This window comes from Oreochromis niloticus, linkage group LG6 (genome assembly GCF_001858045.2).
Source record: "Oreochromis niloticus isolate F11D_XX linkage group LG6, O_niloticus_UMD_NMBU, whole genome shotgun sequence".
In the NCBI taxonomy this organism is placed as follows: Eukaryota; Metazoa; Chordata; class Actinopteri; order Cichliformes; family Cichlidae; genus Oreochromis; species Oreochromis niloticus.
Genome location: NC_031971.2, coordinates 21,858,217 through 22,081,079, shown reverse-complemented (window position 1 = coordinate 22,081,079; position 222,863 = coordinate 21,858,217). Strand labels below are relative to the sequence as shown.

Below are 222,863 nucleotides of genomic sequence, written 5' to 3'. Positions count from 1 at the left end.
CTTAATAAAGAGCCTTCTTATCACTAGAGTGCACCATTGATGGCTGGATCGAATATTTTCTAAGAAAAAGACAAAAACGGGCACCCTCCTCCCCCGTCTTCCTCATGATGTACAATATTGCACGATTACAAGCATAGAAAAGGGCCTGTTGCATCTCAGTTTCTCCATTTGGATTGAGACTTATTTTTTTCCCTTGTTCTCGGAAGCAAGCATCCGCAGTATAAAAAAAGCATGGTTATTTATTGTGACAGTGTCATGTTTCTTTGAATAAAAAAAAAAAAGTGGAAAATCACCCGTGTTTTTGAAATCTGCACTTCCAAAACACAGGCATAGAGACAAACGCACTGCACCATAACATCTAAAAGCATTTATTTTTTTTTCTTTTTGGAAAAAATTAAATATGATCATGAGTATAGGCATACTTAGTCCCCGTCATCAACACAACCCACATGGTATCCACTCACTCAATGCTTAAAAATCAGGAATAACCCAACAGAAAACTGACAAAAGTACAAAAAATATTCAATCATAAAAGATGAACAAAATCCTGAACACATACTTGGATAGTTATATATCATTTATGCAATCCAAAGTGAAGTACTTCAGATGTAAAAAAGAAAAAAAAAACAAAAGTCATTAAAACCCAGCTCATTTTCAGAGCCTCTGACATGTCCAGGGCACGAGGCAGCGAGCAGAGCTGGGAGCACAGTATCCAGAAATGCTTGACCGCTTAATTTTGTCCATTTACACGCACTGGAAATAAATCAAAAGGCCTTTAAAAGCATTACTGGTGTCACTTGAGAAGCCACCGCAAGTTTCTAACTGGCCTTGTGATGCTATAAACAAGCTAAAGCACCTAAACATACCAAAGTTAGAAACCTAAACTTACCAAAGTGTATAAAATTTTGGTGCCGGTACATCTGTTAAATGCATCAGGTGTTCCCATATTTAAGCCAACTGCTGCAAAGATTTTTAACTGTTTTCACTTAGATATTCAAAAGGTTTTCAGTGGAAAGTTACACAGGCATATTTACAAAATATAACTGTGTAAAAAACCCGATGAGAAAGAAATATAATAAAAAAAAAAAAAAAAACACTGTGCAACACAGACACACAGAGGAAGAGGTCAAGAGACGTACAGTAGGATTTTCCCAGGGGATTTAATAAGCAACAATCATAACCAGATTAAAACGGCTGTAAAATGTCCATCCTGTTTTTTCTTAAAAATGGCTCCACAAAAGAAGCAAAGAGCAACAAACACAAAGGAAAAAAATAACATGATTCTGAGTAAGACCTACATACAATGAGCTTCAAATCATGACTACAAGGTAAAACCTTCTAGAGTGTGTGTGTGTGTGCGTGCTTGTGTGTGTGTGTGTGTGCGCCTGTTTGTGTGTTTTAAGAAAGGTCCATAATGTATCCAGGAAAGCTTTAAGAGTCAGAGGAGCTTGTACACAGGGTTGGGAAGATATAAGGAAGAGTCTGGCCCAGTCTCTACAGTCTTGGTTTCACCTTCAGTGGTTTCCTCTTTACCTGAAAGACAAAGAAGTTTTGAGTCAGTGTCAGCGCAATCATCATCAACATCTCAGTAGTGATCACTTTGTAATGCAGGTTGCCCCTAAAATCTGTAGGAACAGTAATCACTTTCATACCAGAGGAATATTTTCATTACCCCAGAGGAGGGAGGGACAATCAAAGCCTTTTTTAAAGCTCCTACATCAGAGTAGGTACTCTCTGCTCCAAGCGATCTGAAACTGACAGACTGCACGGTGGCGTCACATTAGTGACTCCTTCGCGAAAATCAAAACCGCCATTTTGAAAGCCAGTGACGAGGGATATATTGAGCGAGCAAAAGTTCTCTGGGAGAAAATACTTTGTTGATGCCAGAGGTCAGAGAGGAATAACCAGAAGGCTGTGAGCTGACAGGAAGGCTGAATTTCTGCTGACAAACTGGTAAAGTCGGGGTCAGAATTTGGTGTAAATAACATGAAAGCACCCATCCTAGCTTGTATTATGTTTCAGGCTGCTGGTGGATGTGTAATCATGTGGGGAGTATTTTCTTGTAGCACTCTGGGCTCCTTAGTACACACAAAGCATTGTTTAAGCACCCTCTGATGGCTGCTTCCAGCAGGGCCAAGGGCCGTGTCACAAAGCTTAATGAAAATGAGTTCACTGTACTCAAATGGCCTCCACGATCACCAGATCTGAATCCAGCAAACCACCTTCCTCTCATCCTCAGACCTCACCTCTGCAGGTCAATCTGTCTCTTTGTCCCTTCGTCATTCTGCTGCTGCTGTTTTGACATCTTGATGTTGATTGACTCTGCAGACGGGTTCGAGTTGGGGTCAGCTGCCCTTTTCCTGCCTCTGCTGGTTCCACCCCCCACTGGTGCCGCTCCTCCCTCTTTGTCAGCTGCTACTGGAGCAGCAGCAGCTGATTTAGGCGGGCGACCACGTCGTTTGACAGGCGACGCTTCTGTCCCGGCATCGGGAGCTGCTTTCTGACTGGGCTCGACCTGGGAAACGGCAGTAAGAGTTCAGTTGGGTAAAAACAGTGCTTAAACGCAGGAAATGTGTAGTTCCCACGTGAGATTACCTTCTTCACCTCTTCAGCCTTGATGACTGGGTTCTCATTGTTTTCCTGTGCTCTGCTCTCTGACGACTCGTTGGTAGAGCTGCTGTTACTGTGAGACGCAGAGAGCGTCAGTGATACCAGAAACTTTATGTTTAAGAGCGAGCGCCTGTAGCATCTGTGTCTGCGTGCTTACCTGTTCTTGTTGATTGTTGAGCTCAGAGGAGAGGAGTTGGTGCTGGTGTTACTGGTTGTGTCTGAAGCTGTGGTGGTCTTGGTGAAGATCCTCCTCCCTGGTACCGTCAGAGGCTTGTTCACTGCTCCTAACACAGGAGCTGGTTTGGGCTACATAGTGAAAGAGAATTCAGCTTTCTGTGCTCAGAATAACATGGAAAAATTTTTTTAAACCTCTTAGCTCCACATCATGACTCAAATTTAGAGTTTACTGAGAAACTGTGGGTAACTAACCTAATGTAACGTAACAAGCCTCGGTGTTGTGCATTTACCTTTCCAGTGAGCAGCATTTGTCTCATTTCTGCCGTCAAATACTCTTTATCATTTTTGAAGTCCTGTTGAAAGAAATTAAAAACAAGACAACTCATCACCGTAAACCCAAACCACAAATAAGGTCATGATTTAGATTCCTAACCGCACATAAGCACAATTTCCCAGCTCTATACCGGCATGAATCACTTTCCATCCCCAGAAAGAGGTCAAACAGCTCGATTTGTGCCTGAGATGACTAAATGTGTCCAACCCTAACCGTTTTCCTGTCTCTCACAACACTGTGTGTGTGTGTGTGTGAGTGAGAGAGAGAGAGAGAGACAGACATATCTTTGTGAGGACCAAAAATTGGAAGTTTACTATGCTTATGGGGACAAACAGCCCTTATGGTGAGAAAAAAGGGGTTGTTCCCCTGAGTTTGAAGGCGTTTTTCAGACTCAAAATGTGGTTTTAGTGTTAGGGTTACAATTAGGTTTCCGTTAAGAAAACGCTAGGGAAAAGCATTATGTCACTTAGATGTCCCCACAAAGATATGAAAACACTGTGTGTGTGTGTGTGTGTGTGTGTGTGTGTGTGGGGATGGGTATTAACATCTTCGTGGGGACCAAAAATTGGTAGTTTACTATACTTGTGTGGACAAACAGCCCTCGTGTGAACCAAAATCTCGGTCCCCACGAGTTTGAAGGCATTTTTGAGACTCAAAATGTGGTTTTATTGTTAGGGTTACAATTAGGTTATGGTTAGGTTTAGGGTAAGGGTCAGGGTTAGGCATTCATTTTTGATGGTTAGGGTTAGGAGATAGCATTATTCCAATGAGATATCCCCACAAAGATATAAATACACACGTGTGTGTGTGTGTCTGTTACCTTGTCCTGTATGAGGAAGAACTTGGAGGGTAAGACAGGCTCTTTCGGACAATCCAGGTGACACGCAGTGCTCTTGTTGGCGATCACGAAGAGAGCGACGTCACAGACAATGTACAGTTTCTGTAATCACAACATGAAAGAAAGCCATTCAGTTGCCCGATTGCTAAACACACTGTCTGCCCAATAATGCAAAATCCAAAGATTTTACTTTGTAATTTTAAAGAACAGGAATGACTCAAATTTACAGTTTACTGGCAAACTGTAAATGTAATTCAAAGTATTAACTCTTATATAAACTACACTGGAGGTCCAGTCAAATGTCTTTAAATGTTAAAATGCAAAACTGTAGTAACACTATCATATACCTCGTTGGCCTTTGCATCATCAGGACACTGAGCATCCTTGGTTTGTTTGATATTTTCTACCATCTTCCTAAGAAAGGCATGACTGTTGTTCTCATTCTTGGTCATCAGCACTTCAAGCATGAACCACAGGCATCTATATATGAACACACACACACACGCAAAATAAATATTCTTCATGCCACAGCTGTATGATCATCACTTATCTGTATTCATTGGGCTTTATAATAGAACAAAAGAGCAATTTAGAAATAAGAGCATTTTTGGAAAGGCAGTCTCAGCTGGAGACTAAATCAAAACACACTCACTCTTTGATGTCTTTGAGCTGCTCATATTCATGCGGTTTTGTGAAGTCTGGGTCATGAGCCAGCAGGTGGATCATGTAAGGAACCACATACTCAGGAAGAAGAGAGACAAGTTTTTCTGAGGAGAAAGAGACAATAGCTAATTTTAATGTGTGTAAGTAAGTTTCTATGCCCCCTTTTTCAATGTGGGAAAAAGAAAACGCCAGCTGAAATGTTACTTGCTGAATAAGTATCTCAATAAATCTCAGCAAACAATGCTGGCACTTTTTCCTGTGATGCTGTGTTTGAATTAGAAAAGCTAAACATAAAACTCTAAAATGACCTTTGGCAGGAAAAAAACAAAGCTGTCCTGGATGCTGTAATAAAAACAAACCAACAAATAACAACCATTATCATCATGTTTCTCTCTTCTGTTTGATGCTTTTTTAATTATACAGTGACTTAACAACATCTGACTAAAGTATTTATTCCAACTTACTCAAAAGCCTATTATTAACGTGACATTAGTAACAATTTCTACTACATTTGAATTAAACATTACCCTGATCCTCTTTCATCATCTAAACTGCCATCTAAGAAAGAGCATGTTAAAAACTGCACATCAAAGGTCTTTGAAATGAAAGCAGCAGCATAATAACTGCAAAAACTGATGTTTTGGCGTAAAAACGTCCAGAGGGTGAGAACTGACCCTGAGCGAGGGGGTTTTGTTTGATGTACTCTCTGCGGACGGAGATGTTTTTGAGGAGGCACTGTCTGGCATGTGCGCGGCGCTCCTTCACCGGGTCCTTGGCGCACAGAGCGAACACAGCCAGGTATTCGAGGGGCAGCAGCAATTTCACAAGAGCCAGGTGCAACTTCTGTGCAAAGATCTGACGAACCTGGTAGCACTCGTCCTGCACGGAGAAACAAACAGAGTCAGTGGATATGAAAAGTTTTTTTTTCTTTAACTTTTTCATCGATGACAGAGGCACTAAAGTCTGATATGAAGGTGAGACTTGCATTGATAACGAGGCCACACAGCTGAAACTGCTCAGGTGTGATGATTTCATGGTAACATGGCTCTTGTGCCAACTTCATAATGGCTCCACCTGCAGCCAGCCTCAGACGGGACATGTCCGATTTACTGTCAGGAGTAGGAAAAAACAACCAGTCACCTCAAAACACGAGCCAAGAAAAATTAAGGTCTCCATCAAAAGCACTCCCACACTCAGCAAAGGGACCTCCAGCCCCAGGTACCTGATCTTCTTCTGCTCTGTGAGGTCTCCTTCGCTGACCAACATGGCTGACAGCAGGCGCAGGGTGGAGTTTGCTGACTTGGATTGGTTGTTCTTCATTCCTAGTAACCAACGCACGAGCAGTTTGATGGCCTGAACCTTTGGGAACAGAAATTTAAAAAGAGAAAGATCCGTGTTATAAAGATTCTGCTTTTAAAATATAATGACACAAAAAGATTTTTGATGAAGAACCTCAAACAGACTGTATTACAACTGATATCACCTCTTACCTTAGCAAGAACTTCAGGTGAGACTTCGTCATCAGTGGTCCACAGTTTTCCATTCTTGTTTCCCACCGACTGAAGAAACAAAGGCAGAAGCCAATCAGATTTTCACTTTTTCTTTTTGTGCGCGTGTGTGTACACACACACACACACACACACACACACACACACACACACACACTTCTTGCCTACATGTAGGGGTCTCCACTTACCCGGTCATTCATGAGCAAGTCCTTCACAATGAAGTTGGCAACAATGGATTTCATTGGGGAAGCAAACTGATCTGGAGCCAGCATGGAAATATGGCCCAAGGACACGAGAGGTGTGATGAGCTGCTCTGGGACGTCTGCGTTCAGACTACGTGACAGAGGCTGGAGGTGAAGGAACAAACGGTGTGAATACATCAATACAAAGAAAGGAAAGATGACAAAATGTTTGAATGAAGGAGCCACATATTTGATATGCAATCGAGGTGATGTAAAAATCATACGATTGCTCAAGTGGAATAGTTGAATACCTCAAAAATCTGTGCCAGCTGCACTTCCTTGTTGTTGAAGATGGCATGAATACAGTGAACAGCCTGCTTGGCCTGGTGAGGGGTGCCCCGCTTGGCCTTCTGATGCAAGATAGGAATCAGAGTCCTGATGGACAAACAAGAACAAGCGATTTAAGACCAACACAGCTAATTTTGTAATTTTTTTTAACCCCTAACTTAGCATCTTCAAATGTATAGTGCTGTTATTTAATGACTTACCATTGGTGAAGCACCGATAAGTAAGTATATTGAAAGTAAAGGCACATCTCTTGAAACTTAAAGACTCCTGGTGCATTTACGTCTCTGTAAATTTATGTCACTTACGATCTTATCTGCTGTAACTCCGTCTCGATCTTCTGCCCGGTGTTTCTGAAAATCTGGATGGCTGCCTCTGCAACTTTGTCATCCTCCATCTTCAAACACTGGAGCAGAGACTCGTAGGTCTCTGCTGAGTGAAATGCGGTGGGGTGGGTGAAAGACAGAACCTGGAAAAAGTGAAGGAAATGTTTTCTAACCAGTATCATACAGGTATTTTGTTCTTCTTCTTCCTCTTATTGTGTGCTGGTAATTTGATTTCAGTACACTTTGGTGACAGCATGTACCTTGAGTAGCTCCAGTCCTGAGCGGATGGCTGTATCAGGGGTAACACCTTCCTCATCATCATCAGCTGTGCCCTCAATAGACTTGTTCAGCAGCTTTACCAGAGCACTAAAGTAAAAAATGCAACATTGATTATTACTACTCCTATATTAAGCAAATGCATGTCCAAATTTGTTTGGTTATAGCTTCAGGAAGTAAAAAGGGTTAAGTAGAAACTGTTAGACTGCAAAGCATAAGAAGTAAAAGTCATTCAGTACATGTGTTTACTCAGAATGGTTTTTTTCCACAATGCAGAAAGGGTTAAACTTATGCCCTGCCAGAGGCCTGCAGTTACACCTTATCACCACTAGGTGTCTCAGTGAATGAAGAAAGCCTGTCTATGGTAAAGTGTTACACAATAACAGAGACAAAGCTAGGGCATGAAGCAGTCTGAGTGAGGGGAAGAGAGACACTGCTAGTCATATGACTACCTGTTTTGGAGACTATACAAAAACACAATGGTTTACTTTGACCCAGTTTACTGGAATCAGAGTTTAAACTTAAACACATGTTAACATTTTAGCTCTGTTTTGAGTCCATTCCATCAGTTTTCACATGCAAATGTTTCTGACCTGATGGCTTCAGAGTCGATGTGAACAGGAGCAATACGCTCCAACAGGAACTTCACCATCTCCAGGAACGGGTTAGTAGGCTGTTTGGGAAACGTCAACTTCCGAGTGATCTCCCTCTGCAGAGAGTATAAACAGCATCATAACATCTTAATACTTGTCCCTCTGTGCATGTTATTATGCATGCACATTCACAGCAAGCCACGTATTACTAAAACTCTGGTTAAGAGGGGAAAAAATGTAAACCTAGCAGTTTGTTTTGCTCTCTATCACAGTTCGAGACTGAAATCTGTCACACTAACCATCTGCATTTTTTTGACTGACTGGACCTTTAATTTAAAAATAAAGTTGTTTTGGTTATTTCATGCTTTTGGTCTGATACATTCAAACTAACAGCACTGAAATTAGGGACCGAAACATTAAAGATGAGAGAGAAGAGAGGAGGCATCAAACATGTCATCTTACCACACAAATCTCAGCTTGTTTGCAGGAGCACGTCGGACTGATGAGCATCTCCAGCTGAACTCTGAGCTTCTCATCCTCACCGAGTACCTGATTGAACTTCTTCATGAAGTCCTGAGCTTTCCCAGCATCTGGGAGGTTCTCTGAAAAGACAAGGCAGAGTTATAATAGGCAGTAAGTTATGAACCTAAAGGATTCAAGCTGACCCACTTGATTTTCCATCATATATCCACAGGCTGCAAAAATGACACCTTGACATAAGGACTGGTGTAACCGAGAGACAAATATTGACCTCATGATTTGTGAACAACACACATGGACTTGTTAGGCGGCCATGATGCCACCATTTGCATGTACCTGAGAACTTAAAGCGCTTTATACAACATGCCTCATTCACCCATTCACACCCTAATGAAAGCATCATAGAGGAACTTGGGGTTCAGTATCTTGCCTAAGGATACAGGCTGAAGCCACCAGTGATCAAACTACCAATCTTCCCATTAGAAGATGTCCTGCTAAGCTACAGCCAGGAGGCAGGTTTTTAGGTGTGAGGACAAATGCCCCACCTGCTGCTCAAACCTTGCTTATGAGGGGCAACAAATCAAAGAGAGAAGATTTAAAGAGAAGGTGGCCTTAAAGGACAAGGACCTCTCTAGTGTTTGTGTGTTTGCAACTTACTGGCAATACTCATCAACTTCCCAAACATTGCTGTGTTGTTGGCCTCAGACTAAGAGAAAGGGAGAGAGAGAACCAGGTTAGTTTTAAAGAAGAGGATGAAAGAGGTGATCAGTGCGTGTGTTTGCATACATGTACCACTGGCAGCTTGTGGAGGTCAAGCAGCTCCTTGACGAGGCTTCTGAGCATATTCTGACACTTCCACATCTCATTCAGGGCCCTAAAAGCAAAAATTAATTACACTGAGAGAAAAATGTGGCATGAAGCATCGCGAGAACACAAGGAAGATCAATATACTGTCCTTGTAAAGCCTGGATTATACTCTAATGCAGACACGGACAGCTGGAGACTCGAAAACCGAGTATACACTCTTGTTATGCTTCTTTGAAGTCCACTTGTCTGCCGCCTGGGGCACATGTGTAAGTTGTGCATTGTAAAACAAATTCTCTGCGGACAAGTCCATGGTGCCACAAAAGACAAAAACCAGGCAGGCACACAGACATCCGCACAGACCCTTACGGTTACCACAAGATGATGAAATTTACATCACTCAGATTCTAGTGAACTTGTACATGTGTAAAGTATAATCCAGGCAGTTTTCTGGTGTGTGTAATATACAAATATACTGGTCAATTTTCATTTGTACATATCTATGATGATTTAATGGTGTCATTAGTGTGAGTTTACTGACTTGACAGCATTTGTGTCCAGGCAGGCATACAGGTAGTAGAGGCATTTCATCTTCTCCTCTGTATCAAGATTGTGAGGGACCATGTACTGGGCAAAGATCTTCTCGACTAATAACCTGCAGGAAAGGAAGGAAGAACTGTTTGAAAAAACAGAAAAATCTATAAATCAGCTAGAGTGAAAGTTTAAAGGCCTTCTCTGCTATGTTGTGGTTACATGTCATCTACCCAGTAGTGGACAACTAGCCTTATTCTGCAACATTAATCCAGGAGAAAAACTCATTATCAAAAACACTGTAGGAAAACAGTTCCTTTAAAAACACATCAGACTCTAAGTTGTCCTCTTAGCCTGGAGCAAAGACCTGGTGCTGTAAAGTGGTGCACTGAATTGGTCTGTCAGCCTCATTTCTGATTACTGGAGCTGCTGCTAAGGCTGGTCTGCAGGTCACAAGGTACAAATGTTCAAATATTTCACCTCAGTCCTAAAATAGCTTCAGTACTTTTACTTTTTTTGCCCTCGCAGATTCGTTTTTGCCTTTTAAAATGCAAATGAAATACAAACAAAACAAACAATATAAAATTAAAAGTAAACCTCTTGGGTTTTGTGAATTAGATTCTTAGCAGCAGTAACTCATTAAGTCAATTTGTAAAGCCTGCATGTTCTCACTTGTCGTCGATGCTGTTCTGATAGTAGATGTGCAGCAGTTTGTCTTTGATCCAGCTGATCTTTTGGGCAGACTCTTTTCCAGCCTCGTGGTGCAGACAATATTTCTTGTAAAGCTGAGCCAGGCCCATCATGGCCTCCTTACGCACACGCCACTGCAGTGAGAGGGAGGGAAAGGGAAGAAAAAAAGATTAAAGATGAAAAAATGTAATTAAGATTTTGGAAGTAAATTATATTATTTCTTGTTTGATAAGGAAATTATGTTGCATTCAGGGAAATTTCATCTCTTTTAGGAACACTGTTATATGTTATACATGATTCACTTCATAAGGTCAAAAACTACTGATGACGGCACTAAAATAACACTCTTGTTGCCATGACAATGTTAAGTGACAAGCCAATAAACCCACACGTCACTAGTTCTAATGTAACACATGCCCGTTACAATATCTGCACTACAAATATTTATCTTACCCTCTTGTCCAAGGTCCTTTCCCGTACAAAGCCTAACAGCTGGTCATTGACCAAGTTGAGGTCTTTTTTCCCAGCATTAATGATGGTGACGATGACATCATGACGAATGGCTTCCTCTGGGTCGTGGGAACGCACCTTCAAATACTCTGAGGGAATGAAGAATAAAGATAAGCAAGAATATTTCTGTTAAATCAAGATGAAAAACAGTGGATTGAAAGTGGAAAAACTCCCAAACACAACACAAAGCAAACCTGTCAGGTCTTTTGCCAAGTCTGGGTGGTTCATGAGGCAGTGGCTGGCAAACTTTACACACTCTAGCCTGACTGGTACGTGGATGTCATTGAACCTGGAAACCAAAATAAAGTTACACATAATTAATTTAATTAGGGATTAAACTTTGAAGGTAAAAAAAGGTGCCTCAGTAAAACTAAATAAGACTAATGAGGCCTACACTGTTTCCCCACACAGACTTTACATAGGCAGGTCTCACAGGCACCAAAGAATAATTGCCAATTTATTTTAAGCGTTTCTTTTCTTCTTTAAGTTTTTATACAGAAAACGCCCTCTCTGCAATACAAGTACTAGAGGAAAATCCCCTCGCTATTATTTTTAAAGGTTAGTTACTGCTTATTAGTGAGCCTGTGCCCTTCCTGCCTTGTGTTTTCTCTGCTGTCTGACTCACTGGCCAAGTTGCTCTTGTGGTGGTCCTCACTATCGTTCAGTTAGATCACCAAAGATGAATACGTCCTGCTTGATGTGCTTCAACCCCACAGTCTTGGACTTGCTGCAAGCTCAAACTAGAACGTTGGGTTACTTAATGTAATCCCTGGTTCTTTGATAAGAGAGTGGGAATCACCTTGGTGTGACCAACTACGGAAGTCACGATTCCCATAGTGAAACACCGAGCGAAGTTAGAAAAATAAAACCATTATTCAGCTGCCTCTAAATAGAGGGCTGAGTCCACCTCCTTACAGGACTCCTTAAATGAAGGGATCTTTGTTCTGCTCTGGACAGCTGCTGTAACCAGAACCAGGTAGAGAATTTTTGCATTCACCGCAACACCATCCAGACCCAAGATTGGAGAGCAGAACAAGGACTTTCCATTACTGGGTGAAGTCCACTGAGTGTGGGAAACATGTGCTGTCATTTGACCTTAATAATTATACTTCAAAATTAATAACCAAAACATGTGCATTGCATACACACATGCACAGATAACCCCATCAGCCCAACCCTCACCCGTCAACACCATGAATAGGATCCAAATCTGTGGGAAACCTAACTAGCGGGACAAATCTGTACACATTTTACCGATATGTGAGCTGAGGTCACACTGTACACTGTTCACTAATTCTCCATTAATCTCACCTCTTTTTGGAGCCAGGAAACTTTCCCTTTCGCCCCCATTGTGCTAAATGGATAGACCAGTTCCCATCTAAAACACACTACAAATCCGATTTATAGATAAATCATAAGAGGATGGAAGTAAATTCACTTCTCACTAGATAACTTCTCCTTAACTAATATAATTGTAATAAAAATTACACTTTTGCATCAATGCCATCTCTTTACACGTTTCTTTGTCTCTTGTGACTGAATCGAGGCAGCTTAAAACATTACTTCATGTCTGTGTTCACGTCACCCACCGTCCTAGGAAGCACTGCCACAGAGGTCTGTTCTGCGAGGCCAGCTCAGAGTCTTTGGCCCCGAACAACTTTGCCAGCAACCGTACAACAGCAAGACGCTCCTCACCATCATTGCTCTGCAAACACAAAACAAAAACACACACACACTTATTTTTAATACCGGCTGCAGCTTTTATCTCATCTTGAAGCTGTTATTAATACTGTTCATATCTTGTGCTCAGACCCATTTCACATACTGCTGCACATACAGAGCAGCGCGTGTGTTTCAGCCACTCCCTTGAAGACAGTTTTATTTTAAAGTATGCATTTTTTTTTTTCCTCTTGCTGGTCACTCATTCTTAGAGTATCTACAGAAACGGCTCAGTTATGACGGCCAACTCAATACAGAGGTGGCTTACTGTGATGGTGGAAAGGTACTGGGCACTCAAAGACTCATGTCATAACAAAAAGACTTCATACAAGAAAAGCTGGTCTTCAAAAACATCTGCATGACAAACAAAACAACTGCGCATCTAACTAAGAAAAAGAAACGTGAACGAAAGATAACAGACGAGTCATTACTCAGTGGTGATGTGAGATGAAACCTCAGTGATGGACTGATATCTCAGCCAAGAGTGGGTTTTGGCAGATATCGCCCTGCTGACTGATACCAAACAAGACGAGGTTTACTGATGTCTGTGGCTGATGTTTATCGGCTCTACCACATCACTCTTGCTCTCGCTAAATTTTCAGAGCTAACTGGATGACGAACTGAAATATATTAAAGCAGGTCTTTTTTTCTGATGAAGATTTTTGCTCTAAAGAACAAGATCGCGGATGCAAGCGACGGAAATGAGCTTTCTCTGAAGGGTGGCTGGCCTCTCCCTTAGGGTGATGAATTCGGTTATTCGAGACATCCACATCGAAAGGAGCCAGTTAAGGTGTTTTGGGAATCTAACAAGGATGCCTCCTGGGTGAGGTGTTCTGGGTATGTCCCACCGAGAGGTGGCCCAGGACATGCTGGAGAGATATCTCTCAACATGTCTGGGAACATCTTTGTGTTCCCCCAGATAAACTAGAGGTGGTGGCTGGGAAGAGGGCGGTCTGGGCTTCTCTGTTTAGGCTAATGCGCCTGCAATTTGCCCCAGATAAGCAGAAGAAAATAGATGGATGGATGATTTTTGTTTTTCAAGTAAAAAGAAATAGCAAAGAGAAAATAAACAGGATAAAATACTCCCAGAGAGTGTCACAAATGGGTGCACTGATATGTAAAATTGCTGAACTCACAATGGTCAGTAAGAGAGAAAAAGGTTTATGCAGAGACATACTTTAATATTATTTATTTCATGCCTCCTTATGTGTTCTGAAAACCAGGTTTAATGAAATTATCAATATTTTCATATGAAGATTCTGCCACGTTATATTAGAGGAAGCAAAAAAAAGCCTTGGTCACTAGCCTCAAGTGAAACTGAGTGGCCAGCAGAGGTCTGTAAGCTCACTTCCTTCTAAATCTAATTCAAACCATTAGCCTGCACTCCTCAAGGGACGTGAAGGTAATGAATCACATTCTGCACAGGCCCCTTCTGGAGCCAGAAAAAGATTTAGGTTACTTAAAAAACAAAAACAAAAACTCATTAAGATGAATCTAAATTTGTCAAATACAGTCCTCCACTTTTCTTTTAACCTTCAATAGGTTGACAACCCATTAAACACCAACACTACAAAGGTTAAATAATATTAAAAATGCATACTGTTCATCAACAACAGGGTTAAAGTCTGTTTTGTGATCGTTGTCTTCACCTTAAGCTTGAACTCCAGCTGTGGCATGACAGAGGTAAGCAGCATAGGATCAATGGCAAACAGTTCCTGGATGAGGTCAAAGACGTGCTCTGATAAATCGCTGACTGATGACTTGCCCATCACTAAAACCTGATTGAAGAACTAAAGATGAAAAATAAAACACTGCATTAGATTAAAACAACATTAGAGACACACTGAAATTTAAACAGACCAAATACAAGGTAGAAGGTGCAAGTAAAACATAAAATATGCAACTGAATGCAGGATGCTACGCACATTTGCAATACATGTCTCAATGGTCTGGACGGTCCTCTTCAGCAGAGTCTTAGCAAGATCATATGCTTGCTTGTTCAGATTCTGTTCAAAGGAAGGTGAAAAATGAAAATTAAATCAATTGAAGTGTATTATCCTTTTGATTTTATACTGTACATGTTCTCCAAAAATTGATAACTTTTTAAACAAATAACTGTACATGTTTTTGCCGTCTACCTTGTGTGCAGGGATGAGATTAATGAGGATGGTGTCCAGCAGCTCCTGTGTGACACCATCTCCCTCCATGATGATAGAACTCATCAGATCCAACATGTGCATCTGTACCTTGTGGTTATGGCTGTTACTATGAAGGAAGAAAGACAGAAATCCTTTCAGTGTTAATAACGAGAGGAATAATTAAACAAACAAAAATAAAAACAATAATAATGATAATCAAAAACTAACTATAAACAATTCATACAGTGTTTATTATAATTCTATTTAGTAGTAAAATCTAAACACATACATGTCTTTATTCTAAAATAAATCACATTTATCGGTTTTCCTTCTTCTAAGCAAGTGACATATTTTAAACTCTGGTGTAAAAAGAGTCTGACAGACTCGAGCAATAACAAAAGTCTTTACTTGATAACAGAGAAGAGTGTTTTGAAAAGCTGGATGAAGATCTCATTGCAGTCCTCCAGCTCAAAGCAAATGTTGTACGACTTCACCCAAGCCAGGTTCTATAGAAAACAACAAAGCCATCAATGTTATTGTTCTTTTTTAGCAGTTAATACTATTACTGTGTACTTTACCTTGAACTAAAATCCATAAACACACTGACTGTGTATGGTTAAAAGCTTAAGATGCTATCAAATATTTACTATTAAATTACTATGACCACACAAAGTAACATATCCTGCTATTTCAGTAGCTGGAAACGGAGAATGGAAATTTTCCTTGAAAACGGATTAAATTATTAATTACTTGTGATATATGACGTATTTTTGTTAGTCACCCAAACTGTTTTAGCTCCAAACATGAACAGTGATCTCTCCTTTAGCACCTTACCTCCAGCAGGTAGAAGTATCGGTTAAACTGAGGACTCTTGGTGTCTTCTAGCCCCTTTAACTGTCTAGTGATGAAGAGGAAGATGTCCTAGGGAATTTTGGGAAATTGAGTTAGTGCTGTTGAGTACACACAAGTTTCACAGTAGTAGTGACAAAGATGATCAATGGAGGGCTTGCAACCAATATTCACTTGAGGTGTGCTTCATGGTAAAATAACTTCGCTGTGGTTTTGAATGAAAGAACTGGACGTCAACACTGTAATCTTGCTGCAAATTCAACCATGCCAGTTAATTCACAACTCAATTTTGTTTACTTTTGATGTCAAATGATATTAATGGACTCAATAAGATCTAAGCACATTTTTAAAGGGGTATGCACAATTACTACACTTAGAGATTAAGCTTTGGTCCCTCACTAGTAAGGGCACTGTGTAACCGCATGTGGTGCAGGTGTTAACCCATCACGAAAGAAAGCCGCTGACGCTAACAGTTTTAACATTAGCCACACCCCGGAAAACCAATATAACCCTGCGTGTGTGCATGAGATCACAGTAGACGCACATTTCAGGGTCATTTTGGTTCACCATAAACTAGCAATCAAACACACTCAACTATTAGCCAGGAAACAGGCCAATAAGTGAACAAAAGTCAATATTTTTATTTAGTCCATGATTTTGCTGACAACTTGTCTAATTATCAAAAATCTGGACTACTACAAGACTCCCTTGAAGACACTGTTCAGTCCAAGGTTGGTATCTAACCTTGAGTTTATCATGGGAGGTATAGGGAGCCTCAGGGGCATAGATCCTGAAGATATCAGCCAGGCAGCAGGCCACTAGTAGCCGAACATCTTTATTGGGGTTCCTAAGGAAGAACTCTGATGCAAGGTGGAGTGCCAGGCCGAGGTATTGCTGCTTTTCCTCTTCTGAGTCTTGATCCATGTCCATGTATGTCTTCACCACCATCTGTTAAACAGAGTGACAAGGGTGGAGGTTGAAATGGTGGATCCATGCATTTAAAAAAAAATAAAGCAAGTGGAATATTTCACAGCTCTGTTTCAATACAAAATAAAAAATATAGTTGCTTGTGTTCCCAGTGTTTTCGTCATAGAAAAAAAAAGGTATGTAAAAAGTGTGAGGTGAGCTACATCTTGCCCAAACCTACTACAGACCTTCTGGCTAACAGCAACACCTCTATGCCAATGGAGAACGCACCCTAAGAGGTTCTACAAAAATTGCTGAATGGCCTTTACATACAATGCAATTGTAATGTAATTAATCCCCTTAGGTTAATAGAAAAGCAGTCTCACCAAAACATCCACCAGAGAGAGCAGACAGGCGACTTTTCATCAGTATGACATAAGACCGTACTGTCACGAGAGGCACGTTTTCCTTACCAAATCCATTTATGAGTTTCTCCTCTACAAACATAACATTTGCAATGTATTTTATGATATATGGCTGACCACTAGACCAGCTACACCAAATGAACAACAACTCCACTGTCTTGGATTGCAGCTGATAACGGTAGTCGTTGTTTTGCTCTGGAGCCTGGCAAAGCAGAGCTCCAAGACGGTGGCCCTGGACTACATCTAACCCAGAGATGATGTCTTCTTTAGCAAAGCAGCTGGATAATAGTATGGACCACCACATCAGCAACCTGCTCAGCAGGCTAGCAATTACAGGAATTGGGACGGGCTTTAAAACAAGAAAGACCAAATTATTGACGCACGGCATCATCTTCGAACATTTAAGGAAACAGAGGCGCCAATGACGAGAGGTACCAATGCTGTGGGTTATAAAGAGTTAAATGACTAAGATAAAATGACGACTTGAGTAGAAAGTGGCAGCTTTCCAGCACTCATTGGTGTTGATGTTATCGTTGCCCTTTGGATTATCACACAACACAAACATAAACTTCAGTTGAGGACCCTTTTATTTCTCAGTAAAATGAAACACTGGCTTCTCAAGCTTGTCTTCACACCAGTCTTATCAATCCAATGACTTTTTACAGCTACGATATCTATCTTTAAGCTGCTGCTTCCTCTGTGCGTGAGTGTTTATGTGTATGAGAGCGAGCTGAAGCATAGCAGCAGAGCTCAATAACCAGCCAGCAGGGGTGGGGGATGGGCCAAGAGCTCCAGCAGACTGCAGAGCACCACAATTACTCTTACAGACAGACACACACATACACACCTTTCACTCCTACACACACTCGCACATGCACCCCAAGCTTCTCTGTCGAAACACTCGCTACCCAGAGCTGAGGCCCTCCACACCGAATGTGTGGGACTGTTTACCTGCATTTCTGCAACCTAAATCTAACAGAATCTTTAGTTCAGTGTGACACATTTTCAAATAGGTGCTAAACCAAGTTCATGACTCTTGAATCTACAACTGCTAAACGTCAGGCTAAAATTAGGCTGAAGTCCTTTCAGTTCAAAACAGTTCTGTGTATATACAAAGGTAGGTATTAATAAACCTGTATCCAATTAAATTTTAACAGTCACAGATCTATAACCAGGTGCATCATCAATCAAATCTGATAAAGAGGTTTGCTTTCTTTACTACAAATTAAACGTCTACCATCTGTGCTGTTCCAGTTTTTCCTCATTATATTCAATTAAGACTTCTCTGAGTAGCGCGTGATCTTGTTATGATTAAGCCACAACTTTATCCTCTAACATGTTTATTTCAACTCCTTCCTCTTAAGAGTCTGTTTGGAGAACAAATGCATAGTGAGGGCCTTGTAGTGCAGTGTTACTGCAGACTATTCATCATGATTACAACAAAACAAAAGGCGCATGGACATTTACAGAGCTTCACCTTGACCACCTAAAGCGTACAGACCCAAGTGGGCTATGGATGCCTTAAGTATAACACTGATGTAACAACGACAAAGAGGACAGTAAAAACAGTGAAGCCAGGTCAAGTAAAGTACAACATTTTACTCATCCAAGAGCACAAGCTCTACTCTTGTGCAAATCTAATGTGTAAAACACCAGCCAGAGTTCATTATCAAACTACCTCATCAAAAAGTCTAAGAGACACGTTTATAGCTACTCCCATTTACTGCACATATGCTTGATACATGTTGGTTATGAATTTCTAAAGACAAAAAACAGAAGCTTTCTCTAAATAGACTAATAGCTACTTTTGAAGCAGCCTGAGACAGTAGCCACCTCCACATATAGAGATGACTGACAAGAGCTGAGAGTAGTTTTCACACATGAACTCCTTACGATGAGAACCAGGTCTGTCCTTTCTCACATGTAGTACACAACAGGAAGTAGTCCACTTCAGACGCATTTTGACTACTGGAAATATTCTGTGTGGTTTGACGGGGCCGAGTGCAGCAGGAAGATATATCACCCACTTTGAATAGATCTAACTGTTACTTGCACTGTGCTCAAATGGGCTCATTTGTGGGAAGATCGCAGGTTAAAGACCGTTTAATGTCCAAACCAACTGCGTCAAACACTTTTGTTCTCGCATGTCCCTCTGTTGGGTAATAATTAGAAACACACAGAGCAGCGCATGTGTAAACACATTTAGTGTCTAACGAGACAACTTTTTTAATTTTACTTTGTATTTTATTCACATTTTACACTTGTATGTAGTGAGACTGTTGAGTTTAACAAGTGACAACTGCTGAAAATCTTCGTGTTGGTGCTTATGAAGTAAAATTTTATTATATTTTTATTTTTATAGTTACATTTTAAGGCCAATGGAATATTTTAAATTAAGAAAACACTTTTTAGAAATGAAAAACAACCAATAAGACACATTAAGGTGTGCTGAATTTTTTATTTGCCTAGTAATTCCACCCCAAGTGTACCAAACACCACAGCTGCAACCTCAGAATCCAAGTCCTCCAAAACACTCTGTTTATGTGCTCACCAGTTGACAAGTTGTCTTGTCAGATGCAGCTTGACAAGACTGGTTGCATGAAATTGCAGCAAGCAGCTGGTCACCTAGAGGTTGAGCTTTCAACAACCTCAACCTCTAGTCTCTAAGTAATCAACTCGGACTGACTGCAATTACTCTCAGACAGACGAAGGCAAAGGTTTGCAAATGTTTCTCATCCAATTTAAGAATATTGTCAACACTGGCTCCCGACCAGCTGTATTCTGGTTATGTCTCTATATAAAAGCAAGAGAAAGATGTTCTTGTGACACTAACGAGCAACGCCACTGACCAGCCAATCACTGGCATGCTGTCTGTTGACATCACATTTTTGGATCACCTTGGAGCACTTTGAACCCTGGCAGAGTAGGTACTAAAAAAGGACTTGGTACCAGGCACTATGACCTAATGAAAAACCCAGAAAACCGAAGTGAGGCGTAGCAAGCCGACCGAATTAGGTAGTAATGGAAAAGAGGTTTAAGTTGCAAATGTGAAATTCTGTGCAATGCGGATGGCAATAGATCTGCAATTTTTGTCGATTTATCACAAACAGATTACACATAACTGCCAACTTGACTCAGTCTTATTGTATTACTGTCGTAACACACCTAAGGGCCTTTTAATGCTCGCCACGTCACGATTTTGACATGACATCCTGTGTTGTGAGACACAATCTTTGTTGTGCATCAGTCAGTTATGCACTTTTTGATTTTTGTAACTCTAACCTTTGTTTACGAGGGCGTATAACGCAATACTGTCTGAGTGGCAACACCGATTGTTTAGGAGAATACTGCTGTGGCTTCTTGTGCCTTTAAAGCAGGCATAAATGGCTGCATCTGTATGATGATGTCACAGCACTGAGAGAAGCAACCACTGTGGAGGGTATACTGGCACCTAAAGTTGCTTTAAAGGCATCAACACACTGCAAGTGATCTCAGACCTGGTCCTCATCTTTGAAGCAACCGTGGTCTCCAACAACAGTTTTTCCTAGTGTGACTGTAGCATAAAGAAATTTGTTGCAATTAGGTCATATGCACAGCATTGCACTTGCATGTCTTTCAGGCAACCACAGAGAAGACTGATGTCATAACATATAAATAGCTGAAGTATTAAAAACAATGAAAACTGTCCTCTGAAGCTACTTTGTGCTTTTCATGCACGTGTCTCCTTCTCTGTGAACTCCAATGTTGCCCTGTTTCCTGTCCAGGCCCATTTGTTGACCAGTCACCATTCGACCTACATGTAGCCCCATGGAGATGATGCTATGTGCTGTGGTATTCGTGAAGGACTGCACACAAGCACGTCTGCATAGGTTGCACACCCAAAATCTTTCTCTCCAATTTGCCAAATACCCAAGAAAAAAAACAAAACAAAAAAACAAAACACAAAGGCACTACCTTGAATCACACTTCTTTAACTAGCAGCACTAATTGCCCACATTGAATTTACAGTATATCCATTACTCTTATCCATATAAGAATAAATTAGTCTTCAGGTTTGACTTAGCAATAACGTGTTCAACTATTCAGGTTTTTAAATAGGGTTTAAAACAGTGAATTACAGCTGACACACAGACAAGCAGATGCTGTACACAATGGTTTGTTAAACTTAATAACTGCATGACTAGTCTGTGGTGGTGAAAATAATGGTCAAAGCGTCAGCGCATGGTGGCAGATTTTGACTCAAGCAGACTGTTCCTGCAGAGCCCATAAGGATGCATTTGATTTGAAGGTCACTGAAAGTCCCCAAACCAAAGCCATTCCCACCAAACGTTTAAAAGCAAAGCAAACAGTACACAGAATAATAATACTAAAGCATTAAAAGGTAGTCCAAGTTGTTATGTGTCTAATACTTAATACTTCAATGAAAAAAAAAGATGTGTTATATCAAGCTTGTTTAAAATAAATAAATATAAATATAAATAAAAGTATTAAATATTATCCCAGTGACTTGAATAGGGCTTTATTACAGGATGAGACAGCCATTTTTCCATTTGATTCATCTTTAAAGCCTGGCTAATACAGACTCAGCTTGTAAGCTACTCCCACACATGAAGCATTTTGCAGCTCACAAAGTGAATGTAGCCATGTCTAAATAGGAGAAAAGTGAGTAGGGACAGATATTGGCACTGATTTTCCATCTTCTTTAAATTCTGAATCAACAAATTCTTTCAGTGCGTGCTTTAGAAGCATCTGATGAATACCAATGTTGCATAAAGCGTAACATTTTATCCTTGAAACCTGAAGTTCTTCAAGAAATGGGCTCCACTGCTGTTATTTTTTCATGGCTTAAGTGATATTTTTAGGACTACGTGTACAAAATAAATTATCAGGAGTAATAGACTACATTGTGGATATTTTTAAAATTACAGCTACATAAGCATTGCAAGTACCTGAATACACCTAAACCACTTTGAATTGCCTGGTTTCCAATTCTAATTCTGCACTACTGGATTTGCCAGGACCTCAGCCTGAAATCTGCTGAACGTGTTACACAGGATCGACACAAGCTTAACTCATAGCCAGAGATAATGTCTTGTCAACAAACAGATCAACGCAATGAGTGGTTTGGTGGGCTATCCTTGATAGCAATACCTATGAAGTGCCATTTAATGGACTGAAAGCAGCCAATATGTCAATTCAATACAATTTTATTTATATAGTGCCAAATCATCACAACAGTCATCTCAAGACGCTTTATATTGTCAGCTACAATAATACAGAGAAACCCCAACAATCAAACAACCTCCTATGAGCAAGCACTTAAAAACTCCCTTTTAACAAGAAGAACCTGCAACCACAACTGGTCACAAAACTAATGTGCTGTTTTTAAATGTGGAACAATCATGGTCTCACATCAATCAAGAGTTTGATATAGTACTTACTTACAATATAACACAAACTTACAATATATCACAAACAATGTGCAACCTACAACTAGAAAATACACAACGACTATATAATTTTACCACACAACTCAAAGTCTAGAAAACATAAAGAGAGGAAATGACATCAAAACCCTTCTAAAATAAAATACACTAACTTCTTTGCTGGCAGCACAGTACAATGCAACCTCTACTCCAGATCTAATGACAAACTCTCCAGCACAGGTTAAACAGTTGTACACATCTGTCTTGTACAGTCTGCACCCTGCCATTCAGTACATTTGCCCTACATGACAAGGCCAGGGGTTGTGTTTTTTTATGGTCACTCTAATCAGTTCTCTGATGTCCGGAAACCATTTTTAATGTGGTAAACACTCTAATATGATTAAAAGGAATCACAGGACCCCTGAATAAACAAAGAAGAAATGCAGACTTTAAAACTGCAAAGCATTTAAAGGGTGGATATAAAGGTTAAATGCACACCTCTAATGTGTATTTTTTTTTTATAATAAATAACTATACAGCAGTGTTAAGTGTTAATTACTGATAGTGATACACCTATAGAAAACTCTCCACAATCTTTAGCCACCACTGGCTTTACAGTACTCTCGAGTGAGCTCTAGGGTTATTGCTTAGCACTCCAACCCAAAACTTTACTGTCTTGATTCATAAATCAGCCTTGGATTCAGTTACGTCTTGCAGCAGCTTCCAATAAATAAGTTCTAAAATCCAACTGTCCACACGGATTGAATTCCAGACACAGTTAGCAAATAGCAGATAAACACAACAGAGGAACTCCCATTTCCCTCAGGTGAGGGTTAGACCACAAACAGGGCTAAAAAAAGATAATCTGGAAATTACCAGGCAGCCACAATCACAACTGATATATAATGTCTCTGCATAGCTACTGGGTAGGAATATAATGAATTTAATAATGGCCTGTCAGTTTTCTTTGTTCTATCTCAAAACCCTCAGGTGAATTTACAGTTGATGACACAGTTGACTGAAATCTGGTGACTGGAGGCCATTTGACTACAGTGAGCTCATTGTCATGTTCAACAAACCACGGTGAGATAATTCGACATGGTGTGTTGTCCTGCTGGAAGCAACCATTATACGATTGATACACTGTGCTCATACATGGATGGAGATGAACAGCAACAATAATCAAGAAGGCTGTTGAGTTTAAACAGTCTTAGTTGATACTAAGAGGCCCACTGTGTGCTAAAAAAATATCTCATACACCATTACACCACAAGCAGCCTGAAACTGTGTATACAAGACAGGATGGATCCATGCTTTCATGTTGTTTACACATAATTCTGACACTTATCATCTGAATGACACATGAGAAATCAAGGATAATCAAAGCAGGCAATGTGTTTCCAATATTATGGTGCACTATTTTTGTGGAACTCAGTTTCAATTCCAATATATTCCATTCCATTCATTCTCTTCCGCTTATCATTATCAGAATCGTGGGGGGAGCTGGAGCCTATCCCAGCAGTCATTCAGTGAGAGGCAGGGTCGCCAGTCTGCCGCAGGGGTAACACATAGAGACAGACAACCACGTTCAAACTCACATTTACACCTATGGGCAATTTAGAATCAACATTTAACCTAACCTCACCAGAGTACCCGGAGAGAACCCACGCAAACACATGGGGAGAACACGCAAACTCCACGCCGCCCCAATTTCATTTCAATTCAGTTTTATTTATATAACACCTAATCACAACAACAATCACCTTAAGGTGCTTGATATTGTATAGGAAATCATACAAAAATACAGAGAAACCACAACAATCAGATGACCTGTTCTTAGCTGATAGGAGTGGCAGGCAAATTGATCTTATGTAGCCCATCTGTTTCATCAAAGTTCAATGTCTCAATGGTTCAGAGATTCTCTTCTGTATACCTTTGTTATAATCAATGGTTATTTGAGTTACTGTTGCCTTCCTATAAGGTCAAAGCAGTCCTACCATCTGCTTTGAAAATCACAGCATCAACGATCATACCAGTCCATCTGACACCTAACATTTTCAAAGTCACTTAAATCATCTTTCTTCACTTAAGTCATGTTCTGACAGTTTTCTTGACCATGTAAGCATGTAGTTTTTGCCATGGGATTGATCAAAAATTTGCATTAACAAGAAATTAAACGGGTGACTAACAAACTGGCCATTGAGTGTATATATTTTAGTCCTACAAATTTAAGAAAAATTGGCTTACAGTTGCCCCAAATTAATAAAAACAGATAAAAGATACTTCTAGTATGGCCTAACACTGTTGTGCTTTTTAGGCTAGTTCTAGCTGTCACATCTTTTAAAGATGTGGTAACTCCTTAAGTTTTATTTACATCCAAAAAGGTCAGAAGACTCTTGTTTATAATCAGTTTTATTACTGCGGGTCCCTTCTTAAATCTTACTTAAACATGACTCACTGTTCCTGTTTTGTTCACCAGCAGTAAAAATAGCTTCAGTGTGTAACGTTTGCTTTTCTTGCATTCAGATTTTGGGACCATCCCATTTTTCCAGCCTGGGGAGATAGGATGAAAGCCTAGAAAAAGTTTAGGCCTATGAACAATACCGCCGCCTGTTTTGTATGGTGTCACACTCAAATTTAAAAACACTCTGGTAGGAACAACATGACAAGGAGTATTGTTTACAAGCAAAATAAGAGCCAAGACAACAAGGGCCAATAATGACTTAATATAGAGCAGTTTACAAAGTTAGAAGGGTTTTTGGCATTGCGCCATGGGCTGGACACTCTTAAATGACGTTAGGGCAGCACAAATTGTGTTTTATTACAGCAAGAAACCCCACTAAACATACCTTCAATCGTTTGACCATCTCATCGTTACTGATTTTGTCCGTAATCTCTTTAACTCCAGGAGGATAGATGATTCCTTCCCCCGCCGGTTTCTGCTGTTGCGGGAACTCCATGCTTGTTGATATATGGTCCACACGGTCTTTTACTGGCCTCTATGGGTCAGAAAACAAAAGTTCAACACAACCATGCTACCGCACTTACCAAAACCTCGTTTTAAGCATCTTCCTTATTTGCCAATCATTAATTTTGTTTGCTGAAACTGATAAAACCGTACCTGTATATTTAACTATATTCTAATCCGGTTAACTTTTCAGACGGAAAGCAAGCAGTAAACAAGCATCGTGCATAATATTAGCTTGCATGCTAAACGTGCAAGCTAATAAACATCAGCTCTACATTTTCCGTAGATTTCTCCTAAATCATCGCCTGGATGCAGAAACGATTTCAGCTGCTGTTTCGGTAATATCACAGCTATTACTACAGCTAAACAGTTGTAAAATCACTTTAAATAACAACACGAGAGGCGCTGGTCTATATCTACTGTCATACTGGTTATTACATTAGCACGCTAGCTGCAATGCAAACATTACTAGCTAGCGGTTAGCATTTTGCGGGAAGGAAGTCATGTTAGCAGTTAGCATTGAGCGGCTAGTACACGTTAGCTAACTGGTTAGCCTAGGCCGCAAACTATTCAGGTACCCATCACATCTCCAGCTACAATCACAGAGGAAGTTAAGTATCCTCTCCTCTTTGCCTAAAATAGCCATGCTCGTGGCCAGTTCCTGTGCTTTACAACTAATGCAACTACTTTGTGAAGTTTAAAAATGAAGCTAATTTACTTGTTACTGTCTTTTCTCAACTTCCGAGCATCGCTCCGTGTTGCCGCTAGTTCACAGGCGAAAGAAGGGCTGCTGCTACCGTCGCCCTGAGCCCTCCTCTCTCAACACCAACTTGCCCCACGGATGATTTTGAACACCCTAACAAATGCAAAATGACTCTATTTTCAAATATACGACTGCGACTCAAACCCCGGGTTGTTTGCCAAGCGCTTCCTCGGTAGTATTTACCTCTTAAACAGGCCGTTTTAATTCATTAGTCTGACACAGGTTGGGCTTAGTTTTCGGCACAAAGCTCTCTGTCCGTTCAGTCAGTGCTGTTTGTGTGAAGGCTGGGTGCAGAACGCCCCCTTCAGTATCAGACGGGTACTGATGCACCACATACATGGCGGGAGTCTGTAACCGATAGCTGGCACACTTTCTGTTCCTCAACCCACTGTGGGTTTATCCTTAAAGTGAGCTCATATTAAAGAACATTTTGAACTCATTAAATGCAATCTTTATACTATTTTATCTAAACTGGCATATAATAACATACACACATTATTCATAGTCAAAACACTGGAAATATAATTGTATTTAAATGTTATTTGCAACAGGGTTAACTCTTACGTATGCTGAGACATATGCTCAAACTACCATCAATTTCCTTTTTTTAAGCCTGAAATTTGTTGACTTTTCCTAAAGTGACCCAAAATATTTTAGACAGTTGTGCAGGTACTATACTTTTTTATACAGGGAGGTTGTGCTGGGTAAAATGTGACCCATGTTTATTCAGATGGATTTTAGATCCACCAGTGTGGGTTAAATCGATTAAAAATTATGTTTTTTGGACATCTTGAAACTGTACATGCCACATCTGTGTGTATGTTTGTTTTTCCTTTGTTTTGTTTTTTGTTGGGGGGGGGGGGGGATTTCTCAGTGAGTGTGGGAAATGTGCAAATCAATTGATACACACAAGCATTTTCTTACAGCTGCTTTTAATGCACAGAATGCATTTGTGTTCTCAGGGTTAATTAATATTGAATTAATACTGATGAATAAATAATTATGAGGATATTTTTGATTATCTATAAGTGAGGAGAGTGTTTAATGGTTATAATGCGTATATGCTATTATAATAAATCCCAACAGTTACTGAATCCATCCTTGCCATTTTAACTTTCAGTATAACATAATCAGCTCATTATGGCTATTATGTTTTCATGTCTTTGGTAAAACAGGTTCTGTCAACAATTATATCTGCTACCTTTAAAAAGTAAACATAATTAAGTAAAAATGATTTATGCACCCTTCAAGATAAATATCCAAAAGTGCTCCAAAATTAAAAAATCAAAATGCCAAAACATTGAAACAAACAGTGACTCAAAAGCAAGTTGAAAAAGATGAGTTTTTAGCTGGTTTCTGAAAGAGATCAAAAAGCCCACAGATCTCAGGCTCAAAGGGAAGGTTCCAGAGTCTGGGCTTGGGTGGGGGGCGCTGATTAATAATAACTATAAACACATAGTGACTGAAAAGAGGTTACTTTGGGAATGCCCGATCTAACAGTTTAAGGAGGCAATAGTAATTTTCAGTCTTTGCTACTTTTGCTCAGTCTGAGCAGTTTCGTATGGACGCTTGTCTAAAACAGATAAAAACGGGGAAAATTTAGTTTTTATTTGATTTACTTGTTTATTTGATTTTTATTTTGGGGGCATATTCTCAAAGTTTGACTTGATAATTTGAAATCGCAAGGTATTTTCTCAGATGTTTAAGTTAATAAATATAAATTACGTAATTATATCTAATTTACAATTAACTCGAATTTTCGTATGATTACCCGAAACTCTGACGTATGGATATATATTTTTTTTCAATGGCGGAAACAAGCTTCCACAGCAGGGTGTGACATTTTTCTGAAAGGCCATGGAAATCTGTGGGCGTTTCAAGTAGGCGTACTGAGAAACAGCCTATTATTTTGAAGTTACCCTTTTGACTTCCGGTGGTTTGCTTCCGGTGCACTTGTGTTGTCGTTCGTACTGCTATAGATAGCATTACAGAGTTTTTGCACTTTGGAGCTACAACATGTTTTCAGCTTTGACCCGTCCTCCTGTAGGTCATAGGCTACTTGGCTAGCTCTGTTAGCTGCCAATGAGAGCAGCTGGTGACCAACGGAATGCCTCGGAGAAAGAAAAACGGCCAGAGTCCGGGCAGGCTCCCCGACGGCGGTCCAAATGAGCGGGGAAACCTCGGTCAGAGCACGGGTTACCCACTACAGCAGGGACACGGCGGTGGTATGTCCAGCAACTTTCCACCCAATACCGTCAACGATGAGATCGTCAGAAGCATGCAGGAGATGTTCTCACATCTGGACCCCGAAGTTATTTACATCGTGCTCTCCGAGTGTGACTTCAAAGGTAACGTGACAGACGCGCCGTGTTACTTTTGGGAAAGGTATTTGTTGTAACTTGACTAACCAGTTAGCTGTGTACAGTGTAGCCTCTTAGTCATGCATTTCTGACAGTACTGAGGCGTTTTACTACGCTTTGTAGGCAGATCAGGACCGACATATAACAATACAAAGGCACAAAGACTACCATCAGTCATTTTGTAATTTCCATTTTGTTTTTTTTTGGATAAAGGCGCACCTTAAATAGTCCAGGAGCAGAGGTGCTATGGTGGATTGCTCTCCAGTAAAACCTGAAGTCCCACAACAAGATGATGCACGAAAATATCAGACCACATATGCTGTCTGTGTTATTTTGTTAGCATATTTATAGTCTCAGAAACACTTAAAATTCTGTTCGCGTGTAATGACGATTTATGTACTCACATTAACTTGCAGCGCATATTTATTCCTCATACATGCACAGATATAACAGGAGCTATACAATAAAATATAATAAAATAATAAAAAGCGTCTGCTGGGATAGGCATGAATCCACCTTAAAGATGGCAGCTGTGCAGCAAGTAATTTATCCAACATCCGTGACTCTGTGTGTAACGGCTTCACCTGTCTAAGGTCTAAAATCCAAAACAAATCCAGATTTGTTTCTGACGAGTCTCCTTATAAACCTCTGACATCCTGGTCTGCTTATGCTCTTCTGACAACCTGAGGATGTAAAGTCACTGAAGAGCAAACATATGGAGCTTATTCATAGCTACCAAGTAACAAATCATCAGTTTTTCATGCTGTGGCTGATCCATAGATTTTACTCTACAGTGAGTAAATAAATCAGTGGTTTTATTTTGCTCTGTATAAGCTGTTTAATGTGTTAAAATGGCACTCAGATATTGAGTGCCGTTTTAACACATTTAAGATGTGCATGAAAACGTTCTGCTTATCTTATCTGTCTTTTTGTGTCATAGTTGAACATGCAATGGACTCCCTCTTGGAACTTTCTGTGGCTGCTGAAGACACAGTCGCTGCCCCACCCTCTGTTTCTGGCTTTGAGCGCACTGCTGCAGCCTTGCTTGCCCCACAGCACTTTTCTGAACCCTCACAGAAGCCTTCCTCTCCTCCCTCCTCAAACCCGCTGACAGAAGAGCTTGACCTGCTGGTTGATCAAGAGTTAGAGACACTAGCTGTGCAACAGGATGTTGGTAAGGAGCACCACAGCAGCAAATATTTATCTTCTGGTGCATCGCTTTCTTCTTCTTTCCCTCCACCACCACTTCCTCAGCAAGCTCTCCCTGAGTTGCTTCAGTCCAGCCTGGACCATGGATCTCGAGAGCCCTCTGCTGAGCGGCTTGGCCCTGAAGGACGTTTCATAGAGCATAAATCTGGAGCTTCTTCTCCGCTCGACCAGCTCAGCACATGGGAACAAAAGAGCACAGAAGGGCAGCAACCTGTAGTGGATTTCACACACCTGACAACAGAAACATCTGCAAACACCCCAAAACCTGCCTTGGACCTGGCAGCTTCAGGGCGTCCCTCTGCTTTCCAGGTGTATAAAAAGCAAGAGCTGACACACACTCTTTCAGAGAACGCTGGGGTCATGCACTCCGACAGAGGAGCGAGATCCAAGATGAACACAGTGAATCCGGAGCAGCTCGACCACTTATCAAAACACTGGAACCTGGAGGCACCAGTGTTTTCTCCTCGTATGCATGGAAACCAGATGCCGGCCTTTATTACTCCCGTGGCTCAAACACCTTCATATTTGTCTGTCCCCTATCTGATTCATGGCCCTCTCTCTCAAGCACCTCTCAAACCTTCTGCTACTATTCCAAAGTCTTGGGCCCAGCCTGCGCCCCCACAGCTTCCTGCCCGCAACAGCAGGCTTCGTTTGGAAGGGAAGGTGCTTGTGCTCCTGCGGGGTGCTCCGGGGTCTGGCAAATCCACCTTGGCAAGGTAGGAATGTTTTGATGGCCTAAAAAGTAATAGGAGGTTTTTCTGCAAACCTATTTTTTAAATCAGCCAATAAGGTGCTCAGTTTAGATTTCTTGGCTAGGTAAGATTTGAGCTTTTAGCAACAAATTTTGGCCTTTCTATTTTTACAACATATATATGCAAAACTTAGATTCTCCTGCCTTGTGTATCTTCCTTTTTCTTTTTATATTTTACTACAAAGTGCTACAAATAATACTTCAACAGTGAAATTTAAATATCTTAAAAAAATACCAGAAAAGATAAAATATTTGTTGTTAAATTACTGACATATTATTTAAATATAGCACTGTACAAAAGTCTTGAGCCACCACTCATTTGTCCATTTTGCTTTGAAAATGGAAATGGGTGCAGGAATTTATTCAAACATGCAAACTGAAATGCAGTTTTTGAGCCAAAAACAGAGTTTGTTCTGTTCTCGGGAACTTGAAATGTAGTATTTTTTATGACCACTTTTATTCTCCAAGACACCCTGGTCTCTTAGGCAAGCTTTCTTGTAATTTTGTTACTTCAGAATTAGTTCTCCAGGCTTCTTGAAGGCTAGGTTCAGGCCGCTGGTAACACAGGGCCTAATGATACAATTTAAAATAGCTTCTTTGCTAAAGCATCTGTTATTTATAAACACAACACCCATTTTAATGGTCGAATGATTCATAGGTCAGAGTTTTTAGTAGCAAAAAACATTCCTCTAAAAGTGGTTCGGTATAAGGATGAGTGAAAAAGCAACTGATTTGAAAGACCTTCAATATGTGTGGAGAACTGTTGCTCAAGCACTGTAGGAAATATTGGAAATCTTCTTTCACAACTTTAGCCTGTTTCCATTAGTTGAATAGTATGTTGCAACCTTGTGTTGGATGTTTTAAAGACAGGGAAGAGACTCTGTTCCAGAGTGACAACCAACACGATAAAATGTTCACATGATCTAAATATAAAAAAAGATTACGGGTCATTGGAGAGATGATTCACCAGTAGTTTACAACAAAGCCGGTATTATGTTGAAACAGCAGAGACACAATCTAAGCAACACTTCAGCAACCCCTGCTCTGGAGGAGTCGATGATTTCTGCTACAGTAATCAGCAGCTGTGTTGCATTTACATTTCGTGTGTGTCTTTGCAGAGCCTTGCTACAGAACAACCCAGGCGGAGTTGTACTAAGCACCGACGACTATTTCAATCACAATGGAGAATATAATTTTGACCCCACTGTCCTGGGGGAAGCCCATGAGTGGAACCATAAACGAGGTAAACAACACACACACACACACACACACACACAGTGATAGCAAGTGAAACACTCTCTGTGACCCTTTTTTAATTTTTTAAATATCTGTTATTGATTGCTTTATGCTTTTTCAGCTTCTGTTGTACTATTGGAAGAATTGCACTGTGGCTTATCTCCCTTATTCTTGTCCCACAGCTAAGGAGGCTTTTGAGAAGGGGAATAATCCCATCATCATTGATAATACCAACATGCAGGGCTGGGAGATGAAACCATATGTTGCACAGGTCAGTCATCTTATCAGTAAACTTAAGAGACAACACTGCAAATGTGCAAAGGCTTTTAAGACCGTATTTCTGCTTACTATATGTGTTTTCAGACATGCAGTCCAGTTTAGTCCAGAGGCAAACTGAACATTTAGGGTGTAGTTATTATAATAAGTGGCTGGATATTGAAGTATGCATAAACTGGTTATGAACTACACAAAAAGATTTTCCCTTAATCTTTCCTAGGCGCTAAAACATGACTATAAGGTACTGTTCAAAGAGCCAGACACCCGGTGGAAACATAAGCCCAAAGAACTGGTGAGGTGAGCGTAACAGAGGAATTACAGCAGCCTATGGTTTCAGTGTAGAAACTGATTTTTTGAAAATGTTGCTTGAAAAAATTTCATCCCTTCAGTTTTGCTTTTTTGGTGGTCTGTGCAGGCGTACTACACATAACGTACACGTGGAAACAATCCGCCGCATGCTTGAAGGATATGAGCGCTTCGTCACAGTCCAGTCCATCATGGGTTCACAGATGCCTGAACGGAAACAACAGGTTCTTCTGCAAAACAGAATCTCACAGTGAGTTTCACTCAAAATTACCGTCCCATATGCCTGAGAAATTATGTTATATTTGAGCTTGTATGTGAGTTTTAGAGAAAATCCTGAATAAATTTAAACTTGTGCACTCAGTTCTTGATTTTAAAAGTCTTTAAAGATGCATGCTGTACAATCATTCCTCTCTGGGAAAAGACTGATTCAAAGAAATAATTAAAAGGCCAAAATTACCAGACTTTCATGCCCATGATAAATGTATGTAAACGTCTGACCGTGCCTGTGTATCTTTTTTGTTTCCTTCAGGCTCGCATCTTGTGAAGCACCTTGTCCTGACCTTGTAGGTCAGCCCAGATTAGCTGAAGGATGTCAGACATCCAGCTCTCAGCTCTTTTCCTCTCTCCCAGATGTGTCGTCTGTTGGTTTTTCTGGAGATGTGGGAATGCCCAGAGAAGGCACCCCCAAATCCACTGAGTCTCTCAACTTACACCTTGGAGAAAAACCTACAGACAGCCCGGAAACTTCTGATGAAAATGATGATATGAATTTGGGGGAATTAGACTCTGAGCTAGATGCTCAGTTAGAGCGAAATCACCCAGTATTAGAGCAGAGAATGCCAGACTGTATAGTAGAATCGGTGATGAATGAAGATCAGTGTGGGGATGAAATTCCTGTGGCTTTCGCTGAGTCTATTGGACAGAGAGTGAGGAGAGAAAGACCAAGCAGGAGGATGGAGCCTGCAGATCTGGTGAAAGACACTAACCAAGTAGACAGCATGACAAAGGTGAAAGAAATGATAAGAGAGGAGAAAGTAAAAAGATTTGAGGTGGTGAGGTACGAAGAAGAGAAGGTCACGCCTAAAACATTGAACTTTGTGGGAGACTGGCCATGTGAAGGGCCTCTTATGCAGCGGGAGGCAAGAAAAAGAGAAAGATATAACGAGGTACATGGAAGGGAAGATGAAGACGCATGTCAAGAAGCCAGTGTTTATGAAAAAGCAATAAGAGCACAGCCAGCACAGCCAGGCCCGGATTTAACTGAGGTTCAGAAGCTTCTTGATCTGATCCAGACTGGTGTAGCCACAGTTTCAACCAGCTCTTCCCACTCTCCCTTCCTTTCTCTGAGTTCTGGAGAAGGTTCCGAGAGAGAGGACGAGGCAGATGGAAGCTCTGAGGAATCCCACAGCAGCAGATCTAACAGTAAAGAGAGAAAACGAAACAAGAACACAATTAATGTCAGCAGAGGTGATTTACCAGACTGCGTGTTAGACTGGAAGGCTGCTGACTCTTGTATTGGCCAGGGATCAAGAATTGATGATTCGGATGGATTTAAAATCGAGACTGAAGGACCTAAGGATGAGGAAAGGAATACTACGGAGCCAGAGACTGCAGACCTAAATTCAGCCAACAAAGAAAATCCAACTTCAGCTCTTGACACGGATTTGTTAGACAGCTCCAAAACTTTAGAGTCAAATGTATGTAACAGTGATACAGGAAGCCACAGTACTGAAGATGAGGCCACTCCTCATGTGGATATGAGTAAATCCACTGAGAATGACCGAGAGACTGCCGCAGAGGCTGATTGTACATATGTGAGTGAAACTTGTCAGAGTCCTGTGTGTGAAGGCTCTGTGGAAACAGAAAGCAACCCCTCCATCGGAGGTGGTCAGGAGGGAAAACTGCGTCAGGGTCGTAGGTCAGGGAAGCAGTGCAAACTCGCACTCACCTTCACTCAAAACTGCCCCCTGTCCATAGATTGTCCCAACACCACAGCTCAAAACTCAGACTGTTGCCATAGTGGCTCAGCTGGTGAAACCAAGTTTAATGCAAACACTAGTCTTGATCTTAAACCAAACTTGGATTTGTCTAAATCTGAGGCATCCCTGCAGCCACCTACCCCTCCTACTCTGGCAGATACTGGCTGCTTCACACAGACAGAACCTCAAGACTTTGCCCTTCTTTGGCGTCTCAATCGTCAAACCAACCCCGATGATTCAGCCGACTCTGTGGCCACCGGTGACATCAGAGTCCTGTACGGCGACTCTTCTCATTTCGTGCCAGAGCTCTCCTCTACCGTGTCTGCAGCAGATGCAGTTCACCCATCTGGCCACAGAGAGGTACCCTACCGTGTGGTGCATGAGAAAGGCACACAGTTGGAGGAAAAAGAGCTCGGGTTGACACAAAATCGTCTCGAGAGCCTGCGTGTTCTCAGTCGTCATTTTAGGCTCGTTAGCTTTGACACTTTAGAAGACCTTTATGACAAGTGCAGTCAGGACATAGAGTGGACCACCAACCTGCTGCTGGACTCTGGAGAAAGGTTCTTTAGAGATGAAGATGGTGAAGAGGAGGATGGTGGAGCTCACATCCACGACACATCTGATCTGTGTGCTGCTTCCTGTCAGGCTGTAGAAAGCAGTTTGTGTCCTAATATGTTGGATGAGGATCATCCTGAAGATTGGCCAAAGGAAAAGCCAGCGGTGCTTGAGGTGGAGACCCAGCAATCAACCAGTGTGACAGTCAGTGAATCAGAAGAGAGCCAAAATAATATAGATGTGTCCGATTCTGCAGGAGCAGCTGTTCCTGTCACAAACCATCCTGATGCAATCCCAGATTCAGAAAAAGCTCCCGAAACAGATCTCAGTGTTCCTGAATCAGTAAAGGAAAGAGAGAGAAGTGACAGCGCTGAACCCAAAGTAATATCAGAGTCTGACCAGGAAAGAGGAGCTTGGGGTGGGAGCTCAGATAATGCAATAATTGAAAAGTCAGGGGCTGAGATTGAGGACGAGATTGCCAACATGGAAGAGATGAACCGACTGCTGTGGGCTGAGCTCGAGGAGCTGGAGAGAGAGGAGAGAGAGGAAAAGCAGAAGAGAGAGGAGACACGAGGCCGACATCACCTGGATATTCAGAGTGTGGAGCTGAAACTACCCACTGAGCTGGCACTGCAGTTAACTGAACTGTTTGGCCCTGTGGGAGTAGACCCAGGTAACTAACACACAGGTTTTCAGCCAAGAAATGTCAAACTTAACGCCTTATTGTGATTGGTCGTGGATGAAGCCAGGGTGAAGAGGGGCGTTATATCATTACTCTTACAGATGCAGTAAAAGCACGCAGTTTAGAGACGGTCTCTTAAATTGCACTGATGCTGTTTCATTCAGCTGTAGACACCAAAAAGGAGTAAAGTAACTGTAAAAGAATCACTCAAAACACTTTTGCAGCTCCAAACTGGTGTTCTGTTAATCTGGGTGTGAAGTCACGTTTCTCTTTTTTACAAAAGTGTTGCCGTCGCTCTCTGGTTCTGCGATTTGATACAATGTTTCGTACTCTGTTAACTGATCCGACTGATGCCTTTGGTTATTGTTAAACTGATGATTTCAGAAGTCTTTTTATTCTTCTCTGCTACTCAGAACTCACATGATTGTATCTGTCCTGCTTGATTTTTATTCAGGTTCATGCTCTGCAGATGACTATGCAGTGCAGATGGACTTGAACCTTGCTAAGCTGCTCCACCAGAAGTGGAAGGAAACCATCCAGGTGAGATTAAACTACGGTTTCACCTGCATTAGGTCTAATACAGAGATGTCAACAGCCCGCTTTGATCTTAAGTGGGCCAGACAAGTGAAACTCCACTTTCTGTCAGTGTAAAGATGTTTAACTACATATTTAATCCTCGAGATATGGTAATATAAGATAAAGAAGTGCAATTTCAAAAGCCTTTTTCAGTTTTTCAATTTCATAAATGTGTAAAATTACAGAAAAAGTTCTGGTAGCTCAGTGATTGATTTTAAATTTTCTTTCCTACTCTGTTGTAATTTATTGTGCGTGAATCTCAGTTGCTGCATTCATGTATAATTTATGTTTTTCAGGAAAGTCAAAGACAAGCTGCTCTTTCGTTTCACCTGCTTCAGGAAAGTAAGTTTAATACACACCAAAATACTCTTAAATGACATTCAGGAATAATCTGTTCAGCATATGAGTAATACTCTGTTGAATACAGTACACATCATGCGATAGTGCATATGCAGTGACATAAAGCACATGCACAGACTTAACAGTTTTTCTGGATTGTTAGGTTCGGTTCACTGGGGTGATTCACAGGCGGGAAAAACTGGGTCGCGAGACCAGACGCAGTCAGCAAACTTCTTGATCAACACGGATGAGCACACGTCAATGGGCAGCCACCCAGAGGCTTGCGGTCCGATGCCAATCATGGATCACTGGAATGCGTCCCGTCCGCTTGTCTCTCTTAGAGAGATTATGGAAGAAGAACAGGCTTTGCAGAACAACTTAGAGAAGGTAACATGCACCCCTACTGCACCTGCAGATTTTTTAGATTTTATTTAATGATCTTGTTCTGCTTTGATATCCTTATCTTAAAGTCCAACGCTCTTTTTTTTTAGACCAGAAAAAGTCGTGCAGACCTTGACCAACGTAACGGAGCCACGCTTTTGAAAGAGAAGCAGCTGTATGCCCTCTTCCCCACCATTGACAGGCATTTTCTGCAGGACATTTTCAGGGACCACAAGTGAGAAAACAACTGTAACACTGAACTTTAACATTGTTTTGAGAAACTTTTTATAGTTCTCTACACATTTGTTCGTGCACTGATTTTAGTGGCTAATGTGTTTTTGTTTGTTTTGTTTAGTTACAGCCTCACGGAGGCAGAATTGTTTCTTCGCTCTCTGCTGAACGAGGAGCCTGTGAAGACTGTAGTTGCTCCAGAAGCTCCTCGCTCTGACCACCACAGACCAGCCAGCAAGGAGAGGGAGAAGGTATTCACAACACAGGCAGAGAATGAAAACAACGGAGAACTGAACACATGTACAGCCATATATATATTACATCTGTTTCACAGGTGGAAAAACATGAACTGTTGAATTACTGTCTCGATCTTTTTAGCTTGTATTTTCCATATTTGGATGTCGGAGAAATCCCTTTCTGTTTCATTGCAACATCTCTACAATGATCATTTTACAATACAAACAAGTTGAATTGTGAGATTCAACTTGTAGAAGTACTGTGCAAAAGTCTTGAGCCAACAGTCATTTCTTTGCCTCGTAGTAGCCAGACTTTTTTTTTCTTTTTTCTTCTAATTTATTAAAAGTGCTCTTGAACAGTAGCTCTCCAGGCTTTCTGAAGGCCTTTCTAGGGGTTTCTTTTAACATTGGCTACCTTTTCTCTCCTACCTATTCTCCTATTCTCAGTCCAGTCCTTGTACATGATCATTTTCAAAGGAATGTTTTTTCAGTTTAAGCCACTGAAGACTGTACTATGAATCATTGAAGCGTAAAGAAGAATTAAAAAAGGATAAACCATAACACATAAGGCAACTTGGCAAAGAATCCATTTTTAATTTTGCACATTATTACTAGCAGAACACGTAATTTGTTCTCATATCTTTAGTAAAATTTACAAAAAATGCCAAAGATAACAGTTCGATTGGCATAAAAGTATTCTTTTTTTACCAGCTGAAAACTTATATTTTGGAATGGTGTGCATTTCATCCCTAAAAAAATAAATAAATAAAAAATAATAATTAAAAAAATGGAAAAAAAACTGCACAAGTAGAGAAAAAAGAACAGGTGTTGGCTTTAAAAACTCCTTAAAAACTCCTTAAAAAATAGGAAAAAAATACCCAGCAAAGACCTGACATAGGTCTGGAGATAAAGGTGGTCATACACATACTGACTTTCTTTTGACTTATAAACTAGATTTCCATCTATGTTTGCATGTGTTCCAATAAATTGCTGCACCCGTTTTCCATTTTCCCAGAAAAATAGAAAGAAGTAATGTATAGAATATGTTTACCTAGAGTACAACATCATATCTGAGCAAATGCAGAGAGCTGACAGTAAGCCCCCTTTAGTTTTCCACACCCTTGAAAGTGTGTCTTTGTCACTCTGCTCTTTTAATTTGTCAGAAGCAGAGGGCCGTAGAATCAGCCATACCCAATTATCAGGATACAGAAGATCCAGATTATGAAGACTTCAGGACCGAGGCCAGACTGCAGAGGAGCCGACAGCTCGAGAGCTTTGCTAAGGCTGCAGAGGCCTACAAGCAGGGGCGCAAAGAAGTGGCCTCATTCTACGCACAGCAGGTGAGTGACTGAGCACAACACGAACCACAACATTTTATTATTACTGTTGCTGAATATTTAGCATCTAATTAAATACATATATTTGTGCCTTTTTAGTTCAATTTGTCTTTCTTTCTGCTTTTTCAGGGGCACCTCCATGGCCAGCGCATGCGTGAGGCAAATCACCGTGCAGCAGTTCAGATTTTTGAGAGGGTCAACTCATCGCTGCTGCCCAGCAATATCCTGGACCTCCATGGGTTACACGTCAATGAGGCCCTGGAACATCTGGCTCAGGTCTTACTGGACAAAACCAAAGGTGCTTAAACTATTATCTGTTCAGTAAACGGTAGCTTGTTACAGATGCCCTTTTCACAAATGCCTTAATGTTAATCTGTGGCAACTGAACGCGTCACTCATGTCAGAATAACACCATGCGGGGACATTTAGGTGAAACCCCCCCCACACACACACTGTCCTCATTATTGGACGGAGTAACATTGCAACAGAGCCCAAGTCTGAATGAAATGTCATCAGAAAAGTGTAAAAGCTGCAGCAGTACAAGGAGAAACACGTTAGCGAGCTCTACAGTCTCTGTAATACGTACATACATTATCACAGCCCCCGTCTCATGTCTGCCTTTCTCTCAGTCACCAGGTGCCAAAGATCACACAAGTGTGGTGGCTGCCATGTGTAAACCCCCCCCCACCTCCAGCAAAGTTACATATTCCATGTCTGAAAATCGCTTTTACTTTAAAAAAGACTTGACACCTGCACTACAGTTTACTTGGTTTGTAACAAAGAAAAGAAGAAGTTGAGATGTTCTGAACTGAATGTGTAAAAGTGATTGGATATTGCTTCGAGTCCAGGCGCTAACCAGGGACAGGGCCGGTGGTGTACATCATTACCCAGCAGGACACTGACCACGCAGCTTGTTAGAAAGCGCAGTTACTCCATGCCCCCTTCAGAGTTTGCGTTCGTTATTGCTGCTGTAAACTGTAATCTTTCTGCTTGTGTTTCTTCTTCTTCTTTGGCCTCTTTCGGTGTAGAGTGTGAGCAGGGTCTGTGCCGACCTCAGCTCTCTGTCATCACAGGAAGAGGGAACCGCAGCCAGGGGGGCGTGGCACGCATCCGTCCCGCTGTTATAGACTACCTCACTAACAAACACTACAGGTATGCACACACGCACGCACACTCAAGACATGTTGCATGCTTTACATGTTCATCTTCACCCACCTTTTCTCGTATCTCTGCATCTCTCAGGTTCACTGAGCCAAAGCCGGGTCTTGTGTTGGTCTCTTTGAAGTGAAAGAATCCGTTTATTGTGTTCAGACTGAAGCTGCTATGGAGGACAACACTCTCTTTATCTCTCACCTTCCACTTCTACGACGCCACAATACAACTGTTACCGTTTATTTAGTATGATTCTCCGCCACCATCGGTCTTACTTGTCTCAGCTTTTTTTTTTTTCTTTTTTTTTCTTTTTTTTGATCTATACTCACTCGCTCTCCCTTTCGAGTTTTCTCCCGTGTTTATGGTGTGAAACGTGCATATTTTATATTTAATTGTTTTATAGTGTGTATTTTTAAGAAATCTTTTTAAAGATTACAAATCTCCATTTCAATTAAGTTGTTAATTGTTTAAACATGTAAGTGTTTTATAACGCTTTATTTCAAAGCTGATGGCATGCTGTCTGCTTGGAGGTTTCTCACCAGGATTTTAAGTAATATGACAAAAATATTTACACAGTTTAAGAATTTGATGCTATTTTTTTCATGAAGCCCAATGCTCAGAAGGAAAGAGAGTGTGTGGTGTCATTGAGTAGTTTGAAGAACGTTCACTGTGATTTCTGCAGAAATCGCCCTTTTTTGCCTCAGCAGCTGCTTCTGCAACCCAATGCTCTTCATTTACTCTTGCGCAAGTCCAAGCAACAATGTTTTGCTGCTAATATATTGACACTCAGGTGATGAACTCTAAGTTTGATGATTGTTTCCAGTGCTTTTCCTTGTAGTTTTTAAAAAAAAACCATTGTGCCATATTTTGCACCAGCTGTATTGTAATGGTTAGAATTCTAGTTTTGTAGTTTTAAAATAGCTTCTCTATAATATTTTTCAGATAATGTGTAACAACAGTGTTGACGGCTTTTACCGAATGTACATATTGTTGAGACCACATAAATTATAAAGCAGATTGTATTTTTGTATTTGGTTGTTTACGTGTTTTTTAAAGAAGATACGGTATTGTGAAATAAAACGTACAGTTTAATATTTCTGTGCTTTTGTGTGGGTGATTTACATTTACTGTTTTTGAATAAGTTACAAATATAAAAGATCTCTAATATGTAAAATATATTTTACAGTTACAGTCATCAGGCTAGTTGAGCACCTGGAGTTTGTTATTACAGAGCGAACCTGCTATAAATAAATGCAGTATGTGGTGTGGTATTATCTTGCTTAAATAAACTTACGCACTATGCTTTTTTCCTTCACAGTACTTCTATATTGTTTAGCAACAGTGCTGTTTTCACACATGTGCAAACTGCTCATGCTATCCTGTATGTGCGCTTTTGATCGGTGCACAGATAACATGCCAGGTGGTCCTGCTCCTCTTCAGTCTGTGTGCATGATTTTCAAAGACGAGTTCAAATTCTGATTTTTTTTTCCCTTTGTTTTTTTTTAGTTGTTTTTATGGTAATTTTTAAAGTTTTGTTTGTAGACAGAAATATCTGAGTCCTTGCAGTAATTTCAACTAAAAAAAAAAAAAATCTGGCTGAAGATTGTGGCCATTTAGCGCTGTGAGTTTTTAACCTAGTGCCTCGTGTACAAAGATTTCCCCAGATGCTCTGAATGTTTTCATCATATCATGTAGTTAAATTGTGAATTCCTCAAATTCTTGATAAATTTACACTACAAAACATTTTCGTTAAATCATTTCTCTACACACTCTTCAGTCATGAACTTCTCAGCATCTTTTTTTTTTGTTCTCCACACATACTTTATAAAATCAAAGACAAGTTAACTCTATACATTGTGAACGACAGTGCTTTTTATACATTCACTACCTCTTTTCATGAGCAAAAACCTCCCCCGCCTATCCTCTGAACCTCCCCTATCCTAACCCAATCCCAACAAATCACAAGCAATGGGGGTGGGGGTAATTAAGTAATCAACATTACTCATTCCTGATTAAATCATTACTGTCACATCTACATTAGGTCAGTATAACGAGTAGGATTACCCCTTCTGTGCTCTATGTAACTCTGAATTGAGGGGACCTTGTTAGGGGAACCAGCAGCCTCTCATCAGTGAAAGGTCATGGTGTAACAGGTCATGTTACCAAGCTAATGCCAATTAACCTAATTAGCTGTGGGGTTTATGTTACCTTCTCTTTTTCTTTAGAATATAACACGTTTTTAGTCTTTGTTGCCACTGTTTCTGTTTCTTTTTATGTAATAATGGCAACTAATTTTGAAATGGCATAAAGAAAACAACAAAGACAAGTTTATAGGTTGTCTTTGAACTATTTTCATGTAAATGTATAAAAATGTGTCAAATAATTGGATTCTGTCCATTTACTCATGTCACAACATCTTTTTTTTGGAAACTGGGGTTGCAAGTAAATTGAGGCTAAGGTATCATGACACAAGTTACTCACTGTGCATTCTTCAGATAGATATGAAAGTAAATCAAAGTTCAAAATACAGTTTCAACGAATTAACCAAAGAATCGCTGACCTTGCTGCCAGAGAGGCCCCTGATGGTGGTTTGTTTTTGTATCGCGCAGCCTCGGAGAGGCGCAGAGGGGTAAAACCATTTTTAAGAAAGTTTTAAAAAATCACTTCGATCGTCTCCCTTTTGCACAGTCTTGTAAGTAAAACACATTCGCACATAACACTTGCTCGCACCCATTTACACGCACTCCTGTCCACACGTTGACGGGTTTGTCTCTGTATATATGCTGCGTAATTTGTCCACATATTGTACATTGTACAAGTATATTGTCAACGCATTGTGTAAAAGTTTAAAGTTACCATTAACTCGCAATGTTAACAAAATGTGGAAACAAAAGTAAAAATTTAATACGTTTTTGCACATAAAAAAATAATTCATCGCCTTTGAGCTGTTATATTACTCAAACTCACTCACTTCAGTTTCAACCAACACTGCCTTTTATTTCATCTTTATAGTTTAAAGCTGTAAATCCCACTTTTTCCCATCAAAAATGGAAAATAAGTCGGACTTTCTGCATATAAGGCGCAATAAGCATATACACCTAACTGCACTTTCTCGTTCATTAGTGACAATTAAAAAAAAAAAAAAAACACAGCTTAGCCCTTTGTTTGCAATAACTGCCCACATCATAGTGCGATCACAGCGGCTAGTTCAGCTGCGTTAACACTGTTATAAAAGCCCTTTATAGCGTGCGCCAGCTGTGCGTAAAGTTGCAAGCAAACAGTACAAATCCACAACAGAAAAAAAGTGATACGCACGGCACAGCTGCTGTGGGGGAGGCGAGCAGTAGACTCAGTCACACCTCCACACTCCAGCAAGCGGATGCAATTGACTTGACTTTTCTCGTACTTTCTCACTTCCTTTCGGTGCATACCAGACAATTATTTAGGAAGGTGCCTCAATATCTCGACTCGTTTTTGTCCTAATTAATAGCGTCCGTGGCAGGGGCGTTTAAACAAAAAAGCGGGCCGGCTTCTTATGATTAATAAGAGGGGCCTTTTGGGAGTTTAACGAGTGATTTTTACCAGCTCTGTGAAGTCTACAAAGGCGGCAGCAGCCAGCATCCGCCCGTTAAAGATTGAGAAGACTGACAAGAAAGGTAGGCCGAACCATCTTCTGTCTCGCCTTTATCTTTCTCTTTCTCTTTGTCTTGATACAACATCGTGTATCTGAAGCCTTTATGACCCAGATTTTCTATTCAGTTCTGAAATTTAACAATCAGTTAATTATGTAAATGATAATCTTTTAGAAATTAAAAAGGTCGTTATTAGTTTTTTTTAAATTATTTTTTTTGTTTTAGTTTTTTGTTTTTAAGCAGTCAAACTTTAAAACTGAACCAACAAGCTCTTTAAAGTGTGTTCCTGAAATCTGAGAAGTGCAAATCGATAAGAACTATGGATGTTTTGTAAAATTTTACATTAAACTATAGCTACACTGTGTGAGGATGAGGATGGTAGGACAGTTCACTAGTTTAACAAATTGGTCGCATTTTTTCTCCTATCTTTAGTAAATGGCTTACATCATTTCCTCTGACCACAGACAGAATCAAATAAAAAATTATTTTAGTGAGATAATTTAGTGAGAAATGAGCTGTGGAAAAACCACTGATTAAAGCGTCCCATCTGCGTTACGCAGGGCTTTCCATTTTGGATGACTGTGTGACATGGCAGGTGGTTTTGAGGTTGTCACTTGGTATGTCTGCTGCTTGCTTTAATAAAACCGTCAGTTTAAAAGTGAATAATGAAGAGCTACCAGTAGATTTTGTTAAACTGGGTCATTAGTTGTCAAGATTCATGTTTGTCACCTTGTTAAACTGAGACATCCTCACCCCTGGTCAGATGTCAGATTGTGGTATAAACTGCAGACTCGAGAAAGGAGACACGCAAGGTGGATCTTTTATGTGAGCTTGAGAGTTCGGAGATTTTATTTGTGAGCACCTGTTAAAGTTTACAGGATAAAGCTGTGAATTCTGTGTCACGCCCAAACACAGCAGTCTTTACTTCCGTGTTTTAATCAGAACTTTGACACAGAATTGAATCTTTATACTTAAAATTATCATAAAAAGCAAAAGTGAGCGTCATCTTCTACATACATGACTCAAGCGGTTGACAGCTTGATTGTTTGAGCTCCTATTTCATATCATCTTCTTTCTGATCCTTTCTCTCGTGCAAACATATTGTTTTAAGAGTATCTTGCACGTTAGACTGCACGCTGTAGGCGAAGACTTCGTCAGACGTACAGAGTGACGTGCAAATGAAGCTTCAGCTGAACAAACTGTTCTAGGGGCTCTCCGATACCTCTTGTTTTTAAAATGCTGTGTCTTCATCTCTCTTCCCCAGCAAATCTTGGTCTTCAGTGCCGAGATTAGACCTGCCTAACAAAAAGGAGGATCTTCAAGATGGTTAGAGAGAAGGACCAGAACCTGACCAGCTCCTGCGCACATAATGCGGAAGTGAGGCGAGCTGAGATGGCCTGAAGATCTAAGAGGTTATGCGAAGCGTATATATAAATCTGTCTGTTGGAGAAGAGCTGCCTGTACACACTTATTGTCAGTGAGAGGAGACACATTGTAAGTCCCTTCAATAAACTGAATGACCACTGCAGTAGAGCATCTATTAATGAAGCTTATTCCAAACAGGGCTACACAAAACTACCGCCTGGATACGGAAGTACAGCACACAGACTGATCAGTGCTTTTGTCTGCCTTGCGGACTTTCCGTCCCTCTAAACCAAAACAAAAAAGTTAGGCCAAGCAACTTAAGGAGGGAAATAATCGGAGGCAATCATGAATGGCTTTCCGGAAATGTCGATTAAGTGCGTCCTAGTCGGGGACAGCGCAGTCGGAAAGACGGCGCTTCTGGTCCGCTTCACCTCAGAGACTTTCCCTGACACCTATAAGCCCACAGTGTTTGACAACACAGGGGTGGAGGTGTACATGGACGGTATCCAGATCAGCCTGGGGCTGTGGGACACGGCTGGCAATGACAGCTTCAAACAGATCCGACCAAGATCATACCAGCAGGCCGATGTCGTCCTAATCTGCTTCTCTGTGGCTAACCCCCACTCTCTCGCCAGTGTCCAGAACAAGTGGATCAATGAGGTTCGACAACACTTGCCAAGGGTACCGGTGCTGGTTGTGGCAACACAGACAGACTTGAGGGAAATGGGTGGGCACCGGGGCACATGCATCACACCAACAGAGGGTAAACATGTGGCTCAAGATGTTAGGGCTAAAGGCTATTTGGAGTGCTCCTCCTTAAGCAACCGCGGTGTGCAGCAGGTGTTTGAGTACGCTGTGCGGACGGTTGTTAACCAGGCCAAGAAACAGGCCAGAAGACGCATGTTCAGCATGAACCAGTGTAAGGTCTTTTGACCCATTCACCTTGATTTTGTGAGCTCCTGAGCCTTTTATCAGATGATCCTTTTAAACATATTATTCAAACTCAGTTGGTGTTGTAGGGGTACAAGAACACAAATTAGGATTTCTTTAATAAACTTCTTTTTCACTAACCTCCCCACAAGACCCTCCTAAACTGGATCAGTATTTAAACTGAGATTACACTGACTGAAAACCTAACAGACTCTGATTCATATGTTTGACTTACCCATACATGTCCTCAAGAATAGGCATTTTTGGTGAAGGACTTTTTTTTAATTAAAGCTTTAATTCAAGGATAACGTCTATAAAAACCCTAGAGACATTTTATTTAAGGGATGAAGTAAATAATGATATGCTTGTGTTGCTGTTTCTCAGCAGTTATTTAACATACCAAGAAAACGATATTGTGTCAGCTCAAAGAGCCAAATGAGAATATTTTACCATGTTGGGCTGAACGTACTCGTATATATAGTTAAATTTGATTAGATATTACCAGAAAACAAGTGTTAATTAGTCAACAAACAGTTGACAGAAATGCATACATGTTGCATAATGTTCTCAAGATTATATTTGCATTTTTACATGTGAGGGTTTTTTTTTAAATAAAAAAAAACAGTTTTTATTTTTATTGAAATCACGCAATGTGTATTTAAAAAAAACAAACAAAAAAAAACCTCTACTCAGAAAATATATATAAAAAAAAGATGTCCCCACTATTGTGTGTGTGCGTGCGTGTATTTGATTTCTGGAACAACTAAGGTTTTAACACACTGACTACAACTTCCATTTATGTGAACATTCAGTGTGTTTGTACAGTTTTACTCATAGCGGAGGGCTGAACAAATGTGCCAGCCACTGGGAAGTGTATGTTACTTTGAGTGTCAGATATTCAGTCATTTTTGGTGTTTTAGGTGTAATTGCATTGGATTTAAGTTTATTTGCCTGCCATTAGAAGAAGGCAAATAAACTTAAATCTTTGCCTCGCATTTTTTGTCATGTAAGGCGAATAATCTTCACTTTGATTACAGCAAATCAACACAAATTTGAATGCAGTGCCACAAAATATGATGGGAACTTTTGTAAACATGTTGTACTTCACTATATACATATAGTGTATATCGTGTGGCCGGTGTTTTATGTTGCTATGTTGTTTTGCATGTTTTGTGTATCCCTAACACGTGTTTTATGAAATATGGAAGCAATTAAACTCAAAGGAAGTTTGGATCAGAGTGTATAAAAAACAGTAAGAAGTTTTATATTTTTTCAGCACATTTTGAAAAGAGCTGTTTCAAACTATAAAATGTTTGGTTATTTCTTCAAACTAATGATAATGATGTTAAAAACACTTTGTTTGAGGAAAGCTTTTTCAACCAATCAAAAAGACTTGTATATACTGGCTTTCAGTAGAGTGCTGGATCACAAAAAAAATAAAAAAAATAAAGCCCACCAAGCGGATTTGAAAAAGATCTGAACACCAATGAGCTTCCATATAAGGGCTTGACTTAATGTGTCATGTTCTGCATACAATGCTCGTCTGCAGTCTTTAGACGTCTAAGGACTCAGACCTTTAATACTCAGCCATCTAATGAATGGGATGAGATGTGTGGTTTATATAACTGTAGTAGCTGTCTGATATATACTATTGCAGAGTGATGTGCAGAAAAATGTTAATGTTACTGTTGTATGATTAAATAAATTATGAATAATATGCATATTATAAAAACTTTATTCAAGTCATTAGATTTATTTATTTAGCCTAAAACTTGCTCCTGTGGGTTTTGGCACTCGTATCAGTGTAAGCTGATATACGCAGAAGCGGTATGATTAGAAATACCTTCTGGTGTTTATGTAAGGCCTTCACACTGTCAAGTGCGAAGGCCAAAAATGTCAGGCTTGTCAAAAAAATTACAAGATTTTGATATTGTATGTATTTTGTGTTGTATGTAAAATCAATTAAAATCAACACACACAGAGAAAACTACTCGTCTAAAGCTCCATTTCAAGTCAAAACATAAGATATAGTCTGTAACGGTAACTCTGCAAAAGCAGGCAAAGAGAATAATTTTCAGTATTTTGATATACGAGTTATTGACACTGTGAACATTTAGATTTTAAATGCCGTCAATACATCATCACTTGTCCTAAACATGAGGGGTGAGACACGTACATCAGAGAACGACATGTATGGCTGAAATAATTAGTTTGTATGAAACGATTTTCTTTCAGTTTAAACCAAACTTTATTATTTTAACTAAATGAAAGTCTACAAAAAAGGACAACCAGGAACAGCAAAGCACCAGGGACGAAGCTCAGAGGAGCTCTTCCTTCCCCCTCACGCTGTCTCCCGCTGTTTCTCTACATATCTCTGTCCTATATGGTGTTTAGAGCTGCTGAGGATGAGAGGTACAAATGAAGACTTTTGAAGGATATGGTGAAAAACACCTAACCACATCCCAGCGTATAGTCTGTATATAATATAGACAAAGTTGTGCAAACACACACAGCGACTCTCAACACATCTGTCCGCTCACTTGAACACACACACACACACACACACACACACGTTTTTTTTGCACACACGCTTGTGCTGACAACCATATAGCTCCCTGTAGATAACACACAAGAGCGTGAGATGAAACTGATGAAGCTGCAAGTCCATCAACGATGGTACAATAAGCCAGTTATCCGGGGTACAAATGAACCACTGAGACTATTTGAGAGTTTGATTCATTTACTTTAACAAAAAAAAGTAAAAAAAAAGTAATTAAGTTTTACAAATCAGTTTGTGTGCTAAAGTTGTGTCATATGACACGGGCATGAGAAACTAGACTTCAGTTCATTCACATAATAAACATTTAACAATATAAATAAAGCCCCATGCCAAAAGTGGTTTATCAGAATTAAATGTATGTTTCTGCTACATTATGTATTTGCCTTTCAAATAAAAATAAATCAAGTGTACAAACTGGTTTAAACTTTCATTTAATTTTGGTATCTTCTAATCGAAGCCAAATAAACTTGTTTGTTCTGTCGGGCAAATGATCTTAACATTGATTGTTTACATTAGTTGACTTACTGGTCCTCAGTAGACTTTATAGGAGTGATACACGCATTGTCATAGAAGCAACGTTTGTAAAGATGTTATACAATGTATAAATATGATATGATGTGGATGTGTTACCATATTGGTTTGCATTATTTGTGTATTCTTGCCAAGTGTTTTGTGAAATGTTTAAGTAATTAAGTGTGAATCAAATGTGCATAAAACAACAGTAAGAAGTTGTGTATTTTTTCAGCACATGAAACTGTGTGTTCATTTTCATAGCTGTACAAAGGTTACACATATAATTCATAGGTTTGCTGTGCTATTAGGACATAAACAGTTTAGAAAATCTTAAGCCAGTCTCTTTAGTTTCCCTCTCTTGTCAAGTTTCCTTCTGATTTTTAGTAGCAAAAGCATCATTTCTACTTTGCTGCTGGTATATTTTTGAAGGGTATTTGTAATCCAAAGATGCCGTCACATGTTCAAATGTATCTGACGATAAATGTAAATTGTAAAAGGACATTTTACATGCCTTCGATGCATGTCGGCAGTTTTATAAGTGACAAATAAGAAATGCTTGACTTTAAGAGTTCAGTGTGTTTGACAGCCTGCTGTGGTCACAGCTTTCATCTCTCAATGTGCTCTCTGCCACAGCTACCACAATACCTTATCCTTGTCTTCTGTGTCGCTGTATGCCTCTGTCTCTCTCTCTGCCTCTCTGACACACACACACACACTGGTGGTGTACACAACTGTATGCAGCCAAGCCACTTCATAGTCAGACAGTGGTGGGTGTGCTTCTTTCTCATATGCCTTGGAGGACATTTCATAAGCACAAGTGTCGCTAATAACATTAATGACAATGAATGCATTTAACTTAGGTTTTATTCCAAAGCTCTTGCACTACTGTTACAGGAAAATCAGCTACTCGTTTCCATTTTTTACAGTATTGCACAAAAGAAAGAAAAAAAGCAGCATATTTAAAAACTGACTTCAACAGACTCGATTTTCACCAGGTTTACTAAAAAAACGAGAAGAAATAAATGTATTTGTCCTTATTTTTGCATTTTTTAAATGACGCAACAATCTGACTTTCAACAATTCTGGTGAGAAATTCAATTAAAGGCCAAAAGTAACAAACCACCTCTCAGTACTTTCCAGCCTTCTTCCTGTGGTATTCAGGCTGTAGTGACCTCAGTCAGTATGACAGTAAGTCATCACACATCCCTAAAACTAAACGCAGCTAAAAGTAAATAACTATCTTAATATTTTAACCTTTGTTTTTCAACGAGCCAAAATCACTTCTGGGAAAAAAGGGGGCCTTTCCAGTGCGATAATGTGGTTAACTGATCTGAGCTCTATACCACAGGGGTGAAAAGTAAAGTCACGCGTTGGCTACACAAACAATTCTCGCTAGACATTATTAGTTAACTGTTAATTGTTTATATATTTGATGGGATCTGGCAATACAAAATCATTTATTATATTATCAGACAGAATATTTCAGATCAAAGTGCTTTTCTTACTGCAAATGAGCTCAGTTACCAAGAATTTGCTCATTATTGTGGGAGGGCGATAATCAGGTTATACATATTTTCCTCAGTTATCACCAAACCACTGCTCTTTGAGTTTTCTGTGCCCATGTCTTTGTCTTTATCTCCCCCTTTTCTCTCTTTTGCTCTCATACAAACACACACACACACACACACACACACACACACACACACACACTCACGGACACACACAAACACACACACGCACACACGCACGTACCGGCAGCACACAGTGAACCAAACACTGAAATGAAGATAAGGAATGGTTTAAAAAGCTGACTTTCTCAAACTCTAAGTCTTCTATTTCACACGTTCCTTCCTCACAGACACACACACACACACACACGCATGCACGTACGCATGCACACACAGGAAACACCTGTCCTATACGAGCTCAGTACCACAGAAACTGAGTGACACATTAACACATCACATCACCATGCACACTTCTCTGCAGAATAAGACAGTAACACTGTGTCAGTAACAATTCTTACTGACATTTCCTTAATCCTTCTTTCCCATCATTCAGAAGTATTTGTTTACTCCAGGACAACAGGATCCGTTTTTAAACAGTATTGGACTTAACCGGACGTAACGGGTGCACTGATGTACATTAAATAAATACTTTCAAATGTGAGCTTCTGTTTTTGTTTTTATATTAATAATGTTTATCTTGTGTGTGCACAAATTAGCACAAAGTTCAAATGAATGATTTATGTTGATTTCCGAAGTTAAGTTTATATGTATTTCAGAATAAACAGATAAGTGCTTCTGCATTCTGTAGCTAGAGAGAGTTGTGAAACCTGTCCTAATTTTCTGCATTACTGAACAAGTGCTGAGGTTTTAGACTTTGTGAATAAAGCTAATTGGCATTTCTTGTTCTCTTTAAGATCTGCCCTGCTTCACATTTACATAAGCTACAGCCGTCTGCCATCTTTAGCATCTTTACGCTGTGCGATAAATGAAAGTTAGCTTCACGTTTCATTTCCTTAGACAATAATCACTTTTTTAAGCATCTTTTTACTGACGCTGAGGTTTTTGTTTTCTGTTTCATAGATGCAGACTGTGAGATTTTACAGTTTTTCTGTTTTGTTTTTACATTTTCTTCCAATAAATATGCTTGTCTAATACCTTTCTTTTCCTTTTTTCTTACTGTATTTATTTTAAGTAGTTGTATTTCTGAATACATGATCATAATTTCACTTTTTGGACTATGTTTTAAATAAACTCGGCTCATATATTGTATTTATATATTGTATAAGTACACAAAACAAGAAGATCTGAGAACAGAATCAATCAGTCAGATTCAAGCAAACATAGAAGCAGTACTTTACTGTAAGTGTTAAAGATGCCACGACTGTTGGCTGGTATTACAGAGCTCTATTAGGTGTAGATTCCCCAACAGCTGAAGATGAAATCTGCTCTCAGTGGCTGATCTGTTGCCATGTTATTAAATTCCTGTTTACAGAGTGAGACCTGGATCTGTGTAAAATTCATTGTCATCTGAAATGTATGACTCGTTTCACATCCTCAGTGTTCCTGTTAAATGACATGAACATGGGTAAGAAAGTGTCACTGAGATACACTGAATGTGTGTGACTGACATTTGTCATTAGCTGTGTAACGCAGTAGTGTTCAGTGTGTGCGTGTGTGTGTGTGTGTGTGTGTGTGCATGAGCGTGTGTGTCATACATCTGGTTGTGGTCATGTACAGGAGTGGATGGGGCTGCAGGCATCGCATTTCACCCAGTGCATGTGTGCTATGTGATACTGCACCTGTACCTGTGTTTGAGTGCTTGTGTGGTTGTGTGTGCATGCATGTGTGATTGTGTGTGCGTGTATGTGTGTGTGTGTGTGCCCCAGGTCCTGTTCCAGTAGCGATTACACACACAGAGAGACAGTGACAGAGACGAACAGCGACTAACAACTAGCGAAGCATTGAGAGCTTCTGACAGGATGTAAGATTTCGAGAATTTTCTGTGGTCTCGGCTGGCTCGGCTTCAGCGAGGGAGAATGGAGATCAGAATCGAGTGACGCTGGATTAGGACACAGGCTGTCCCGGCGACTGCTTTGCTGAATAATTGATCCTTGGGCCTGTGACCGGTTAAGAATGAGGAAGGCATCGCTGATGGTTTGGATCAGCCTTTTGGTGCGAGGTCAGTTCTCCATGATGGCTCATTTTAATGCTGCAGGTGTCACTAACTGTTGCACTGCTGAGGCGTGAGTTTGCTTTAATAAGCCAAGTTAGATTTGTTACTCTTCATCATCTATACAGTTTCCTTCTCTCTGTTTAGTGCAGCCTTCCATTCTCTTTCTGTGTGTTGCTCCTCAGTGTCCCATTGTGCTCAGGGTCATTATGCCCATAAACTTCTAAACGACCTGATGGAGAACTACTCCAATGCTCTGAGACCCGTAGAGGACACAGACAAAGCCCTCAATGTCTCCCTGCAGATCACCCTGTCACAGATCAAAGATATGGTGAGTAGAGAGGAAGCTCAAATATGCTTTATCAGCCTTTAACCGCACACACAATAAACGTTTGTGGACGCCCCCTTATGTTACTTAAACTTTTCAATACGAGTCTGGGACGCCTATGTCCAAATCCAAGCCACCCTTTCTTTAAAAGCCTGCAGGAGAATATATAATGTGGAGAAAAAAATTAAGGTATTTTGTAGTTTTTTAAATTTAATTTCATTTAACAATAGCTAGGTGTATTTGTTCCCTTTTCAAACTGTGGGATGACTGCTATATTAGAAGAAACATTGTGTGGATTTGATCACTGCTTGGCCACACCTGCAACATTTTAACAGTGACATGCACAGTTTTTGCAATAAAATCCAGAGTGGCATTACGCCGAGGTTTCACTTTAACCCTTTAAAGCCTGAACAATGAAACCATTGCAGACAATAAAAAATTAAATATATGAGTCTTAATTTGTGTCATATTTTCTACATCTGGCTTTCCCCCCTCAAATTTATTGCTTAAAGATGTATTATGCAATTTATTTTGGATTTTCAGAGGAGTAAAAAATCCCACTGATGATGCAAAAGTCCTAAAAACCCAGAAAAATCCATATAGTTAATATGCTTCAGTAGGTGTTAAGGGTTAAGATGGTGTGTAATAAAAAACAAATAAGAATATATTAATATATTAAGAAAGAATTATATTAACAATAAAGAATTATTATGCGGTAACATTTTACATTGATCTGATGACAATCTGAGCTGTAAAGATAAGAAATTTAAGAAGCAGCTGACAGTCACATTTTCCTGTAACATGTTTCAGATGATTTATTGTACAGTGGTAATAACTCACATACACTCAGCCTCCACTTTATTAGGCATGCCTATGCAGACTAATGCAATTAAAAATACTCAACTGCTCCATCTTTTTGACACTCAGTCGTGTATGTTTTAGTGCTGAGGTTGCTCTGCGGTTGTCAGAATGAAGATAAGCAATGTTGCAACTGAATAAAGATATAATCGTATTTATGCTAATTTGAAGAATTTGCAATTTCCAAATGCCAAGCACCCACCAAACCCCATGGTTCCCACACTTAGGTCCCTTTATACCACCCTGCAGCCTGCTGTGTTAGACCCTCACTGGCTGTTATGAAACTCCACGCCTCCAGTTTGAAACTCAAGCATTCAGTAACAAATTTACATTTCTAAAAGCACTAGCTGGGAAACCCAGATCATTTAACCTTCATAGGCCTTTTCTCAGATCTGACAAAGAGGCTGTTTTCACAGACCGTTTTTTACTTCCACTGGTCACATCTTCAGAGCTACAGATAAAATGTGGGTTTCAGCATACAGCCTTTCAGCGAGGATGGTGTGAGGACCACACTCAGGATAATGTAGTATAAAGTAGGAGTCTTCAAATGTACTCCGTTTGTGGGAGCCATGAATCTAGGGACTGTCACTGTGTCTATGTTTGTGTGTTTAGGATGAGAGGAATCAGGTGTTAACCACATACCTGTGGATCAGGCAGGTCTGGCATGATGCCTACCTGAAGTGGGACAAGGAGGAATATGATGACCTAGAAATGATCAACATCCCCAGTGACCTGGTTTGGAAGCCCGACATTGTCCTCTATAACAAGTCAGCAACAAACAAAGAGAGAAGAACAGAAAGAAGACGAGGAATCATATTTTTATAGTTAATCAAACGGAAAAGGTGCATCTGATCGAGCTCACCCATTCTTTCTTTTTTTTGTCCACGTAGAGCAGATGAGGAGTCGTCAGGTCCATCCAACACTAACGTGAAGCTGCGTTACAACGGAGAGATCATCTGGGACTCTCCGGCCATCACAAAGAGCACGTGTGTGGTGAACGTCGCCTACTTCCCCTTTGACTGGCAGCAATGCAATCTCACATTTGGCTCCTGGACCTACAATGGAAACCAGGTGTGTCTGCACACAGGGAGCATGCAGAGCAAGAAGGCCACAGGCTGACAAACACATAGCGTCTTAAATATTTATCAGTATGTTCTCACTGCTGAACTCAGTGATAGAAAATATGGAAACACTCATGGACACTACTGAGTGACAAAATGAACACAAGCAAAATGTGCTAAAGTAGATGTTTAAGGAGCTTATTTCTCCATACAGCTGTGGCAGAAGTTTAAATACACTCATTGTGGTAATTTTGGGCTTTTCTTTGAACTGTTGTTTTCCAGGGTGGAATGATTTTGTAATTTGCAACACTGGGTTTAAGTTATTGTGTTGGGTGTTGTTTTTTTGTGATTTAAATGTTCATTTTCTTGGTTTTACCATGATTTCATCATCATAGTTCTACTTGTTTGCACATATTTCTCGGACATCTTTTCATCGTGCTCTTGTATGCTCTCCACACAGGTGGACATCAGTTTGGGCATGGACACCGGGGACCTGTCTGACTTTGTGGAGAACGTGGAGTGGGAGTGTCACGGCATGCCAGCGGTTAGAAACGTCATGATGTATGGCTGCTGTTCCGATCCTTACACTGAAATCACCTACACCCTGCTCCTGAAGAGGCGCTCCTCCTTCTACATCTTCAACTTGCTCCTCCCCTGCTTCCTCATCTCCTTCCTGGCCCCACTGGGTTTCTACCTTCCAGCCGACTCGGGGGAGAAAGTTTCCTTGGGGGTGACGGTTCTGCTGGCGCTCACTGTGTTCCAGTTGTTGGTGGCTGAGAGCATGCCTCCTGCAGAAAGCATGCCCTACATAGGTCTGAATTATTTATGGAAGTATGGAAACTGTAGAAAGTCATACCCACCAGAATCTTCTTGCAAAATAATAAAAATTCATTCAGAAATATGAAGCACAAGGTCAAAATTTTGACTGATTTTACACATAACTATGCATGAGGCCCTTAGTGGTTACTTAGTGTTGTGATTATATATTAAAATTTTACATGGTATCTCATGATGTTGTCTTAAGATACATATTTTTAAAAGTAATTATTTTTTATAACCATGTAACTGGATGGAAAGTATTTCTGGTTATGGAGACAAACTTGGAGCCAACACTGGTTACGCCTCCTATTTATAAATATTAAGCCCAATATAATACTAGATTTTGCAAAATAAGTAATTGGCATCCATTTCCATTTGAATGTTATGTTTTTACATAAACAAAGTAATAAGCTTTGCTTAACTCCGTGGTCTGCCAGAGTCCACTCTCTAAATAAACCAGTGTTACCTACTTTTAAGCTACCTATAAACTTGACCTTATGTATTTATTATTTTTTTTTATAAACTTTTTAATAGATAGATTGTGTCTGACTCCATTTATAAATCTGTAATTTCTTCTATCTTCCTTTTTAGGGAAGTACTACATTGCCACCATGACTATGATCACAGCATCCACTTCTCTCACCATCTTCATCATGAACATTCATTTCTGTGGTGCTGAAGCCAAACCAGTCCCTTACTGGGCTAAGGTGCTCATCATTGACTACATGTCAAAAATCTTCTTTGTCTATGAAGTCGGGGAGAACTGCACCACGCCAGAAAGCGAGAGGACCCCGCTCTACCCAGAGGAACCAATGGGTGATAAGAGCTGCTACCATGACGACCGCTTCCATGATGGGTTCTACTATACTGACAGTGATCCATACAAGTACAGCAATGGCAATGGCGTACATCATCACAAAAACCATCACAAAAGACAAGCAAACGGCAACACCAACAGCAGGCATCACCATTACAACAACCATAACAATCACGCTTCCAGGCTGGAGAGGGGTGACGCAAAGCATGAGCCCACTCAGCGTTACCACCACATCAGGAGGGATGAACTAGATTACCAGGCTCCTCGACATCCACTGCACCTCCAACACCTAAATGGGGGGTTTAAGGAGCAGATCCTCTATTCCTCAGAGAAGATTCAAGTCCCTGCCTGTCCCTGCTGCTGCCCCTGTATCCAACATAAACAGGTGACACTTCATGCTGTTTTATCCTTTACTACTTTTAAATGCAACTAATATTCATTTAGAAGCGGTATGTAGCACTTTTATATGTTTAATATTTTTTATTGCCAGTGTGTGAGTGGTAAAATGACATCTTCTCCATGTGTTTGGGTTGCCCTTTGCAGCCTGTGAACTTGGCGAATGGGGAAGGATTTTCAGAGGAAATCAATATGGAGTTATTTTCATTTTAATGATCCCTCCCTCAGTGTCTCTCTTCTGCCCCTTTGCCATTACGGAACAATACCTGGCAAGGAACAAGGAAATGCACAAACCACAAAACAGTTTGTTTCATCACAGCATAAACTCTAAAAGAAACTCCAGATAAGGACAGAAACCAATGAGTGATCAATTAATGAGTATTTTTCTCTCAAAATGCTAGCGAGGAAACAAACTAAGATTAGTGAGCTAGCTGCTATGTTGGCAAGTCAGAAATTCATTTGTGTTGGTCAGGGGTTAAACTGTGATTTGTCAGATAGGGGAAACCCTAATATCTGGTGTAGTTGTGCAACCTAGGGAAACCACCTAGAAATAGACACATAAAACTTTAGAAGCTAATTTCTGCCACTGGAAAGAAAATGCCAGGAAGATTTAGATAAGTCAATTTTATTTTTTGTTTTAGATATTATCTAAAAATGTGGGGGGTAAACACCTGGAAATTTCAAGCTACTTCTGAATGAACTACAAAGCTTGTATTGTGAGTTCCAGTAGATTGGTTTTTGCATATAGACCATTAATACTGTGTTCCTGCTGATTTGAAACTTACTTTCCTTTGGGATTTAACTGAATTGAACAATATGTAAGCTGATCAGCTTAAATATAAATTGATGTCTTGATGTAACCCTACACTGACCATGAATGCCACAGACTACCCTGCACCAGTCCAACATATTGCATCACTGTAAACTTCACTACAGTACTGCAAACTAACCAGTTTATCCAGTATTAATCTGTACTAAACTTCCCAGTATTTTCATGGATGAAGCATTGATCCAATATCTGATTTTAAAAAAAAATTGTGCGTGATTTAGAAACACAGTGCTGAGAAGGAAAAAAAAATAATATGTCAAGGGTGTAAGTGGGAATTCGGATGATATGATTTTCTTTATATTAAGCAAGCATCTCCATGTTATCAGGAAGAAGCAACACCAGACTACAGCATTAGGGATAGGAATCAAGAACCGCTTCCTGTAGAAATAGTCCAAATTCTTAAAATTGTTAGCATGGCTACCTATCGTCGATCCCGTTGTTGGTTCTTGCACTCGTATTACAATCAACTCATTTCAGTTTGCGTATCAGAGGAGGAAAATAGCGACAGTCTAGAGCGTAGATATGGACATTTATTTTATTATTATTGCACAAAAGGACGAAATAAATGATAAAGTGGAAAACTGCATCCAGAACAGAAACAACCACATTATGCTGCTAGCACAACTTTATTTTATGAAAGCATCTGCCAAGAGGACATGCTAACGCTAAGCTAGTCAGTAATCCAGAGTGAAAGCTGAGTGAATGCTGACCCCAGCAGCAAGACCCTGAACTTCAACTGGTAACAAGCAGATGAGCAGTTAGGCTGCATCCTGGGAAATGCTGGAACATCATAACCGGATAGTTCCAGTCCACTTTAACACTTGGAATTGTTGCTAACATTGGCTAGCAGGCTAATTTTAGCCTGCCTAACTATCTAATGTAGTGCTAATTTATTCAGACTCAGGGCTACCATGGCTGGTAATCTGGATCATTTTAAATGGCTTAATCAGTAAATTAATTTATCAGCAAAGTTATAAATAGCTTGTAAACCTTTTTTATGCATATGCACACCAAAATGCTTCATCAGCCAATGTAAACCATGGTGCAACTTATGTGTTGAGTCCGACTGTGTGTTTATCCAAGAATAAATAAAAGCAAAGGTACAAAGCAAGAAACTGTTTCCCACAGAAAAGGGGGAAAAATGAGGAAGATTATAAGGAGGAGACATTGGACTCACCTGACAGCACTGATAGTAGTAAAACTTCCAGGGAAAAAATCTTTTTAAAAACCTTATTTGGGGGGAAAGCCAGCAATTTTTTAAAAGTGTTTTCATTAGATTTCACTGGTGATGTATTCTCATGCCCTGGTGTCCTTTAAAATTAAATTAAATTTAGACGATGTTTCAAACTAAGTGTCTGAAAGCATTTCAAGATGGCTGAGACTTGCTTGTGTTAAAGCATAAAGGACATACAGCAAATGCAACACTGCAACATGACAGTGCTGAACGGTCTCGTATGTACCTCTTGCTGTCATGTAAATTCTAGAAACTTAATAGACTGCAGTTTGTCTAATGGCCACAAGTGTCATTAACAGCAATGGCTTTCTGGATGTTATATAAATAACCTTTAAGTGTCCATCTGTCCTTTCTTCAGGTGGTTAAGAACATCGAGTACATTGCAAACTGTTTCCGCGAGCAGAGAGCCACGTGCATCAAGGTAGCAGAGTGGAAGAAGGTTGCCAAGGTGATGGATCGGTTTTTCATGTGGATCTTTTTCGTCATGGTCTTCCTCATGAGCATTCTCATCATTGCCAAGGCGTCTTGATAGCTTCTTCTTCTTTTCATCAACACTAAACCTCCAGTCTTGTTACACCTCTGTTCGACCTTAATGCAACGTGAGACAAATGAAGACTATTTTGTCTGCAAGAAAACCGTGTTTCATGTCAGTATTGTGTGTGTCTGTGTGTTTGTGTGCATGTATGTGAGTGTTTGTCTGGGGTTTTTGTCTTGTTTTGACGTAAAGAAGACGAGGTCACTGCATGCAAATCATCCATTTAACCACACGTGTGCACAGAAAGCCTCTCGGTTAGTTTATGTAAGATCTGCTTGCATGTGTCACAGAGCAGTGGAGCAGTAAGACAATCTAGGCCTTGCCTTGAACATGCATGGACTCTATTATTGATGAGCTAACAGCCAAACATCCAGCTATAGGCATTACATTTCTTGCCTTACGTTTTAAGCAACCAGAGGATGCTATTTTCCAGAGTTGGTTACGATGTGGGAGGGAGCACCAAGAGGAAAACCTGAAATACTTTTGAATCAGTGTAAATGTCGACGTCACAGCCTATGATGAATCACATCTGTCCTTATAGACACTATCACTGGTAGATCATGTAAGTTAATGCTGTTAAAGCCACATGAAACTGACATTGGTTTACAAGTTCTCCATACTTGAAGAGAAATGGTAAATGTTTACCTCCTCACAAAGACTTTTAACACACTATCTGACCTTAGTGATACTTTTTCACAATAAAGGGTGATGCACTCTACCTTATTGCTAATTTACACTTTGCTCAATGACACAATTAAAAATAAACCTTTGATATTGTGTTATTAAAAATGATTGTTGCTCAGTTTGTGGTGGTTTAAATCTTATTTGGTGTGTGTGTGTGAATACTGTCCCCTTCTTATTGTCCTTTTTTTATATAAAATGCAGTTTATAAACTTAATATTGTATCTTATCTATATCACAGACAGTCATTTCCCCTCACCTGTTTATGATGATTAGCAGTTTGTTTGGACTGTAGAGGGCAGGCAACTGAATGAACCTGGTTTATTTTATTTAAATGTTTCAATTCAGAAAAGAGGCTCTAGAGGGCAGATTAGGTCAAATTAGAGACGATTCAGTTACTTACTGAATGAATTAATGAATGAACTTGTATAACCAAGTGTCCCATAGATACTTAACAGTGCAAGAGGTAAAAACAAAGGATAGATCATAAATTAATGTATGAGCAGCACATTTTCTATAAGTCAGCAGACATTTAAATCATGTAGACAAACATATAAAACATATGACATAAAGTAAAACCTGTAAAGTAAATTCGAAACAATGAACCTCTAAACATTCATTTATATATGCTCATGTCCTTGTTACTGTGGGTGGCATGAGATGGTATGGATGGTGTGGATTCCCAGATTCCCAGAACTCGGACCAGGAATGGTTTTTGCTCCTTTGTGAAGAAGGAACAGAAGGAGCACTGCCAGAGCCCAACGAAATTACCTCCAGCAGGTTACCCATTTGCATGTTTCTGATCAAACTGTAAGAAACTGAGTCCTGAGCCTGGCGCGAGGGCTCAGTGTCCTTTAGTGGGAACTGTGGTCACAGCCGAGCACCATGCAGATCAACCAGCATTCACCAGAGAACACCAGAACAAGCGGGTCCAACTCTTGTGCCTGCCCCCTTCACAGATGTCAGCAGGTTCACACTGAGCACATGTGACATACTGGAGTCCGGAGACACGGTGGTGAATGTAATACTGCCTGCAGCATGATCCTACACGACTGGTCTCACAGTGGGTGAACGTCCGGGGAGGGAAATCCTTGGAGTCTTATAGACTTTCACATGTTGGCCACATGTTCCTAAATAAAAAAAACAAAACAAACAAACAAACAAAAAAGCACATTTTTCTTTATGATCTTTTTCGAATGGGAAGGAAATATTACTAATAGGAAGTAATAAAAGTTTATTGCAGTCTCAAATTGAAGTTCATTATTATTTCTCTTCCCATTTTCAGACACCAAATAAATTCCTTCATAGCCGACTAAATGATTTTCTTTCTGCAGTATTTTTAAAAAAACAATCAATTGTTGCATAATCTTCTCATTGCTGTCACAAAGACCTCGCTGTCAGGCTCTTATGAGAAGAACTAATCTTTGCTTCCATCTAGTGGAGTTTGGAAAAAGAAATACTGTGTTAGCCTACAGTTAGCAGCGTGCTATGAAAGCAGCACAAAGGACAGCATTTAGCTGATAATTTCCTCTCGCCAAGAGATGTAACACAAAGTTACTGCAAACATTTTTAGACATTCCTCTGCAGATGTGTCTGCTTCAGTCTGTTTCTTTGGATTGTTTGACCTCAACAAAGACAGAAGAACAACCCATTTTTGATCCCTGGTGCCTAAATGACAAATACATAAATAAATATCACATTACTATCCTGTTGAAAACTCTCCTTCCAACTTCTTCACAAACTGCTTGTATCTGCATTATCAGGCTGCTTCTTTCTGGATTGTGTATTCTCAGAGCAGAGACCTGCTGAGCCGAGTGCTTCGGATATACAAACTTACTTCAATCATGTGAAAAAAAGCAATAATGATGGTTAGAGTCCAGAGGGGGTTGATGTGCCATATGGTCTGACATACCTACTGAGATATCTACAGAACTACAGTGTTTTGGGAGAATAATGAGGATAAACAATAATTCATGTCATTCATCAGTTTTGCACTTTGCTTTTTCCTTCCTTGTCCACAAAAAGTGAAGAAGAAAGTGGAAGAAGAAAGGTGTATTAGCTTCCTCTACTTCCTAGATAGGAAAAAAAGTGGAAGTGAGGAAGAACTAATAGACATTTCTTGGTGGTGCACATCCACGAATGGGGTGTGACAGGTGGGAGCTGGAATCTGTCTGAGCTGCTGGCCACAAGAGATGGAAAGTACTGTAGTAGCAAAGAACAGGTGCTGGAAATCCTTTTGCTTGGTGGATATTATGATGCAAGGTAATTAAAAAAAAGCACAAAATCACAGGAAATTGCCAGAAAATGGATGAAGATATAGCTCATCACCTACAGATGGAGAAGTGGCTATTGAATGAGAAGGAGGAGCAGCAGAATGTATCAAATTAGTGCTATGAGAGAAATTTAGAGATGGTTCAGTAAAGATCAGAGGAAGGAGAAACTGGTAAGAGAAAAGGGGAGGATTATAGGGGAAAGCCTGAGGAAAATGACAGAAAGGAGAAGATACAAGAGATGCAGTTGACTGAAGTTCTGAGTAAGACTTGACTGATAAGACACAAAGTTACCAAAATGCTCGAGGAGCAGGTGGAGTAGAAAGAGAAAGGGATAAAATCAATGGAGCAGATGATCTAAAAGGATTAAAGTAAAAAAACAAAAATACTGAAGGGGAAGTTCAGGAAATACAAAAGGGAAGATGTGACAAGAGTTTCTTTGCAGACACTTAAATTCATTCGTCCAGAGTTCAGAGGAGATAAGGGGAAAAAAAGCAAATGGATGATGGACTCACAGATCAGAGGACGAAAATTCACAAAGAAATGGACATGCTGATGGAAAAGCAGAGGAGGGAGAAGCTGAGAACTGAGGCCTTGGAGGATGAAGTAAAACCCATCAAAATAAAGTTTGAGCAACAAAAAGTTAGTAAAGAAAGCCCCAAGAGACAACTGGAGGACAACCTGTGAAGAGAAAAGTGCGACAAGGAAATCCCAAAGATGAAAAAGCAGTTTGACAGTAAGTGTTAGGATCTCTGCAGAGAGACAGCACAGGGACATTTGTGAGTGACAAGAGATGAGACTGAATGCAGCTTTGTGAATGCTGGAACTCACCACTGTGTACAATAACAGCACTAACACTTTGTGTTAAATGTTTTTCATTCATGTGTTTGCTGGCACAATAATTACTTGTCACAGTTGTAGGTCTAATATGCTGTGACCTTTAAACTGTCTTCTTTGATTTGACCATTACCTCCAAAAGGGAATTAATGCCCATGTGTAAACACTTTCATTTCAACAAAGAGACCTAATTCCTTTGTATGTCTTACCCTGCCAAAAGCACAGAAAAGTACAAAATTTCAACAGTGACAGACATAATCTGATGATCACCTCCACGCCCCCTGCTTTGTGCTGCTATCTCTATCATTTAAACCTTTTTTCAAATAAAATCCCATTGCCATTAATAAAGATCAAATATTGCTTGAGTGCTATTTCAGCATCATTACCGATGTTGTGACTTCAACTGTGCCATCTGCTTCTGCTCCCAGCCAAAAACTCTGCTTTTATCCACTGCCCTGTGTGTCTGTGTGTGTCTGTGTTTGAGTGCACTTGTGTTACTGATGTTGTGGGAACAGACCATTATTCTGTTTATGCAGTCTTGACCTAACTCTGTTTTGGAGACAAAATATGAATTCCAGTAATGTAAATTACTTTATTTCAGCTGAACACTTGTTCTCAGACTTCGTTTCAGTGTTCACCTGAAAGTAAAGTGAGTAAAGTAGTAGTCTGAGTTTGGGTTAGATTAAGTCTCCAGAAAAGAAGTATATGTCAAAGTCTTCTGAAGAAATGTGTATGTATGTCATATATATATATGTATACTTCAAGTTTGGGTTCTCTACCAGAGGCCTGGCAGCTTGAGGGTCCTGCGCAGTATCTTTGCTGTTTCTGGGACTGTGCTCTTCTGGACAGAGATCTCAGATCTTGTTCCTGGATCTGCTGGAGTCACTCGCCTAGTTTGGGAGTCACCGCACCTAGTGCTCCGATTACCACAGGGACCACTGTTACCTTCACCTTCCACAGTCCTTGGCACTTCTGCAGCTTCTCGTGTTCCTTCTTCCTGATGTTACTGTCATTCGGTATAGCTACATCTATCACTAAGGCTGTCTTCCTCTGCTTGTCCACCACTAAAATGTCTGGTTGGTTACCCATCAGTTCTGACTACCTTCCCTCTCTTTGTTGCCGTCCGTCTATACTTCTCCAATCTGAATGACATTCCGATGACGTTGCTGTAGATCCTTGTGGTGTAGATCAGTGAATTGATGTCTCATTCACTCCTGACATACAGCTTGATGTCATCCATGTAGATGAGGTGGCTGACGATTGCTTCTTTCTGTAGTCGGTATCCTTAGCCAGTCTTGTCAATGATCCCACTGGGGGGGGGGGGGGGGGGGGGGGTTCAAGCTTATGAAGAAGAGCAATGGGGACAGAGCATCTCCTTGATAGATCCCGCACTTGATTATGACTTGTGCTATGGGCTTGAAGTTGGTTTTTAGTGTTGTTCACCACATCCCCATTGAGTTCATGATGAAGGCTCTTAGGGTCCTGTTGATCTTGTCTAGAGAACACTAAATTGAGGTCTGCCACTGTGATTGTCACTGGACCTTGTTCAGGGAGGTTGCTGTGGTCTGCTCTTAGATCCACTACCCACTGATAACATTGCTGTTATGGGTTATGTCCTTCTCCCATATGCTCTTCCAGTAATGCTCTGTCTCCAGCCTTGGTGTTCCTGTTCTCATATTGTTTCCCTGCCACTGAGGAGGGTTCTCCTGTCTTTTATCTCTCTGGTGTACTTCTTCAAGTCTTTCCTTGGCAGTGTCCACAGCCTCAGGTATGGACAGCTTTCTGTATTTCTTAGGCACCTTCTTCATCGCACCTTTCTGCAGCTCCAATAGTTGGCTAACTTCCCTCCGTGCTACCTTGATCTTGGCCTCTAGTCTCCTTCTCCATGTGGCTGGATATTTGGCATGCAGACTGGAGCAGACGGGGGTCGAACTACCAACTTTGCAATTAGCAAGTGACATGCTCTACCTCCTGAGCCACAGCCACACGAAATACTGACTGACTTTAGTGTTTTGAGAACATGCAAATCTTTAGAGAGATAGCTAGCTATATCCTGCTAAATATCTGTGGAGATTTTGAGGTCGTTTCCTCCTTGGATGCCAACCCCAGCTTCTCCACAGTGACAGCCTGTAATAATGTTAGTGCACATCCCTGGGCGTGTAAGTTGGAATGGCTGTGCATACTTTTAAGATGGACGTTCTGCAGCCAGCTGTGACGCCTACGGTGGGATGAAGGCCTTAGTTGGAACATGTCTGCTCTGAGTCACTGAGAAACAAGGTGATGATGCTGAGGAGAACACGGCTCCCTGAGAGGAGAGAAAAAACAGTACAACACAGTGCATGAATACAGGGTAAAACAAAACATAAGGGAATACAGTTTGAATCTCTGAGAGTTAATATTAAAAAAACACCATATCACCATCATCGTAAGTAACAGCCAGCAGTCTGTTAACTTATTATAAGGACTGAAAATGTGACAAATTGGATTTTGTAGGTGTTAGCCTAGACTGATTTTGTTACCTTTGAATACAGGCCAGCTGTCTCCTGGTCAGTCAAAGCCTCTTTTTGAGCAGAAAGTCAAACTATTGTTGTGAAATCGAATAATTTGATACTGCAATAATTCTCCTGTGTCCTTGACCAAAGCATGGATTTACAGAAATTATGTGAAAATAATGATTAGCTGATAAAACAATATACTGGGATTAAGGACATGATTGTTTGGATACTGGATGATTGGGGGAAAATAAACACTACAAATGATGTGACTGACTTTACTATTTTGAAAACATGCAAATATTTTTGAGAGAAACCAGATGAAGAGATGTTGTCATGGTCCTGGGTCTTTTGATGCAACGTTGTGTGTTATGGACTCCTTTTTAATTAATGGATTGCAGATATTATGGTATGTTTGTTTACATCCTCAGGCTATATTTTTAATTTTTGGCTATAGTTTGCTTATATTCCATTTCAATTTATTCTGCCTGCTGTGTGTTTCCCATACCTTGTGAAGTCTCCGGCTCTGTCTTAGCTGTCCCCTGTTTTAGTTACTTCCAGTTTTGTTTTGGTAACTTTTGTGTCATATTTTAGATTTTAGTTAAGTTTAGTTAAGGGTTTAGTTTAACTTTAGTTCCAGCTGTGCTCCCACCTTTTGTGTATTTATTTTCTGAGCCTCCTCTCTAGTTTTGTGCTCCCGTGTTTTGTGTTTTCCCTTAGTTCCTGAGTGTTCTGCAGTTTTGATTCCAGCACTGTCTTGGCTTTTGTATTTTGGTTTTTGTGAGAATACTAAAATACAAAGCAATAAAACTTTTTGGAGTTAAGGACTGTTTCTATGTCCTGCATTTGGGTCCACACTCTGCCTGCCACATAGACTATCTTGACAAATATATTTAGATAATAAACCAAAAAGCCATGTATTCCTTGTATGTGAGCATTTTGCTAAAAGCCTGGAGTGGTCACATATGTTTAGACTCATAAAGATAGAGTTAAACTACAATGAAAACCAGGAATCTGCACAATGAACAAAGGCGTCTCCACAGCCTGTTGTAATGTTAGTGTTCAGCATCCCAGGCCACATGAGTGTCAATGTCTGTTGATATTTTTTAGGTACCTGTGACCCCTCTACACTGGAATTCAAGGCCTGAGAAACAAAGTGATAATGCTGATGAGAGCTTGACTCCCTGTGAGGAGAAAAGATACTGTCATACATAAATATTCAAGACACTGTTATAAATAAATATTAGAGACACTGAATATGTCTGTGAGGAAAAAAACAAAGAAAACCAAACCTAATATCCTGATTCAAATGCATGAAACACACACACAGAAAAATTAATAATAAAACTCTATGGGGGGATTTTAGTTTCAGCATTTCTGGCTGTAATCTCTATGAACTGAAAAACTGGCCTAAATTAATGGGAACATCTGTAAAGGAAAGTCTTTTGTGTGTTTGTGTTGAATCCTCCTGCTTTCATTTACGTCTCCACTGATGGTAAGAGTCCTGGGATGAGGAAAATAAGAGAGAGAAAGAGAGACAAAAACCGGGAAAGGATTAATCTCAAACAGTAATGCAGAATTAAACTGTTCACAGAGAAAATTAAAAATGGCTCGACATGATTTCTGCTTTTCTCAGGTGGCAAACTTCTCTCAGCTCTGCGCGTCTGAGAGCTGTGCTGTCAGCAGTGAGCACCAGCTGGTGGTGCATCAGGTCCCCAGTCAGTCTGCTGTGCGCTCAGAGCAGAAGCTCAGAGCAGCCCGAGTGGAGCAGGACGCTCAGTCGCCACTGTGGGTGACCATTAAGACTCTTGTTTTGTTAGTGGCGAGGATTCTCGCACTTTCACTTCGACATGTGGCCGAGCGCAGGACGAGGCGATGAATAATACAACCGGCTTGGCGCTGGTAGGAGCCGGGAGCCGGGAAGGGTTACCGGCGCACCGCGTCTTGACGGGCTGTGTTCTGGCGCTGCTCATCATTTGGACACTTTTAGGTAACTTCACGGTGTGCGCGGCCGTTTATCGCTATCGGCACCTGCGCGCAAAAGTAACCAACGTCTTCATCGTGTCGCTGGCTCTGTCGGACCTCCTGGTGGCCGTGCTGGTGATGCCGTGGAAAGCGGTGGCCGAAGTGGCCGGTTTCTGGCCGTTCGGGGGCTTCTGTAAAACCTGGCTGGCCTGCGACATCATGTGTTCAACGGCCTCCATCCTAAACCTGTGCGTCATTAGTGTGGACCGATACTGGGCCATCTCCAACCCGTTTCGCTATGAGAGGAGTATGAATAGGAGGGTGGCATCCGTCATCATCGGTGTGACCTGGACAGTGTCTGTGGTCATATCCTTCGTTCCCGTGCAGCTAAACTGGCACCGGGCGGAGATCGGTGACCCAACCGGGGAGAATCTGGCGCACTACGGTAATAGTATTGACGATGGCAGCTGTGACTCAAGCCTCAGCCGCACATATGCCATCTCCTCCTCCCTCATCAGCTTCTACATTCCGGTCGCTATCATGATTGTGACATACACACGCATCTACCGGATAGCCCAAATGCAGATCCGTATGATATCCTCCTTGGAGCGGGCTGCTGAGCACGCGCAGAGTTGCCGCTCGGACGTTCCTGAACTGATTTCGCACCTGTGCACAGAAATGAGCACCCGCTCGTCTCAGTCTCACATCAGTCTACATCCGGACTGCCAGCCCTCTAATCAGTCACACTGCGAGCTCAAAGTCTCCATCAGAAAAGAGACAAAAGTGCTCAAAACTCTGAGCATCATAATGGGCGTGTTCGTCTGCTGCTGGCTGCCTTTCTTTATCCTCAACTGCGCTCTGCCTTTCTGTCCCGGACCAGCTGCTCCGGCGGCCCAACGCGGCCCTTACTGCGTTAGCGAGAAAACTTTTGATGTCTTTGTGTGGATCGGCTGGAGCAATTCGTCTCTAAACCCGGTCATATATGCGTTCAACGCGGACTTCAGAGACGCTTTCCTGCGCCTGTTGCACTGCCGGGGACGCGGCTTTTTGGCCGCGGTGAGCGCCGCGGTGGAGACGGTAATGGCGAGTAACCAGGCGGGAAACTCCAAGCGAGAAAGCCCAACGAAGGTGAGGCTGGACGTCTCTTGCGCGACGAACACGAGGGGAAGTGAGGACAGCGGGAACACTACGGTGACTGTGTTTTATCACAGAGGGACGAGGTCGGAACAAGTCACGGACACCGAGGACAGGAGCGACAGAGACAAGCTGACGCACATTCCCATCTGAGCGGGATCATTTCAGGTGTCGAGGGGTAAGGCAAACACAAAGAGAACAGACTAAACCCCGGATGTAGAGGGACAGGAAAAGTGAAGCACTGAATTTTTCCCACCAGAGAGATCTCGGATCCACAAAATAACTACTACACTACATCTGGATGTCTTCCAAAGTCTTTTTTTCCCTTCTGGGATTAGGGAGTGTGTTTGGATAACTGTGGGTGGTGCAGCTGTTTCTACGTGTGTGTAGACATAAGCTTTATCTTTGGTGATCAGTACCCAACAAAATCTTTAGGTTAAAATACTCTGAAGCAAAATTTGATGGGGGGCTGTTGAATAGTTTATAAAAACAGCAGGTTCAGTTAAGTGGAAAAAAAAAGGAGAAAATATGACCTTTTATGAAGAAAATATATATAGTTGTACTTTGGAAGTAAAGGGGACACCTGTAGGTGAATACATGCTTGAATCAGGCAGAGGGAGGTGCATCCTTCTCACCCTCACCTCCAGCTTTCAGATCGGAGTAGATGTTTTACATGGATGGGTGGATTAACAGAAAAATTTACTCAGTAGGACAGAGGTTTTGCAGAGTGGCCATTCAAAAGGCAAATAGCTGGCTTTCCTCTCTCTCTTCCCCCAGTGTGGAGAGAGATTTACCAGAGGTCAGGATTTTTGTGACTCTCTAGAAATGGGATTATGTAAGTAACTCACATTAGCACCCGTCAGCTGTGCATCTTGGTGGATGCACGGTGCACTCTGTTACCCCCCCACACCCCCACCTAACCCAGCCACCCCTCCCTCTTTCCCCTGAAAGAAACAATCATGAATTATTTGTAGTGGTTGTTCCTGTGAAAGATGTCCTGACCAGCAAGAACACAGAAGCTTTTATGGTGACAACTCCTGAAAACACAAGATGTGATTCTTTGCAGTAAGGCTGATGCAGAAATGGCCATCACAAGAGCAGAGGCACGCAGTCTCGTCTGCTCTGTGATGAACTTTCTGCATATTTTCATCTGTTCATTTTAATTTCACAGGACCTTGTTGGTGTTAAATATGAACGTGTCTGTTGTGACCTGAAAGAACCACCAAGCCTTAATGGAACCAACAAGAAATATGATTTCCTCCTGCAGTTTGTTTCTAAAACCACACACACATAAGCCTGTAAACCAGAATTTGCTGTTTTCCCACTTTTCTTTGTGTTTTAAGGCCTAAACAAAAAAGTAAAGGTGACTTTCTGTATCTGTATTACTCATTTCCAGTCTATACTCATTGCCTACTTGATAAGGTTGACTTTCGGAAGTGCTTGTTAATACAAATATCCAATCAGCCAATCACACTGGAGCAACTGGTCAGGATCACCTGCTGAAGTTCAAACTGAGCATAAGAATGGGCAAGAAAGTCAATTTAAGTGACTTTAAACATGAAATGGTTGCTAGTGCCTTTTTATGTGCAAGCATGTTTAGGATTTACAGAAAATGGGCTGAATGTCCAGTGAGCAGCAGGTCTCTGGGTGGAAATTGATATTGATATCAGCAGTCAGAGGAGAATGGCTAGACTGCTTCGAACTGATAGGAAGGCAGCAGTACGTCAAATAACTACTTGTTCCAGTTATGGTATGCAGAAGAAAATCTCTGGCACAATATGTCAAATTTTGAAGCCCAAGTAGAAGACCACGTCTGGTACCACTCCTATCAGGTAAGAAGAGGAAACTGAGGCTACGATGCATTCACAAACAACACGAAAGCCTGGATCCATCCTTGTTGATGCATTGTGTATCAGGATAATCGTTTGAAATCAAATTGGTTTCTTGAACATGACGATGAGTTCACTGTACTGAAATGGCCTCCACAGATCCCAATCCAACAGAGCACATTTGGGATGTGTTGGAACAGGAGGTTGACATCATGCATGTGCAACTAACAAATTTGAAGCAACAGTGTGATGCTATCATGCCAACGTGGACACAAATCTCAGAGGAATTTTTCCAGCACTTGTGAAACCTGGGACTTCTTTAGCCCTACTGTTAATCCCAAAAAAGGAACTTCATTTTCTTTTGTTTAGAGTTGTGAAAAGCTCTATTAAACCCACGTTAACTTTTTTTTCCTGACATCAATATATTAGCTGTTTCTCAAACCAAAGAAGCCCTTCCTGAATAGGCTGTACCTCATAGCATAGCACCTCATTTTTCAAATAAATCCATCATAAATGTTCCAAAAGCCATTAACATGACTAACATGGTTGAATGACAAGAATTAGTCTAGTAGACGGCGACTGCAACACCTTCCTCTGTCAGCACAGCTTTCAGTCAAGGTGGTTACAGTCCAAACTTTAAACATTCAAATCCAACAGGTGAGTTATAAAATAGTTGGGTTTTTCCATTCAAATCAGCCAATTTGCTTGACCATTTCTAATTTGTGTAAAAAATTTATGGTCCAAAGTTTGAACATATATTATGAGTGAAGTTAAATTTTAGCTTAATATATCAAATATATTTTTCAACATATAATTGAAAAATAGTCTGTCCACTTTCAGGCAATGTTTGAACATGACTATCGCGAAACATCCATCCATCGGCTTCCGTTTATCCTTTTCAGGGTCGCAGGGGGGCTGGAGCCTATCCCAGCTGTCTTAGGGCGAGAGGGAGGGTACACCCTGGACAGGTCGGCAGTCTGTCGCAGGGCTAACACATAGAGACAGACAACCATTGGCACTCACATTCACACCTATGGGCAATTTAGAGTTTCCAATTAACCTATCCCCACTAAGTGCATGTCTTTGGTGTGTGGGAGGAAGCCGGAGTACCTGGAGAGAACCCACGGGGAGAACATGCAAACTCCATACAAAAAGACGCCGGCCCGATGGAATTGAACTCAGGACTTTCTTGCTGCGAGGCAACAAGGCTAACCACCATGCCGCAAATCAATTAAAGATAAAAGCTTAACATTTTCACGACTCTTTTTTCTTCTTCATCAGAATGAATGTGGATCTATAATTTGGGGCAGGTACATAAAAAAACATCTCTGTCCTGGCTAATTAAAATATGGAAAAAAATCATTCAACTTCAATACTTTAACTTCCCATATTTGAGTACACAGTAATAAAAAACTTTACATTGCAAAAGACAATTATAGAACAAAATTCTGGAGTTTCTAACTGTTTTCATAAAGGTAGAAAATATTTTTTTTTATTAAATATCAGCATATTTTCAAACATATATAATGATTACTGTGAGATTTTACTGCAACGTTTTAGCTTTATATGTCAAACACTTTTCACATATATATTAAAAAATAAATAAACAGAACAAAAACAAAAACGGTTACTTGACTTATTTTCAGGTCAGTTTTTCACATATTGTTATAACAATTCCAGTTAAAATCTTACTAAGTTATCTTCTGAGTTATAATCATACTACCATCTGGAAACGCCGTGTTCTGTTTGTACAGGACAATCTACTGATATCTTTGTTTTTGTGCTACAACTTTTTTGTGATCATACTTGCTCCAGGATAAAAGTTGAATGCAAATATGATTTTAATTTTTGTGACTCAGAATTTCATGGTAAAAAGTGTTCTACATGCTTTTTTTTTTTTGTAGTATTGTGTAATTCAACAATATACCATATGTATATGTATGTATATATATTCCCAATGCAAAGTCTTAGTGATAATAATGGGACTTTCCAACACTGATTGAATTTTTTTTCATATTTTAATTAGCTAATACTCAGAATTCTTTTAATGTATTAATCCCAAATTACAGATTCTGATTCATTTTGATGATAAAAAAGAGCACTGAACACTTCAGACTCTTATCTTTAAAAGGTTATGAGATAATTACGTATATGATATATGAAGCTACAATATCACAGCATTCATATAAACACTCAGATTTTCTATCATAAAACTTTGATGCAAATTGAAGACAGCTGAGCAGAAGGCATAGTCCATCTGAGATGGAATGACCCAGTTATAACATTTTACTTTAGTTATAAAAATTCAACCCTTTCCATACTCTTATTATGGAGAGTAATATTTGCTATACAAGCCAAAACTGCTTTTCTTAAAAACAGGCTGTAAGTTTATCAAAGCAGCTCATTTAATAATTGAATTTATGCAGATTCTCTCTCCTATAGCCAGCATCAGTCTGACACGCTTACCATAATGGATTCACTTTTCAGCTGCAACTGAATTTTTGTCATCCAACTATAAACTGAAACCTGTCCTTCCCAGTATGTTAAATCCTTCCTTTAATTAACTGCAACAAAAATTGTTAGTCAATGCTCCCAGTTGTACTGAAAACATATGGAGAACCATAATATAATCTCAAGGCAACAGTTATACCGTGTTTGTGTCTGTGCATTGTAAGAGTTGCGAAAGACATTATGGTATGCTTCTAATTATAGTATTCGCTCTGCAATGGGCTTGCAACCTTCATGGGACATTCAGCATCACTGTGCACAAGAATATTCCCCACACCAAAGAGGATTAATAAAACAAAGGTCAAATAAATGTTTTAAAATGTGCAGATGTTGCACGGGGAGCGAGAAAAGTCTGACTGGAGTGCCGTTCATGATGAAGTGATTATATCTGTTAATATTAACTGACTAATGACTGTCCTCATTTCATTCTTGTGTCACCCAAAAGAAGCTCATTGCATTAATGTGTCTCCCATGGTAGATCGCCAGGGGAAGGTTTTTATGGGCCACATCTGCCTACCTTGATAGTGTGAGAGTTAAAAGAGCCCCTGAGGCAGAGAGATTCTGAGGGAGGTGTTAATCGATGTGTGCATGTGAGGAGGGAGAACTCCTCTAATAAAGGTAATTCCTACACTGAGCTTTCTAAGGAACACTGTTTCTCATGATAATCCTCCCTCATAATAACAAGTGAAGGGAAGTAAATGTAATATCTGCGGCAAATAGAAAAAGCGAGGCATTTTCCAAATGTTAATTCACTGTTAATTGCTATTTCATGAATTTGAAAACAGGAATTTCTACTAAGTCTGAGAACTTCAATAGATGTTTAGGTCTTAAATTAGTTATTAGAAAGCTTTGACCAAATATTTCACAAGACCAAAAAAGAACAGGACAGAAAAAGCAGAATTTTGTTATTTCCTGTAAACAAACATTTTCCACTTCACTCTGTAATTTAGTGGATTTCTTGTGTGCATAGCAGAACAAATACTAGCCACTTTATTAGGTTCACCTTGCTAGTGCCAGGTTGGACCAGCTTTTGTTCTTCAGAGTGACTTTAATTCTTCATGGCGCAGATTCAACACGGTGCTGGAAAACATTCCTCAGAGATTTTGGTCCACGTTGACATGATGACATCACACAGCTGCTGCAAATTTGTCAGCTGCACAGCCGTGATGCAAATCTCCTGTTCCCCCACATCCCAAAGGTGCTCTATTGGATTTAGATCTGGTGACTATTGAGGTCGTTTGAGCACAGTGAACTCGTTGTCATGTTCAAGAAACCAGTTTGAGATTATTTGAGCTTTTGATTTGTGACATGGCGTGTTATCCGCTTGAAGAAGCCTGACCATTCTGACATCAACAGAGCAACTGGCTATTTTGCCTTCTTCTAAACATTCCCTGTAAACTGTAGAGACGTTTGTGCAAAAAAAAAAAATCTCAGCAAATCAGCAGTTTCTGAAACACTCAGACCAGGCAGCAAGAACCGTGCCATGTTCAGAGTCAGTTACATCACCGTTTTCCCCCTGCTGAGGCTCCATTTGAACATCAGCAGGTCTTCTTGATCCTGTCTACAGGCCTAAATGCATGGAGTTTCTCCAATGTGATTGGAGAAACTCCATGCATTTAGGCTCTAACAGATATCTATCTGTTATAGTTAAACAGATGTACCCAATGAAGTGACTGGTGAGTGTGTATATGTAATCACAAACCATTTTTTTTTGTATATGGTTTGTGACTGGAAGGCTAAATCTACCCTTATCCTACACAATGATGATGAGAGAGTTCCCACTCTAATCTTTGTTTCCTGTGGATGTTCAGTCTCCTCATTCTCCTACCCTGGATCGGATTTAGACCCAGACAAGTTTTGATGGATTTTATTTGCCTTTTCCAATCAAGAAAATTCAGTCGGCTTACAGTTTGTCTTTGGAATCTCCAAACCACACGGAGGGTGAGGCCATGTTCACAAGCTGAAGGCTTCCACAAGGCCTGCCAGTCTGATAAAAATGGGCTTTCAGGGAGGGTTTTAAGGCACTTTAAGGAATCCAGAGATCATATCAGTTGTTTCAACATTAGGCAAAAAATAAAATAAAATAACATACAGAATTTTATTGAAGTACAAACTGTGAAAAGCTACTATAATGAAGTCGCAGAATAAACATATAGAGCTGGAAATTAGATTAAGGTCCATAAGTATTTAGAAGTGCAAAGCGTTTGTACCCCTGCACACTCTGCACAGAGCATTATAAATCACGCAGCAGAGGTATGACTGAACTGTGGAATTTCTGCTTTAATTCAAGGGCTTTAACAGAAGTATTGGATTTACTGTTAAGGAATTACAGCCATGTTTACACACACAACTTTTGACTGACAAGCAGTTTCATGAGCACATGAGGCCTGCTTCCATGTTATTTCACAACATATTGAACTGGTAAAAAAAATCTGGAGCTGATTTCAAGTGTTGAATGAACATTTGATACCTGTTTTCTTATTAAGAGGTTTAAAGTAATGTCAGTGTAAGTGAATGAGTGCATCATACCAAAGGCACATTACTACCAAGGGCTGAATGATAGCCGTTGCTGGTGATGTATCTGGCATGCCCTGAAACATCACCCTAACTGTAGATTAATCTGACTCACTGATGTGAATTGGTGCATAATCAGATTAGTTTATGGGCATTCCTATCTATTTAGAATTGTTGGATATAATATGGAAATCCCTGATTTATTTTAAAAACCACCATAATCTGATTGAACTGTTGCTTCCAGACAAAAAAAAAAACAAACTAAAAAAAAAAATGTTTGGATGAGAATGTGCAGTTATGTGTCAGATATGTGGACTCCCCTGCACACCTCTCTCTCTTCTCCTCTGTGGTTTGTAAAGTCTCTCTATCTGACAGACTTCATAATCCCCCTTTGGTCCTTTGGGGAAATCAGATCATAAAGTTCTCACACTGTTTGCTGCAATAATCCTAAAAGTCTTTGGGGGGAGAGAAGTCCCTGCTTTCAGCATTATTATAGATTTATAGAGAACACATTTACAAAAATTTAGATTTAGTCCTGGCTTATAATTACATCTACACAACTCTTATATACTTATATACAAGAGCATGCATTCAAGTCAAAGAACATGAGAGAAGTAGGCCAGATAAAAAAAGAAAGTTAAAAAAAGTAAAGGTAGAGGTAGTCTAGAGTATTCCACTAAACCGAGTCAAAGCTGTGTGTTTGCCAGAATTTGATCTGCACTGAAAATAGCTACAGAATAAAAAAATGAATGCAGAACCAGAACTAAATCTTATTCTTGTAAAACAACATTTTTAGTTAAAATGAAACATCGCAGGCTTACTAAGGTTTAAAATTACTTTGATTAAACAATCATTCAGAGAAACTAAAAGAAAAATAACCTTTGCCAATGCCAGTGTCCATTCAAAGGCAGTAAATAATTCAGACGTGCGTTTATGTAACAGTTTTGATTTACATTTGTACATGGGACAAGAGCCAAAAATAGCTCCAGGGTTGAAAAAAACACTTGGAGGAGGAGAGAAAACAATTGGGGAAGTGCAAGAAGAGGACACACAATGCTTTATTAATAAGAAGAAACGGTTCCAACAGACGGCCACAAGTGGCCGGTGCAGCTGTGTACATCTTTCCTGCCAGTTTTCATTCGTTCTGTTGTGTGAGGCAGTTAAATTATTAGTGCGAGGTGTCAGAAAACCTTCCAGCCCACTCTCACAGTGTCCCTCTAACCTCTAAGAATAGACTACGATGAGACGGGCTCGGAGGGAAAGCAGCGGAGTTTTTGTCTGTCCTGGTCAGAAAATCAACCTGATACAGGGACGAGAACGACGGCATCTAGTGGCTGAAGTCAGATATTACACCCACTAATTTATATTGGAGAGTTTGGGCCAAGACTTAAATGTGGACTTTAGGAGGATTACAAATCATTTTATTATAATTAAACAAAATGGAAAAGTGAAACAACAGGAATTTTTCCACAGTCAATAACCTTCAACATTTCAGGACAGTCGAGGTCAGTCCAACATCCAGTATCAGTAAAAAGGACATTAATGACTGCAGAGATGATTTATGAACACTGGTAAACAATAACTTGACCCATTTATGAATTTAAACTTTGCTCTTAATGTCACATGACAGATGTCACAGCTCTATATATTCTTCTGTTACGTGAATAAAAGCCTTATTCCAACTGCCTTATTTCAATCCAGGACAGGATCTACACGGTAGGGATACAACAAGCAATTTTATTGGTTTAAAACTTCGGGTGTACTAGTTTTTAAAATCTTGAAAATATTTTTATTTATACACAGTATTGATAAGCAGTTTATAACTGCTTATCCTCTCTTTCAATCTTAAATTGATCCAAATCGGCACAAAAATGTAATAGGTTCTCTTTTTGTCCTTACTCTACCTCTCACACATCTATGATAAAGTTCAGTTCAGCATTTTATTGTGAAATTCTGCTGGCAGACACATCAGTGCTGTGTTTGTCTACAAATAAGATACAAACCTGTTTTGTAGTCATTTGAGTTATTTGTTTTTCTTGATCAAAAACCTGGAATATATAGTAGAATAACAGAGATATGGAAATATTTTACACATCACTTCTTTTCCAGTACCCGAAAACAGCTTCATTATTACCAAGACATCTCCCTGAAGAAGAAACACAGCTAAAGTAAAAACACACACATGCATACTCATATTCTGAAAGGTGTGAGAGAACATTGAGCAGTTTGATTGTTTAAATTGTGTTGTTTTTTTCCCTCTCAGAGATGTTACACAACATACTTTTGCTTTTTGTGGGTCTGCTGTCATTGGAACATGTGTCCTTTGCAGAGGTTCCTTCTTCACAAATAGGTAATTCAAAAATGTGTGAACTATGTCTATTAGCCTTACAGCCTGATACAACACATATATATGCTTATAGCCATGTACTTTGTGTACTTTCCCTTCCTGCTGTCAAAATGTAAATTTTCTTAACTTGCTTTAATTTTTAGTAAATATCACAGAAACAAGAGAGTATGCTGAGAGGATGCAGAACTTTTCCAGGACAAATTTTGAGCGCTTGGAGAAAGTGAGGAACAGATCCATTCGTGTTGCAAGGAGCTGTAAAGAGCTCAGGGGCAGATATGATGAACGAGAAGGTAAAGACAAGGTTCATAAATGTAACACAACAATCAAAGGCATTTATGTCCTCTTAAGACTGAATTATGTTATCTTAATGCTAAAACATTTCCAGATGGAGTATACTACCTGACAACAGGTAATGGCATGCTGTACCAGACTTACTGTGACATGACCACAGCTGGAGGCGGATGGACGCTGGTGGCGAGTGTCCATGAGAATAGCATTTATGGGAGGTGCACTGTGGGTGATCGCTGGTCCAGCCAGCAGGGAAACAATGCTGACCTGCCGGATGGAGACGGGAACTGGTCCAACAGAAACACCTTTGGAACAGTAGAGAGCGCCACTTCTGATGACTTTAAGGTAAAATAACAAGTCACCAGTGGTGAAAAGAGACATTAACACCACTTTATTTGGAGGTTGGTTAAGTAATTCCATTTATTACTTTCTACTTCTTTTTAACTCATATTTTATTCCACTGCATTTAACTGATTGTAATAATATTTCACATCAGCATTACATATAAAAAAGCATAGTAAGATAATAAAATACATCCATTTAGTTCCGTTTCTAATTGGATTTACCAGAAACTAAATGTAAAGAAGATAAAGACTCAATAAAACGTACCTTTGAACTGTGCACCTTTACTGTACTCTACTATCTAAAACTAGCTAGCTACAATCACCTGCAACTAGCTGTACCTGAGGGTAAATAGGTGGAACATAATAAAGAGTTTAGAGCCCTTGTTGAGTCCTTGGATATCTGCTTTGATTTCTTTTTTCTCATTTTCCATGTCTGTTCCTCTCTCTGTCTCATCTTGCTGTTACTGTCTGTTCTACTGAATCTGTTATGAGTCTCTGTAATTAGGAATGGTCTTTTGCTTTTTCAAAACTTACTTTTAAATTAAGTTCTCTTTCATGATTTCAAAGGTTGAGTGAAATGAGATGTGAAATGAAATGTTGCAAAATAAGTATGGCATAAGTGTGGCAAAAGTCTTAATTAAAGTCATAGCAGTAGTGTGTGCACGTTCCCAGAATCCAGGTTACTACGATATAACAGCTGAGGACATGTCTGTGTGGCACATTCCCAACAACTTGCCGCTGGAATTCTGGAACCTGGAAGCTGCAGCCGTCCTCCGCTACCACACTGAAAACCGCTTCCTCAGACTGTATGGAGGAAATCTCTTTCAGCTCTTCAAGGTAATTTAGCTGTGCAGAAACCGAACTTATAACCAGGGTAAAAGATCACAACCCGCTAGGTATAAGTTACCTAACAGCTAGTGTCTGACATTAACACAGTGGTACTACTGGATGGGTGATACTTTGTACAAATAATTGTTGCCATCGATGTCCTTCTTTGGGTGGTCTGTGCATGGGAAAAGGAAAAAAAAATGTTTTTATTTGCATTTCTTTCTCTTCCTGTAACACTTGAAGACTCACACAAAGAAAGAATATTGCACTTATGACACCTTTCTGTCAAAATGTCCTGTACAATTAAATTGATAGTGTTAAATTTAAATAAATAATGAGAAGTTACCTCGCCAAAACAGAGATGCTGCACTCCTTCACTCCCTTTGGACATTATTTTTTCTCCAGGTTTGGTCATTTGTCTCTGTGTTCTTCTCTTTTTGCCTGTAGCTGTTCCACAGAAGCCAGAAAATCATATTCACACAGCTACACATGTGGATTTTTAAAATATATTTTCAAAAGCATTACATTTGTTTGCTTTTCAGTCAGAAACTATTTACAGATATGTAAATAACTCCAGCACTGAGCCATTTCTAACCAGTTAGAGCTGAGACTTTTTAGTATAAAAGAGTTGTTAAAAATATTGTTAACTACACAAACAAACCTGCAGATCTCTTTTCAGCAATATCCAGTGAGATACAATGTTGGGTCATGTGGTGACAGAGGGCCAGCTATTCCTATTGTATACGACCACGGGGATAAGGAGTCCACCAGAATGTTGTATGGACCCAGTTCAAGAAGTAAGAAGATAAAAACTCTATCTATCTATCTATCTATCTATCTATCTATCTATCTATCTATCTATCTATCTATCTATCTATCTATCTATCTATCTATGTGTGTGTGTGAATAGAATACATGTGGATTATCATCTATACTAATAAAAGGTTAAGTAAAATGTTTTTAAGTGTATATTTCATCCCAAAGTTAATGATATTTTTATGTTCCTTGTTTGAAAGGGGAGTTTGAACCAGGCTTCATCACATTCAGAGCAATAAACTATGAACGTGCCGCCATGGCTATCTGCTCTGGTGTCAAGCCAACTGTTGGTTACAACACTGAACATGTGAGTAGTCAATCATCACACATCTGCTGGCAATGAGTCATCGCAACAATGTATAAATGCTTAATAATAATAATGCTTAATAATGTGTATGTGTTAGTCCTCGTAGGGAAATTACTGAATTTCCCGGAGGAACCCACCCGAGGGATTAATAAAGTTTCATCTAATCTCTAATCTTACTCCTCTGCATTTAACCCATTCACCCAGTGAAGCAGTGGGCAGCCACCAATGCAGCGCCCGGGGAGCAGTGTGTAGGGACGGTACCTTGTATATCAAAGCATATCCAGTGTACTGACAATATTTGTGTGTGTGTGTGTTTGCAGTACTGTATAGGAGGAGGAGGATATTTCCATCCTGACCAGTGTGGGGACTTCCCATCATTTGACTACGACAGACTGGGCAGGGAGCAAGGCTGGAGCGCCTCCAGAGAGATGACCGAGGCTGCTGTCTTACTGTTTTACCGCTGAGAGGATTTGTGTACATGTAGCCTCTGACTATAGTCTGTTCAGCAGTCCCAGCTGTAACCAGATCAGGTGAAATCAGGCTCATTTTACAATGTTTATTAACCACATGGTTTCTGTATATCAGAAACCAAATGGAAATTAAGAGATAATTAAAATAGTGATTTTGAAATTTAACCCACCACCAGATGGTACTATGAACTGTCTATTCAAATAAAACATTATTTTAAATCATTTTGGGAACTTATTATTATTCAATCACCACTCGTAAATGATATAGGTAAAGATAAATATGAATTTGAGCATTTAATCTATGGACAAGACACCCGGCTGCTAGACACTTCAAGTTAACTTTGAAGTTGATTGGACACAATGGACATTTGGCTATGAATTTTCATACAAATGTTAGAAATACAACTCAGGTCAAAAAAACCTGGGGAGCTGTGTATAATGTACAAAAAGTGCAATGTTTTGAAAATCTCATGATTTTATATTTTATTCACAATAGAAAACGTATCACCTTTTTAAATTGAGAAAATGTATTTTAGAAAAATATTAGCTCACTTTGAATTTGATGGCAGCAACATGTCTCAGAGAAGTTGGGATAGGGTGGTTTTTATCACTGTTTAACATTCCCTCACAAAAGTCTACAAACATCTGGAAACTGAGGAGACCAGCTACTGCAAAAATGTTGTCTCATACTTGTCTGATATGGGCTTCTGCTGCTTAACAGTCTCGGACCTATTTTCTCATATTTTTTTATTTGACACATCAAATGTTTGATCTGAACTGCAGATAGGTCAGTTCACCACAGCCATGCTGTTGTAAAAGAGCAATGAAAGAGCTCCTGAAATATGAAAGGCCTTCCTATGATAAAAAAGGGATAAGCTACATGGAAGAGTTGAAACAGTTCATTAATTTATTGTTTAAGGTTTTTCTATGGGATTTTTCCAACTGTATCAGATAAATAAAGTAAGAACAAATTTTATTTTTATCTGCATGCTCTGAATTCCTCAGAAACAATAAAGAGAAATTTAAAGGCAATTAAGAAGATCAAATATTTAACAAGTGAGAGAAAAGGGATGAAAAGAGGTAAAGGATTAGATTGATACATGGGGAATGCACTGAACAACTACAGGTATTTATGATACAATAAATACTTGTCATTCATAACTGGGGGCAGAAGGAGCAGACTGAAGTGTGTTTATCCTGGCAGATAGTGTTTTTAACTATATGGTTGAGTGTGTGTGTGTGTGTGTGTGTGTGCATGTGCGTGTGTGTGTGTGTAATGTTAAGTAGCTACGATTACTTCCTAATTTCAATTTAACTTAATGCATACAGGTGCAAAATACTGTTATAAGAGTGTATTGTGGTCTTGAAGGTTTTTTTTGGCAAACTTTTATAATAAAGTTTGACAACTGCACAAGGAATTTTTGTATTAGAGCATGAGAAAACACAACAGATAAAGACAATCAGATGTGTGATTTGCAGGTAGAGCTAACATTGTAAATAAAGTTTGAAATAGAAATCATCAAAAACAAGAAATCAGGATTTAAGTAGCTTGCCTCTTTTAACACAGTGATTGCAGTTATAAATTATAAGGACAGTGCAATGCACGTGGCCAAATATGTATAAAAGAGGGGTCTTAGAAGCATTTGGGATTAAACACTGTGGATTTATAAATTGGAATTACAATTTTTGACTTTTATCTCTCTTCTCATTTTTGCTGGGCAGGATTTCAGTCACACAGGATTTGGTAAAATTTGTACCTTTCCTATTGGATTATATCAACATGGAACGAAGATAAGTGCATCTTCCGGCCTGGATGCACCCATCCTCCTCTCAAGATCAGCATTAAGAATCAGGATTATAATAATAATAATATAATAATAATTTCAGTGATGATTATGTAATTATTAGTATCTGATTCAGCTTTTGGATTGCTCCTGCTAAATTGCTTTATTAAAATATCCACATTCAAAAAGTCTATATTGTGAACATTACCTTTTTAACCCTTTGTGAAACAGTAAAGTTAAAAGCCAGTAAATTATGTGAAGTTGTATTTACCTACTTTAAAGGAACACATTATTTTTACTATGTTCGGATGTGTAAAATCTTGCAAGCACTAGAGGGTGCTTAGAGGTGTAACTCAAATTACAATGAAAGCATTTTTCAAAAAATGATATTGAAATATTTAGATGCTACTTTCACTGTAAAGCATTAATATTGAAAAACACTTATATGAGAAAGAAAACTGTATTGGAATATTATGAGCATACCTTCCAAAACATTCAGTGAAATGAGAGTTTTATAACAAGGCTTATACAACTCATATATTGTTTATTTTGTATTTTTCTGTGAAACTGAATGGGTTTCAGTGTACAATAAGTAACAACTTTGTATAAATCGCACAGGGAAAAAAAGTGTTTAATAACAGGTCATGCTAATCCAACAGAAAAGGCCTTAAACTGCAAGATTTACAGCTTGCTCTGTACTCTTATTTACAATTTACTGTTTTGTTGTTGTTTTTTTTAACAGAATTATTCTGGCAAACGCAGTTGACTTTTTTTTTCTTTTGTGAAATTAACAATATTTTTCTTTTACAGTGTGGAAACCACAAATAAGCCTGCCCTCTAAAAGCGAAGCACTCTGTTGGGGTGAATGGTACTTTGAAGCCTTTAAAATATGATAGGTTCTCATTATTAAAGATTTTGTGGAGAAGGACTTAAATTCAATACTCGATTTAGCAGGCAGCCAGTTAAGATTAATTAATAAGGGAAATATGCTCTCTCTCTCCAGTCCCTGTCAGTACTGCCGTGTGAGCATAGTCCATCCTTGAAGTCACAAATGCATGAATTAGTTTTTAGCTTCACCTTAAGACAGGAAGTTTCTACTTTTAGCGGTATTGCGCAAACGAATAAAGGCAGGCCTCTGACGTGTTGTTTCTTAATGCTGAAGGAGATATCCTGGTCCAAATTGTAAAAAATAAATCTATGCAACCATACCCTTTTAGGACAGCATCCTGTCAAAAACAGTCCAAAGTTCAATACCAGTAAAAGTTAGATTCAGTTATTGAATATAGTGATGATTCATAAAGACAAGGAAACAACCTCTTGGCCTAGTTTTCAAGTCAGACTTTGGTCTTGATGTCGTGTGACCAAAACTCTCTGTTATGTGAACAGAAGTCTCATTCCAACTGCAAACTTGATCTTTTTCGACACACGACTGAATTTACACAGTAGGGATACAAATTGCAGTTTTCCTGTTGTAACACTTTGGGTTTGCTTACCAGTCATAGCACAATAATAATCATTAGCTAAGATTGATCAGAAGTAGTTCTTTACTGTCCATGTTTATTTGGTGCTATCAGACAAACATTAGAGTAAATGAGGATCCAGTTTTTATTCATACTTATTATCCTGGCGTGGATTTACTTTTTGGATCTCCTCATTGAAAGACATTGTTTAATTAACACATTTTAGATTTAAGAAAATTACGAAGGAGATACCAGCCCTTTTTGGGGTTGCGATAGGAAGGGTTTGAAACCCCTTCACCCGCCACATTAAACATGTGGCGCTACCCACTGTGGCGACTTCTTGAGGGGAGCAGTGGAAAGTAGCTTCTTCTACATTTAGCTTAGTTTAATACTTTTCTCAGTATCCATGTCAGCTGTGATCACTTGAAAATTTTCATGATTTGAATTTAAATTGATGAATCCAGCAGAGAAAATGTTTTTTTTATGTCTCTAATGTCCACTGTTTCCTGTTAATTGTTATGGCACTTTGTTTAGTTTTGTTAGTTTAAGAAAAACAAACACTTTGCGGAACAAATGTTTTCTAAAGAATTTTGTTTTTTGAGAAAAAACATAATTGGTACAGAGAGCCAGAGTCTATAGCTACATTCTAACAATGATTGATTTATAGTGACTCAAGACTACATCAAATTAGAAGTAGACCGGAAATAATTAAATTTTAACTGCAATAAACTGCAGTTTAGAACTGACAATTCTGCATTAATTGCAACGTTATAGTGATCCAAATCTGAGCTAAAACATTTGACAGGTTTTCCCTTTGGATTCACTTGACTGAGCCCACATTTATAATAAACTTTGGCTCAGAATTTTTTGAGTAGAGTAGACCAAGGTTTGTTGTCAGACTTTTTATTCATGCATGAATTTTTGATCACTAAAATATTCTTTAATAACCATTGCGTCATTACATCAAAGCTTACCAAAATTGGTATTAGTTTCATTTTTGCAATGAATTGCAACAAAATATAGTTATCCATCAACACTGCGACAGTTTGTGAAAACCAAACAGGAGGGATGGTTGCCAGATGTCACGGGATTGGGTGTCCTCACAGTTATAAATGGAGATTTAATAAAAAAACTTGATTTTTTTTGTTTAATTGTAGTTTAGAAATGAATACCCCTTACATTCAAAATATGAATCTAAACGAGTGAAAATTCCTGGGAATTATTCTATGTTTGAGCAGAGAAATTAAAGCGTTTACATTTCTTTAGTAATGTAGCATTTATTAAAGCTTCAAAAAGAACTGAGATCAGATTTCACATTGTATGCATTTTGAACTCCTGTACCATTGATATCACTAAAACAAGAAATTATTACCGATATCTTTGAGAAGATTTCTTTTTTTGCAAGATTTTCCAACCTGAGCAATATAGTTAGCCAGTCAGTGTAAACATGTGGAACAAAAATTGACTATATCGACATCAAACTGACTCTGAACAGCTCTCCATGTTAAGTCTTGATGCGTGCTTGATCACTCGGGTGTGGAAACTTTCATTTATGTCATTTATGATATTGATGCCAAATGTATACGCTACGCTAGATTACCATGGTTTCAGTCCTAGTGAAACTGACAGACAACACATCAAAGCCCTATTTGCTTAGTTATTATTGGTGTATGACTCAACACAAATCATTCTGCCAACAAGGAAACAATAAAAAAAATCACTAACTTTATATGTGTAACTTCATAAACATTTCTCATACTCAGGGTCATCACACCACTTCTTTCTCAGTACACGAAACCAGTTTCATTTATTAGTTAGACATCTCTTCGAAGAAGGAAAAACAACACAAGTGAAGTAAAAACACACGCATGCATATTCTCAAAGGTTTTGTAAGCTTAACAATAATTACTACAACTTATGAATGGTTGTGTGAAATAACACTGAGTTTGATTGTTTAAATGTTTTTTTCCCCTCATAGAGATGTTACACAACATATTTTTGCTTTTTGTGGGTCTGCTGTCATTGGAACACGTGTCCTTTGCAGAGGTTCCTTCTTCACAAATAGGTAATTCAAAAATGCGTGAACTAGTCTTAGGTGATACAACACAATACATATGCTCTGTGTACTTTCCCTTCCTGCTGTCAAAATTTTAATATTCTTAAATTGCTTTAATTTTTAGTAAATATCACAGAAACAAGAGAGTATGCTGAGAGGACGCAGAACTTCACCAGGACAAATTTTGAGCACTTGGTGAAAGTGAGGAACAGATCCATGTATGTTGTAAGGAGCTGTAAAGAGCTCAGGGACAGATATGATGAACGAGTAGGTAAGGACAATGTGTTCACATTTCATTAACTTAACACAACAATCCAAGGCATTTATGGCATTTATATTTACCATCAACAGTATCGTTTCTCCTCCAACTCAGCATGCTATATTACTTTCTGATGAAGATTGTAATACTTCTCTCCATCACTTTGTAAATAAGGTGAAGGACCTGAGATCCAAAATCTCCTCAAGTGCCTCCCTGAAGTTACCCCTCGGTGTCATGGGTCATTTACTTCCTTTTCTTCAATCACACTTAATGACCAGCATTGGTCCCACATTGCTATCCATCATCAACAGTTCACTGAGGCAAGGCAGTGTCCCATCCTATTTTAAACATGCCGAGGTAACTCCTCTATTAAAAAAACAGAATCTAGATCCTAGCTTAACTAGTAATTACCGGCCAATTTCAAAATTGCCATTTTTAAGCAAATTACTGGAAAAAATTGTAGAAAATCAGTTCAGGTCCTTACTATGCAGATTACAGATTGCTGACCCTTTTGAGTCTGGCTTTCAAAAGCATCACTCTACTGAGACTGCTCTCTTAAGGGTCTATAATGATTTATTAATGGCTTCTGATGCAGGGGATTGTTCTGTGATCATTTTGCTTGACCTCAGTGCAGCCTTTGATACCATTGACCATAAAATCCTACTTAACAGGTTGAAGGTTTTGGCTGGCATATCTGGATCTGCCTTAGACTGGTTTTCTTCCTACTTATCAGATAGGACCTTTTCTGTTAGGACGGACAGGTTTACCTCTAACATTGCCCCCCTAACCTGTGGAGTTCCACAGAGCTCAGTTTTGGGTCCATTATTATTTTCTTTTTATATTCTCCCTTTAGCTGGAATTATTCAATCTTTTAGCGACATTTCTTATCATTTCTATGCCGATGACATTCAGCTGCATATGTCTTTTAAGCCTCACCAGCTGGATAGGCTGTCCACCCTAGTCCAGTGTTTAACTCAAATCTTCGATTGGCTTTCTAACAATTACCTTGTTTTAAACAAAAATAAAACAGAGACCATGATTGTAGCTCCTTCTGAACTACATTCTAAAATCAGTCAGGTTCTTGCCTCTTTCTGTCCTTCTGCCAAGTCAAATATTTGAAATCTTGGAATAATATTCGATTCTTCTCACAGACTCACATGTAAAGTCTTTGTCTCGTTCCTGCTTCATTTCATTTAAGGAACATTTCTAAACTGCGACATATGGTTTCCTCAGCTGAATTAGAAAAAATTATTCATGCATTTGTGTCTTCGTGTTTAGATTATTGTAATGCCCTGTTTACCATCTTGGACAAATCATCTCTTTCTCGCCTCCAACCTATACAAAATGCAGCGGCCAGGCTACTAACACGCTCTAGCAAGCATGCTCACATTACTCCCATTTCATATTGTTTACATTGGCTCCCAGTAGATTTTAGAATTCGTTTTAAAATTCTTGTTTTAACATATAGAGCACTAAATGGCCAGGCCCCAGATTATTTATCCAAGCTTCTTATAAAATACACTGCTGCTCGTCGTCTTTGCTCACAGGCTCAGAGTTTGTTGGTTGTTCCCCGAACATGACTGAAGACGAAAGGGGACAGAGCCTTTCAGTCTGTGGCACCAAGGCTGTGGAACAGTCTACCACCACAACTATGTTTGGTTGACTCTGGAGAATCCTTTAAAAAGCAGTTAAAAACTTTTTTGTTTAAACAGGCCTTCTGTTAATCAACACTTTTGAATTGTTTTGAATTTGCATTGTTTATATTGTCTGTTTTATTACTTAATGTTTTCTTTATTTTAACCTTTGTGTACAGCGCTTTGTGACTGCCTGTCTATGAAAAGCGCTTAATAAATAGACCTTACTTACTTACTTACTTACTTACTTATGTCCTCTTAAGACTCAACTATGTTATCTTAATGCTAAAACATTTCCAGATGGAGTATACTACCTGACTACAGGTAATGGCATGCTGTACCAGACTTACTGTGATATGACTACTGCGGGAGGCGGATGGACGCTGGTGGCAAGCGTCCATGAAAACAGCGTTTATGGGAGGTGCACTGTGGGTGATCGCTGGTCCAGCCAGCAGGGCAACAATGCTGACCTGCCGGATGGAGACGGGAACTGGTCCAACAGAAACACCTTTGGAACAGTAGAGAGCGCCACTTCTGATGACTTTAAGGTAAAATAACAAGTCACCAGTGGTGAAAAGAGACATTAACACCACTTTATTTGGAGGTTGGTTAAGTAATTCCATTTATTACTTTCTACTTCTTTTTAACTCATATTTTATTCCACTGCATTTAACTGATTGTAATAATATTTCACATCAGCATTACATATAAAAAAGCATAGTAAGATAATAAAATACATCCATTTAGTTCTGTTTCTAATTGGATTTACCAGAAACTAAATGTAAAGAAGATAAAGACTCAATAAAACGTACCTTTGAACTGTGCACCTTTACTGTACTCTACTATCTAAAACTAGCTAGCTACAATCACCTGCAACTAGCTGTACCTGAGGGTAAATAGGTGGAACATAATAAAGAGTTTAGAGCCCTTGTTGAGTCCTTGGATATCTGCTTTGATTTCTTTTTTCTCATTTTCCATGTCTGTTCCTCTCTCTGTCTCATCTTGCTGTTACTGTCTGTTCTACTGAATCTGTTATGAGTCTCTGTAATTAGGAATGGTCTTTTGCTTTTTCAAAACTTACTTTTAAATTAAGTTCTCTTTCATGATTTCAAAGGTTGAGTGAAATGAGATGTGAAATGAAATGTTGCAAAATAAGTATGGCATAAGTGTGGCAAAAGTCTTAATTAAAGTCATTGCAGTAGTGTGTGCACATTCCCAGAATCCAGGTTACTATGATGTCATGCTGTACCAGACTTACTGTGATATGACTACTGCGGGAGGCGGATGGACGCTGGTGGCAAGCGTCCATGAAAACAGCATTTATGGGAGGTGCACTGTGGGTGATCGCTGGTCCAGCCAGCAGGGCAGCAATCCTGACCTGCCGGATGGAGACGGGAACTGGTCCAACAGAAACACCTTTGGAACAGTAGAGAGCGCCACTTCTGATGACTTTAAGGTAAAATAACAAGTCACCAGTGGTGAAAAGAGACATTAACACTACTTTATTTTATTTCAAGGTTGGTTAAGTAATTCCGTATTTTGCTTTTTACTTTCTTTTAATTCATATTTTTTATTTCACTGCATTTAACTAATTGTAATTAAATTGCATATTAAAGTTATACATAAAAAATGTATGGTAGGATAATAAAATACATTAATTTGGTGTCTCTAATCAGTTTCTCATCAGATTTTCCAAACCTGTTAGATGTTCTACGATAAGGCATCCATAAAGTGGGTTTTAATATCAACAAAGGCTAAACCTGTTAATTGATGTTTCTCTCTCTCTCTCTCTCTCTCTCTCACACACACACACACACACACACACACACACACACACACACACTCACTCCCTAGGTGCTTAGGGAGAAAAATAACATAGTCCTAGGGTCCTGAGCATTTTGTTTTTTTTTCTATTCTTAATTATAACATTTCAGTTTGTGTTTTATCATTGTTCTAGAGTCCTTGGATCCCTGCTTTGATTACTTTGTTTCTCTAGAAGAGTTTTCCATGTCTGTTCCTCCCTCTGTCTCATCTTTCCTTTAGTGCCTGTTCCACTGTCACCACTATAAGTCTGTGTTTAGGATTTATATTTTATTTCTTGCTTGTTACACTTTAGTGTACACTAAAGTACACTTTCTTTCATGAATTTCGTTAGTTTTATTTCCTTGTCAGATCATTGGTTTATCTGCTCCTGTAGTGTCTGTGTCTTTTGTCTGACCATGTTTTTTGTGATTCCCCATGCAATTTTGAATTGATTGATTGATTTTGAAATGCAGTTTATTAAATTGGAATTCAAAAATGAATTTACAAATGCAAAATTTATTCTACAATTCATTATTTAAGCACAGAAATCTTTATTTCGATGCACATGGCTCTTGTGGTCCTCCATAATTTTGGATTCCTGTTTTATAGACTTTGTTTTGTAATTTCATTTGATATTTTATAAATTTAACCTCCTAGGACCTGGCATCTACATATGTGGACATCACATTTTGGGTTATTTAGACCAAAATACTCAATTTTGCTCTACATGGGCCTGATATCCACTTATGAGGACATTATACTGCTACTGTTCTATCAAAATGTTAAACAAATATCCTCATATGTGGCTCTTATTTTTCTTAAATACAAAAATAAGGTAAAAAAAAAAAATCTGGTAATTCTTTGTTTTTACATTTATTGGGCCCCAATATGCCCAAATATCAAAGACAAATTAAAAATGTATGCCGTGGAAGAGTTCGGGTCTTAGGAGGTTAAGATGACTAAATTCAAAGATAAAAAAAAAAAACTGAGCAAATGGAACTATTTAAATCTATCTGTTGTAAAAGAATTGTGGCAAAAGTTTTAATTAAAATCATTAGTAGTGTCACAGTAGTGTGTGCACGTTCCCAGAATCCAGGTTACTACGATATAACAGCTGAGGACATGTCTGTGTGGCACATTCCCAACAACTTCCCGCTGGAATTCTGGAACCTGGAAGCTGCAGCCGTCCTCCGCTACCACACTGGAAACCGCTTCCTCAGACTGTATGGAGGAAATCTCTTTCAGCTCTTCAAGGTAATTTAGCTGTACAGAAACCGAACTTATAACCAGGGTAAAAGATCACAACCTGCTAGGTATAAGTTACATGGCAGCTAGTGTCTGACATTAACACAGTGGTACTACTGGATGGGTGATACTTTGTACAAATAATTGTTGCCATTGATCTCTTTCTTTGGGTGGTCTGTGCATGGGGAAAGGAAACTGAAAAATAAATGTTTTTATTTGCATTTCTTTCTCTTTCTGTAACACTTGAAGACTCACACATAGAAAGAATATTGCACTTATGACGCCTTTCTGTCAAAATGTCCTGTACAATTAAATTGATAGTGTTAAATTTAAATAAATGGTAAGAAGTTACCTCGCCAAAACAGAGATGCTGCACTCCTTCACTCCCTTCAGACATTATTTTTTCTCCAGGTTTGGTCATTTTTCTCTGTGGTCTTCTCTTTTTGCCTGTAGCTGTTCCACAGAAGCCAGAAAATCATATTCACACAGCTACACATGTGGATTTTTAAAATGTATTTTCAAAAGCATTACATTTGTTTGCTTTTCCGTCAGAAACTATTTACAGATATACAAATAACTCCAGCACTGAGCCACTTCTAACCAGTTAGCGCTGAGACTTTTTTAGTATAAAATAAAACAGTGGTTAAAAATATTGTTAACTACACAAACAAACCTGCAGATCTACACATGATAAGACTGTGTCATCTTTTCAGCAATATCCAGTGAGATACAATGTTGGGTCATGTGGTGACAGAGGGCCAGCTATTCCCATCGTATACGACCACGGGGATAAGGAGTCCACCAGAATGTTGTATGGACCCAATTCAAGAAGTAAGAAGATCATGTATGAAGAAAATAATGATAATAGAGAGGTTTTTTAACCATTAGCCATAATGGCTGATAGAGTATAGTTGTCACCCTGGGCGGTCGGTTGGGGATGACACTTAAGTTTGTGAATGTCGCTTGAGAATGAGGAAATGTAGGAGCTTAACAAGGCGATGCAGGATTTTGAAATTGATACCATTAGGTGTGTCTGCTAGAAGGCTGCACTGCTAGAAGGGGTAGCACTGGTGCCCACCAATATTTTTTGTTTTTACCATCACTGGATAATGTCAAATATAGATCTGGATTAGCATTAAATGTTTGCTTATTTTTTGTGTAAATTGCAACACAGTGTTAAGACTTAAATCATTTTTTTTCAATTTCATAATTTGGTGTTTAAATATATTTGGTTTCATGTTTTCCGTTTGAAAGATGAATTTGAACCAGGCTTCATCACATTCAGGGCTATAAACCGTGAACGTGCCGCCATGGCTATCTGCTCTGGTGTCAAGCCGACTGTTGGTTACAACACTGAACATGTGAGTAGTCAATCATCACACATCTGCTGGCAATGAGTCATCACAACAAATGGTATCAAGTGTGCTGGCAATATTTGTGTGTGTGTGTGTGTGTGTGTGTGTGTACGTGTTTGCAGTACTGTATAGGAGGAGGAGGATATTTCCACCCTGAGCAATGTGGGGACTTCCCATCCTTTGACTATGACAGACTGGGCGGGTATCAAGGCTGGAGCGCCTCCAGAGAGATGACCGAGGCTGCTGTCTTACTGTTTTACCGCTGAGAGGATTTGTGTACATGTAGCCTCGACTATAGTCTGTTCAGCTGTCCCAGCTGTAACCAGATCAGGGAAGACTGTACAGATTTTTTTTAAACATATATTAATCACATAGTTTCTATATATCAAAAAAAAAAAAAGGTAATTGAGAGATATTAAGAGTCATTTGTAATTAAGGCACACACCAGCAGTAATGAACTGTGTATTCAAATAAAATGATTAAAAGATGAGCTCTCTGAAATTATTTTGGGTACTTGTTTTTAATAGTCAGTAGACATGAAATGCTGGAGACAAATATAAATATGAACGGACAATATTGGCAGTTTATTTGTTACCAATAAACCAGTTATTATACCAATGATACCAGTTTGGAGATCACCTATACACTATATTGCCAAAAGTATTTGCTCGTCTGCCTTCACAAGGAGATAAACTTGAGTAACATCCCATTCGCTGCTCTAATTCATCCCAAAGGTGCTCTGTTGTGTTAAGGTCAGGACTCTGTGCAGGCCAGTTTAGTTCTTCACCACACCAGACTCGCTCATCCATTTATTTATGGATATAAATATATGGATGAACATGACTGCACTGGTTTGCAGTCATGTTGGAACAGAAAGGGGTCATCCCCAAACCCACAAAGTTGGGAACAGGAAATTCTCCAAAATGTCTTGGGATGTTGAAGCATCAAGACTTCCTCTCACTGGAACTAAGGTGCTGAGCTCAGCTCCTGAGGAACAACCTTGCACCATAATCCCTCTACACCAAACTTTACACTCGACACAGTATAATCAGAAAAGTACTGTTCTTCTCGCAAACACAAAACCCAGACTTGGTCATCAGATTGCCAGACTGAATGTGATTCGTTACTTCAAGAAACACGCCTTCACTGCACTGCACTCTAGAGCAGTATGTAGTGATGGGCTCTGAAGAAAGTTGTTGATCTCTGTGCACTATGCGCCTCAGTGTCCGCTGACCATTTTGTGGCTGAGCTGCTGTCGTTCCCAATTGTTTCCACTTTGTTTTAATACCACTAACCACTGACTGTAGAATATTTAGTAGTGAACTCCTCAGACTGACCCATTCTTTCACAAATGTAGCAGCAGTCTCCATGCCTGTGTGATTGATTTTTATACAACTGTGGCCACGGAAGTAATTGGAACACATGAATTGAGTGATTTGAATGGCTGAATGAATACTTTTGAAAATATAATGAACCTGAAAGAGACAATGGACGCTTTGACTGTGGGCAGAATACAGCTATGAATTTCAGACAGATATTAGAAATACCAAAAAGTTGCGTTTCTGTGTAAATATTTTATTTACAAAAGAACCCAGAAAACAAATAAACTTTTTAACCTGAAAAAACAGTCCTGGATCTTTTTTTTCCCCTCATTTTTTGTTTGATGCACCAAATATTTTCAGCTTGTGAAAGATCTGGACTGCAGATAGAAATTTCTGCACTTAAATTTCTAACTTAAAGGACCAAATTGTTTTCTATTATATTTTTCACACAATTCCAAATCTCCAAATTGCTTTACATGTGTGCTTTCTCACATTTTCTTGACTTTGTTTTCAGCAAAATGCACAGAAACCACACGTGAGGAAGAAGACTTTGAATAGCTGAAGAAACTGAGGAACAGATTCACTTATATTGCAAGAAGCTGTAAAGAGATCAAGGACCGATATGGCGAATATGAAGGTGAGGACAATACAATCACACAAATCTCAAGTCATAATTATTAAATGGGCAACACTCATTAATTCAGGATATTTCTACCCTCTTAAAATGAAACTGTGTTTTCTTAATACTTTGTTTCCAGATGGAGTGTACTACCTCACCACAGCTAATGGCATGCTGTACCAGACTTACTGTGATATGACTACTGCGGGAGGCGGATGGACGCTGGTGGCGAGCGTCCATGAGAACGGCATTTATGGAAGGTGCACAGCCGGTGATCGCTGGTCCAGCCAGCAGGGCAACAATGCTAACCTGCCGGATGGAGACGGAAACTGGTCCAACAGAAACACCTTTGGAACAGTAGAGAGCCCCACTTCTGATGACTTTAAGGTAAAATCAGCCGTGGTGGTAAAAACAGTGCTGGAAAGTAACATTAACTGAAGCACTTTACTTAATTTACTTAAAACTGATTGTGAGATCATAAAATGCAACACACTGCAGTGGTTAATTTGTTGCCAACTCATCAGTTTCTTGCCAGATGAACTGTTTAGACAGAAATGCTCACAGGATACAACAAGAAGAAGCAACAATTAAATTCCTTGATTTATCGTCTGATTGTGTATCTTAACCATGATGTAAATAACAGTATTAAACACCAATTAATATCATAGATAAAATATTTACCGTAGGAAAAAACACTTTTGATATTAAGGTCTATTTAGCTGGTTATAAGCTACAGTTCCAGCTTATGTCACTGAATTGGTTAGGTGCAGGTGGGCGTGGGATGTCATAAAAATTTTATTTGAAAAGAAAAGCAAAATATCCTCCGCTACCACACTGAAAACCAGTTCCTCACATTGTATGGAGGGAACCTCTTTCAGCTGTTCAAGGTAATTAAAGCTCTGAAGAATTTATTAATTTGTAAATTTCAAAAACATAAATGATCAAGAGGAAAAGCTTCTGAAAATTGATCCAGTAGTTTATATTCTGTAGTAAATCAGCCGTTTCCCAAGGTGGAACGTTGGTGTAACGTTGGAACGTTTTAAAGTTTCAAAAATTCCTGTGAAAAGATTGTTAGTTGTCTGCTACGTCAATGGTATACTTGTCCCGAGAAATAAAGGCTGTTTCATGCAGGAAAATTGTGAGCTGAACATTGATGATATCATAGATATGTGTCTACTACTTCCTGCAAAGAACAATACAAACTGGTTCTAACCAGAAAAGAAAGAGAAGTGAGAGACCCCAGAGCACAACTGAACAAGAGGATGACTCACCGGTCACTTTATTAGAGACATACTTAGTTGATACCAACTTGGATCCCTTTTGCCTTCTGAACTGCCTCAATTCCTTGTGGCCAAAGTGTGCCAAGAAAATATTACACCACCTTTGCATCACAACCAGGCTTAATTGTTGATACAAGACAGGATGGAGCCACGCCTTCATATTGTTTATGCCAAATTCTGATCCTGCCATCCACTTCAAAATGTTCTTGGAAAACGTTTTTTTTAATACAGAATATAAACCACTGGATCAATTTTCAGAGGCTTTACTCTTTACTTTTATACATATATGTGTGTGTTTCTGTGTGTGTGTGTGTGTGTGTCTGTACATACACACTCATGACAAACCCCCCCCCCACACTGTTGCAGCAATATCCAGTGAGATACAAAGTTGGAACGTGCAGTGACAGAGGGCCAGCTATTCCCATCGTGTATGACCACGGAGACGTGGAGTCCACCAAAAAGTTGTATGGACCCAATCCAAGAAGTAAGAAGCTCATTTAATCAGATTGAAAATGATATTTTGGACCATTAGAAGACAATGTTACCATCAATCTTGATCACTGTTTGCATCAATTAATATGTAATGAGAGTCTTTTATATATTTTACACATAAAATAGTTGTTTAAACTTGCAACACAAAATGAATAACTGAGTTTTTAAGTATTTATGAACTTACTCTATTAATTAAACCAGTTGTCATATGAATGTTTATTTAATTATTGAATTTGTTTGTTTGTTTCTTTGTTTGAATGAAAGGGGAGTTTGAACCAGGCTTCATCACTTTCAGAGCAATAAACTGGGAATCTGCAGCCATGGCTATCTGCTCTGGTGTCAAGCCCACTGTCGGTTGCAACACTGAACACGTGAGTAATCAGTCGTCACACATCTGCCTATACTGTGTCAATACAACAAAGTACACATGATGTAAAAAACCCTGTTTTTAGTATTGCATAGGAGGAGGAGGATATTTCAACCCTGAGGAGCAGTGTGGGGACTTCCCATCATTTGACTATGACAGACTGGGCAAGGAGCAAGGCTGGAGCGCCTCCAAAGAGATGACCGAGGCTGCTGTCTTACTGTTTTACCACTGAGTGGGTTTGTGTACATGTAACTTCGACTATAGTCAGTCCCAGCTGTAACCAGATCAGGTGACATCAGGTTTATTTGTACAGTCATCAATCACAAAATTTCTCTTTTATTGGAGAACAAATCAGAAGTTGTCAGTGAAAGAGTCATTTGTAATTAAGCAACACAAACCATAGATGGCACTATTGAACTGTGTAGTTACACGAAACATTCAAAGTTGTGTTTATTGGAATTCATTTGACAGTTTGTTTTAGTCAGCAGAGAAAAAGAAAAATGAACTGCGAATAGTTTTCATGGTCACGGTCTAACCTTCAATTTTTATGAAAAAAAATTTGTATCTAAGTCATCCTCACTATTATTGACAAGACCTAAATTACTCAGGACTAATCAGTGAAACTGAGTTTTTTAATGTTGCGTCCATTGCTTCCACTGACAGCTCATGACATGAAAACCGTCAGGTGTAAGGTTGGTCTAGAGGTCACCTATAGCTGAAAGAAAAACTGGCCACACTGGCTGGATATAGCCATGAACTTCAAACAGATGCTGGAGGTCTAAAGTTTGCACATTTGTTCCCTTGTGTGATGTGTGTCCTCTGATTCTTCTGGAACTAAAGGTCTGATTAGTTAAACAGCAAATTTTCACTGACGGTTTAGTAAGAAATGTGGTAATGATGAAATGCTTTTCCCTGGAAAGCCTGCTTTGATTAGAATGTTATTAACCTGATCTAGAACTATATTAAAAACTAAGACTAGGTGTGGTTTTATTTAACCTAAAAGACAGACAGACAAACAAATGAACAAACAAACAAAACCAACACTTGAAAACTAACTGAAATGATTTTTTGAAATAAAAACAAAATACAAATATTTGCAGTAAATGTCCTTACTTGTAGTTTTTGACAACACAGCGAGTATGATGCATTTGTTTGATGAGACTTGAGATAACTAAATGAGCAAATACCCAGCCTCACAAAGTGTTGTGTTTTTATTGTAATACCTGTTCTGACCTTTCCAAATTTTAGCCGGACAAACACTCTTCATATAATAATAATAAGAAAAACAAGAAAAACAAAAATTCCCCTAAAACTAAGACTGAAACTAGCTTAAACTAAATCCAAACATTTCTAAACAGTAACACCAGAGCTGAAAATACAAAACTGTAACATTTAACAATGAATGCTGAGCTTGCGGTAAATGTAACTGCTTTTTTTTTTACGTCTCTACCATTTTACTTACCTGACTTATTACGACCATGGGTCTGATACAACCTTTAGTTAAGACAGCTAAGGACTGCACTGCAAACAGAAATGATGAATATAAATGTAGGTCTTCATTTTTTTCTTTTTAGGAATAATGCACATCTTATTTATTTAATAAATCAGCTGAGCTAGAAACTTAAAAAAACAAAACAAAACTCTTATGGAAGAATACTCTAGTCGGAAAACATGTATTGGTAAAATATTGCAAGAATAAAATTGTTCTTATTGTTGTGTGTATCCTCTGAATTCCTCAGAAACACTAAAAGAAAATGAAAGACAATTAAGATGATTAAATATTTAACAAGTTAAAGAAAGGGGATGAAAGGGGGTACAGGTGAGGATTTCTGGTGTATTCTCGATTTTCTGCACTATGCAAAAAAAATTCAAAATAACGGGAGTTTATTTTTCACATTATTGGCCTCCAGTCTTTAATAATCGTTCTCCTCGGTGTATCTTAGCGTGACAGAAAAGATAAGCTGAGAAGTGTGAGGTAAATATTGTGTTTAATAAACAAACATCAGTCAGGGAACTGACATTAGTCTGGGGATGGAGACGGGGAAATATAAAGCACAATGCACATGTGTAGTGGTGGAGGGGGGGACATATTTATCTGTTACACAAGGTGCCCCCCGTACAGTAGGAGCAGGAAGTTCTATATAACATACAGATCAGGATCCAAGTCTACGGTACAAAAACTTAGCAGCAACATGTTAACATCGGAGACCAAGGGGCTAACAAAGTAGTTTCATTTAGAAAAAAGTCACAGTATTCTTTAAGCATAAATTTGTTAAAAAGGTAAAAACAGTCCTAAGCATCCTCTAGGGTCAATGCTACTCACAAGATCTGTGTGTGAAATACATAGGTAGGGAAATTATCTATACATTTATACTCTAATATAAAGACCTTCTGGTAATGGCACAGTACAAACTCCCAGGAAACGCGACAAAAATATACAATGTCTTCACGTCACATTTGCAGATTAAAATGTAACTAAAGGTCTCTGGCAAGCACAAGTTTCAGTGATCCAAAAAAAAGAAAAAAACAACTTCTCTTCAACCAAAATAAAGGACACCATTTTGTTAGTTCAGCTATCTTGACAGATTATGTCTTTTTAATACAAAAATAAGGACAAATACTGTATAAATTAATATATATTAAAAGAATCAGATTGATACATGGGGAATCTACTGAATAAGTACAGGTATTTATGATACAATAAATACTTGTCATTCATGACTGGGGGCAGAATAAACGGACTGAAGTGTGTTTATCCTGGCAGGTAATATGTTTACCTCTATAGGTGAGAGTATTTATGTGTGTTTGTGTGTGTGTTGTTCAGTAGCTGTAGAAAATAGCACATGATTGAGCACAGCTGTGTGGAGGATCATGCACACAGTCTCAGAGGGTTCAGGAGGTCTGTTAAAAGGGAGACTGCAGACTGCAGTGGTGGTTTCTTGTGAAGGTTGTCACTGCTCGCCCTCTCCCAGTGCCTTAACGCAGCTCCTCCTAGTGGTGAGTCTGTGGTACTAAGGTTACTCCTAAAACACACAACTGGGGGACAGGAAGCAGGAAGTCTGTGGTCAGGAAGTGGTCAGCTGTCAGTGACACGTCAGTCCTCCAGGGAAGAGACAAGTGTGGCACACCATTGGAGTCATCATGACCAACAAAAAGAAGTAGATACAAGGAAAAAGTTAACTTCTGTGTGTGTGTGTGTGTGGTTTTTTTTTTTGTCTTTTTCTCCACTTCATAATAAAAAATAAGTCTGTTTTCGTACTTTACAATACAATTCGACATCCCCACCGAGGAAGCATCAATCATCAGTCCAGCACTGACAAGAAAAGAAACTTTTTTTGTTTGTTTTTTCAGGGTTTAAAAAAGGTGGTGGGGGGTACTGTGCATGGTTTCCTCACAGGGAATTGGGATCTTGGACAACAGGGGTTGGGGGATCAAGTAAGGCGAGCAGGAACACAGAACATATCTGGAGAACAGAAAAATCTGCCGAGGGTGTTGTCTCTGTTTTTTCTTTCTTTCTTTTTTTTATAAAGAACACTTTGTACAGCCGCACTTGACAACTTTCTCCACTTCCTGGACAAAAGAAGACCCGTCAGTGCACTGGAAGGTGTATTTCCTGCGTTTGCTGCGAAGGGGGTGCAGCAGGTGCCCTGTCCTTCTGCTCCCCCGGGCAGCTGCCTCGACACTCTAAACGGGAGACCTTCTCCTGGGTTTGGCACGCCGCGTAGCCTTGCTGTCTCTGGTAGACATCTCGGACCCGTTCCCCTCGGCAGGCCACCTCTGCAGACACGAGGAACAGAAAGAATATTTGCAAGGTGTCCAAAGTTTTTACTGAGAACTCCACCAATTCCGCACATCATGGGAAAAAATTGTCAGGCCTTGGCAAGAAAGTAAGAAATATACTAGGAATGATGTGACTACTGTTTGGACTTTTTTGAAAAAAGATTGAGAGTGTTGTGGGAATGAAATGTTCAAACAGGAGTGCTCTATTGTGTTCAAATGACAGGCAATCTTAATGGTAAAAACAGCAACACAACAAGTCAGTACACCAATGACACAAAGAGGAAAAAATGTAAGAAGAGGAAAAAATGGCACTAACATGAAGAATAAAGAAAAACCCTTTCTAGAAATAACTGCTCTGCTCTGTGAACTGTTCATAAAACTTTCGGGTTCAATTTGGTTCAATGGCGTTAGTTTAGTAGAAGTCGATGTTGGTTCAACTAAATTCAGATGCAAAAGAAAGTTTTTTTCTAGAAGCCTTTTTAACAACTCGACAGCTGAAAACTTGATTTTTGTCAATCAAACACTGCATTTGTTTCCTATTTAAGAATTTGGTAGTAGCATTGAAGTGATACTACTATACTACTACAAAGACTCGTAGTATGTGGTATGAAAGACTTTCTGTATCTGGTTTTGTGTCAGTGGAGCTGAGTCAGTTTGTCCTTCACCACCATCCAGTAAGCAGCAGGTGGGGCCGAAGCTCGTCAGGATTATCCACGATGGACAGCAGTGACCTCATCTCCACCACAGCTTCAAATGGGTCCAGTCTTCAGCCAATCACAGAGTCAGGTTTCCTAATCATTTTATTCCGTCTGTTGGTGTCACCAGCTCTGATGTTGCTCCGCCAACAGCAAAGTACACTTCAATCGCCTCAAATGGCCCATCAATTTGTTGCACACACTGAATATCTCAGCCTTCTTAGAAAAACCGGCCTGCAATGTGTGTATTTTATTTGACATTACAATGCAATTATTTACAAATATTTAAAAGTAGGAACAGTACAATAACGGGCTAAAAGGAAATGAAGAAATAATGAAGAAATAATTATACCTTAAGTAATGTGTATGTACTTTTACACATGCTATATATGCATAGTTTTGTTTTGTATAGTATAGTCCTGTAAAAATATGACTTGTTAGACTCTTGTTCTAATGTATCTACCGTAATGTTTTTGTAGGTAAACAGAATTACAGTGTAATTCCCCTGTGGAGCTCCTGCGCTGCTCATCACCACAGCAGACATAGCTCTCCTCAGTCTCGCATCTGTCAGGTAGTCAGTAATCCATTAGATGGTGGATGTGTTTACTGACACGTTCTGTAGCTTCTCTACAGCAGCAGCAGTTGGATCGTTTTAAATGCACTTGAGAACTCAAAGAGGATGATCCTCATTGTGCAGCCATTACTATCTAGATGGGAAGAAGCTCTCTGCAGCATGTAAATGATTGTATCATCATCTCCCAGACTGGGTCTGTGTACAAAGTGCAGAGATTCAACACTAGCATCTTAGGCACCTTCAACTCATGTGATGTGAGGGCAACTAGTCAACAGTTGTTAAGCTGAATCTTACACTGTTTATAAATCTGTGAAATGAGTTGACAAAAGTAGGATCCAGCTCAGAAAAGGAAATGCCCCTGATACACAGACAGACTTGGTTCTTTCTGTTTTACCAGTCCTGGGATATAATTACACTAATATAAAGCCCTGTTACCTTTGCAAAAATGTATTCCTTTAATGCTAAAATTAGAATTAAAAAAAAGGGTTTTATTATCCTACAGAGTTTGTGGAGCTCCATTACAGTGGGGGAAAAAAGTGGGGAAAAAAATAAAAAACTGGAACTTTTCATGCTATATGTTGCATGAGGTGACAGCAAGTATACTGATGAGAAGTTTGCTGGGCTGCATGCAGGAGAGAAAATCAGTAAAGAAAAGCTGACGTTAACATGCGATCAGGTGGTCTCACCTGAGTAACCCCTCGTGTGGGATTAAGAGGAGGCTCAGGAGATGCTGAGTTGAAAAAGCGACGGGGTTAGAAGCGTCAGTGCAGAGAGATTAAACACTTTGAGACACACGCTGCTGAGACACTTTAAAGAGAGTTAGCAAGTAACAGAGAAGCTCAGACTTTGTTAAAAGAAGCCCACTGGAGTATTAGATTATTATTTTTAGAAGAATAAAGGTAGTGTACCGAACAGGCATCCGTGTTTCGCTTACCTCTGTCACACGCCTCTCCTGTATATCCGCTGTTACACTCGCAGTACGCCTTGCCCAGGCCTGACACTCTACATTTGCCATGTTTGCAGCGAGACAGGCTGCAGGGGTTAGCTGCATCCTGGTCCTGCTCATCACAGAGGACACCAGCAAAGCCAGGCTGGCAGCGGCAGGAGTAGGAATAGGAGTTGATTGGGATGCAGGTACCATGGATACACCTGTAGGGTGGAAAAGGGAAGGACAGAACGTAAAGAACCAGACAGACAAATCTTGGTCTCTCTTTGAGAGCTGCCATTGCACTAGCTGTGGTTTTAGATGAAGCACAGAAACACTCACTTGTTGCCATCACAGGGGTTGCTAACTTGCTGGTCACACAAAGTTCCCGTCCAGCCTGCGTGGCATGTACAAGTGAAACCGCGGTGTCCAGTTGGGTGGCAGTCACCTTGGACGCAGGCCCCTCTCTGGCACGGCTGACAGCCCGGCTCCACCCCATTGCCCAACCACTTTCTGGTGGTACTCTGGGTGGTTCCAGATCCTGGGAGCCCCGCTTCAAGCCCAGCTCCTAGATCCTGGAGCTTCCCGTTGATGTAGAGGTTACGGAGGCAGCCATGGAAGCTTGTGCCGTTACGGCCACCCGAGCTGTGCTGTAGGGCCGACAGACCGCCAGAAGCCGAGGCTCGCTCTGGCATCCCTGCATGAAGACAGAAGTATCTCAGCACCTCATTTAAGATGATTAAAGATCCTCTTAATTATATTTTTGTGTGTATGGAATTGAAATCAAGCCCAAAGTGAACGTGAAGGCTTTTTATGACTTGATGCTTCATACCTAGCCTCTGGCCACCTGTACATAATGTTTAAATCTAAGTATTTATACTATAATTTGTAAGTATTATGATATCTATCTGTTCTACGGCATTTACACAGACACGGCTATAAGAATATACATAGCGTTGAGTCCTTACCTCCCACATAAAGTGGAGAATCTATATTGAGTGTGGACTGCTTGTTGAGGGAGTTGATGGATTTGGGCGGCCCGCCATCGATGGACAGAGACAGAGTCTGATCTGATGCTACTAACTCCACGGCATGGAAATTACCATCATTCACTGTCTCCACACTGAGAGAGAGAGAGAGAGAGACGAGGGAGGAATTCACTTCACACATCTGTATCATCCATCATGTGAACGTGGAGCCAGGGAATGGGCTTTCTGCCTGCATGTGCGTGTACCTGTATATAGCAGAAGGAGGATAGGATCCAGTGTCGTAGCTGACCCTGAGGCGTCCCCTGTACAGCTCCATGGCAATGTGATCATTATCCCCTTTATACAACAACACACCACTGTCCTCATCGGTAGCAATCTGAAAGCACAGCAGGATCTCCATGTTAGTGGCCTAAAAGTGCACTTAGTTCTTTTTACTGCTGTAAAAATTGTCAACAAAGAACAAGTAAGTCATTTTCAGGTATATGTACTTTAGTTCTGTATTTATTTTTATGAAAACTTTTCACTTTTACTCCCGATATGTGTACACAAATATCTCTGCTTTTACTCCTTACATTTTCAAAACAAACTGTAGGTTTCAGATATTTAAGGGGAGTTATTATTTCAAGTCACTGCACGCCTTCAAAAAATACTTAAAAGACAATTCTACTGTTGTATCCACCACCAGTGCTTATTACACACAAAGAGATGGAAAAAAAGCCTAAAACAGAAAATCTATAGATCATTTATGACTCTGTACTCTGGGGTTAAAGCAGGCCAAGGCATCCAGGGCCGTGTTTTTTTGTGCCGATTTCTGTAAGTTGTGGTCGGAGTACATCAGCATCTAGCGAGCATAAAGGAAGTAATGTTTTTAAGGTGGCAGCTTAGCTAAATGTATGCTAATACATGAGGAACACAAACTGGAGATGAATCTTTACAAACCCCTGAAGGAAATCTGACTCTTTAGCAGCTAAGTGCTCCACTACGTTCACCAGCCAGTCACTAACTGTGTCTGCATGCCAATGAGAGTTTAATAATAAATAAACCGACACGGTGAAATTATCAAATCTGATGGGAGGCACTGATTGTCATGGTCCCTGTGTCTGCCCCGCCAGCCCTGCAAGGCTACATGTGTTTTTGTTTTTGCTCCCTCTCTCTCCTTCACCGCTCTGCCTGGGCGGAGCTCATTGCGGCCCACACACCTGTTTGCTATTATGTTGCCATTACGTGTTGCCATTTAATGCCGGGCTGAGATCTTCTCGTCGCCGGATGATTGTGCAAGACACGTTAGTGATCCTCTCTAGCTTTTGTGAACATAGCTTGTGTAAAATCCGTGACTTCGTGTAATCCGCCTTTCCTGTGTGACAGTTTTCCCCGGACCTGTGACCTTCCCCGCTGTGTGGATGTGTGTGCGTTGGAGTGAAGGAGGAGAGGACGGGTGTGAGAGAGCTTTCCCCCGGACCCTAGGATCCCTGGATTTCCCCCCACTGTACATATTCTGAACTTGGTGTTTGTAAATAAACTCTCTGTTTGGAACTGAAAACCCGCTCTGCGCTACAGCCTGTGACACAGAGTCTTCTTGAGATTTGATGCGAGTCTGTGGAAAATATTTGACACATCTGATGGATCGTTATTATAGAAATAATGAAAATAACTGTTTTAAGTTTGAGAAATAGAATTGCTTACTGGGCAGATTCATTACATTAATGGTGAATATTTGAATGGTGGAGGTTTAAATATTAATATAAAGTTAATAAAACATAACACATGTGTGTGTGTGTGTGTGTGCTGTATAACACATGACCCCCCAAAAAAACAAACAAACAAAATTCCCTAAAGCCATGAGTTTTCTCAATAAATAAATAATTAAGGGATGAAGGAAGAGAGAGGTGCTTTTAGATATTTTCCAGCAATATTATCTGTTTTTTTGGAATAAAGATCTGGTACTATAACTTTATGAATATGGACTCTCAGGAGTGTAGCTCAGTTCAACACAAAATGACAGATGTTCGAAGTCTCTAGTGTAGAAACCAAACTTTCACAGGTAGGGGACTGATTTTTAGTTTACAGCTTTGCATATTCAAGGCATGCAATATTGTTTAAAACAGTGCCAATCAGATGAATGGATTCACAGGTATACAGACACACAGACTCATTCTCCCAGTATGAAACTGTTATTTATTATGTATTTATTTATTTAAGAAAACCAGTCATAAAAGCTGTAAGCAAATCTGTGATGACCAGGTGGGACTTTTCTTTTAAATTTCATGATTTGAGATGAAGCTTGTTTCCATCACTGTGAAAAAGCAGAACTTAATCAAAATCTTGAGCTATTATATTGAAATGTGACTGAATAACTCAAAATTTCAAGTTATTTTCTCAGAAGTTAGAGTTACTACATTAAAACTTTGAGATAAAAAAAAAAGACTTCATTACAAAAGCTGTTTTTTTGTTGTTGTTTTTAAGAAAATAGTAGATCATTTTAAATATAAATTATTTAAGTGTGTTGTTGTGTGCTGTTTTTTTGTCAAAACTTACCAATGACTCTGTTTACTTTAAGGGGTCACAAGCTCAAAAAAGTTCGGAAACATTTTCATTTCAAAAATTTCAAAAATATTTCACCTGAAATGAAGTGAAGCAAAAGTGCAAAGCTGCATTTAATTTAAAGAAAAGTCTGTCACCTGCAGGCTGATGTTGGTCTGTGGTGAGAGGAGACTGGAGGGCAGCTGCAGGTATGACTCGCGGTTGACGAAGTTGACACTGGCGAGAGTCTCACAGCGCTCGCCCTCGTAGCCGTGGAGACACTGGCAGCGGGGGTCTGATCCTACAATGACGCACTGTGCCCCGTTGAGGCATTCGTGGTTGTCACAGGGGCTGGTGCGAGGAAGGACCATCGGAGGAGAGAACTCGCAGAATAACCCACTGAAACGCACAGTGTAACACACATGGAATACCGTAAGAGTCCAGGTCATTCCCTTTATTTGTTCCTCTTATAATTATTATCAATTTGTGGTACGGCTGCTAGAACATGCATGCTTAAAAACATACTTCTTTGGTGCTTTCAGTTACAGTTGGATTTTTCATCATTTCACATGTGAAAGTTAGTCCAAAAAATACCACACTGTACTATTACTCCAGGGACCTTGAGAAAAATAGTATGTTGATCTCAATAACTGACAATAAACACCAGGGGGAGCTCCTCTTATATCAAAAACTGTTGGCATGTGTGACTTCCACTGTGGTGTGCAGCTCACCTGTACCCTTCTGGACAGATGCAGGTGTATCCATTGACGGCATCGATGCACTGACCGCCATTCTGACACTTATTCTCTTCACAGTCATCATAATCCAGCTCACAGTGCTCGCCTATGAAGCCTGGAATGCACTCACACCTAAAATGAACACACACACACACACACACACACACACAGAGAAATGCTTGTTGTTACTGGACTCTTTGCAGGGATACAGCTGTTCTTTGTGGCTGCCTGTGGTTAGATTTGGTCTAATTGCATGTGGAAGATTTCCTTAACAATAAAAAGAAAACATGTCAATTGCTTCTTGACCCAGACAGTCCACAAATCCTAGAGAACACAAACAGACACAATCCTAATTTTTACATGATGTCAAACTGCCTGATGGAGAGCACTTCTAGACGTAATTACACTGACCACAGCGCACACAAGCAAGGAGTAAAAGTACAGATAAAATCTCGCCAGGAAACCTTACTAGGGAGCCAAAATCACATTCCCAACACCTCCCATCCACACATGCAAACACACACACACACACACACACACACACACACACACACACACACACACACACACCCACCATGTCTCTGCTGGAAAAAAAACAGGAACTCTATTATTTCTGTGTGAAAAATTTAAGTCTTCAAATCCTGCGGGAGAAACAAGAAGCACTGCTTGCATACTCTAATAACTGCATAATAGTTTATACAAGTGTGTGTGTGTGTGTGTGTGTGTGTGTGTGTGTGTGTGTGTGTGTTTCCAGACTACTCACTTGTATCCCTGCGGAATCAAAATGCACTTTGAGTCGTGCTGACATGGGTTCAGCTCTGGGGCACAGAAGTCCAGTTTCTCTTCACACAGCTCCCCTAGAAACACACACACATATGTGCGCACACACACACGCACGCACACACACACACACACACACACACACACACACACACACACACACACACACACACACACACAAATATCTCATCACTTTTTCAATTCTTTGCACAGCATTAACAATAAAGTGAAATGAAAACATAAAACACATCAAATTTTTAACTTCTTTACAATTTGTTTTCTCTTTGTGTGCATGCGTGCGTGCGTGTGTGTGTTTGTGTGTGTGTGTGTGTGTGTGTGTGTGTGTGTGTGTGTGTGTGTGTGTGTGTGAGTTGAATGGGTGCTTGGTCTTATGATGGATGACTCTCTTGTGGCCAGAATCAACACAGTGGTTTGATAAATGATTTCAGTGCTGGGAATCTTGTATATGATGATGTTCCAGAGGGTATCCTGATCTTCCTGAAACTCTACACTCCAAATGAATCACTGATGAGGGAATAAACCAATACCCCTGACTCTTGAAGTCCACGCTGGGAATAATTACACAACCCTCTAGGGATTAATAAGTATGAAAGTGAAACAGCAGGAGATGTTTGTCCTTTTAAGCCCTGGACTTAAACGCAGTCAGATTTGCTTAATACATTTTTATTTTTATATAAAATGTTGTTTTTAATAATTCACATTTCAGTATTAATAATTATTCAACCAATACATGTTTTTGATGCAACCACTCTGTTTACCTAGTGTCTGAAATAAGTAATAAGTAAGACAGCTGTCTGCTGATTGGCTGCCCATCACAAACAGCAGGTGGGTGGGGATTCTGTACTCAAAGACAGAGTTGTCTGTCTGAGATGATCATATTAGGATTATCTCTTCCCCTTCATATCATACAGTGACAACCTTTTCCATCCAAGATCCCTGCAAACAGTTCGGTATGACAGAAAAGCATAATGGCTTTAAAAGAAAAGCTGTCATTAAGAAAGCTGTTAAAAGACTGTGAGTACTTGCTTGTTTACTTTGATGGTTTCTTATTTCCATGTGAGTTTTTGTCACAATATGACCAGCTAAATGTGATAAATATTGGTCTATTCCCCCACACGACCTTTTAGGATGTGAAATGAGCTCCAGAGAAGCCTCAAAGGTCCTGTCATATGTGTAGAAATGAGCTTTGCAGAGCCAAACATTACTCAGTGGCTAAATACTCACCACATTTTATTTCAGGCAATTTAAACATTTATAGCTGTATAAACTGTTTGTTTTTTGTTCACATTAAGAAAGCTGCAAAGGAAATAATACAGCAGATGGAGCAGTGGCAGTATAACATAGTTTTATGTGTTAAAATATCTTTTTTCATACACCAGAGGACCAGTTTGTTTAATTTTTAGAAATCATTAGACTGTTGTTGAAATGCATGCAAACCATAAGCCTGAAAGGAAGTTTGTAGTTCCTTAAAAAGGAACTTTGGGTGGTAAATGTACAGTACAATACTGTGCAAAAGTCTTGAGTCACCCATCATTTCTTCACATTTTGCTTCCAGCAGCCAGACTTTCTGAAGTCAGAGTAATTTTTGTTTTTAAAGTGGTTTTAATTCTAAAATCATCCTTTGGATGCTGTCAACTTTTTCACTTGTTTTCATTCAGAAATATTTTTCAGTTTATTAAGCCAATTTATACTGACCTCTGGATTATTCAAGCATAAAAACGCACCTAACTCAAGTTACCTATGTGTGTTGTATCACACATAGGTGACTTAGCAAAGAACCAATTTTAAACTTCATCTTTAGGCATTTGTTGGCCATCTTAGTCAGTAGGTACAGAGGAGATCAGGACAGAGGTACGACAGTCTGTACTCTAAGTTATGTTGGTGCACGTTTCTCTTGTTTTATATAAATATAAAGAAATGAGAGGTAACCCGGGACTTTTACACACCGCTGTAGATATTTGCGTTTCAGAAAGCAGACTGGCTTATTGTCCCAGACTTTCATTCCTAGGTGTGGAACATTAAAATGACCTTTATTAAAAAGATAAGATGTAACTCAGTATGTTTTTGTTATGGTCCAAAAAAAATCCCAAGAAAAGACTCAAACAAACTCGAATGGCTCTTAATATAACTCCTTCAATACCAAAAGCCTCCATTGTTCAACCAAATAGTTTTAAAGCACTAAACACGCACATTTGAGTCTATTTCAGTCTATCGTACAATCAAACAAATACTCACAGGACCCCCAAATGTTCCGCTGAAAATAGTCGGCACCAAATGCACCATTTAAGTAAATCTGGATAATAAGTACAATGTGTGACTGTTTAGAAAATTAGCCTTCTTTTAAAACTGAAAATATATATTTTGATTGTTCTGGAGGAGTGAATGGACGAAATGCAGACGTTAGTAAGTTTGTGTATTTTAATGGGATTTCTGCTTTCAAAAATATAGATTATTGCCAGTTCCTCTAATTTCAGCTCATTCACCTGGAATGGTCATCACATGTATGCGTGAAGCAGCAAGCAGTATAACCACAGAAATCTGAGAGTGGTCTTTTTATACATCAAAGACATGCACTGCTAACACGGAGCGCGACTGCATACAGTATGGTGCATCTGTAGCATTACCGTGGATAAAGCACAGGAAATGAGGGCAGTTAGGAAGGAAGGAGAGAGGGACAGAAAGGACAGAGAGAAGAACAGACTAACCTCTCTCCACCTCATTGGTAGCAGCTGCAACCACAAAAAAGATGACAGATGATAGAAAGCAGAGCAAGATGGGAGAAAAGACACAGGACAGCAAAACACAGAAAGACAGAGAGAGAACACCGCCACATAGGTTAGCACTCAGAGATGATTAGCACAGTGCAAAAGCAGACAAACAAGTAGCAACAGACCAGTGTTAGTCAGATAAAACATTTGTCTTTTGTGACTTCTCTGTAAGGATAGAAGACTTTTTGTGGGAGAGATATTTATGGTGACTATTTCTGGAATGAAGAGTTTGTTTTATATTTCCCAGACAGCCTCTATATGGCTACAGTTTGGATAATGTCAGTGTTAGTAGGGCAATAAAGGAGAGACAAGAAACTTGCAGTTTGGTAAAAAAATCTAAAGTAAAGGTTTTTGATCGAGTCAAGTTGCAGCTATTAAACTCAGCAACCCTTCCAATGAAAATAGGCCAAAAAACTTTTCTGATTTAAATTTGGCTAATTTTTCCATCCAAGTTACCGAGGTCGCCCCATAATGTAGTGGTTGACACATTTGCTGGGTAGGCAAAAGGTTTCTAGTTGCATTTCAGTCAGAGTGTAAAACTCTTCCAAATCAAACACACCCAGAGCCTTGTGAAAATGGAACAGCTGAAAGGTTGACATGGCGGTGTGGTGGTTACCACATTGCCTCACAACTCTGTGCAGAGTTAGCATGTTCTCCATGTCTGCCTGGGTTCTCTCCGAGTACTCTGGCTTCTCCCCACAGTCCAAAGACATGGACTGTGGGAAAACTGGTGATTCTAAATTGCACATAGATGTGATTGGTTGTCTGTCTTTATGTATTAGGGTGTACCCTGCCTCTTGCTCTCTGACAGCTGGGATAGGCTCCAGCCTTCTCGTGATGCTGAATTGGATAAGTGGCAGAAAATGAATGGGACACTCTTCTTGTTTTAACCTGAGGACTTGTGTCCCTGCTGTACAGAGTGGATGTCCTCTAGTATATCTGTAAAAGTTCTCAGTCACCCAGGTCATTGTAGTATAAGGAGCTTGGAAAGAAAAGCGTCTGGACTTCTTTAAGTTTTGCTTGAAAAAGTTTCACCTCTTATCCAAGAAGCTTCTTCAGTTCTAAGAGCAACTGGTGGAGAGTCCCACCCCCAGTGGGGGTGTTCCTAAGAGGGTCATGGACCCCCTATTGATCCTCTGCCTAATCCCTCAAGCCAAGGGGTGAAAATGGGTGTGGGTCACAATCAGCCAAGGTTTCGGGTGAACTCATTGTGAGACCTTGCCCCAACCTGTTATGTGGCTTGCTGAGAACAAATGACCCAAGATGTGAGTGGGCGTTAAGGCGTCTGGTAAGGGATCTCAAAACTGGATTACAGATAGCAGACAACTGGTGTCGTAAGCCGCCCCCTCTGTTCAAAGATGGATGAAAGGTGAAACGTCTTCAAGAAACTTAAAGAAGTCCAGACACTTTTCTTTCCAAGCTCCTCAGACATGTCCTCCAGTACTGGAAGTGTCTGGAGAATACAAAGGCACAGGCAGGCTGGTGTGGCCAAAAACTGTGTTTTCACAGCACCACACTTCGGGTTGTTTATGCTTATGAAGTCTCCCCCAGAGGCCTCAAGATATAACAGCAGAACTTCTCACTGACAGTCATGTTGCACAACCTTCAGATGAAAACTGCTGCTTGGCAGGTGATTGTCCTCAGATTGAAATGTGGGTCAGTCTGACAAAGAAGTTGATGTTGATGTCTGTGCAGGTGGTGGTCCATTGTGAACATATAAAAGGGGTCAGCTTATTAAAGCAGCCACTGATTTGCCTCATTGTGCAACTCTTGAAGGCAAGATTTTCAAAATTTAAGCCAGAAAGGATTTTCACTTTTTACGGGCTGAGTGGCGTAACATTTTGATTGACTCCCAAGGTGCACTCTGGTAAGAGATTTCAAGTCACTGAGCCACAAAATTCTGTTATTCATGCCTCTAAGCATAATATTGTATGGTATTTTGTTTTCAGATGCTCTAATTTGTTCCTCTGACACACCTCTTCTCTGTGGTAATGGTGGCCTGTCCCTATGGGTACTGCAGCATTTTAGTGGCTGAAATCATGCAAAAATAATAAGAACACAACACTGAAGTAACTAAAACTGATGGCTCTGACACAAACCTACAGGATCCCTGCATTATCTGGAAGAGTCCTGCATTTCTGTGTTTAAATAAATAAATAAAATAGGAATACAGAACGGGGAAAGCATGCCAGCCTCCAACATCTGCTCCCAGTCTATAATTCTTCATTCATGAGTGTTACCTGTGTATTCTGGTGAACACATGCATGTGTAGTTGTTAATCCCATCAACGCAGGTGGAGTTATTCTCACAGTCGTTATCTTCACAGTCGTCAATGTTGATCTCACACGCGTCACCTTCGAAGCCCTCCGGACACACACACCTGAGATCAAACACACAAAGATGCAAGCCCTCATAAATAGGTGGATAAACACCTGTAGGGTCACATAAACTACACTAACATTAATGTAACTATTTATTCATCCTTATTAGATTAACAGGAGACAGGATTTACAGAAGGGGAAATCCATCGATTTTATATGGTACTATGAAGTCTTTAGGATAAGATGGGGCCTGAATGTGAGGAGAAGGATTTTAAATTTGATTCTGGATTTAACAGGAAGTCAACGAAGAGACGTTAACATGGGAGAAATATGCTCTCTTTCTAGTCCCTGTCAGTATTCACGCTGCAGCATTTTTGATCAACTATAACCAGAGACACAGATGCAGCATTAGCACACAGCTGGGAGTTTCATCCCATGATTTTATTCAGAGCAGCCCGTCGTGGGTATATAAATACATTTTACACATAATTTAGGTCCCACCGCACACACTATCAAGCTTCATACACAGGCGTGTTTGGCTGTTCTCGCCAATACTCTCAGTATCCTCAAACAGACACCAGGTAGGGATTATCTGCCCAGTGTGGGGATGGTTGTAAGCAGTTGATTACTACTGAATAATTGCCAATATATTCAGCAACTAATTTTGTGTGTGGACAATTTTATTGAGGAATCATTGCAGCTCTAAGAGCAAACATTGCACGAATGTGGGGACCTGTGAATATCAGACATATTCAATGTCCCCCCGTCCCCACCCCATCCCCTCCCTAACACACACACAGACACACACACATAAACAAACACACCTACACACACACTATCCATGCATGCAGCTCATAACAGCAGTGTCAGCTCCATCTACATATCCCCAGAAGAGAGTCATTATTCTGTTAACGTGATCGTGCCTCAACTCTGTAACTACTACTCAGGTTTATTACAACACTCTCTCTATGACACACACATTTACACACACACACACGCACGCACACTGAGAGCGCTATATTATGGGTCTAATAAAGAGCTCTTATGCGGCACACACTCGGGTGGATTAATATCTCATTATATAGTCGGCGACAGCTCTTCACGATGAATATTCCACCCCCTGCGCTGGAGAGGGAAAAGAAATCATACACCGGTGGAAATACGGACATAAATGGACAAGAAATGGCAGCAGAGGATACAGAGAGAGGGTAAAGAAATGGAGGTCGACAAACGGGAGGAGCTGGGGTTCCTTTAATCATCTGCGTACGTTGTTAAGATCTGCTCAGAGCGAGCAAGCAAACAGGCATTAGCTTCCCTACAGTTAACACTAAATAGACTAATGAAGAAAGTTCTCACAGCGGGTCTGTCCACTTTGCTCTGGAGACACAACAGAACCAGTCCCCCGAGCCATTCGCCTCCCGTAAATTCATCACCACCTCTAATTACTGGTGCAGCATCACTGATGGAGGAATCACCTGCACGTGTGCTCTCTTGCTATCTGATAGCTGATGTATGGTGTTCTAGATGATTGGTTTTATGAAAAGATGCTTTGTTATTTATGTTTATTTGTATTTTCGCTCAGCTCCATCATCTTCCAAGAATGAAACAGCTATAAGTTTTCTGTTATACTGAAAAGAAAGTTTTACTTTAGCACCTTGAGCGCATATCTTCTAGCTCTATCTCCCTAATCCTTACCATACACTACGTATAAACTTACTTATAAACTACTTATAAACGTATAAAGTTAAGTACCACCGAGTACACCAAGGAGCCTGTAGGACGTAGAGGACTACAGTTACTGGAGTTAGAATACTATTGTGTGAAACGCTCAAACGAGAGGTCAGAACTGATGCAAGTGAGGCTCTGACATTGCAGTTCCTTCAAAAAAGGTTTGATCCATTAATGCGTTTTCTTGGATTTCCCATAATGCAATGCACCCCATCAGGTAAATGCTCACATCTTTCAAAACGCCACAGATGTAACACGGCAGTTCTTTCTTTTTTGTCCCAGCCAGTTTCATCATCAGAGTCCACACTTTAAAAAGCTCTCTCCAGAGCCTCACAGGTGGAGTAGTACCTCCTGATACACAACAGGTGGATATTTGTGTGTGAATTAAGGAAAATGCCTCTTTAACATAACCTGTGAAGAAATCGACAGCCAAGACTAACCAGGTTGGATAAAATATCTCGAACGTCTCTCACCAAAAGTTGCTGCCTTCTCCTTCCTTCAGATGGCAGGTTCCACCGTTCTGGCACGGGTTACTGATACAGGCGTGAATGGGTTCATCACAGTTTTGGCCCTGCGTGCACAACACAAACACACATATGTTCAGTGCTCTCAAACAACAACAGCTTCTTAAAATTTCCCCCTATTGCATCAGTTGACTTTGAAAGTGTTGTCTCTTATCCCTACACTCCTTCACAGATGTATTCATCTGGCTCACGCAGGAATAAGGTCTTTCTACGTGTCTGCATGTGTAAGTTTGTACTCTGCATGAGTTTTGAAAGATAAGAAGTGTTGTATTCACTTGTTCCTGTCTCATGGGTGTGTGTGTGTGTTTTTTGTACCAGTGAGTGATTATAAAAGATGCTATGAAAGGGCAGGTGAATATGATTCCTTTTGCTTTCTTTGCTGTGTGTACCTTAAATCCATAAGGGCAGGTGCAGCGGTAGTAGTGCACAGGGTCATTGGCACATGTGCCGTCGTTCTTGCAGGGGTTGGACAGGCAGGGATGACACTTAGCCTGGATATTTATATCCACTGGGCCTATATGGTGCACCAATCCACACAAATAAAACATACACAGGAGAGATGATTAACAATGCATAAAATTTGGCACTCTGGAGAGTAGGAACACTCAGAGTGACTAGCTTTGCACACTGTACATTATTAGGCAGCTGCAAAAGCTTCAAATGTCAACTTTTTCTGCAGGAGACAAAGATGGTGGTTTTTACCCTGCATTCTATATAAACTTACTGGTCACTTTATTAGATACACCTGTTTAATTACTTGTCAGGGCAAATATCTAATCAGCCAATCATTTGCAACTCAATCCAGGGGCACAGACACAGTCAAGATGACCTGCTCGAGTTCAAATCAAGCATCAGAATGGAGAGAAAGGTGATTTAAGTGACATTGAATGTGACATAGAAGTTGTGAATACTTCAGTCTTTCCCAAACAGCCATTTCTATGGTTTACAAAGGATAGAACGAAAAAGAGAAAAGATTCAGTGAGCCGACGCTCTCTGGACAAATACGCCTTGTTGATGCCTGAGATCAGAAGAGAATGGCCAGACTGCTTCAAGCTGATAGGAAGGCAGCAGTAACTCAAATAACCTCTCAAATAGCATCTCTGAATGCACAGCATGCCGAACCTTGAAGAAAATGGACTACAGCAGCAGAAGACCACACCAGGAGCCAGGTTTATGGTAGGGTCAGAATTTAGTGTAAATGGCATGAAAAGATGGATCCATCCTTCCTTGTATCAGTAATCCAGGCTGGTGGTGGAGGATATTTTCTTGGCACACTTTGGTGTTTAAAAGTATCTTTTCAGGAAATAGCCTACCTGAGTACTGTTGATGACCATGCCTATTCCTTTATGACCACAGTGTATCCATCTTCTGATGGCTGCTTCCATCAGGATAACGCCTGTCACAAAGCTCAACTAATCTCAAACTGGTTTCTTGGATTTGACAATGAGCTCACTGCACTTAAATGGCCTTCACGGTCTCCAAATCTCAATCCAGCAGAGCACATCTGGGTGAAATGGAAGATTCTCATCACGGATGTGCACCCAACAAATCTGCAGCAACTGTGTGACGCTATCATGTCAATATGGAGCAAAATCTCAGAGGAATGTTTCCAGCACGTTTGTTGAATCTGTGCCACGAAGAAATAAGGCACTTCTGAAGGTAAAAGGGGGTCCAACTGTGCACTAGCAAGGTGTATCTAAGAAAGCGTCTGGTTACTTTTACTATGTTGTTTAGTATAATCATGGGGAGGTTTCACTTGCTCATATATTACAAGTATTGCTTGAGAAAGATGACATTTCTTTGCAGAACCATATCATGTACAGAAAACACAAGAACACAGTGCTGGTCAGAACATGAGGGTTGAAAAGGAGGCGGAGTGGTTCTGACTGAACAGAGAGGAAAACTGGGACAGGACTGTCTCAAACTGGAGAATCTGGGATTGAGTAGAAAATACTGTTATAAGATACTTTACCTGGCACCAGAAAACCACAAGGCCCGGGGACTTCTACAGTGCGTCAGTCAGATTAGGTCAAAAATAGATTTCAGTCTTGTGTTCAAAGTTAAGTGATAGAATAAGGTTTCAAGATTAACAGTAGCATTTTTCAAGCATCAAGAATCTCAAGGAAATGTATAAAGTTAGTATATACATGTTAATATTAACATTAATGTTTTTGCCCAGTGAAAACAATATCACAGTAACTGTAATATATACATAGTGCTGTTTTGATTTTGGCAACTTGTGGTCTCTTTTGGGAGTCCTCCTCAAGTGTATGTATGTTTGTTAGCACAAGACCAGACACTGATTTAACCGTATTGTGTCGTTTCTTTGTCTAGCTCCTGGAAAGCATTGCATTGCTGCACTACAATATGTCCATTTACCTGTACAAGTGAACTTCTTGGAGGGTGTGGTCAGTAGAAGTTTGTCCGTCATGTCGCCGGGCCCGGCACAGCGAGCAATGCCAGGCTCCTTATACCCGCTCTTCACCCAGTCTGACAGCCACTGCATGTGACAGTCACAGTACAGAGGGTTGGCGCCCAGAGCCCTGCCGGCCGATTGGACAAAAAGTGAGACAGCAGAAGAAATAACTGGGAGCATTTGAATCATGGTGGTAACAGTGTCACTGGTGGGATTTCTCAAAGTTTCAACTTATTTCCGTGTTAAAGACCATGAAGCTTTTGGGAGTGGCAGTGTTTGGTTTCTCACTCTGATCCACCCTTTCCTTGTCACGTCTGGTTTCAAAAACCCAAGCTGGTGACAACCACAACCCTCAACTGCAAAACCAAAGGGCGACGTCATGGTGGCTACACCATATTTTATATAAAGCCTTGGGTTATATTGTATTAGAACAGTTTCCTGTAGTCTCCAGTCTGTTACAAGCACTCTCCATGGTGCTGATCCTTGTGAGCGCCTCACGTAGACTCAGACATTCCCACCAGCAGGTAACTCACCAGGCGTCTCCACCCTGTATGACCGCTGTGCTTTTTCTGCAGCCTGTTTAGTTTTTTTGACACTGCACTTAAAAATGGGAGCAAAACTGAGTACTCGCACTCTTCCTCTGTATGTCTTTCTCTTTTGTTCATTTGAGCCATGAGATCGCTGTCGAGGCCACACTCAAAGAAAACAACAGTAAAATAAAGTAAAGCAGAACAAAACTTCATTGAATTACATCAGATTGTTTTTTTTTTCAACAACATATTTCTGCTTCATGGACTTCTCGTTAGAATATATAATCATGACTCTCTGAATTTTTCAGCTTCTGCTCTGGGCGTCCTCGTCACAGTGGGAGTGGGCTTTTTATGTTTTGCATTAAATTATTTTAGCAGATTTCCCTAAAAATTCATTAACTACCAGGGGGGAAAAATCCCTGGTAATTTGCCCCAAATTACAACACGGTGCATTTTATTCTTCTTATAACTACTATTTACTAGAAGTGGTTAGTATAGTGGTTCACATATTTGTCTAACAAGCAATAGATCCACCGTTTGGGAGGTGACACAAATACAAATGATAAAAGGAAACCACACAAAATTAAAGCGAACAATCTTCCCAGTGCTAGAAAGGACCTCCAGTCGACATTCATAGAGGTCACTGGGCAGATGGCCGGGTAACATCCTGTCTGATGACGCGTCACAACTTTAATTATGAGTTTTGTTCTGTTTGTGTTTTTCAGCTCCCTGCAGTTACTGGACAGATATTTCATGATGATTATGTATTTCTTTGATTTGTTATTTTATAGGGAAAAAAAGGGCAGATTTTTCCAACACACAGCGACACATGACCTGTGATGTTTCTGTGTTTGCGTGTTACTCACAGGTGGGAAAGCGACGACAGGTCTTTGAAGGCTCCTTCTGGTATCAGTGATATGTCATTACCGTGAAGAGACCTAAGAAAAAGTGATTGAAACAGGATGATTCGACTGGATGATTACTTCAGCACTAATCTGACTCTCTGGGACATTTCCCCAGGATCAGAAAGTTCAGATACTCACAACAAACGGAGAGATTTAAGTCCGTCGAACGCCCTCTCTGGTATGCATCGCAGCCGGTTGTAGCTCAGAATTCTTTGCAAACAGAATTAACATTTTAGCGCGGACACATGGCAGATTTTTCTTCCCAAGAAATCTTTGCATGCAGCAAGACAATTCAGAGCACAATCCTACATCTGACTGAGATAAGCAGGCAAAGCAGCAAACATGAACAGTATAACACACTCATTCATATGCAGGTCTCACAAGGCAGTGATCTAGCACTCCGAGTGCGAGTTTTCTTCCTTTTTATGTGCATTTTGTTTCTTTTATTTACAGCAACTAAGAGACAAAACATTTATCACATTGGTGCGCAGACTATAAACCAGAGAAACTGCTCTCTGATGTATATATCATGTATTGTTTTCTCCAGTGCCTTCCACTCTTTTCCTGTTTATTTTTTCAAAATGATTCTTCATATATTATTAAAAATGAAGTGAAGCTGCGAGCTAGTTCAAGGCGGCATCTCCAGCTGCACTGGATCTTTGCTCTCCCTGCTGCCCTGAGTTGATGCCAGCTGTTAAGCGCCTCCGCCACTCCAACATCCATCTGTATATTTACTCATCGTTCCCCGGTTTTATATGTAATATATTTGTGGGGCAGGGTGTTGAGCTCTGAGCCAGACTCTAACTATAGTTTGTTGTTGTAATAAAGTAGCACTTTAAAACATACGTTGAAAGTGAATTTCTGGAGTAGTTTAGGTGAAGCCAGTATTTTTTGATATCGATGGTTATTTTGTGGCAATAAAGTCTTTCAGAGATTCCCCTGAGTCTCTTAGGACTGGCTAACAATCACATGCAGTCATGTCACCCTTTCTTGATTTCTGCTATAATTTTTTCTAGGCCTTCTTCTACTTGAGCATTTATGAGCTTCTCGTCCACACATAGACACAAATACGCCTAAATATACACACTCACACACACCGCAAAGGCAGATGTAAAGCCAGACTCACAGGGTAAGCAGCTCGGACATGTTACTGAGGCTGTGGTTGGACAACGTGCTGATCTGGTTGTTACTCAAATCACTGGAAAGGAAACAACAGATACATAAAACCCACACAAGGCAGCACTGTCCACACATGCGTGAACAAACCCACACGCGTGCACAGACTATATGGATTCTGTAATACTCCTCCTGTAGCCTAATGTACCCAGACTGTCACACCACATCAGGGCCAAACAAAGTCACAAAAATGATTCAACACAGAACAGAGTACAGTCTGTTAGTTGTGATTAAAAGCAAAGTGCAGGAAGCACAGACCAAATCACAATCCTTAAGTGTTTTCTTTTTGCTTTTTAAAAAAATGTGTGTTAACCGTACTAAACTCGGCAAAGTGGGAGTTAATTATCTGTGTGAAAGTATACAATATCTCTCCACTGAGGTGCTACGGGTGAGACTTACATGAGCGTTAAGTGTTTGTAATTGGAGAGCTCCACGGGAACTTGAGTGAAGTGATTTCCATCCAAATACCTGAGAGTCAGAAAGACAGCGAGGGAGACAGAGCGAGGGAACACGGGGGTGATATCGAGGAGGATTGGTAAACAAAGGGAGAAAATGAGAAGGGAGAAAATGAAGTGTTAACCATGTGGGAAATTCCTCATATCCAGTGTGAGCAGTCATTACAGCTGCAGCCATAATAAACACTGGAGTTTAATATCCCCACAGGCGTCTCTCGCTCAGACATACACACATTCACGGGTGAGATCCTATCTCTCACTTTGTGACAATGTGCTATTAATCCAGCATATTAATTAAGTCTTTGTTAATACTGGAAGAACCCTGTCCCCCAAAGGAGACACAGTAGAATGAATAAAAATACCACTAAAGCTGCGGTCTGATATTTAATTCAAGATTATAATATACTCTGATCATTAGGGATTTTTGTTGAGCAGGACTTTATGTACCAAGTGTGATCAGAAAGTTTCAGGACTGATTAAAATTAGGCTTCATGGCTGAATACTGGTGCAAGCTGGCAAGTGCCGCGGTTTTAAATGGACGACTCAGGATGTTCCAGTATAAATCTGTTTTAATAGTTATTGGAATGAATTCAACCACACAAACGTCAGAAGAATGAGGAGCATCCACCTGATTGTGCTCCTCACCTGATGCGCTGCTTTGGGGCTTAGAGACTGTGGACTTGTCAGCTAAAAAAAACACTCTTTGTGTCCAAGTCTCAGCTCAAGATCGTCTTAAATGATCTGCATCTATTATATGCAGATATGCATTTTTTGGCTGAAACAGAATTGAATGTTTACTCTGTGGAAGTGTGAGACCCGGTTTAAAATCCCAGGTATACAATCATAAATAGTCAGATCAGAAGCGGAAGTGATCCAGAGTTGTACAAAGACAATCATAATTAAATAAGTGATTGTTATCAGTGCACAGCTATACCAATCAGCATTATTATTACAACACAAATCTCTATAGATGACTTTCTGAGAAATAAAATTCTCTTTAAGTTCACAGTTCCTGTGTCTCTGTCTCTATAAGCATGTGTTTCTGTGCTTTTCCACCTTTCTGAATGAACATTTCAAGCTCCAGTGAGGTAAGGGATTGATTCAGATGCATAGCGTAATAAATCTGAGGTTTTCTGAAGTCAAAGAGGGACAGCTTCAACTTCCTCCATCCACACCAAGTTTGAGCTCTCTGTGGGCACTACTGAAATCCACTCTGACTCTGACCTCTGCTATGGCCTTACTTTTCTCAGGGACAGCCTCTGGGGTGTGAGAGGACAGCATTTCTTTGCCAGACTCACTCATTGTATCCTCCATTACACTGCTATTCTAGCTCTACATCTGCAGAGTCTCACTGCAGAGATAATTTATCAGGTGTCTCATGATATTGCATCAGACGACTGATGCAGACCTTGGACATACAGCCAAAGCTATAAAAAGCAATCTTTAGCCACAAGAAGAACAATGAGTGCTGAAGCAGGTGGTGTGGCCCCAAAGAGCACTGACCTTAACTGATCTTAGCATCACAGATTCAGTCTGGGATTAGCTACAGAGCACCAGTGCAGGACTGCACGCTGGCACGAACCACTGTTTAGATCAGATCCACTAAACGTTCCTGACCCTGGTGGATTAATTGTCTGTGTGAATGCTATTAAAAATGAAGCAAAGGATGCTCTGCTGGTTTGTGGACTCTTCAACTGCCAACCGTTGTTTAGTCTGTGGGTCACAGCTGGATATTCAGCTCTAATTGTAATGAGCGTTGGGTCAGTTTGACTCAGAGTGGAATGTTTGTTCTCTGAACAAGATGTAGAAGTGCAAGCAGTCAACAACTGAAATCAGTGATTGCTTTTGTCATTAGCAGGGAAACTGTTAAGGGACCAAACTAAAAGTAACGATTATCTCAAAGCCGTGGAAGTGGTCTGGACCTGATCTTAAATCATTTATGTTTCTTTATGTTTTCAGGCACATTTCATAGGGAACTTTATGATTGCAGCCTTTAAAACGGGGAGTTTGGTTAAGCTTTATACTAAAGGGTGTGTTTGTTATAAACTTACAGTTCGGTTGTCTCTTTGGGCAGGCCTCTGGGTAGCGTGGTGAGCCCCTTGTTGCTGCAGCGGACCACGGTGTCCAGACAGGAACACTCAGCTGGACACCTCAGCATCGGAGAGCAGCTGTTCTCATCATTACCTGATGGTAAAAGTGATTAAGGATAAAAAATGTAAGCTGTTTTAGAGAGACATGTAATATTATTATTATTTTCTCCATCTCACCATCTTCACAGGCAAAGTCCTGGACAGCTACATCCTGGATGGGGATCTCCTTCAGGAAGTAAGGACTCTGGCAGCGGGGGTTACCGGTGACGATGCGTTTCCTTCTCAACCAATCACCAAGCCAAGCCAGGTGACAGTTGCAGTTAAAAGGATTAGCCAGAAGGTTTCTGGAGAGTAGGAAAGTGAGGAGATGAGGGTGCTCAGCAGTATTATTATTGTTATTTTATTTTATTTTTTTGCATTTATATTTTGTCACATTTGTTGGTTGTATTGTTTACACTCACAGTGTGGACAGGGAGTGCAGCGTGTCGAAGGCTCCGGGGTTCATGGAGGTTATCTGGTTGTCATAGAGTGACAGCAGACGCACCGAACTCAACCCCACGAAGCTGCTGTTGCTCACACAGCTGATGCGGTTGCTCCTCAGCATGCTACCCACACACAGAAAAAAAGTGAATAAATTAACCTGTACTACAGTTAAGTATACAGTACACAGTATATAGTTAAGCGTGTACCCACAACATGTATATACAGCTATGTTTATACCCTAATGAGATAACACCTTATTTTCAGGTCTTTGCAGTAGTTAATAGGAATTAGCTAATAGCTAATAACTAAAAAACCCCCACATAATTCTTTATAAATTATATGTACATAACACTACATAAGTCTTAAAGCTCATAAACAGTAACACTTATTAACACTTTATAACTGTGTAGGAATGTCAATAAAAGCCTTGACCTTCCTCTAATTGTTTATGAGACCAGTGCAATTGCACGTTTTGAGTTTAAATTTATTGTTAGCATTTAGTGTTGCTTTATTAAGACTGATACTATTGACTCTATATTAAATAAATCTAATCTGCATTGGTTTTCTCGGGATCTTAGGGTCTTAATTATTACATATTAATTAACAGTTAACAGTGGTTTATTCCCTGACCCCTGAAAAAAAATGGCATGGGCCCTTGATTGTTGTCTAGGTAGATAAAATGTCAAATTATATGCATTAATAACCATCTTTACAGCCTTATATGGATCGTATTACCTGTTAACTGAAGCTCATTACATAAACCTAAATATGCAGTGTTACCTGGTGAATTATGCATGCTCATATTATTCTGTGTTTGACAGTGTCACAGTATGTGGGAACGTCTTTGGATATTGCTGGCATACTTAATGCATATGCATATGTGTGAGTTTGTGGGTGTGTGTGTACCCACAGTGTGCGGAGGCCACTGAGTCCCTTCAGTATGCGGTGGTGTATGTTCTCCAGTCTGTTGGAGGTCAGAATCAGCTCATTGACCCCTGAAGCTCCTTCAAACGTTCCCTCCTCTATGTCAGTGATACGGTTATTACTCAGGTTACTACACAGAGTGGGAAGCAGGAGGAAGGAAAGTAAGAGAGCAGCAAGAAAAGAGAGATGTAAAGAGGGGGTGGGAGGAGGGGGTGGGGGGTTACGTGTATAGAGAGAAACACACATAGTTCATTTTAATTTCTATATCCACATCTGTCGCAGTATTCCTCTGTGTGACCCGAGTGTGACTTCCTGACGTTACGTCCTTGTTACGTTAAAGACATGTCTGACTCACATCTTCCTCAGCTGAGGCAGCTTTTTGAAGATCCCCGTCGCCTCGAGCACACTGAATTCATTGTTGTTCAGACGCCTGAGAACAGAGCAAAGTAGAGGTGGTTAGAAACAAAGAGAAAGAGGCTGTGAGGTTTCTTCTATCCCACACATAGATGCACTTTGTAGCAGACAAACACAGCGTGACTCACAGCTCGGTGGTGTATTGAGGAATGTGATCAGGTATTTTGGTGAGCTTCTGGTTGGAGCAGTCGACGGTGGTGCCCTCGCAGCGACACTTTTCGGGACAGGCCAGGTCTGCGAAGCAGTCGCCTCCTAGCTTACTACGGTAATCCTCGTTACCTGGTCACAATCATAAGCGCAGTGTCATTAAATGCGCAAGAGTCAAACCCCAGCATTTACTGGCACCGGTCCTGATAGAAACACCAGCACAATAGCAGAATTTAGAGACACTGCTCAAGGGATGTGCTACTTTTTTATGTGTTTGTCATGGGAAATGAAAGCTGATTACAATCATTTGCAACAATCCCCATAAGCTTTGGCTCAAAATGCTGCATTGTGCATTGCAGCCTTAAAGGAATCAAAATAACAGGAAGCTACACAGACTGTGAAGATCAAGACAGACACACATGCACTCACACGAGAACAAAGATATTGGAGGTTTTCTGCCCTGTCAGATTACAAACAAGCTGAGATCTCACCAGAAAAATGCTCATGCACATACAGGTAGTCATCTATCATACTGTACAGACACTGAGGCTCTAACTCAAGCTCACACATGCACGCACACACACACTCTTGCAGGGAGTGACAGGAGTTTGCTGTCTCTTGCGCCATGCTGTAGGGTTTTGCAGGGCCGTTCCATGGTGCTTGAAAGAACCATGTTCCACGATAGGAACCTGGCAGTCACATGGTTAGATCAAGCACAAAGGAACAACCTGCTGACTGACTGCTCCTCCGCTGGAACACAGGGGTGGGAAGGACAGAGGAGACAGGAGGAGGAGGAAGAGGAAAGGGAAGAAATGAGCTGAGGGGAGAATGAACGTGAAAAGAGGCATAAGAGAGGAAGTGGAAGGAGAAAGGAGGAGAGAAGAACGAAGAAGCCACCTGATACTGGAAATGTGTAATTTGCAGTGAATAGAGAGGACAGAGAGGATCAATGATAAGAAGGAGGATATCAGAGAAGGTGTTCAAAAAGGGGCAGGAATAGAGGGAAAGGCTCGAGGAACATCTACAGACGTCTACATCACAGAAAGCAGAGCAGGAACAGGGCAGCTGTTACGGAGGAGTGGGAGGAGAGTTACAGCAGCACTGAATGCAAGAGAAGCCCTGACTTCTGGGTACTACACACACACACACACACACACACACACACACACACACACACACACACACACACACACACACTCAAACACACCCCATAGGTACATAAACAAGATAAAAATACATGAACCATTGTGCGCTAAAGTGTAAATTGTAATTATTATTCTCATCGCATCGTTGTTGATGGTGAACAACAAGACAAGAGGAGTCACAGAAGGGTCATTGCGGTTGAGGTCAAAGGTCAGATGCCGGTCAGGGACGAGAGGTGAGGGATTCAGAGCTGACGAAGAACCTTGTGTGTTTGTGTGTGTGTGGGGGGGGTTGTGTGTTACTTACAGCTGACATGGTGTACTCCTGAGTGTGTTAGAAAGGCAGTAGGAGAAAGAAGAAGGGATTTCACTCGTTTATTTGAACAGGAAGGGAAAAAGCTGATGAAAAACCGAGTGCTAATAAAAAAAGCTGCAATTTGTGCTGCAGTCCGTGTTCAGACCCCAGGCAGTGATTCATATAAAGGACTAATGACTCGTGAATAGCGAGAATCATGCTGCCGTGACGTGACACAGAACAGGTACATTTATCGAACACACGTCCTGGCCTCTTCTAGTCCAAGCACGGCGCGATTTAAACCTATTCAGGGGAGACTGCGAGGCAAAAAGCATACATACATAGATAAAAGAGCCTCATTTGCAACAAGAAAAAATGAGGTAGGATCCGAAATAAGACAACAGCGTAAATGCAAATGAGAGGATTTTAGGTGTATTGATCTTAGCCGCAATATCAAGGTTGGACCGCAGAATAAAACATGTTTATTCAACTTTTCAACCGAAAATGTTCTTAAATTATTCAGCTTTGCCCCGTATGTGGTATCTGGGCTTTGAAACCTCTGTCCCCCCGGTGAGCTACAGAGTTAATGACTGCAGTGAGTGCGTGCATACACACACACACAAACACACACACACGCTTGCGCGCACGCTCTCTCATGCAACACATTTCGTGGCCCCTCTGTGCGCTGCTGTGGTAATGACCGCCTTTAGCCCTGCTACTGATCTCATATGCATGTCTCATTTACATATTTCCCAGCACCCCTCTGAGCATGATGACTGTGTGACCTTTTGATGTTCTGCAGCGAAAAAAACAGACGCAGATGCTCACGGACACACGCTCATACATTAGCTGTCATTAGATGTGCTAAGAAGCAAGAAGGACTGGCATTAAATATAGTCTCTGTGCACCGGGGTACTTTCATTTAGCCAGACAGACAGAGCCCAGCTGACAGCGACCCAAGCTTGTTAATCCAACTGTTTTTCCTCCCTCGATCATCAAGGTTGCGTTAACCATCGAAAACCCAGTGCAAGGACAAGAGTGTGATTATCTGGTGTCTGGTTAGACGCGGTGCATCATAATGCATGACAGACCATTAGCAGAACATGTTTTGGCATTGAATAGGTGTAAGTCAGGGCAAGTCACTCAAAGCGTCGAGGATGTGCGAGTGTGAAGCATCAGCTGTGAGTGAGCAAACAGTGGTTTATAGATACACACACACACACACACACTCATGCTCATTGTACAATACCTGGGATGAAATACTGTTCTCTAGCTAATAGAGAGACAGAGAGAGTCAAAGTGAAAAACAGAAGAAAAAAAGGCTACACTAAAAGACAACCCACTCTGGCTGTGGTTTGGTATGAAACATGTGTGGAAAATCCCAGAAAACGCTAAAAACAACAGGGAGATGAGGTTAGTAGAAAGAGGCTGAGGGAAAATCCCAGCAGGAAGACACAGAATGAAAAGAGAGGAGAGGTCAGCTTGTCTTGTGTGTGCATGTAGGAGTGATCAGAAATGTAAAAAAAAGAAGAAAGAATTAGCCTCTACTATGTACCATATTTACACTAGCTATATTTGTGCAAGCTACTGTATGTGTGTAGATGCAGTGAAGTGTATGTGTGTACGTGTCTGTACCTGAGCAGCGGAACTTCTTGCTCTTGATTTGCCCGATTCGTTTGTTGGCGAGCCGTCGAGGGCTGGTGCAGCGGGCGCCGCTCGTCTCGATGGGATTGTCCTGCAGGTAGTCTGCCAGCCACTTCAGATGGCAGTCACAGATAAAGGGGTTTTGTGCCAAGTGACTGCACAGAGACACACAGAACATACAAAACACATTCAGGTAAGCTGACGTGCTGTGAGTATATTTTTCTGAGGCTGGCCATAATGGGAGCGTGTAATAGCACCACGTAGGTGAACGGCAGCTCAAAGACTGATACTGGAACAGTGTTTACAAAAACTTTTATTTTGTTCTTTAAATCAAAGGACCAGAACAAATATCTGATTTATTTCTCTTAAAAATGATCACAACTCAGAATGAATATGTATGTATATATATGAGGTGTGCGACTGCAAAGACTCTGTATATTTGTCGCTTTGTTATAATAATAATTATTCTTCTGTTATATTCTGTTATAATCACTAACCAGTGATGAGAAACAGAGCAATAAGTATCTACACAGGAGACTATAGTAAGAGCCAAAAAGATGTTCCTCAGTTGAACGTCTACTGAGTCTCTTGAAAGAAATAAAAGTGACAGCATGTTGCCTCCCTTTGAAATATTTTGAAGCATTCATGTTATATATAAGAGAGGTTAGTTTAATTCTTAACAATGGCAAAGACACTGCTGTTGTACTGTACAGACAAAAATGTATTTTTTAACAGTTGGTACGTTATTCCAAAAACGTAATTGATTTTTGTTTATGTCGGCAGCTGTTCATTTATAAAGCTTGCCGGTTACTGCATTTTCTTATTTATCTCTACAAGTCTGGTGTGTGTGTGTGTGTGTGTGTGCATACGTACAGTGTTTGTATGGCTCTTAGAGATGAGAAAGTCCCCTTGGCGATGGTCTGGAGCTTGTTGTCATACAGTGATAGCAGATTGAGGTTGTGAAGGTCCTGAAATGCATCCACACGCAGGCATGCTATCTTATTAGCATTCAGTAACCTGAAGTGACAGAACGAAGAAGAGAGAGAGAGAGAGTGGGAGAAATTGAAATGAAGGCTCAGCCCGTTATCGTTCTCTGACGAGTGCTTCAAATGGTGCAAGTCAGTGAAGATGGCTTTCAGTCATGATGCCTCAACTCTGATGACAATGTTTGAGGTAAGCACTTTCCCGTCGAATATCGATGAGATGCAAATGCGACTGACTTTGCGTCCGTCTGTGTGTTTCTACTCACAGTAGCTGCAGAGAGAACAGCCCCTCAAAGAGTCCTTTGGAGATCTCGGTGATTTTGTTCCCATATAGTACCCTGCAGAAAACAAATGCAACATTAATAACAACAGTCAGCCTAGTTCGTACAGGGAGTCAGACCTCTCTGTTTGTCTTTTGTCTGTTTCCAGTGTTTTGGTTCTTTACTCAACTAAAATTGCAAAATTAATATTAACTAAAGCGGTAATGTGGGAAAATATGAGTACATTTGGTGTAAACTCGTGTAAAAAAAATAAAGCTCCCATGATTATTTGACAGTGTGCCAGTGTGAAGCATTGTGTTTTAATTGTAAATGCTGCTCATGGCAAAGATGGCTGACAACTACAAAATCACCTACTGAGCAATCTAAAGAAGTCTTTGGTAAAACAAAAAAAATGGAAAAAAATGGAACTAAAGGTAACTTTGATCGTTGCCATTATTTGCAGTATCCCACAGCACTACTTTCCATTTATCTGGGCTCTAGTATTCAAACTATGGACCATTTGTGTGTATGAGGTGATATGTTAACCTTTGCCCCACAGAGCTGCTGCATGAGGATTTGTCTAAAAGCATAAAAAACCCCATGAAGTGACAAAATACTTCTGAAGAAAGTGAAGAAAGGTTTCTGAAAACATTCGGCTGACAATGATCTTGAACAATATTTTGCACTTTTACTAATAATTAAAACCATTTTGTTGCCTCAACACAAAAGTATTACCAGCAAAAACAGTTTAAAGTACTCAGCTGTTAAGAACCAAATACTAAAGAATTATGGTCATTAAAATGTCTTAGATTAAATCTGCACAAGTGACACAAACTAACTAGAATTCTGGAGAAATTACTAAGAGGGAAGGCATTTTGGGGTTTTACTCAGGAAAACACAGAAACACACAGGAAAAAAAAAAGAAGCTTCAATCACTTAATCTGACTTCGTACCTGGCTGTATGTCAGTACTCTGGACATGATGTATAACGCATTACGATCACTTTTCATTTAAATATCATAAAAAGTTAAGATAACGTCCATAAATCTGGATGTGGTTACAATGTTAGGAATGCACACTGTTATCAGAGAATAGCTTTTTTTATAAACACACCAAAAGTGCTACAGAAACAGGAGAAGGCTGAGACTGCCACTGCCTTGCCCAACAAATACCTCAGATGCAAACACACACACACATACACACACACACACATAGGAGACATCTTTATGCACTGTGCACAGATGAGTTGTGTATTCAGGCTGAAGACGTGTTTTGGATTGGCTTTTATTTCATTGTGCCGAGTGGCCGTCCCCGAGAGAACCGATGTTGGGAAACACGCGGCGTTGGAAGCGGATGCTTCATTTATGTCTCGCAGACAAGTCAGCACATACAGTTCTGCTCGTTCACACGCATACGCGTACGGACACATGTGCAGATGCCACCTATGGCTCATTTACACCCTCTCTAACCAAACACTGACGCACAATAAATAAACAGTGTGGCTTAATGTGAAGGCCATGCTGCATGTGGTGTGTCAGCATGAATCGGTGTGTCCCATTCTTTCTGTGGTGAATGTGTAATGAGGTGGCAGAAGCCTCCATTCAGCAATTCAGCATTTATGAATTATTGACTTTGGAGAGACGAGACCTTAATGTAACTCCTTCATGAAATAACTTTCCATCCTTCACTTCCTCCTCAGCTCCTTTCTCCACGGTCCTTCCCGCAGCTTCACACGCAAAGCAGATGGTCCGAGCTGAGAGTCAGGAAGCCAGCAACACCGCTGCTTTTGCTAAACATGTATACGCTTTTGTTTTGTGTTTATTCCACAGATGTGGGTGTAATTTCTATCCTTATAAACACAATGAGAAGGAAAGAACCACAAGCAATCAGATGATAAGAGTCACAAAATTATTATTCAAACTGATTTTTTTTTATTTGCAAATTAAAAAATGATTTTTGGATGAAACCAAATCTTGGGGATAGCTCGGTTAATATTTCTTGGATGTTTTGGCTGCTCGCTGAAGGTAATTGTTTTTCCAGGCACTGTAATATTGTTTAATTTTTCCGTTACAGTCTTGGTTTTCTGTCTTTTTTTTCTTTTATAAAGGCTGAAAAGGTGAAAATGCAAAGTACTGCAGTCAAATTAAAAAACAGATAAGAATCCAAACTTTGCTTTGGCACCACAGATAGAGTTTGTCAGAAAAATCTTCATCTTATGTGCTTCATTACTTTTGATGAAACATCTGAAGTGCATTGCTATTTCTTCTGTTTTTTCCCTGTCCATATTTGGTCCCACACTCCCGTCACGTATCTGCAGTAATGGAACTTTAACATGCTTCCCAACCAACCATCAAGGAAAAAGGAGCTCTCCTATACAAAGTTAAATCATACTGAGAAATTAAAAAGTTTGCGAGGTCTAAAGTTTGAGGATCATTTCAGGTGTGGCTTGCTTTGTGTTTTTCACTCCTAATGAAGAGGTTGCTGTAATTTGGCTACACTGTTGTGGGAAAATCCAACTGTTTGTGTCTCCTGTTTCCCTTTCTCAGTATGTTATGGCCATAACAGATCTCAGATATTAAACTCCTGAGCGCATTATTCACATAAAATATAAAAGGAGTAGCTAAAAGTAAATAAACAGAAGTTATCGAGCATAAACAGATTTTAAACTTTTTTGCGCCCTCAAAGCGGTGCTTCAGAGTGTTTAAAAAAATACAACTTCAATATAAACATACCACACAATACTCACAGCGAGTTGAGAGAGCGCAGACCTTGGAAGGCATCCGAGGCCAGCTCTGATATCTGGTTGTTACTCAAGTCTCTGTGAAAAACAAAAGGAGAAGGGAACAAGAAGCAGAAGCATAAAACCAGAGAGTCAGTGAGGAAGAGAGAAACACAGAAAGCATAGGTCAACACAAACTGTAAAGTGGACGGCAACAAAAGTTCTTGTGGATGGTTGACAGGGTGCAGAATGCATGCATCTCCTCATCTACTCACATCCTGCGCAGCTTCTTATAAGGAGAAAAGGCCCCAGCTGGTATCACCTTGATGGCGTTCTGCTCCAGTCGTCTGGAACCAAACATACACACAGACCATTGAGAAGCGGCATTAACATTCCCCTATCACAGAGCTATCTCTGCTCCATTGTTGGCTGCTGCTCTTTCCCCGGGGGCTCTGGCTAAGGGGAAACTTTTCCAGATAAGTCCCTTTAATAGGCCCTGCCAAAGTCTGCCACATTTCTCTGATCTTTTGCCCTCTTTAACATCTGCACAGTCAGACGGACACACAAACACACAGCTGTAACATCTGGGAAGTGTTCCATTAAGTCTGACTGTGCATCAATCTGACCATGCCATTAGAGTGAAAGAGATGGAAAAAAGAGAGAAAGAAGTGTTTATTCACTGTGACAGCAAATTAAACAAAAACAACAGCTTCACTGTGAAAAATTCTCTCGCTTTCTAAACTTTTCACTGCTGACATTTTTGACTGGTTGTGCAAACGAACCATAATGTGCCTGCTCTATAGCGGTTTCAGCTGTTTTGAGTCTGAAGTGAATGGAAACGAGTCCTTTTTAAGCCTAAAATCAATCAGGACAAGGCCAGGTCAAGTGTAAATTTAGACGAGTTGACGCTCCGCTAAGTAAGTCCAAATAAAATCGAAAATCGATAAGGAAGTTAATGTCTGAAGTCTTGTAGGTCTTACGTCAGGTTTCAAGCCATTTGAAAGAGTTCCAGGTCTTAACTAAGTAAAGAGAAGTCCAAATTATGCCCCAAATCTTCCTGTAGCATTTAAAAAATCTGAAGTTAAAGGAGACAAATAGATCTTTTATCCAATTCAGTGAAGCTGGGTCAGGTCGCCATTCTGCTCTAAGGCGACACAAATCCCAGACATGTTAAAACCATCACGATAAATGTAATCTTGAGTCTTGAAAAACACGTCTTATAGCAGTTAAATTAAACGGGGGCCTTCGTTCTTATCAAAGCAAGTAATGTGTCTCAAAATCAGTGAAGTGACTATGAGAGTGAGAAGTTAGGCTTCATGTCTTCATAATCATGGTAACCAAAGCTTTACCTTCAAAATAATACAGATATTGTTTTTAGAAATGAGAAATACAAAATGTTTTCAATGGTTTTAATGGCAGAGCTGGGATGCCATCTGAGAACTCATGTTTCATTTGCTCTGGTTGGACGTGACTGACATGTCTCAGTCCCAGTCACAAATCTTTATTTAATATAGGGGGCGATCTGATACAGTGACAGACGTGTGGAGACGCTGTGGTCAGCACTCAGCACTTTGTTCTCCACCTGCACCATGCGTGTCGATCAGTGGTATACTTCACTGCCGTTCGCTGTCACACTAGTCGTTCACCTTGCAGGTCTTTTGTCTCTTGACACTGCAGTTTGCTAAATTTTCACTGACATTCAGATCTCTGGTCACCACATCGCTGCCAGTGGCCGTGGTCTAAAGGGAGTCCTGTCCCTTTAGAGCCTCTGCAGTGCCAACAGATCTAATAACCAGTCTCAAGACTGTCAGCACTTCAGCTTAGCCCAGCTGTTGGGAAGAGAGAAGTCTAATAGACAAAGACTGTCTTTGTAATGAAGTGAAATCAATTGTTAAAAACTGTCGAGTGCGATAAATTGTCTTCTCATGAGTGCTTTATCACATTTAAAGACTGTGTTGTGCTCTTTCTCTTTGTTGAGACAAAGAGAAGGAGCAGCAGTGTGATGTCCATTTAAGTCTGACTCAAGAAGTCCAAATCTCAAATCTTAAGTCAACGTCTTATTTTTTGGCACTTTGTTAAATCTGATGGCTCTTCTCCTTCCACTTTTCTCCGATTCTCACTTACAGATAGCGATATGATCCGCCTCGTCTCTCAGATTAATCTTTCAGTTGTTCTTCTTTTGTCATTCCTTTATTATTTTCTTAAGCAGGAAGGAGCTGCATGACCAGGCTTTCTCATTTCACAGATGTGTGATTTTATTTCACCACACAAAGAGAAGTAGTGAAACAGAAAGGTGGAAAGAGACAAAGAGGGAAAATGGAAAGACGCAGAGTGAAAGAGCAGGACAAATATCACTGCTCCGAGTGTGGATGTGGGAGTTTTGTGTGTGGAAGAAAAGCGGTTTGAAGCAAAAGTGTTTACTTGGATCACAGGTCTTACATCTCGGTGATGGTTTCGGGCAGGTTGGTGGGTATTTCTGTGAGACCCTTCCCTCTACAGTCCACAATGTTGTTACTGCAGGTGCACGACTCCGGACACTGTAACACACTGCAGGAGGAAGATGATGACGACTGGTGACCTACACAGAGACAGAGGGCCAATATTATCCACGGATAACAGATTATGCTTTGAGTAAATCCCAAAGGCAAAGAAAAAAAAAAATCTGCAGCACGGCTAAAGCAACTGTGCAAGTGAGGGAAATATCCTGTCCTTAGATGTGACCTTGTCTATCTACAACTGTTTTCTATTCTCGTGTTGTACAGAAAATAAGATCAGTGGTATATATTTTAGGAAATGCAGCACATAGAGTTAAAGACAAGCCACTTACCTTCATCCCAGTCTTTAAAAATCATGAGCAAAAAGGTAATGAGAGAAAGCAGACGAGACAAAGCAAAAGATGGGTTTGCCACTGCGAAACAGCGAGCCGAGGGAAGTCACAAAACAGACAGCAAAGCACATCGGTGAACCCGACCTACCTGTGCACACAAACTCCTTCTTCTGCACCTCGGCCACGTTGTGCCCCCTCAAGTGCGGAGGGGCCATGCATTGCGTGTAAAGACCCAGCCGGGGGCGCTGTCGCAGCCACTCTGACAGCCAGGCTACGTGGCAGTCACACTGCAGGTTGTTGGAGTGCAGGCGGCTGAGGGGCAGAGGAGGAGGAGGGAGGAGATGGGCCAGACAAGAACAGGTGGGGGGAAGGAGAGAAATAAGAGGTGTGATGACAGGGGAGGCAGGAGCAGGTTGGGTGGAGGGAAGAGAGAGAGAGTTGCAAGTACACATCAATCAATCTGTTACACAAATGGACACGGATGGGAAGAATCCTTCCCCTCAGGGCAGCGAGGTGTACCAAATACACAGAGATGCCACTTACAAGGTCCTGAGCTTTGGCATGTGGTTGAAACTGGCCACAGACAGTCGGCTGATGTTGTTATTGTTCAGGGTGCTAAAGAAGAAAGTGAACACACAATATATTACAGATATGCAGACAGTTTGTCCCGCAGTCTTTTACTGTTACCATGAAAGAGGCTGCTGTGTCAGACAGTGCATTTGTAATGTAACAAAAACAATGAAAAAACAACTCTGTCTTTTATATTAATGTGTTCAAAGCACTACCTTGTTAGCTTCTAATTAGCTCTGTAATAAATCACATTTAATCGAAAGCTACTGAGCCTTTAGTCCTGCTTTTTTTTTTCTTTTTAGACATCGGCTTAACACATAATCCATTTATTTGCTCCCAGAATGCTCAGACTACAGAAAATCTTTTGAATCATTAGAAATTAGATACAAATAGACGGTAGAGTTTATTTGCCTGTAAATGATCCAACGATCATACCTTTGCACGTTTGCGTACAGCTCTGATTTTGGCCAGGGTATCAACTGCTCACTTAAGGTGTTGACTGACTTTGAAATCGAAGCGAAATGAATATTACAGGCATTAATAAGTCGAAAAGAACTTCAGGACAACAAAAATGTCTATTCTGTGTGCCTAATGGCCCAATTAACAAATTATGTGAAGAGTAGGGGCACTTTTATTTCAAGACACGTCAGGACTGCATGTCAATCTGCTCATCTTACAAGTGAAAAAGAAAAAAGCATGCTTAACTGCCCAAACCAACATCCTGGATGCCCTGCACGTGAAAGAGCATACAATTCTTAGAAAGGTCCTTAATGTGATGCAGAAAATACTGTTAAAGATGTTTTGGTTAATGATAGAGAAACACAATCGCTAGCCAATACAGCAAAAATGTAAAACCTCAGCGGCACCTCAGCTGCTCTCTCTCTCCTAGAGATGCTGGTGAACAAAGAAAATGTCGTGCTTTAACTTTATTTCAGAAAAAATCCCCAACAACAATTGCATATTCTCTGCTTTTTATATTTGGCTTCCCTATTTCGTTTCTTTCACGCCTGCTTCAAGCACCCTCTACAATGACAGCATTACCACAGAACCAGGCGTTAGTGCCACTGCTCAAAATATACCAATTCATTCCTTTTAGGGAGCTGCATAGGCAATGCAGTCTTTGAAAGGTCAACAAGGAAATTAGCTGTTCTATATTGTACTGCTGTTAGTGCTCACCAAACCCTCTGCGTTTTGCAGGTACTCACAGTACTTCCAGGTCACGTAGCGCTCTGAAAGCTCCATCTTCAATACAGCTGATGTGGTTGTAGTCCAACTGGCTGCATACACACATGTACACACACGGAAGAAAAAGAAGGGAGAAACTGAAGACATCAGGTGTTTAAAAGGTATATGTTAAGGCTTCGCCTGGCTCCAGGTGAAAACACCTCAACTTCCTCCACCTCAACTCCTTAGTAACCTCTCTCTGTCTCCCCCTCACCTTCTCTCTTTAAAAAAAAAAGAAAAAAGTTTTGTCTCTTGGTATCTTTGTTCTTTGTGCTGCATTTCTGAATGCATTTATCTGTGTGTTCATTCCTGTTTCCTGCTCTCTTCTGACGTCTAGTTTGTATGCGCTGCTCTATACCTCGTCCCCCATCCCTCTTCCTCCCTCTCCCCCGACTCTTTCTCAAAGTCGGTTTGCTGAAACAATTTAATTAAGACATAAGGACAGTAAATCATGCGCTGTCATCCGCACTCTAATGCACGCACACACACACACACACTCACACTCACACACACACACACATACACATAATGCCCTGTCCTTTTAGAATAATTGCAAGACATTTAAAAAACCACAGGAAGCCATAAAAGTTGAGAAATCCATATTTATAGAATTAAAGATGGGCAATTACTTTTACCTGTGAAATGACCAACAATTATCATAACTCGGAGTGAGGCAAAACAAAGGGAGGAAACGGCAAAATGCCAGTGATGTGACACACACGCAGTGTAATCCGTGCGCTAATGCATGAACACACACACACACACACACACACACACACGCACACAGCTGCTAACGAGCAGCGGTGCCAGTCAATACAGCAGGCAGGAGGCACATGACATTTACCACAATTAAATATTGATGCACAGGCAAATGGGTGCTGTGCACATTCTCAAACATGTTGGAAAGGAGGTGCCACATACGTGCCCACGCATATAGAAACGCTTGCACACCACACCACACATAAAAGCAGAGAGAGTGTTGTCAAAGTGCCACTTACAGGTTCTTGATTTCCACAGCTCCCCTGAAGGCTTTCCTTGGAATTCCCTGAATCTGGTTTTCACTGAGATCACTGTACAGAGAAAGAGACAGAAAAAAAAGGCAGCACAGAGTTAAGCCAAGTTATCACAGGACCACTTGCTTTGCAGACTAAGTACTTGATATAATCATCAAAATGCAGAAGTTGTGGGTGGAGGGCTTCAGAGCCAGACTGATCATCTGCAAAATTGAGTTCCATCACAGAGCACTCCTTCCTCAAATATAATCAGCCGTCTTGGTTCATCTCTCAGGGATACAAAAACACTTCCTTTGTGAAGTGTCCACACATTTAGAGCCAGATGCAATTCAACTGTCTGCTTTGAACATCCACACGAGTCAGGTGGAAGAGGCTCTGAGCCTTCTGGCAACCTGTAGGGGGCACTAGTGACCTCCACTTACCTCGGAGATTTCTGTTCCTTCTTTCATCACTCCCACTCATCTCTACCTCACTCCCACCACCCTCTCCTCCTCTGCTTTTAAGGAGTGAGTGATGGATATGTGTGCGTGCGTGCGTGTGTGTGTTTTTGACTTTACAGAGACTTTAATTTTTAGCCACTTTAAAAAAGCCACAGGTTGGCATTAAAAAAGGAAACACTCGCTGCAGTCAGTGATATACATGCAGAACGTGCTAACATGTGTGCACCCACAGAAGTATAAATACACTCAAACATACAAACAGGTGCTTCACTGACTAAATGTTACTATAGCGCCCGCCATCATGTGACATACATCCTATCACTCATTGGTGCTGCAGCTTGGTTTATAAAGGACACACACACGCCCTTAAAGGTGCTGAAGGATGAACTCACAAATAGTTACACGAACAGAGGTGTTAATCACATACGCACATGTGCAAATATAAATAAATTACATAAAGCACAGGCACGAGAATGAATTCAGCTGTCGGGCCAAAGTGTGTTACAGCATGTAAAATGAAAGCACTCAAGCAGCTCTGGAAAGACGACACTCCGGCATCCTAAAAGCACCACGGGCTGCCCGGTAGTGAGTGTTTCTGCATGTGTCCTCTGCTTCCAATACAAACCCAAGTTCCAGACAGACCACCTGACCTTTCACCTTTCACCTTCCAGCTCTTGACCCCGACTGTGTCCTCCGCCACACTAATCGGCTAACAGCTAATGCCCATCCACATTCCTCGCATTCCTGCAGTTGTGATCGTTTAATCAGCGCTACAGGTATCTCTCCACCTGCTGCTTCCAGCCCTTCATCTGAAGTGGTAATTTGTTGCCAATAATAGAGAAAAACAACAAAGCGGCTTGTTCATTTGGAGCCTTAATGTCCAACTGAAAAGACAATGGAAATGCTTCTTTAGCTTACGAGCCTGCGGGAGGGCTGGCTAGCTGCTGTGAGCTTTGGATTGACAGCTGAGACAGACAGCAGGGGCACAAAGACACAATGTAAACAAAAGTCCTCTGGTAACTGTAGCTTTTTAAGAGGCGTGTGTTAGGAGTGATACTGCAGAAAAGTAATCCATCATTCTGCATCCACGGCAACAGATTGTGGCGTTGGCAGGTATATGTTTTGAAGATGTTCAAAGTGTCAGAGCTGAGGCACAAGTTCACTCTCAAGTGTCAAAATGACACAAGTGAGTGCACTTTAAGTCAGCGGAAGTGTGCTGAACGTTGCATTTGAGATGGATCTATTCCTGCATATAGAAGTTCAATTTTGCATCGCTGCAGTTCAGAGTCTCTGGGCTCTTTTCTCCTGCACATAATTGCCAAATGTAAGCTGGCGATTTGTGCAAACGCAAGAGAATTAAATGTAAGATGATCAATAGAAGATGTAGATCATTTTTTACAACTGCCTAATCTTTTAAGTGGTTATGATGTTAACTTACGTTGCTGCTTTTCTCTGCCCTGTGAATAACTGTATGCTGAGAATCTTTGGATGTTGGATTACCGGTCAGACAAAACAAGGAATCTGAGAACGACACGCTGAGCTCCGGAAAATTGTGACGGGAAAAAGCAATAATTAGTTGCAGCCCCCCCAGTAAAATGTGTTCACCTTTGCTGTTTTGCACACGCATAGCGAACACACTTGTGCTTCTTCTCTTTTATGCAGATACGTACACACACACACACACACACACAAAGTGGCTGGTCTGAATCAAATAGAGTGTATCCTGATACTGTTTTTACAGGACCAAGGGGGTTTGGAAAACAGCCGTGCTCCGTTAACTGCTGGAGTTCGAAATCCAAATAAATGTTCTTTAACTTAACCCAACACACACATACACACACACACACACACACACACACACACACACACACACACACACATACAGCAGTGCATATAGCACCCAGTGTGCATCCACTACATCTTTGTATCAGATGTAACAATCAGTAAAAAGTTGTTAACGTCAAAAATGTGAAGATCTGACAGCTCGACAGTTTGTGCTTTAGGTTGCACACAACCTTCACTGTTTACACACACAGACACTTCACTTGGGAACACACAACTTGTTGCTGTGTCAATTACAGTAATGTAGCTTGGTAAACATCAGAGGACAGGAAAGAAGTGCTGTGTGTGTGAGAGAGAGAGCAAGACACACACACCGCCATCCTCGGAAGCGCTGAGATGATTGAAAATTGATTCTGAGCAATTTTTCTGCCCTTGTGATGCACAACAACAGACAGACTGCACACACACAAACACACACATATCGTACACACATATCACAACACACTCACGTACACTTAGTACATGCATACACATGTGAGTGGCAGTCTGGGTTAATGTGGGGACTCTTAAGGAAGTGCAGAAGGCCACTCTAAACCCTATTCATCACTCAGACCACCAAAGAGAGAGAGAGTGAATAACAAGTTTTATCCCGCCTAGAAAATTGACTTCTTAGCGACTTTGGAGTAGATTTTCTTCCTCCGTTTGGCGCCAATGCACCTGATTCAGTTTCATCTCCACTTAAATGATTTTTTAGTGAATGTTCAACCCACCACGTTATCTTTTCTTCTCAAACTTCCTCTCCCTTAACCTCTTCCTTTTCATCCTTCTCTCTTTCTCTCTCAGTCTTTTCCTCTTCTTCTAAATTGGTCTTGTTTTTGGACTTCCCCAAGGTTTAACCCCTCACCTCTGCCCCTTAAGCCTGAACTGGGAGGCTGGCTTCATTAAAAGAGGCTCCCGCTGAGCCCAGTGTGTGCGTGTCCGTGCGTGTGTGTTTTTGTTTGAAGGGGCTGGGGGTATTAGACCCACACAGGAACTATATCATGCTGCTAAGTTAGGAACCTTCTGAAAGAGGAGACACACACACGTCCACCCACAGACACACGCACGTGCACATGCATGCACCAATCGTAGACATAGTCGCTGCTGAAACAAACAGCTGACAGCCTCTATCCATGATGTGTAGAAAAAGAGATTTAACCGCACACACACACACAGACGCGGTGCCACACGATGCTGATACTGTACATGCATCAGCTTCACAGCAGCAAGGACCTAAAACGTTCTGTCCCATTTTGTTCTCTTCCTTGTGTTGCACTTTTTCTTTGACATCCACCCTAAGAAAGATAAATCTAAAAAAACTTGGTGTCCCTGTTTCCTCCCTCCGTCCACACCAAGCTGTTATTTTTCACACTCAGAAACTGAGCTGTTTGAGAGCGCAGATAAATCTTAAAATGCTGGCCTCGGGTTTTGGAGCGCACCGGAAAACTTGAGCTTTTTGAAAACAATGAAAAAGTCTTTGGTCAGGAATGTTACCAAAAAGCAGTTAAAACGTCGGCTTTCTGTAACCTCTAATCCTCGCTGTGGTCACACATTTTAAATGTCAGCATAGATGCACTGACCACTCTTCGTCCTTTATAACGATTTGGCCGACGCCTCGGTGCGCCAAAGCCAGGCAGCGTTTGCTTTTCGGTCTCATCACAGAAAAATGTGTAAATGACAATGACTAAATTGTGAGTTTGGCTACAATGAAGCCAACCAAGCTCCGGGGCAGAAAAGTAAAACCAACAGTAAAGTGTCGAAAACTCAAACTCCTCAAATGGCCACTTGAGGCTGACTCCAAAAGCAAGGAAAGCCCCAAAGAAGCCCGTGTTAAAACACACAACTTTACAACAGAAATAATCACATTTACAGTCTGGTCCTTACAAATGTAGGGAGGGTTACAATTTTTAGGCCAAAAGTTATGCATTGCTTGCGGTATGGATTTCCTTACACAGGCAGTGGTTTTCCGGCTTTACTTCAGCTAATTTAAGCTGCTAAATTCTACTTCTTAATCAAGTTTGTAGGTCCTTCTAGAGCATTTTCATGCTATTATCTGACAAGTAACATAACTGTTTGGATAAAGACACAACATCCAAGAATGCTGCCCTCCACTTTCTGTGAGTGAAATTCTAGTGTTTTATTAGTCTGTTACTTAGCTCTAATTAACACTTAATTTCCAGTATAGTCCCTAAATGCACCTTAAGTGACACTGGTTAGTGGCTATGATTTGTGTACAGACTCAATTTAAAACAGGTGAACATGAGGCCAAAGCGGACCAGTCTGACTATGTCACACATCTGTCCAGATGCTGGCTGTATGTGTCTGTTTTCACACTGTTGAAGTCCATTTTGGTGCAAATGGATCTTTTAAAAGAAACACTTGAGCCTACATCGTTTTGGCACACAAACACCAATTTAGATTTAAATCTAGGGTTGTGTGGTTTCTACGGATCTTCCTGTTTTTCTCACCTCTGGTGGCCCAGGATGTGTGTGTGCGCGCGGGTGTGTATGCGCGACAGAGTCAGGTCTTCAGTGTTAAGAGCTTAGAGCTGCTTTTCTAAAGGACCTTTTCAATGTGAGGGGGGCTTTTGACACCCTCCGTGTCTAAGAAGACCTAAGCATGAAAGAGCACTACTCAATTCTCACACATGCACCCCTCATCCTTTCCCCTCCTCCCTGTTTTTTGTGTCTCACGCCGGACACACATACACAAACTCTTACCTACTGTTATACAGTTTCTGAATCTCTTTTGTACGAAGCCTACTGCCACAAGGTTCTTCCCAGGTCCAGCAGACTGGGGGTTCCTGTGGCAGAGTGTGTGTGTGTGGTAGGGTATGAGTCGGAGTTGGCAGTGCAGTAAACTAATCATCTTGTTCAAATCCCTTTCGGAGACCTTAATCCTATTAAGTTTTAGAATGTGTGAATGGGCAAAGACGAAGCTGGAAAGAGTCAAAAAGGAAAAAGAAAAAAGGAGGAGAAGGTGAAGAAGAGGAGGAGAAGGAGTGAGTTTCAGTTTTTGCTGGAGGGGCTTTATGAAGAGATGGTCAGGGAGGCTAAAAATGACGCTGGGACATTCAGTATACGCGAGTGTGTGCGCGTCTGCAGTCGGATCCTCTAGCTAATTCGGGCAGCGGTGCCATTAGTGGACCCCCAAAGATCACACTTCTGTGAGCAATTAGGAGGAGAAAGAGTCACAAAGAAAAGAGAAGAGATGAAAGGAGAAAGGAGAAGGAGGAGAGTAGACCTTTTGAAGACAATGCCGAGGATTATTGAGCACACTGGGCCAGGACTGGCACCTGGCAGTGTGGACGAATGCGTGCGTCTGGTGTGTGCGTCATGACCTCTCTGGTTTAAATTTAAGCGCATCTTGGAAATCTTGGGCGGCAGAATTTCAGAACTGATAAAAGAACAAAAAAAAAAGGATTCTTACTATTTCCTCCGTAAAGAGACAGTTATTATGCAGAATCACACACACCCTCCCACACACAGATCGCCTCCTCTTTCAGCCTTCTCCTTCAGTCGCTCTCTCCTAAACTAATATTGACTTTGCTCATGAATGACAGATCTGCAGTCCTCCTCACTCTCTCCCTCTCTTCCCATCTCATTGTCTATTTCCCTTATTCACTGTCACACCTCACGCACATACTTTGAATACCAGGTGAGAGGGTTGCTATGGTTACGGGGCCAGGGTGGACACCTATGGGACATTTTCACTTGACAGAGATGTCCCCTGTGTGTACGTGGGTGCGCCTGTCCTGCAGAGGTGGCGATTTGCCCGAAAGAAGGTGCGCACGCATGTGTGTGCGTGTGTGTGTGCACGTGTGTGTGTGTGTGCACGTGTGTGTGTGTTGCCTCCGTGAGTTACAAAATGCCCAGCTTAGAGAAGCTCATGTGGTAAGAGCTGTGTTACTTTTCCAGCTGATTTTGAGGTTTTATTTTGCAATGTTTCCTCGATTATAGTTTGAATGCAGAGAGGGCAAAGCCAAGATTTCTCAGCAGAAAAGTGACATTCTGCCTACTGATCTCCTACATAAATAGCTCACACATTTTTCATTCAATTGTTCACCAACCTTTTATTTATTTAGTTATTTTTTTTTAACAAAGCCAGCTGCAAGCCACGTGCCACACTTGTTGCTGAGGAAACAAAAAACTAAATACACATTGCCTTTTTTTCTTTAGCTGGTAAAACAACAAAGCTGAAAAAAAATCTTATATTTGTGTGTGTGTGTGTGTGTGTGTGTGTGTGTGTGTGTGTGTGTGTGTAAAAGCAGACTGACTACGTTGCTTTCCAGCCCAGGAACGGATTAGTCAGCGTTCTGAGACCATGACATCATCTGAAATGTTTACACGTGTAATTATAGACAAGTGAGAAATACATCTGTTGCACTAACGCACACACTCACAGCGGAGAAATAGACATGGCTCGCAGTAATGCAGTAATTACATATGAGGAGAAGCACTTAATAATGGGGACCATCTGATGATGATATTTAGATTTGCAGCTGGCTCAACAGAGCAGGCCATCCCACTGTGGCCTGCACCTGTGCTCTTCCAACACGCGTGTTAGAAGCAATTCTTCTTCCCGTCATTCTGCAAGCATTTTAAGACATGTTTTGGCAAATGGAAGGGAGAAACATCAAATGCCGGAGATGCTGAGAACATTTTAATCCCCAGGAAATCAACACATGCATGAGTTTACTGATCTATGTAGCCCGTGTCCTTATCAGTCAAGCTGCTTTAACTGGTATTGGCGATGAGAAAGATTCCTTCATTATAGGAACATAAACATATGTATATATCCCAAAGAGGGCTTACAGTTTTAATGAGTGAAAGAAATGCAACAATTCAAACCAGTTGTTCAGTGGTGCCTGTGTAGATCCTCGTATTGATCATAATTTGAATGAAATCTTTGAAGGAGACCGCACTTTGAGCACCCTCTAATGGTCAACATAGACTTTCAGTTTTTTTAACCTCCAGATTTCTAAAGATGTTTGATCTCATTTTAATTAAAGAGTATTTAAATGTAATGGAATATTTCATCTTTGATGTCTCCGTCCAGTCCATAAATTTCACTTCTTTCCTGACATTTCTCTTCCTCCCCCTTTCGTCTTTCATCCTGATTTTTCTTCTTTCCTTTGGGGGTCTTTCCATCCTTCTCCTCCTTTGTCTCCACCACTTTCTCTGTCTCTTTCTCCCACATCCCCTGCACCCTGCACCACCCTCCTCCTGCCCTGCTCCCTCTGTAATGAGTCTAATCCATCAGCCAGACAGTATTAATCGTATTCCGATAGCAGTGTGTTCACTCGCTGCTCGCTGCTGTCTCTGTCTCTACGAGTCAATAACCCCAACGCTAACACCTACACACTGCCTATGACAGATAGGCTGTGTGTGTGTGTGTGTGTGTGTGTGTGTGTGTGTGTGTGTGTGTGTGTGTGTGTGTGTGTGTGTGTCTGCATATGTTTGAATTTTAAAACCAGCTCAGCACTATGACCAAATTTATTGCAGTCTTTGCCTGGAAGAGCGTCCAAAACACACACAAGATGTAGACACAAACACACACACCACAGCTAAAATGACCTCCACTGGATGAGTTGCCAGACCACTTGGTGGCCACAAGCCCTTGGTGAGTGACATCATATCCTTTTCCTGTTTGCCTCTTACACTGCCATACAATAATAAATAGAAAAGATAAATAGAAAGTGACAGCACATGATTGTGCGTCTGGGTCCATTTGTGTGGGTTTGTGCATCTGCCTGCATGTGTGCCTCAGCCTGCCTATCCATTGCCAGGTCAGAAAGTTTTTCACCCACGTCTTTGACCTGATCTGCCACAAACTCCGTGACCCAATAAGCTGAAGCAGCAAGCAGCCACCTCCCTTCTTGTCTGCCTCCTTTCCATTTAAAACCTCAGCGACTTACAGAAAAAAACCCCTCTCACTAGCGGATAACGTATCAATCTGGTGCCCAACGATCCTTTGTCATTTTCAGACTTAGCTTTGCCATCAATTTTTCCCCCACAATTCGCTTCATCCATCAATCGCTGCACCATTCTCCTGATCGCTCAATCATTGCATCACTCTTTCATACATCAATCATTCATTTGTGCAGTTCATCTGTCATCCTGCAATCCCGCACAGTCAGACATCCAGAAGCATTCTATTTAAAGTAAATGCTTTGGCTTAAGGAGGGAGTGGTGAGAAGGATCCCTAACCTGCATGTGCATTATTTTAGTCTGACGCTTAAATTGTCATCATTAAAACCCTAACAGCCCATCTGCTGCTTTTTGCCGCTCAAAGCGACCCACTGATGATAACAAATAAACAACTAAACGGCACAAAAAATGGTTTTGACACAGCTATAAAATACAGAAGTCAGTTTTTCCCCCCTCTAGCAACATTTTTGGTGAGATTGACAGCTGAGCTTAGGAAGTTATGGTCTGTGGTCGGGGAGAGTGTGTTTGTATATCAGGAATGAGGGGTTAGCAGATCTGTGGAAAGAGGCATAACGTGTGAGCACGAGTGTGGAGAGTAGCAGAGGACTGCATTGGCGATCACTTACTCACCCTGGTGTCATTATTCACAGTTTACAAACCATGACAAGACAGGCAGAGACAATCGCATGCACACGCACACACACACACACACACGCACACACACACACACACACACACACACACACACACACACACACACACACACACACCCCTCTTCTCACATCTCTTAATTCAGCAGTTTGCGCGGTTTTGTCTTTCCTTCCTTGTGTTTACCCAGCAGATTAGAGTGACATGCTGGCAAGCCCTCCTTACATATACACATATACAACTCCAGTTTACACACGTCTTTGTAATCATGCTGATAAGGTAACACCTTATGTTAAGGTCATTGCAGTATTTAAGAGTAATTAGTTAATAGCTTATAGGTAAGGTATAGGTAAGACCCTTACAATTCCTTTTGAGAAATTTTAGCCTATTGCTAGGAGGTTGCATGTATAATTCAACTTTTGTGGACATAAATTAGATGTTAGTGAAATTAAAAAAATATGTTAGGGGTGTTAAAGCTGTTAAGATTAAAGCTGTGTCCACACTGGCCAATCCAGACTCTGGTTTCCAAGGTAACCCTCTAATGTAGCTGCACTCTCATTGGTAGTTGCTTCAGTCGCTCGCCCCTGGAAGTATATCACAGGTTATCGATAGTTGCTTGAAAACTTGAAAACTTTTAGCCTGTTGTTAGGTGGTTGCTAGGCATCATGACATGTGATATAGATAGGGACCTTTACGAACCTTCTGGGACCTATGATGTACCTGTGTGCCAAATTTGGTTGCTTAACTCCTGGTGGTCCAGGAGGAGTTTGTGGACAAAGAGACAGACAGACAAAGATTTGCTGTACCAGAGAAAGATTCGTTTAGTCTGTACAGCGTGTGGAAATAGCGAACAAAGGATGCATACGCTCACAATCGCCTCTGCCCACCCAAATATGATCCCATTGCTCTCACAGCAGTCCAAGGAAATAAGTAGCATTCCTTTGCCGAAACCTTTGAATTATTAGTACTTCTCTAAACTGACTTACAGTCAGTTATTAAAAATGCGGCAGCCTAAGATCCAAGATTTAAGATTCAGTTTAGGCAAATATATGGTGTCTGTTGATTGACTAAACAATAAATCTTTAGCTCTAGACATTATGGCACATCATCGTCCTGGAAGAACGCTTTGCTGTCTTTTTCTCTTCCATTTAGGAAACAGAATATTTGACATTCATTTCAATATTTTTGTTTTATAAAAAAAAAATAATTGAATTGCAGCAACTTTATGGCATCTCATATGTTGAAATTTGGAGATTGTCACAGTGCTACATTCAGTTATTTAATTATTTATTTTTTATTCCTAGGAGACACAACCATCAAAGAAGTATATGTCAGGCAAGAGAACCCATGAGAACAAAATGAATGGGCCGAGTCGTCAGATTGATATTTAATGTGTGTTGACTGATTCACAGCATTAACTCAGGCATTTCGTAACATGAAAGAAAAAAAATCCTCCTTAAAAGTCAGTTGCTGTGTTTCTTATTGTTTGGGCTGCATGTTTAAGAGCTTTTGGGAAGACCTGATAAATATAAAGACTAAGCACCATCTTTAAATGGAGAGCATTTTTTAAAGCATGTCCTCATAAATGGGGATTTATTTTAAAGCATAACACAATAAAACGACCACTGTTTAACAAAGCATAAAACACTTTATTGTAATGCCCCTGCATGAGGATATCAAGTCTCAGGAGGTTGACTCGACGGGATGCGTGGTCAGCTACAGTTTATTAATCTAAGTTTAATAAAGCAGTGGTTATAACCTAAAAAGTGAGCCAAAACCTTAGGGTGTCCTTGAGTCTTAAAGATATCACACCCCATCTGTGCCAACATACAAAGAATTTTTACTTCATATCCTTCCTCTTTATATCTTTCACAAAGAATTGCAGGTATTCGACTGTAAGTGACATCAGCCTGACAGCTGATCTACAAAGGAAACCTCTGCAATGTCATTTCCATTCATCCATTTTCTTAACCGCAGGTAGCCAGTCCATCACGAAGCAGAGATGTCATTTATCTGCTTAAAAAGAAATCTTTTCCAACTTATTCAGATGAATGAAATTGCTCTTTAGCAGTACTAGCACATCCAAATGTAAAACATGTAGTTGCTTCTTTGGGGTCGTTGTGGCCTCTTGGCTTCAGCTCAAGTGTTCACATTAAAGCAGGTAAAAAGGAGGTGGTCATCGCGGGTAAGAGCAGAGGCAGATCACATTTCTCCCATCAGGCACCATTAGAGTGTGTGTCACCATCTGTGTGTGCTGTGTGTATGTTAGAGACAGAAAGTGTTTCCTCCCCCGAGGCCTCTCACTTAAACTCAGTGTGAAAATGAGCCTCTTGTCAATCGTCTACTCGGGGCTGTTTGGGGAAATGAGCGATTCATCAGTCAGCCGCTCGACTGTGAGAGGGTGATGAGGCTGTGGCAGTTTACAGTATCTGACCCGGCACCTGCACAATGCTTCACAGAGAGAGAGCGGGAGAGACCAGGGGGAGGAGAGGACGACAGACGGGGAGGGGCCAGAGGCGAACACAAAAAGATGGAACAACAACATTTCTGGCCATCAGAAAGAAATCCAGGCGCTATTCAGAAAAAAAGAACAAATTGGCAGAAAGGCATAGTTTCTGCTTTTCTTTTATCGCTACTCCACCTCCTCTTCTCTGTCTCACTCCAAATCTATTCAAGATGTCTCCAGAACCACCCCCCTCCCCGACAACACCCATCTCCCCCACCCCTCTGTTTGCCAGCTCCCGGCAATTGCAGGCTAGCTGAAATATTCCTCTTCAAATAGTTTCTCTCCGTCAATGTTGTCTTTCTTTCTTTCACCACCGTAGAGGCTTGGGTCACACACACTTGTCACTCTGGACCAGCTGTCCTGCACCATCTGTCCACTGTCCTCTCAGCACACACACACACACACACACACACACACACACACACACACACACACACTGCAACTCTGGTGCTAAAATGTGGCAGTTACTGGCAAAGACGCCATGCCCGGGAACAATTTTTGTTTATTGGGCATGTGTCAAAATAAATACAATATTAGAGACTGATAGAAGGAAGAAAGAGTGAGAGTGGTGAGAGACAAAAGACGGGAAAGAAAAACAGAGAGCAAACAAAGAAGCTGAGGATCTATTTCCATATGACCAACAGTGTGAGAATGAGAAGTCACGCATAATCCAGGCTAGTTGTAGGCTTTCTGGATTGCTTGTTTGGGTTTTTAATGCATTTGTGCCACATTTTACTGAAACACCATATGCGCTGAAGTGAGCAAAATGACTGTGTGCGCTCTGCATTCCTCTGAGCAGTGAGTTGGAAAGACTGGCCATGAAAGCAAACAGCGTTGGCCATTAAGTCTCCTGGACACCAGCCAGACAACACACACGCGCGCGCATTTATGTGTGCACATATATGTCACTAATGAAAAACTACTTAAGCATACGAGGTCTGGAATTTGGAGAAAGAGATCTTCGGTGATTGTGTGTTCGTTTGGGAAAAACTAACACTAAGTTTTACAATGTTAATGTTTAAAATGACTTTTTAAAATTACTTCCTGATTTGCACTCTTTCTGCTAAAAGAAAAATATTCATATTCATGGCACTAATATGTAGTTGATATCCAGAGGGCTGGAGCCTATCTTAGTTGTCACAGGGTGAGAGGAAGCTCCAGTAGGATAATTAAAACACAGTTTAAAGTTCTTCACTAATGTATATCCCTTTCCTGGTACTTTACATTTCCCCTTCACCACATTTCATGGGGATATATTTTACTTTTTCCACAAATACCCTCATCTAATTACCGGAAGTTGCTGTAATTTTTTTTTTGAAATTGCTGACTGATTCTGCAGGTAAAATATCATGTAATGACATAAAAATACAGTAACACAACACTGTAATATAAAACAGATAGTCCCCATTCTGCTGTATTATGAATACTTTAACTATTAACATTTGGCTGACAACATATCTGTATCCTACTACGTAACATTTTTTTATTACCATATTGGAACTTCTAGTTGCTTGTAAGCAAATCTTATCACTTTTACCAACAATTTTTTTGTTAAGATGTTCAAATTTTAGTATCCTGGTTGAATAAATAGCACGGGGTGGTTGTATCTCAGGAGTCAGATCAGGTCATCTGCTAATTAGAAGGTTGGTGGCTTGATTCCTGGCTTCTCTAGTCTGGATGCCAAAGTATCCTTGGGTAAGATACTGAACCCCAAGTTACTCCCAGTGTGTTTGTCAGGCTGTGAATGTTAGACTGAAAGCACTTAGATGTAGAAAACGGAGCTTGTGTGAATGCGTGAATTAGACATGATGCATAAAGCACTTTGAGTATTCAAGTAGAGTAGAAAAGCACTATATATAAAAAACAGGCAGTTTTGCCATTTCTTAAACATAAAAAATACATGAAAAAGCAAGAAAATCATCATGTTCTAAAAAAAAAGACACGCTGGTTCTAGTTTTTTCCATGTGGACAGAGAACTTAAGGATTTATTTAGCATGAAAGAACGTGACCTGAGGAAGCATGAATGTTCATCTTATGGTATATAAACTGTAAGTTAGTTTGAGATTATTAAGCATGGTGGAGCAATCTGTCAATGCAACTTATTGTGTTACTGCAGAAGCCAGTCCCAATAAGCATTTGAAAGATTCCAGTAAAGAAATTGGTTTAGATTCCAGTAAAAAGTGATCTCACAAATTTATGGAAATTGTAGGCCTGCAAAATAAGTCAGAACATCAGCAACATCTGCAGCGACTATTAAACACAACTGAATTTATGCAACCGGCCAGTTTTAAAAAAATATTTGTTTTGTGTTTTGTCTCTGAGTTTTTAGAAGCATTTAATATTTAGTAATTAATTTATGGCAGTGAGAGCCAATTATTGGCAGCAGAGGAGTAAAAGTAGGATTTGGAGGAAAAGGCAAGCTCGGAGCAAGTGAGTGTAAGAAATCCACATGAAGTAGTTCATTTTTGGGACTATGAGCTTATTTTAAACACTAAGTTATGAACTATGAATGTTTATTTGAATCTGTGTGAACTCCTCTCTTAGACAGCTCTCAAAACTGTCAACACCTCTCTCCTGTATCACCAGACAGAGCTTCTCCTCACGGTGCTTGATCACACACCCTGACCAGGACCAGGGCTGTAGAGCACTGCATCACATTTCCCACATTTCCACTAAACAAGTTGAGACACTTCAGCTCGCCGACTGCTGCTGCTGAGTCCGGACCTACGTGATGCTGCTGTTCCATTTACTAACCACAGCACAACACGAGCAGCTCGGTCTGAAATTCAATCCTCCACGGTACAATGTCCACCATGAGGTTTGTGTCCCAAATATAGAGAACACGTTCAGGTCTAAAATCGGTAAGTGATTTTAGACAAGCTGCCTGCCAGCGGAAGGGACATAGGAGGCGCTGTGCAACACAAACACATCAGCTTCCTTTCTGAAGCCTGCCGCTGTTAACTAAATTAGATTAGCAGGGTGTGTGTGTGTGTGTGTGTGTGTGTGTGTGTTTGTGGGCGCACCAGGAGTGTCATGTTAGTTGGTAATGCATTGGACAGCTGTGACACACATGTCCACCCTCCCACACACACACACACACACACACACACACACACACACACACACACACACAGAGATAGCTACACACTTGCATACACATAAACTGATTAACATTTCAGAATACCAGCCTCCAGCGCTGACCTCTCAGAGATTGATTGACATGGCGACTGTTTTTAAATTCATAAGTATGCGTGTGCATGTATGAGAGCGTCTATGCGTATGTGTGTGCGTGCCTGCACCGGTAATACAACATCGAATGTGCGTGTTTGTAATGGAAGAAGTGGACTGATGTAATGAGGTTGTAATAAGGGCGAAGCTTAATCCTGGTGAAGACAGACATAGACCTCTCACCCCTACACACACACACACACACACGCACACACACACACACACAGACTTACACCCAGACACACACACGTATACATAGACACATACACACACAAATTTGACACTTTTTTTCTTTCTTTTTCTCATACTGTTCAAATCCCCCCCTCCGTCTTCCCTTTCTGCTTTTACCCCCCACTTTCCTTCCCCTCTTTTTCTTCTTGACCACAAACCCTTTTTGGCTACTCATTTTAACTTACACCTCCTTCTTTCCTTCCTTGCAACCCTTCAATTTCTCTAATCTTTTCTTCCGCTTCGTCCTCAATTCTTTCCCCAGTTTTTACATTAAGCTCTTCTTTCCTTTATCTAGATTTCCATTCCACACCATTCAACATTTGTCTTGTTGACATATTATTTTTCTACCCTGTTTTTCTATCTGTTCTTCCCAAGCGGCAACAAGCAAAGTAAAAAACCTGCAGTTCCTCAGTTGGTCATTTGAGACAGATTTCATAGATATTTGTCAATGCCCAGCTTTACAGCAGGAATGCTTCCAGACCAGAGCTTTACAGCAGGAAATAAACATGTTCATAGCTCAAATACCATCATGTTGAAAAAGAAAGTTTTCATAGGACTCTATGTAGTTCTGTGAACAACTAAGCACACCACATTATTTAAAAGCTTGTAAAACCGCCTTTTTACATCAATAAGTTGAAGAAATCCTTTTTGTATGACTTTATCAGAAACTTTGGCCACTCTTCTTTACAACTTTGCTTCAATTCATTGAGGTTTGCAGGCATTTATACATCACTCCCTTAAGGTCCTGTCACAGTATTTCAATCAGGCTGATGGATGGACTTTAATCCTCCCAATACACTCTTTTCTTTTTCATCCGTTCTGTTGTAGTTTTGCTGCTCTGCTTGGTATCACTGACCATTTCTGTGCATTATGACCAAACATCTCCATCGGGGTCTCGTCCAGATGACATTGTTCCAAAAGTCCTTGTTGAGAAAACAACTTTACAAACCTAAGCCGTGCTGGTGTGTCCTTTTTAGAGCAAACAGGTTTTCTCCTGGTAACCTAACAAATTTATGGTTATTGGCACAACTTTACTTACTTCCAAGCTGCATGAAAAAGAAAATAAAGTCTAAAGCTCCAGCAACTTTATTGCTTGACCAACATGTTTTAGCTTGTACCTTTCATCAGGGTCACTTCTAGAGGACCTTGATGAAGGGAACAAGCATTCCTTTTAATACAAGTGTAGCTGGAACTACAACCTTTTTACTCTTTCAGGGACTGAGCCCTGTAGGAGCACCTGGCTGTTACTGCCCTCTCAGTTCCTATGGAAACAATTAAGGGGTGACTGCAGAGAGTCCTGTGAAATGTTTCTTTTTTTAAAAAAAAAATGCTTTTTTGCTGTTGTTCTGAAACAGCTGCTCTAATTTAAAATATCTCACTTGTTTAATAGCAAGGTTCAAAGCTAAGAATTATTAGGGGCTTGGCCTTTTTCAGGCCCAGAAGCTGCTAAATTGGACCTCTTAACTGTCTTTCTTTGTGGTATCTGTAACTGACACTTGACATGGCTTGTTACATGGTTACATATAATACAGCTGCATCCAAGAAGTCTATGTTTTATGTCCAGTTTTGGTAAGCTTAATTATGGTATTTTGTTTGTATTTTTCTTAGCACTAAATAGCAGTTCTGTGGCTATCAAAGTGCCCATACAGTCTATTCACGTTTGACAAATCAGCCTCTTATCCAGATGTGGTCAATGTTGGTTCCAGTAGCTGTAATGAAAAACTCTAGACTTTAAAGCAGGACTTCACAGACTAATAGGTGTTATGGTGCATATGGATATGCCCGTCTTTTATATACAGTCTACATGGTCTCTTTTAACTTCCCTTATTGCTCTGCTTTTCCACCCTCTTCTTTTTCATTTCCTTCTGTCCTGTGTCCTACGTCTTTATTTTCCTCTGCTCCATTCCTCCTTTCCTCTGTCCTTCTCCCTTTCACTCAGTGAATACCAAAGAGGGCACGCATGCTTCCTTTAAGTCTTCCACATTAAGCAGGGCAATAAAACACTACCAAACATGCACACACCCACACAAACATGGTGTAGTTTAAGTAGATGAGCTACTGTGGTTTTTTCCAAAGAGTCTAAGTCCATTTCATGCTCCAGACACACATTTACCACCACAATTTATTGTCCTGAGGTGGCCAGAATGGGAAACATACACAATCTCTTTCACTCTCATTCACATACACGTATATGAAGACAAACACAAATTATGGTGATTTCTTGCTTGGTTCAGGTTTTTGAGGCAAAGGTTATTTTCTGTCTTGGGTTTCACCAAAGGAAATGATTCCCCACTGGTTTAAAGATTTAACAACCTAATTCTTGCATAAGACCATTTACTACTGTCAAGTCATTTTTATTTGATTTTAGAGTTCCTTTTAACATCAAAACAAGGACAGCCAATATGGCCAGACTAACTGCAAACTACTGTGACTGAAGTGGTGTCAACTCATGAATTTCTTTAATTAGTGGTGGCGTGATGTCATGATGCCTTCAAGTGGCTTATGTTTGCTATGTTCATAAGAAGATGTGACACAGTGCTCTGATTTTTAAAAAACGCTTTTGACAAATGAGCTTTTTTGTGAAAAACACATAAACCACCCCGTTTGCATTTATAAACTAGTGAGTACTTTGCAAAGACGCACTAGTGCACGCCAACACTGCAGTGTTGTTTGGTGTGTTCATGCTGTGGGTAAACTGATGTGCATAAAAACATTGGGACTGATTAAGACCCACTTTTATATGCACAAAACTCATCTTAGTCCATTGCTTTTTTTCATTTAACATGCTTTTATAAGTTGTTATAGGTGAATTAATGCTATGAACTGGTCATTTTACTCCACTGCAAGGAAAAATGATGACATCATAATATCCAATATAGACAAGGACCTTCAGGGACCTTAAATGTACATGTGAGTAAAATTTGGTTGCTCAACTCCTAATGGTATAGGAGGAGCTCATGAAGACATGCAAAAGGACACATATTTCATGCATTATACTAAGATGTCAGATTTTTACTACACATAAGTTAAAGATAATTTTACTATTATATATTATTTATTATTAAAAACCTATTGAAACCTAAAAGGTAAAGTCAAACTAATCCTTAAAGTGTAAAGTGGAAATATACATAAAAACAGAGCAATTACATTAAAGTACAGAAAAAAGGCAACCAACTTCATATTATTATTGTAGTATCATATGTGTATTATAATAATCATATAAAATATACTGGTTCACCACAGGCTTGTGAGGTTCAACAGATGGTAAAACTGTTCAATATGTAGAAGCTGAATTTTGTGGAATATATAAAACTGACAACTTCAACATGCAGGAACTACAATTACCTACACAAAGTGTTGTGCAAAGCTTCCCACATATGGGCTAGCCCTGCACAGCACTTGACAGAGTGTTTGACTGACAGGTGATCTGCAGAAACAACAGAGGTTAAAAAAAGCACAAAATGACCACTTGTATAAAAACTCACAAGAAAAGTACTTGAGTGCAGCATAGACCACTTTTGAGGAAAATGGTGCAACTTTAACCACAGTGGTTATATTCATTGTGCCAGCCACCGTGGATCTGGTCACAGCGGATTGGAGAGGGTGGCGTTGTGAAATTGTTTCTTTTTAGCGCGGGGGTCTTGGGAGGCCCTAGTGAGGCCATAGTGAAGGCGCTGGAACGGGCTGCCTGATTAGAAAGAGAGCACTCTAAATACTGACAGGCAGCACTTGAGACAGGCTTGGGAGTGCAGGGGTCCTACTGAGCTATTGTTGCCCACCACGCAGGTTAACAAGACACTGCAGCAGCTTTTAACCTCTGTCTTTCATTTCTCTCGCACTTTGTCCCCTTTTGTCGGCCTCGCTCTCACACACGTACTCACATAGATGCTCCCCCTATAACCCTTGTCTATTTTAACGTTTCCTTCTTCCTCACACCTCCCCCCCCAATTTCTCCTTTTAAAGATAAAGGCAAGAAGACAGAGCAGTGAATAAGAAAACAATTCCCTGGTAAGGAAATAAAAAAGCCTTTTTTCACCTCCAGTAATGACTTTATTCCCCCTGCGCACTTCTTTTTTATTGAATTATATTGTTCCTTTTTATTCTGCTCATCAACCATTTATATCTCTAGGCCCGCTCACATCTCCGTCTTTCCTGTACAGTACCGTGCAAGAGCCGCTCCACATTTCTTTATATTTTGCTAGAAAATTGTGGAATAGGTGATTTTTTGAAATGTACAAACATAAATGACAGTATAAAAGGCAAAAATCACAGTTTGACAGTTCAAACAAGCTTGAAAGTTAATATTTGGTTTGACCACCTTTATTTTTCAACAAACCCTGAACTTTCTGAGGAAAGCTTTCTTGTGATTTCTTTGAGCAGCCTTCAGGAATAGTTCTCCAGGCTTCTATAAGGGCATTCAAAGCTCTTCTTTGGATGTTTCTGCCCTTTGTTACATTCTCTGTCATGATGATCCTGCTTTCTTTCAATATTGTTGATATTGTACCTTTCCCCTCGTCTACTCCATGTATAATGAAGACATTTTGACCACAAATGTAAAAATTGGATTAATGACTCCATCAGACCTGTTACCACTGATTTTTAGTCCAGTCCTTGTGTAATCTGCCATATCTCAGCCTTTTCTCTGTGTTTCCCTTCCTTAATCATGTCTTCTTGACAGTCATCCTTCCTCTTAGACCATTTCTGATGAGACTGTGATGACTAGAAGGATCAACTGAAGGTCCACATGCTCCACTCTCAGCTCGTGTATCAGGTGTATTCTGGAGGTTTTGTTAAACACATGACTTTCAGATACTGTTCATCTTCACTTGTCAGTTTCCTCAAATTTTCTAAGGACTCACTGCACATGTGAGTGTGTTATGTGTTAAGTGTTTGCCTAGTAGCTCTTTGGGAATCACCCTGTGCCTCTGAAAATGAACTGGACTGAAATGAGTGAAAAAACATCCAATGTTCCAAAGAAAGACTTCGAAAGAATGAACCAGAGAACTATTACTCAAGACCACTTTAAAAAATGCCAAGAAAGTCTGGCTAAAATGAGGGGCGGTTCAAGATTTTTGCACACTACTGTTTGTCTCTTGTGTATACAGCCATTCATAAATCTAGGTTATCATTTCCATAAGCTTTCAATTCGAGCCCTTATAGAGGAGAGAATGTAAAGAGGCTGCCCTCGGGCAACATATGTGGATGTGCACACACACACACACACACACACACACACACGCACACACACACACACACACACACACACACACACACGTGTGGACACAAGAACCAACACAAGAAGCACTGATAAACAAAGCTGACAAAAACAAGCACACACATGCTATCAAGCAACGTTTTAGAAGTGGAAACACAGCCTGTTCATCTCTGGTTAATGTGCAGATGCTAAGAGGTATCCAAGAGACACTGGTAATTATAAAAACACACAGACACAGTAATCAGGGATTTCCCTCTCCGAGTTTATCACTCTGTGTTGACTCCATAGAAATTAGAGTCAAAAACAGTAAAGTCATTTCTTTATGACTTTACTGTTTTCTTTCTTTTACTTTTGTCTTTTAACATTTCTGCCTCTTCTTTCGTTTTCTTAGTTTTCTTGTCTGTCTGTCCGTCACGCCCGGCTGCCATTCTGTCATCAGTCTCTGTTGCTCTTTCTCTAAAAGCTCCTAGCTGCCCTCAGGGCTCAACTTATAATATTACAGTACACCTCATTTCTTTTACTCTCTGCCTTTTTTGTCACAAACTCAGACATGCATGCACTGACACACACACACATACACAAATGGAAGAAAGCCGTACAATACCAGCACTAAGTGAGCACATAGCCTCTGGAAAGAAGGAGCATCTTAAAAGGCCTTTGGGATGTCTGTCACACACAAAAATAGCAGCTGTTTGGATTAATGTCTTGGACCTCTGGCCAGATCAATAAGCTCTTTGTTGCATGTAGTGTTGTGTTACGATGACCTTCAATTAATGAGCACTTTCGGGAGCAATTAGGAAACCGTGTTTGCTCAAAAAATAATTTGAATTTTACAACATGATGAAATGCATTCCAAATTTTTTTTGTTTGTATTAATATTAATGCATCCTAAGAACATTAGCATCTGCTAGGCTGGCTAAAACGAATCCTAATAGAGAGGAAAGTATCACACACACACACACACTGAATATTAATGCAAGCAGAAACAGAAATGTACACATCTTCATTCAAATCAAACCAAAAGAACAAACCGGTTTCTCCGCACTGCAGCATACCACATACTGTGTATGCATGAGAGGCTGTGCATCTGTGTGTGTGTAAAGCATAACAGTTAACTGCATCAAACCCCCTTTAGTTACTTATGCGTGTATCCCTGTGTGTGTGTTTATGTGTGCGCATGTGTACCTGCATGCATAAGCGTGGCGGGGCGTTAGAAGCTGCTCTATTGATGAGAGAATGAAGTCATTTTTCAATGTGGGGTTAAGCGCTGCATTATTGCCGCCTCATTTGGCTCCTGTGGGCCACCATAGCCCTCCTGTCTGGTTTCCATGGCACAGAGAGAGAACAGAGAGGGGAATGTCCCTGCTTACCAGACTGCAAGTTCATCCATCAGCTCACACACACACACACACACACACACACACACACACACACACACACACACACACACACACACACACACACACATACTCGCACTCACAGGGGCAGGCAATAAGGGCTTATCCCACTCACAGTCAACTTTCCCACAAAGTTGCAACAAATCAAGAGCAGCAGCGCTAAGTCTACTAAAGCCAGCCAATATCACATTATACACCAGCTTGGATATACAAAGCTGCACAGAGTGGTGTGCTGCTGTAAAACCAATTCAGCAAAAAGTATAGAGTTTCTGTTACTACGACAGTCCACTGGGGTTCAATTGTAAACTCGGGAAACCTTAGAAAGTCCATAAAGCTACTGAAAGGAAACAGTTTAATTTCTCAGTCGTCTGTGTTTACTGCTGAATTTCCCGCCTTCCTTTGGTATGAAAGGCCTGAGATTTGCTCTGCATTGAGCATGCTGTACTTCACAAACACTGTAGGAATTGTTTGCAGTAATGGGGTGGGACGAGCTGGCTTAATGCGCACATGCACCTTCGTGAGTGCGAGTGTGCGTGTGTGCGTGTGTTTGGGGGTGGGGCAGGCGGGTGTATGTTGGCTGTTTGAACAAGCACTGAACGTGAGCCAACCATGTCAGTTCACATAATAATGACATTCCTCTGGTGATATCATACAGGGCTGATAGAGAACAGCTTCACCGTAGAGACAGAGAGATGGATGAACTGTCCTCTTTCATTAATGTAAGCTTTGCCAATTTTCTTGTGCTTAACAGAGTTCAGCAAAAACATCCTACAAGCTGGGTCCGTGTTTCTCTTCCCGTTTTCTTTTAATCCCATGGAGGTCAAACCCTTCGTCTTCGCTTGGGTTTACTGTAAACATCACCATGTATCACTGTCATATCAGGGCATTTATCTTCTATAGAGGGGCAGTATTCCCGCAGTGCACTATTCACCCTTATTCACTCGCTCACGCTGAGCAGAGCGCATTCAGACCCATGCATCTATGTATGCATGTATGCACACATGCCGACATGCACACAAACAATCTACAACCTATTGTGCTTCAGCCTGTGTGACATTTTTATATTTTGAAATCAATTTATCTTGGAGACACAAAAGAGCATGAGTGCACACACAGAATTCAACTGTGCATACACGAGAGCTGTTAAACACAGGATATCACAGTAGCCTTAATTTTTCTTCATGAAAGAAACATTAAATGCACATTATTGCAAAGTTGGAAGACATACAGTGTTCCATTGTACTCAAAACAAACAAAGATTTCAGCAAGTTCTCATTCCCAGGGTGTCAAGTAGTGCCATTCTGTCTCAGCCGCTGGCGTGTTTTGCTGTTGGCACCATGATGCACCAGGTTATTTTGAATGTGACAGGTCTCACTCCCAACGTGCCACATAAACAATTGAAGGCCATGCCATATATGTATTTTTTTTCTTTTTTTTTAACTTTATATTACCCTAGCAAAGCAGAGTGTGGAACAAGAACAAAAAGCTTTTAAACAGGACACAAACCTGGCTAAGAAAGGCTCCCCTTCCTGACGCAGACCTTTACGCATGACTCCATCTATTTCTAACATGGCAGTGACCACTGTGTCAAACTCCCCCTATGCAAAAGGACACTTTCTGCATATCTCAGCAATTCCAATATCAGCTGCAACAATGTCATTACTTGATCTCCATACAACATATTGCAGATTCTAACTTCTGCAGTTATGGCAAGAAACTCAAAAGTACTTGATCTTTGAGTTTAAATCCAACAATAAACCTATTTGCAGTTAGGACCATAAAAATTCCAGCATGCAATGATCCATTTTGTATAAATTTGTGTTGTTTAATTGTTGGTGTCAGTGTTTCTTGCAGGCAGAGTTTTATTTCTGTTGTTCTTTTAAGTCTTTACATAAATAGGACTTTAATCTCGATGAGATTAGCAGATTAAAAAAGGGGTCTATAAATCAAAGGCCCACAGGCATTTACATGCGCACCCCACAGAGTGGTGGAGGGGCCCTGTAAAGCAGACATGATCCATTTGGATCCATCTCTACTTCCCCTGTGTCTATAAAAAGCGCGGTGTCACATAGTGAGATCTCCTGTCTTCTTTCCCAGACTCTCTGACGAGGTGTCAACCCTTCTCAGCTCCACCTGACACAGAAGCCACATACCAAACATCGTCATTCCTGTTTGTGTGTATCTGTGGGAGTGCATGTTGCTTCTGTTATCACCTTCCTCTCTGCAGTTCCTCTGTTTATCCATCATGTTAAGATCTAACAGTCAAATAAAACCGCTGCACATGGGTCAAACAGAACAAAAACCAATGAGAAACTCAGTGTGCTTCCTCTGGCCCTGCTCATCATACTGAGAGGCATTTGGTTCGAGCCTATTGCACTGACAATCAAAATGCCTCCTGTAATGCTATCATCACACAGCAGCGCCCGTGGCAACTGTATTACACCCATTCAAAGGACACATAACTTTATTAACTCGCACACAGCGTGACATGTCTCGAAAAGCAGCAGGCTGTGCAGGCTGCCTGCCATCCTGATAACATAACTTTATTAGCCAGTCTATTGACACAGTTGCACACAGCCGCATTGCAAGCCCAACAAGTTCATTAAGTTGTTCATGGCTGGCCTTCAATTTAATCAATTCAGCGCAACTTTATTACTAGCAACACTGGCACGACGCAGCAGTGGCCGCGCTGTTTTTGGCTGCCAATGAAAAGGATCGCAGGACAACATGGAGGAAAAAGACAAGCAGGCTCTTGCATGTCCTCTTAGACAAACATGGCAGCCCAGAGCTTTCATCAGTGTTCAGGGTCAAGGTAACACATGAACTGTGACTAAAGGAAGAGAGCTAGGTTTAAGGATCCACTTCAACTACGTTCAAGGAAATGAAAAGTCTCCTTTAAGTGATATAAAATTCTTCAGTGAATGCAAATAATTTACATTTCAGTTTAATTACTTGAAACAAAAAGGCCTCTTCAAGACTGTTCAGTGTCTGTGCAATGCCCTGCTTCAAATTTCAACAATAGAGCTGAGCCTCTTAGGCGAGGATTCACCTTTAAACGAGTTCTGATGTCACAAACCATGCTCACAGGTAACTTTAAACTCCTACATATCTCTGCTTCAACTCATCACATACTGACACTTAGTCAGGAGCAGTTGGTGTCATATTTTCACATACCGCCTAATCCTTCAGCATCATTTTTCAACCTGCAGGGCGCTGCTCCAGAATACCACTTTCTGCATAACAAAGTATAACAACTGACAAAAGTCTCGATAAGATGGGGGTTGATGGCATAATCACATAACTTCCACCACACACAGGCTTTGGGTTCCTTCTGGGACTGATACTTTTCTAATTTAACATTTTTTTCTGTCCCTTTGGTTTCATTTAGATGCCAAAAAGATCATAATTTCGATCAAAATACACCCCTGTACAATTTTAACGATGAAAAACAAATAACGTTAACTATAATGAAAAATAACCATTCATGAAAGGCATCAGAGTGTAACTGAGGATTGCAGTAAATAATAATAAAAAAATAATAACAACAAACAAATATTCGACACAAGTATTCAAATTAAATGCAAAATGTTAGGATGTCATGCACATTGCATATTTACACGCACACAGTTGGATTCCTAGACTCAGTACCATGTGGCATTTGCTTATTGAATACTTTCCTGTGGAACACATTCATAATTTATGGAGAGATTGGATCTGTCTCAACAACAACCCCCCCACCCCCCACCCCCCACCCCCACCCCCCGCCCGCCACCATCACCACCACCACCACCGTCTTTCCAAAACCTCTGTCAGCCTTTTTCAATTCACTTCAATAAATCTCACTCGCTGTGACACAAAGCGAAACCGTGACTCTTAAAAAATATTTTCATTCACCTTAAAGAAACTAAAATGAATGTTTATCTCTTCCATGTCTTTTTTAAAAAAACAACAACTTTTTTCTCTCTTTATGTCACTTTGAATCGCTCTTTCTTCTCTCTTACTCCAGGGATTTCAGAGCAAGTGATGTTACTAATTGACCAATCAGATTGCACTAACAAGCTGTCAGACTGCGTTAGGATCATCCGCCAATCACGGACGGCTGAGTTGTCTCCCTGGGCAACAGTTAGCCAATGACCTGCAAGAATCTGACTAGGAGCGTTTGCAATCAACCACCAGAAGCTGTAGTCAGACTACATATATGAGCGCGCACACACACACACATATACACACACGCACACACATATACATACACGCACACACATATACACACACGCACACACACGCGCACGAAGTCTAAAAGTCACAGAGTCCATCAATACAGACAAGACAGTTATTTACAAAGGGTGAATAATATGTGTGTGTGTGTGTGTGTGTGTGTGTGTGTGTGTGTGTGTGTGTGTGTGTGTGCGCCATTGCAGAGAAAGAAAAAGCATCTTGCTCAGGAACAAAGACTGTCCATTAGTGGCCAAAAGCTTGAGGGCAAGTATACAAATACACAAACACACACTGAGCTTTATTCATTTCAGCGTCTCTTAAGACCATCTCCGAGAACGTAAAAACTCACAGCAGCCTTTTCATGCTGTCAGAGCCTCATGCTCGCTCTCTTTCTCTCTCATCTTCTAACTCTTTCTCTGTTTCCATCACTGTGCCGGTCCTTAACCTCCTTTTCCTCTTTTTACTTGCCCTCCTGACTGCCTCTCCTCTCCTTTCACCATCTCTTTACAGCCTCTTTTTCAAACCACTTCTCCACACCTTTGTCCTCTTTCTGCCTCTTTTTTCTTCACCTCACCTCTTGGTCCTCTGCTCGTCTCTTGCCATCGAACCAGTCCTGCATTTCGGAGCATTTATTGACTTTTTCCCGTATCTTTCTAACTCACATCTCTCTTTCCCCTTTTTGTGCAGCCCCGATTTCCTCTTCTGCCCTGAGGGAGAAGGAGTTGTAAATATGTCACTGCCTTTAGGTGACAGCGGGTTGCCTCTTCAAGCTGCGGACATGGTCAGTGAAGCCTAGGTCATTACACACACACACACACACACACACACACACACACACACACACACACACACACACACACGCACAGATTCAGCTCCTGTCCCATGACCACAGTTGTGATCAAGGAGCAACACACTCTCACACATATGCACAGCCAGCTTGTTAGTATGTTAATTTTCACTGTGCATATAAATGATCATCTGAGCGCAAACAAACACACAGTGGCCATCTGCTCCACTGCGGTGTGTGTGTGTGTGTGTTTGTGAGAGTGTGTGTGCTTCTGTTACATGTCAAAGGAAAGAGACAATTTCCCTGCAACACGTAGACAGTACTTATCTACAAAACACACTTAAACTCAGACACGGCGGCATGACTGCACACCATCATGCTTCCACCACTTCCGAGGACTTTACAGTAATTTCCGAAAGACTTAAACTAACCTTAAACCAAGCGTTCACACTTAAACGTTCTGATTTACTGTGTTGCATGTCTCAACAATGTGAGTGCCTACATAGATTTATATCCCCACAACATGAGCAGTGGGAATTCAAACACACACAGTCACAACAGCAGTAGGAAAACCAGAGCCCTGGGATCAGCAGAAAAAACTGAGAGCATGATGATCGCTGGCATTCCAGGGAATGCTACATTACTTCATAATACATACACACCATACACACATATACACACATACACACCAAAAGAAAAGATGTTTGGGTAATGGAGACAGATAGAAGGGTAATCCCAATTTCATCTTTCCAGAAGGATAGTGGATTAAAGGAGGATTAGGACAGTATCATGACAAGATTATGACACACATGAAGCGCTGCTGTGCTAAGCCCATTACTCCCTTTTCTTTCTTTTGTCCATGTGTGTGTGTGTGTGTGTGTGTGTGTGTGTGAGCATGTGCAACTGAGTGAATGAACTCTACAGGATGAAAACGTGTAGAGTCCCTTCGCCGTTTCCTTGGGGAAAGTGCAAATGCAGTGCGTGTATGTGTGTTGGGGGGTGGATGTTCGTTGGGGTTCAGATGTATTTCTCATGCTTTATGCCACATATGGGTCACTGCTGTTGCCACTCAGGAGTAAGGGGAGGAGTTAAAAATTGGGGTTTCGGGTGGGGAGCGGAGGCCGAGCAACATGAGGGGTCTTAAATCTGTGTTTTGAACAAGGTTCACTGAGCTTCTGAATCAGTGAACACTTGTGCAGGCGATGCTGGAGAAGAGCCCAGTTCAGTCGATCATGAGTGAACTGCAATCATAATGACAGAATAGTAGACAGCTTTACAAACAGGAGACAGACCTCCACCCGAGTGCCTTCAACTTGCGTGTCTGTGTACAGTAACGGTGCAGGTGGCGTGGTGAGCTGTTAAGTTTATGGGCTATGTGAGAAGGCGGCAATGAGAGATCTAACAGTGCGTTGTTATTTTTGGTCCAGGGTTCTTAGGTAACTAAAGTCAGACAGACTGACAGCACTGGATTTTTTACAACCTGTAGTCAAAAGTGACCTTTTCAATTTTATTAATCATTTTGAAATGCTGATTTCCAAACGATTTTTTAAAATTTCATATAACCATTAATTTTTGTAGAGTGTGAAAAGCAATTTTTAACAGCTGCTTGAGTCGCATAATTCATCACAATGGATGCCAAATCTGCAGGTTGTTTTTTTTTCTCTTTTCTTAATAAACATTCATCCTTGCTCAATAGATGAATTAGCCTTGTTTTGATAAAACAAGTTGCCAGTTAAAAAGCTTATTTTATTAAAAACATTTTATTTCACTCCGTATGTATTATAAAGGTTTAACAGGACCCTTTCATAAATGTTCTTAGTTTTTTCTACAGTGGTGAGTGCTATAACAAAAAAAAAGCTATGAAACTGCTGTTTTAATGAATGATTGGTTGTTTAAAATCATTTATCCAGCAAAAAGTTAAAAAAAAAGGTGTATGATTGCACTTTCTCAGCTGTGAGGATTTACTGTTATCTGTCTTATAGAGTTAGGTCAAGATCTATACACTGGTAAATTAACCAGAACAACATAATATAAGAAATTTGTTATTGTAGGTAATATTTGGAACAATATAAATATGTAAAATGAAGAATATATTTAAATAATATGAAGATATATTGTAACATTAACAAAGAATTATAGAGACAGAAGATTTAATACCGAAAGGGTTTATTCATGACATGATGGAAGCCGTTCAAATAGAAGGAGTGCACATGCTAAACTAATGCAGCATGAGCGTGCTAAGCATCAACACACATGACGAACGCAGTTGTAAGGTCACCATTCAGGGCTCAGTTGTCTTAAAGTGCCCTATTCAAGGTTTTCTGCAAAGTTTGATCAAGCTTTGTCTTGATGTATGCTCAATCATCCAGGTAAGGAAATCCCAAAAAGTTGATCAGGTTTGATCAAGCCTGGTTCCCTCGTCTAAGAGGAGAAATGGAATGCGGGATTCTCACATTGTAAACAGGTTAGTGAAGTGCAATCTTTATTTAAAAAAACAAAACAAAAACAAACAAAAGAACTGAATGAACCACATATAATGACCTTTTTTCCCCTAGTTTTCATTGTTCCATCTTTGGCATGTCTTTCCGTTAAGTCAGATAGAAATACACAAGCAGAAAAAGATTTGTTCGCTGTCACATTTTTTACTTCAATCGATACGAGCTGAAAGTAAAGGCGAGGGAGGAATCAGTTGGGTTCACGCAACAGAGGAACCGAGCCGTGGAGAGAAAGCAGCACGAAGACAGGGGTGAAGAATGATGCTGGCAAAGAGAGTGAGGGGAGGGGGGAATGGGCATGTTATGACATCAGATGTCGTTAACCAATTAGGCGGGGTGTTGCAGGAGAGCGGTACCAGCAGCCACTAAAAGCCCCACTGTCACTGACCTCAGGAAGAGAGAATTTAATAACAATCTCCCCTTTCGCTTCATCCTCTCTCTGGCCCGCAGCCACTTCGGTAACGGCAGCTTTTGTCCTTCCTGAGCTGCTGAACCCTTATTTATGTTGAAGCTGAGCAAACCTGCCCATCTGGAGAGTTCGAAACCTGAAGCCCTGGCTACTTAAACTGAGTGTCAAGACTGCAGATTATTTGCTGATCGCTCCTCGGTTTCCACATGACCAGATTAGCAATTAGCTTTAATGACCTTCAGTCAGAAGGTGAAGCTGCAGGATGATCTCATTCTGGTTCTGAATTATTTTTTTCTTTTTTGAAGAGGCGTGGGGGTGGGTGGGTGGGGTGGGGGGGGTGTCATCGACACTTGAGTTTAAGTGAAGACCTGGAAAAGTGTCCGGCTACATGTTTAAAGAGGGGCACTGCAGTTGAAACTACATGAAATTACACAAACTGCAACGAAGAAGGATTTACAGTACGGCTGTGATTCATTTCACTACATTAGAGGCGGAAATCTCTGTCTTTGAAACTGTCCTGCTAATGTAAAAAGACAATCTGTCCCAGAGCTTATAAGCATTCTCACAAATACAAGTGTAGCTGCTGCGCAAGAACAGCTGAGCTTTAGATTGCTCCAAAATCCCCTGTGACCATGGGTTTGGGCCAGAGGGGTGAAATAAACTTACCACCTGCTACTGGTAGTCCACACACAGACACACCACACACACACACACAGACACACACACACACACACACACACACACACACACACACACACACACACTCTCTCTTTTCTCTAACATCTGCCACTGCAGTCCCTTGTGTTTTACCAACACCGGAAACTTTCAGACTAATAGTCACAGCTCAAAGCAGCACTGCTTACAGTTTCCCAGCTTTTAATGGTTGTTCGCCTTACACCATTAATGCATATCAATCACCATAAACACACACACACACACATGCAGAACGCACAGACAGCAGGATTTGTATCAGTGAGCTGTGAATAACAGAGCTGAAAGCCTCTGCAACGAGTGTTCGGCTGTTAAAAGTTCAGAGGGAGAGAGCAGAGTGATGAAAAGGAAAATAAAAGGAGGGAAAAGGGGGGATGGAGGAGAGGAGAAGTACCTGCAACACTCAGGTGATTGCAGGTAAAATAACAGAAACGCCCTCGGAGACAATGCTGCGGTAAAAACTTTGATTTATGGAGTGGGGTATGCCTTTTTTTTCTCGATGCTGCTGAGCAGAGATAACATCTCTACTAAACAGTAATTGGCATCCGCTATAAAAGTGGGAAGTTTTAAAGTTGTATTTACAGCAGCTCCACCAGGAGGTTTCTCCATCCTCAAACTGCAGATGACAATGCAGTACATTTACTGATGAACTTGTTTTTATGACTCAGGCATTCACAACAGTTGGCTGGAATTTGTGAGACAACCTGTTTAATACACAAAAATAGTGACTTAAGACATCAAATGTTTATTTACATGTAATCAATTTAAACCACATTTTTTTTCCTAATCGTAACCAAAATACTGTTGACGCTCTCTGTGGTTAGTTTTGGCTTCTAGTGTGAGAGACGTTGTTTCATTTTAGCTACATTGGCTCTAAATGTTGTCCAATCTCATCACATGACACCTACAGCAGGAAGTATAAAGTTAGATTAATCACTGAAGAAAACTACATACATGTGCCTTTTAAACAACTGGCTGAGGTTGAAGGAAAATCAAAAATTTGATTTAGATAAATGCTTTTTAGAGGCCTGTGATTGAAGACATGGAAAGGTTCGCAGAAGTGGATGGATATCAGCTGCGTGTATTAATTAGTATGAGTCTAAACATTTTTCTGATTCTTAAATCCTTTAAAAAAATATTTTCTATGTGTAAAAACTGTTCATGTAAACAGTGGGCCACCTGAATGGCTGCAGCATTCGTGTAAAATATTAATAAAATTATTGACTGTATATCAATAAAATGTAAAATTACAGCAGCCAGTCTGTAATTCAATAGTAAAAATTCTGAATGTAATTTAAGTCAATAAAACACTTTAAGAAATTCCTCTCTCTTTAAAATATGAAAACAGGAAATTAACTAATAATTTAGTTACTTAAATAAATAATTCTCCAATTAAAACTCTAATAGCTGAATGATCTTCTCTGACTGATCACACTGAGTATTTGCGCAGTTGTTTAAGCTCTGTTGCGTATATATTAATACATATGAAATTTCAAATTTCCTCCCAAAACTTATAATCCAACCTCAAAAACACCAAAAGAGGTGAGCAACGCTTTACTTAAAAGTGTAAATCATTATAAGGCAATTGCTTTATTGTCTTTATGTCTATCTGTGAATCACTTGACAAACAAAGCCTCTGTTACTACACAGGACATGATGCAGATAGCGGTGGATTTAAAAGCTTTGGTGAAATTCTGCCTCGGATTAAGTTGTGGATCAGTAGGTTCTAATATCTGTGCCAAGCGTGCATAGACAATGGAGATAGCTCAACAGCTATACAGTGCATTGTGCACGATGAATACGCTCCAACTGGAAGTCTGGATGCACACACACAAACACACACAAATGGTCATGGAAGAAAAACAGCGATCAAACGTCCAGCCCCATCTCATCTGACTCTCTTTCATCTTTGCATGCTAATTAACCTTGACCTGAAAACTCCCAGTCTTTAATTGCTACCATGGAAATGACTTCCATTTGCACAACTGTCCAATCCCCCCCCCCCCCCCACCACCACCACCACACACACACACTGTTCAATTAGAACCATCCATTCTGCTTGACTAGCAACAGTCATCACCATCAGTCTATCAGATATCACCTGTCTCTGTCTGTTTCTGCACCGCTGGTTTACAGACATGCAGAGGGCTAGAAAAGTGTGTTCAAGGTGCAAACGTAAATTCAAGTCTTTCACCTAAGTAGAACTTTCAGCACCACAGTAATGTATAAATAATATGTAATAAAAACAACAGATAAAAAGTGAAAGTAATATATCCACAAGCTAGATTACTACTACAACTTGCTATCTGTCTAAAATCATGTAGGTTAAATAGAAAACGTATGTAAGTGTGTAATATAATGACTAGAAAACATAGTAACACAAAACAGCCAAAAACTTTGGTGCATTTGCTTCGTCACTTGTCACCACTGAATATCCGTGATACATATGTAACAGCGAATTTTGATGATGCAAAAAAAGAGTTTGAGACTTCAACAGACTTGAAAAACAGAGATGTGAGAGTTTGAAAGTAAAAGGAGTCACAGAGGTGAAGACGCAAGAAAAAATAAAACCCAGCTAATTCAGAATGCTATAAAAGTCAGCCAAGCCAACCCAATGGCTGCTTTCTCCTGAGAGAGCTGATTGAGAGAAATGAAGCAGAGATAGGAGCACTGCCATAATTTTAGAAATGCAGATCCATAGTATTTTTCTTCCTCTGCATCAACCAGCTGCAGGATGATTCAACGAGACAGCAGCTTACACTCATATACAGTACGTGCATATAGACTTCAAATGAGGCTTGTCATGCCTACAATGGTGAACTTATAAACCCCCATAAACCTGCATGGGACCAGCATGCTAAACCCACACACAGACACACACAGTGGGATTATTACTTGTGGTTTATGTCTGAACATGCCAGGTTGCCAGGCGGTAATGTGTTGTGGTTAATCACCCTTCCTCTCATCCCTCCTTCCCCGCCTTCTCCAACTCACCCCCCCCCCCCTTGGTTTTCAATATTCCAGGTGAAGACTGCTGTTTGAGACTAACACACACACACACACACACACACACACACACACACACACACACACACACACACACAAATCATCTTTACACTTTACAACCAGGCCTCTAACTTGCTTGAAGCAACGTTAACTGCCGCTGGTTCGCCTGGAGCCTCTGTGGATTGCATTGATTTGATCTGGAGTCAGTGCCAGTCAGTAGATATTGAGGCTTTGAATTCTGCACCAAAAAGCCCAAAAAGATTCTCCAGTCTGAGCAAACTATTGGCTGTGTGTCCTTATTCACAACGGTTTAGAGAAGGACTATTGTTTCAGTTGGCTAATCAGACTTTCACTGTAATAAACTCCCAGAATAGACATGGTTAAAACAAGAGCAGCTTTTGGTTCGCAATGTGAAAAAAAAGCCTGCCCTTTACCAGCAGTAATTTTGGATGCCTTGCAATAATGCTCCTCTTTTAAAAAGTGACAAAATCAGGAGGTGTGGTGGCAGAGTAAATACAGCTTTGCTAGCAAGGAGATCGTAGTTTGTGTCCTGTGTGGCCCTTTGCATTGATTATTTTTGTTTTTAAATAGTTTCTTACCTTTACTTTTTACTTTCTGAAGATGTTTAGTTCAAGAGAAGACTGCAGTTCGGATTACAGTACTGACCTTTGTCACAGCATTGACCTTGCACTGAAAAAGCACGGTCACCTGATGCATATACGTAAATGTGACGCCAAAGACATCCTTTAAAAGTGTGTGTGACAAGCTGGGGGTGAGAACCACCCATAAACCCAGCGTGTCATGGCACTAAGACCAAAGGATACTCTGTCGGTATCTGTGAGACACCAGGGATTTCTTTTTTTTCTGTATAGAGCAAAGGGTTTTTGTACAATTGTATAAAGTTTGGAGGAAAAGCCAGATGTGATTCATCAAAGGGACTGATGGGCAGGTTAGCAGTCAGTTTGTGTCCAATTTCCTTATGACCTTATGGGAAAAAGGAAAACAATGGAAATAGAAGTTTTACTAAAAAGGGGATTTCCACCTCTCAAACAGTCCAATGTCTTTTAACACAGCAAAGGCAAAATCCTCAGCTGCTAAGATGTCTGAGAGAGACGAGGGGTTACCTAGCAGGTCACTAAGGTAACCTGACAGGAATCTTATGTGCTCTGTGTGTGCGCGCACACACACAAACACACACACACTGATAGTAACCCACCCACCCAGAGTGCTGCTTGTAATTATGAGAGCTGTAAAACAGGCTGACATCATAGCTTTGGGCTGCTCATTCTCTCACCGCCTCTCTTTCAGACTATAAAATACTGTAGTCTTGTGAGCAAATTCACTGTTCAGGTGTCTGACTTTTCGCTGTTGCTTTAATGAGCTGGAAGAACTGAGTGTGTTTAAAAATAACAGACATTATTGTGTACATAACATCCTACAGAAATTCATAAGAAACACATAAGATCTGGTGACTGTGAAGTTTGACTACATGAACTCATTGTTCAGGAAACCAGTTTGAGATGATTCGAGGAAGCAGTCATTTGGGGCATGGCTACACTTTGATTATAAAGGGATGGATATGGCTAGCAACAATACTACGATAAGCTATGGCATTAATTAAATGATGCTCAGTTAAGGAGCACGAAGTTAAACAAGAAAATATTTCCTATATCATTACAACACCAGCATCCTGAGCAATTGATACAGGAAGAAAGGATGCATGCTTTCATGTTACACATCATTTAGACCCTACCATCAAAATATCACTGCAGAAATCAAAACTCACCAGATGAGGTAATATTTTCTGTCAGGAGTGTCAGTCAGTGTGGTCTTCTGCCGCTCAAGGTCTGCATATCTTGCTTGTAATGAGTATATATTTGAGTTACTGTAGCCTTGCTATCAGCTCAACGTAGTCTTTCCATTCTCTCTCCTTTTCTGGCATCAAGAAGGCATTTTCACCCAGAGGACTGCCGCTCACTGGATATTTTCAAACGATTTCTCTTTCAGATGATTCTCTGTAGAGATGACTGTGTGGGAAAATCTCAGTAGATAAGCCCTTTCTGAAATACTCAGACCAGCCCGTCTGGCACCAACAACCAGAAAACAGTCAAAGTCACTTAAATCATCTCTCCTCTTCATTCTGATGCTCAGGTTGAACTTCAGCAGGTCATTTCAACCATGCCTAAATGTTTTGACTTACTGCTATTTGATTGCCTAATAAATATTTGTGTTAATGAGCAGCTGAACAAGTGTACCTAATAAAGTGGAAGTATCTCTAATGACCTACTGCATCAGCCCTTTCTTTGCCAAATTAAACTGCACTCTCAATAACGTTTTAGGAAAATGCACTTTCTCCCAGATTATGTACGTTTGCTATGGTTGCTCTTTGAGATTCAACCAGTTGCAGATACTGGATAATCAGATGGGTCACATGGCTAGAAAACAGAGCTGAAGCTAACTGCAAAAATGCGTATATCAACTCAAACTGCATCTATTCCTGAAGTAAATGAAAGGAAACTTAAAAATGTAATTAAAAATGTGAATAATTGGTCTCAGAAAGCCATCAGCATGAAAGCTATCCTGACCATTCTGCCATCAGCCTACCTGCTACTACTGCACTGCTGTCTGCCTTTTGATTTGAAAGATATTTTGTTGGAGAGAAAATAATTTCCCCTTAGATTGTAATTTTAAATTCAGCTTTGTTGTATGGGAAAAAATATTTTTAGGAGACAGTACACACACACACACTCATAAAATAATTTAATAATGAACTCATCGTCTGGTGGAGATAGTGACAGCGGAAAGAGGAAAGTGATAAGAGTGGAAGAATAAATGAAAGGAAATTTGAGGCATGCCAGACTGTTTCCCACCTCCTGATACTGAGCTGAAATGTGAAGACAGGCAGGCAGACTTCTGAATGAAAACACTTAAAATGCACTGACATGTCACGAGTTGATAAGTACAGCGCGAAAAGAAAAACTGCCGCAATATAAAACAGAGCTTTGACTAAAAGTCTTCTGAGGCTGAGGATGAGATAAAGATGCATGAAGTGGGAACATGAAAGACAGACATCACGTGTGTCAAAACCGTGACAAAACATCTTAAATACTGAAGCTCAGAATCAGAATTTGGTGTTAAGAAAACATGTTCAAATTCGTCTTTCTCGTGCGGTTTCTCTGCCAGTGAGCGTTCAGGTCGCAGGTGACCCTGATTTCTATTTGGTGCGCTTTGGCCCAGGAACGGGAAGAAACGTGCACAAACACACGCTGTCCTCTGTGTCTCCTCTTGTTCCTCTCTCCTTCGTGGCTCCCTCACTTCTGTCTGCCAATATGTCGTAATTGGATTTCTCTGAACGATAGGGATCTCTTTTTTGTATTACCATCACATTTAACCTCATAAAGATCTGTAATAAGCAGGAATCCACACACAAGCCAAAAAAAAGGAAAGCACGTTTGTGAAATATTTAAGAGGGCTAGTGTGGGGGGAAAATGCTGTATTTTGTTTTTGGGGAGAGAAAGAGAAAGAGAGGGAGAGGAGCTTCAGTACGATAAACCACAAAAGCTCTCCTTCGACTCGGCCCATTTAGGCCCATTTAGACACAACGCACTTGCAAGAGAGCGAGACTGAAAGGGTGGGGTGGGGGGTGGGGGTGCAAAAGCGAGGAAGTACATGAGCTTCAGTTATTGTTACTGCTTGACAGAGAAACAGAAACAGATAGACAGATGAAGAAAAAATAAGTGTGAGGTGGAAGGAGTGATATGAAATGATCAGAGTCCTAACTTGTCTGTGCATAGTTTATCTGATCACTCGTTCAGATAGCATCTGTTTAATCCTGTATTACCCAATCTTACTGGCATCCTCTGTGTGTATGTCTGTGTGTGTGTGTTCCCGAGAGTGTGTGTTCTTCTGTCTGACACTTGCTGAGAGGTCAAAGCTCTCTTGAGCAGCCGTCCAATTACGGAGGGCATGGTGTTACCGTAGAGATGAGAGAAAACTGTAATTGGATAATGACACATCAGGGTTGAAACCTGTCATTAGACACTCACAAAGACGTGTATGCACACACTCACACACACGCGCGCACTGGTCGAGCACCAACCTGTGATTACAAACCTGCTGATCCATCACCAGCCTCCAGCTACGGAGCTACAATGTCACACTTTCTCTCTTTCTCGCTCACATTACTCTTCAGAAACCCTTCGTGCTCCATCTCTAACTGCAAAAATCACATTTGTTTCATATTTGAATATGTTTTTGTGTATTTTTTCGCTCCTTTGACGTAAAAAAAAATTGCTTTTAAATTGGTTTTTAAATTGGTTTTTAAAGCTTAAAGTTTTCTCAAAGTGTCAGCGAATGGATCTGTTGTTGTGGGCCTGAGCCCTCACATTATGTAAACATAGTGCGTTTTAATGAGCCTGGGTCGCTCTGGTCACTTCAAACACACTCAGCTTTTGGTGAAATAATGTGAGAGGCTCTAAACTTGCGAGCAACATCTCTGGGAGCAATCACTGGTCAGCTCCCAGTTTCCTCTCTTGGTTTCTTCTGCATCATTACCATGGATGAGGGTCTTGCATAAGCCTCTCCAAACCAATGTGTAGGCTCGGGGGAAGAGAGAGCTGGGGAGGGGAAGTGGAGAGGGTGTGTAGGCAAGAAAGAGTATGAGAGGGAAAAGAATTAAGAGAAAGGTGCTGGGGAGAGAAAGGGAAGATAATAGCAGTAAGGGGAATAAAACGGGGGCGCAAAAAAGACCAAGTGAGCAGGAGAGGCAGCGAGGGAGGGCGGTGAGGTTTTCTTTTGTGGTGATTGGAGAGTGACAGGGGTGCCAATAGAGTGGCCAGCGATGACGGTCCCACTGGAGAATGCCGGCTATGCCAGTGGAGTGGCACTAATGGAGCCAGAGAGGGGATGCAGTTGCCTGCCCCGGAGGGGTATATTGTGCAACTGGACAAGGCGGCTTGACACGGAGCCAAGATGGAGGATTAGAGGGGAGGGAGGGAGGCACCCAGGACAGAGAAAGACAGCCATGTTAGGTCTGCTGACTGATTGACATAAACTCAACTCTTTCTGTCTTCCATTTGACCGCAGGCGAGCCTCAGAGAGCACTCAGGGTTTCTGGTTTTTGTCCTGACGTATTTTCTCAGTCAGTGTTTTGCTACTCACAGAGTTTCCTGCCCAACGTGTGAACATCGCAGCTGGTTGTCAAGCACAGTTTAGCTGCATCTGATCGCACGAATGTGTTTGCTAATGAAAAAATAACAAAGATGATTTTGTTTCTTTCTTTATTGTTCCAAATTAATCCATCCATCCATTTTCTTCTGCTTAGCAGCACCAGGAGACTATCCCGACTGCCACAAGGAGAGTCAAGGTACACCCTGGACAGGTTGATAGTCAGTAGCAGGGAGACAGACAACCATTTGTACTCACGTTCTCACGTCCAGTTAACCTAACTGCATGTTTTTAAAGGGAAGCTATAGGAAAGGCAAGGCTATGGCTCGATGGCAGAGTTGAACTCGGGACTCTCTCTCAACAATGCTAACCACACCAGCATCCTGGCCACACCAAAATAATATTTTTAAAAACCGATGGTATGAATATTACTTTAACTCTCACCACCTTCATAGAAACACAAACACACACACACAACAAGAACAGCAGCAACAAGCCCAAACACACGCCTGTTCCTCTACATGGTTGCACACAGCAAGCAGAGGTCAATATTGCTGAGTAGGCATTTGTTTGATTGGGGTTAGCAGAGGAACGTTGATGAATTATACTGATTACTCCATAATCTCTCCCATAATTCACCTGCCCTGCCGACTCATCCATCAATACGGTGTCTGGATCTATACCTCCAGATACCCTGAGGAGACCAACCACCACAGAGGGGCTGTAAGATGGGGGGATATACATCCTGCTGGCTCTAAGCTGCATAACACCAGCGTTTACCTCGTGTTATTAAGTTAAACACTGTGGCTAATGTGAATGAGGAGGGGAGAGGAAGTAGAGATAATACAGAGCGAGGGAAGTAAAGAGGATGATTTAGACGTTTTTGTTGGGAGGTATTGCCGCACACCGTGACCCTTAATAACACACAAGCAAGGTGAAGAAATGCTTTGATGATCTCGAGGACCTCACACACACCCACACAGATTCACACAGAATCTGCGCTCTTAACTACCTGCTTCCAGGTAAGCTCTTCCTGGCGTTGGATAGGTATGTAACCCCCCCCTCCCAATAATCCACACTCGGGTTACACACACACACACACACACACCTGGACACTTCTCTCTGACAGACTTGCTGGCTCCAAGCTGCAGGCTACCTGCCATCTACAGTAAGCACTGACATACCTCTCTCCTCTCATTTCCACAACGCTCTTCCCTTAGTCCTCCACCTTTCTTTACTTTCGCTGCCCCTCACTTTCTCCCACTGCTTTGCTTTTTTTTTTTTTTCACGACTAGCTCACAATGGAGACGACGCTTCTTTCTTCGCCCCGGTAAATTCCTCCCTGCTCTCTTTTTTCCCTTTTTTTCCCGCACCATTTAAGAGAGCAAACATGTCTCTAATCTTCCTCTTAAATACCCTTCATTCATTCGTTCTGTATCCACCCCTCCTCTTTCTGTGTGTTTTTCCAGGCGTAACTCTCACTCCTTGTGCAAGTTGATGGGCAAAGCAGCGCCATTGCTGCTGGCATGTCCATTATCCTGGATATCTCATTGGCTGACGCTGATGATCCCTGACCTTTGACCTTAGTGGCCTCAACTTTGACACTCACACGCCCTGGGCGGCAGGTGATTAATGAAGCTGCAGGCAGAACACCAAATCAAGCAGTAAGAAATAGAAATTTGAAGGAAGATAAAACAAGAAAAATTTAAATATTTAATAAACTTAAATCCCAAACGTGGGTAGAGAGGTGGTAATTTCAAAAAAATGGTAAACATGAAATCCATAACTCGTGGAAAGTTTGTCTCTTAAACTCTAAAGCCTATATTAAATAGAGTCTATGCAATGATTGAATAATTGCAAAAAAAAAAAGCCATCCAGTGCTACATAAGACTAATCAACAGTACAACAGATTACATCCTGCAAAATTACTATTAAATTGGATCACAACAAAGCTGAGCAACATAACCTTTATGGAGACAGACTTATTGCAGTCGGTCTATTAGACTCAATCAGGTCTTGCTAGGTGGACCTAATTAGGTCCTGGCTGTTTTACACCATTAATGCAGTGTTGTGCTACTAAAAAAAAAAAATCATTAAAAAAGCTTCAAACACATCTGCACACACTTCCTGAGCTCCATCAAGAAACAAGTATGCTCTGGCCTTGGTTGAAGCCAAGCATTTTCATATCTTTACATTCTGTCTGTATAAGATAATCTTTTGTGCTGGTGCCCTCATAATAATGCCAGCACGGCTCTGGCATGCCCTCTTTCAATCGCTCGAGAATGAATTACAGCATTGTGTTGGGATGTGAATGGCCAGATCACTTCTTAGGAATGAGTGGCCTTGAGCAATTCAGAATGGCGGTCATGTGATTCATACGAGTGAGTCAGTGACACTCAACACCTCGAGACTGTTGTAACTGTTCGTTTGCACTCAAGGTGAGACATAAAGTGTACCCAGATGACATGGGAAATGTCTGAAAACACACAAAGTCGACCACAAAAAAGAAAAATAACATCCCCCTATCCCCCCACCCCCCCGTTCGGCTGGAGTCGATGTGTGTGATCCAAGAGTCCCAATGAAAACATTTCTCCGACAATATGTCTTTATGCATGCTGAAAAGATCTGAAAAGAGCTGCTTTCTCGTGTGTGTGCGTTCGCTGTGGAGCGAATGTGTGTGAGAGTTTTTATATCTGTTAAAGTGCATTCAGAGAAACAGGAGGGGGCAGGAAATATTGCTGAATGGTAAAGCGATGTGTTTGTGTCAGTGTGTGTCTATTTTTGTTAGACAGCAGGGAAAGGGGAGGGGTCACCCGCAAGCGTCTTGGGCTGCAAAGGCTTAACTTCATTTCCTCAGAGAGACATAATGGCAGATATTTGCATATCGTATGTACACAAACCCAGTGGCCAAACTGTGCTGCCAACGATATGCATCTTTTTAAAGGCAGGTCGGAAAAAAAAAAGATTACAAGTAAATAATTTGTAAAACCACATTCTCTAAAGTTAAAAAATGAACTTTGATGCTCTAAGTTAGTTCAGTTTATAACCAAATAGACTCCTTGTTGTGCATATTTTGGTAAATTATTCACTGGATCTGTGGCTAATTAGACACTGGACCTGAAATCTCATAGACTCACTCTATACTCAGCAGCCACTTTATTAGGTACACCTTACTAGTACCTCAATTAGAGCCCATTCAGAAGTTTTCATGACATAGATTCAACAAGGTGGTGGAAACTTCCCTCAGAGATTTTAGTCCATGTTGACATGACAGCATCACACAGTTGAAGCATATCCATGACGTGACTGGTCAGCTGGACTCAGGTAGGCTGTGGCATTCAAGCAATAATCATTTGCTACTAAAGACACCAAAATGTGCCAAGAAAACCACTACAGCCCCACCACCAGCCTTAACCATTTACACAAGGCACAACTGATCAGTGTTTTTAACTGAGACTCGTCAGACCAGGCAACATGTTTCCAGTTTTCTACAGTTCAGTTTTCAAAGACTGTCCAAATTGTAGCCTCAGTTTTATGTTCCTGGCAGACAGGATTGGACCTGGTGTGATCTTCTGCCGTTGTAGCGCACATGCTTCAAGGTTTAATGAATTGAGCATTCAGAGATAATCTTTTTCATTCCTTGGTTGTAACAAGTAGTTATTTAACAGTGTGGCCATTCATGAAATCAAATCCCAGTAGATCAGCAATTTCTGAATACTCAGACCAACCAGGCCACATTCAGTGTCACTTGATGCACCTTTCTTCTCCGTTGTGCGGTGTTGTAATCTATTACCAGAGTACAAAAAATATCTCACATTTAATTTTCGTGTGTATATGCGATTGATTATCTTGTGTATTTTATTAATTCGTTTTCCTGGACTCTTCAATAAAAGTAAATTATTGGATGATGACATCAATGAAAGCCACAGGCCAAAAACACATTGGTTAAGTTCCCCAAATCAAAAGAGTTATAAAAACAACTCCCAGCAAATCTCTTGCACAAACAGCTGTTCCATGTGGGACTTTTCATTAGTAAACATTTAATTTATCATCGTTTCAGTCAGCGCGAGGGAGGACACTTTCCCTCCTCGGCCTTTTAAATCACCACGTGCTTAGATCTCCTGATTGGAACATTCCTCACCTTTGACCTCTGCTGGTCCATAAGGTCGTCATCTCTGTGGCAACTAAAATGCCCTAACGCTCTCTGTCTTAATTAAAAAACACTATTTACTCTGAGAAAATTTCATTTTCTTTACCTTTGACCTCTCGCTTCCTTGTCTTTTCTCCAGCTCCCTCTCTGTTAGTTAACCGGGAAAGGCGAAATCTTATGAAAGATGCCCCGACGCTGCAGTGCAACCATTATGATAGGCCTGTCGTCTCGGGCGAGTTCGTGTGTGTGCAGCAGGGTTAAGCTCTCGCACAAGACAAAGCCACAACCTTCAAGGCTGCTAAGCAACAATGCCGCCTGGTAAAGCCTCATCAGGGCACCGTTTAGCCGAGGATTAGAGACTATTACACACACATAAACACACATATACACACACACCGCAAAACGTTGTCTCACCAGCTCATTAATTCGAACCCCACTTTATTTCTGCTTAAATGTGCGAGAGACCTGACGTTCCCTCATTTTCCACCTCTCAGTCAACTTTTGATGCTGATTCTCCTACTTAGTGGAGAGACAAATGTTACTTTATTTTTCCCCACTCATAATTTTTGAAATTGATGAAAACCTTCGCTGTGTGCTGGAACAGTGTGGTGATGAGTATACGAGAGGCAGGTGAGATATTTTAAACATAAAAACTGAACCAGTTAGTAAATCTTAAAGGTCAAGGCTTAAAAAAAATTAGAGATCCAGCAAACGTCACTGTCTGATTTTTCTTTAACAATTTAGCTGATAACCCCCACTTATGTTAACTAATTACGTTGTATAGTAAATTATTTTATACCAAAGTGTAAATGCTTCTTGATGCTGGAAGTGAAAAATAAACTCTTATTGTATTGTGTGTATCTCTCTCACGCCAGAGTTTTGTGTTTAGTGTGTTTGGCTGATGGTGCTTCCCCATATGGGTGCACGTTAAACTGTTTTCCCACATTTGCAACAGTGTCATCAGTCACCTGCAAGCCCACAATGGGACAATAGGAAGCTCAGAGTCTAGCAAATTGCCTAACCATAGCACAAACTGGGTTTTAAAAGTAGGTTTTATGTAATCTACATAAATCAGTGTCTAAAAATATCAATATGTGCAAATTTCTTTACCCACGTAATACATGTTGCATTTAAAAATGAAAAAAAAAAAAACATTCCTTGACTAATACGTGAATAACATTCTTCCATCATGTTTTCCACATGTTTTCTGTCAGACTGATGCTATTTTAGTTAGATTTTTTTGGCTGCCTTTTTCTGAGCCTGTCATATTTTTCTACCGTCGTAACACAATAATGCAGGAAAGCTAAAATAAAAATAAAGAAATCTCCTCTAGTGGGACCTGCTAAGCCATTGCTGTTGACCAGAAGTGTCCACAAAGAAAAAAATGTACACATAAATGCATACAAAAACTGTCACATGAATCTAGCCTCATACTCATACTCTTCAACTGTGGAAGCAGGGACCCATTCTCTTATCCTCCCATCACCCCATCCCTTTATCAACCCGTCTTTCATCTTTCCCTCTTTCATCTCGCTACTGAATTCTGTCCAGCAAAGGGAGACAAGAGACAGAGGAGAGGAAGCAAACCTAATGCTGCACTGTATCTGTATACACCTCTGACAAATCACGAAGGCTGTGGATTGTTTACAAAATGCATCAGAAACAGCTGTTCAGTGGTGGTTATGAAACAATTATAATATAGAAACTATAATATTTCAGTGATCTCAGCATAGCTAGTAGATATCTACATCCAGCTGAGTGCGATTGTTATCGTCTATGACAGATTTTAAAAGGCTAAGAGGCTAAATAGAAAACAGGGAGTGGTTTCAAGACTTGCTGAGCATTTCAACAGTAATCAACGGACAAAAAGCAATAACGAGAAACCAAACATTTCTTCTGTTTCCTATAAGTATTAAATGGCTGGATAGCTGTCAAAGTTCCTGGGAATATACTTTCAATATTTAAACATATTAGAAATATATTTTCTGGTACAAATCAAGTAATATATAAACTAACAGGAACATTTTTAAAAAAGAAGTAAAGACAAAGGAGCAGAAATAGGAGAAATGCACCATTTTAACTTTTATCTTTTATGTTTATAAGTCTATTCAGATAAAATTGTATGTTAATAAAATAGTTTTGTTAAAATAAAGGTGAGCAGTAACCTAAAGACCTGACCATATTTGTGACTGAGCACTGTCTTAATGACCAAGACCAAACCTATCATCATTTTCTATCATTTCCTGTTTTGTGGTCAGAGGAACCCAAATTTGAAACTCTTTCTGGAAAACCTGGACACCACTTCCTCCAGAATAAAAAGAAGCAGCACCATCCAGCTTGTTATCAGAACTCAGTTCAAAAGCCTGCAGCTCTGATGCTATGGAGGATGCATTTGTGTCTATGAAATAGGCAACTTGCCCATGTGGAAAGGCACCATAAATATTAAAAGTTAGACAAATTTTAGAGCAACGTATGCTCCCATCCAGACAACCTTTATCTAAGGAAAGGTTCTGCATATCTCAGTGAGACAAACTACATACTCCATCTTTTTCTACAGCATGGGTTTGTGGTAGAAGAGTCCATGCACTGAACTGGCCTACCTGCAGTCCACAGCTTTGGACATTTGGAGTATCATGAAACAAAAATTACAAAAAAGAAGACCCACGACTGCTGAGAAGCTAGAATCCCCTATCAGACATTCTGCAGATCTGCAGATTGTCGCATTGTTGGTTTTTTCACACATTGACCTGGCTTTTTCAGAATTGAGGTTTGTATTGTGCTGTTCTCTTTCTTTGTTAGCTTTTCTTTATACTTGATCTATTATTCATTTTGTAATTTTGCTTGTGACGAAGGTCAATTTGGAGACCTGATGGGTGAAGCGTGGGGACCTGTCACAGTCAGAATGCATAAAACTGAAGATTTGTGCCGTACGTGTGCGTCCTGACCTCGTCTTTGTTTGGCTCAGGTAACTTTTGCTTATTGTCCATTGCAGTGAGATTTTACCAGCCTGTCTCTTTTTACAGACTCCATCTAATGAAGTGGCTCTGTTTAATCACAGTTTCTATAGTTGCTCTCTTTCTCTGAACAAACAGTCACAGCTGTGGCCCTCAGTATTATTGCAGGGTGGATTCAGTGATCAACAATAGGCCAAGGGGAAAAAAGGAGGGCTGTGTGTGTGTGTTAGAGACAGACACAAAGAGAGAGTTTTCTGGGGATATGCCCACCACATGGTGTCTCCAGATGTGTGTGTGCGTGTGTGTTTGTCTTCATAATCTAATGCAGTCTGGGCCCTGGGGTGCTGGGGAAGCTGCGATCATGTGTAATGTGGGAGGTGAAGGATGGAGGGGTGCAGACACAGGTGTTGCGAATGAGAATGATGAAAAGGACACACGACTTTTTATTAGCAGTTAGACTTTCTGTTCTCTTTTTTATGTTTATGCACATCACATATCCACAACAAGCATGTGCAAACTCAAAACATTGTTCTTTAGAAGTTACAGCAGCTAATTTCCATCCAAAAAGCAAAAAGCATCCAAAATGTTCACTGCTGGATTACACTGGTTTTTAGCCGTTATGGAGGAACCACAGATGTCATTCAAGAAATCAACATTTACATAACTCTTGAGATGTAATAGCTGCAAGCACAGGACACGCCATGAAATTTTATGGTCTCATCCTAACAATTCCTGTGATCCATCCCATTCTTCTACTTCCACCAACGGGCCAAAATTCTTATAAATCTGGAGAAATATGTCAAATTCTTCAGTAGGTTGGCACAAAATTTGGTACAAATATCCATGGCAACCAGTGAGCTACAGACTTTTTGCCCAGTGACAACACTTCAGCATGCCATCTTTGCCAGGTAGCATGCTGGAATATTTTTTGCAGACCGAGCTCTGCTAAATTGTCGAGGGGACTGTCAAACATCACCTTTGATGCAAGCAATATGATAAAACATCTGACAAAGCATTCGAGGGGTTTACTAATGCGAGCAACAAGGAAAAGTGTGAGAATATGTCCAGAGACAACCCACGGCTTGTAAAAATAACATAAGCTCTTACCAAGTACACTGTTTTTGAAAAGCAGCTATTGTCAGCTGTAGATAATACAGGGTTTTATTGTCTTCTCAGTACACTGGAGCACAAGTATGAGCATGCCAGCTGTCACCACATCACAGAAACCTTCTTTCCAAAGTTGCAAGGCTTTAGGAGAAAGCACACAGCAGCTTGTTCTAGGACATTTCGACCTTCGGCTTCACGGCTAATATTTGGACGGTGTCATCCAGTTAAAAGTTTAACCAAGGAATGGATGAATGAGGAATTCAGTGATCAGAGAGACATTCTGTGTGCACAGTATAAATATTCATGCAATAACTGGGCCACTGCAGGTGCTTTTGATGATATGCTTCAGTTGTGAGTCATTTGAAAAAGTTGTGTTCATATTCTGTTCGTGTTGTATTCCAGAACAACAAAAAATAACAGGGTTTTTTTAGTCTAAATATTTGGTTTGTTAAAGATTTGAAGCAAAAAAAACAGCCGTTAAATATTAAAACAACACCTGCACTATGCTGCATTCTTTCACTGAGCAAAGGAGGCTCCTATTTGCTTCCAAATATCAGCTTAAAAACCTGCGTGACAACATGCTATCTGTTCTTGCTCCATTTGAAGAGTGGGTGACACCGAGGCATTCCCAAGCCACCCAAGTGATATAATCTCTACCATGTCCAGGGCCTCGTCCAGGAGGCATCTTAATCAGATGCCTGAACCACCTCAACTGGTTCATTTTGATGCGGCTCTACTCTGAGTCCCTTCTGACTGATCAGTGAGAGGGGACTCATCTCATCTCCATAGCTTGCATCCGCAATCGCTTTCCTCCAGTCACTACCCAGAGCTCGTGACCACAGATGAGGCTATTGATGTAGATCAACCAACAAATCGACAGCCATGGTTTTACATGCTTTTCTTCTGTCAGTGTCTTCTCCTCCTACTCTTGAACAAGACCCTGTGGTACTTAAACTCCTCCACTTTGGTGCTCCACCCTATTCCATCTGAGACCCACAGCCTCAGACTTGGAGGTGTGAACCACCCCGGTGCAAGCTGGTGAAGCCAACAGAACCACATCCTCCTCAAAAAGCAAAGATTAAATCCCGAAGCCACCAAAGCAGTGACCCTCCACTCCTGGCTGCGTAGAAATTCTGTTCTTATTAACTATGAACAGAATCTGTGACAAATCCAACAAACCAACGGGAACGAGTCTGAATCATCTCCAGCAATATGGATCAAGGTCTCCCTGCAGTTTTACAGCGATCAAATGGTGCGTAGCATACTACACGAATTTATGTAGAACATCAGATGGCACAACACTCTCCAGTGTGCTGTATGCCAAAGGTATGTTACCCTTACTATTGCAGGTAAACAAAATTCAGGCATGATTCATGCTCAGACTTGTATTTGACTAAGCAAACTAACTGCACAAGTTCAAAGACATCTCTCACACCTGACCTCAGACCAGTTTAAATCAGTCCCGAATGCCTTAAACCGCTGTGCTGAGCAAAGATTGAACACATACCATAAATACTCCTGTAGACACACACACACACACATACACAGATTTTCCAAGCCCCAAAAACAGTGAAAACATAATTTTCATAATAGCAGGTTGAGCAAGTGTTCATTTATAGAAGTACTGTTGCAAGAACCAAAGCCGGTCAAGTTAGCACATACCTACAACCCTCAATATAAAACTTAACAAGATCCCACTTCAGAGGTTCTCAGGGGTTTCTCGTTGCGATTTCTAAAATTAAATTAAACTGTAGGGGGTGTAGAAGCAGACATAGGATTTAATATTGACCAAACAGCCTTAAATACTATTGGCCAAACCTCTGTGGTCGCCATTCAAGCTGAATGAGTTCCATACATCTGACAAATCTGTTTAACAGCATTTTTCTGTGGAAGTTTGTGTTTTTATTCTTTCTCTGTTCACCGTGGGTTTTATAATTTCATCTAATTCTGAGAAATAACAACACAGCAGCTTAAATGTGGTTCTATGGAACGAGCCGTGCCGCTTTAGATAAGATGAGCTGCCATTGAGGGGCTCTCCTCTAAACACGTACACCTGGAGGACGGAGGCTCGCACAAACACATGCATATAGAGGCAGATAGACACTCGCACTCAACTTGTCTACAACAAGCTGAGCACAGAGCAATATATCCAAGTAGTATTTTTACCTCAGCCCACACGCTGAGCAAAATGCCAGCTCTCGGCCTTGGGAAACACACACACACATTTGCTCAAACACAGGCAGACACACACCCTTAGACACAACAGGTCATGCCCAGCCGGCCACTGCGGCAGCCGCAGAACATAAACAACTTTCACACACTCTGAATCATCTGAGCATTTCAATATTGTTTCAGATACTGTAAATACATTCAGCCACTCATATAAATATATGCAACCATAATTATTCCCTGAGACCGCAAATGACCGTGACGGGAAGTTAGTTCCCACAGTTTCAGCGGCGTTGCAGCCCAGCCCTGTAGTGCTCGGTTTGCAGCGCAGACGACGGGGCAGCGAGTGGAGCGGAAGGTGCTCGCTGACAACAAACAGCGGTTCGTCGGCTTCATTGCAACCTGGAACATTTATGTTCTGTAACGAAAACTGTTTTCTGCCCGTGAAACACAAAATGTAACTTCAGGAGGGAAACCTGTTCGCTGCTTATACGAGTAAGCCGGTCATGCTCACTTTCTCCTCTTCATCCTCTCCTACACAACCACACACAAGCACACATACACACACATACACACCTCTCTCCCAGTGGGCAGCAGCTGTTGGAGTGCTAATCTCCATTAGCTACTGAACTGGCTTCTATGGAGAGAGCCATGTAAAATCTGCTCTCTCACTCCTCTCACTCCTTCATCCAAGTGAAACACCCAGACTGGGTCACACAGCAAAACCTCATTGTTTTTTTTCTCTGCTTTGCAGCATCTGCAACATACATTTTCACATAATTTTGAGTCCTATTCAGTGAACTGTGCAAACGTTGTGGTGATATACACAAACACACCACTGCATGAATCCAAAGTTTATCTACATCATCTTAAGGCTTCTTGGCAAAACATACTAATAGTTAGAGAATATTTCAGTTAACCATGAAGGGCAAACGAGTGATGGACAAAAAAAATAAATAAAAACACGACTTACAGTCTGTAAAGCTTCGTTGTTCCCAGGAAAAGCAGCTCGGGAAAGACAGCCAGATTATTCCGATTCAGGCGCCTGCAGAAATACAACAGGAATTAGGGAATAAACTCAGCCTTGCTCCTTCCAAAGACTGCGGTTGGAAGCGGGTACATTTGTGTATAATTAGCCGTTTTAAAGTAGGATTTGTGTTTCCTGAACTTTGTATTAAATTCTGTTACACTGTTTTGATTGTAATACAATTTGAGAGCATGAAATAATTGGGAGACTGATGGGGACACACATACGTGGTCATGCATGGACTCTGAAAGAAAAAGGTTATCCATGATTTAGGGGTACAACATGGCTGCCAGACAAACAGTGAACCCGAGAAGGATGGAGGGAACGCAGGGGGAGGAAGACGAGGGAAGGGGTTCAGATGGAGGGAGGGCGGAGGGGCGTTTTTGCCACAAAGACGGAGGAGAGGAGACGATGTGGGAAAAACAAACAGGCAGTCTGGCCGGGCTACCGAATGTGTGAAAAGGACCCCACTGAGTAAACAAGGCCCTCACAGGGGAAGAACTCACAACAACCCATCACGCACACACACGTACACACACACACACAGTGGCGACGACTCGGGTGAGTTTAATAATCTGGGTGCGATCATTTAACCCTGGTTGAGTGGAGTGAAGAGGTTTGTGTGCAGTGTGTGTTGGTGTGTGTGTGCTTGATGTGTGTCAGAGGAGAGGGAGGCAACAGAGTGACACTATGAGAGACAGGCTGCTGAAACAGTTTAACCCTGACACAAACACACCCGCACACACTGACAGGCCCAAACGATGGATGCTGAGCTGGGTGCTACTGGACGGGAATGAAGAGAGGAGGAGGGGACGAAGAAAGAAAACACGGCAGGAACAAGAAGTTACTTCAAACTAAGAAGAAAACTTGAGTGTGATTTATACAAAAAAAACAAAACAAAAAAGCATATGAACTAACAGAAGCACTCTGCAAACAAAAACACCAGCTCCTTTCAAAACTTCCCCAAATCTCTTTTTCATTCTCTCGTTGACTTTTTCCTCTTAACCTTTGTCTTTCACCTCTTTTTGCATCACTAGAAGCCGATGTGGACTTAAATAACGTCACCCCCTCTGTGTCCATCTTCCACCCACAAGAGCACAAATATGTGAACGTGCCCGCGCGCACGCACACACATTCACACTCCACAGTTACATCAGAGGCTGCTTAAATATTTAACGTCCCGCAGAAATGATGTTTCTAAATTATTCACTCCTCTTCCGTTAACGCTGCTTCTGACAGCTAAGAGCCCCACATGGCCCCACGGAGAGGCCCACTCCCCCTGCAGGTCCTGCCCAGCCGTGAGCGCCCGTTAGTGGGCTAGACATCCCCCTGGGAGAATGTACGGACTGGTGTTCGAGGTGGGGAGGAGGAACGACAGCAGAGAGGTGGTATGAGCTCATCGCCTTAAAATAGAGGCAATGCTGTCAGACTAGGAAACACAAAATGAAGTAGAGACAGGACACAGAGATCAAATCCAGTCTGCTCCACGGTGCTGCCGAGTTATCAGTGTGTTTTAATGAACCTTTTATTCATTTCTTCACTAGAATATCAGTCTGATCATCACATTATCTATAATATATTTAGCAATTAACAACATAGAGATTGTTCAGATTTACAGTCTAGGATTCCCGTGCAGAGCTCTTCTGTTTTTCCTGCTTTAGTTCTACAAATATTATAAAAGTTTGAAATGGTTTTACCTTCCTCACACATTACAAACAACAAATCAAGTTTAAGAAGAAGCAATGTGATATCAAAAACAGAGAATTTATACTTTTGATGGGGAGCTCAAAAGACAGTGATGTAGAAAAAAAGCCAACAATTATTTCCATGACTAATTTATGCACTGAATTAATTAAATAATTGAAATTAATTTTAAAAAATTAACTTAGTTATTTACAGTAGACTGTAACAGAACTTACAATAAATAAAAGGCTACCATCATACATAACCAGACATTTCAGCCTATCATTGCAACACTGCATATGAACATAACACCAATAACATTAAAGTGCGCCTGCCATGAATTTTCTTATTTTAAACATTAAACATTGCCAAAGTTTCAAATATCGATTTCAGTGTTTGTACAAATTATTCCCGTGAGCCAGAAGCTTGGGCTTCAGACTGAGTGTCCCATTTCAGACAGCGTGTGTGTGTGTGTTTTCCTACTCTACTCATCTCTACTTTCTTGCTGATCAAAGTTTCTGTTTCTGAAGGGCAGCCAATCAAAAGAAAGTTGGCTTCAAAAGAGGGTGGCCTTCAAGGGTGAGGAGCTAAAGTGTTTTGTTTCAGCGAGCAGATGAGTGGGAGTGAACTTAGGGAACTTAGGGAGTGAACCAACATCCAGTATAAGATAAATAAGGATTATTTTAAACTTTGAATTAAGGAAACTCTAGTGGAGTCCAAGAATAATAGTATGCAGCTGGAAATGAGAATAAAGGATCCAGCTTAAGTTATTATGCATGTAATCAAACATTTTGTACTTCTTATGTGTCATTACACACTAGATCGTACTGACTATGACTCCCCGGCCCCGACATAAACTCTGACCGAACTGCATGACTATGACAGGCACAATGTGGCTGACGTCACATGTGATTTACTCCAACATGATATGTAGGACATTTAAAACAATCTTAAATACATTTGTGTAATAAACCACGTAAATGGTTAAGTGTTGTTCATTAGAGGCAGAAATTACAAATCATTTTTCTGAGATTTGAAAAGTTCCCTTATAAAACAAAACTACTGAAAAAACAGTCATGATTCTTAACAAGTTTCTCAGTTAAATCTGAGAGCTACAATGTAACGACAAAACATTTTAGCCTGGCTGAAATGTTTTGTCGTTACATTGTAACTAAGACCTCCAAAGTCTGCTGTTACTTACAAAGGCTACGTCAGCCGACTTGCCAGTTTTCATGACTCCGCTTTGCACATTTCTCACTTTGGTCTTCAGCGCTGATTCTGCTCTCAGTATTTTGTTAATTTGAACTGCCGCATTAGCCTAATTAAGGAAGCACAGTCTAAAAGATTAACAGCTCAACAGTCAACCTATTGCAAGCTCTCCATCACCACTGAGCTTGGCTCGGCTGTGAATTGTCCCTTCACTTTTAAAGTCTTGCAAAAAAATTTGCTTGAACATAAACTTCTGAATCAAACAATGAAATCTCTTCGGTCATGTAGTGATTTAGTTTAATTGATGTTTATGTGTATAAAGACAAATATGTAGCACGAACCAGTTCCACATGCCACACATTTATAGGCTAAACTAGTCTGCAATTACCACCCACTGTTGAGCCTTTATCCTTCTACATCTGAAAGAATGTATCTTTATCTTTTATATCGCAGTGTGTGAGCGTGTGTGTGCGCACAAACAGCCTCAGAGTGCTTCCACAGCCATGTCTCATTAGTCAAAGTCTGGCTGGAAGAGAATGAAGACGGAGTAGCCAGTAGTCCGAGGTGTGAGAGTCACTCCGCCGAGCTAATGTCACACTGCAGCATGGTGATAATCCCTGCAGTCATAAACAGATGCTAGAAGCCCAGAAACCGCACAGTAAACACACACTCGCAAACATGCACAGTGTGCCAAATCTCTGTACATACACACATGAATACTCGCACAAACATAAAAGTCTGACACGCACACGCAACCCCAACACCTCAGACCCATGTTGATGTGCAGTAGTACAGCCTTGCAGACTCTGAAAATAACAAACCGCCTCAGAAACCAATTATTACTCCACCAATGCTGCTGCAGCCATAATACACATGCTGAACTAACAGTCAGCCTATCACACACACAAACACACACGCCACAGTTATAACCCAAAACACTGCAGACATTTCCATGAACCTAAGAAACTGTCTCCACTCCAAAAACCACTTCAAACTGACCAATGTGTGTGTGAATGGGTGTGAATGCGGTTCAACAGTTCATGTTTTCGGTTCACAGCTTGTGCATCCAAAGCGAGCCAATATCTATCACCCACCAGAGATTTACACTCTCTAATCTGATTGTTATTTAAACACTAATGAAAGATACCATCTCTTGCCTTAAAACACAGAAATGCAGAAATTCAGTCTTATCTCCTAAACACTAAATTCCTTTGCTATCAGGCTAAAATCATTCGCATTCAGCAGCGCCGGGCAGCCTTTCCTCTAAACTTTCCGCGAACTGGTGTGTACCAACAAACATAACAAATGTTGGGTGCAGCAGAGACTCGGAAAAATCTATCTCGAATGGCTTTTTAGACGGAACTGCTGTGGTGAAAATGGCTTTGTGTCTTCACAGTGCAGATAATTTCAAGCTCTACTGCTCAGTAAAAATGGAGAAAAAAAAATTGAAACTTTGCCCTGAAATGATCAGCGGGAACAATGTTATCACTCACAGGCTTTAGAGCTAATCATTTCGCACTAATCCTGAGCTTTTCTTTGAAATCCATACCCCCGCTATCTGGGATCACTGTTACAATTATCTTCTGCTGTTCATATTGTCAACATATTACAGCACGATCACTTGATTTGAGGCTTCATTATCTACTTTGTAATTGCTGTTGATAGACGCATCTCACCACTGTAATCAGCTGTGCGATTACTCATCTCAGTAAAAATTATCTTTAAATAATGTGATCAGTCAGTTGCAGGCTAATTATCGAAGGATTTAGCCGACTGATTTTCTCTGAAATTACTGTCTCTGTACCTTCAATATCACTTTCATTCGCCCTGCATGTCTGAGGCTGTTATCTACTTCATTCTCACACACTTTGAATTGAACAGGAGCTGTAAAACAGTCAAGTAAGTGAAGGATAAGAGGATCGGGAACTCCTCACTTAACTATTCTATACCCACAGGGTGAGAGTAAAGAATGTATAGCATTCCTATATGCACAGGACAATAGGGGAGAGCCAGATGGGTGCGTAAGGAGCAAAAACATGAGGAGAGGTTAAGGAATGAATGAAAACGGCGCGAGTGGGTTTGGGGGGGTCCTCCAAATCAAGATAAAACCAATACTGACAGAGCAGCCTTGCGTAAGTCAATGCGCATGCACGAGTGTATCCAAACACATTCATGTGTTTGGATATGTGCACAGTTGTGTTGTGACATGCCTATCTCCTCCACACCTCCTTCAACCACATGCCCCTCCTCCATACCCCCAAGGCTACTGCCCTACACCTGACCCAGCCCTGCCCGGCCCTTCAGGGCCTGTCGCAAAGAAAAAAAAAGATATGAAGGGGAACCGTTTTCTGCCCCCATGGGGGGCAGTCAGTGTGGATCTGTCAGCCAAGCTTAGGGCCCTCTCCTCTGGGCTGTGGTGCCCAGCAGGCCCCCTCCAGCCCCCAAGAGGACGGAGGGCTTTGAAATGAGCCCCCAGACTCCAGACTCCAGAGACGCGCCTTTGTATGGTAGCTGTTGGGGGGCATTGATGACTGACTCCATCTTTGTGTTTGTGAACATGCCACGCAAGAGAAGCTGAATTACAGAGGAAAACTTGCAAGGACAACAGAAGACAGCCATGTTGTGTCAGAAAGTTTGCTGTGGTCAGAGACAAGACAGGAAAGGCGAGACAGCCATATCGTGCATGATTTCACATTAGATATCTAAGACTTTATCAGCTGTTGCTGTTACCGCACTACAATCTATGTTCAAGGCTGTGTTGCTTATATGAGTGAATGAAAGAGGGTATTTACTAGCTTGCACCATCTCTTTGGAGGGAGGGTAATCACTATCAAAGTTTACTTTTAAATCCAGACCATATGCAGTTAAATTTTGCCCTCTTTGTCACCAACTCTGAGTAGGAATTCCCAGAACCGCTTAGCTGGACAGAGCCCAGTGCTGGTTGCATGAGAAACACTAGCAGATTCCTTATAGCGGTCTACAGAGCTTCTCTCTCTCTCTGTCAACAAAGAGCAGCTATAGTGCAGCAGAGAGCAAAGAATAACCAGGCATGACAGGGTCAACACCAAAGCAGCCAAAAAAGTCACATTTTATCACTTTCATCCCACTGACTTGTGACAAATTTACCCAAAAGAGCCATAAAAAAGATTAACTGCTTTATTTTTATTTTTTACTCTGTGTGTGTGTGTGTATGTGTGTGACCAGGTGGATATCTCTCTGCATATGCCAATATGTCTGTTTTTGTAAATGTGTGTGTGTGTGTGTGTGTGTGTGTGTGTGCAGTGGCTTTAATTAAAACTTGTCACTAAGACTCCTCACACTCAGTCAGTCCACTGCATTCCCTGCATTTGCCTCCTGAACAGATTTGCAGGAGGGCATGTTGGGTTAACTGACATAAAAGTGGCAAAACATGATGCATGCATTCACACAGAGCAGGACGGGTCACTGATTAGGTTGGATACATTATAGCCTTTATGATTCTGGGCTGTCCTAGCTGACTGCAGGATGATCATGTTAAAAACTTGGGAAAATAGTTTGTCTTCACTGCTGTCACATCAGGTATTTTCACTGAAAGCTTTGATATCTAAAGTCAGCCTGTCCTTGATTTCTGGTATTGCTGCAACTCAAGTTAATATATAAATAAATAAATAATAAAGAAAGCCATAGGTTCCGGTGATGATTCATAATCCACTGGCTGGTATATAATATAATCTGCTGACATTATTCTTCCCACTTTCAACTGAAACATGCAGTCCTAGAAGGTCACTAAGTATTCAGAGCTCATTGGACAAAGGCAAACCAAATATTTTTTTTTTAAAGGGCTTTTTCAAAACCCCTCTTGCACTGAGGACTGTTAATTTTGTTAGTAAGCAGTGGGTTAGGACTTTTAAACAGTGTCCTTGAGAGTCACCAAAGCACAGAATAAGGGAATGTTTTTTTAGAAGAAGTAAAGCTCTACAGACTTGGAGAACTTCTAACAAAGACAAATAATGCAGCCTGTGGTCCCCCAATAACTGAAAAGAGATTTTATATGACACTTGTTGATCTGTGTATCCAGATATACAAAATGAATCGACAGGCGTGCGCGTTCTTGGAATTTTTAAGGCCGGGCAAACTGATTTTATACAGAATTCAATTAACACAATGGCGTCAACACATCATTACTCACAGTCTCTCCAGCTCCTTCAGGTCCTGGAAGGCTCCTCTCTCGATTGTGGTGATTTTGTTCTCCATTAACTGCCTGAGAGAGAAACACCAAGAGAGTGTGAGACTATGTGAATTGGACAATAAAAAAAGGAACGACAAGAGAGGGGGGAAGGAGAGTGATAGAGAGACACAGAGCGTGAGAGCTGACAGAGTGATTTGTGTGATGAAACCATAAGAGGCCAAAAAAAAAAGGAGAAAGATGGCTGGATGGGGCCACCGATAAGAGAGAGAAGAGAAAGACGGAGTGAGATAGGGCACAGGAGATTGACACTGGAGAGGAGAGAGAGGGAGAAATAGAGAAGGATCAGGCAGCACTGGGTGTGAAAAAAAGAAGAAAAGCAGATTGGTGGAGATGGAAAGTGATAGAAGGTTTAAAAAAAGCAAGAAAGAGGGGAGACAATCAGCAGCGGGTCGATAGAGCCCCAGAATTGACTTTAAAACTGGCCCATCAGTTGGACAGCGACTCATCTATCATCCAATTTACTGTCTATCTAACCGCATAGCTCTGACTACTCATTCACTTACACTAGCACAACTCCACTAAGATTAGTGTGCTGACGAAGCCAAGCAAAAACACACAGGCTTTTATGGGCCATCTCCACTGAGCTCTTCTTTTTTTTAATTAATTGATTTATCAGTGAGTCAACACTATTTTTTTTAATACAGCCCCATAAGAAAAAAAGGGAAAAAACTTGTAGTTTTAAAGCCTCTTCTCACAAATTTCGCAAATTAAAAAAAAAAAAACATCTATTCTCACGTATTTTTAAAGTGCAGTGTTTTTGCTTGAAAAAAAATGCCGACAAACTCATTAATTATGGTGCTTTTGGGTGAACATACCGGAAATAGCTAAAGTGAAAACTAGAGCACACAAATAAACACACACATACACACACGCGCATACACACAATTAAGGGCATAATCTCTGGAGGAATTCCAGCTATGTGTATTCCCTGCCATTCATTTTGGCTGCTGAATAGCGCGCACAGCAGCTATCCCTGTCCCGGCAGTGACGGTGCAGGGGAACTCTTAAATCTGGATTCATCCCAGGTAAAGAAACCTGTTCTTACTTGACTCTCTCCCCCCCTTCTCTTCCTTTCCTTCCACCCTTCCCTCCCTTCCAGCAGCTACATTCCTCCCTCCGCGGTTACACCTAATGACCGCTATCTCTTTCCTCTTTTTACCCTCCATCACTTCCTCGCCAGCGCGTTAATCACTCCAGCACATGGGCCCCGGGGCCCGGTGGTTAAAATAAACCCCCTCCTGACACTTCCACTGGCAGATTAACACGACAGCATTAACAGGTGCCGCTGCTATTCTGTTTAGACACTTATGATGGCTCAGTGAAACCGCAGCTTCCCACCACTGGATGCAGTGCCTGCGTGCAGCAGCTCCAGAGCTGGATGAATCTGCTGCTGCTGCCGAGCACGGCCAGAAACTGTTAAATCTCTGTGCTGTGATGTTCTGTTGGAAAGTTTTCTGGATATGCAAGGTGTTGCTTAACAGTGCATGTGGGTGAGAATATTGTTGTTTTCCTTTTTGCATCTTCAGGGGAGCGGATAAAGAGGGGATAAAATAAAATTCGCCGAATAAGCGTCACTTACAACACTCGCAGATGCCTCAGCCCTGCGAAATCCGTCTTCGTGATTTTAGTGAGGTTGTTTGCATTCAGGTCCCTAGAAAGAAAAATTATATTTTTAAAAATTAATTTAAAAAAGGATATATAAATACATCGAGGACAATGTTTGTGATGGTGCTCATTGATGAAGGGGGTTTTTGCTGAAACTTCTTGTGCCGTAGCCAACGCAGGGTTGTCATCTGACTGTCAGAGAAACTGAGAGGAGCTGTGGCTGCTGCACTACATTGGCAAATGTTAATTTCATCGAGGGGTCTTTTAATGATAAAATGCGGCCTCTTTAACTCGGAGCCCACTTGTCCAAATCCGTTTTTGATTAACTCGCTGGTCTGCTGACAAACCGATGTGGTCTACGGAGGCTGTGCTAATGCAACAGTTCGAAACCACCAACGACCACAGCAGCCCCCCAACTTCAGCTCCGCGATCAGCACTGACGTGTCCTCGTATTAGGCACCAGTAAAACGAGCTTTAGTGTTTTTATCATTTACACCACACACCAACATTTACATCAGCTGCGTACTGCGGCGTTAACAAGGCCGAAAGTACAGGTTAGACATGACATAAAGCTCTGCGCTGTTAAAGATGTGGTCCTCGAGGGAGACATTTTCAGTGCCTCCCGTTTAAAAACAAATTAATTAGACGGGAAAATTTGGGGGAATAATGTGTGATCATAAGCATAGGAGCTGATGACATTTCCTAACCACTGATCGGAATAAAATCTGGGTGCTAAAACATCAGAAGGTGTGACATTTTTTTCTCCATAAACTCTTTAAACTCCTCACACCCCTTCAGAAGAATAGCCGCATTAAAAGGTAAATGCAGTCTCGTTATTTCTCATCATTTAAGCATAAAAGAAATGGCAACACGACATTATGGTGACTTTTCTTATGCAATGTTTCCAAATTTTAGGTAAAATCTAACAATCCCGTACTTACAGTCTCTCCGTGTTTCGAGGTATGTTTCTGGGCACGCTGCGCAGTCCTTGTCCGTGACAGTCCACTGTCGTACCGGTGCAGGAGCACTGGGCCGGGCATGGCTGACCGTCCGCTCCGCTGGACAGGACCAGAACAGTCACCAGCAGCCCCAGCACAGTCACCGGGGAGCGGTGAGGGCCAACGGGGCACCGAGCTCCCACCATCACTGCGGCAAGTGGGGGCCAATATGAGACCCGCAAAAATACCGTGAAAACAGAAGGGCGTTAAAAGATAAAGCCCCGAAATCCCCCGAAGGAGCTCACCAAACTCTGCACGCAACGGGATGCCGTCCTCCTTTTCGCTGTCCTCCCTTTGCACACGCGTGTTTCAGAAATGTCTGGTTCTGAATTTACATTTGGGTCCTCTGAGAGGGGTTTCAGTGCGTGAGGACTGTGATCAGGGACTTGGGTCCCCCTGGGTAGAAATCGGGGAGCTCGATAAGGCGGTAGAGCGGCTCTTTGGCTGCGCTACAGCGGCGCAAACTTCCACATGTCCCCGGCATGCGGTGCCCAAATCCCCCCGGTGAGTGCCGTGCCTGTGTATGTAAATGTGTGCCCGCGGAGCAAAGACAGTGAAACACCTCGGTCCTTGATCTGATCCGATCCAAAGAAACCCTCTCTCATGCACACACACACACACATACACACACACACACACACTCTCCAGGTAAGGCTCTGTTGGTTGTAATTCACAACACGCGTCCTGCGAGGAAGCCGCGGCTGCTCTTCTTTCTCCCCCCCCAAAAAAAAAAAAAAAAAAAAAAAAGCTCAGCAGAGGTCACCGTGGCGGAGAGATATTGATCCCGATAATATATCAACTGCCGGTCAGCGTTGAGGGTAACGCGAGGGACAGAAAATCGTGAAAGACCAGCGCGCAATACTATAATCCAACTCTGCGTGGTGCGTCAAAGCGCTGCTCCCGAGAGTGTGTGATAGGGAGAGAGAGAACAGACGCAGCAGCAGACGTGCTCTCTCTCTCTCTCTCTCTCTCTCTCTCTCAGACAAATACAAAACATCCACGCATTGCGTTTTCCCTCAAGGTAGCAGCAGGTTTCCAGCTGGCCGTCAATCAAACAGCAACAGTTTGACCTCGGAAGGGGACTCTCTTTTTCACTGCAGTGTCCCGGTCACCTGATGCTTTATTTAGCTGGCTTCAGGAAGGCGACCGAGCCTCAGACTGAAAACTAATGTGGAAAATTTAGAAACAACTTCTGAACCCCGGATTTCTATACGGATGGATGAAGAACTGCATCTGAGAGAAATTTCTTACTTACTTACTTTCTTACTTGCTTTAAAATCCTCTCATTATATCTGTCTCATAATTGTGACTGCACAAGATGAGCAGCTGAAATTGATTTGAACTGATTTGTTTTTATCCGCCAAAAACAAAAAAAAAGTTCGTTTCAGTGTCAATAGCAACAAGTAGCTCTAAATTATACAAGAATTATGTGACACTGAAGCTTTTGAAAACCTTTCAGCTCTAATATTAAACCTTCAGAAACTCCGGAGACCAGCACGTATTTGCATATTTAGATACTGTCATTTACAGAGTAACGACAATACTCATAATAGGTACTGATCAGTTACTGTAACAGGAACAAAATAACCATAAATGTGAAGTTCTTTAATATTTACTCAGAAAGGACATTGTTTGCTCCACATTATCTGATACATTTATCTGCTAATTGTATTTCACAATGTTTCTAACCAGCAATAGATAAGTTGTGTGGACTGGTGATTTCCAGTAATATTACTGTTTTGCCAAACTACCCCCAGCACATATGTATATAACTGTACAGTCAGCTCAGCGACATTGATCAGCTGTTAACCCATCCAGCAGCCACTATGTAAAAGAACTATCACTGTTTTGTTGTAACTTTTAGATATTTAAATGATTATTCACTGTAACAGGAATATAACAGAGGGTTTCTGAAACAGATACCATCTATATAATTCTCTAGAATACGATCAATAGACTGCCTTTTCACATCTCAGAGCTTTAAGCCTTCAAGTCTCCTCCAGCGCTCAGGACATATAAATTGCTGGTTGTTTTTGAACAATCTCCTTTTCATGTTCCTGCCGCAGATGAAACTGTCAAATACCACCTTTATTTTTTTATTCATTTTATTATTTCAGTTAACATTTTGGTTGATTTACTTTTTTTGGGGGGGGGGGGGGATATAAACATTTGACTTTATGGGGTAATCTTACTGCTGATTTCCTTACTGGAAATACTCCTTACTGGAGTTACACTCTCAGATTAGGAATATACATCCATTTTCTTAACCAGTTATCCCTTTCAGAGTGCCAGGGTTAGTGGAGCCTATCCCAGCTGGCACAGGACAAAAGGCAGGGTACACCCTGGACAGGTCACCAGTCTATTACACACATTCCTGGATAAGGCATAAATTGTCATATCAAAGAGTTTCCACAGGACTCTGTGCAATCCTGTTGCTCTAATACTTTGCTATACACAGTCGACTCAGTGAGAAGGTATCCCCAGGTCCTCTGGCTGCAACACAAGCCCAACTCATCACCCCTCCACCACCGTGCTTGACAGCTGGTAAGATGCTGGATTTGGTTTTGTACATTATGATCAAACATTTCCTCTTTGGTCTCATATGTCCAGAGGACATTGTTCCAGGAGTCTTGTGGTTTGTTCGGGCGAAACTTTGCAAACCTAAGGTGGCCTGTCATGTTATTTTTACAGAGAAGAGACTTTCTTGTGGAAATCCTTCCAAACAAGTCATAGTTATTCAGTCGTTTTCTAATTGTACTGTCATGAACTTTAACATTTAACACGTTAACTGAGGCCTGTAGAGTCTGAGATGCAGCTCTTCGGTTTTTGCTGTTTCTCTGAGCATCGCACGCTCTGACCTTGGGGTTCATTTGCTGGGATGTCCAGTCATGGAAAGATTGCGGCATTGTGGTAACACAAACCCAAAGACCAGCAAACTGCCAAAACTTCTGCTTTCATAGAGCTGGTCATGCTCACTGATGATCACTTAATCAAGTGCATTTGATTAGCAGCGCCTGGCTGCTAATCACTCTCTTAATTTCCATGGAAGCAGCACGGGATGAGCTCAGTTTTTAACAGGACTGCATAGTCCTGTGAAAACATCCCATTTCACAGGACTGTGTAATATAATATAACAGTGATTCTTCATTAGGATCAGTAGTATAAATATCTTAATAAGATGCCATAGCTGCGGCAAAGCTTGTCCTCTCCTGTCAATCTCTCTCTTTCATGAACCCTTCCTTTGTGGCTCCCAAAACAGAATACAAACAGCTGTGTGTGATTGTAATGCTGATATGTTTCCACCCCTCAAAAACACTCCCACAGCCTCAAAGTCTGCTTAGAGTTTGGAGAAAATTCAGTATATCTTACTGATTTATTTATTTTATTTTTTTGTCCTTTTATGAGTAGGGTTAATAAAAAGAAAAGTGGGCAGGGTAGATGAGGAGGGGTCATGTATCGTAGCTGAACAGAGGGAAGAAAATAATCAGAGGGGAGATTAAGCCTGACCCTTTATGTCCAGCAATGCAACAAGACTTCAGGGCACATGGCATGTTTAGACAAAGCCTTACCTGACCCGCCTGCTCCTTACACGCACACATGCAGTTGTGTTTCCATCACTTCAAAGGGCATTGCACTGACTCTCACTAATTTCCTGGAGACTTACCTTAATCCCCACCATAACCCTCTGTCTTAAAACATGTCTTCTTGCTAAAATTTGATTATTTCTGTTTTGGGACATGCTTTTTGAAACTAAAAGAAAGTTGCAACCGTATGCCCCCAAAGCAAGAGTAATGAAAGTAAACAGACAAAAAAACGCACACTTGGGTGATTGCCCAGGATTGAAGTAAAGCCTATATGTCAAGCTACAAGACTGTTTGAATGTTATAAGACATTTTAGATTCAGGAACTGGTTCATGTGAACATCTAACAGTGAGCCTCACTGCTCGATTTAGTCATTTCTGTGTTTTAGGTTATGTTGGTGGGGTGGTTCTAAACATCATAATGGCCCATTCAGTCAAGACTAATTCAGAACCTCTCGAATCACCTCGTAGTTCTTTTAATTTTGCTATAATGGGAAATGGCTGCAGTGATTTATTGTAATGTGACAATATAAACACAGCTTGAACTCTGTTATGCAAACAACCTTGTAATTTCTTTAAGTAGTCTTCAGGAATAGTTCTCGAGTTTTCTTGAAGGATATTCAAAGTTCTTCTTTGTATGTTGGGTGCTTTTTGTTCTGTTCTCTGTCAACACGATGCCACGCCGCTTCAAAAATATCGATGTCTGGGCTCTGAGGAGGCCAATCTATGACCAACAGTTTGCCACTGTGTGTTTCTCTATGCAGTTATGCTTCTACTGCATTTGCAGAGTATTTAGGATCACTGTGATTTTGAAAAATGAAGCTGCTGCGAATCAGATGGTTTCCAGATGGTATTCAATGGTGGATCAAAATCTCGTGGTACCCTTCTGCCTTAATAATTTCATCAAATATTACAAACCAGCACAACTGGCTTCAGCAAACAGTAGACGAAACAACTGAAAATCGAGATGCACATCTCATGTTCTGTGTCAGGTCTTTGCTGGATTCTTTCGTAAGGACATACTTTTTAGATACTGTTCTTCTGTTGTAGATAGATTTTAGGCATGCCGCTTCTTTTGTCCTCTGCTTGTCCAGTTTCCTATTTTTTTAAACACGCCATGCTGTGATATGTAAAGTTTTTTAGCAATAACTCTGTCAGAATCATCTTGTAAATGCAAAATTAATATTTTATGTCCGTCAAACCATCTGTTATGAGTGCAAACACTTGTTTATTTCTTTGGTTAGTTTCCCCTTATTGTTTAAGTGATTCATAGGTCAGTGTTAAATGGCTTAACAAACAAGCAAACAAAAACATTCTTTTGGCCTGGGTGAGTGAAAAAGCATCCGAAGTCAAAAGAAACACTTAGAAAGACCTTCAAAAATCCTGGAAAACTATTGCTCAAGACCACTTTAAAAATACAAGAAAGTCTGCTCCTTGGAAGCAAAGCATAAAGACATACGGGTTGGCTCAAAACCTTTGCACAGTTCTGTATATCTCAGTAAATATTAGACATTCATGGTCCTTAGTTGCAACTTATTCTTTAGAGCCATCACTAGGATGACATTGTTAGTAAAAGGTCTTGAGAGCTTTGGATTCACTGCATGATAATTAGTAACTTTTAATGTTTTTAATCTTTTCTTAATGACTTAATTCTTATATAAATGATGACATTCCCATTAGCTGCTGGTATTAAATATATACATGGCGAAACAAGCAATAACAGTGAGATTGTCAGCATATTGAACATTACACCTGCTTCCATGCTAACAGCATACTAACATGGCTGTAGACTCATCATGCACCTTCTACTTAGACTTGCTATTTTCAGTGCATTAGTATTCATCAGTGATAAGTAGCCAAGTTTACATGAAGTGCACTGCTAGTACTTACCCTTAATGACATGAGAGCAACAACCACAGCAGCATCCAGGCTGTGGAGAATATGTGCTATGAACCAATGCCAGCTAGCTTGCTACTAATCAACAGTACTCCTAATGCATGTTAAACTGAAGTCTTCACTGTGAACGAATTAGTGATAAACATGAGGTCAGATGCCCAAAACTTAGAGATGTTTCCAAAAAGTGAAGGTCAGACACTGGACGTGTTGCTTTTTGGAAAGTTTTGAGTTTTTGATGTTCAGTTGGAGACAATAAATACTTTGAAACATTAAAATTAACATACCATAAAAGTTAGCCTGTAGTGCTGTAGTATGAAACACAACAGTGTCTCATTTGTTCAGTAAATATAATGATTAAATACCATAAATACTATAAGGTTCACAGTGACTGTACATGGCATATTTAAGGCACATTTGATGATAAATAATTTCAACAGGTAGCATTAAACTCTTTCTGTATTTGCTAGATTCCTTGATTGACTTGTGTTTACTCCGTTTGTTCTCAGATTGCAGTTGAGCTCTCAAGGCCAGAGCACATTAGGCTACATTTAGCATTTAATTTGTGATCCATTGTATAATATGGTGTGCCTACACTATTTGTTAGTTATGCTGTTTGGTTTTCAATTTGAAAGGAGACCTTAAATAAATACTAAACAAGCAAAGAAGCTTTTCAAAGTAGTTACATTTTTAAAAGTTCATAGTAATTGCTGTAGTCAGGATTTGAAAATGTCAATAACGCTCCAAGAACGGAGAGCTTTTCTTACCTGAAGCGCGAAAGTGGACGTTCATCTTGAAATCTCTACAGGGTTTGGAGAGCTTCAATTTTTTATTATTTAACCGAACTCTACCATACAAAGACATATCGATTTTTCTAAATATTATACATTTGAGCATTAATAAAACAAATAATGAGTTTGACAAATAAAGAGAGGCTTAATTTTAACGAATGACATTCCACCAAACTGTCTGAATAAACAAGTGAACATGACACATATATGCAGCCCTATGAAAAACTAAATGCCCCCCCCATCATTAAATAGCTTGTAGAACCACTTTCAGCAGCAATAACTTGAATTATAATTTTAACAATATTTAAAATAATTCTGGAAAAACTTTCTTTATAACATTGTTTCATTCATTGAGGTTTTCAGGCATTCCTTTATACTGTGGCGAGCTCAGACACGGAGGAGACAGAGGTTTCTTGGGAGCACCCGTTTATTATTCTCTGCCAAGAACACTGCCGCTACCTCCCTCCTCAGCGCGGCAACAACAACACAACAACAACAAAAGGCGCTCTCTCACCGGAAAACACAGTCGCCGAGAGAGCGCGTCACTCATCACCATAACAACACGACAACAGAAACAGAACTATAATAACAGAACCCCAAAACAGCCCTGACCCACTACATAGCCCCCACCTAAGGGGTCAGTCGTCCCCGACAGCCCCATTACCCCACACAAAGTCCTGTAAGTGTCCAGGTGCCTTCTTTTGGCGCACCGGCCGGTCTCGACCGGCGGGGGAAAAGTCACTCGGATCAGAACTTGGGGTGTCACCAGCATCCCCTGCGTCTGCCGGAGCGAGCGGTCGGTACGGTGAAAGCCTGTCCCGGTGAAACACCACCATGCGCCCTGGGCCCGGCATGCGGATACGGTACACCACTTCCGTTAGCCGCTCCACGACCTCCGCCGGCCCTTGCCAGTGACTGCACAGTTTGGGGGACACTCCTCGCTTGCAAACCGGGCAGTACACCCAAACGAAAGCTCCCCCTTGGCACCTGGTGTCGTAGGCTCTTTTCTGTCGTACTCCGGCGCTGGCCTGGGCCTGGCGGGTGTAGTCGTGAACCACCTGCAGCCGCTCCCTCAGCCTCCTGTAGTAGTCCATCTCTGGCCCACCGTCAATCTCCGGCTCGGGGGGGGGGGGACCCAAACACCAGATCCACAGGCGTCCGGAGCTCCCGCCCAAACATCAAAGCGGCAGGCGTGCACTGGCTGGACTCCTGAACCGCAGTCCGACACGACCAAAGGACCAGGGGCAGATGTCGGTCCCAATCCCGCTGGTGGCGGCTGGTGAGAATGGCGAGCTGGGTAGCCAGTGTGCGGTTAAAACGCTCGACCAAGCCGTCGCTTTGCGGGTGGAGCGGTGTGGTTCTCGTCTTCTCCACCCCCAGCCGCCGACAAATCTCCCCGAAGACCTTCGATTCGAAGTTGCGCCCCTGGTCACTGTGGAGCTCAGCCGGGACCCCAAAACGGGCGAACATCTCCTCCACCAGCCTCTCTGCCGTCGTCGTTGCACTCTGGTTCGGCACCGCGTAGGCCTCCGGCCACTTTGTGAAATAGTCCATCGCCACCAGCACGTACCGGTTCCCTGACTCCGTAACGGGGAAAGGCCCTAGGACGTCCACTCCCACTCACTCCTTCGGGGCTCCCACCAAGTATTGCTGAAGGGGGGCAGTGGAGCGTTGAGTGGGGCCCTTCTGCGCCGTGCAGGTGTCACAGCAGTGCACGTGAAGTTCCACATCCCGTCGACAACCAGGCCAGTAGAACCGTCCCCTGAGGCGGCGGAGAGTTTTGGCGTTCCCATAGTGGCCTGCCCCCACCAAGCCGTGGACAAGCTCGGTGGGACGTTGCGCCACCTCCAGCCAGGCCCCCACCTGAACCAACGTCGCATCGGCCTCCTGCTCCCGCTTCAGCTGCTGCGTTGTCAGTGGGAGCCACCCCCCTCCGCTGGCTGTGGCCTGAGCAGTAGCCACCCCCAGCGCCTCCTGGGCCCGCTCCTCCTGTCGCAGACAGTAGCGGCACTCGACGACCATGCAGGGCCGTCTGGAGAGGGCATCAGCATTGCCATGCTGCCGACCTGCCCGATGCTGGATCGTAGCCCTGAAGGACCTCCAGCCAGCGGGCCACCTGACCTTCTGGGTGTTTGAAGTTCAGGAGCCAGGTCAGAGATGCATGGTCAGTGCGCAGGAGGAACCGGCAGCCGTGCAGGTATGGCCGGAAGTGCCGCACCGCTAGCACTACGGCCAGCAGCTCCCGCCGGGTCACGCAGTAGTTCCTCTCGGCTCGCCCCAGAGCACGGCTGAAGTATGCCACCACTTGTTCTCCGGCCTCGCCCTGCTGGGAAAGGACCGCCCCAACTCCTACATTGCTAGCGTCAGTGTCTACAATGAAAGGTTGCTGGGCGTCGGGGTAGGCCAGAACTGGGGCTCTGGTGAGGGCCTCCTTCAGCTGTGCAAAAGCCGCAGTGCAGGCATCACCCCAGCCAAACGGCTGGCCCTTGTCAGTCAGGCGGTGGAGGGGGCTGGCTATCGTCGCGAACCCCTTGATGAACCAACGGTAGTAGGAGGCTAGGCCCAGGAAGCTCCGCAGTTCTTTGACGTTCGAGGGAGTCGGCCAGTCCCGGACCGCAGCCACCTTTGCGGAATCGGTGGCGATACCTTGAGCGCTGATCACATGGCCCAAGAATGTAGTCTATCTCGCCAACAGCCGGCACTTCGCAGGGTTGAGCCGCAGCCCAGCTCGACGGATGGCGCTGAAGACCTCGCTCAGGTGAGACAGTGCACTGTCGAAGTCGCCACCGTGCACCAACAGGTCATCCAGGTACACAACACAGCGGCTACGAGGGATGTTCACGAGCACCCTCTCCATCAGCCTCTCAAACGTCGCTGGCGCATTGCAGAGCCCAAATGGCATGACCCTGAACTGCCACAGCCCCTGTCCAATGTTGAATGCAGTCTTAGGCCTTGCTTCGGGGGCTAGCTCCACCTGCCAGTAGCCCCTGCGTAGGTCGAGAGAGCTGAACCAGCTGGAGCCGGTAACGTAATCCAGGGCCTCGTCAATCCGTGGAAGCGGGTACGATTCCTTCTTGGTGACTGCATTGAGAGGGCGAAAATCCACGCAGAACCTCGGGCTGCCATTGTTCTTCCCCACCAGGACCACGGGTGCCGCCCATGGGCTGTTGGACGGCTCGATCACCCCAGCCGCAGCCATCTCACGGATCTTTTCCTCTGCCACCTGCCGTTTTGAGAGGGGCAGCCGGTGTGGGCACAGACGGATGGGTTGAGCAGAGCCGGTGTCGATGGTGTGCTGGACCAGCCCCGTCTGCCTGCAGTCTTTGTCACTGGCGGCAAAGATGTCCACATTCTCGTCCAGGAGGCACCTCAACCGCTGGCGCTGGTCAACGTTGAGACCTACACTGCTGCGCTGCCACAGGTCACCAACAGCCTCGGTTGTCTCGGTCGAGGGAGTTTTGTCGGGCTGAGAGGCCGGGGCTGAGGTGAGTAGAGATAACCCGGAGCCACCGGCACCCGAAATCTGCTGAGCGGCAGCTGCCCGACGCCTGTCTCATCTGGCTCTGGTCCCCTCCGCTCCCTGCTTTTGACCGCACTGGAGGGCCAGAGTCTCTGTGCCAAGAGTGATAGCCCGCTTTGCGGTGTCAACACAGGCCCCCCAGCGGGTCAGCAGATCAAGGCCGATGATGCACTGGTCTTGAATGTCAGCAAGCCAGAAGTCGTGCACCAGCACCAGATCCTTCACTCGGATCCGCAACGGTTTCTTTCCCCGCATATCAGCCCTCTCACCCGTCACTGTCATCAGCTGGGTGTCGGTGGGCGACCAACCCTTCACCAATGGCCCGGACGTTCCAGGGAGCACGCCAGGTCGTATCAGGGAAATGGTGGACCCCGTGTCCACCAGGGCCTGGCATGGCTGGTCCTCAACAAAGCAGCTCAGGTAGAGTCCCTTGAGGTGCCCAACTCGGCCCACCACCGTGCATCGTCCTTGGAGGGGGGCAGGAAGCTGGAGCGGTGGTCCCCTCGCTACACAGCTACCTCCCCGTTTCCCTGGGGCTGTGTAGTCCTGGTCTTCGGGGCAGGTGCTGGGCAGTCACGCGCCACGTGGCCAGGCTCATCGCACCGGTAGCAGCGGTCGGTCGGTCGACAGGGACGCCTCCGGGGCACCGAGGGTTGCAGCTGGCATATCTCGGCGGCCTCCCCTCCCCGTCGCAGTCTGCGACTCTGATTTGGGGGTAGTTTGGGGGGGGCACCTGCTGGTTAGGTTGCGAGGTGAACACCAGCTCGGCCCTCTCAGCCTCAAGGAGCGCTTCACGGAGGGTTTGAGGCATGGCCAGGCGGACGTGTTGGCGTAGTCGCTCTGGAAAAAGTCCTCGCAGAAAAGCATGCAGGCTAAGCTCCTCACGGGCTGCTGCTGGGAACTCCGGGTAGCCACGACGTGCATGCAGCAACACGGCCGCTGCAAAGGTGCCCAGGCTCTCCCCCGGCCGACGGCTCCGGTTGGTCAGCTGCTCTCTGCTCTGATCAGTGGAGTGCCGCTGCCCGAATCGCCTCTCGAGTGCTATGGTGAGGGCCTGGAGCTCATGTTGCTCTGACGGGGCTAGGTAGAGGAGTACCTGCAGTGCATCTCCTTCCAATGCTAGCACTAGGTGTGTAGCAGCCTCTTCGTCGCTCCAGCCATTATGCCTCGCGGCTAGCCGTACTTGTGAGAGGTAGGGCTCTAGCGGGGTTAGCCCGTTGTATTTCGGTACCTTAGCTGGCGTTGCTGACACCAATGTGGCGAGCTCAGACACGGAGGAGACAGAGGTTTCTTGGGAGCACCCGTTTATTATTCTCTGCCAAGAACACTGCTGCTACCTCCCTCCTCAGCGCGGCAACAACAACACAACAACAAAAAAAGGCGCTCTCTCACCGGAAAACACAGTCGCCGAGAGAGCGCGTCACTCATCACCATAACAACATGACAACAGAAACAGAACTATAATAACAGAACCCAACAGTGTATATCTCTAAACAAAAGAACAGGAATCATGCTTTTATTATGGAGTCAAACCGTAAGACTTATGCTGAAATATTCACCTCAAGAAATCTGTCTGGTTTGGAGTTTTGCAGAGCTGCTAATGAGATGTGAATCTGTCTGTCAGCTCTGATGTTGGTGCTGATCAGTCTAGCCTGTTGATTTAGGAGCTGTTTGTGTTATCTTTGGTTTATGGCCATGCAGTAAAGCTGAAGGTGTGGAAGGTCAGTTCAGCCACCTGGCCTCCGGACAGCTGCTACTGAGACACATGCTGCAAAGAGTGTGCCTTACAGTACGCACGCACACACTCATACCCATCTTGGTAATTTTAATTTATGCACAGGCACAAGTTTATGCAATGCAGCAGACAGACACACAGAGAAACAGACGGAATTTTAAACAGTTTATTACGTGTATGTATTAATTAACCACATTAATCAAATCTGCTGTGGGTTTCTCTTCAGTCTATGCTTGTGTGTTTTGCTTGATAATCACATCATTAAAAACCAATGATGTTTGTGTTTGGACTGGCATTGTCAACACAGTGACTGGTTACACAGCTGCACCGAGACACACACACACACACACACACACACACACACACACACACGCACAGACAGAGGGATGAACACACAGTGCCACACCAAAACACACAAACTTTAGAAAAACAGGAACTCCTCCTCCTGGATTCCTTTCACTCTCAACTGTCAGTTTTGTGCTGATGCGATCTGTTCATGAAGTGTATTGAAACTGCACTGAGGCCCTGAGGTGTGTAAGTGGTTGGTTACCTTTGTTGTGATGGGTCTGAGAGGCTGTTGTCTATCTCAAACACACCCAGCTGCCAAGGCCCAGGGAAATAATCAGGAGGTGAATAGGATCTCATGAATTGACTGGTATGTTGGAAATGCTCCACTCTTCTGCCTCTCGAGTAAGGCGTGTCTGGTTTCTCATGTTAGGTGTGTGCCATTGTTTGTGTAAGTGGGGAAAAAATTGTTCATCATATTTCACTCGAAAGATCATTGAATGTTAAAATCTGCCTCAGTGTTTGTCATTTTAAATAAAAGGACATATACGTTACACCTTGCTAGTACTGGGTTGTACCATGTTGAAATGATGGCACTGAGCAGAGAATTTTTCTTAGGAGGTTCATCTACTAATCAAAAGGGTGGTGGTTCCATCCCCAGCTCCTCCAATCTGCATGTTGAAGTGTCCTTGGGCAAGATACTGAACTCTGCATTAATCACACAGTGAGTGTGCCTGAATGACAAAGTGTTCCACAAACGTGTGTGTGTTTGGGTGAATGAGCTTTTAGTGCTAAATTAGAATAGGAAAGTGCCATAGAAGTACCGGTCCATCTCTCACTTACAGTAATGTTGGCTGCACATCTGTGATGCTCCATTCTCCACATCCCAAAGGATCTCTATTGGACTGCGTTCTGGTGACTGTGGAGGTCTTATGAGTCCAGTGAACTCAATGCCATGTTTAAGAAACCAGTTTGACATCATCTGACCTCATCTGAGCATGGCACATTATCCTACAGAAGTTGGGTACACTGTGGTCAAAAAGGGATGGATAGTGTTAACAACAATACCTGGGTAGACTGTGCTGTTTAAATGACGCTCAGCTGATACTAAAGGGCCCAAAGAGTGCCCTGTGTCTCCTGTTCTTAGCTCACAGAAGTGGCACCCAGTGTGGTCTTCTGCTGCTCTAGCCCATCTACTTCAAGGTTTACATGCTGTGCATTCAGAGACACTCTTCTGCATATATTGGTTGCAACAGGTATTTATTTCAACTACTTGCCCTTTAATCAGCTCAAAGCAAGTCTGGACAGCCTCCTGTGACCTCTGACATCAACAAGGCACGAGAACTGCTGCTCACTGGATATTTTCTCTTTTTGGAAGTATTCTCTGTAAAATCTGAAGGCGGTGTGGCAAAACTCCCAGTAGATCAGCACTTTCTGAAATACTCACACCAGTGTGTCTGACATTAGCAGCCACATTCAAAGCCACTCGAATCACCTTTATCTCCACTTTGATGCTCAGTTTGAACTAGATTATGTACATCCCTAAATGCGATCAGCTGCTGCCATTTATTGACTAGGTAATAGAGTTAACAATATTTAAACAGTTGTACCTAATGCAGTGAATACATGTATTTACAGGACGCACTACAACAGAAATGACAGAGGAACAGTGAGAAAACTACTCAGTATGAGTAATAACTGGGCATTCATGTACTCATGAGTGCAGGTGTTTCCTTTTTCTGAGATGGAAAATCAGCTTTTATTTGCTTATAAATCACACTGTGAATCAATATCAACAAATGTGCTCTGTTTTATTGGTCTGAATATTTTAACAACATGCTCACAGATGTTCCCAGTATATAATAAATACTGCTTTACATGACTTTTTTTTATTGGGGTCACTGCCGATAAATATTGCTTGAAGTAACTTAGATTCCATACTCAGCAGTTATTACTTTCTAGCATAGCATGAATTTTAGCAAAATAAATTGATACGTGGACCAGTCACAAGTTTCTTATTAACCAAACCATTAAAGACTAACTGTTCTGATGGTTCTAATAACACATTAATGCACTATAATTAATGATAATTTAATAAATGTATCAAATACAATGTCGCAAATTCATAGTTGCCGATTGAGAATAATTTGAGAAACTGCTTGTACTACTCATCAATGATTTCTTAATTATGAACACATTCCCGACCTCTCCACAGTCGTTTTATGGAAATAATTGGAAAGTGCACTACAGTCACTGTGGACACTCAGATGCACTCTGGTGCACAGATGCAGTTTTGAGCATTTGGGAGACACTTTGGTGTGAAAGTAGGGCATACATGTTCGAAGGGTTTGTATGACCTGTATTCACAGCAGTTATAAAAGGTGACAAATGAAAGCAATTGAGCGTGTTAAGACGCACTTAGATGTTCTGCTCTTTCTTACCTCCACACACGTGAGCAACAAGTGAGTGAAACTGCTCGACCGTTTGTTAAAAATAGTTGAACGCCTTCACCTTTAATGGGAATGACTGTGTCTGACCATTTGACTCTCCTCTTGCATAAGGAAAGAGCGCTGTGTTCAAAGACGCTTCAATTTCGGTAAAGCTCAGAGTCAAGCTCTCAAAATCCCCATCAATAGAAAAGTAACCTGCTTTACCAGCTTAACTACAGCCACACCGCAAAACTACTTTTGTCTTCCTTTTCTATAACTAGAGGATGTTTATGTTTTAGTAAAACAAAGAAAGAGTTCAGATGCAAAAACCTCTCAAGTCTGCCTGACATTTTGTTTTAAATAAGCTTTTGTTATTGGGCTCCTTTGTTCAGGTTTAGTAAGTTTTTTTTAATTGAATGAAAATGAAAAGGACAGTCACTGAATCAAATGTCTCATTTTCAAAAATGTGTCTTAAGTGTATTGTTTTTTAACAAAATCTGTCATGTTAATCTGAACTATTTTTACAGAAAACTCTAAGTGCCCCTCTTTGGACAAGCCGTAGGAAAATCACTAAAGAATTCAAAGTGAAACCCTTGACAAACGGATCAGCAACAATCCAATGTATGACAAAATAAAGGAAGAGTAAAGAATCACAAAACAAGTGCTGTCATGTAAATTAAGTTGGGAGGCAACATTATAAACCAACCGTCTCAACTCATAAATTGGACTTCACTCGCTTCAGTGTCACATGATCTGATTAGTCTCCTCTGATTGGTTGTGCTGGGGACATTTTTGCCAGAGAAGAAGAGTTTCTGTGGGCTTGAGAAGGTTTTGAAGTGAAAGCGTTTGATCTTCGTATATTGCACACTGAGAGCTTTTACGTGATATTATTTTCTCATTTTTGATGGAGGCGGCATTTAGAGGCTTTTGCTGAAATCTGAAAAGAAAAGAGTCATTCATGAATACAGTAGTTTAATAACTGGTTTAATCCAGTCAGTTTCCTTTGAAAAATGTTTCTGTTAGTTCAGTGGTTTATTTGTCATCCCAGCTTCTCTCTACCTGGACTCCCTGAATATCTCGGCCACACAAGTTCACTGTATTCTTAGACAGTTTAACCTCAGTGCCGGTGAACTCATGAGGTTAATCTGTCGAGTGTTACCTGTGTCTATATGCTGAAGCATATAGATATATCTGAATGTTTGTGTGAAGCAACGAGAGCAGAAGAAATCGAACCAGACATGATAGTCTTGCATTTTTCCGCTTGTGGTGCAACAGTGGAGTCTCAGCCATCTAATCCTTTTACACAATGATCCCTCAGTGTTTGTGTGTTTAAGCACAGATACCATGACTGTGGCTTTTCCGTGAACGTGAACCAAAACAGCTCAACTGCCATTATCCTAAAATAGTCCGTAAGTACAAGACAAACATGTGTGTGAAACTAATTGTGCGTTATGCCGCGCTGGCTTGTTGAGGGGCATTGTTGTGACAACAGATTAAACATCTGTCTGGATCCATTGCTGAACCCATTTTGAGATTAAAAGGGAAATACAATATATCCCGCACAGTATATCCCCTGTCTCGCCAAATTGGGGAAGATGTAGCCTAGATGGCAGTGAGAAAGTGGGAGCAGACAGAACAGATTATTATAAAGAACAGTAAAGGCCGCTGCTCTCTCTGAGCTAAGAAAGAATTAAGAACAATGAAGATTAATTCTCTTCATTTCTTTTCTCTCCTTTCCCTCGTTGTTTTTCCAGGATGCTGAAGTAGAGAAAAGCCACATGGACTTAATAACCAGTGCCATAAAACACTGGTCTCTGATACACACTCATATTCACACCGCACGCATTCACACGCGCGCTCGCCCTGGACTGTAGTAACAGCGTCCCGTTCTGGAGATATGTCATTGTTTTATCACGCTGTGCATAATCTAGGAATTTGTCAGAAGATTTGTCCATGCTGAAGCTTTTTTTTTCCTTTTTTATTTCCCTCTTTAGCTGCCAAAGAACAGAAAGACCTAAGAAAATCCAGAAACAAAAAGAGCTCTGTGTATCACAAACCCCATGAATTGGGCCCAGCTTGATGTACCACACAGCACTACAGCAGGAGAGGTGAGTGAATGAGTTATAGCAGGTTGCAAGCTGGGTTGAGGAAAAGACTCCTAAATACTGACACAGTATATGATTTCCTGACAAGGACGGGAATCTTGTTGCAGATCAAGCTTTATAGACGAGGCCTGTTTTCTGTCAGATGCGAGGAATGATGCGTGGAGGTCTGTATCCTGTGAGAGTTCAGTATAAAGGAGTATCTGTAAATCACGAAGACCTTTGAAATGGTCCTTGCTGTACTATGCGTGGCCTCCTGTGGTTGCACTCTAGTGTTATAATGTTGTGAAATCAAGGTCAGTTCCTGAGGCGCGACTGAGTCCCGTAAGTAAGCAAGAGGCCGAAAACGCACCAAATTAGCAAACAGTGCGAAGGTTTAGAGGGAGCGATCTGACAGATTGACGTTTTGGAAGCAACAGAGAGGGTTTAAGAAAAGGAAGGGAGCAGGGCAGAAAAAGGGAGGGAAAGAAAAATATGAAGGTTCCTTTGGAGTAAAAGGAGCAGAGGCGAGAGAATGAGAGGGAGGTGTGTAGAAAGAGGAGTGTGGGAAAAATCAATATGCTCTCTGGAGCGACTGGAAGAGACAATCAGTCCTGTCTGACCCTCGTCTCCCCTTGGTGTCAATGTGTGTGTGTATGTGTGTGTTTATGTGTCCATGTGAATGCATTTCTGTGCATTTTTGTGTGTATATTTAATTCAGAGATGCCCGCTCATACACTAACTTTGAGTTTGAGCAGATTCATGTGTGTCCCATACGTGGCTGTAGTTACATCCGTCTGTATGTGTGCCCCTGTTTGTCTCCTCTTGTGTTTGCTGTCCTCAGCTCAAATAAGTTTTATTGGCACGACTGCTGAGGGCAGGAGAATGATGACGCCAGAGAAGCTAATGGGATAAAAGTTCATTACTTTCCCTCTATCAGCTTTATGAGACGACAAATCGAACAAAGACTCTGAGCAAAGTTGAAATAGGATGAGAGTGCCACAAATGGACACTCTATTGGCTTTATCAGGCGGCATATGAGTTGATTTTTGCTTACGATCGCTCGCAGTCACTTTCTTCTCACTCCATCTAAGTTACTGCCATCTTCAGGGTCACATTCACTCTCAAGCCAAAGGCTATAGGCCAGATTTTCTCAGATTGTCCCAAGCTACTTTTTGTGAAATGGCCTTGCCTTGATAGCTTTTATTATCAATATAAAGAAGAAAGAGCTCTTTTGCTTTTCCTCCTCTATCTTAGTGTGTGTGTGTGTGTGTGAATGGTTAGTATTTCTGCAAGCCTTGAGGCTAGCGTCTTTCACAGGCTGTCCACTCGACGTTTGGGGTTTATAAAGCTGGTTCAACCCGCCATTGTCCAAGTCCCTCTGCTGAATTCACTTTCTCCATCTGCCCCCAGGCGCCTCTCAGGCTGACAGGGTTCGCGGGGGTAGATGGATAGATGAAAGAGCAGACAGGAAGAATATGACTCCTTTGAGAGACAGAAGTTTACCAATCACAAAATCCACTTTTCTCAATCTCTCTGTCAGTCCTGTGCCGCTGTCATCATCCCATCACTTCTTTCATCCACGCATCCATCGCTCTGCCCTCCTCCTTCTCTGTCTCTCTGCTGCGCAGTTGCAGGGGGTTAATTGAGGTCTGAGCAGCGGGGAGTTATTATGACACCTTTTTAAAGAGGACACACACACACACACACACACATACATACATGCAATGCGCATGCACACACACACATGCAGTACTAATAAATAATAAATTTGAAGATGTAGAAATCATTATCAGTGTTATGCAATGCAGCAGCTGTATTGTTAGTGCGTTATTGTCTTTATGTATGCATATATATGTGTGTGTGTGTTTGGGGGTGATGCCAGATTTAATGATGGTTTCCACCCTTTAGAGGAGGCTGCCTCACCCGAAATCAGAAACCAACTGAATAAATCACACAATTAATCCTACAAGTCAGTGTGGTGTATCGGAGCACTGCGCACACAAAGCAAAGTGGATTGACAGGAGTGTGTGTGTGTGTGTGTGTGTGTGTGTGTGTGAGTGCATGCATATGGTGCACGCACTCTGCATGCTCCGTTAGCAGCAGATGGTAGACTGGTGGTCTGTTGCCAAATTTACTGTGTGATCACATGCGCCCCCACATTCAAGTAACACAAATGCCCCTGCAACTAAACCAAGATGTAAACAAACACTGCGTCCGAGCGCACACGCTCACACTGGCAGCTCGAAACAGGTGAAGAAGACGATTTTGGCTCTTTTTTTCCCCACTCTCCCTTTCTTTCGCCACTTCTCTTTTAACTCTTTTAAAATTCCCATTGTGAAGTCTTTAATGTGAAACAGTGGCTGTTGTGCTGCTGAGTGTGTGAGTGTGTGCCGCAGTGAAGATGTTGATTGAAGCTGAAGTTTAACAGTGGGAAGCTTTACATCAAAGTCTGATATTCACCTTTCATATCCTCTTCTTTTGAAGCACTAAGACACACACACACACACACACACACACACACACACACACGCTTCATGGGAATAGGGAATCAACAGTTTCGCTAAATCAAATAGTGACATTTGCTTCGAACCTCAGCCGAACCAGCACAGAAAGTCTATGCATGCAAACACGCGCACGCACACACGCATATACACACAGAGAGCAGATAAGGGTCTCCTACAGGGCTTCGGGCCCCTTTTGGCACACATCAGCTTCCACAGAGCACTCCCCATGCTTTAGCACAATGAATACAATATATAGAAGAACACAAACTCTCCCATACACACACATGTTCACACACACACACACACACACACACACACATTTGGCAGCAACAGCATCAGGCAACAGATGCTTCTGAATGAGCTCCTTTGCTGGGCATGATTCATAATGTGGCTATTCAAAATCACTTTCAACACATTCATAACCACTTATAGCGGCCTATGAATATTCACAGCTCGGAGGCTCCGCCGTACACTTGTGCTTAATGGGATTTGGGCAAGGATGTATACAAAGAGTCACACACAGGTGCATACAGCCAAAGCTTGTTCTACTCTTGATACTTTGTTCTTCTTTAACTTTTCAACAAAGTATTGTTAAACATGATGGATTACAAGCAATTTAAAGTATGCAGATCAATTTTTTAACAAAATTTCCCCTCCTAATGTTCCTGCTCTCTGGAGGAAATTGCTTCCCATGGTGAGACTGTATCCTGATGTGATACAAATAACTTTGATAATAGGTTAAAAAAGACGGTGTCCTAAAAGGACCCTTGAGAAATCCCCACCTCTCATCCAAAATCTCATAACACTTAGCAAAAGTCTTTCCAAGTTTTCATCTCCTCTCCTTTGCTTATTGCTCCTCAAGGGATTTAGAGCTGTGCTCTTACACTGAGTCATTCTTGGGCTTAAGCTTGATGCGATTTCCAAATATCACCCACTGAATTACAGGAGGTTCTTTGAGCTTCACCTTCATTCTTTTGGTAGCTCTGCAATCGAGACTTGAATGAGAGTCTCGAGGGAATAAAATGTAGAAAACCACTGAGGTTTCACCAATAACTTAAACGGCATTTTCTCTGCACCGCTTGCACAATGATCACACTTTGTAAGACTGAGATTAGTAATGTCTGAGATAGATAGATAGTTAGATCTTCATCAAGCCCTAAAATTGAAGTTGAAGTAGGTGTGTGTGGAGCTTTACTGTTCCCTGTCCTCATGTTTCTAATGATCCCAATCAAATCCTTCAACCATGCCCAGACATTCCATTTCACAAATTTGTCTACAGCTTATTGCAGCTAAAGCCGCTCTAACTTCTAATTTCAACATCTACTGGTCATATTTTGTCATTTTTACATAAAACCAACCCCAACTATTTCAACTTGTGGGTCTTAATATAAATGCCCTTTATTACTAAAGCATGCTGGTAAAATGAATGATTATATTGTTTAATTCCTATTATGAGCTACAAAGTCTGCCATTACTTTGCATGTGCAGTGCAATCTGGGTTGCTCACATTAAGTCCCTTAGTCCTTAAGAGATTTTTCCAGTTATGCAAAGTAAGGGAAGTGACAGACAGTCCCCATCCCTTACACAGTACCAGGTATTGCTACTGACAGTGAACTAACGGTCACTACACCAGATCATAGAGCAAGCTGACAATTCAGTTAGGTTAGCAGTCTGCTCAGACAGATATAAATACAAGGAAGGCAGCCAAACAGTGGACAACAGATGTGTGAGTAATGGTTTCATGTGTTGGATTTTTTTAAAAGTAGAGGGCGACCCACACACATGGTTGAAATAGGGATGTTATCTCTCTGGTTAAACCGTGACTAATAACCGGGACTGATGCTTGAGGTTGTTTCCACATAGATTAGAGCTCCAGTCAGATGATGCTCTTAAAATGTAGGAATTATAGTTTGGATTATTGAGCATATGCATTGTTTTTAAAGACAAATAATCTAGTTAGTGCATGGTTGTGAACAAACTGTGTGTTCTCCATGTATACAGACTAGCATTACTTTTTCTGTTTCTTATACATATGCAACATGTTTAACCCATTTTGGCATTTATGTACATTTAAATGAAGTCTCATTTATTGCATGCTGAACTTAGAGCATTAGACAGATGTCATACAGTGAATAGTTAGTCTTCACTGTAAACACAGGGATGCTGCAGTTTGAATGTGAAGACAATTAACTCAGCAGAACAATAAATTGTGTCTGAAAAGCTTGTGATTGTGAGACTAAGGTCTGTTTTTTTCTCTTTTTCATTCTTTATATGAAGAATTATTTTTTTCTTTTTCTTTTTTTTACATTTTGTTTTATTCTAATGCTTTCTAAAACTTTTCTTGCTGGGAAGTCTAACAAGGATGTCCAGGTGACTTTCAAGAAGTACTTCAAACCAGTGTTGAGGTCACATTTCTGACATTGGTACAACTTTTATTTTGGAACTATTTTTCAACCAGAGCTAGACGTCGTGAAAAATTGGTAAACCGATGGTTATCTCATGGTCCAAATATTTGCTCAGACTATATTAAGATAGGTGATCCTTAACTTAATCATAATAATAATAATGGATTGCATTTATATAGCGCTTTTTCGGGACCCCTCAAAGCGCTTTACAATACCACTATTCATTCACGCTCACATTCATACACTGGTGAAGGCAAGCTACAGTTGTAGCCACAGCTGCCCTGGGGCAGACTGACAGAAGCGAGGCTGCCATATCGCGCCATCGGCCCCTCTGGCCATCACCAGTAGGCGGTAGTTGAAGTGTAGTTGAAGCGACCGAGACTTAATCCTTAACATTTTATCATAAAGAGACAGTTTGATCCATATGCTCAAATCAAACAACTGATGACAGAAAGCGTAGCACTTTACAGCAAACACTCAGCTGGCACACAGAAGCGGTGGCTGCACATACACCAATGACTTTGCGCCATTCTTGGCTCGTCTTGATTTGGAATAATTTCTCGTGTGCTTTCCTTGTTGTTCACATTATGCTCAGGTACATATATTTTTCAAGTTTTTATGCTAATAATGTCATTTATAGGATTTCTTTAAGAGGCAGGGTTCCTTTTAAAAAAGTGTCACAAAAGAAAATCTTGGATTGCAAAGCAATAACATTGTTTCTATGGTAACTGTTATAATATCAGCATTATAGTGAGGAAAAAATAATTATAAAATATATCTGATTTTGCTGACATGAGACATACATGTAAAAGGAGAACTGATGATTTGTGATGAGAGAAGCCGATGGAGAAATGCATTTCTGTTGCATTAGGATAACTAATGTCACTTTAACCCTATGTCGCAGTACATAAATCATCCTAATTCAATCTCCAGACTGAAAAACGTTTGTTTCCTTTTTAGTGAGCGGCAAAAGTTTCTTTCTTGATGGTGTTTCACCGAACACATAACACTTAAATGTGTTAACTGATTGTAACACAACTGAAAAATGAACCTCTTTTTCCTTTTAACAGGCTGTCAAGTGATTTCTATGTGAAACGCTTGGATCTAATTGCTATGAACAATTCAAAGGATGCGACTCTTAGCCTAATGTGGCAACATTAACTAATGTTTACTTGGAAACTGAGACACTGATATCAACAAAACGATCTTCTTCCACTACAACATGATGGCTGCAGATGGGTACCAAGTCATTTGCCTGCATCAGCAGGTAAGCTAATCTCAGTTAATATGAGAAAAGAGAAAACTTGTTTTATCTGTTGAAGTTTGTCACGTGACACCATGAGCACATTAATTAAGAGTTGTCCGCCAGCATTGGGGGTGTCCAAATTCATAGGCTGCATCCTCTTGAGGACCCGGCCTTCGTGGTCTACGTGGGCCGGGTCCTCCGAAGGCCAGGTAAGCCGGAAGTGAGCGGCTGTGAAAATGGACGGTCTAGCCTTCAGTTTTGCATCACCAGCTGTCTCGGTGGAGTTTAATAAACTCAGCCATCTGCTACTTGCTATCTAAAATATAACTGGACACTGGCCTAAATTCTCGATCATCTCATGCTTCTGTTTAATCAGTTTTCCGTTTGACGTTTATTCAGCTGTAATCTCAGCCAAAGTGATTTACTCAGGAACAAATAAAACACTGAAAAAAGCCAAACATTAAGTTATCTAAGTGGCTTATATATCATGTTTAACCTGAGTAGCGAAAGACCACATTGAAAATGATGTTCGCTGTTCTCGCCCGGCTAGCTATCGAGCTGGTGGGTAACAGACGTCTCCGAAAACGTCGGGGGCAATTTGGCAAATATGTGATGTCTTGATAAACTGAGCAGATATTTGAAGTCTACACACCTACATTCTCACCTGAAAATATCTTAAAAGTTTATTTTATGACCCAGAAAGAGTAATAAGAGTAATATTAAAACTAAGTAGCTGCCACCATTGTTGGAAACTGGAATTGGCTCTATGAATTCTGGGATATGGTGGGCCATGAAGGATACACCCGACCCATCCTTCAAATCTGGGAAAAAATAGGACACATTTGTCGGCTGCATTTGGAGGAGTCTACGGATTTGGACAGCCTTCGTCCAAATTCGCTTTGAGCCTTCAAATATAAATATGACTGCACTCGGTGCATTCAAACATTGGCAGGGTACTTAATTTTCAAGGTAGTATGACTTTTGTGTTCTTTAATAAAACCCTGGTGGACCATTGGATTTCCCCACCTTTTTTTATACAAAGGAGAAGATGACAGAAAATGAAAAAAGTAGCAAAACAAAGGAAAGGAACAAAAATACATCAAGTCAGTAAGTTGAGGCAATATTTTTTGTTTTTTCTCTCTTTTTGGACGATTGAAACCAGATGAGCAAAGAGGTGATGAAAGATCTGGGAAAAGAACCATTACCCAATTAGCTCTCCTAAACAACCATGTCTCCACCTATCAGGGGGTTTTACCTGACAGCTGCGTTACGGGAATCAGCTGATGGATAGATAAGCTGGAAATACATAAAATTATGTTTTGAAAAAAATGCTAAGCTTTATTGAAATAAATTAGAAAATCTGCAGCCCCCAAGAGTACCGAAGACCTGACACCACACATCTCAGTGAGATTCACACACCCATTCCAGCAGAAGGAGGGACGCCCCCGATTGGGTGCCTATGGCCAAAATCCCACAGGGCCGGAGGTCAGTCACCCTGGTAGAGTCAAGAACAGGGTCCCAGGGTCCCAGGTTTCCAAGAACCACCTGACAGCGCCCCCCGATAAGGAGGAGCTCCACCCCGAATCCACCAAGGGAGCGAGCCAACAATCCCAGAATTTCTGCTGCATTCTGTCTGTTCCTTACATGCATGCAGAGAGTGTGCATCCATGCGCTGTGTGACCTGTGTGTTGAGCACTACTGTGTAATCTCGTCTTTCTTTTGCCTCAAAACAAAATTCAGACCACATGTTTGTCAAACAATGAATTCAAGACTAGAACTGGGAAAGCACCTCACATCCCGCCCTTCCCTCACAGCCCTCCTTCCCTGCTTTCCGACCACCACCACCTCCCCTCTCTGTTCTCCTCTGTCCGCCTCCTTTTCCTTCGTCCCACTTCATATCTCTCGCCACATCCACGTCTCACTCAGTATATCCTTATGTCTCTTTTCTCATGTGTCAGATCTCATCATTCACTCCTGAGGTTTTATCCCACCGCAGCATGAGGACAGGTTCAGCTCAGCGTGAAGTGGATGATAGGAAATTGAGTTCCTGCTGAGAGTGTATGCTGTGACCTATTGACCTATTGCCTCAATGAAACATGATGAGGGAAGTGCACAGTTGGTAAGGAATGCAAATGAAAGAAACCCTAATATTTGTCTCTGGGTGGTTGAAGGAGGATGAGCGGGAGAGATGCTTTGAAGATGTCTCTTGAGAAGTTTCTGAGAGTTGAAAAAAGAAATAAAAAGGTAAGAAGGCGGAGTCGAGAAAAGGGAGGCGATTAATGGTAGGGAAGCCACAGCAGTGTCAGAAGAGGAAAGGGAAGGGTGGTGCTCTCACCTTTTTCCACTGCTGCCGCCCAGACACAAAGAGCAAGTGGCATTACCATGACAACACCAACACAAACACCAGGGTCTGGTGTGTGTGTCTGTGTTTGTACTGGTGTTACTCATTTTCTTGGGGTCATCAGTTTCATTGGATGGTCCCATTGTTGGGACGACCCTACCTGGGTCCAAACAATATGAATCAATAAATTCAGAAATTTTGGAGTGAAGGTTTAAAATAAACTGTAACAAACTGTAAAAGTAACCAGATGATGAAACCTCTGAGGAAAAAACACTGCAAGTATCATGTTTTGTGTTTTTTGTAGTTCATGATTTCTTTTCAGTTTTAAGAGTTGTTTGAGCTCCATAGTTTTCTGTTAATGGTGTTATTTTGCATTCCCTTGTGCTTAAAAGCTTTTTGTTATTCTGTGTCTTTAGTCCCTTGCTTAGCTGTTGTTGACAGTGGGTTTGTTAGTTTCCTTTTGTGATCCCTTCCTGTTCCTCCAGTCCTGTCTAAGTGTCTGTCTTTAGTCTCTTTGTGTCATGTTTGAGTTTCGGTTGCTAGTTATTTCCTGTTTTATTCTGTCACTTGCACTTTAGTTCTGCTTCCTTATCTCTTCTTCTACAAATAATGTCAGCTGTTCTCAACGTTATTTCATCTCCTGTCATCATATTGTGTGTATTTATTCTCTGGGTTTCCCCTTGTCCCTTGTCGCGTCCTCCCTCATGGTTGTGTGTCTTCCCGTTCTGTGTTTCCCTGGAAAAATCATAGCTTTTGGTTTTGTAGATCCAGGTCTGTCATTGTTTTGTATTTTTGGAAAGACTTCAGCATTAAAGCTATCTTTTGAATTCTGTCTCCAGGTCCTGCATTTGGGTCCAATTTCTGCCTGACACACAGCTATCATATAACAACATCAACAATCTCTTACCAAAAATCATAAAGAAATTCTAAGAATTCATGAACTGTTTTATCAAATGTTCAGATGAAATTTTTTCATCTGCGAAATGTAATGTGTGTAAATGTTGAGGCTTAGTCCACATGTACACATATATTTTGGTTAATGTAGCATTTTCTATATATTTCTATATATTCCAGCCTTTGGCCATGCGTAAACTGCTCAGGTTTTGAACTTTTTGTATTTACATGTGGATAAAGAAAACTGAGATTTTGCAACATCAAAGGTGTGCATATTTATTTCCTTTTTTGACATCAGACTGTGCACCATATTATTGTTTGTGAGCTTTTGATTGATCAGTGATTCTCCAATGGGATGAAGATATTATTTAAAACAAACTCAGCAAAATACTTGTTTTACGTGTAGCCATGAAACATGCCCATGAATGCCTCATTAGGTAAGTTGGGATAACAAATTAATTAACAAATACTTATTAGTATTTCCTCTATATTTTTCTTTTAATTTATAAAAGTCTAGTTTTTATTTATATTTTAGTCAACTAAAATGTTTTTAATACATATAGTTTCAGTTTTTAGTTTTAGTTAAATGCAATAACAACAGAAACGCTTCCGTTCTGGTCAACCATTTAAAACATTTACTTAAGCCTAATTGTGTTTTGTTGGTTATTTCTGTTTTGTTGTTGTTGTTTTCATTGTTGCAGTGTGGTTTCCTG

General features: G+C 41.1%; 8 protein-coding genes and 1 long non-coding RNA gene across 15 annotated transcripts; 6 read left to right on the top strand and 3 right to left on the bottom strand.

The window, feature by feature from the left end:
• Window positions 1–577: 577 nt before the first annotated feature.
• Window positions 578–26,393, bottom strand: pds5a (PDS5 cohesin associated factor A). 4 transcript variants are annotated; one of them, XM_005456869.4, is made up of 33 exons: window positions 26,245–26,393; window positions 25,180–25,329; window positions 16,318–16,521; window positions 15,559–15,645; window positions 15,133–15,230; window positions 14,725–14,851; window positions 14,512–14,592; window positions 14,236–14,376; window positions 12,457–12,572; window positions 11,062–11,156; window positions 10,811–10,956; window positions 10,340–10,491; window positions 9,678–9,791; window positions 9,119–9,206; window positions 8,990–9,038; window positions 8,315–8,454; window positions 7,853–7,968; window positions 7,244–7,349; window positions 6,966–7,126; window positions 6,624–6,747; window positions 6,319–6,477; window positions 6,113–6,181; window positions 5,845–5,981; window positions 5,608–5,731; window positions 5,297–5,501; window positions 4,612–4,726; window positions 4,307–4,439; window positions 3,942–4,061; window positions 3,078–3,140; window positions 2,768–2,916; window positions 2,596–2,683; window positions 2,247–2,515; window positions 578–1,533 (listed from the first exon to the last, which is right to left on the bottom strand). In XM_005456869.4, exons 2-33 carry the CDS (start codon window positions 25,288–25,290, stop codon window positions 1,530–1,532), a joined length of 3,891 nt encoding a protein of 1,296 aa, XP_005456926.1. In that variant the 5' UTR covers window positions 25,291–25,329; window positions 26,245–26,393; the 3' UTR covers window positions 578–1,529. The 4 variants fall into 4 exon arrangements, with proteins under 4 accessions (XP_005456926.1, XP_003452226.1, XP_005456927.1 ...); XM_003452178.5 differs by having other exon boundaries at window positions 9,125–9,206; XM_005456870.4 differs by lacking the exon at window positions 26,245–26,393 and adding an exon at window positions 26,017–26,190.
• A 1,594-nt stretch (window positions 26,394–27,987) lies between these two features.
• On the top strand, window positions 27,988–40,763 carry n4bp2 (NEDD4 binding protein 2). 2 transcript variants are annotated; one of them, XM_005456876.4, is made up of 16 exons: window positions 27,988–28,409; window positions 29,362–30,346; window positions 31,500–31,624; window positions 31,800–31,888; window positions 32,114–32,190; window positions 32,309–32,449; window positions 32,729–35,406; window positions 35,870–35,955; window positions 36,288–36,333; window positions 36,494–36,717; window positions 36,822–36,946; window positions 37,067–37,193; window positions 38,345–38,518; window positions 38,645–38,813; window positions 39,544–39,667; window positions 39,758–40,763. In XM_005456876.4, exons 1-16 carry the CDS (start codon window positions 28,169–28,171, stop codon window positions 39,801–39,803), a joined length of 5,457 nt encoding a protein of 1,818 aa, XP_005456933.1. In that variant the 5' UTR covers window positions 27,988–28,168; the 3' UTR covers window positions 39,804–40,763. The 2 variants fall into 2 exon arrangements, with proteins under 2 accessions (XP_005456933.1, XP_003452227.1); XM_003452179.5 differs by having other exon boundaries at window positions 38,342–38,518.
• A 2,212-nt stretch (window positions 40,764–42,975) lies between these two features.
• On the top strand, window positions 42,976–48,503 carry rhoh (ras homolog family member H). The gene is made up of 3 exons (XM_005456878.4): window positions 42,976–43,323; window positions 44,564–44,793; window positions 44,863–48,503. Exon 3 carries the CDS (start codon window positions 45,010–45,012, stop codon window positions 45,595–45,597), a length of 588 nt encoding a protein of 195 aa, XP_005456935.1. The 5' UTR covers window positions 42,976–43,323; window positions 44,564–44,793; window positions 44,863–45,009; the 3' UTR covers window positions 45,598–48,503.
• A 2,901-nt stretch (window positions 48,504–51,404) lies between these two features.
• On the top strand, window positions 51,405–60,024 carry chrna9a (cholinergic receptor, nicotinic, alpha 9a). The gene is made up of 7 exons (XM_003452180.5): window positions 51,405–52,354; window positions 52,531–52,676; window positions 54,144–54,298; window positions 54,422–54,602; window positions 55,053–55,404; window positions 56,003–56,613; window positions 59,046–60,024. The coding sequence occupies exons 1-7, from the start codon at window positions 52,309–52,311 to the stop codon at window positions 59,214–59,216; spliced, it is 1,662 nt and encodes a 553-aa protein (XP_003452228.1). The 5' UTR covers window positions 51,405–52,308; the 3' UTR covers window positions 59,217–60,024.
• A 361-nt stretch (window positions 60,025–60,385) lies between these two features.
• LOC112847113 (uncharacterized) lies at window positions 60,386–66,754 on the bottom strand. Its single transcript, XR_003220456.1, has 3 exons — window positions 66,617–66,754; window positions 65,194–65,315; window positions 60,386–61,033 (listed from the first exon to the last, which is right to left on the bottom strand). It is a non-coding gene; the product is annotated as an uncharacterized LOC112847113 (long non-coding RNA).
• A 603-nt stretch (window positions 66,755–67,357) lies between these two features.
• Window positions 67,358–70,394, top strand: LOC100693716 (D(1A) dopamine receptor-like). Its single transcript, XM_013275689.3, has 2 exons — window positions 67,358–68,779; window positions 69,773–70,394. Exon 1 carries the CDS (start codon window positions 67,378–67,380, stop codon window positions 68,752–68,754), a length of 1,377 nt encoding a protein of 458 aa, XP_013131143.1. The 5' UTR covers window positions 67,358–67,377; the 3' UTR covers window positions 68,755–68,779; window positions 69,773–70,394.
• A 6,728-nt stretch (window positions 70,395–77,122) lies between these two features.
• Window positions 77,123–83,410, top strand: LOC100693983 (intelectin). Of its 2 annotated transcripts, XR_001225045.3 has the most exons (10): window positions 77,123–77,168; window positions 77,562–77,620; window positions 77,716–77,802; window positions 77,943–78,089; window positions 78,185–78,432; window positions 79,104–79,268; window positions 79,939–80,056; window positions 80,276–80,382; window positions 80,703–80,912; window positions 82,575–83,410. XR_001225045.3 is itself a non-coding variant. In XM_003452182.5 (9 exons), the coding sequence occupies exons 3-9, from the start codon at window positions 77,718–77,720 to the stop codon at window positions 80,844–80,846; spliced, it is 1,014 nt and encodes a 337-aa protein (XP_003452230.2). In that variant the 5' UTR covers window positions 77,123–77,168; window positions 77,562–77,620; window positions 77,716–77,717; the 3' UTR covers window positions 80,847–81,569. The 2 variants fall into 2 exon arrangements, 1 of the variants encoding a protein (XP_003452230.2); XM_003452182.5 differs by lacking the exon at window positions 82,575–83,410 and having other exon boundaries at window positions 80,703–81,569.
• Window positions 83,411–85,889: 2,479 nt separating this feature from the next.
• Window positions 85,890–97,724, top strand: LOC100694526 (intelectin). Of its 2 annotated transcripts, none has more exons than XM_019359887.2 (9): window positions 85,890–85,980; window positions 86,075–86,161; window positions 86,277–86,423; window positions 88,346–88,593; window positions 89,265–89,501; window positions 90,938–91,102; window positions 96,036–96,153; window positions 96,426–96,532; window positions 96,614–97,724. In XM_019359887.2, the coding sequence occupies exons 1-9, from the start codon at window positions 85,965–85,967 to the stop codon at window positions 96,758–96,760; spliced, it is 1,272 nt and encodes a 423-aa protein (XP_019215432.1). In that variant the 5' UTR covers window positions 85,890–85,964; the 3' UTR covers window positions 96,761–97,724. The 2 variants fall into 2 exon arrangements, with proteins under 2 accessions (XP_019215432.1, XP_019215433.1); XM_019359888.2 differs by lacking the exons at window positions 96,036–96,153; window positions 96,426–96,532; window positions 96,614–97,724 and adding exons at window positions 91,807–91,924; window positions 92,348–92,454; window positions 92,571–92,938.
• Window positions 97,725–98,497: 773 nt separating this feature from the next.
• On the bottom strand, window positions 98,498–197,369 carry slit2 (slit homolog 2 (Drosophila)). Its single transcript, XM_025907993.1, is given in 38 exon segments — window positions 98,498–100,188; window positions 100,190–100,305; window positions 102,512–102,726; window positions 102,845–103,199; window positions 103,471–103,625; window positions 103,737–103,867; window positions 106,170–106,410; window positions 106,743–106,880; window positions 107,512–107,605; window positions 112,558–112,697; window positions 114,840–114,937; window positions 115,280–115,404; window positions 117,270–117,433; window positions 118,703–118,774; window positions 118,880–118,951; window positions 119,868–119,939; window positions 120,317–120,385; window positions 122,424–122,556; window positions 122,640–122,806; window positions 122,924–123,067; window positions 123,856–123,999; window positions 124,225–124,299; window positions 124,412–124,562; window positions 127,503–127,666; window positions 128,385–128,528; window positions 128,761–128,832; window positions 131,501–131,572; window positions 131,749–131,820; window positions 133,913–134,051; window positions 134,301–134,312; window positions 134,449–134,612; window positions 134,844–134,915; window positions 136,076–136,147; window positions 137,093–137,164; window positions 186,666–186,737; window positions 193,780–193,851; window positions 195,419–195,490; window positions 196,386–197,369. Coding segments are annotated over 38 exon segments (4,683 nt in total). The 5' UTR covers window positions 196,589–197,369; the 3' UTR covers window positions 98,498–100,050.
• Window positions 197,370–222,863: the final 25,494 nt, after the last annotated feature.

Coding starts and splice junctions, on each gene's coding strand:
- LOC100693983 (XM_003452182.5), top strand. CDS start 77,718: ATGTTACACAACATACTTTTGCTTTTTGTGGGTCTGCTGTCATTGGAA. Junction 77,803..77,942: donor GGTTCCTTCTTCACAAATAG/GTAATTCAAAAA, acceptor TTTAATTTTTAG/TAAATATCACAGAAACAAGA. Junction 78,090..78,184: donor CAGATATGATGAACGAGAAG/GTAAAGACAAGG, acceptor AAACATTTCCAG/ATGGAGTATACTACCTGACA.
- n4bp2 (XM_003452179.5), top strand. CDS start 28,169: ATGCCTCGGAGAAAGAAAAACGGCCAGAGTCCGGGCAGGCTCCCCGAC. Junction 32,191..32,308: donor AAGCCCAAAGAACTGGTGAG/GTGAGCGTAACA, acceptor TGGTCTGTGCAG/GCGTACTACACATAACGTAC. Junction 36,947..37,066: donor GACATTTTCAGGGACCACAA/GTGAGAAAACAA, acceptor TGTTTTGTTTAG/TTACAGCCTCACGGAGGCAG.
- LOC100694526 (XM_019359887.2), top strand. Junction 88,594..89,264: donor CCACTTCTGATGACTTTAAG/GTAAAATAACAA, acceptor GCACATTCCCAG/AATCCAGGTTACTATGATGT. Junction 91,103..96,035: donor ATCTCTTTCAGCTCTTCAAG/GTAATTTAGCTG, acceptor ACACTGTTGCAG/CAATATCCAGTGAGATACAA.
- rhoh (XM_005456878.4), top strand. CDS start 45,010: ATGAATGGCTTTCCGGAAATGTCGATTAAGTGCGTCCTAGTCGGGGAC.
- pds5a (XM_005456869.4), bottom strand. CDS start 25,290: ATGGAGTTCCCGCAACAGCAGAAACCGGCGGGGGAAGGAATCATCTAT. Junction 15,231..15,558: donor GATACTTCTACCTGCTGGAG/GTAAGGTGCTAA, acceptor TGTTTTCTATAG/AACCTGGCTTGGGTGAAGTC. Junction 5,502..5,607: donor TGTGTGGCCTCGTTATCAAT/GCAAGTCTCACC, acceptor TTCTCCGTGCAG/GACGAGTGCTACCAGGTTCG.
- LOC100693716 (XM_013275689.3), top strand. CDS start 67,378: ATGAATAATACAACCGGCTTGGCGCTGGTAGGAGCCGGGAGCCGGGAA.
- chrna9a (XM_003452180.5), top strand. CDS start 52,309: ATGAGGAAGGCATCGCTGATGGTTTGGATCAGCCTTTTGGTGCGAG. Junction 52,677..54,143: donor TGTCACAGATCAAAGATATG/GTGAGTAGAGAG, acceptor TTGTGTGTTTAG/GATGAGAGGAATCAGGTGTT. Junction 55,405..56,002: donor AGAAAGCATGCCCTACATAG/GTCTGAATTATT, acceptor CTTCCTTTTTAG/GGAAGTACTACATTGCCACC.